Below are 256,016 nucleotides of genomic sequence, written 5' to 3'. Positions count from 1 at the left end.
AAAATATTGCGAATATCCAAATATATTTCTATACTTAAATATATTAATTATATTAGTATATAAAATATCTAAAATATATTATATATTTTAAGGTTGCCTAAAATATTTGGAAATATATATAACTAGTCAAAAGTAAATTTCTACAATTTCCAAACAATACTCAAAACACAAAAATAATTAAATATATATTGTTTATCTATAAGAAAATATTCAAGCTAAACCAATTTTGATGTTAAATTTAGGTATTTTAGCATACATTATTCAAATTTATATGTAATATATTAATTTTTTAAAAAAAATTTGAGAAATTTAAAGTATACTTAAATTTTTAAATGTTTAAAATAACTTAAATGGGAAATCTAAACTCAAACCAAACCCACCAAGATCTGAAGTGAACCTAAATCAAAAATTTTAAATATTCGAATGGGATTGAAACTTGTAACCCTGGAAATCCTAAATCGGAATACTACTGAATCGAATCCGAATGGATATCCGAACGCCAACTCCTAAGTGAAACAATATAATATTCTATAGAAAATATTGATTAACGAATAAAAGAAATCACTATTTTAAAATACCACAAAATCTTCATGTTCATATTTTTTAATAAAAAAACTCCTAATACATGAAATCAAGTTAGATTTTCCATTAAATAACAACTCTAAACCTTTAACTATCCATGCTAATAAAATATAGTTTTACCTTTACAACTTTCAGAATATTTCATCAAACGATGTACTTGAATATTGTAAAATATCACAAAATGCAAATAAATAACTAAGGGGGGCTTATTGGATAGGTGATTTGGAAGAATTCCAGTATTTATAAATTCTAAAGAGTTTTAAAGAAAATCTGGGATTTGATCAAATCTTTAGAGGGTGATTAGCTGGAATTTAGGAGTTTTGAAAACAAATATATATAACTTCAAATTCCTAATAAATTGACATAAGATTACATTTTCTTTTGGTTTAGTGTAAAATCACCATTTGTGTCGTCCACCACTGTCTCTTCATTGAAAATGTAATTTTTTGAGGCTTAGAATTCTCTTGGATTGCTTGTTCTAGTTCAAAATCTTCCACCCATATAGCTTCAAAATCTTGCGTGCTTATCATTGTCTTTCTTCTTCAAACCTTCCACCCATATAGCTTCATTACCCTGCAATGTTTCTTTTTGTTTACTTGGACTAGATTATTCTCAGATTCAGTAAAGAAAGCCATATAATTTACAGATAAGAGAATAGCACACAACATAGTTGGTATATGAATGCTTGCATTACCTTTTTTTTATCAGTCATAATTTCATGGTCTCAGTGTTTGCATCAAAAAAAATATCACCAAGTTCAACATATATCTTACGACCCCAGTTACATGGTCATTGTCATTCTGCAATATCTCCCATTCCTTCTCTATGAAAGTACTACATGGGATATCTTCAGCTTCCTCATTACCCAAAACACATTATAAACTCACCAAGTCACCTGATACAAAAGTATCACGAGAGAGAAAATCTTTATATATAACCAGCTAGATACTTCTCTGGTGCAAATATTTTGTTTTTCTGTTTTTTCATGCTTCTCAGTTTAGTCGTGATGAATGTCCACTTCACCAATTCATTCTTCTTACTCTCTTGAACTTTTCTATTACAAGAGGCTGTTGCTGGAGGTTTCCATGTGCTTCGTTTTGCAAGAGTTTTGGCAACATTGGCTTCAATCTTGACATTGTTGATGCAATCAAAACAATAAAAGCAATAGCTATATAAATGACAATAATTCTGGAGAAATGAATTCGATGACCCAATTGGGGTCGAGGCAGTCCACAACATTTCCTTCCCAAAGCCTTAAAACGCCGCTGTATTCATCAATACCCACTGCATCTTCTCCATCCGTGCCCTCGAGTATCTTCCATTTCCCATGAGTCTGAGGCACTACAATTCCATAAATCAGAGCATGCACTCAAGTATCCCACAACAGCATGAAGCATCAGAATTCCAATGACTCATCGAAAAAGAAAAAGCTATTAAAAAGAGCAACGAATTGTATCTAGAGATGATGAAATAATTGACTTTTTCAAAATACCATCTCTTTAGATGGTATTCATTTATATTGAATTTCAAGTGTAAAATCTTTTTTCTAATAATCCTAAATATTTATTGATAAATACTATTGATGAAATCCCAATTTTTCAATAAGGGGGGATTTAATAAGATTTATACAAATGATAAGTCCAATAACTATGGATTTGTAAAAAGTTTTATGAATACTAAATCTAATAAGGCAAGATTTGCTAAAAACCCAGAATTCTTTCAAATATCTATTCCAATAAGCCCCACAAAATTTATAAAAAAACGGATGGAACAGAAGCAACGATAAAAAGATCAACAAAGAGATTAGATAATCTTTATTTGGGATCTGTCAGTTCAACCAAAGATTTCTAGAGAATCCTCTTTTGAGATCTGCTTCTTGATTGATGAATCTAATCGAAGTAATACAAGAGATAGATAATATTATCTCTAAAACACAAAGCTATTTATTGATCAAATCAAAACTGGATATAAATTTAGGCTTGAATGCCTATTAGTAAACTAATGAATAATATATATATTTGAATAGTTTTCAAATATCTTGATGTATCAAAAACTGTATAAAGTTCTGTTATATCAAAAATACTTATTTGAAACTGAAGTTTTCTAACAAAATATCTGGTGCTATTTTAAATATGCCCATGATAAAAACTCTAAAATATCATAAAGTTAAGTGTTCAAATATAAATAAAATTATTACTTTGAACTTTAGTGTATTTCTTTACAAAATCTAACTTTTGAAATGTGGTGATGGTTAAGAATAATTATACTTTTGGTTCTTATTTGCATCCTTATTCTATCACTTTGGGTTTCTATAGTCCGAGTCGAGTATTTACTTACGTATCATGATTAATTTTATGAAATTTTGTAACTGAAGTTGCAATCAAATCCTTACAAAAAGATATATATATATATATATATATATATGTCTAGAAATTTCTTCCATATCTATATCACTTGGTTCCAAATGTGGTCACGAGCAAACTTAGTTTCTGTCCACAAACTATTAAGCATCAGGATGGAATATGCCAGCAACAAACATCTATATCACATCATCTATTTGCGAATTTATTTTAGCCGACACCAAACAAAAAGCCAAACGATTGTCGATTATGTTTTTTTTTCTTTTTGGTCATCTGCGAATGTGTATTAATCACCAAAGGTAAACAATATCAAGAGTCCAACTTCAAACCATCAAAGACATAGATGGTTTGGTCTGAATGAAACACATAACCGATAGGACACAGAAAAGAAAAAAAAACAACGACTCAAATAACCAAGAGAGCAGCATAAAACCCAACCGATTCTATCTAACGAAAGATTCATATACCTAAACACAGATCCGATTGTAGATTATGTTTAGTCTGATGAAAAAATCATCAATTTTTTTTAAAAAAATTTACTCTCACATTACATTTTCTTTCAACATCACCTGAACTCCTAAATTGAAAGTGTGTTTTTTGGTGGTCAACTATTTTTTTCTAGCTTAAGGGTCTGACTGTTTCAAACGCAGCGGTTGCGATTGCGGTTGCGGAAGTTTGTGGATGCGGACGGTTGCGGTTTCTAGCGGTTTTAAGAGATTTGTACGACTGGTACTGCGGTTAAAAATTGGTGCGTTTGCGGGTGATTTATGACTGGTTAACTACCAAATGCGGTAACAGTCAAATAATAAATTAACAATATTTACATTTAATATAATTATAAAAATATCAAAAATCATAAAATTATAATAAATATAAAATTTATATTTAGAAAGTTATAATTTTAATTTTTGAAAATTTATTGAAATTGTTTTTATTATAAAATTTTATAATATTAATTAAAATATAATAGATATATTTTAATATTTTCATAATTTCAATTTTAATTTTTTTATTAAATATTTTACTTTTATATATATATTGTTTTAAAAAAAAGAAAAAAAAACTTACCCTCCCGCAACCGCCCGCAACCGCAAACGCTAGCTGGAGCCAGCTTTTGAATTTATGAGATTCAGAGCAGTTTGTAGCAGTTAAAAGCGATTTGAGTGATTGTTGCAAACCGCCGATAACCGCTACCAACCGCAAAAGCTGCGTTTGCGGGTGGTAGCGGGAAAACCAGTCGCCCCCTAAGTGGTTAACTTTTTATTGTTTAATATATTTCTAATTTAAATAAGTACAAAATCCAAATAAAACACCAGCAAAGAAAAAACAATTCTACAATATTTTGAGAATACATATATATATATCCTAGTTACTTATTAGAATGAAAAATTAAGGATTTATTAACCAAATTGTATATTTCATATTTATAAAAAAACAAACTTTTTTTTGGTAAAATGTTAATATATATAAAAAAAAAACTTCACAAAGAAGAATATAATAAATTGTAACTTCATCATATGTGTCATTCTACTGACTGGTTTATCGTATATTTTACATTTATCATATTGCTTAATTTATCTTCGAACTCAAATAAATATCGATAGCAACATCCGAAGTCACCTCGGGCCAGATCGTTTTCTTCCAGCAGTTTCGTCTTACTTCAGTTTGTAAGTATTTTTTGTGTGTGTTTTAAAAGAATTTGCGTGTCGAGTCTCCGCATCCGTTAAAGTAAATACTGATATGACTTGTCTGGCAACGTTACTGATTGTGCCAAATGTGTTTCAAAAAAAAAAAAAAAAAGGATCATTATTTGTGGCTAACGAAGGAGACTTTTTATTCCTCATCAATCAAACGGATTGTAAAAAGATTTGGTTTACTTTTTGAACATAAATTCTTTTTTGAAAACTGAACATGTGGATATGATGAGTGTGTCAATCCCTGCTTTAATTACATATTTTAGTCATAAAAGATGAAAACTGTATACAAATAAGTTTTTTTTTGTTTTAGAAAAATCTAGCAAAGAAAAAACTGTTTCGATACACTATCTTATTAATTATTATTCATACTAGGGACATTACCTCCGCGCAAGCGCGTCGTTATATACAGAATTCTAGTTTCATTTTAATATTTGCTAAGGTTATTGTAGTTGTGAATTTTGCGTTTTGGTTTATCATTGTTTTTCAAGTTTTTATTATTATAGAGTTAGAGTTGTGATGATGAACTATGTAGGCATTGTTCTCCACTTATGAATGACTAAACTGTGTTGGTAATATAAATTGATATAGTTCGTGGTGTTGCTTACTGTGTCACTGAAACTTATTGTTTGTTTGTCTTTTTAATTTATTTATTGTACTGTTGAGAGTACATAAATTATATTAAGGTTATTAAGGTTGTTAAGGTACTTTTTGTTTTTGGATATTTTTTCTCCAGTTTAGTTGTGTAAGTTGTGTGTATTAAGTAATAATTTTTATTATCCTTATTATGTTTGTTATATGTTTTCATTTTATTTTTAAAGTTATTGTTTTACCGGACTTTTAAAACAAATACATGAAAACTTGTAGAATACTATAAAATCAAAACGAGTGACAATTCTGAATATTTGAGCCTTAACAGGTTTTAAGCGAATTTATGTATTTCTCATAAGAAGACAATAGCATTAGTCTGTTAACATTGTACGTGTAAGCATATTTTCATAAGACAAGAGGACTGAGCAGGTGAAGATGTTGTTATCACCTTTGTGTCTGTCGGAATTGTCTCTTGTATCTCTTGGTGTGGCTGTGTTTGTTTCTCTTTCATTTGATGGGTATTATGTAAACAAAAATTATTATTATTTGTATTTATCAAAGTTCGTAACTTATTATGTTTTTTTTTGTTTTGGTAATTTCACTGATCTTGGTTGTTATCTCCGTCTTCTTCGTAAGCATCTGTGAAAGTAAGTTTATAACTTGTTAAATAGTTGGTCGTATAGATTGTATTTGTTTAGCTGACTCGATGTATGTATCGTTGAGTTTTAGTTGATGTAATTGGTTTGGTATATTTGTTTTAAAGTTTATTTGTAAGATTAGACAAAAAAAGAGAAGTGATCATTAATGATTCGTTTTTTTTTGTTCTAGTTTTTGGTGTTTTGATTGTTTGGGTAGTTGTGGTTTCTTTTAAGCCGTAAAATAAAGTTTTGTGTAAAATTAATTTGATAAATAATGGAGATAAATAGACGACCACAGATCTTGGGTATACAATATTTTTGATTATTGATGTCAGCACAATATAGACAATTGTTTAAAGAGAATTGTGTGTTGATTGTTTCTTACGGATCAATGAAGAGACAGATAATGACTCAAGTTGTTTCTTTGGTGAGGTCAGAGCCTTGGACAAAACAGATTTACCCAACCACATCTGCGAGTTTAAATATCAGTTATGATATCAAAACATAATATAAACCCAGATGCAATATGATAATATACCTGTGAGTTTTAGGTTTGTGTTCGCAATCACTTGAAGATTGTCGAACAATCTAATCATGACGGGAGATTTATCTCAGGAGCACCCGTGATGACTTTATCAATAATGGTTGGTGAGATTAAACGAATGAGGAATGGATGATCAGTTATCTTGTACATGCTTGAGCACCTAATAAACTCAAAACGATCTACTTTCACAATGGAACCGACTTTCAAAGGTGACATGTAATGATTAGCACGTCCGGCACCATGAATCACGAAATCTGTAAATAATATTATTCAACAAAGAATTATAAAATCAATTAAAAACAATTATGTTAAATAAGTGTGATAGATCAAAGATCAACTTACCTTTTCATCAAGGAAGAGAACCGTGATTCCCATTAACTCACTGTATTTCTTGAAGTTCAGAGAATCCCAGAAGCGGAAGAAGTCAGAGGCTATGTTCTGACTACTACGACCAAGACAGAGAGACTCGAAGGTTGAGTGACGGACGCCGGCGACGCCAGTTTGAAAAACTGGAGAGGCAGAGAGAGACATTTTCTAGAAGATGGTTAAACCTAAGAGGAATCAATAAGTTTTGTGGAGATGCAGATTGAGTTCATCAAAGATGAAAATCATATATATAAGGTTTACAGAGGGGTTACAAATCAGGAACATTTATGATCAAGCGATTTAAGATGGAGAGATGAAGAGTTCTTCTTTTTTTTTTTTTTTTGAATGAATGCTAAATTATATTCATCAAAAAACCTTTGTACAACAAGTGTGTCTTATTTGGAAATTAATATAGCCTACTTCTACCTCAAGCTATCCCAAAAAATGCTACTCCATAATTCTACTCCAAAATTTCTACTCCTCTCTACTAACCAAAGACTATTTACAATCTCGAAGCAAACCAGAATTGCAAAATGCCTTGATAGCCCTCCACACCTTTGGACTGCAGTATACTCAGCTTGTTCCTGATAGCTTTATCAGTAAGTTTGATCATAATTTGCAGGGGAATGGCTTGCTCACCATGCCTACGGTTGTTTCGCTCTCTCCACACCGCATAAAGGACAGCTTGAAACGCATACTTGAGACAGAAGAGTTGTTGCTTGCCCATAGTTGATGTTGAAAACAATCGTACTAGAGCCTCCCAATCATCAGTGAACCCATTCCTCAGAATCCCTTTAGTGAGCTGCTTCCATATTGAGGATGAGAAGGAGCACTCGAAGAATAGGTAGTTTCGTGTCTCCTGTCCATTCCTGCATAAAATGCAGGTTGTGTCGACACTCTGATCCCAACTGGAGATGCGGTCCAATGTAGAGAGTCTGTTCTGGATTGCCAGCCAAGTCATAAACGAGAATTTCGGAGTGGCTTGAGCAAACCAAACGCACCGAGCCCAACTACACTGAGCTACGATCACTCTGGTAAGCTTCCAAGTTTCCATTGTAGAAAACTTTGGTTTGAACCCAGACTCCCTTCTCCACAGATCAATATCCATCACTGCCGTGCCTTGCCTATTTCGCAAACTCTCTAAACCCTTCTCGATATCATTTAGAATGGTCCTTCGATGCCTATGTTTCCTTCTCGTGTTATTGAGAGCTTCCTCCACTGTTGCTTCTCTTCTAATTCCCAAATCAATAATCCCTCTGTCCCCCAAAAGATCAGCCAGAACTCCCCACTCTGACCAATTGTCGAACCAAAACGAAGTGTTACTTCCGTTCCCCACTGCCTTTCTATGAAAATTTCTAGCCACCGTCCTCAGTTTTAGCATCTTTTTCCACATCCAAGATCCACCTTGAGATTTCTCATTAACTTCCCAGAAGTTCCTCTTCTTGAGCAGGTTTGATTTAATCCATTTCCCCCAAAGAGAACCTCCTACTAACATTCTCCAGATAAGCTTCAAGCCATAAACCAAGTTCACTTCTTTTAAATCCCTGATCCCCAATCCTCCCTCCTTTAGCGGTTTACAAATATCTCTCCATGCAACCTTAGCTCCAGTTGTCTTTAGCTCTGGTCCCGTCCAGAGAAAAGCTGAGCAGAGATGAGCTATATCTTTTATACATTGACTCGGAAGCCTGAAGACTGCATTCCAAAAATTCACAATACTCATAATCACAGATTTTAAAAGTTGTAATCTCCCTGCATAGGAGAGGAACCGGCTTGTCCACGAGCATATGCGAGTTCTGATCTTCTCAAGCAGAGGTAGGTAATCCTGTTTAGCCATAGCCTTAGTCATCAGAGGGAGCCCCAAATACCTCACTGGGAGCTCACCTACTGCTAGCGGAGAATCAGTTAGTATCATGCGTCTCTCTCCTGCTGAGATCCCAGCCATGTAGACCGTAGACTTCTCTAAACTGATCGAGAGTCCGGACCAAGTAGCAAACTCATCAAATATAGACAGCACACCTTCTATTGATTCCTTCGAGCCTTCTACAAACACCATCAAATCATCAGCGAAGCAGAGGTGAGTGAGAGCTAAAGACTGGCATCGAGGATGAAACCTAAATTTCTTTTCCTTTGATGCCTTGTCGATTTTGAGAGATAAAACATTCATACAAAGGACGAACAGGTAGGGGGAGAGAGCACAACCCTGTCGTAATCCTCTTGCACTCTGAAAGTAGCCGGCCAAGTCACCGTTAACTTGCACCGAGAAGGAGGGAGTGGAGATACACAACTTAATCCAATGGATGAATTTCGCCGGGAATCCCATTGCCTCCAAACTGCGAAGGAGAAAAGACCATTGGACAGAGTCGAACGCTTTTGAGATGTCAATTTTCATCATGCATCTTGGAGAAACTGCATCTTTGTGGTAATCTTTGACCAATTCTGAAGCGAGCAACACATTTTCCATTAGGAGCCTTCCTTGTATAAAGGCCGACTGATTCTCCGTGATAATTCTAGGCAGCAACCCCTTCAACCTGTTGGCCAGAATCTTTGATACCACTTTATAGAGCACATTGCAGCATGCTATGGGCCTATAGTCTTTGATCTCACTTGCATCAGTCTTCTTGGGGATGAGGGCTAAGATAGTTGAATTGACTCCTTTAGGGAGGAATGCAAATTTAAAAACGGACTGAACCGCCACCGTGAAGTCCTGGCCTAACACTGGCCATGTAACTTTGAAGAATTCACTAGGGTAGCCATCCGGACCCGGGGATTTGTTAGATGGCATAGAGAAGAGCACCTGCTTGATCTCTTCTGCAGTGACCTCAGCTTCCAACCCTGCACAATCTTCAGCGTTACATTCAAAGTCCAGCAGACACTTTAACTCTGCCACTGAGGCCCCTTGAAAGCTCTCCGGAACATGATTGAGAAACGAGGAGAAGTGTCTTTCAGCTTCCAATTTGATATCCGAGTGAGATGTTGCCATTCTTCCATCTAGGCATTTGATCTCTCTCAAGGTGTTTTGAGCCTGCCTCGTTTTGATCGCATTGTGGAAGTTCTTATTATTCTGATCTCCTATATCCAGCCAGTGTAGCTTGGATCTCTGCTTGAGAAAATCCTCTTCCAGGTCTGCGACATGAAGCCACTTCTCATACGCTTCAGCTTCCACCAGGATCGCCTCCGGGGTAGGATTCGACAGGGTTATTTTCTGTTTCTCGCAGAGAATGGAAAGCGCTTCCTTAGCTCTTAAGCATAAGTTCCCCAGCTTCTCTTTGCCTAGCTCTCTAATCAGCGGCTTGAGGCTCTTAAGCTTCTTAGAGAACCGGTGCATAGTAGAGGTGGAGTGAAAAAGCTTATCAGTTGACTCCCAATATTCCTTAACCATTGGAAGAAAGTTGGGCAGCTTTCCAATGGCGTTGACATACTTGAAGGGCCTTTTTATTTTTTCCTCAGCTTGCAGCACTTGTATCTTGCACCTCATATGATCCGAGCACCCACCCGCCTCAAACACAGAATAAGCACTGGCAAACCGATGCATAGCCTCGTTATTCATCAATACCCTGTCTAATTTCTTACATACCAGCCCCTCAGCTCTCTTGTTGCACCACGTGAAAAGAGGGCCTTGGTAACCCATATTCATAAGTTGACAGCTTAATACCATCTGTTGAAAATCTCTCATACCATAGGAAAGTCTCCCTAAATTCTCAAACTCTGAATGCTCACTTCCATCTAGAATCTCGTTGAAATCACCCATAACTAACCATTCTTTATTTCTAAACAGAGGGGAGTTATGGTGGTGACATAAGTCTTCCCAAAGCTCCTTACGGCCTACTACTTCGTTGCTCGCATACACAAAAGAACAGAAGAACTCCTCTTCACCTGGCAGAGCGACCGAGCATGTGATCAGTTGGTCTGTTTTATAGACCGGAGTCATCCTAACTGTATCTTTCCATAGCAGCCAAATCCTGCCTCCTTGACTGTGCTCGTAATTGGTCATAGACGACCAGTCACTAAACACAGAGCTTAAAATCATGTTTGCCTTCTTTTCCTTCACCCTTGTTTTCAGAATACACCAAAACTTCATACTATTCTTATTTAGCCAATCTTTCACAACGGCGTGCTTCCCCGGTTTGTTGAAGCCGCGTACATTCCAAAAGAAGCTTGACATTTTATTGTTGGCGGCGAGAAGACCTAGTGCTCATAGCCGACGGATTTGCATCCTGAGACTTTGCCTTCTTCTCCTTAGGTTTGTTGAGAGCTTTCTTATCTCCCAATCTCTTATCTTCCATGGTTTGATCAGCCCCAAGATGAAAGCTTTCTTCTCCATTCCTACCGTTAGGTTCCTCCTCTGCATTCTCACAATTACTCAAGTTACTATTAGCTGCTGCCTCAGTGACCTGAGTTTCCTTGTCCATAATCTCTCCTTCCTCCTCTTCATCCAAACTGAGAACTGTGAACTTCGAAGCAGAAATGTGAATGTCCTCCTCCTGTTGGGGCCCAGAGGGTCTTCCAACCTTAGCCGGAGAGACCAGTAGCCAGCTACTTGCTTCACCAAGTACCATTGGTGCTTCTATAGCACTGCTTTTACCCTCCTTATGTGACTCCTTCTCAGCTGTACCTCTATCAGCTTCGACTTCCTCCTTGTTCTCCATTAATCCCCCCACAGATTCCCCAATAATTACTGCCTCCTCTTCATTACCCTCCAGCACCACGTCTGGTGGTGAGACAGGAGCCTTTGGAGTTTCTTTCACAACAGGAACTCTTGCTTGCTGTTTCTTGAGATGAAGAGTTCACCGGTGAAAAAATAGATTACAAACATATACACAGTGCACTTTTGTAACTTAGACTTGTCTGAGACAATGATGAAAAGAACCATAACTCATGTTAAATGATGGCAATTTACAATATGGAAAAACCATAATTGTTGCAAACTTGAGCTTTTTTTTCTTATAACGTGATATATCTCATTTAAATATGAAACTCATAATATACTTGTAGATCCGACCCTCAGAGGAAGCCGACGAAGCAAGGGCTTCCGACCTTCATATATATATATATATATATATATATATTAGTTTTTGGCATCAATATATAAAATATACTTTAGTTTAGTGGTATATATGTTGGTGTTTATATCTTAATAACCTGGATTCAGACCATGTACTTGACATTTTTTCGTAGTTTTTAAAAATGGGATCTACAAAATGTTGACGTGGCGCGTTGAGGACTGAGCAAAGTGCCTCGTAATAATGTAGATTGTTAAAGTACAAGTTGGTATAGTTTCTATCGCACATGTGTCTCGTGATCTCAACCAACCAGCCTATTATCTAGCATAACAAGGACCACTGTACAATTGTTGTTTACTCAAGCTACGCTTTACCTCCAAACTGGTTAACACTTAACACTAACACTATATTATAAAGTAAAGTATAAGTCAGATTAAAATACACTATCTTATTTCGATAAATTTCTAAGTACACGCAGAAAAATCCCAGCAACGTAACCAATGATTAAACCGCTAAATATATAGAAAACTTAAAATCATCTAAACTCTCTAAAATTTAACATAAAACTAACTATTTTATTTACTATAGTGTTACCAAATTAAAATAACATCTTTTATATCATTTAGTTGATATTTTAAATTGATATACATAAATTAAGCAATTGCTAATTTTATAAACTTTATCTTGATTACATAAGATAATTAAATATAATTAAAAATTGCAGTATTATGTAGTTGGTCATAAATACCTATTTTGCAATACTTTTTAAAAACATCAAATAAACTGAAATAGAGGAAGAGTAATAACGTGTATATCAGATTATATACAAATCAAAGTTGCATTTAACCTATATCATCAAATTTGCTAAATGAATCTAATGTAAGTGTTTGCAGAAAATTTGATAAAAATTAATTGTTATTACCATGTTGAAAAGTCAACACAATGTTCTGTAATAAAAGCAGGACAAAAGACTCGCCGTTTGAGAAGCTGTGGCACAAGACAAGAGAGGGAAAAGCGAAAAAAAAAAGAAAAGAAAAAACTCGTGCAACATGGCTGAACCAACTCAGCCGCTTCTGAACGATTCAAACTCGTCACCGCCGAGATCCCTCGACGATACGATCGAGAGGTACATTGGAAGCTTTGGGTGGGCCCAGTTCCTCCAGGCCACATTAGTCTCCTTCTCCGGAGTTTTCGACGCTCAACAGACATTCATCTCCGTCTTCACAGACTTCGAACCCAAATGGCACTGCAGCGAGTCGTTCTGTCACGACTCCATCTCCAACATCTGCATCCTCCCCAAAACCTCATGGTCCTGGGACTTCCCTCCTCACGTCTCCGTCATCTCCGAGTGGGGTCTCCAATGCTCAGGCTCGTTCGTCAAAGGCTTGCCTGAGAGTTCCTTCTTCGTCGGGTGTTTAATCGGAGGTTTGATTCTCTCTACGTTAGCAGACTCTTCTCTCGGTCGTAAGAACATGCTGTTTCTCTCCTGTCTCTTGATGTCGATATCAACGATGCTTACTGTTTTCTCGCCGAACATCTGGGTTTACGCTTTTTTCCGGTTCGTTAACGGGTTTGGTCGAGCGACGATCGGGACGTGTGCGCTTGTTCTCTCGACGGAGCTTGTCGGAAAGAGGTGGCGAGGACGTGTCGGGATCATGAGCTTCTTCGGCTTCATGCTTGGCTTCTTGTCTCTCCCTGCCATGGCTTATATGAATAGAGGGAACTCGTGGAGGATACTCTACATCTGGACCTCCGTTCCGACCATAATCTACTGTGTTCTGGTTCGGTACTTCGTCTGCGAGTCTCCGAGGTGGCTGTTTGTTAGAGGTCGTAGAGAAGAAGCCATTTCGATTCTCAAAAGAGTTGCTTCGATTCCTATGAGTGATGGTACCATGAGCTTTTCGAGCTTACCAACTGAGGAGGAGGAAGACGAGAAGCCTAGTGTTAACATCTACGCGGCCATGAAGGTGTTGGTGGAAAAGAGATGGGCGCTTAGGAGATTAACCGCGGTTATGGCGGTTGCGTTTGGGATCGGTTTGGTCTACTACGGGATGCCTTTAGCGTTATCGAATCTCGATTTCAACGTTTATATGAGTGCAGCGTTTAACGCGTTGATGGATTTGCCAGCGAACCTCATAACGCTTTTCCTCGTGGACAAACTCAGCAGGAGAAACGCACTCATCGGGTTTACGGCCTTAGGTGGTGTCTCGAGCGTTCTCATATTCGCGTTACAGAATATGAGAATCGGGAGCCACGGGGCTTTACAATTGGTATTAGAGCTGATCTCTTACTTTTGCGCGTGTTCGGCTTTTAACATTGAGATGATATACACAATCGAGTTGTTTCCGACATGCGTGAGGAACTCGGCGATCGCAATGACTAGACAGGCATTGGTTCTTGGTGGGGTTTTCAGCCCGATTATGGTGGCAGCGGGTCGAAAAAACGGGTTCTGGTCGTTCGGGTTGTTCGGTTTGGCTATAGGTTTGCTTGGACTGTTTGCGGTCGCGTTGCCAGAGACTAGAGGGAGTGATCTATGCGACACTATGGACGAGGAAGAGTGCAAAGATCGGCAGGGTAACAGTGATATCATCAGTAGTGTGATGGCATGATATGAATATGATGAAGATTTTTGAATGCATGTAATGTAGATTTAATTATAAGCACATCATTGTCGTTTTATGTATTATCTAACTTTAATGTTAATGGAAGATGTACGAGTTATTCGAAATGATTTTCTATGATCTTCGTTCCAACTTCCAATCCTGGGATGAATACTAGTAACTGTAGTTGTTGGTAGTAGTTGGCTATGTTAGTAATAGTGAATGCGAAGAACACAAACCATACATTGTCGTACGCTTGTTGGTAGTGGTAGATATGCTTTCATTGGTTTTAAATGTCGAAAATCTATTAATACTGTAAAAAATGTTCTTTCATATGTCAACTTAATTTAGAAATATCCAAGATATAAGAAATTGTACTTTTTGTCATTCATTATGAATTCGAGTGTGTTTTACGTATATTCGTTGCATATGTATTCATAAACAGGGTAACTTTCATATGTAATAAAAATCAATCTATATAAAAACCAAAAAAAAAAGAAATAGATGTGTGTTTCAGGTTTTAAGCCTTGTGGCTCATAACTGTTGATGCAGGCATTGCGCATTAATGATATGAATTTGTATCTGAGGTACAGTGTATGCGCGGTAGTGTAAGCTGGGGGAGTATTGCACAGTTGGAAGAAGAATACAGTAAGTAAACGTTGTGGGTGGCCTCATTCTTCCCATATGAGGAACCATTGAGAAAGCTATTTCCAAACAAGTAAATCTTTGCTAAATTTCTCTAATACTCTGTTTTAGTTTTGGCAAGAAAACTTAACAGTGCTTTCGTTTTGTTTCAGGCACGTCAAAGTCACAAGAGAATCGGAGTTACACGAATAGAGACTACAACGGATAATCAGAGAATGGTGGGACTCTCTATCCCAAATGCAGCTGTAGAAACTGTATTACAAGGTATTATCACAAGAACTTTTCTCATGTAGTTTCCATCTTGAGTATATCTTGAATGATTACTTTGGCGATTGATTAGTGTCGCTTTTTTTTCTTGCAGATTTAGCATGGGTTCAGGAGACATACACCAAGTCCAACCCTTCAAGCTCTGCAACCAAGTTCCTCCATGCCGATTCGTATTTTTATTTATTTATTGTTAAATTAAAGGGAAATAAAGATTGGCAAGACCGTCTTAGTTATTTTATCAATTCTTTGATAATTCTGAACGTTAGGCTTAATATTTTTTTTTTCTTACTCTTAGTATCAGGCTTGTGTATATCACATGGTAAATTGGCAAGAAGATGTAAGATTATATTATCTAACAAAAAACTTCCTCTGCTTTGGTCTTAAACGTTTCCTTAGTGGACATATATGATATATGCATGTCCAAAACATACAAAGTTAAGAAGTTAAAAGAATATTTTTCTCAGCAAGCACAGTTCTCAGAAATAATATTTGAGAATTTAATAAAAATAGGTAAAAAATTTAAAAGAACCAATAATGAACGCTTGACATTCAAATCAAAGTTACAATACCATAACAACAAAGAAATCACATAACTTATTCAACAGGTAACTCCACATACTTTGTTGAGTACCAACCCTTAACAAATAAACGGAGCATTCACATACTTATCGCTACAATACAGCCCCGGTCGTTGAGCATAGCCCTGTTTCTTAAGAAGCTTTCTTGATTTCATAACAAGTTCCTTGTATGTAATCTCACCTTTTGTCTCCCCAAGTATGATCTGCACAGCATTACTAAATGCTCCATAAGCCAGTTCAGGTTTCCCCACAGGACTCGCATCTGCAGATGTTTGATCGGTTTGACAACCACTTATTAGAATACCATTATCCGCAAGAGAACCATTGCTTGCACCTGCATAGACCTCTTGCTTTCTCTCCACATGTGTCTTCATCGCAGGCTTCGCATACTCTTCATCATTGTTCAGCTTGTGTTCAAGAAACTCTTGAGCTACTTTCCCAACCATTCCCAATATTCCACCTTCACTTTTACCTTCTTGTAGCTTCGTTAGAAGCACTTTCATGAACTTCTTCACCTTTGGAGAAGCATCTTCTCCAAACACATTGAAAAGTGTTGGTCTGATTTTGCCAACTTCGATATCATTGTTCCCGGTGTCGTGCTTGAGGATATCGATTAGGGTTTGTAGAGGAAGAGATTTGTTCACAACATGGACTTTTTCATCATTGTCTAGTTCAACCTCTTTAACCTTGGCTTCTTGTTTCTCATCTTTGTGGTGAGGAATGTGGATCCCTTTAGATTCAAATGCTTCTTCTACAGCCTCAATCACCAAGTCTTTGATTCCAAATCTTGAAGAGGTTCCAGAGTCTTTCTTTGACTTCTTCTTATCTTTCTTATCCTTTTTATCCTTCTTATCATTTTTATCTTTCTTATCCTTCTTTGTGCTCTCTCCTATCTGCTCCTTAGCTTCATCAATGAGACCACCACTGTGACAAGAGTCTGAGATGATTGTAATCTGTGCATCTTTTGGCACCTTCTCCACAAGCTCCCTGAACTCATCATCTGAGAACGGAATCACCAATAAGAATATTCATATGAAAAAGAGTGAATCTGAAGCTATATGCAAAATATCTTCTTGAGCTGAAGGAAAAATTGATGAGAAGTTGCATTTGATTTTTTTTATTACTTGGAGATTCTGAATCTTTAATTGGTACATTACTTAGGGCGAGATTCATACTATGTAATTTTTATTTTGTATTTGACTTTTAACCAAATAAAAATATCAATACCATGCTTCAGTTCATCCAGATTCCAACCTGAGATTGAATCTGAAACCCTAAACAATTTATTCATTTAATCATCTTCTGATAAATTCGAGAATACTTCGATCTCAAGAAAGATAATTTTCATGAAGCAAAACCATTTCTCAACATAAAACCGATCAAAGTGGTAATAAAAGGTTCTATTCGAAAAAAAAAGGGTAAACAAAGGTTCTATTCGACCAAGAAAGAACAGAGTCAAAGTCAACAGCAAACTAGTTTTGTCACTTACCGGTAATGAGATTCATATCGCAAGGAACAATACACTCATCATAACCAGTATCATCATCTTCCCCTGTCTCAGCCGGCAACCTCGTCCCATGTCCACTGTAATGAACAACAAGAACATCGCCAGATCTAGCCGACTCAACTAGATTCAACAACGCACGTCGGATGTTCTTGCCTGTAGGTTTGGTGGAAGAGTTGTCGGTATCGATCAGCTCAGTGATGTTTCTCTCGGAGAAACCGAACCGATCGACTAGGCACTTGTGCATCCTCTTAACATCGTTGACGCAGCCTCGTAGTTCCGCCTTGGTTCCAGGGTAGTTGATTCCGATCAATACTGCTTTCTTCGCCATCGATGATACCTCAAAAGGTCCGCTTCACAAAATAATTTTGTTTTTGATTTTGATCGTGAGCTGTTTTTCCGTTTTTAAAGATGATCGTGAGCTGTTACAATACATCTCGTCGTTCTTCATGGTTTTATAGTAACGTTTATTGCTTTTTCTTTGGTCAAGATACTAATGTTTAGTACTATTAAATTAAAGAAGCATTTAATTAATAACGTTCCATAAAAGAATAAATATAGCTTTTATCAAACTTTTAATATGAAATATTATTATTTAATCACGATTCCATTCCATATATACTCACTCTGTTTCTAAGAGATAAATGTTTTTAAAAATATTATTTCAAAAATATATGTTTTATGTTTACTAAATATGTTTTATTGGTTAATAATGATAGATTACAAACTTCAAAAAAATATTTTTTGAAATCTTGTTGGTGTAAAATAATTGGAAATTGATAAACATAAAATAATAGATTTAATAACAAAATTTAATATGTGTAAAAAACATATAAACTTGCATCATTTAGGAACACATTGAGTATTATATTATGTAAATTAGCCTTAATTATAATGTAATTAATTATATCATATTTGAGATATAAACTATATTCAAATTATTCAAATTTATCCAAAATGCCACCAATATTATATTGGTTTAACCGTTTAGAGAAGAAAAGGAAACGTCCATGGCTTTGTTCTTTCTTCCAAATAAAAAGCTTGAAACGTACAAACATTGTATAGATTGTGAGAAATGGTATGGCAAGACTTTTACGCATCTTAATTGTGAGAAATAAATAATTGGGAATGCTTGGCTTGTTGTTGTTGTGTACACCATCTCTTGTAGGCACGAGCAATTCCATGTTATATCATTGATCAGTTAGTATTATCAACACATGTTTCAACACGTTACGGATTCCTTATCAACAAATAAATGGTTGGTTTCTTATGACACAAGTCAGATTTTAACAGAAAAAAACTCAGGAAAAATATAGGATAACCCCAAAATAAACCAACAGCTTAAAAGAATTATGATATTTGACCACAAAAAAAAGAGAATGTATGATAATTGATAAATGTCAATCAACAAATCAAAAGCTTATGCATTATTCAAATTCACTTGCAATAAAACAACACATATAATATTCACTTGGGTGCCATGTAACGTGGTGACTAGTAAGTGGTAACAATAGTCAAAAATGAGGCTCACTCGAAAACGTTATGGTCGCCGTCTGTGGCAATCGAATCCACGCCCACAGGATTAAAAGTCACGCGCTGCTAAGATGGCACAACGAGTAATATGTTGTAACTTGTAACTATATATAACAAATAAACTTAATAAAGTATCGCTGAAGCCCAACAAGAGGCCTAAGGTGACAATGAAGAAACTAAGGATGTAGCTACACGGTCACTAGTAGGGTTGAGACAACAATGGAGGAAGCTTAAACAACCATTGAACCACCTCTAGAAGATGTTAGAACGATGAAGGAGGTGATGTAGCTGCTGAAGAAGCCTCTGATAAACCCAACAGTGGTAAAAATTAACAAATAGCTATTTACAAAACAAAAACAAAAGAACAGTTAACAAGTAGCTGGAGCCGATGTTGTCTCAGCATCTGCCACTCCATCCACTTAATTACTCTACTCCAGAAACTGAAGAAATGAAAAAAGCAGCGTCGCCAAGTAGAACAACTCATATAGCTGATAAAGCAAACGAGCAAGCAGCTCTAAGACAAGCCGGAGCAGCCACTCTAGGAAGAGCCTGAGCTCCTTCACCAAGCAACAGTGCAGTGCGAGGATTTTAGGGGCCTGAGGCAAAAACTTTTATCTATGTTTAATATTTTTTTTTAATTATTATATAAAATAAAGTTATATACGTTTTTATAAATTAGACTTGTACCAAAAATTATAAATTTATAATCATAAAATAATATATATATATATATATACTGAAAATAAAATAAGATAAATATAAAATAGTAAAGATTAGTATTTATATTTATTTAATGATAAATAAAACTTTCTATTTATAAATTTATATTGTTAATTCAAAAATATAAAAAGATAAAATGAGTTGTAAATATATTTTATAAAACATATATGTACAAAATAACTAAAAAGGTAAATACATAAACTTAGCATATAAATGAGTTATAATAAATAAGACAATGAAAACAAACAGATTGTCTAAAAGAATTTTTTTTGTACAAACTACCATGTGATATAACAATTGATGACAAAAAAAAAACCATGTGATATAACAATTAACTAAATTATAAAATTAAAAGTAATTTATTTAACTAACTAAACCAAGTAATAGGGAAAAGAGGGCCCCTAAATTTAAAAATTCTAGAGGGGGGCCAAGGAAATTGCCTAATTTTGTATGCATAAGGCAAGGCTCTGCCAGGCAACCAAGAAAGATCCTTTACAAGTTCCCTTCAGAAGTCGTGGTTGAGTGGTAAACGTTCGAGGAGGCAATTGAACGCTTACTCGTGGTGGCCGAACCTCACGTGGTGGTGGAGTGGACAATCCCCGAGCCAGCCATAGTCTCTTTTAGACAATGTGCAAAAAATAGTTAGGCTGTAATTATGCTCTCTGTAGAAAAATAGTGACTAGACGCAGACTAGACGATTTAAACCGACTGCAACAGATTTTAACCAATTTAGATTAGTTTAAATCGATTTGAATCATAAATTGGATTTTAATAAAATCGTTTCAGCTAAGATTGAGTTACCGCCTAGACCGGTTTTTAGAACCATGTTTATGTTTCCATCATTTGCAGGCACATTGAAGAGAAAACTGATGATAGTAGAGAACTCATTTCATATATAATCCTTTTTCTGCATTTTTATTGTTCTCAAGTTTCACTATAAAAATCAAATTCTTACATTGCCAGTGATTACAAACTGCAAAACAAAATACAGCAAAACAATAGAACAAGACGCCACTCACTTGTAATAAAATCCAAACCAAACCAAAACACGACAGCTTCTCCTAGTTAGTTCACAGTTCCTGTCAAGTCTGTGTCTCCTCTTTGAATGTATTTGATATCTCCATTGATTTGAAGTCAGCAACCAAGTCTGCTTCTTCTTTCTTCTGTAATCAAAGACATTAGAAAGAAAGGCCATGTCCCTCATGAGAATAACATACATACAACGAGAAAAGGATTCTTAAAAGATCTAAAGAGGAGAGAGATAAGTACCTTTATCTGAACCGGATGTAACCTTAGCTTCTTCTGAACCAAAACCTTCTCTCTGTTTTCATAAAAATCGAAATCATCTAATATAGATGTCTTTGCTGCATAGTTCTTGAAGATGTCCAACACTTCATTCCCTTGTGGCAACCTCACCTATACATGAAGGTAAAACACAATGAGATGAGTTCTTCTTGATCCACTAATAGATTGTTTTCTACCTCTTGTGTGTCTCTACTATTTGTTACAGGCTTGTTCTCATTGTTCTCTAGTATTACATGGCGTAACTGCGGATTTGGAACATCTTTGATTATGTGCCACTTGACAGGAAAATAGCCAGTCCACTTATCTTGCTGCCAAAACTCCATGCTCTTCTCGTAATCCACTCTCCCAGTCATCTCAGCTACACCACAAAACTGACCACTTGCATTCACCTGAGTACAAACAAAACCCATCAGAGACCACCAAGATATGTCTCAAAAATGAATAAATCATACTCTCTATGTTTCATAGGTTTTTGGTGTTCAAAATATAAAATGTTAGTTTTTAATGCTAACTTTAACTTTATTCAAAACTGCTAATACCATTTACATTTTTTTTTTTTTATGATTGATTGCATCAATTTTTAATTTATTCTTTTAATGCTATGTTTAGATAAAAGTAATTTTATTAATTTTTGTGTGTTTATGCATAACATCTTATAATATGAACCATAGAGATTACGCTGCATTACCGAGAAGAAGAGGAAGACCGGGCACGTTCCACCTTTCTCTGCAACCTTCTTTTGAGATTCTTGATATGCACTGTCTAACTTCTTGTTCCCATTGAGAGTACTAGACCAAACATTGTACTTGATGCTCTTGTGAATGTCGTCTTCGCTATATGATTTTATCACAAAGAACATTGCTTCTTCATACTTGGTCTGAAAGCTAGGGAGGTTATACTGATCCCTTTTGATCACATAACCTACACAGGACTCACATTCTCCTTCAGTACTATTAACATTATCTTTGTTTCTCGCTTTCACCTTCTCTGTTTCATTATGTATTGGGAGCGGAGCATAGCTGTTCTGTAATTCATATCACCCAACCAAACAACAAAGAAAAAGATCAGTCAAGTCTTCTCAGTATATGTGAAAGAGAGAAGAAGAACAACAACAAAATAAGAAAGATGTTACTTTTCGCAGTGTTTTAGGCCTATCTCCCATGCCATAAGAAGTCTTGCTCTTTGGGTAATAACTGCTATGGTTATGACTGGAAGAAGATGTGTTATCTTTCAAAGGTTGGTTACTTGAAGCTACACCATACACATACTTGTCTCCAATAGGGTCCCATAAATAGTTGGGCGATGAAACATCTCCATAGCCATATTGGTTCTGATAATATCCTTGAGCTGCATACATGGGTGAACGAAGAGCCTGACTTGACACACTACCCGCGGTTATAGGCATATAAGTGGGACTAGCATCATAAGATTGAAACCCTGGCATCATGTAGATTAAAGATCCATCTTCCCCTTGCATAACCTGCAAATCAAGATCACAAAAATGATCAATTAAAAAGCTCGATTCATCGACTAAATTAATCCTTGATTCACAAGAAACTTATTAGTTACCGGGTACTGAACTTCTGTTCCATAACCATAGTATCCATTATCCTTTGCTTCTCCAACTGAACCATCAAGACCTGGATAGTAGAATCCATAGTAGCCACCATATGGACAAGGCAGGCCTTGATACGTCTCAAGAATTTCATGATATGGCTCTGCTTCTCCAACTGAACCATCAAGACCTGGATAGTAGAATCCATAGTAGCCACCATATGGACAAGGCAGGCCTTGATACGTCTCAAGAAGTTCATGATATGGCTCTGATGGGCTCTTCTATACACAAAAGAAGATAAAAAAATGTTTTACCATGGAAGTGGTGGAGGCAGTGACCTTGGCAAGAGGATCCACTTTAAGGCTCTTCACCATATCTTCAGTGACTGAAACATATAAACAAACGTTCTCTGAGAAATCTTCCAAGAAACCAATCAATAGACAGAATATATGTAAGTATACAAAATATATGTAAGTATAGAACAGACACAAACATTAGTAACGTGAGCAGATGTCTGAATACTTAGTCGTACTGAAAAAAGCTTACTACTAGACGTGAACGATATATATACTTTTTTTTATTTTCTTCTTTTTGAAGATAAGACTGCTGAGTCTAATCACAAGAAACACAGCACTAAACACACATATTATATATACAAAGAATTCAGATAAAGGTCAAGCGCAAAAGTTAAAAGACTCATAAGATTATAAGAACAACATAGCTTCACACGTGTGTGTGTGTGTGTGAAAGAAATGATAAGATAATCTTTTTTACCTGAAAACAAAGTACAGATACGGAACAGAGAAAAACAGAGATATGATGAGTATAGAGAGAAGGGTAGTGGTTGATGAAGAAGAAATAAGAACAGAGAGGTCTTTTTTTCCTTTTTTCTCTATTTTTTTATATTTCTTTGTTCTCTTCTTATTTATTTTAGTTGGAATATATAGTTAAAATTAAAACAAAGAGGTTGGGAAGACGTACAGATGGATGGTCAAGAATTGTTCACGTCATCGAATTTGAGAACACTGGCCGTTCGATTAGGCTATAGACGAAGTTAAAACATGTTTTATTGCCAACTTTTCTATCTGGAATCTAGGGTATTCTTATTACTCAACTCTCTTCAAAGTGCTCTTTTAAAAATAATAATTTCAAAGTGCTCTCCAAAAGGTTATAAAAAAAATAAGAATATTAATTTGGCATTAGCTAACACAATTAATTTAATTATCTTCCATATGAATATATATTCTATGGAAAAAAAGTTAGGACCAATTCTCATGGTCGGGAAAATGATAAATTGCATAGAATATGGTTTTGGAAAAAAAAAGGAGAAAGAATATAATATTAGATAGTTGAAAACAATGGATTTGACACTGTCTCTCTCTCGGTCTCTCCATATATCTTCCAATCCGAGCGATACCACAAATAAGATTATTATTATTCTTCAAAAAGATACAACATATAATTAAAAAATCACAAAAATGCTTCACTTTTTCCGTTCACGAAATGGTATATTTATATTCATACATTTTTGGCATTCTTTTGGAAATTTTTATGTTTGCCATTTTTATGATATCAATTTTTATTTTTACCATCACTAAAGTGACTTTTTCAAAAATGTCTTTTTCATTGTGGCAAAAAACTTTTATATCCTTGTTATCTATATATATAATAAATTATTATTTAAATAAATAAAATAAAAATAAAAATAGCAATTTTTTATGTTTTCGAATTATACTTTTTCAAATTCGAACTTTTTTATAAATTTTTTTTAGAATTTTATTTTCGAATTGTTTTAAATTTTTTTTAAAAATTTCTTTTTGAATTTCTTTTTGAAAATCAAAAATTATTTTTGAAACTATTTTTTTATAAAAAATGATATTTTTAAGTATTTATTTATATATTTATTAGAATCCTAAATTTCACATTCCAAAAACCCTACTCCATCCCTCAACTCTAAACCCTAAGTCTAAATTAGTTAACCCTAAAGATATAAGTGTCTTTTACCTTTTATTAAAAATGAGAGTAAAAATAATTTGTGTAAACATGAAAAGTGGTACTATGAATGTGATATTTGTAACAATTTTTCCGTTCTTTTTGGTACTTCTGAATTATGTATATGATTAATTCTTAATTGTTTTTGTGTAAACAAATTTTAATATAATCTTCAATGAAAAAATATGAACAAACATAGTATGTTTGGAGAAATTTCAGATTTGTAAAATCCTTAGGATTTGAAAAAATATGAACAAATATAGTATGTTTGGAGAAATTTTATAACTCTTTTGATATATTTATCAACGGTATGTAGATTAAAACAAAAAAAAGAGACAAACGGTATTTAGTATATAGATCCTTCCTTTGCCTATATTTTACTTAGTTATGTATCATCCTTTGTCAGAAAAATAAAATTAGTTATGTATCATCGATGTTTACAAACAAAATATGAAGAATTCATATACGCAACAATTGTTGTTTGGATTTTTTTAAAGAATGTCATTCAAAGATTGTAGATCAAGATCTCTTGCCTTTGGTGTGGTTCCATTATTGCAAGCTTCATTTTCTTTTGTATCATTAGGTGTCAACTGGCCCATTCGTATACATGACTGTATCATCCATTCAATATTTGATACGCTCCCCACCAAAATCCAGAACCATTTCATTATTATCATTTAAAATAGTGTCCACAAAATAGGTGGATATCACAATTCACAACTCCCTAAGATTTACCACCCCTACAACTTCAAGAATGAACTCCTAACTTCTCTTCGGTTGAGTGCGACTAATAAGTAAATTTTGCGTCAACGTACATTACTTATTTTAGAAAATAAAAAGTGTTATATCCATTAGTATTATATCCGAAGCGGATATTGTTTCATGATCAAGCAAAATATTTGTCAAACATCGCATAAGAAGCCAAATAAATAAAAATCTTATGAAACTATTTAAATACAATAATTCAAATCCATGGAGCGCAATAGAGTTACACGGCGCCACGTTTTGTATTTGCCGTGGCCTAAACGTGTCTGCTTCACACTTATATGATTTTGTATGTATGTATTGATTGAGTTTCTGTCTTTATATGTGATTACGTATGAATACCAAGTTAATAAGATTGCATATGGAAATTGACCAACAAATATAAATAGCTTTGATCAATAAAAAAAATAGCTGTGATAAATTATCTTCGTTGATTATGACTTCATCAGTATATATTTATATTTAACTTTGTTGTTATTCTTGTAAGTTTTTATAAACTGAAGACTATGTTTTAGTAATCTCCATTCTTTTTTTTTAAAACAACAGTAATTTCCATTCTTACTAAAGTCTTGAGATCAAAAGGTAGAGGTACTAAAAAAAGCGCAGAGAGAAAAGTATAATCATATGGGCTTAACGAAATACATTAGAATCAGTTTATGCTTAATGGGCCTATCAACTGATATTTAGAAAGGCCCGTTAAGCTCACAAAAAAGAGTATCAAATCAAAATGGTTGGTAAAACGGTGGTTGCGATAGAACAGAATCAGCAACAAGCGTAAGTTCGTTTGTGAGAAGAATAGCAGGGGGTTCAAAGCTTTTCGAGAGTGGCTTTGAGATGAGGTTGAAGATGATTAGTGGTTGTACTCATATGAACCACGTAGGATAGCTTCCCATCAACCAATTCAAATCCTCTGCTTGTCTCCTTCACCTGTAAATCAAACACAAATACCAAATAAAAAAAACTAAATTTAAAACATGAAGCTTTCGTCGCAGAGAGGATCATGTCTCATAACCTTGGATGCGTTTCCAATAAGCTCACTCTTGAGTGTTATCGTTTGCTTATCGACATTGTAAGCTCCTTTCTGAAAATCAATTACAATCAGAAGATATATAAGTTTGTTTATTAGATGTAAGGGTAATTCAGTCTTTTACCTGGACCTCGACGAGACCTGAGCTCTGAGCTATAACGACTTCAATGGAACCGTCTGGCTTCGGACGAAAGTAACCGCTCTCTGCGTGCATCGGGTCTCCTGTTTCCAACTTCCATGTCTTCTGGGTGTAAGCTATCACCGGCTATACAACAACAACAGTTCGATTTAAGAAGAAAGGTAATAAGACATAAAGTCAACGCAATTAGAATCGAGGAAAGGAAGGAGGAGAGAAATGATGGTTACCTTGCCGGAATGTGAGAAACGGATCTCTTCGCCGTAGCGGAAGGAAGGTATCGTTGGATATTCACCTTCGCCTTGCCCTCTCCATGTTCCCAATAGATACGATAACGGTGCCACGAAGGGGTGTATCGGCGGCGTTTCCGTCGCCATTGGTCGTCGGTTATTCTTGTTCTTGAATCTCTCTGATCTATGGACTCTAGTCCGAAGTGGAGTGTGGATCACACTCGCGTAAGCACCTGTTGTTTAGTTTATATGGTGGATACTAATCTGCTAAAGCAGGCCCGATTGTACAATAGGCTTAGACATGGGCCTTAAACTAGTTTGATAATTAATAAATACTGTTTCCAACTTGATCGGTTTAAAAATGACACAAATTGATAAAATAATAGTTTTCAGAAACTTTTATGCACATATATGTTTTCATTAAAATTATAAATTAATAATTTATATATTTTTTTTTATAAGGCAATTGTCAATAATAGCACCTTTTGAAGTTTATGTCTCAAAAATAGCACTAGAAGGAGAAAGTCACAAATATGAATTCTATTAAAGGGTAAAATATCTATATACCCTTGGTTTAAATTAAATAAACAAATTAAAATAATAAAAATAAAATAATAAAAATAATAAAATAAAAAAAAATAAATTTTTTTTATAGTTTCAGATTATATGTTTTCAGATTCGAAATTTTTATAATTTTTTTTTAAAAAAAATTTCAAATTTTTTTTTCAGATTTTTTTTTTATAATTTAAAAATACTTTTTGAAACTATTTTTAAAATTTTTATTTTTTATTTTATTATTTATTATTTATAAAATTTTAAACCCTATTCCAAAACCCCACCCCTTAACTCTAAACCCTAAGGTTTGGATTAATTAACCCTAGGGGTATAAGTGTACATTAACTCTTTAATGAAACCTATTTTTGTGACTTTGAGCCTTGAGTGCTACTTTGAGAACAAAAACTTGGTTTAATGCTATTCTAGTCTTTTTCTCTTTTTTATATTAGCACAAACAAAAAACTGTAATGTTTATTTTATATTTACAGTAGAATTCATATATGTTTGTTTCTTAACAGTTCAATATATTTTGTATAGTATTTAGTAAAATAATATTAAAAAAATAAATTTATGAAACATATTTTATATTCACCAAATAATATAATAAAAAAAAAAATTATTTTCTAGAATTTAATTAATATAAGTATATATGCTAAAATCTTTAAAATAACTTTTTTTAAAGTAACTCTATAAATTAATAATAAATAAATTTATGAAACATATTTTATATTCACCAAATAATATAATAAAAAAAAATAATTTATTTTCTAGAATTTAATTAATATAAGTATATATGCTAAAATCTTTAAAATAACTTTTTTTTTAAAGTAACTCTATAAATTAATAAAATGCTGTAGTCTCAACATTATTAATTTATATATTTTTACTGTATATCACATCCTAAAACTTAAAATGTTAGTATACAAAAAAATCAAATATTTTCTTAAACATCTTTTCTATATCTCCCTCTTAATTTATCAATTAAAATATTTTGACATTAGTTTTTCAGTTTTTTAGCTTATGATATCAAAAATATTTTTTTTATCATGACACAAACAACTTATATTAAATCTATAACTTTTGAAAGTTTGGTATTATTTTTATGTATACCATTGTTACAAAATCAAAATATATTTAATAATCTTCTTAATTTCTAATGAATTTCATCAATGAAATTTTTCAAAGACGTAAATACTTTATTTTATCTAAGATATTAAAAATAAGGTTTGTTTTATTTATGACACAAATAATTCATATCCAATCTAAAACTATATAAGGTTGATGTAAATTCTGTATACCGAACTTTTTCAAATATTATTAACCTTAGCGATTCAAACTCAAACCAAAGTTTTAAAAATTCAAGTCAGAACTTAATTTGATTTCTGATAAAAATTGATGGGAATAGATCATTACATGACCATAAATTTTGGGAAAAAAAATGAAGAAAACAAAACCCGATAGAAATCCAATTACGTTATTGTTAACTCCAGAACTAGCAATAATATATTCTGAATATGATAGCATGAATATATATATACAGAAAAAGATGATAAAACTTTGGAAGTACAAATTGATAGAAAATTAAATGGTATAATTGGAGAAAAACAAATACAGAAAGGAAAGAGATAATCAAGGGGAGAACACAATTTTCCTTTGCCTTCAAATGTATTGAAGGGACCTTTTCCTCCCTTCACTTCTCCACTTTCTTTGGGAACACAGAAAATACTTTCTCTCCATCCATTTCTCTTCCTCTATTTTCTTAATTAATCAATGTCTCTTTTTTTTTCATAATATCCACCTTATCTCTTCGTTCCAAGACAACAATTCTCATGTTCCCACAAAAAGAAACTAGAATAATTCATTAGAAGTTTACTTTTTCCTGTAAAATTTGCTTCATCTCCATGGTTTCCCCAATCTTCAGACATGGAAGGTAAGTTGTTACAATCTCCCTGCCAATACATATACATACCTACCTTGACGTGCATACCAATCTTCTAGCTAGTTTCTTTTCAACAAGACATGAGGGAGGCTTTTAATATTCGTCCATATATGGATGATTAAGGACTCGACTCCAATTGAGAAAGCTTTAATCTATATACATTGAAACAGGTTTCTCTGACCTGGAATACTTGTCTTGCCTTATCTCTAGCAATGTTGTCGAAGCGCGGAAAGAAGCTTGACTCCTCTGAGGTAGGTACATGCGAGGCTGCCCTAAGTACAATGATATATGTATTTCCAACTGAAATGTTATTTTTCTATTTTCTTGTGCAGTCAAGTCATCATGTCTCGTCCTTGGGGCCAAAAGAATCAGCTAATCTTACGGATTATCCACCATTAAATATCATTCATCCAACTCCACAACCACGCAGAGAGATGCAGAAGCCATTGTTTGATCATAAAAAGATGGAAAATCTTATACAAACAGAGCCTGCTGGGTCCAACAGTCACTACTGTCCTCTCCCCAGTAAAAAAGTCTCATCCTCCACAACTACACAAAGAGATGCAGAAGCCATTGTTCATCAATCTCCACAACCACGCAAAGAGATGCAGAAGCCATTGTTCGACCCCAAGAAGATGGAAAATCTTGTAAAACCAGAGCCGACTGGGTTCAGTAATCACCACCGTCCTGTCCCCAGCCCAAAAATTCCATCCAGTACCACACAAAGAGATGCAGCAACCATTGTTCATCAATCTCCACAACCACACAAAGAGATACATAAGACATCGTTCGATCCCAAGAAGCTGGACAATCTTACAAAACCAGAGCCCGCTGGGTTCAGCAATCACCACCGTCCTATGCCCAGTCCAAAAATCCCATCATCACCTGGTTCCAACATGACCGAGTCACAACTGGTCAATACATCAAACTCAAACACCAAACCAAACAACAATAGTAACAGCAGTAGCAACATGAGTTCAAGAAATAACAGCATCGAGAGCACTTCCTCTAACCCCTCTAAGCCACACACAGGTGGTGACATCAGGTGGGACGCTGTGAACATGTTGACCTCTAAAGGAGTCCAGCTCGGGATCAGCGACTTCCGGCTTCTGAAACGGCTCGGTTATGGAGACATTGGGAGTGTTTACCTAGTTGAGCTCAGAGGGACTAACACATTTTTTGCCATGAAAGTGATGGACAAGGCTTCCTTGGTTAGTAGGAACAAGCTGTTGCGAGCTCAAACAGAGAGAGAGATTTTATCTCAGCTTGATCACCCGTTCTTGCCCACATTATACTCCCATTTCGAGACTGACAAAGTCTATTGCCTGGTCATGGAGTTCTGCGGGGGTGGCAATCTCTATTCCTTGAGACAGAAGCAACCCAACAAATGGTTTACTGAAGACGCCGCGAGGTTAGTATGTAAATCAAATTGGTTGCCGGGTGTCCGGATGGGTGTTCGGGTATCCATTCGGTTTATTTCTGTTCAGGTTTCGTTTTTTGGTGCTAGAAACTTAAGCTTCATTCGGTAGTTATAAATTTCGGTTCAGGTTCATCGCAGATTCGGTTTAGGTTCGGTATTTAATCAGAGTTTGGTACTATTTTTCCAGAGTAGATTCGGTTTGATTTTCCGGATCGGAATATTTTGCCCAGCTCTAGTTGGAAGACGAAGAACTTACAGAGTGTTGTTTTTTTGGTTCTTACAGATTGTTTGCTTCTGAAGTGCTATTGGCATTAGAGTATTTACACATGCTCGGAATCGTATACCGTGATTTGAAGCCAGAGAATGTTCTGGTCAGAGACGACGGGCACATCATGCTCTCAGACTTTGATCTCTCCCTCCGATGTTCCGTTAATCCAACTCTCGTAAACTCCTCCTCTGGCGGGGGAAGCGGTCGTCCCGTCGGATTCATCGAAGAGGAATCCACAGCCCAAGCGTCCACATTCTTCCCACGTATCCTGCAATCCACGAGGAAGAATCGTAAGGCAAAATCAGACTTCGGACTATTCGTAAATGGATCAATGCCGGAGCTCATGGCAGAGCCAACAAACGTGAAATCAATGTCATTCGTGGGAACACACGAGTACTTAGCACCAGAGATCATTCGCGGAGAAGGACACGGAAGCGCCGTAGACTGGTGGACCTTAGGGATCTTCATCTACGAGCTTCTCTACGGATCGACGCCGTTTAAAGGACAAGAGAACCGCGCTACGCTCCACAATGTGATCAAACAAGCGCTGAGATTCCCAGATCTCCCCCACGTGAGCTCAGCAGCGAGGGATCTCATCAAGGGACTGTTGGTTAAGGAGCCGCAGAAACGGATCGCTTATAAACGAGGCGCGACGGAGATCAAGCAGCATCCGTTCTTCGAAGGCGTGAATTGGGCGTTGATACGGAGTGCAACGCCGTCGCACATACCGGAACCGGTGGATTTCACGGCGTTCGCAAGTAAGGGAGATGGCGGGAAGAAGAGTAACACTAATCGCAATGATCCTGACTACAATGATTTTGAATACTTTTAGCAATTTATAATGACTATACATTATACACCTCCTTTCAAACATTTAATTTAATTATTACTCTTTTTGTTGTCTTTATTTATTTAGAGTTCAATATCAAGTGTATAAAAAACAAGAATTTAATTCCAACTATTTGTAATTTTGTATATATATCAAATCAAATGCATTCATTATAGTAATTGAGGGAAATTTTCTATTAAAAAAAAGAGAAATTAGGATGTCTACCAACCATTTTTACGCTATTTTGCATACTGCCAAGAGACCACCTTTTCGACACTATTGACAATTTTGGAGGACACTGATACCCCTATGTCCGGGATGCCTAGACAAAAGCTATTTAAAAGATATCAAAAGATTTTTTTTACAGGAATTATCGGTCCAAAATTACAATCCTTGCCATGTTTATGATTCTATATTGCAATTTTTTTCTTTCTTCCATCCCATCGTATCTTCACTGAAGATCTCTCAACATCTCTCTTCCCCCATCCTCTTTCCTCTCAAAAACACCTACAATCTATGACAAACCTAAGATTTTCTAACTTGAGACCAAATGGAAGACGATGAACACTGAGCTCCACAACTTCTCATTCCGGAGAGAATTTTCGCCGTTCGTGAAGAAGAACGAATCAGAGTGAGGGTACCAAACTCTCTCTCCCTTAAATCGCTTTGTTCTTATTTGTTTAGAACATAGACCAGTTCCAAGATCGAATCGTCTACCTAAAGAACAATGCTGTAGATGGAGAATAACAACTCAGAAAGCCCACCTTGTCTGATCCTGGAGAGTTTCTTCTCTCTCGTTGATTAGCCTATCGGTGTTAGAGTGATGCCGTACAACGAACCTTTCGCAGTCAGGCAGATCCTCAGCACCACCGACGCCGACTAAGTTAAAACTCCAAATGATAAAGTGAAACCAAAAGATTAGAAAAAAATATTTACAAGTTACTCAACAATTACAAAAATATCTCAGTCCAAAAACTATTTGAATCCATGCTAAATGTTTTCGTAACCGTCTACAAAAACGGACATCATCCGCAACTAAAAATACAATATTTTGCTTAGTTGGATAAACAATGAAAACCACATGCACAAGCAGATTGTTAAAACTATTGTCCAACTAATATATTTTGTAATTGGCTTAACAAAATTGTTGTCCAGCTAATATTATATTTTACATATCTAATATTTTTTATTGATAGCTAACATTACTTTTAGCTGAGCTTTGAAAGTTTTAACTGATAATAATACTTTTAAAATATATATTTTAGTTTTGTTGAAGATAATATATTCTTAAAAGGACCTGTATTTTTTAGCCGATTATGTATAAAAATGTAATTATTTACATGCACGACACGACACGACAAAATGTAATTAGTTACCATTGTCCGACTAATATAAATTGTAACTGGTTGTTGTCCAACTAATAATATTCTTACACATCTAACATTTCTCTTTGATAGTTAACATTATGTTTAACTGATCTTTGAAAGTTTTAACCGGATTATGTTTAACTAATTTTGTTGAAGATAATAATATATTGAAAAGGACATGTATTTTTTAGCCGATTATGAATTTATACATAATTATTTACATTATCTACAGATGATATTTCTAATTGGAAGTTAAATTTCATATAACTAACATGTAACCATCATGTAATATATTAAGTCGTGTATGTAATTTTATATTGATATGCAATTTTTATATTTCATAGAGTTAATCAGAATAACAAGTAAATATGTGTTAGCAATGTAAATATGAAATTAGCCGTCTATTTTTCCAATAACAAGTAAATAATGTGTTATCAGTATAAATATAAAACTAGCTGTCAACATTTTGGTATTAGCCGCTGTTTTTTTTACATGATCTCTGTTTATATTTCCTCGATCTACCTCTTCTCTTTTTCACCCGGTCATTTCCATGTTCATGTTCAAGCAGTCGGCTGAGTTTTGTTGGTACTGATGCAGTGGTGGCGACTATGAGCTTGTGGGCTTGTAAAAAGCGGTTACATCAGTTGTTTGGGATTGTGGTGATGAGTGGTTGGGTATGATTAAGTGATTATGTAAAGAAAGGAAACAGAGAAAAAAGTACAAAAACTTATGAGCTCATGAGTTTGTTTGGAACTCATATCTCCCCTGATTTTGTTTAGTTCATTGGCAAAGTAAAAAAGAAACAGAAGAAGAAAGTAGAGATAGAAGCCAACGATAATGAGAGAGAAAGAAATATAATTTTTTCTTAAGTTTATATATCGAACAAGATATGAGCCCGTTGCGTTGCAACGTTTTTTTATGTTTTAATTTAATAAAAATCACAAAATAATAAATCATATTATTACAGTTTTATTATTGTTTTTTTTTGCATATATTGTTTGAGATTTATTTTATAATTTAAACCCGTTTTCAGTGGGGTGTTCAATCCGGATATCGGTTCGGTTTCGGTTTGGTTTTTACGGTTTTTCGGTATTTAGGTTAGTAAAATATAACTACCATTCTAAATCCATATTTACTTCGGTTCGGTTTATATACCGTGGATTTTCGGTTTATTCGGTTTTATACCAAAACATAATTATTTATTTTGGGATCATATTATATAAATTTTAGAGTCATATTGCCATCCAGTAATTTATTAAAAAAATATTATATTTTCAAATAAAAGAACAAAAAAAAATGCGTATAACTTTAGATGAAATAATCAAATCTAGAATTAAAATCAAAGCTCGGAATTTTGAAAATAAAAATAAAAAACAAAAGAGAAGTATGAAAGAAAAGTTTTTCCACTCTTCCATATTTAGTGTTCATCAAAGTCATGCTTCTTCGAGTGAAACTCTGTTCGTTTATAAATAAGAAAAAAGTTGTGAAGAATTTTTTCTAGTTATTATCCATCAAATTTATAACTTTTGCTTCAATTTAATCAATGTTAAAAGAAAGCAAAATGATTAAAAGAAAGAGACAATGTGTGGAATATCCCCAATTAAAGTCCAAATTTGCTGAATGCCCATAATTATGGATAACCCAAAAAGTAGTAACTTTTTGACACTGTGCGGACGAAAATACCCTTATGCTTTGTCGAAAACAAGTAACTCTAGATCTATCAGCTAAATATTTACATAGCAGGTAACAATCTACATACCAACTAACATATCCGCTAATAATTTCAGTATCATCTAACAATCTATGTATCAAACAAATGTATCGACTAACAAATCATATATCAGTTAATGAAACTATTAATAATTAATTAATTATCTATTAAATAGCTCCAAATCTATTTGTAACAGCTAACACTTCATGTATCGATTAAGAATCCATTAAAATCTAAATAATAACAGGTAAGTAATAAAATATCTACTAACATATATATTATCTAAAAGTTGATTGTGATTCGAAATTGGAAATATTGGAATTGGGGTGAGATAATAAGATTAGCATTATGGGTGTCAAAAGAATCAGAATATAAAAATAAAGATTTGTGTTGAATTAGAAAATGACTTGAAGAATTTGTACGAGAGAAAAAGAGATTAGAACACATAAAAGAGAGAAGAGAGAGAGATAGAGATAAGAGTATTATAGTCACTAAAAATATTAAAAAAAAACAAGGTTATATGGCAAATTACATGGGTTTCTGGGTGCATCTACGCCAATTACTCTAAAAGAAAAGACTAAGAAAATAAGAAGCCTCAGTTGCGTTTTAAGTGTTACTTTAATTATATTTTAAGTGTTTTTTCAAATTAGGATTCTTTATTACTATAAAAAATATGGTAATAATTATTAACAAAAGAATAACTTATATAACAAATCGATTTTCATGTGACGTTATAAAATATGTACATATTTATATGTTTCTACTTTTGATCGGTTTTGTTCGGTTTATTCGGTTTAATCGGTTATAAACTATACCATATCCAAATCCTACGGTTTTTATAAAATCATATCCATTCGATTTATATGATATATATCAAAACCACACTATATTGTCTATTTTGGTTTGGTTTGGTTTGGTTTTACCATATTGGACATGCCACTTTTTACACATAAGTTCAAGTTAATATTTGTATTTTATAATCATGGTGCATAGATGAATTGTTATAAACTTTGTACTTCGGATTAGAGAAAATACTATACCGAAACATTTAAATTGAACACAACCCGGAAAAAGAAATTGAATGAAAATTAAAAAGAAATGAAAGTCAAATACACCAATCGAGTTAATGACAACATTATACATGTTGTTATGTACTAATTTAAAGTTTTATTAAATATGTCTTTAAATTTTTATTTTGCTAGGATTTTTATAAAAATGAAAACATTCTATTTACAATTTTGTTTAAAATTTTAGAAAAGGAAAATTATTGTAATATAACCTATTACAATTATCTTCTCTTTAAAATTTCGGAAAAAAATAAAAATGCGATCAAATAATTATTTTTCGTTATTAATAAATATTTTTAAAATTACTATTTTAACAATTCGTATCAATACAAATTTTACACTTCTTTTGTTAATTAAATACTTTTTATTATCATGTTCATCATTAAATACTCTCTTAAAAATATTATCAAATAAATTTGTACAATTCTCTTTTGGTTAGGACTTAAAAATATGATACAAATTTCTTTTGTTTAGAATTTTTATTTATAAAAAGGAAAATAGTTATCAAATATTCTTTTACAGTTTTTTTTAGGATTTTAGAAAAATAAATTAATATTACATAATCTTTTATAATTATATTTTGAATAGGATTTAGAAAAATAAAAATTTTATCAAATAATTATTTCCAGTTAATATCAACTGTTTTTAAAGGTTGCCATTTTCAAAATTACTTTTTACTATCTTATTATATATATCTTTAATCAATATATATTTAAACACATGTCACAATATTAGAAGGAAAATTAGTATCAAATAATCTTTTGCAATTATCTTTTGATTAGGATTCTGAAAAAAGAAAATTACTATTAAGTAATATTTATAGTTCTTTTTAATAAAATTTGTTATTGTTAATATCTTAGTATATATATTTTTAATTATGAGATAGATTAATATATATTTTTAATTATGAAATAAATTAACACATGTCAAAATCTTAAATATATAATTATCATGTGTCGTGATCATGTTAATTAGCAATTTTGAAGAACCAAACTTTATATAATAAAATGGCTGAATTTGCTCTGACAAAATCTTTACAGAATCTTTGAGAGATCTTCATGCTAACTACAAACCTACAATTTTAAACCAGAAGAAACCTTCGCCAAGGCTTTGGAGGTAATTTTGTATGTTCTCACACCATAATAACATCTAATTTTTTTTCACTGTTTTTAGCATTTTCCTAGTATCATTATCTTTTATTGGGTTTCAGCAAATTATCCCTTAAAAACATGTATTTAATTCCACCTATCCACCATCTTTAATTTTGTGTATATATCAAATCAAAAACATATAAACAACTAATTTGTTTTTTTGTCACTAACAAATAATTTTGTATTTTTTGCATGAAAAAAACTGTTATTTAATTACTAAAATAAATAAATAAAATCACAAACTCTTTATTAAATTTAAAATATTTAAATTTGTGTTAACCATGATAATTTAGATATTGTTTTTTCTTATGGCGCTAAGGCTTAAACACTGTTGAATATATATAGCTGGGCCGGACATGAAATATACTTTGTTAGAGAAATAAAGAAAAAAAGGAAATAAAAGTTAGATGAATCTAACGGTTGAGATTTAGTAGTAAAGTCATCGAAGGACAACTGGATCCAGGTCAAAGATGTTAGGCTACCGAGTTTAGACTCTTAATCTTAACCGTTGGAATCAACTTGATTAATATATCCACCGTCGATTGCTTTTGTGCCTCTCATCTATAAATAAAGATTTCCTCTTTGAGAATTCTTATCTCCCACGGTAGCCTCTCCTCTCGACGCGTAATCGCGGGTGATATTCTTCTGAACGCGTCTCTTGTCTTTTGTTTTCTGCCTTACGTGTTTGGCCCTCTTGTTTTGTTATCTACGTCGTCTCGCAGGAGGATGTTTCAACGCGATTTCTTGGACCGATCATCGCTAGGGTTTTCACTTTCCACGGATGATTCTTGATTGATTCTCTTGCCACGCGTGCGTTAGTCTTCAGGGGTTTCTCTAATCCCTTTCGTTCCTTACGTTTTTATGTTGCGATCATCGTTGCCGCTTCCGAGTTTTCTCTAGATTTCATCGGTGGACCTTTTTGTTCCATGTGATCTACTTGTCGTCTTGTTGTTTTAGATTGTGGAGGATGCTTTCTTTGATGATCGATGATGGCGTTTAGGCTTGATCGCTCTTCAAGGGTTTTCTCTTTTGGCGGTTTAGCAAGGCTTCTCTCCTTTTCCTTTTCTTTTTTTTCAAAAAAATCTTCTTACAACAGAAGGCGGTCCTGTCTTAAAGCAAAACCATGTTATTTCGTGTTGATATAGAACATGGAGGCTCTAAGAGAGAAGCAATCGGGACAGCTCTGAATAGGTTTCTCTGTTTTCTCATGCTTTACTTGTTTCCCCCATGAGAATTACTCTCTCCTTCGTTATAGGTGTGTGTCGAGGAGGATGATCTTCTATCTTAGACCGTGGAAGGGAACAATGTTTTGCGTATGATCTCGAGTTCTTGGTTATATACCCTTTCCACCTACGGATTATATCTTTTGTTGAGTATTGGTTATTGTGGAGAGGTATGATGTGTCCTCCCTGTTTTCCAGATCAGTGTACACATATTCAGATGAAGACGGATGTTAACAGATGTGATTCGATCATCGTTGCCACTTCTAAGTTCCATGTGATCTACTTTCCTTTTTGTTGTTTTAGATTTGCGAGAGATGCTTGCTTTAATCCATGATGGCTGTTTTGGGTTGATCGTTCTTCACGCGCTTTCTACAGGGCTTCTGTCTTTTTCCTATTTTTTAAATTCCTTATTACACAAGCCGGTCCTTTTTTTTCCCCTTTCTTAAGCGAAACATGTTTTTCGTTTTGGTATAGAACATTAAGGATCCAAGAAAGAAAGGCAATCTGGATGGCTCCTGATCAATCTTCTTCCCGGTTTTAGGTTTCTCTGATTTCTCTTTGCTAAAAGGATGGTTTGTTTACCTTTCTGGCAGATTCTTGTTACCCTTGTATTCAGTGTTTCTATGTTACTTTTAATGGAGCATCGACGAGAAACAATTTGATTTGTGGAAGGGAATGATGGTTTGCGTATAATTCCTAGTTCTTGGTTAAATCTTCTTAGCCTATGGATTACTTTTGTTTAGTATTGGCTATTGTGGGGGAGGTATGATGTGTCCTCTGTTTTTTACAGATCTGCTTTAACTAATCAACTCACTCTGTTCTTCTGCGGTCTACACACGTCCAGATGAAGGACGGATCATAACAGTTGGGTTTGTTCTTCTTTTGCTGTTTCCAAGATGGATTGCTCCACTCTGTCTATTAAAGTAGTCTTAAAGATTGTCAGTTCTATCAATTATTCAGCTTGTATCATCAGTCTGCGTTCTCCATAGATTTTGAAATGTTTTGAGGAAAGCTCTCTCGTCTATGTTACAGATGGATGCGATTTCAAAAAGAGAAAAGCAGGACTACTCTTCATGGTTTATCTGTTTTGGTTTATTCGTTCCTACTTCCTAACCACAGTATATGAATTTACAACGGTGGCTTTTCTGTTCATTCTATCTACTTCTCGTTTTAGATTGTGGAGAATGGTGGCTTTGAGCGAAGATGATTGTTAGGGTTGATCCTCTTTCACGCGTGTACAAGGGCATATGTCTTTTTTTTTTCCTACTTCAATTTCCTTATCACAGAAGCCGGTCTTTTCTCCTGTCTTCACCGAAACATGTTTTTTTCGTTTTGATATAGAAGATGGAGGCTCCAAGAGAGAAAAGCAGTGGGGGATGGCTCTGATCTACCTTTCTTATGGATGGCTCTTGATCTATACAGTCTTCTCTATGACTTTTCCCTGTTTTTGGTTACTATATTACGTATAGATGCGATCAAGTTTTCTTCGCCCTTATCCGTTTTTATTTTATTTTACAGTGTGCGTGTATTCTATGGCTTGAATGAAAATCATTTGTGCTCAAGATGGTAGCCTCTCTTTCTCTTTGAATTCAGTTTTTATTTTGGATTATTCTGTTTCGACCGGTTTGTGCATAGTCTTCTACATCCAGGGCTGTTTCAGGCTTCCACATTTGTTATCAAGTCATGAGCCACTTCTTCCATGAGATAACTGCCTATGCAAGTGATGTTATCTCCTAGATCTTTGATAGCTCCCTCAAGGATCAGTTGTCAATTAATTGGTTATGCATTATTTCTATCCTTGTTTTTGTTTTTGATTTTGTAAGCATGTTCTTGAGCTGGTCTACTTCGTCCAGCGCCACCAATTTTGAAAGTCGTTTTGTTTTGGACAGGGATCTTTGACCGTTGTATCGCAGGATGTCTTTTAGCGATTTCTTGGACAGGTCATCGTTCCTACACCAGTTTGTTCACTTTTCACATCGGTTTTAACGGGTTATTGTTTATTCTAGCGTTTGGTTTCGAGATTCCATCGGCTGGCTTTTCTGGTCATTCAGTTTTACTTTCAGGTTCTGGAATTTTAGATTCTGGAGGATGCTGTGATTGATCGGTGCTATGCTACGTCTTCAAGGGTCCTCGCTTATCTATTTCCTTCCTTACCTCCTTCCGACTCGTAGGTTTGGTTTCTTCTATAGATTGCATCTGTGGCCTTTTCTTTCTTTCTTGTGTTCTACTCTCGTTTGGTTGTTTTAGATAGTGGAAGATGCTTGATTTGTGATCCGTGGTGGCTGTTTTGGGTTGATCCTTCTTCATGCGTTTGCCCTGTTGGCGGGGGCTTCTGTCTTTTTTCATTTTTTACTATTTCTGATTTCCTGACTACACAAGCCGGTTTTTCTTTCTTATCTTAAGAGAAACATGTTTTTTCGTTTTGGTACAGAACATGGAGAGCTACCGGGATTTGTATCTGATCATTCTTCTTTCCTCGTTTTAGGTTCCTCTGTTTCCTCGTTCTATATTTTATTTCCATGAATTACTCTCTCTCTTTCTCCGTATATATGAAAGGATGATCTGTTTTCTTACCGTTGTATTTGTGGTTTCTATGTTACTCGACTTTGGTTTCCATCTTAGATCGTGAAGAATCGACGAGAAAGGATTCCCTTTGTGGATGGAAATGATGGTTTGCGCATGATTTCGATTCCTTGGTTATACCCTTTTTGCCTACGACTATTTTTGTTGAGTATTTGTTATTGTGGAGAGGTATTGTGTCTTCTGTGTGTTTTAGATCTGCTTAACCAATCAATTCACTCTGTTCCTCGGCGGTGTACGGACGTTCAGATGAAAGATGAATCATAACAGATGGGTTTGTTCTTCTTTTTGCTGTTTTCAAGATGGATTACTTCACAATTCACTCTGTCTCATAAAGTAGTTTTAAGTTTGTCAAGTTTAAGGTCCTATGATGCAGAAAACTCTCTGTCTTTTTGTTGTAGATGGTTGAGGTTTCAAAAGAGAAAATCAGCAGGCTACTACTTGGACTCTTCATGGTTTTATCTGTTTTGGTTTATTTGCTTCTCTTCTTTGCCTTTTTGATTTTTCAGTCTGCATCTATTCTATGGCTTGAATGCAAATCACTTCTCCCCCGAGATGGTAGCCTCTCTTTCTCTTTGAATTCTGTTTATTAGTATAGGAGGAGTTTGGATGATTCTGTTTCGACCTGTTGTTTATAGTCCCCTGTATCAGTACATCCTGCCCTGTTTGGCTGTTTCAAACTTCTACATAGTTGTCTCATCAAGGATGAATTTGGAGCTTCCAGTATTTGATGGATTCAGGTGTCATTATAGATTATTGCGTGTGCAAGTGAAGTTGATCTCCGAGCTCTTCAATGGTTGCCTCAAGGAGCAGTTGTCAGTTGAGGGTTATGCGCTATCTTTGCTTTTTTTATTTAATTTAGTGCATGACTACTTCTCTCCCCGGGTTAATTTGATATTTGTCAGCATGTTCTGGGCTTGGTCTATTTTCTACAGCAACCAACCATAAGGTAACGTTGAAGTTTCTTATGAGTTTTGCTCCTCCTATATATGGAAACGTTTTGTTTTGGACAATGATCTTTTGTATAGTCTCTGGTGATAAGTCGGCCGCGGGTGGATAAAGCTCAGATATCTTGGCTCTTGATCCTGTATGTTCTCTTTTTTTTTAAATGTAGCTACCATGCTTGTTCTTGTGTTTTTTTTCTTTTAGATTGTGTCCTTTGTCCTTCTTTTTGTGTTCCCAGATTTTCAGTTCATCAACCAGTTCACCCTCGTTGTACACCCATTCAAGTTGAAAGTTGATCAACAGATGGGTTTGCTCTTTTTTTTTTTGTTGTCCGGTCCTGGTTTGATTTGTCCTGTAGAGAAAGCTTTTGTATTGAATGATCTTCAACTATTCCAACGATCCTTTCCAGCGTCATCCGTGTTTTCGATTGAAGAGAAAGCAGCACTTGTCAGGGAAGGATGGTTCTCTTATAATCAGGTTTCTGGTTATGTCGGTTCTATACATCGCATTGCCTACATATTTTTTTTTACCTGAACAGCTTTTGTGGGGAATATATGATTTTTCTTTTGTTTGTTTCCAGAATCTATGCGGAGGATGATTATTTGTAAATGGGTTTGTTCTTATTATTAGTCCTTTCTGGCTCCTTTTTCTCTAATACTGTGTACGGTGGTTATTGATTGTAATAAACTATTATACCGGCTCTTTACAGTAGCAGACGTATCGCATCTTACGGATCTGTCGCCTTATTGAAGTAAGCTCTGGACTTTCTAGACCACAAGTTTGTAATTCTATAATCTTTCTTCTAGATAGGAGTTCTTTTATGGTGTGTCTGTGTCAGGAAAACTTTCAACACTTTTGATCAAACCATTGAAGGGTCGTTTTAGTGGACTGTTAAGTCTGACCTCCTCTAATGAAGAAGGCTCAAGATGGTTTGTCAATGGTCTTTTCTTCAACAGTCGTCTTTGTTAACTCTTTGGTGGTTTCTTCTCTTCTCTGATATTTTCTTTACTGCATCTCTTCTATGATATGTGTACGTCTGTTTGAGATGATGGCTTCTCTTTCCTAAGGCCAACATTATCAGTTAGTCCCTTAAGGGTCCCTAAGGAGGGGGAGGGGCCACAAAACATCAGGACCGAGGAAAAAAGAAGAGAAAAAGTCCTTAAATAAGGGACAAATGAGGTGAGTCCTTGCGAATCCTTGTACTATTCATTTGGGGACTTTCATCTGGGGACCTATTGATAATGTTGCCCTTATTTTACTTGCTGGTGGAACTCATTATGGAGTAATTAAAGGGAAAGTAAATTAATGTTGTCCAGGAACTTTGGATTGTTACCTTCCCTGTTGGTTTGTGTTTACTATTATTGTTTGCTGGGCAGTAAGCTTCAGGTTCCTTCTTCCTCGTTTTTTTGGGAGGCTTCATTGATATTTGGGAACACGCTAACGTTGCTTCGGTGAGACAAGGTAGCGTTGAAGTTGTTCTGAGTTTTGATCTTCCTTTTTGTTATGGAGATGTTTTGCTTTGGATACCCTTTTCTACAGTTGAGTCTGGTGATTGGTTGGCTTTGAGGGAAGAAAGCTTCGGGTTCCTCACTGCCTTGAAGTCACTGGCTTGCTGCAAGAAGTTGTATTTAGTCTGACGGTTTTCTCGGCCTTGTTCCCTTTGTTTCCTATTTTGCTAGGCTACTTATCTTGGGGGTTTATTAGTTGATAGTTGATATTGGTAACACTTGTTTTGCTGCTCTCTGAAGGTTAATAAATATCTGCTAAAGGAAGGTTTTGAGGATGCAATACAATGTATTTCAGTTTTTTTTGCTCCAGGGAGTCAAGGTAACGTTGAAGTTCTTCCGAGTCCTATTCCTCGTTTTTTTTGTTATGGAAACGCTTTGCTTTGGACAAAATCTTCTACAGTTCAGTAGTCTGGTGTTTTGTTGGCTTTAAGGGAAGTAAGCTATGGGTTCATCATTGGTTTCACAAGAGAGTCTCTGGTTAGTTAATTTTGTTGGCTAGCCTTCACCGGAAGTAAGCTTAGCTTCTTCGGGTTTGTCAGTCCCCATCCTCTCTTTCCTTGTCCTGATTTTTTGAATTCTCGAGTTACACGTTCTTTGGCTCACGGAAGGGTAATGTAGTAATGTGTATTTGCTATTAGATTTGGAGGATGGAATATCATGGATATTTGAGATTTGCTCTTTCCTTGAGATAGTGACAAGGTAACATTGAATGGCCTCTTTGAGATTTGCTCTTTCCTTTCTTTCTGATATGAAAACATCTTGCTCTGGACACTCTTCTATTGGATATAGTCTTCGGTGATTTGATATGGCTGGGATGGATGAAGCTCAAATACGGTGGCGTTTGCTTCTGTATATGTTGACTACTCTGAAGGTGTTTACCAAGAAGCTGGTGCCTTTTTTGTCTTCCTCTAGGTTTGCAGTAATATCACGTAGCCAGTATCATCTTAGTACATCTGTTTTGTATTTGGTTTTGTGGAAGAGTTTCGCTCTCGACATGATGCTCTTTTCTTGTGCACTACTACTGCATGGTTTCATCATTTGCCTCGTTTTTTTTCTGGTTTGATGGATGGTAACACAGGGCATATGAATCTCGCCTTTGTCAGAATATGGTCGGAAGTGTGTCCTAGCGACTGTGAGGGTACGGTGTGCCATTCATGTACTTGTGCAGATTTTCTTTACACTGCGCTTTGTTTCAACAGTGTGCCGCTAGACCTTTTTTTGGTGTCTTCCAGTCGCAGAGCTTTGCCCACCAGACCCGAGATTGTAGCTCTAATGGAGAAGTGTGGGGGTATGGGTTTATGATGACATGCTCCAAGATATCAAAACACGTTTTCTCCTCCAATATGGTAAGCAGAGAATCTTTCTTTTGTCCTTGTATCTCATGTTTGCATTTTCAACATTTAAAATGCAACTTCTATACAACCAATACCAGCAACGGAGAGAGAGCAGAACAAGGAAGGATGTTCGATGGACTTCACTACCTCCCATAGCTGATAGCTTCGCCAGGATGCTTATCATCTGAAATCGTTACGGCTTCGGTTTTGTACTAGCTTTCTAGTTGAGCTCAACAGAAACAGTTTGGAAAGGAAGGCAGGTACCATTTCGATGCAGTACTATCTCAATAAGATTTCTCCTCTTGGATCAGTCTTCCTGATATTTTTCCATGGTGCAGCAAGAGGCCTTGGAAACTTACGTAGCCTAAACCTCACAAGCTGCAAGCACCCAACCCAGTTTCCAGACCTTCTGAAGGCGACTAATCTTGAGGCTGTTAAACCCTCCAGTTATTTTAACTGGGAAGTATGACAGAACAAAGACGAAGCTGCAATACAATAAGCAGGAGGACTTTGGACCTTCGGTGTCACCGCTACTGGCTAGATCTCTTTTTCTATACTACTGTAAATATATGGTCTATGTTGATGTATAAATATTTCAGTCAATGAAGCATATAGCCTACTTTTGGTTTCAAAGATTAAAAAAAAAAAAACCCAACTGGTATTATATGTCATCTATTCATTGAAATGCCTATTAAAGAATAAACTAAAAACGACCACGGTGGGACTCGAACCCACAATCTCCCGCTCCGGAGGCGAGCGCCTTATCCATTAGGCCACGCGGCCATCATGTTTACTATCTCTTCGCTACAATACTGACTTTACTGCACTTTGTACGTGGTTTCGAGTTTTATGCTTTAGGATAAACAAATCTAAGTTTGCTGATTTATTTGAAAGAGAACACAGACTAATGGTATGTTTGATAGCTTCAAGCCAATCATAACTGAAGAAGTGGCTTGTAATATTTTGTTAGGACTTTCATGAAGAAGATTCATCACCTTCACCTTCCGTGGGTAAGTCTGGTTCTGTTGCCCATTCCATCATAGACTGGCACTTCAGTTTCCCCCAGCCGGTGAAGCCCCTGACAGAGCAAGCAACCAAGTCAGTCTCACCTCCACTGCTTATACATAATCTCAAACAAAACTGGTGGATGCAGTTTGGTTATTACCAGAGCCAGGATGCAAGCTGTTACGCCAGTGCCACACGAGGCCATTACAGGCTTGTCCAGTGGTGGTTCTTCAATTTGATATAAAATGGTTTTACCTTCTTGTTCAAAACGTTTCTTCAGCGTCTTCTGTTGGTAAGAGTGTGTGAGAAGAAGAATCAAACATCTGCAGAAAGGAGAAACTTATCACATATTAACTCTGGAGAAAACAAATTTTCTAGTCTGTGATAAGAGGGCCCTTTCAACTTTCAAGGTTGCCTGAGGAAAAGGGACACATTTGCTTCCAGGGATATGACCGCTTCGTATTCCCTTACGAGGCTCTGGAGCAGTACCGTCAAACCTGTGTGAAAAGCGTAAATCTGTGTCAGTTTTCAAATCATAGTACCTCGCTTTGGAACGAGCGTCTATGTGTTGATGTGTCTGATCCTTCATATTGTTCAGCAAATACCAACCTGCTCAAGCGTCCACACTAGGTGTGGCTGAAACTTCGTTTTAAAGGTTACTGGGCTGACCTGTGGAGAAAAAAGAGAAGAAAACCACATCATGAAAGGACAAAGAAGAAACCATTTCCACCAAAAAGACTTGACTTACGCTATGTCCTTGATAGATTTTCTCAATAGCCTCACTTGCAGCACTGGCTTTCAAAATAGCATCACCTGGAGCACGCCATCTCGGTAGACCTCCATCGAGCACCCATACTTTCTCATGTCCAAGAACACGGAACATCCTACAGGTTTAGAGTAGTAGAATAAAACCCACATAGCTATTATACCGATATCTCAGAAAAACTGAACAAAGCAAAAGAATAACGAGAGCCATAACTCACCACCATACACGGGCTGCACTAAAAATCCCCTTCCCATCACTCCATCCTTATTCTCAATTCCAAGAGCAGAACAGCCAGCAGCAAAAGCTTCCATTTTACCAGACATTTGATGATGTTATCATATTAGATGGTTGCCTTTATAGAACACAAAGAAACTCATAATAAACAAGTATAATAGGGAAAGTTACAATAACATGATACTAAACAGCAAAGAGTTCTCACAGAATGAACAACTATATTTAGTTTGATGAACATCTTATGAAGGAAATGGCAGCAGAATAAGATACTAGATGATATTTATAATCGTCATTAAAAAGGAAAAGATAGTGATTCTTACACTTGTTGTTCGATCTAAATCAAAGAAGAGAGGACCGGGAATAATATGAGCAACCTGTAGGAGAGCACAAAGTCCATTAGGATCAAAGCAAAGAGAATAAAATATCAAATCATCTATTTACTCTAATGTTCTCACGTGATATTCTTGGATCGGATTCCTCTGCTCATCAGGCATGTACCATGACGTGACGCATCCAAAACCTGAACAGAGTAGAAACAGGTAACGTTTAAGTATGACAATTGGCAGACAAAAGTTTTGAAGAAAACAAAGGGAAGTCACCTTCAAATCAGGCTTTCTAAGATTAGAATGAAGGCAATCAACAGAAACAACAGACTCATCAACTCCAGTAGAAGCCATGACTCGAATTGATATAAAGCCTGTAGAGGAAGAGCCTAGGTGAAGTGAGAGTAGAGTCCTTTCTTCTGTTCATTTATCATCACAAGAAAGAGTCAAACTTTATAAACAGAGCAGAACCCAGAATGTAAAGCAGCGATCAGACGAATACCCAGTTGCGAAATTACGACTTACACTCAGAAAGGGTCTTTTGCGGAACAAGAGAAGGAGTGATCAAGCGGTGGCTTGCAGCTATAAGAAAGTTCTGGAGAAAAGGGTCGAAGCCATATCAACCAACCATACGCCAATTTTTTTTTTTATTCTCTCAAGAGAAAACCCAACACAGTTTACTGTCTGTTGTCGCCACGAACTGACTGGTCAGGAAGGAAGGAACCGAGACACAAAACGCTATTCTCTTCGCGTTTTAAAATTAATTTGATACAAACCAATCCGGTTTAACTAAACCAGTGCCGCTTAGTAAACGGTGTCGTGTTAAACGAAATCCTATTTCTAAACCTTTCGAGTGACACAACTGACGACCCTTTCTTCAAGAAACCATAACTTTTAATTCGATATAAACCAATCTGGTTTAACTTAACCAGTATCACTTAGTAAAACGGCATCGTTTTCAGAATTTTTTTTCCCTTTCCTAAACCTGTTAGTGCCAACCCTTTCTTCAAGAAACCTAAAAGCTTTTAATTCTCCACATCGCTCGTCGTCTCTCCTTCGTCCATTATCGTTGCTCGATCCGTTCATCAAAGGTATGGTTGATCGTTTACTTTGATTTGGTTCCACTTGTTCTTTGAGATCTCCACGTTTAGTTAGATTGAATCGCTTCAGTGTAGTAGCGTCTGAGCCGTAAATTCGTTTGACCTAAGTTGTAATTACTAATCTTGATGAACATCATTGTGTAGATCGTTGGTTGTTTTGAGTTTAGCTGATTCAGCTCTTGCCATGATTCCAATTTTTTATTTTTTATTTTCCCAGAAAATTGGTTAGAAAAAGATTACTCTTTTGCAGATTTTTTTTTTTTTTGAGCTAAGCTTAAGGTGCAATGGGAGACAGTCAGTACTCGTTTTCACTCACTACCTTCAGGTATGTACTCTGTTATTTTATCATTCAAATGCATCACTTTCCAGCACTTAGATCAGGGGTTGATTTTTGTTGTGTTTGTGAAAAAAATAGCCCTTCAGGGAAGCTTGTTCAGATAGAACATGCTCTAACTGCTGTTGGATCAGGCCAAACATCTTTGGGAATCAAAGGTTTGTCAATAATAAATGATGACCTTATGGAATTTTTAAATAAGAGGAATTATAAATATGAACGTGGTTCTTTTATGCAGCTTCAAACGGAGTTGTTATTGCTACTGAGAAGAAGCTTCCCTCCATTCTTGTTGATGAAGCCTCTGTAAGTTTGATTATCTCTCCCCTGTGCTCACCATGTTCTGCACTATTTGGTCAAATTATTATAGCGGTTACTGTTTTTTCTTCTGCCCCTTCTTGTGGAACTTTCTGAGGTTGTATATTTATTAGTAACTATTATGAAACTAATGTTAAGTCTGATGTCTACTTCAGGTTCAAAAGATTCAGCATCTGACTCCCAACATTGGAGTTGTATACAGGTTTTTCTTCTCACTATCTGTAGTTCCTGTTTGATTACTGATTTGGTTTTATAGCTTGAAAGTTTGATGCTAAATTGCTAACTTTTTGGTTTTTCCTTCTATGAAGTGGTATGGGTCCTGATTTCCGAGTTCTTGTGCGGAAGAGTAGGAAGCAGGCTGAGCAATACCTCCGCTTGTACAAAGTAATATTAAATATCTCTCTCTCTCTCTGTTCTCATCTACTTTTCTTGGAGTATTGTAATATCTATGTATAATAAAAATTCAGTCCTTGCTGGTCCGCATATACTTTGGATTTGATTATTCTTGTTAATATTAGCTGATGTTGCTTATTAGTAATTCAACTTCTAAGGGGATTTATTGTTGCAGGAACCTATCCCCGTCACTCAACTTGTAAGGGAAACTGCTACGGTGATGCAAGAGTTCACTCAATCTGGGTAAGTACTATTCAAAATCTATATAGTTACGTAAGTAGTGTTACTTACTATACTAGCTTATAGTCATAGATTTGGCATGAGAAAATGCTGTTAAAGCAAAGTATCCATAAACTAGACTACTGAATCTTGCTTCTAATTTTGGTTTATTTCTCCTGTTAATAGTGGTGTTAGGCCGTTTGGAGTTTCTCTACTAGTGGCTGGGTATGATGACAAGGGTCCTCAGCTGTATCAGGTATGTAGAACAATAAAAATATATAACCATTAGTGCTTATGGTAAAAACATCTAATTCAGGATTTCGTATTTTCACTAGGTGGATCCGTCTGGTTCTTATTTCTCATGGAAAGCTTCGGCGATGGGAAAGAATGTCTCAAATGCCAAGACATTTCTCGAGAAGAGGTGATAAGATTTTGCTTTTTGTGATACATAAGTTTATGATCTTCGAAGCATGTCATGTCATCTTAGTCTCTTATCAGGTACACCGAAGATATGGAGCTTGATGATGCCATTCATACAGCGATATTGACATTGAAGGAAGGGTGAGATTTTCTTTTACTAAACTTTGTTTGTGTTAACTCTAAATTACAGAACTTTTCTAAAGACCTAACATCCCTTTGTGTCGTTCTTACTCTGTTTCACAGTTTCGAGGGAGAAATCTCGAGCAAGAATATTGAGATTGGCAAGATTGGTGCTGACAAAGTTTTTAGGTAACGTTCAATACTCCAAACTTAATAGAATCAAAGGGATCTTTGTTATTGCCATCAATGTCTGAAAGAGGTGGTTATGTGCAGGGTACTAACACCGGCAGAGATTGACGATTACTTGGCTGAAGTCGAGTAAACTTTCACTTGGGCCGCTCAACAAACCTGGCTTTGAATCTCAATACTATCTTTTGCTTTTCTGCCTAGTTGGACAAAAAGCTGTGGTTCTCGCTTATGTAAACTTTTGGAACTTGTTAAAACTCGAAACCTTGTTTAGAATCTGTTTTCTTTTCACTCGTTTAAACAATGTTCAAAATGTCTCTTACCATGTTTGGTTTACATAAGGACCAATGGGATAGTTCCTCAGCAACTTATGTGTAGCTGTGTCTTAGACCGGCAACGAACAAGTCTCTAAACAACAATCTATCTAACAAGTTCCGCAATTGTGAAATGTAATACTCAATGTGGCAATTAGATGTTTTGAATGCCTAGATTGATTTTTTTTTTAATCGTTTTGTTTGTTTAGGGTTTATCACGAGTAAGGGTGCCTAGACACCAATTTTTTCTTATAACATTGGGTATTTTATTACTTGCCTCCAAATGTACAAAGAAGCAAGAAGAGATCGTGATTTCATTTAAGTCCCTGTACTATCTTGCATATCTCACATCTCCCCATTTTTTTTAACATTAACACAATCTAACACCCTTTTTAACTTTTAACAATTTACTGCATGCCCTTCTACAAAATCTTCAATGAAATAAGTAACAAATCAGTGTCGAATGTTGACGCGGGGAAAGAAAAAGTTTTTACAAGCAGCGTTATGAACAACGCATTTGATCTGCAAAGACAAGAGACTGCATTTTCTTGAAGATGTTCTCAACGGAGCTAAACTCCGACTCAAAACCATAGCTCCGACCACCGTACTCAACATACAGAAACCTCCCCGGAGAATCTTCAGGTGGTGGAGGCAAAACCGTTGATATCTCTGGAAACTCAGGAGAAGGTGGAAGAGGTAAATCTCTCTTCTTCTTGAGAGAATAATACACATCTGCTAAGAGAATCCAAATGAGATCAGAATCAACGCAAGCCAAACCTCTCAACGCATTCAAAGCCGCTTCTCTTAACCCTGTTACGCCGCTGCACGCTATCCCAACGACCAAGCCTGCAACTTTCTTCAAAACTGCATCTAAAGCTGAAGCACAGCGTTTGTCTCTGGAAAGCTCAGCGATCATGTTGAGAAGTGCAGCTTGCACTTTCAAGCTGGAAACTTCAGCAATGGAAGAAGAAGAAGCTGACTCAGAAATGGTTCTGTAAGGAAGCCTGAGAACTGATTTGTTCTCTTCTCGGAGGTGTTTTGGCGTCATAACGTGGAAGGGAGATGTTGTTAAAAGCTTCCAGAAGTCTTGGCCATCGTTGCGGAAACGACGTGAGAAGAAGTCTCCTCCAGATGTTTGAATGACTCTGGTTATCACATTCAAGCATCTCCTTACAGCCTGTGGAACAAATGCAGCAGGTTTTAGAAATTGTAGTGTTCTAGAAATCGGTCTAGTCGGGTAAATCAAATCTGAAACGATTTGTTTAAAAGATTGGTGTAACCATTTAAAAAATCGGTCTAGGCGCCCGTCTAAACAAAAATCCTGTATAAAGAGCCTAACACCGCCTAGTGATTAATTTCTAGATAGAGAGAGATTGTACCACAGGATTTCTGTTTCTTATGCAAGCAAGAAAGAATGGCCATATTTTGTTGATAGCAGGTAAGAGACGGTTTTCATCTGCTCCATCGTCGGTGGCATTCATGTAGTCTTTAAGCTGATAGAGTGAAGCAAACTCAATGACTTCTTCCATCGTCTCTTTAGTTTCTGTCTCAGCTCGATAAGCTTCCTCCACTTTAGCCAGTGTCACTATTCCTTCCTGTAGTATTGGAAAGTTACTAATTTGAATTCCAGAAAAACCAACCCAAAGGGGAATGTTACTGTACCTCGATTATATCGAGAGCAACCAAGCATGAAACTTGATTTGATGATGCAAGGAGAGGTGTGGCTGCAACTAAACAAGAAGAGGCGATCGATCCAACTGTGCGTCTGTATCTTTTAGAACGATTCAGTTCAAGCAGTATGTGTTCCCATTCTTCTTCATTAAATTTATCCTCGGAATTTGAACCCTTCTCTTGCGCCGATGTTATTGCATCAGATGCTTTGGTCTTAACCTGGTCACTATATGACTTGGCTTGGTCTGGTAATAGACAAGCCTCGTTCTTAGATGCTTTGACAATCTCAACAACAGCCTATCAGTGGGCACCAACAAAAAGTTAGACCAAGAAAACTAGTGAACCGAAGAATGAATTTAATACCTTCAAGAAGGGTAGAGTTAGATTTGGATGATGCTGTCTACCAACAATCTCTAGCTCTTGAGAAACCAATCGCATCTGCAGATCAAGAAAAACAAAAGTTCTTTAACCTAGGGATTAAGATCTAAACAGTTCATGCAAATGTGGCTTTACCGGTTCCTCCAACAAAGGCAATATTTCATGGGCAACTCCTATATAAGAAAGCATAGCAGCAAGAACACTTGGAACATGAGGATTAAGATCCAGATGGCGCAGCTGACGACAAATAGAGTCAACAACATAATCTGCATTTGCTACAACCAGATGCCCTACCTGCACACAAAACAAAAGAAGGGAACGTTTAAAAAAATATATATATAATTATAGGTATAGTAATGTGCTTGAATCCAAATACGTTATCATAAACTCTCACAGTGGGATGGCCAGAGGTGGTAGCAAGAAGACGTAAGACAGCGTCAGAAGCGTTTCTAACTTGGAAGCTTGAACACGTAAGACTCTCAAGCAGGAGGTAAAGCGAAGAGTGAAGAAACCCACTCGAAGCAAAATCTTCCCCAAGGCACAACGAAAACACACCGACTCCTTCTATTATAACTTGGTGTAGCATTGCAGTGTCCCTTAAGAAATGCAGACTAATATGTTCAACATCGGTGGGATCGGTTTGGTTCACTGGGAGATCCCACACTTGAGAAGATTGGTACTCGTGCAAGATTTTACCAACGCAATCGATCAGATGAGTCTTTGCACGTTTGTTCCATGAGACTTCCCAGGAGAGTTTGTTGTCTCTTCCCTTTCTTGACTTCTTCCGAAGCAGTCTTGAGAGAGCATCAGTTGCTTGTTCTGATAGACCAAAAATCATCTCGTTCAAGATACAAGCAGCAGTTGCCGCCTGGCGTACTAACTGTCCTGAACCAGTTCGATTACACCATGTTTCCCAGTCTTCTCCGTTGTACTCTTTTACACGAACTTCTGAAACCAATCTACGGAAAAACCCCAAAGGAATGTCCAGGATGACTGCTAAACTGCCATCGTTTTCAGGTCCTAGCAAACACACAAACGAGATCATTAACTATGACTCATCTATAAGTTAACTGCAGAACAATTAACTCACCTGCCATTAAGGATAAACCTACAAGTCTAAGGATACCAGCGAGCATCTCGTAGAGCTTCTGACTACCAACATAAGAGAACCAAGGTGGCATTCGAGGTAACACAAAGCTACTGGTCTGTGATATCTCCAGCTTTCCTTGATCTGATTCAGCGTGGCTGCGACTGGTCACTTTTAATTCTGTGATGGAAGGGAGGTAACCGGTCGATGAAGTAGGCCTGTCTGCGATGAGCTTCTCAAGAGAGCCAGTGTATGCTGAATTGTGGCTCAGACAGAGAGCAAATGTATCCAGGAATCTGCTAGCTGTTATCTAAGAAGCACCAAATATTATTAGATCATGTTTGTTTTGTAGACTGGATTAGAAGAAAGAAGCAGCCAAACCTATGAGCGTGATAAGGGAAAGAATACATACTGGAGACTGAAGATGATCCGCCAGAAACTGAGGACCAGAGTAATAAGTGACCACAAGTAACTGCTTCACAACCGAAAGTGCAGGCAATTCCTCATTCCCCAAAACCACTTTTGGTAGCCTCTCCAGTAGTCTGTCATCAACACACGCTTATAGGTCACTGAGCTTGAAAAGGAAAGAAACAATATAACAGCAAAGAGAAACAATACCTGGTAAAAATCTTGCTTATGTCGCTCTCTACTTGATACTTTGTACGTTCAGAGAATAAGTGGTCGAGAGTTTCCTGAGCTGCTACAGAGACTTCATCAGAGTCATCAACAACCAGAGTACATACGCATTCCTGCATCATAATAAATAAGAAATTCATCCAGTAGCAAGTATCTAACATCATTGTGTTGTTGTTAGTTATGAACTTACCAACATCACTAGCCTGGCACCCTTTAATGAACAAGGGCTCTTAGATAGCAGTCCACGTATTGCTGCTAGAAACGCCCATCTAATTTTTCCAGCTGGGTGAATAAGAATCTGAAACCAACTAAGATTCACCGCTCAGACTAAAAAAAAAGACAGTACAAAAGTGATGGAACTAAGAGCGGGAAATATAGCATACATGAGGAAACGTCTCACACAAGAGCTTATTCACGTGACATGTTGTGTTCTCTAACCATTCCTTTGTACGTTCAATACGAAAGGAGTCACCACTCAGTTTCTGACTCGATTTTTCTTGTCCATTGTTGATTTTAACAATCTCTTGGCTTGTAGTTTCTGTCCTCTGCCCTTGAGATTTTGTTGTTAGAGAACGAAGTTCGTCCAAAACTGAGTGTGCAGATTCATGCTTCTGCAGCTTAGTATCATCATCATCATCATAAATACCGAGAGCCGATGAATTAGCCTCATCATCAAGGACTATCATGAGAAACTCGGCTAAACATCTAATTGCTTGGTCCAATGCATCAACGCTTCCTGCAGCTCCGCTAATCATTGCTCTTGAAACATGCAACACTTTGGCCATTTGGCTAACAACACCAGGTAGAAAAAATGCCAACACATCAGCAGTACCAATCTACAAAAACAACCATGGTGTAGAGTTTGAGTTGATTTGATTCTTATTGAGTTTTCAGATGATTGGATAGTTTAATATGTTTTTTTCTTAAACCACTCTAAATCTCAACTAAAATCATCAGATTTTTATTTTGATTTTTTTAAAATAAGAAATTCCATCCGATCACTCTAAAATCACTTGAAAACTTTTAAAACCAGCTTGTATTTTCAAGTGAATTTTAGAGTACTCTTATGAAAATTTCAAGAGTTTTTTAAAATTCATGTTTCAATAACATTGGATTTGTCTTTTTAATACCAAACAAAATGACAAATGTATCAAACCCTGTATGCATAATACAATAGTTACCTTAGCCACAAGTATTCGTAAGGTCATAAAGGCTTCAACTCGAAGGTGTGCACTTCCTCTATGTCCTCGTGAAGCCTCTGCATCAGCCACTTTGAGAAGAATGGAAAGCCAATGACCCACAGCAGCCAAAGCAGAGTGAGACTGAAGAAACGCAACCAAGCATTCTCCCGTCGTTTCTAAACCAAACTCTGAAACCTTCCGAGTCTGACAATCTCCTCTATCCGACAGCTGAGGCCAGCCAAGAGTCCCCTTACATCCGCAGGAATCATCAGAACAAGGAACCAAACCAGAGATAATCGCTCGGAAACATCTGATGATCCCTTCACGAAACTCCTCAGAGGCCTCAGACGGCGTCAAAACAGCACCACTAGTCAACTTCTTCATAATCACAAACATCTGAAAGGAGATAACTTTTCAAATTCAACATAACATACATACAGTTTCCGCCCCCCCCATAACTAATTCAAAATCAAACTCACCTGATCAACGGATCCGACGTGGCATTTCTTTAGAAGCTCCTCGAGACAAGAGACTACACCTTCAGCTACTTTATCACTCACTCTGTAAGGAACAACAACACCTCCTCCTTCACTCCTGCAAGCTACTGCAGCGTCTAGCAGAAGAAGCAAAGGGAACAAAGTGTAGCTGAAAAAAAAAACAAAAACTTTATCAACATCGAAACCAAAGGCGGAGACTTTATGTATGGCGAGTACTTACTGGAAGAAGGACTGTAGAGACGACGGAGGAGCACGGCGGAGGAGGCTGAGCAGCTCAGGGATCATGGCCGGATCCTTTTGAGGGGTTTGCGAGAGGCTTAGAAGCTCCAAGGAGAGAGCTTTGAGCTGTGCGAAGAGGGCTTCTCGTCCCTCGACGTCGTCTCCGTTAGTTTCGCGGCGGACTACGACGACGGACTTCTCCATTCAATCCGATCAATTCGACGAAACCGCGACAAAATTGAAGTCAAAATTCTCAAAGCAGAACTTTAATTGACACAACCCAGCAATGTTTGACCCGACCCGACTGTGTTGACCCGACCGGTGAAGCTGTAGCAAGTAGAACCTTTCTCCGTCGCGACTATAGACCGGAGTTTTGATTTTTTTGTCGACAACAGAGTTTTTATCTAGGCATTGTTTTGAAAATTTTAATATTTACTAGAGATTTTGTCCGGCCATGCCCGGATAATTTTATACAAATATCTTTGCATCTAATGATATGTATTAGATATATATTACATCTCTGTTCTAAAAATATAAATAGTAAATTAGATTTTGATCCGCGCATCGAAAACACAGATTTTTTGGCTAAAAAAAATATTTGATATGAATTAGTGGAAGTACAGATTTTTCGTTTAATTAAAATTGATATGAATTAGTATTTTGATTTGATGTATATTATTATTCACACTCTTATGTTACAACATCTATACTATTATTTGCGAAGTAAATTTTTGCAACGGAGCTCTCACGTTAAAAGTTAGAGTGGTTAATATCAATTATACCCTTAATAAATTAAATATATAAATTAATAAAAAATAAAAACGAATTTGATTTTTTAATAATATAAGTGATTAAAGCTAAGAATCATCCAAAATCTAAAAATATATTTAAAAATAAAAAGATAATTTCTGTATATATTATAATAAGATAATTCTTATTATATTGTGTTGTTATCTTATATATTGTATTGTTATCTTGAAATAATATTTTTCTATTATAAAAATTGAAAATTAAGATATGAAATTATTTATAATTAAATATTAATAAAAGCATTTGTATAAATAAAAATATTTGTCATATATAAATAATTTGATGTTTTATTTAATTTTAAAAAAATATAAATAAAAAATTATCATATAAAAAGATAATTTCTGTATATATTATAATAAGATCATTCTTATTATATTGTGTTGTTATCTTATATATTGTATTGTTATCTTTAAATAATATTTTTCTATTATAAAAATTGAAAATTAAGATATGAAATTATTTATAATTAAATATTAATAAAAAAACATTTGTATAAATAAAAAAATTTGTTATATATAAATAATTTGATGTTTTATTTAATTTTTAAAAAATATCAATAAAAATTTATCATTTTGGGTTTTGAATTAATAAAACATAAACTAATAAATGTTCACAAAAAATTAGGCCCGCATGTGCGGGCAAAACACCTAGTTATCTTTATATTTTATGTGAATTTTATAAGAGTTACATCTGTTGAGCTGGTGAGACATAAGATTTGCTTTGCAGATTTTGGGCTAATTTAATAGTATGATTTTTTTTAGGTTTTTAATAGTTTTAGCAATGTTTTTGTACCTGATCCAAACTCACGGTCGAATTGATAATTTTGGTGACGTATACAATCTGATCATACCAAGTTAAAACATAATATATAAAAACATGATAAAATCTGGAAAAAAAATTCATCATTAACCCGCCATCTGATATTGTTGACCCGATAAAATATCATATAAATTTGATGATATTTTTTAAAATGTTGATTCAAACTTTTTCAATACTTTTTAGTAGTACTTAAAAGTGAATAAACTTTTTGATTTGTGATTCTTTAATAGTATGAATTTGTAGGTTTTTAATAGTTTTAGCAATGTTTTTGTACCCGGTCCAAACCCACGGTCAAATTAATAAATCCGGTAATTCATATATAATCCGATTTGGATTAAGTTAAAACTTAATATGTAAAAACTTGATAAAACTTGGTAAAAACTCATCATTAACCCGCCATATGATATTGATTGATCCAATAAAATATTATATAAATCTGATGACATTTTTAAAAATATTGATTTAAACTTTTTGCGTACTTTTTAATAGTACTTAAAATTGAATATATCGAATGACACTAAGATTTTTTAAAAATTACATGATAAAAAATTCTCAAAAAATTACATATAAGATGGAAAGGGACCCATTTCCAAATTCATACTGTATCCCTCTATTATAAATGTGGTTCTTATATTCAGTTTCAATAATATTGAGTAAAAAATGAGTTTATTTAAAGTATTTTATAGTTACAGAAAAAATAATAATATAATTAATGAGTAGGTGCAATATTTTTGTAAGTAACTTTTTAGGATGATTATATTTTAATAATATAGATAATAAAAAGAAATTTGTGTGATCTAATATTGTTCAAGAAAATATATCATAAAAATATGTTGAAGCGTTTAAGAAAATACTTAATGAATCATGCATATATTGAAATACATATTTATTCATATGATAGGGTGCCATCATAAGTGAACAACGTCCAGTTCATTAAAATACGGTCAATAATTATTCATGCTTTTTGTTCATGTGGTTGTTCTATGGTTTTTCTAACGATTATGAGTAATAAGGTTAACATATTTTTTTTGTTTATATGTGGGTGATGAATTATGATAGGTTATTAATTTGAAACTTAATTATGATATAGTTATAACATAAAAGAGAGTTGTTGTCGATTTAGGTTAGATAAGGGACCCACCATATATGTGATTAAAATCTATCAATTGAAAAAAAGATTCTAATGTAACAGATTATATATTTTTGATTTAGTTAAAACAATATAAAAGACATATTAAGTTTCTAATGAAAAGGTCCAAACAACTTTTATAAGTAGATTTATCAAGACTGCTTCCCTTTTAATAGAATAGATTTAATTTAATTAAATATGAGTATAACTCATAAATAATTATTTTAACTATCTAAAATATTTATGAGATGGTGAACAAAAATAAAAGAAAAAATAATTTATCATTGAATGTTAAAAACTGGACTAAATATTGATTCAGTATTGTAAGAGCACCTCCAACGTGTGTATGAGGAGGTGAAGTTTTTAAGATTTTTAATATTAGAAAAAGGAAAGTAAGTTAAAAACTTATCAAAAGTTTCTTAATAAAAGATTTTTTAGAACCGTTCCTAAACTTTCTATGCTTGTGTGTCTGTTTTCTATTAGTGCAACTTTTTTTTTTTAGTTTTAACTTTAGTTCTTCAATGAAATAGTAGTAATGTACTGTTTAGATATGTGATTTAGGAACTCAACTATTAAAGTTGCTCTAGCTGGTTAGACCGATCCAGAAAAATAAATTACAGAATAACCATATAGCTTAAAATAATAAATTTTATATCAAAAATTGAGAACATCATCTAAATTGTAACAAAAAATCTCTTAACATCAAATATGTATGACACATGAATAACTTTCAGTTCAAAACTTCAAATATGATATGTGGGTTCAAGAAAATACATACACTTATCCCTTAAAAATTAGTTAAGTAAATGTATAGTTTTAGTTTGATTTATGAGTTTTTAAAATCAAACATGTTGTCAAATTGAACTTTGTTATTACAATCAACATTTGGAATAGTATAAAATCGTCTTTATTTATATATAATCATATTGTACACAATTATATTTTTAGATCCCAATGAAAATTTATCTTGTTATATACATAACGTAGCTGAAGTCAGCTTTGAGTAACTAATGTTGATTTGAAGTAATATTATTCGGTCTATCTACTTGTATTTAACTAAATGCACCAGTATGATAATAGCATTTTGGTAACGAAAACAAAACAAATCAAACTGAATCCTCGGGGACACACAAAACCGTAGAAACTTTCTTAATCTTCTCATTACAAATACTTCTTTAGCTTTCTTCTTACATTGTAGTCGTCACTTTCAAGTCTTGTCGCTTACTTCTTCTGTGGTGTTTGAATCTTGTGACTTACTTCTTCTGTGGTGTTTTTGAAGACCTTCCTTTCATCTTCAATGCCTAGAGTCAAACATAAACACAGATTAGTATACAGTTTGACAACCATTTTCTAGGTTGCGTATGCGTCCACATCTTTTTTGCTTACCCAAAATAATGATCAAATACCTTATCTACTCAACCATGATAATCGAATTTAACATCAGGTTCTACTGACATTGTCCCCTCCAAATTTGTTCAATTCTCAATAATGTGTAAATTAAGAAAAGATTAATGTGATTGACCAAAAAAAAGATCAAAGTGCTCACACACGCGATTCAAAAGCCGAAGAAATTACCATGATTGTCTTCATGCTCTACTGCTTGAGCTATTACAGCCACCTCATGTCATAAATCCATTCTCAGCAGGCTTCTTTGAACCACCTTCAGAGCCAGACTCATTGACCAAATTGAGATGAATCAAATTTGGGTAAATTACTCTGGTTTACAGGAAAAGCTTTTTGCAGCCTTTTGTATATTCAGCAGTAGAAGAAGAAGCACTATTATCTCCAAATGGTGCAGAAATGTAGCCCTCGGAAACCATGACCTTGTTGTCTCCTTAACTTTGTACAACTGACATGTAACCCGAATCTGGGAAAAACTACATGTTTACATAATAATAGAATCAGTCGAAGCCAAGCAGATAAATAAGTGAGAGTTAAAATTTATTCATGAAGGATAAAAACTATATTTACGATGAACTAAGCTTTTGAAAAGGAAACACAAATGTAGACTCATGAAGCAAACATCAATGGAAAGACTTACGATGGCAAGTCGTAAAGGTATATATATCTTTATAGCTTTTACCAAGAGGAGATATATCATACGGAAGTATATAAATAATATATATATATATATATATATATATATATATGTATATATATATATATATACACTGAGTATGTCCTTTATCATCCAATCCATCAATGTATCACTCAAATCAGTACCTGCAGAAATATAATCTTAATTTCAAGAGATGCAAACCAGGGATTTAGAATAACGAAGATAAGACTGAAAAGAAAAATTATTCATCCAAGTATATTATGTTTCTAGGGCATAAGTAGCTTAAATAAGAAACCAATAAAAAGATTGTGCCAGATCATAAAGATTGACACAGATGGAAAGTAAACCCATAAATCACAAACCGCTCCAGTATTAAGCCGCTCCTCACAAACCTGTGAAAACAAACAGAGTAATACAATGTCTCTCAGATGTGTGGAGTACCAGAGAAACTGGGTAGAAACTTGATGATATGTAAAGAATGGTGAACTATGACATGAAAAGGTGACTGGATTCTTACCTTCTCAACTATCTGTTCCATTTGAGCAGCCCTCAAAATAACATCCTCTAGGCACTCTTTAAAGGTTCCAACAGGGAAACAGGAGCAACTATAGTAAAAAAATACATTACCACAATCTGGAAGATTAGCATCATCTCGATGACACTCACTAAAGAACAAAGGAAAAAGTAGATGGACTTCAAAGCATTTTAGATGGGACTTACTTCTCTCGAGAGAGTGGGAAAACAATATTTGACTAAGCACCATTTCTCTAGCCTCCCTATACAAATGTTCCAATCAGAAAATAGATTAGTTCCAAACTTGTAATAATATTAAACTAATAGACAGCCACAATGCAAACCTTTCAGCATCATCTGGTGATCTCCGTTGATTTACGTTCTGTTGATTGACATTCTTCCCCTGCTAGTCAGGTTGGTTCACGATGAGATAAAAATGTAACTTTTCCCAGTTATAAGAAAAAACTGGCATAAGTAAAGGTAATAAATAGTTACAGTGCCATGTCGAGATGCCATCTCTAGCAATTGTATGTCTAATATCTTCTTGTTCAGAACCAGCCTACACAGAAGAAATAGAAGAGGCAGATCAATAAAAGATTAATTTTGCAAAGATCGTAAGTCTCAAATAAGAACTATTTTTTGGCTTAACTTGCTACAATGCTTTGATTGCTGTAAACTTATCTATCAAATGATCAAGGACGTTGATCCAATTTTGAACCTGATTGGGTTGTTTCTATGGCTCAGCCGTCGTTACCAGTATCGGGATCCACGCGGCCGAGGGGTAGCTTTTGGTTGCATTGCTAATCCATTGATTTAAAAAAAAAGAAACGAATTTGGGTGAAGAATAAAATTGAATATATGATTCAAGAATGTTATTTGATGAGTAGGAGTGGGTGGTGAATCTGGTGATTAATACACAAAACGGAGATTTGCAGTGAGTCAAATCAATTCAGATGAAGTGGAAGAAATGGGATGACGGTGACAGGATTTGAGTTCTCTTGGGCTCATTAACGATGAACCATTTAACATGTAGCCCATATAAGTTACTCCACTCATAGGAGTGACGTGGCGTTAGAGAACTTTATGATTGGCTGATTAAATTGGAGGACGTGGATACCCTAGCTGATAAGTATATCTTGCTTTTAGTATAGTATAGATTTTTTATTTTTTTAAATTTAAAATTATATCTTAAAAATTCCACCCTTTAACTTTAAATCCTAAATCTAGAATATTTAACCATCGAATAATTTTTTTTTGTTATAAGATTTTAGGAAATAATGCAAAATTGACCTTATATTTATACATAATCTCAAAATAAACCTTCTATTCATATGTAATTGCAAAATAAACCTCATAATTACAAAATAATCAACTTGCAGATTTGGATTGGTTATGGAAACACTGATCAACACAAAATGTATTAACTTACAAAATTATAAAACGGATAATATTAGAATTACATATATTTGTCTGTTATAATTTTTTTTTTAAAAACCTAAATCTCGCATTTTTAAATCGCAGATCAAATTATAGTTATAATTTATACCAGTTAATTTATTTGGTTTTATCGTTTTGGATAACCATATTTTTGACGTCAAACTTAATAAAATCTCATATGCCCTCCATTATTTAGGGGAAACCATTTTGATGGTACTTTTCATCTTTTTTCAAAAATACATTATTGATTAAGTGGCAAAAGACTCTTATATCTTTGTTCTCTATATATATAATAAATTACTATTTAAATAAAAAAAAAAAAAAATAAAAAAAAATTTGAATTATACTTTTTCAAATTCAAACTTCTTTATAATATTTTCTTTTGAATTTTTTTTTTTCAAAATTTCTTTTTGAAAATCGAAACTTAGGTTTGAAACTATTCTTAAATTTTTATATTTTTTAAATATTTATTTATATATTTATTAGAATTCTAAATATGGTATTTGTGAGAATTTCCTCATTATTTACTTGGTTCATGTTTGCTTTAAAAATTAGCTGACGCTAGTAATAGACTATCTAAAAATAAAAACAAATGTTTTCAACACAAAGAATTATAAATACTGCATATTGATAATTCATTACTCTTCATATATCGCAAAATGAATAATTTTCTAGCTTTTCTGTTAGTTATTACTATGTGTTATGGATTGAATGAAGCTTGCAAAACTAGCCGCATAGTAATTTCTAACGGCATCTGGGAAGGTATTCCTCTTGAAATCCATTGTTATTCCTGGGGACGAGAGACCCGTGATTGGGGAACACAAACTATACCATACAATAGTAGTGTTAGTTTTGAGTTTGTCGCTGTTCTGAATAGAAAAAGAAGAACAAAATATGTATGTGACTTATGGTACCAGGATGCAATAGAACCTTATCTTAAAATAAAACATTATCCTATGCTTGAAGTATTTCGAGCAGGCCATACAAGAAAATGTGGCCAATTTCGTGAATGGGGTACAGGAAAGCATGGGATTTATTTCAGAAGAAAGTATTCTCAACGGTTGGGATGGGCGCTTAACTGGTTTACGCTATACCCCAAAGAAACATAAGTTTTTCCCTAAAACTTTTCACAATATTTAAGTAAGTTCGTTGTTTGTATTTAAAAGAACTAATCCTAAGCGGTATTAGTAATGTGCTATATAATATTTAGCAAAATATCATAAAGTGAAAATATATTTAATACTTATGTATATTATTGGTTCAATACTGTAAATAATAGAGTAAATTGAGTCAAAACCCATGAAAGAAGCCCAAATTAGAATTAAACGCTCAGATAATCCTGCCCGAAAAAAAAAGACATGAGATACTCCTATCCGAAACTGACCGGATTTGGAATTTAATATATCTTTAACTAAATCATAAAATTTATTAAAAGACAACGAAACCAAGAAAAACTTCCATAATTACAACTCTACCTAGGACTATCCAAACCCGGACCCAGAACCGACCCAAACAAATCGGATATCCACTTCCAGAAATTGAATTCCCGAAAACGTACTCAAAACGTTTTCCCTCCTCTCATTAAGTACTCCACTAAGTGAATAGCTGTAGAATTTAATTTCGAGTTCTCTGAAAACGAATCTCTCTGAAAACCCTACTCAATTCGAATCCTCAATCGACAATCAAAAACCCAAATCATGATGAATCGAGACGATAGGAAGGCAAAAGAAGACGGCTCGAGTAGTGTAGTAGGAGATGAAATGGCAATGGGTTCATTCTCCGGAGATGAAGCAAACCCAAGGATTATCGACAAATCTGTCTCCCCAGGAACCGACCAAAGTCCCCGAGATGCAAATGAAAGCGAAGAAAATGCAAGTGGAAAAGGTGAAGAGGAAGAATCAAGTAAGAAAAATGAAGGGGAGGAATCAAGAGAAGTAGACGAAGGAGAAAAAGAGAAGGAAGGCGGAGACGAAGGAGAAAAAGAGAAGGACGGCGGAGACGAAAGAGAAAAAGAGAAGGAAGTCGGAGAGGAAGGAGAAAAAGAGAAGGAAGTCGGAGACGGAATAGAGCCCCGAAGAAACGACAAAGAAGCTGCGATAATTCCGAGTCGACAACATGAAACTGAGTCGCATGCAGATTCGGTAAGTATTGAAATTGAAAATTTTTACATAGATGATTTGAAAGATTAGATAAGTGTGGAAAACTAAGTGGAATTTAGAGTTAGTGATTGCTGAACTAAGTCGAAGTTTGTGAAACTATATGTTGATGGTTGTAAGATGTCGTATGTGATCCGGTTCTCACTTGAGTGCAGGTTGTAGATGACGAAGAAGAGGGCATGCGACCGCTGAAGTTGCACTTTCCTTCAAGCGAATATCAAAAGTCTTTAAAGCTTTCAGGAAAGTGTTACATTGACACGGCGATAACAACTATTGAAACGATCCTGAAAGAGAAGGAGGTGAAATGGTTCATAGAGCACCCACAATTCCAACATTTCTTCCATATTAAAAACCGAAAGCAGAAGTGGATGGGAATGTGGGTTCTCGTTTTGCGATCAGCTTGTGTTGCGAAGAAGTATTAGTTATGGTTTGTCGATAATGGCGTCCCAATCCGATATTCTCTTAGAGAATTAGGACTCATTTCTGGTCTATACTGCCATGAGTATCCACCCAACCATGAGAGGTTGGGTGGTACAATATTCATGAACAAGTATTTTGGAGGGAGAAGGGTAATATACGCTGACCTGGAGAAGCAGATGTTGGCAATGAAATCAAAGCCATCTGAGGATCGTAAGAAGATGGCCGTTCTGTTCTTCTTAGCCAGCATCCTTGTAGCCAGCATCCTTGTCGGAGGCCGAAAGAGTGGTGAGGGAGCATCACCTGTGGACAGTTTCTTCCTGCGTGTTGTTGATGACCTAGATGCGTGTGTAACGTTCCCTTGGGGGCGGTATGCATTCGAACATAACTTGAAGGATGTCTCTAGCTTTTTGGAGAAATGCGACGGGGTTGCGCCGACGAGTTGGGTTTTTACAAGCTTTCCTATCCCTCTGGAGGTATTCTCAAGCTCCCTTCAACATAGTTGTTTAATTGATGTTAATGTCTTTTTGTTGTGTGTTGGTAGTTGTTGGCCTTTGAGGCAATTCCAAGCTTGAGGAACCATTTCCGAGAAGATGTGTATGGTGCAAGCAGAGGTTGCCCGCGGATATGCAAGATGCAGTACAAACGGAAAAGTGGAACCAAGGAATTCAGTCTGAAAGCTGTGAACGATAAATTTGGTAATAATACAAAGGTAATTGATGTTTTATGTGTAATCGAATTGAGGAGAAGAGACTTATGAGACTTATGAAAACTTGGTGAAACTAAGGTAATTAGTCTTTTTTGTGTTTTTACCACAGGATATTGAGAGTATCTTGGTAGCAACAGCAGCTGAGGAGGAACTTCTGGAAACCATAGGAATGGACAAGGAGAGTTGTTGGGCCGATGACGCCGATGATGCAGCAGTTGATCGTTGGACGAAGATAATACGGAAAGGGAAGAAACAAGTTTTCTTTGAAGAACAGTTCCGCATGGATTTTGAGTCTCGCACAGGTCAGATTGAAGGTCCCACCAATCCTATCGGAGGACCATCAAATAATGCACAATCTGTCAGGCTCATGCAGATTCGGTGGAGGCTACTGGAGCTACTCCTGGAGCTGAGGCTTTAAAAGCGATAGAAGGTCGGCTTATGAATGCAGTCCGAGATGCAGTTGTGAAGGAAAAAATCACTTCATTGTCTACGCAGCTAGGTCTTCTAGAAGAGGAGGTGAAAAGTCTTAGATTGAGTGTTCCCGGAAGTGACAATCCGGCGGTCCAAGATGATGGTGATGGTAGTGACAATAGCGAGTCGGAAGAAGAGGATGGTGATGTGGGTGGGGATAAGGAGTCGGAGGAAGAGGATGGTGGTGACAATAACGAGCCAGACGAAGAGGATGGTAGTGACAATGATGTTGAAGATGCCATTCTCGATATTTCAAAGGATGTGCAGAGGGAATATGGTGATGTTGACATGGATGATGATGATGCGGAGATGTATGCACATGCTGTGGAGGCCGAGAAAAAATTAAAGACTAAGGCAGCAGAGTCTGTAAACACGAAAAAAAAGAGGTCGAGAAAAGATGGTGGCAAAGAAGCAGTTCCTGTGAAAAAGGTTAAGGTGGACCGTGGTGATAATGTGAGGAGTCCCATTCAGCTAAGAAGCAGGGCAGCAGAGAAGAGCACCAGAGGTGAAAAGAAGCAGAAGGCAGCTGCTGAGAAGAAGGCAGCTGCAGCAGCTAAGAAGAAGGCAGCTGCTGAGAAGGAGGCAGCAGCTGAGAAGGAGGCAGCAGCTGAGAAGGAGGCAGCAGCTGAAAAGGAGGTAGCAGCTGAAAAGGAGGCAGCTAAGAAGAAGACAGCAGCTAAGAAGAAGACATCAGCTAAGAAGACAAAGAAAGTAGGTAAGAAGACCGAGTGAATTCCGTATGTGGTTGTTTTAATGTGGATGAACTCTATTCGGTTTGTATGACTTTCTTGTTTGATGTTGAAGGATATTCATGTTGAAGACTGGTATTTAAGACTTATGTTATATATTGGGAAACTTTAGTAAGTTTCACTTTCAACTTAGTGTAACTTCGTGAATTTATGATATTTCGTAGATCGTGAAAGAGGGAGAATAGGGAAACTTTAGTAAGTTACACTTTCAACTTAGTGTAACTTCGTTAATTTATGATATTTCGTAGATCGTGAATGAGAGAGAATAGGGAAACTTTAGTGTAAGTTTCACTTTCAACTTAGTGTAACTTCGTGAATTTATGATATTTCGTAGATCGTGAAAGAGGGAGAATAGGGAAATTTAGTGTAAGTTTCACTTTCAACTTAGTGTAACTTCGTGAATTTATGATATTTCGTAGATCGTGAAAGAGGGAGAATAGGAAAACTTTAGTGTTAGTTTCACTTTCAACTTAGTGTAACTTCGTGAATTTATGATATTTCGTAGATCGTGAATGAGGGAGAATAGGAAAACTTTAGTGTAAGTTTCACTTTCAACTTAGTGTAACTTCGTGAATTTATGATATTTCGTAGATCGTGAAAGAGGGAGAATAGAAAAACTTTAGTAAATACGAAGAGTCTTAGTAAATCAGAATCTCAAGCAAACAACAACAACAGATAGTAGACTAATGTCATGGACCGGACGCATCTCATAGAGTGGTGGGATTCTGACGGGTTAGATTATACTTCAGTTCAGCAATCTCTGCAACCATCGCATCCACGCGCTTCCTTAACATTTCAACCTCTTCCTGGACTCCGAAGACTCATGGTTGACGGAAATGGAAGCCATCATTCTAGACGTAAAAGGGAAATGTATCAAAACCCGAAAGTATCAATAAAAAATCTGGACGTTTTCCATAGATTACCTCATAATTTTTGCAAGTGAAGTATTTTCTCCTCGGTAAAGTATCAAAATCGGTTGGATACTTCAGGTTCCGAGACACTTCGTTGATGATTGTCCTCCCACAAGGGCATCTGGTCGGAATCCCACACTCGGCATCCGCCACGCAGCCAAGCATTTTGGTGTCTCTCTTCCAAGCCTTCATCTGCCTATACTCCTCGGCTGGATGAGTCATGATTCTGAGTAACCTAGAAATCTAGAAAGAAGAGGGACCGATTGTAGAGAGAAATCTAGAGAGAGATCTAGAGAGAGATTGAATAGTAGAGAGAGAGATTGGCTGAGGTAAATGGCGGGTTTAATACACGTCTACGTCGCCTCCGTATCGATTTTGTGGAAAGTCAAAAATCGAAAAAATGGGTGGGAAAATTCAAAAAACTGGGCGCGGATTTTTTGGTGAAGGATTTTCGTGCTTATAGTTTCACTTAGTTTGTAGTTATACAAAAACCTTTAAAGTTTTACTTTTCTGTTTTTTCCGATTTTGTTGGTTTTACTGTACTTAGATGATTGATTTTATGGTTATACCTGATATATTCTATTTTCTATCAACGTTTTAGATGTGCTCATGTAGAATAAAATTTGATTTCGTGACATATGTAACTTTTCTAATCCCACGAGGTAGTGTATACAAAAAATATAGCTAACAATGATGTATTCCCTTCCCATTCGACAGAAAATGTGTTCCAGATTATATTTTTTTCACTCGAAGTTTTTCGGATTTCACAACATGTTGAATACGTCACGTCATCTTCCTAGAACATGGATAAGTTATGTCATCGCAACTGTAATATAAATCATCAACTAACGAAAGGTTACATAACGAAAGTTTCACCAAGTTTTACAAACATAAAACGAAATCACTTTAATCAGGTTTCACTAAGGTTCACATTCATATAACACTTCAGTTCCTTCAGGTCCTTCAGTTCCTCGAGTGCTTTGTGTTCCTTGAGTCCCTTCAGGTCCTTCAGTTCCTTCTGTTCCTTCAGTTCCTTCAGCTCCTTCAGTTCCTTCAGTTCCTTCAGCTCCTTCAGTTCCTTCAGCTCCTTCAGTTCCTTCAGCTCCTTCAGTTCCTTCAGTCCCCTTCGAGCAGTTGAAATAGCTAGCCAGACCCCTATTCGGGATATACTTATTAGGACGGGGACGGGACCGACTTTCTCCCGCCGAAGGATGCCTTTTTTCCTGATGTCTTCCCTTTCTTTTCTTGTAGTCTGGAGGTAGAGGACACTTCGCCGCCACGACTTCTTTTGGAACCATCCAATGAGTTATATGAGGGACTGGATATATAGTCCTTCGATACGCTTTGGCCCACAGTGTAATAAAGTAATATTTCGAAATGAAATCATACATGTCACTCAACTGTAATGGTCTATCATGCTTCAAACACTTAATGATAGCGCCTATTGCATGTCTACATGGGTATTTATCTATATCAAACTTCCTGCAACTGCACGTTTTATGTTGCAAATCTACGGAATAAGTCTTCCTGTCTGCTCCAGTAACACTGTATTCAAGCTGAAAAGTGTTCAGCGGAGTCACTGTAAGTTTAGAACCTTTCGGTGTTCTGTTATGCAATTTGTTCTCCACCAAAGGAACCAATTTTCGAGATGATGGTCCTTCTGCTGCATCCTTCCTATGTCTGTTGAAACACTCAGACATTTTCTCAATAAATGTATCAAGCATAGGCAATAAAGACATCCTTCGCGCCTTTTCAAATACCGCATTCAAAGACTCCGCACAATTAGAGGTGTCTATGTTGTACCTAGCACCGGGGAAATGACACTTCGCCCACCGTTCGACTTCGACACTTTTATCAAGATACCTAGCACACGATGGATACCTCTCCCTAAAATCGTCATACTGATTTTTAAACTCAGGCTCTGAATAAAGACATGCAACCTTTCGGAATAGTAGTGCAACCTCGTCCCTGCCATGATTGACATGACCTTTCACATTGTGCGATATATGCCAGATACAATACCCACGTTTAGACATCGGATACACTTCAGCAACAGCTTTTATCAGACTTGGATTTCTGTCTGAAACAAACACAAATTCCGTCGAATCCGGTATAACAGTTTTCAGCGTCGTGAAAAACCACTTCCAGCTTTCGTTTTTCTCCCCATCAACCATAGCAATGGCTATTGGATAATGGTGAAGGTTTGGATCCTGAGCCGTGGCAATAATTAAACAACCACCTTCAATAGTCTTCAGAAAAGTTGCATCCACAGTGATGACTTTCCTCATGTATTCAAACCCTTCAATGGAGGCTCCCAGCGCAACAAATAGGTATCTGAACCGGTTGTCTTTATCCACTACCAAACTTGTTTTTGTATCCGGGTTCGTCTTCTCTAACATATACAAATAAGCAGGCAATATTCTATATCTCTTCTCGGGATCACCACGAATATCCGCAACAGCTAGTTTTTTTCCTCTCAAACATGTCGTATACGACACTTCCACACCCACTTTCCTTTGCACCAGACCTTTTAGGATTTTTGCTGTTGGTATCTCATATAGTCCCGGATAATCCTTGTGCACTATAGCTGCAACACATCTTGGTGTAACTTTCCTTTTCTTTCCAGTACTTGAAGTTACGCGAGAGCATGAATGCATATTCCTGTATGTTCTAATCGAGAACGCTTCAGAATTATTTATCTTTGTTGCTCTCACACTCCATTTACAACCTTCATCAGCTCCCCGACATTTCACCACATATCGACCCCTGTCCGAGTTGCAAATACTGATTCCAAAACAGTTCTCCTGTGATGCTCTATCAATAATATCTTTCACAGCTTCTTTACTCTCAAATTCTTGAAACAACTGAAGACCCAAACCATCTTCCCACTCTTTAACCACTGGATTTTCTTTTGCAACACGTAGGAGCTCAACATAGTACGAACTAGGACGAACACCCATAGAGTTATCCACGTCGCCCTCACTGTCCACGCCCCCTTCGCCGGCTTGCCCATTAACAACATTAATGCCCCCTTTTCCGGCTTCTCCATTAACAACATTAATGACTTTTCGTCGGCTTCTCCATTTATAACAACATTCTCCACCCGTTCAGCCCCCGGCAGATATAGTTCTGCTTCTTCAATGCGAGGAAATAGAGTGAGTGCACCCTGATTACCTTCAACTTCGGGTAATCCACTCGCAAGCTCACTATAGTTCCCACCATATGAGCTTTCTTTCTCAACTACTGATTGTTGCTCCATTACTGGAACTATTTCCATATCTTCGATGACCTCTACATGCAAAATACTTCTTCTTCCCTCTTTATCCACTGATGTCAGATACACATACACATCTTCATCATCCAAAATATATGATTGCCTCTTAGGTTCTACTACCAGTGGAATATAACTCAGATTCATCCTCTTTAAACACGGATCTATGCTCTTCTTCTTGCATATCCTCTCCTTCAAACATGAATAAATGATCTCATCCAATGATGATGTCTTAAAGGATATACCATACAAACGACCATCGCTTGGAATCCATTCATAATCATCTCCAGATTTCGCATATTGTCCATCATAGTGAAAGTGTATGTTTGTAGAAGAATAACCCATTATCTGTTGTACCAAATAAAAGTATACAATTAAAGTTAATCCTAGTTATACAGTTTTGCTATTAAAGTCCTACTAAATTATACTTGTTTACACTTTTTCTCAACAGTAAAGTTTCACCTATTTACACTTTTATAGTCTACCAGTTTCACCCTTTTAATTCTGGATTTCAGCTTTGATTCCCGACATTTCTTGTTGACTTTGATTACAAACACACCATACAGCTCTCAATTGACAACACAAAGACCCATATATTCGAAATCTACTGTCTAAAAATCCCAACCTAACGAGCCGCATTGAGTTCATTCATTCGAGTCCACTATGATGGGATTGAGTTATAAGATACAGAACAAGACAATGCTTTAACTGAAGTTTATCTGACCTGGGTTGGGGGTCAATTACAGCACCCACGCTCGCTGCAATCTCCTTTACAATAGAAACTCCGAATGATCGCTCTAGCTTTCATTCTCTCGCTTTCTTCGCCGTCCGTCGAGAGAGACAATTATAACAATTAGGGAAGAGAGAGAAAAATTAAAACTAATTAAGAAAATCCACCTGGACAGGAGAGAGAGATAAACCGCGCTTTTTTTTTATTGGTCAAGTAAAGGAGCGTTTTGATTGGTCAAGTAGAGAGGATGTTCATTGGTCAAGTAGAGAGGGGCACTTTCGACTTTGACCATCGAGTTGAAGAGTAGGAAAACAGATAAGAGTATGGCAGATTACATGAGAGTACGCTAGATCACTTTTTCCCTCATTAAGAGTACCTGAGCACTTGACTCCCCAAATTAAGTGTAACACGTAAATTTTTATTTTATGCTATTTTTTTTAGGTCCCACTTTAAGGCAGGACAAAATAGGAGAATGCCATTTGGCAGGGAGAGCACACGGTATCTCTTATATATTAATTGAGAAACATTATAATTTTTTGGTAGCCACGTATCATCATTAGGTTGATTCTTAGAATCATTAGAAAAATAGATTGGTCAATCTAATTATATAATAAGTTTTTTATTAAACTAAACATAAATTCATTATTAATGTTCTTTATTATTTTCTTAAATAAAAGTTACGGAATTTCCTAATGTGGCTAATGTATATATGGCAATGAATGATTTTGAAGATTTGATAAAAATTAGTGTATCTTCTATCATATTTGCTTAATTTTAAAATATTAAAATAAATTAAACAATCACAATTACCATATAATAAAAATTTAGATTTTTTTGTATATGTTATATTTTGAAATTTTAAAAACAACTATAAATTACTAAAACTGTTAAAAGTCTCACATTCAAATTTTATGATCCATAGTTTAAATTTTTTTTATGACAAAATACAAAGGATTACAAAATCATATAAGTAAAAAGTCTAATTTAATTAATCTATATATATATATATATATATATATCGTTTTAAATTAAACTATAAACCCTATAGAATACATAAATATTTTAGTTTCGAAACTTACTTTGAACATTTTTTTGATAAAAGCTTTGAACGAAAACTGACAACTTTACTTTTTTTAAATTTTTTTTATAAATTATCATTAATTTAAAGTTTTAGCTATTAAAGATACAAATGGTCAAAAACACCAGATGAGTAGAAAATATCTTTTAATAGGCATTAATATTAAAAATATACTATGTATGTTAATATCATTTAAATTTAATTACATATCCTATCAAATAAAAAATATTGTTTAGATTAATAAAACTGATTTATATTTTCGTACCAATTTAATTGTATATGTAATAGTTACTGGCTTTTGATTATTCAATATATATCTATTATTTTATAATATGTAAAAATATATAATACATAAAATAATTTTTATATAAAATTTTCATTCCGCGCTAGGCGCGGATCTTAACCTAATTCGTTAGTAAAAGGCGAAAGAATAGTTCACTTTATGCTATTTTTGGAAGAGAGACTTGTGTACATTTATTCGTTTTCTCCTTTCTTTTTTAAATGTACCAAATTTTTCATAGCAAATATTTTAATATCCCCTATATATTAATCATGCAGCATTGTTAAAATGAAAAACTTAAGGAGCATGGTTACATGTCAAACTGAGAGCATTCCTCAGCCTTTTTTTTAATTGGACCAACTTTACTAGGATTATTAAAAAAATTAACATTAAATGAACCACTTAATACTTTATTATATATCATTAAATTCAAATATGAAAAAATAACCATTTAATTATTTCCTTTGATATTTGGTTATTTAATGCATTAAAACATGATTATTTTTATAGAAAGAAAAATTGGAAAAGGAAGATGAACCGGAGAGATTCTGGCAAATTGTATACATATTTGTATATATAATGTTACATAATAGTTTGCGTAAAATTTGGTTGCATAACTTTTTTCTTTTTTTTATTAGATTTACCAGCAGAAAATGATTTCAATTCTCCCATTGAAGATTTAAAAGAAAAGTGTATGTTTTTAGTTCAGCCCATTTGAATTTATTTTAGGCTTAACATAAATTTTGAAAATCTATAAAATGGACTGAATAATATTGAATGTAATATATAGAGAAATTCCCTAGGATAGCCTTTTTTTTTAAGTTTTTGTCACAAAAATAGCCTTCAATGAAGTAAATGACCAAAATAAGTTTTATTAAAGAATTAAAATGTATTTTTACCCTAGGGTTAACTAATATAGATTTAGGATTTAGAGTTAAAGGGTGAAGATTTGGGGATATGGTTTCAAATTTTTTAAAATAAAAAAGTTAAAATTAAAATTTTCAAAATAAAAAGAGGCTATTTTGTTCATTTTTGTTTTTGAGGGCTATTTTGTGACAAAAACTTAAAAATATCTATTTGAGAGAATTTCCCTTTTATATATGTAAAATCAATTATGACGAGGTAAACAAAAAAAAAAGCAAACTCATTTTTTATACAATTACCACTAACAAATTTCTAAAATAAAAGGAAAATTGCTACAAATACCCAATTCATAGTACCTTTTTTCATGTTTACACTAACCACTTTTACTTTCACTTTTAATGAAGGATAAAAAACACTTATACACTTAGGTGGTGTTATTGAATTCATAATTTCAATAGAATTTAACGGAATTCTAATTTAAACGAAAATCCATTGTTATTGGATTGGGTATTTGTTAGATGGAATTTGAAATCAACTAAAATCACCTGTTATTCAATTTTCATTTGATTATGTTAGAATTCACTTTTCTTGGATTTTAATGGACTTCTGTATCAAAAATAGAGTAAAACAAATACAGGCATTTTGCTTAATATTTTGAAGGAATTCAACTGTAAAACAAAAACTAGAGCACGGCCACCAACATAATAAGTCCAAAAACTAGAGCACGACCACCAACAAAACAAAAACTCTTTTTGTGTGGAAAACGTTTGCCTTTATTCAAGATAGTCTATTAATTGTGTTAGCTAAATTTAAAAACAAAATATGAACCAAGTAAAATAATTGGTCACTATAGATTTTACTCAGGTTAATGTCGAAAGCATGGTTATCCAAAAAGAATAAAACTAAATAAAGTAACTGTTATAAATTATAAGTCACCAAAAAAATAAAGAAAACCAAAAATCTAAAATATGTGGAATTTGATTACTTTTAACAATACTAGAGCCGGTGTCCGCGATTCGCGCGGATTACATATGTAATTAAAGTAATGTTTTATTAAAATTTAGAGTTTTAGTTTCTGAAAGTATTAGTTAAGTTTTGTTTTTTTTTGGATGTGAAGACGTAGAAACAAAATAGTTTGACAGTAGAAATAAGTAATTATCCAAAGAGAATAGAATCCGGTAGATAACGAAAAAGAATTAAAATAAGATAAGACGTAGACGATGTCTGTGAAGTATATTATGAATGATCTTGTAGAGCGGCCACTTTCTATTGCGGGCGGACCTATAGATAAAAACAATTTTGTTAGTACATCTTAATTATTGAGTTTGAAGAGTTTCGGGTGGGCAGACTTACTGGTAGTTTGCATCTTATGGTATAGAAAGTTGTTTAAGATTCCGGGAAGTCTGCTCTCGGTGATCATCGGATCGTGATTCTGGAGGAGAGAGAGAAAGGAATTTAGTATTTTTTGTATAATGTTGTGTATTGGGTTGCAAATAATATTGGATTACCTGGTAGGTGCGATAGACCGTTGTATATTTCTTTGTAGACAATGTTTTTAACCTTTTCTATCTTTTGATCCTTTCCTTGTATAATTTTGAGGTCTGATTTGGTAGTAACTCGGGAAAGACCAACATAGAGCTGTCAATGGGTGAAAACGGGCTGTGGCAAATACAGTACGACACCTTTCAAACTCTGACCCTGACTTTTGTTAATTGTCATTGCGTAACATAGCCTGATTGGGATGGAGCTGTTCGGAAATAAGTACAATAAGTAAATGAAATTATTTTGTTGGAGCAAGTAGTCGAGACATGTCTCTATTATATTTTGGCTTTTAATAATTGAAAAATATAGAACATTGCTGGATTAAGTGATTTAGTTTTGTGTATACCTTTCACTTTATTCCGTACTCCTAGTGGACGTCCGCGTTTACGTTTCGTTGTGTTCGAACTTGATGATTCTGATATTGGTAAGAAAAATATTAGTAATAAATTAAGTTATGATTATAACAAATAAAATTTAATAAGATGTCAAATAATTCGAGACTATGACTTTTCTTGTTTTAATATATGTGAATTTCCATAATAAGATGTCAAATAATTTAATATCAGTTTTTTTTTTGTTTTAAAATATTAAGTAAGTTTAAACATTTAATTAACATCTGAGGGTTTGGATTTTAAGATCTGAGGTACGGGTATGGATTTTACGATCTGAGGTAAGGGTATAAATAGGGATCTAGATATCATCGAGACGGACAGGGTATGTGGAAGGTCTGTGGGGATCATGAATGGAGGATTTATGAGAGCACATTGAAGTACCATCACTCTCATCGGAGGCGTTATGGGGGATGAGTTGGGGGAGAGGAAGAGAATCGCGGAACAGAGCGAGACGCCGCTTAGGGTTAGGGATGATGATTTCAGAGGAAGGGGCTATATAACCCGAACCGTAAGAGCGTCTCTGAATTTGTCCGGGAGTTGGGCTTAATGGACTGTGACACAAAATACATATGAAGAGAGGCAGGGAGATAAGGTTATGGACTGGGCCGTGATGATTTCGTTTTTTTTTTAATTTCAAGCCCACTTCGTTATGACCTGGCATATTAGTTGGTCCTGATTATTTTGCCTATGTGAATAGCCTTAGGAAGCTAGAATTTAGCTTCTTTTATATAGTGGGATTGAAAACTAAAAAGTTCAACTACATGTAACTTTTGCCAAACATCAACCAATATCTCTATCAAATGTTAGTTGTGGTAAACTTAATAAAAAAACTTATTCTATCACACATTTTAGTTTCAGAGACACTAATTACTTTCTTCATCTGTTTGATTATATGGTCCAAATCGTGATATAAAAATTAAGTGGAATAATCCATTCCTACTCATTCCTTAAAAAATGCACCATTTCTGAGGAATTTTGCTGCGTTTGATTCCTTATCATTCTTTGAATTTTAAGGAACTGTAGAAGAAAAACATTCCTTATCAAAATGGATATGGAACAAAAGGAATAATATTCATTTTCATTCATTTTGTTTTGTTCCTATTCATTCCTTTCTTATTTATTTATATTCCTATTTTAATGGTCACCAGTTAGAGCTATAGTAATAACAAACAGAAACACTATGAAATTATTCTTTTTTTTTTGTGAGATATAATTTTTGAAGTAATGAAATTATCTATCTGTTGTATTTATAACTTTTTTGGAAAACGTTTTCCTTTATTTTTAGATAGTCTATTAATGGTGTTAGCTAAATTTCAAAACAAAATATGAACCAAGTTAATGAATTGGTCACTATATATTTTACTCAGGTTAATGTAGAAAGTATGGTTATCCAAAAACAAATTAATGAACTGTTATAAATTATAAGTCACCACAAAATAAAAGAAACCAAAAGTCTAAAATATGTTCAACTACATGTAACATGGAATATGTTAAAAAAAAAAAACCAAAAGTCTAAAATATGTGGAATATGATTAATTTTAACAATATTGAAAACTAACAAGTTCAACTACAGTAACTTTTGCCAAATATCAACCAATATCTTCATCAAAGGTTAGTTGTAGTAAACTTAATAAAACAAACTTATCAATCACAAATTTTCGTTTCAGAGCCACTAATTATTTTCTTCATTTGTTTGATTCTAATTTGTGTTGGTCTACGTCTTTTTCTCCTTGGGAAAGACATGTGAAAGGTTCACTCTCCTCAGAGTTTCTTAAGTAGCAAATGAGAAACTGATACTTACAAAACCTCACTTACAAAACCACCCAAAAGATTATTGATTCTCTCTGGTTCTTGATCATTTAGGCTTCTACTAAATTGGTTATAGAAACAGTTGAGTTGTTTGCTTGTTGGTGGATGGAAATGGAATAGTGGTAATGTCTGTTTCTATTCTGTTTGAACACTTGATTTACGCTAGATGCAATCAGCTTGCTCCTTGCAAACAAGACACAGACACTCCTTGAAAAATTCTGGGTACTTTGTGATCAATATACTCTTAAAGTCTTGAGGCAAACCCTTTGCAGACTGAACAAACTCAACCTTTTCCGAAGACACTCAACAATATATATAATCATTAACCACATAAGCGTGATCGAGTGGTACAGCGGCCTTGGAAAGATACTACGCATCTCAAATTTGATATCTACCAAAATCAGATTTACCCGTTTATGTGGCCAGATGACATGAATATCTAATATCCATTGCGATGGGTCCCTCTTGTGCGGTGACCATGCCCCCAGAATTAGTAGGTTCGGCTTCGGCCAGCAAGATATCCCTGAAGTAATATATATTTGCACAATCATTTAATAAACTCACATTTTAATACTTTGTTACATATTATAGCATATTGTTAATACCACATATGGTTCACAAAAGTGTCACACTGATTAATAAAATATGTTAAAACTAATTATATTAATAATTATATTTATTTATTTGAATGTAATAAATACTTTTATTAACAATTGGTTGTGTTTTTGTCTTGTTTTAAATGTAGCCAATACTCATTGTAATAATTAAAAGCAGTTCTAAAATCAAAGCATTTTTACTAATGTATGTTTTAAAGATTAAAAGAGGGACGTAATTAAATATGAGTGATATGAGAGACTTACACAGAAAGAGATTTTATGTCTTCTCTTTTCATTTGAGGACACATTGTATCTTTAACACACTTTGTGTGTACTTTGTATGGACAGCTGTCTTTTTCTAGACAAAAATAACTTTGCTTTTGTATAAGTAGAAGCATATTGTTTCTAAAGAATCAACCATAAGCTAACTAAAATTTTGATGGAATGGTTCTTTAGTTGAAGAGAGAGAGAAATAGGATTTTATATAATTATAATTCTTAATTCACCTTCATTGTAGTTTCTTATTTTCAAAAGTTAAATATATATAAATCAACTTTGTTTAATACCATAAATTATAACTTTTTATTTTCTACATTTTAATATATATTTTTATATTTTTATTTTCTTACGGAAACATACAGACAAGAAAGACGTAAATGGAAAACATGGATGAAGAAGACGTGGACAGAGAAACATAGTCATAAAAACATGAACTCGAGAAATATAGATTTGAAAATTTATGGATGAAAATTCATTCAAGTTTGAGTTTTCAGATTTTCTTAAGATCTTTGAGATTTTTGGATAGTTCAATTTTTTGAGCATTATGAGTTTCTTAAGAAATAGATGTGTACGAGTGATTTGTGAACTTAGTGGTTGAACTAGGTGGAATATACGAAGTACAATGGATGGTGTTTGAATAATGATAATGCAAAAATACAAGTTCACTAACTTTTACTATAAAAAGCAGACAAATTCTTGTGGACGGATGATTGTGGACGGATTATGAATACATGTTCAAGCTTCATCTTCCCTCCCACGTATTGAAAAATAAAGATTCAAGAGACTATTCAATTCAAAAAAATTAGTATAGATCCTATCGAAATCATTTTTGTATCCATCTTTGAATAATTTTACAGTTAGTTAAGCTGGAAACAACAAAAAACGTCAAAACATTACATAAGCTGATAGTAACCACGTGGACAAGTTCTTGTGGATGGATACTTATGGATGGGATCATGTATAGATGTTTGTGAGTACGAGGTTTGAATGGACAGCTGCCGTCCACACCGATCACATCCACAAAACTTCCGTCCACACCGATCACATCCACACATCCTCTGTCCACATCAAGAGAGCTCGATGTCATGCCGTCCTCTCCACACTTGAGCTCAGACCTGCTGACCATCGTCGTCCCTACCTCTCCTCCTGCTTCTTCTTTCCTCTCCCAAGACACTCGCCACAAACTGCAGCGTCGATGACAGAAGTCCTTATCGTGTCCATTTTCAATTCATCTCGGATCTCGGATCCGCTGAAGCTTTTCGCGGTGACTACATGCGCATATGAGCTCTGTTTGAGGCGTGGTATGAAGCTAAGGCTTCGCTACATTTATAGGAACACGGTTATGGTTTTGGAATTTTGATACGATCAATGAGCTGAGACATTGAGTCAAAATTCTATTCGGAATGCGAAGCTTCTCACGATGATTACAAATGCGTATGAGCTCTGTTTGAGGCGTGGTTGGGAGCTACGGTGAGAGGAACACGGTGGTGGTCTCGAATTTTTGATACATTCAACGAGCTGAGAGATCAAGTCGAAAGAGATGGAATGGGAGAAAATAAATCTAAAAATCAAAAGTGGGGATAGGAGAGAGAATACACATGTTTGTATTTTAATTGTTTTTTTTTTTTTGTCTGAATGTGTGGACAGTAATGAATGAGTTGAGATTAGTTAAGAGAGTTATGAATGTCTAGTTGGAGTTTAGTTGAGGGTAGGAAAGATATATCATATATGAAAAGTGGCATGGGGAAAATGTCTTCAAGTGTAATTATAAAGTGGAAATGTGTCCAACAAAGTAAATTTTTCCGTAAATATTTATAGTCAAGGATCCTATAATCGCTCCTCTCAGACGCGACTATGGAGGCAAAGCTTTCACCACCATCTTCCGGCGCCGTTGGAGCCCAAGCTCGCCGGCATCAAGACTCTTCTCAAAAGCTTCGTACTTGTCACTACCAATGATAATTTGAGAGCGTTTCTGTAACAATCCGTCACGTAGATTATTGGTGCGGTTAGCGTTTCTCGAACCCAAGATCTCACCCTTTAACAACTTTCCCACATGACAAGTTGTCACTAACGGTAACATCCCAATTTCTGGTATATGTGGAAAAGTTTAATAAAATTGATTTTGCTACCTATGTCACCAAAGTGCGCTTACCTTATCTAGCACACATCTATTTAGAACTCCAGAGTTAAACGTACTTAAGCTGAATTAGTGGAAGGATGAGTGACCTATCGGAAAGTGATTTGTGACATTGTGCGAATGCGCTTACCTTATCTATCACACATCTGTTTAGAACTCCAGAGTTAAACGTACTTAAGCTGAATCAGTGGAAGGATGAGTGACCTATCGGAAAGTGATTTGTAACATTGTGCGAATGAGGCCAAAGCACTAAAAATTTTGGGTGGTGATTGCAGGGTCAGTAAACAAGACATTCGGGCCTTGAAAAAATTAATGCACTGCCCGTCGGACTGGAACGTTACAGTTTCGGAGATCTGTTGCTCAGTCATGGCCTCTACTTTAACTGCTCAGATATATTTGACAGTCGCCTCTCCCTTGTTCTCCCTTCTTTGACATCCTTATTGATGATGGGTTACCGTTCTTACTTGGAAGATCTGTTGCACCTTTATGAACGGAGCATCTTTTCAGCTGCTTCTCTCTTTATGCTGGCCGAAGGGGTTGTGCAATACTCGAAAAATATCCCAGCGATGAAGACTTCCATGGTTAACCTGCAAATCCAGCTTCATATTCTGCTGCTTTTTTTTGGAGCCCACTCAAGATAGTGTGTGTCTGGTCTCTGGAACCTCCTCCGGTGATAAAAGATTACATGCTGCAGTGCTTTCTGCCATGCCAGCTCCACTACCTCTGGTACGGTAATGCCGAGGACCAAAGCTACATTGTGAGAGTAACTTCAGATGGCATGTCTGGAAACACCAAAATTGATTTGATGCTAAGCAACTTTGGAGCTAAGCTGAGTTCTCTTGTTGTTTCTACGGAGTTTATGCCAATGTTTAAAATGCTCAATCAACCACTGAGTGTTATTACAATCACAAGCTTAAGCATCCTATTGTTTCATATTCTGGAATTTCAAAAGCTTGACTCAAACCAGCAAGTTAAACTTTAACCAACAACATGGAAAAAGTGTATACAAACTTCCTTTTGTCAGGGCCAAGAGAGATCCTTCTCTGCACCATCCTTCTCAAAGAAGATAACCATATGACCATCATCCCTCTTTGTAAGATGTGACGCTCTCCTGGTATTCAAAACAGTATGAAACCTTAAGACATTTTCAAGCAGTACAAAACTTTAAATGTTGAGAAAGATCTCTTTTGGCCCTGACAAGAGGAAGTTTGTATACACTTTTTCATGATGGTTAAGTTTAACGGGCTTGTTGAGGCATGTCTCTCGTTAATTAGATCGCAAGTGGGAACTTCAATATTTTGCATAAAAAGTAATAAGCAAGATGCACCCATAATCAAACTCTAAAAACATATTCCACGATTCAAACCTTTATTTTCTTGTCGTCTCCACAAGTGACAAAACACATTTCCTGGTTTGGTAGGGAGAAAGCAAGATAGTTGACATTACCAACATGTGCATCTAACCTATAACGGTAAATAAACATCAAGATTGTCGTCTGGTGCTTCTGAAAGGACTTCACTGAGGCGTTGATAAGCCATTCTGTCCAAAAGTTGAAGTGCCTATAAAAGAAGAAAATTACTTTTATCAGACGATGACTTGAAAAAATAATGCAGATAATTATTTGGAATATATCCAAATATTTTATTATTTATTATTTGGAATAAATTAAGATAGTTATCTTTTGTTTGTACTAGGGGCAGAGCCCCCGCGCAAGCGCGGGGCCGTGAACACTATTTTAATTCATAAGATAATCAATTCTCAAATCTCTCTTGGTGTCTTTTCACTACTTGATGATCTTACTACCGATTAACAGATTTTCTGGTTTGATATCTTTGTGTATCACATGCTTGCCATGGCAATAGATGAGAGCCCTCGCCAACGATGCAACATACTATCAAAGTAAACATATAAAGATCTCAGTTTTTTCTTAAGTAACAAAAGAATTGATTAAAACATATAACAGCAGAAGGAAAAGGAATGCACCAACAGTTGCAGCTCGTCTTTCGCTGAAGTACTTGCATTTCTGAAGCTCCTTGTAAAGCTCGCCTCTAGCAGCATACTCAAGTATCAAATAAATCCTTTTCTGCAACAAAAGCCAACAAAGTGTGTTATACTAAAAAAAGGTGGATCATGTCAACAAAAAGAGCAAAGAAGCGGCTAAGTTTTACCGGATCATAGAAGTTACCATAGAGCCGGAGTATATTGGGGTTACGAAGATGTGACTGAATCTCAACTTCTCTTCTTAACTGATGCTCAACTTGAGATTGTTGAAGCTGAGTCTTGAACAGAACCTTCAGGGAGACAATGTGGTTGCTCTCTTTCACAGTTGCATACAATGTGTGAGAATTTGAGGAAAACAAACAATGTAAAGATCTAAAACAAATGTTATGTGTGAATGGATACTAACCCGCTTCTCTCGAGCAAGATAAGCGTGACCAAACTTGCCTTTTCAAAGAGGCTTTCCAATGTCGAAATCATTCAGATTCCATCTCTTTTGCGCAACTGCAGAGACATTTGAAGCCTCCTAATGAAAACAAAATCCAACAAAACATAATGAGACAAAAAAAACAATGGATTCATAAATCTAAACACACCTCGCCTACAGGATAAGTAAATAAAGAAACAAAAATATTAAAGCTGGTCTCACGTTAATAGCCTTACAAAATTTTAGTCATGAAGATTAGAACAGTTAAAAGACTTGCCTGGTGACTCCAAGGCCCACATTGTGAAGGAAAATGGTGGCGCCATTCATGTTGTTGTGACCGTGGACAGCATCAATCCCATAGATCATGGGGATCCCAAGGCGGGTGGAAAGAGCAGCCTTCTGAATCTCGTTGACCATGTTCACCCAAGCTTCAGGTGTGGCCTTTGGTGATGGCACACTTCCTCCACCGCTCAACACACTCCCTACACATACATTAAAGATCAATTCAGTTAGACAATAGATTGAATACTTTAAAAAAAGTTCCAAAGATTGTTTTTATACCAATGAAGTAGTTCTTCATGACATCAGTTGTGGCGCCGCTGCGTTCGATCTGAACCATCTGAGAAATCTTCTCTTGGAGGGAACAATAATTCAGACACATCTCAAGATTTCTGGTTGTGGGAATCTTTAGTTAGCTAGTATACTTATTACTCGGTAAAGCCTATTTTTTTCTTTCATATTGATGAATACATCAAAACAGAACCAGAAATAAAATGTATGTTGAGAAGAACGTGAAACAGATGACACAATGTGGCAGATGGACTTACATTGTACTTCTGATAACCTGAATCACCTAGCCCAAACACTGCAAAGCGAACTCGTTGCAACCAAGAGTTTCCCAAGTTTCTTTGAAGAAGAAACCTCCAAAATTCCTTCAGTGATTTGAAAAAAAAGACAAGGAACAAACAATAAGGTACACAAAAAACTGCATTATTGGTAGTGAAAATTGACAACGAACCTTAAAAAAATCTGGAGAGTCTCCTTGCCCTGTAGTGGATACAACAAAAATAATAGCGTTCTTTGGAGAAAAGAATATGGCAACTTTTTGAATAAGAATTAAGTTATAAAAGAAAATACTTTTATATGCTTACTCGAAATTCAATCAATAGAACTGCTCAAATCTAAGAGCTTATTACAACAATCATCGGTTGTAATTGATCAAACAGAGGAATTGTCACGGTTTCCTTGATATTAAAATCTGAAGCAAACAATCTTCAGAACAGAGTAAGAAACTAAATTGATTCACAACAACATCTCACATACCGAGTCGAATTCGTCGTTGGAGACGATAGACGCAGGACAGCCTCGGCGTTCAGCTTCACGGCTAATACCCTCTGCAGCATCAAGAGCGTTTCCGGTCTGAGAAGCATATAGTGAACATTTCTTCAATCACCGGAACAGGATTGAAAAATCTGAACGGCCCAAAGAGAGATAAAGGTAGAAGAAATTGACCTTTGAGATGAACAGAGAGTGGGGGAGGGTGATAGATATGGAGTTGGAACGATGAGATGATGAAAAGGGAAGACGTGAAAGAAGCTCGCTTTAGGGTCAATTAACTGATGAAAAATCTAGTAGATTTAATATAAAACTACTTCCTTTTTCTGGGCTTCAGGAGCTTTTTCACGAAGAAGAAGAAGGGGTCGGGCTCTGCCCTTAACGTTTTATCTCTGCCTTTCGCATTGAGATAATTGCTTTTTGCGAAAAATTAAGAGAAACCCGTTGAATGATAGGGGAGGCTAAAAGTTGGAGAAGCATCCACTGTCCCTGGAGTCAAAGATTAACGGAGAAGGAGAAGTGGAAGAGACAAAGCACGGTAACAATGAATCCCTAAAAAAAAATTCGAAGCTCATTATGGTTACAGATCGCAGCTCACCCGACAAAAAGAAGAAAAAATAAAAAGAAAACTAAAGGTGGGACCCACAAAGTGCACACGTGGACACCTTAAGGAGCCTTGAAGGTGTAATAGAAAAAAAATTAAAAAGGAAGCCAGGGGGATTCGAACCCGTACACTCAAGCTTTACTATGAGCAGGTTATACCACTGGGCCAAGTAGACTTTAGTTGTTATAGCCAGGACGACGTAAGTGTTATACGAAAATAAATTTGGTCCCTTTAAAAAGTGCTGACGTGTCACCTCAGGAGGAGAGAAACTCCCTCATTATATTATAGATTTTCATATTTTATTGGTTTTTCTATTTTAATTAAAATTAGAGTTTTCTAGATTTAAAGATTTATTATAAATATGCATTGAAGCCTTGTATTCAGACTTTGATAATTAATAATAGAATTTTTTGGTTATTCTTTGTGTGATTAATCTAAGAACAGGTCTCTGATCTTTAGATCTCTTGATCGACCGTTTAACGTATTTGTCCGCTACATCATTTCCCCAGTCTTGGAAGATAAACAATGGACTCTGAAACTGCACAAGTTCTCTGACATGAAACCCATCAAAGATCAATGCAAGAAGTGTTATTACTATAAACAAATGAGGAGATCCTTCCTATCGTATAGATTGGCTGGAGAAAAGCTATGAGAGTTACACATTCCAAATTCCTCTTTTTTCATAATGCTTACAATTGATTTTGTGTTACAAAGTTGTCAACACCGAATAAACAATGATTGACCTAAAAAAAACGTCCAATTACGGAACCTGCAAACCCAAATTCATCGACTTGCAAATCAAATCTCAATAACAAATAACCAGTTTACAACAATAACTAACACACTTCTCACGAAAACAAAATGTATGGACTTCCAAGGTGTGGCAAAGAAAAAACCCGCCACTCTCCCACAACCGTGTCAGCAAGCAGCAATTCCTATACGTACTCTGTAACTTGAAGTAACCAGACGGAACCACACCATCTATAGAACCAATGAGTAACCAATTATACAAAATCCCGCAGAGGGTGGAGCGCGGTTGGGCTTTATTCTTCCACCGTCTAAGTCCGGCTTCTAAGGTTCCGGAAGCGAGAACGTGTTATGCGGTGGTGAGAGCATATAGGTGTGGACATGCTTTTCCTGGGCGCTAAGATTATTCCGTTCTTTATACTCATGATCATCGGAGTTTTTAAACAAAATCCAGTGTCTAATCTCAGAATTTTCACTGTAATAGTAGTGCACAAGCCGCAGGGCATCTCAGAGTAACTAACGTTTCATGTTATTTTCTGAGTCTTCTTGGATTTGGTTTTGTTTGCTTTACGAAAGATCATTGTGCAGGCCATAAGGGAGAATGAAAGATTGTTTGCTTTAAGTTGAAACTTCTAAGTTAACTCTAATCTTATTCTTTTGGGCAACTGGTGCTTTGGCTCAAATTCTGCGCAGAAGATAGCGTCTCAAGAACCAAGTGTGAGTAGTACAACAGTAACAGTTATGTGATCTTAAACTCAATATACTGAGATGATGCTAATGCATGATTTGTTCTTGGATTTTCTCACAGGATTATACAAATATGTCCCATGTGACTGGTTAGACCGACACCATTTCCATTTATTCAAATAACTTGAAACAAACTGTAGTCTCAGATGTGAGGTTAACTCTGGTAAGTTTCAATGTTTTTACTACAAATGTTATCTGTATTGAAGTTGGAAGCTTATCTTTTGTCTGTGTTCAATTTTTTTTTCCATATTTTTATTCATAAGAAGATGAGGAAATCACCATGGATAGGTTTCAGAATGGTAAGTTTATTTTACTATATTAAAGTTAGTTTTGTGGTTTTGTTACAACTTCTAAATTGATATTGTTATTTTGAGTTGGAGAAATCAAACGCCACTGGGTTGAATGATCAAAAGGCCAACATTGAAGCTGGTGAATCTGAGTCAGATGACAAAGATAAATCTGACTCTTAACTCTGATGTGGTAAATTTAATTTCGTTTTAATTAGTGTAACGTTTAGTTTTCTTTTTGATGGGTTGTGAGTAGCATTGACTCACTTAATTTTTTTGAAAGCTATGATCTGTATACTGATTTTGCTTTATTTAGTTTTAGATGGGTTTAAATGACGATGAGAATGACTCGAAAAAAGAAGAGGAAACACCTTAAGGTATTTTCCTAAAGAACTGGTTCTTTGCAAGAGCTTACGAACATTTTAGCTTTGAAAGCTTGTGAAATTTGGATCAATAATGCAAGGAATAAAGAGTGGAACCACTGAGCAAGAGACCCAATGGTGGAGCAATAAACAACAACAACACAATTGTGTCAAAGAATCCAAAGATGCAAGTCAGCATAAGCCGTAAGGTAACTAAACCCAACTAAAGCTAGAGCTGTAAAAGCTCAAAACTTTGAATATGAACAGTTGGATTAATGTTTTGTTACAAACTAACTTGGTGCAGGAGGGAATACGTGCACAAGTGCGGCGGTGTTTGTTCTCCAAAAAGAAACCAGAGAACGGGCCAAGTCACATTTTTCATAAAAAAATTTAATATTTTTTTCCTATTGGTGAATAGTTGAGTGGGTGAGTGAGGATTTGAGTTTAGTAGGCTAAATATCTTGGATTCAATATTTATTTTAACTGCATTGAGTTGTCGAGGGATGTGGTTTACAGTTTTTTTTAAGTATGGTTTTTTTATTGATTTTTTATTTAACGTTTCACTTTAAATAAAATATTTTATTAGATTAAGAATTTGAAATGAATTCATTTTTTCCTCAAAATATTTTTTAATTGGATTCATATTCTACAAGAATATAAGAAATGCAATGTTATTTTATTAATCATCTGTAAAAGCTCTTTCAAAGTTCTTATAACATTCGAATAAGTATTAACAATACATCAAATGCTCTATAAATAATATTTATGTCTAGCAATACATCAAATAGTTGTGGTTTTCTTTTTTTTTGGTTTAACTTAAATTTTGGTGATAAAAAAAAGAAAAAAAAATTAGTAATAAAAAAAGGAAACAATTAAGGAATTCATTATTTTTTTAAATTTTTGTTAATGTGAATTTGAAGAATCATCAAAAAAACAAATATGTTTTTCCAAATATGATAATACACAAACATATAAGCTAACATGTTATTTATAAATATTAAACCGTAACAAAGAATAACATATTTTATTGTTACTTGCTTATTGTTCTTTAAAAAAAATTGAATTTTCTTTTTAGAATTTTTTAAATTATAATATTTAAGAAGAAATTTATTACAAATCTAATAAATTCAAGAAAAGAACATATTGTGAACAAAGTAAAATACTTATAATATTTATGAATTGTTTTAATATTATAACAAATATATAATTTGTAAAAAAGTAAAATTTGTAGTAAAAATAGTGAAAATTATAATTAAAAAAACTTAAATTTATTAAAAATTAAAAATGTATTTGTACTGTTTCGTTTATTTGCTTAGCCGCCCATCCGAGTATTATAAATAAACTTGTTATTTTCTCTCTTGTGTGTGCACGACTCCCATGATTTGTCGTGTAGAAAAAGATGATTAGTTTTTTTGACCCATTTGTAAACTGTAGATTCTACATCTAATCTATTAAAAGAGAAGTACCAATTGAGACTAACCCTTAAACTTGCACAATATTTACAGTTTAATGCCATTGAAATAATTAAATGAACCTACTTTTAAGTAATCTTTGTCTTTTCCAAAATTAATGAAGTAATAATTACTCCTAATTTTATGCTTTTCATGTCTTTTTAAAAATTAATAAAACATTTCCTAAATTAAATTCACAATCAATTAAATATAAATCTTTTAACTTATCTATATCATATTAATATTATAAACATTCATGAATATGAATAATATACACAATATATTTATGTAACAATATAAATTACATTTTTGTCTTATTTTCTCCCACAATTTACGTTACTCTTCTTTTTTTGAACAAATTCTTCTTCTTACCAATATAAATATATTACATGCACCATTACAATTATTTACAAACTTACCATGTATATAAAATAATTTATTAGACATTCTCATTAAATTTTGATCCACAAAAAAACAAAATACAACATTTGAATTGATGCAAGGATCATATTCTAAAAATGGTGGTAATACAATTGACGGTTTACAAGATAAAATAAAATTTAAAAATATAAACTATAAAATTATTATGCTTATAAATTTTATTAAATAATTATTTAACACAGGTAAAATTTTAAAATACATATTATCACTTAGACAAAATAAATATTTATTTACAAAAATAAAAGCAAACATCTACAAGGTCGTGGTTTAAATGTACACAAATTTAAACTCATTTATAATTTCTTATCGTTACATCAAATTTTATTTTATTTTTAATCTTAATTTGTATATGTTCCAAATTTCATAGAAGTTTAACAATCATTTTATTTTTTTACAAATATTATAACTAATGTTTCATTTATAAATAGCATACTAATTCATAATTGTCTATTTTTATACTTTTCATTTAAAAATTGTGTTAGCTATATATCTTAGACATGGATATTATTATATAAATGTTAGATTTTTTATATAATACCTAATATCGGTGAAACATTTTACGCTAAAATATAAAATTAAGTACAAATATAACATTTACATTTAAAAATGTGACTACATTAACAAATATATCATTAAATACAAACACAAATTAAATATTCGCGCGGTCGCGCGGGTCAAGGTCTAGTTCTTGTTAAAATAATTGAATTCCACATATTTTAGTTTCTTTAATTTTTACGGTGACTTTTAATTTATACCAGTTGATTTATTTGGATAACTATTCTTTCGACATTAGCGTGAGTAAAAATAGAGGCAAATGTTCTCCACACAAAACCATGTTGTATTTTACTTGGGTCATGTCTGTTTCCAAATTTAGCTCAAGCCATTAATATACTATTTAAAAATAGAGGCAAACGTTTTCCACACAAAACGATTACAAATACAGGATACAGATAATTTTATTACTTCAAAAATTATATCTCACAAAAAAAAAATGAATAAATTCATAGTGTTTCTATTTGCTATTACAATATGTTTTGAATCGAGTGAAGCTTTTTGCGCAAAAAGTAATGTAGAGATCAGGAACGAACTCGGCAAAGGTATTAAGCTCGAAATCGAATGTAGAACTGTAGAACCAACCAAAAACTTGGGGAGAGTGTCTATACCATTCAATGACAGAATGGCTTATGGATTCGTGGCTGTTTATGAACGAAGACACAGAACTATACATACTTGTAATATATGGTACGCGAGTCCGAAAAATCCGAGAAATCCTCGCGGTGGAATGCACATTGTAAATAAGCTTGAAACATTTGCAGCGGGCTCGAATAGATGTGGTCAATACCGTGAATGGGTTGCCAGACCTGATGGGATTTACTTCAGAAGAAATGTTAAAGACGCATTTGAACGTAGAAAAGACTATTCATGGAATACACTATACTTTTAAATAAGTTTTTTTCTTATAACTTAAAAAAGAATATTTATTTAAGTTGATTATTTGTATTTGTAAATAACTAATCCCTAAGTTTTGTATTAATAATGTGCTACAAATATGTAGCAAAATGTAATAAAATGTGAGGTTATTAAATGATTATATATATATATATATATATTTATATACAAGTGTTAGAGCATGTTTATTCAGGGTTCTTAAGTGTGGTTCTTAGTAGGGATAGCAATCAAGGATCTGGACCGCGGGCCTGGCCCGTAAAGGCTTGCTGCGGGGCAGGATTGCGCCTCCATTTGGTAAGCCCGCAAAATTGCGGGCCTCGCGGGACGGGTTCAAAGCGGGACGGGTCAAAAGCGGGACGGGTCAAAAGCGGGACGGGTCGAAAGCGGGATGGGCTTAACCCGCGAGATTTTGAAGACCCGCAACCCTAAGTCCCCATTTCTGCTTTCGCCTAAAATATTGAGAGAGAGAGAGAGAGAGAGAGAGAGAGAGAGAGAGAGAGAGAGAGAGAGAGAGAGAGAGAGAGAGAGAGAGAGAGAGAGAGAGAGAGAGAGAGAGAGAGAGAGAGTGATGTTAGGAGTTTTCAAGGCTCCTAAGACAAATGTTGTATTATAAATGATTGTCGAACCAGTTCTGAGAGATATCAAAGCACCGAGAATGCAAGTAATCACTTAATCTAAGTGCAACCAATGATTTAGATGAGTTTTTAAACTAAGAATAATTAAAAGGAATAACTAAATGATACTTTCTTAACTATTAGAAAAGAGAACTCATGGATATAGGGATTAGACCTCGGGTGATCAAGTTTCGAACTAAAGATAGCAAACGATCAATCAATCTATTAACCTTAAGCTTGGACACAATCCTAAACAAACTCTATGCCTAGATGAATGTTCATTTGCTAACACAATTCAAACATCAAATGTCTTTGGCTGAATAATATGAAAGCAATCATAACTAGAAAGTCCAATGGCTTTCTTAGCACCTCTAACAACAAATGTCTTTGGCAAAGTATGCTAAAAGCTAAGAAGAGTTGTCTCGGACATTTTCTCGAACACCTTTCGGGTGGGAAATGCCTAAGGATCAACTACTGAGTGGCCAACTCAGAAGATGCTTTATGTTCACTCTACTAGCAAGGAAATATGAATGATCTACACTAAAACATCCTAGTTCTAACCTAATCACCCTTAATCTCCCTAACCCATGAATTCAAAAGGTGATTACTCACTAATCTCCATGATTCCTCTTAAACCCATGTTGGATTTCAGATTAATCATGTAGAGAAACACATGAAATAGATAAGAACACAGAATTTCAATAATAAACTGATCAATTGATTCAAAGAGATAACTTTCCAAAGGTTTTTGGTGGTTTTTTCTAAGAACAAAGATGATCCTCCTCTTGGTGGCTCTTAGAGTATTAAAACATAGGTTTAGAAAATAAAAACGTGCATAAAAAAATGACCAAAAGGCCCTTGAGAAATCACAAGTTCGAGCAGAAATAAAACGCGCAGCGACCTCAGCCCGTCGCTCCGATAAGTCGCTCCAGGCTTCGGGAGCGACCTCGTTGTGTCGCTGCGAGAGGTCGCTCCGGGCTCGTTCTCGCGTCTCCGAGTGATGAAAACGCGAGCGACTTCTCCTTGTCGCTCTGGTAAGGTCGCTCTGATAGGGAGATCAGAGCGACTTGGTGGTGTCGCTCCGGACTGGTCGCTCCCATGCCTTGCTCGCCCAATGACCACTCTAAACACTCCTTTTTGAGCTCCAAATGCCTCCAAGTGTCTCCAAGAACTCCATGTGGTACTCCAATACCTGATAAGGACTCATGTATGCAAAATGCAACCTAAACATGGCTAAATCCTAATCTATACGATCAAAATGCACATGGATGAATGGATAAAACAATAGAAATATGCAAGATATCAGAGAGAGAGAGAGAGAGAGAGAGAGAGAGAGAAAACGATTCTTGTGACTTTTCCCCCATAAAACATAAGGAGTTCCGGCGATGATGCATGATTCGTCTGGTGATGATGATTCGTGCTCCGGCGATGACGACTCCAGCTCCAGCGATGACGATTCGAGCTCTGGTATTGTTTTGATTTGGTTTTCTCTTTTTATTACACACAACTATGAATTGCTTTATTACAATGTGATATTTTTTGTTTAAGTTGATTGGTTTTGTTTTCAGTATTGTGAAGTGGTGTTTAGGAGAAAAGTTAGTTGTATAACACGTCACTTGTATAATTTGGTAAAGTGATTCACGATTTTCTTTGCAATCCAAATAATTAAAAAGAAAGATGGTTTGATGAAGACATAAAACACTTGAGCTAACTTATTACAAAGATAACAACTCAATCAGATTCAAACTCAACAAAAGCTTATGCTGATAACAAAAGAAGGCTTTTAACTCAAGAACGCAAGCACAAACGGAGCTTTGTGGCATCGATTTTGATAAGTCTTTAGTGAAGCTAAATGAGCTCTCTTCAACTCTCTTACACAACTCTTATACTTGAGCATTCATGAAAAAAACTGTAGTAGACGGTTTGATAAGGAAGCGTCCCGCGGTACGGGTTTGGGCCGACATTTTGAAGACCGCAGTCCGCGCGGGACAGGCCCGCTGTAACCCGCTCGACGACTAACCCGTTGCGGTACGGGACGGAACGGGACGGGTAAACCTGTTTGACATCTCTAGTTCTTAGGCTAATAAGTAATTAAAAAATGAAAAATGGCAATTAACTTAAGAGGCGGGTCTCGGAGAGGTGATTTTAGTCGGTGAAGAAAACTTCAACCCGACGAAGGATATGTGTTCTCTCTTCCCCGAAGTCGACGATGACCACGCTACCATACGCCGACGTCGTTACCTCTCTCGCAGGTTTGATCGACAATAGTTGAACATATCTACGTGTAAGTCGATCTTAATTTCGCTATTGATTGTTAGATGATGGACCTGGATTCTCCGCGAAGGAGGTAGGAGGAAAGAGCCGTGATCGTGGTCGCGGTCTCCGGAACTATATATACATCTCAATTCGTAGTTGAGCGTATCGTCTCACATGATGTTGATGGGATTCAGATTAAGCCAAAGTCTAGACATATTAGGTGTAGCTTGAGGGATTGCGATGATGGGCTTATTGATATCACTAACAGAGCGCTGCGCTGATATCATTGTTTCTAGGTTTATGTTTATGGTTTATTTATTTGTGAGTGTTGTGACTGGTGCTTAGTTTTGTGTTCTTGGTTTTACAGATGTCAGCATGATAAGACGATGTTGATTGGAGCAGATCCTTCTCATGTTGATGATAGAAAAATTGCTTAGTGATCAACCTCAACTTCTTCAGCAATTTGGATTGGATCTTCTTCCAGTTCTAGCGCAGGTACTCTCTGTTGTATGTTAAACTATCTTTTTTCTTTCCAATAGATTCATGGTTCGCCGTAAATGTCTCTCAGTTATCGGAAAGTTGATAGCACTTCAGAAATGATGACACAAATATATCTAGGTATGTTGTTTACTATTAAATTACTTCACGTGATAGTGGGTGCAACATCTTATATCTTTTTCGTATATCCACAAGTCTTGGTCCATGCTCTTCAAGTTGCAGAAATTCTGATGGAAAAGCTTCCTGAAACGTTCTCTAAAGTTTTCGCGAGGGAATGGGTGGTTCATGCTGTAGATCAACTTGTCTTGGTTGCTAAACCTTTATCTCATGCTTGTTTCTGAGTTTGTTTGTTTGTTTCTCAGTTTATTATTACGACTTTGTTTTGAAGACTGAAGTTCATGTTTGTTTCTGAGTTTATTTTTAGGGAAATTTGGCTGTATGACGCTGAAAAAAACCATAATTCACCTTCTAACCAATTTCCCTAATATATCGATACACCATCTGTCTTTCCTATAATATTGCCAAAATACCCTTTCATTCTACCGGTGAAACCTGAAGAAAATAAAAATAAAAAATCCTAGTTATTAGCTGTTTCAAATTACTCGTGGCGTAATCATATTCACATCTTTCTTTTTACCTTTATTTGGTAATTTTTCAGAAATTGATCCATGATTTTCTCCACCTCTTCCAACCACGTTTCCCTCCTCCCCATCGCCACCGTCTGTGTTCTCTGAGTTTATTTCTTTCTCTAATTGTGTTGCAAAGGGAATCGTCTCCACTTTGAGAATCTATTGCGAGAAGACGTCGTGACAGTCCAATCGGGGAGAAGGAGCACACTGACCATTTTTCCATTCACATCGGCGCTTTGTCTCAGATCTATTGCAATACTGTAAGTTCTAGGGTATGTGTTTTAGATTCTATTCTTGCGATGCTCTTTTTCCCTGTTTGGGTTGCATCTCGGATCTAGTAGACAAAGGTCACCGAATCGATTTAGGGCTGAACTTTTACCGATTTGTCTTACTCATCTGTTTACATCGAAATCTATGGTAATTTTGTTTGGAATCGAAACAAAGATAGTATATGTAGAGCTATTTGATCGGTCTATGCTATGTGACATGGAATAGCTTAAATTGTTAATCATTCACGTACCCTTCCGTTTTGCACTTCTTTATGATGTAGAAACAATCATAAGGTATTTAGAATTTATATTCCATTCAATGTACTTTTGTGTTCCAAGTTATACGTATATATACAATAATATATCAAATAGAAATAATTATCTTGTTTTATGTATCGAGTGTAGTTCACTCCTCGCAAATGGAAATGTATAACAATTCCATTCTATGTAACCATGTGTACCATGTCATATATAGATTTACTATTCCATATAAATAGAAATGTTTATCTTGTGCTATGTATCGACTGTATTTCGCTCATGTCATATTCTCTTTGTGATTCCAAAACAAATACATTTGGTTTAGAATAAATGTTTTTATAGAACTAAGCGACTTTGGCTTTGTATAGGTTGCTCCGCTGTAGTGACACTATTATGTTATAAATGCACGCTGTTGGGATGGAATTGAAGTGTGTGGCTTTCACTGAAGAAAATGTTTGTGTAGCTGCGGAGAACTACTTGCTTGAAACACTGGCACTGTGTCAATCTGGAGCACTCACCCAGGACGTGTAGACATGGGTTTATGGTTTCTAAGCATAGTTTTAATGTTCTAGCTTTGCTTCTTGATTTTAGATACTACCATCTAAACTACCTCCGTGTTGTAGTAATGTTTTATGTAATGACTCCAACTCTATGTATCTTCTTCCTTTTTGTTGCTTACACTGGAAGAATGAAATCACATTCCATATGCGTCAATTTGAATTTGGTGTAAGCATTACCTCCTTCCCTGCAATCATAAACACTTCAAAATGTGAGCAATATGTATTATATAACGTTGGTTAGATGAAATAGAACAATTAATTATATACTATTTCCGTATTTTGATTTATTTAAGTTATTTTTACATTTGAGTTTGGGTTTATGAATTTAGGTTTTGGGTTTAGTATTTAGGGCTTCCAGGTGGGTTTGTTCAGGGTCTAGTATTTCAGGGTCGGAGGTTGGTTGAGGTTGGAGGTTGGTTGTGATTCTGATTATGGTTATAGTACTATACTATGTTGGTGAGATGAAATAGAACAGTTAAATTTTACTATTTTTGTATTTTAATTTATTAAAGATATTTTATATTTGGGTTTGGGTTTATGAATTCGGGTTTAGGGTTTAGTATTTATGGCTTTAAGGTGGGTTAGTTTAGGGTTTAGTATTTCAGTGTTGGAGGTTGGTTGTGATTCTGATGGTTTTAGTATTATACTACGTTGGTGAGATAAAATAGAATAGTTAATTATATAATATTTTGTATTTTAATTTATAAAAGATATTTTACATTGGGTTTGGGTTTATGAATTCGGGTTTAGGGGTTAGTATTTATGATTTAGAGGTGCGTTGGTTTAGGGTCTAGTATTTCAGGGTTAGAGGTTGGTTGGGGTTAGAGGTTGGTTATGATTCTAATTGTGTTTATAGTACTCTACTATGTTGGTGAGATGAAATAGAACATTTTCTTTTCCATCATGTGTGTTGCATACAGCTGTCATATATGCTTCATATAATTAAGTGTCCCTAAAAAAATCACGTCTCTTATATTTGGAAGTGAAACTGGCAACCTGTTAAGTAAAGGGGTAGAACCGGTTTGATTGAGACCAAAAAGTCTGACATTAAATTATGTCAAAATCAATGTTAGTTCCTTAATTTGTCTCTCAAATATAGCTATTTCGCTAATAAGCCCTTATTTTTACGACGTTGTTTTGAAGACTGAAGTTCATGTTTGTTTCTGAGTTTTTATGATAACGTTTTTTGTATTCATTTTTTTTTTCTAAAAGATTTGGAAGTTTAGTTGCGTGCTTTACGTTTAGTTTTATAAAGATATGATTATTTTCAATTTTAATGTTTTAGGATAAACGTGAATCTATAAATTTTATCTTCAATAAAACAATGTTTAATAAATTTTTTTAAGAATCCTTAACTTAAGAAACTACCATTGTAGAACTACAATTAAGTGTTTCTTAACATAAACTCTTAACTTAATTTTAATACTTAAATATTGACTATGAACCCACTTAGAGTTACCCCAATAAACATGGCACAGGTCAAAGGTCTTATGTTTTTAATTATTTTATAAAAATTCTGTTTTATACTATTAGTAAAATTTTTAAGAAAACTATGTACTTTTTGAGTTTAAATTGGTTACTATTGTGTATTTTTTGGTCCTCATAAAACTTCCAAGCAATATTATCAGACCAGTTTTGTTGTTCTTCACATAAAAGTGCACATCCTCATCGTGTTTTTCCCATAAAGTACATTCGATGATTGTTTCACTATAATTAAAAGCACTGAATTAATATGCAACCAAAGTTTTCATAACACTAACGTAGGAAAAACTGTGTGTAACTAAAATACTAACATAACTAAAATATTTTATACAAATAACCTCAGATCTTGTAGTTGAATATCCAACACTTTGTTAAATTTCCTGCATAGTTTCTTCGGTAATAATTTCATCCAGTATGTCTATATAAAAAATAGAAAAGTAAGGAAAAATTAGCCAAATAGTGAATGGAAAAATAATATTCTAACTTCATTATCTATTGAAATATGTACAACTAAAGAGAAAGAATATACCCATGAAGACATCATCAACATCTGACTGAGATAAAATATCTGGAAAATAGTTTAAGTTGAAGCGGGATATATTTGGAACCTTCTCAGATGTCTTCACATATGTAGTAAATATAAAATTTATCTTGTAAGGGTGTGTGGATTCCTCCGTAATCACCATTTTTACCCAATACTTAGAAATTCAAGATATCTAGATACTCTTTTTTTTTAGCTTCCTTTTGTATTTTTTAATCAATTTCTGTTCAATAGAAGCTTGAATCCTGTCTCCCTGTCAAGTGTAGAAACTACGCAAACATATCAACATTTCAGGAGTCTACAACATACTCTTAGAAAACAGATCACTATTTACTCAAACATTCATGAATTTACACAAACATTCATCAATCTCATTTGCAGCATATTTTTAAAAATTAAAGTGTGTACGTTTTCATCCACAAGAACAGCTTCCATCCCGAAAATAACTTGAAATTTAGGTTTAGAATAATATTCCCAAAAATAAATTACGAGTTCCCTCTAGAGAGAAACTCTCTCAAGCCCGCATCCCAAGACGCCTCCGATGGATCTCCCATGCTACAGCCACGCCGCTCTTTCATCCTCCCTCTGAAGAAGCTCTGCTCCTCTCCATGGCCATGATGGTGACTACTCCTCCGTCATGTCTCCGGCCCCCTCCAGATCCGCCGCTGTTTGAACGACCCACTTGAAGCTCTCTCTCTCTTCCATGTCGACGCCGTACACCACCTCGCCTGCTACTCTTCACGATCTGCTACTAAAGAATTCCGAACACTTTGCTCCAGCTTCACTCCCTCGGACTACTGTCTCTGCTCTTACTCCACAGGGATCCCGTGTCCCAGCTCTATGAGCCACGACGTAACAAAGAACATTCAGTTTGAACACAAAGCTTTATCTCTAAACCTAGCAGCAAGAGCCTTGTCTATAGATAAGGAAGTAGAAGTGAGTTATTAGGGCCTATTTCCAGTACACAACAAATCTAAGTCTTGAGGACTGGCTTCTGATTGTCAAAGTACCGGGAGTGACTTGTTTTGTCAGTGTTCAACTCATACCAATGTACCTTCTCTGTTATGCTCAACCAGATATGGTTATCGAGGACTCCTAGGAAGCTGTTTCCTTCTCCTCTGCTCAGTGGCTCCTCTACCTTGGCAACATACCTCTCCTTTACTGGTGCATCCCTTTCAAACGACCACTACAGCTTTCTCATTATCGACATCCTCCTTCTGTGGTCATTAACCCAGCGCCGCCGTCTCTATATAGCACCAACAGCGCCCATTAGCTACATTATTTCAGAGCTCAAAACCTGCAGGATGGCAACAATTTCTGTTATGGGCGTGTCTTTCCAGCTTATGATGTTCAAGGACAAGACGGTACTATACCTCAAAATTCATCTAGTACTTTTCCGTATGCGTACCTCCGGTTCACCTAGCTGTCCCCCTAATGGGGTGTTCCTTGTGATATGTCTATCTCCATTGCTGCATTTTATGTTTTTTGAGCGTCGAACTCTCACGATGAGTATCTTTGTCTTTGGGGAAATGGCATTTTATGTCATGCCCGACGAATTCTCTAGAGTCGGAGTTCTTGACTCAACTCTCTTTGACCAAGGAAATTTAATGGAGCTTTCATCATATGTTATTGTATTAGCCTCAACCGCCTCACCAAACAGTTTGCTCCTCGTTTCTTTAGAGATTCACCAACAACCAAACAACTGAACTGTTTCTATATAACCCATTTAGTGGAAGCCTAAATTATCAAGAACCAGAGAGTATCCATAATCTTTTGGGTGGCTTTGCAAATGAGGTTTTGTAAGTATCATTTTCACATTTGCTACTTAAGAAACTCTGAGGAGAGTGATTAGTGAACCTTTACTTTCACCTGTCTTTCCAAGGAGAAGACATAGACCAACACAAATTATAATCAAACAGATGAAGAAAAGTAATTAGTGGCTCTGAAACTAAAATGTGTGATTGAATAAGTTTGTTTTATTTAGTTTTTTTTTTGGGTGCAAATGTTAAGATTTATACCAAGGTTTTTTTGTTTTACAAGAGTTGTGGCAAGCCACTTATTACAAGAAGAGGAGGAAATTACAAAACAAAGAGCAGAAATAAAGAGAAGCTAAGGGGGATGATTGAGGGAGAAGTAAACCTGCAGTAGTGAGTGGTGACTGCTAGACAAAGACGGGAAGGAGATGAGAAGATCCCTTAGGAGACGGTCTACCTGCTTAACCACAGCTGCTTCGGAGATTGATGTGCCTGCAAAAATCCTGGAGTTCCGCTCTCGCCAAACACAATAAACAATACTCTGCAGTAGAAGCTTTAACACTACCGGCAGTCCATATGAATCAACAACTTGTTGCAGAGACAATAGATCCCCAACCGATATAATAGATGACGGAATCGGTAGATTTGAGCTACTGCAGTAGTGTGTCCAGATTGCAGTAGAGAATGGACAGTGGAAGAAAAGGTGATCATGTGATTCCAGACCAGAGCCGCATAACACACAGTGCAATGGGACTGACATACCCCAAGATGCTAAACGGTCCCTTATGGGTAGCCTGCAAAGGATTGCCATCCAAGAAACAAACGAACACCTAGGAATCTCCTCCTTAAACCAAATCAGACTTGACCAAGAAACTTCTAAGGCCCTTTCTCTGATAGAGTGCCATGTTGCCTTAGAAGAGAATTTAGGTACATAATGGCCTGCACCGTTCCGCCAGAGGAACCTATCTTTTCCTCACTGTGTAGAAGGAGGTGCCATTGTTGTGAGTACAATGTGAAGAGATACAGCCTCTTCCGATCTAGCTGGTGGAAGCCGCCACTCTTCATCGCACACTGCATCACTAACCGCCGCGTCCTCAGCAATCCGGAGTTTCCTAGGTCCACGCTGTCCAAAACCATCTATTAGGGGACCTAGATCTGTCCAGTAATCATGCCAGAATCTGGCCGTTTTTCCATCTCCGATACTACACCTTAAAAACTCAGCAGCTGCTTCCTTTGTTCTCAACAAACTCCTAACAGTAGGGGAGAACCTCTGTGCATCAGCTGTAACCCAAAAAACTCTGTCTTCCAAACACTTTAGAGTGGAGGCAAGCCACCCATAATGACCCTGACCCTGAAAAGAAGTTCCAAACTCTTTTTAGCTCAAAAACCTTTTGGAACTCCTCCAGTCTTCTAATACCAAGTCCTCCCTCCTTCTTTGGCTTGCAGATGCTGGCCCAACTAACTCTAGCCCCTGCGGCAGAGGAAGTACTATTTTTCCACAAGAAGCCCGAGCAAAGGGAGTCCACTTTCTCGTAGAATCTCTTAGGCAAAGCAAACACTGAGCTCTTAAAATTTACCATCCCATACACCCCCGATGCAACTAGTATTACCTTACCCGCAAAGGACAGGGATTTAACAGTCCATGAGTTGAGCTTCGAGGTTATTTTCTCAATAAAAGGCTGTAGAGTAGCCATACTGATCCTACTAGGGTTCAAAGGGAGGCCTAGAAACCTGGTCGGAAATGTGCCAATCTTAAACCCGGAGAGATCGCTGATAACAGAGGCTTCTATGGAATTGAACCCTCCAAAAAAGATTTCTGACTTTGCCGCATTCATGTCTAACCCCGATCACAACTTAAACTCCGCTAGTACCTTCCTTACTCCCCTTAGAGAGTGGTTCGAACCATCTGTAAAGATGAGCAAATCATCTGCGAACAACAAGTGTGTGATACGCGGATCATCACACAAAGGGTGCAGTCTTATGTCACCAGCTTCAACCGCCTTTTCCAGCAGACTAGATAGAACCTCCATAGCCAAGATGAAAAGATAGGGAGATATAGAATCACCTTGGCGCAAACCCTTTTTCCGGGAAAGAAACCCGCTAGCTCGCCGTTGATCGCCACTGAGAACCTCGGTGTAGTAATACACTCCCTTATCCAAGTTACGAATATAGGAGGAAAATTCTGGGTGTCAAGCAGCTTCAGCACAAAGTCCCAGGATATGGTGTCAAACGCTTTCCTTATATCAACCTTAAGCATACAGCTCCTAGGGCAAGATGCTGAGTTGTATTTCCTTATAAGCTCTGATGCCAGTAGGACGTTTTCGCCCAAGTTCCTACCCTTAAGAAACGCTGCTTGATTTCTGCTGATACAAGATTGCAGGATCGGCTTCAATCTGTTTGCCAGGATCTTAGTAATCACCTTATAAATCAAGTTACAGCAGCTTATAGGTCTGAAATCACCCAATCTACAAGCTGCATCCATCTTGGGAATGAGACAAATGGTAGTTGTGTTCAAGTCCTTAAGAAGCCGGCCGTTGCGGAAGAACTCCGAGATGGCAGAGATAAAGTCAGTTCCAACCGTGTCCCATGAAGCCCGAAGAAATTCGATTGAGTACCCGTCAGGCCCGGAACTTTTGTTCATAGGCATTGACTTGATTGTGCCTATTATCTCAACCGCTGAAACCTCTCTTCTCAAATAAGCAAATTGCAGCTCTGAGCATCTGAAAGACAAGACCTCTCCAAGCGATTGCACGGAGATAGGAGACTCATGCATGACAGTTTCACCGAGAATGTTCTGGAAGTAGGCAGCAGCATGGGTTTTTATCTCATAGATGGTACCCAAGAAACGGTCATCCTCGTCTTGAAGATAGTGTATATGATTGTTCGAGTTGTGTTGGATAACGGTTTTATGATAGAATCCAATGTTCCTATCACCCACATCTGCCCACCGAACTCTTGATCTCTGTCAAAAGAACTTTTGCTCAGCATTTAGTAACAGATTCAGTTTCCTTCTTTCACAATGTTCTTCCGCAGCTGTAGCAGGGTCTGGCGACATAAGAACCACACGCTGGAGTGAAGCCACTTTTGCTGACTGCTCCTTTACCCTCTCAGAGATACCACTGTAGTTTCTCCTATTGATACCTCTCAGCTCCTTCTTCAGTAATTTCAGAGATCTCACCAGTTTGAACTGATCAGAGCCCACAATCGATCCGGGGTTCCAAGCTGCAGCAACTATCGAATTATACTCAGGGTGATCGACAACATGATGATAGAACTTAAAGGGTTTAGGACCTCTTCGCCTCAGAGAGGGCAGTCTAACAATACAGGGAGCATGGTCAGATTGGCCCGGCTCAAAGAATTCTGCATAAGCATCAGGAAACAGAGAAGCCCAAGCTTGATTGATGAGAACGTGATCGATACGCTTGGACACCGGATCAGCGTCGTCATTGTTCCACCACGTACCCTTGCATTGTGCCTCAAAGAGCTCAGCCTCCTGGAGAGCATAATTCATATCATCCATTCCAGCTGAGTCCACAACTTGAGAAGGGTAACCAGAATGGTGTTGTAGCCTGATAATTTGATTAAAATCCCCTAACACGGCCCAGGGATTACCGCTCAATGCTTGCGTATCATGAATGACAACAACCTCCTCCCACAAAGCCTCACGTTCTGCCACAACATTCAGGCCATAAACAAAAGTGACGGTGATATTTATATTCTCCGCCATAATATAGATACCACAAGTTACTGCTTGCTTCGAAGCCTTATATACAAATACTGACACTGACGGATCCCAAACGACTACGATCCGACCCGCTTCGTGATGCTCGTAGTTTCCAAAATATTTCCAACCTCTAGGGATTGCATTCAAAATACAAGCCTCATTATTTCTCCGGATATGCGTCTCCAAAAAAACACCGAAGAGAGGTCTATGGATGTTAATCCAGCGTTTTACCATATCGTGGCATCTGTCACTATTGAGTCGTCTGACGTTCCATGCAAAATACGTAGATAATTATTATTATATGGGGTGTGTGATCTTGCGGCCACTCTTCCTTCCGCCTACAAGGAAGAAAGGAGCTTCTTCTACTGTTGTGTCCCTACCACCAGTAGCTGTCTCATCCTGCGGTGAAGTTCTCTCGACACTGGATTCATGCTGTACTATTAGAGCGTTGTCAGAAAAGCTAGGAGTTTCCGGAACCTCCACTGAATTCCCAATCTCTACTGCAGCTTTGCTATTAGCGTCCACAGTATTAATATAATGGCTATTGTCTGTTACAGAAGACTGAGGAATCTCACCCTCCTCTAGCTCAGATGTCCTCTCAGTCCCAGCAGACAATTGTTGAGTAATCGTCCGCGGAAGTTGTCTAGTTCTTCCATGTTTGGATCTGTTTCTGACATTTTTACCAGCACCCAGAGGACTAGCAGATCGTTGACGAGATGAAGCGGAAGACTTAAACAGCCTGCATTCATCACGCTGGTGACCAAATTTTCCACACCCTTCACACTTTAATGGCAACCAAGGATAGCTGATTGAAATCTCATTTTCCTTGCTATTTGAGAAACCAGAGATAATCTTACTAGGCAGAGACTTAGTAAGATCCACCCTGACATACAGCTTAGCCACTTGAAAATTTTCCTTCCTCTCTGTTTCAGGTGCTAGAGAGATAGGTTTCCCCACCGCAGTAGCAATCCTGCTTAAACTCTCCTTGTTGAAGAGGAGATAAGGGACATTCCTGAGTTCCACCGGTACCACCGCACTTGTGATATGAGCCTCTTCTGGAGTAAATTCGGGGGACCAGGGAGCCACAAACATAGGATAACCTGCTACATTCCAACAGGTCCTAGCTAACATAGATTCCCTGGTTTTCGCATTAGTGACCTTGAGAAGGAAAGCACCATCTCCTATATTGTGGACAAAAATTCTTGGCCCAGCTCGCGCCCAAATTGCGTTGACTACACCAATGATACGGCCCATCGATGGGTAATCACCGTGAAATCTTGCGTAGATGAAATCACGAAACTCTTCCTTAGCAGCCACGATATTTTCATCGGGTATAAACACGAAGGGGACACCCGAGACGTGCTCTGTTGGCGAAGCCAACTCCTCCAATTGAGCCGAAGCTTTAAGGAGACTTGCATAGCTTTTAACCTCTGGCAAATTTGAGACTGAGGGAACCTTTGACCCGCCAACAGCTTCAAACTGAGTAGAAACACCAGCTGGAGCCACTCTAGCTCTAACCTCCTCACCGGAAGTGGAAGTAATAACTCGCTCAGAAACCGGAGGTGCCGGAACTGAGATACCTGAAGTCAATGAGACCTGCGTCGAAGAAGTACCACAATCAGATCCAGATAGGTTAGCCTCGGCAGGAGATCCCTTCACTGGAGAATCAGCCATCTCTACCACCTCGGTGGTAATTGCAGCGGCAGCGCACAAAGCACCGGCGAGAGACGACGATTTCTTCAGAGTACGAACAGAGGCAGGGGGCTTAGAAGCACCTTGAAGGCGAGCCATATTGGTGGAGCCCCGAGAGCGTTACGACGTTTCTTCTTAGGAGGCATTAGAAAAGAGAGAGCAGAAGGATAGGGGAGGAGGGTTCTCGCCGGAACGGCGTGGTGCCGACCGACGGCGGAGATTAGGTTTCCGAAGCCTTATCGCCTAATCGCACTTTTACGAGGAGAGAGTTAGCTGCGTGATGACTTTCAAAAAAGATATTGGTTGATATTTGGCACCACGTTATTTAGTTTACTACAACTAACATTTTATAAAGATATTGGTTGATATTTGGCAAACGTTACATGTAGTTGAACTTGTTAGTTATCAATATTGTTAACAGTAATCGCATTCCACATATTTTAAATTTTTGGTTTCTTTTATCTTGTGGTAACTTATAATTTCTAAATTAATTTATTTAGTTTTATTGTTTTCGGATAACCATACTTTCGACATTAATCTGACTAAAATCTATTGTGACCAATTATTTTACTTGGTTCATATTTTGTTTTCAAATTTAGCTAACGCCATTAATAGATTAACTAAAAATTAAGGCAAACGCTTTCCACACAAAAATTTATAAATACAACAGATAGATAATTTCATTACTTCAAAAATTATATCTCACAAAAAAAATGAATAATTTCATAGTGTTTCTGTTTGTTATTACTATATGTTTTGGATTGAGTGAAGCTTGCGCAGAAAGTCGTGTAGTATTCAAGAACGAAATCGGTAACCGTACTATTTTTCATGTCACTTGTCAATCCTGGAACCCAGCCATTTCTCATGGACAAATAAATATACAACCCGACCGTTCTCATATTTTTCGATTCGTCTCGGCTAAAGAAAGAACAACGTATATTTGTAATCTCTTTTACCAGCTTCCGGTCGATCCACATAATCCTCGTCCTCGAATAAAACAGTTTCATCATCTTGAAGCATTTCGAGCAGGCACAAGGTCGAATAAATGTGGTCAATACCGTGAATGGTGTGCCAGACATGATGCAATTTATTTCAGAAGAAATCCTAGTGACCCACTAGGACCTGTGCTTCGTTGGACTACCATCGACTAAATATGTTTTCCTAAATGTTATAACAATATTTATGTAAGTTGATTATTTTTATTTGTAAATAAAATCCCATACGTTGTATAAATAAAGTGCTACAGTATGTAGCAAAAATAATAAAATGTGTTTATTAAATGATTATGTATATTGTTGTTTCCATATTTTAGATAATCTTTTATTTTATTTTTAATAAGTAATATTTGTTTATTCAAAAACAAATTACATTCTCTATACAGCTGACAAGGACTGCAACATCGAGATCATGCATTTCTTCAAAATTAAATGTTCAACCAATTGGGACATGTTGTGTTCCCATGTGTTGGTATGGACATTCGAGTTTTAGGTCAGGTTTGGGAATTATTGGATATGGCTTTTTTCATATATGTGAGTTTTGGACCTATATAGATACCTATATTCAAAGAGTTTTGGTATGATGTTGGTACAATTTTAGATTCTTTCTATTTGATTTTGTGTTGGTTTGATTTTAAATATTTTATATCTATAAATACACACGAAAACAAAATACCATTTGATTAAATTATTTTATACGAAAACCCCATAAAATTTACCTTAAATTGTGTAAAATGACCAAAATATATTAGAAATAATTGAAATTAAAAAAAATTAAACTTCATTTTATTTTATTTGTAACTTCTAATTTAACATATATATAAAAGAGAAGTACAAAAATAAAATACCCCTTAATTTTCGACTAATTTACAACGACATGCCACTGAAGTTATTAATTAATTTAACTTTTATGATTCTTTGTCTTTTCTTCTTTAATGTATTTCCAAAATCAAATTATAACTAAAAAAATTTGGCAACAATAATTAATATTATATATGTGTGTTTAGAAATAGTTAATACGTTAACTAACTACTTTACTAATTCCATATATACATAATATATAGTATATACAACAAATTTTACTATACATTATCATAAACTTTTAATCCATAAATAGTATATAAAAAAATATTATATATTATCATAAAATTTTGATCCATACAAAAATAAAAATACATTTGTTCGGATATACATGTTATATTCTATCATAAAATTGATGATTTACAGGATAAAATAAAATTATTCAATATAAACAATAAAATTATTGTGTTTCGAAATGTCATATTAAACAATTATTTGAACGGGTAAATTTTAAAATATATATTATAACTAATACAAATAAAAATTTATTTATAAAAAATAAAAATAAACACCTCAAGCTCTAGCTGAAGTTTTATACTACTTAAAAATGTCTTAAAATATGATTTTACAAATAAAAATTCACTACAACTAAATAATAACTCCGAAGATATCTTTTTGGGGGAAATCGCTTGAAGAAGAGACCAGCACTAATACTTGAAATGAAATTCACTATTCAAATGCAGAAACATGGAAGCATTCTCTTCTAACTGATCTCGAGAAGTGATGGATCTTAAAATCCAACTCAGAAATTAGGGTTAGAGTTTACTTGACATGTTAAAAAGGTAACTAATAAATCAAATGTCTAGTGTCGATTTTGTAGGAAAAATGTCTGTTTTATTTATAATCTGAGAAAGTACAAACTCTAAAGAGACAAGGGTATTTGGAGTATAGGTTTGATATGGAATAATTCGGATCCCTTTTTCTTGTTCCAGGTACTCGTTTTATAGACCTTGGGAGATGGATCATAAGTCATAACGACCACACGATCGAGCATCAGGTGACTTTATGATCGTCTTTAATGCCTCGATCTTCTTTACGTTTTGGTTTGAGTATGTCAACTCGGCATTGATCATCCTAAAGAGCTGGGGATGGGCATGTGACCTTCGTGAGCATGTTGCGTTTGTTCACAACTGGAACTCAATGGCAGCCCTTGACAAGTACGTACCCTTCCATATTTTATGTTGGAGGTGGAAGCAGAGGACCTCCTTCTGTTATGCTGTCTGAGAAAGCTCACAGCTGTGGGAGGTGAAGAAGCTAAAGAGTTAATGGAACCTATTCTAGTCGCTAGTTAACCTTTTCTCAAATGAAAAAAAAAAGAAGTTTAATACTATTTGTTGACTTGTGGCCAATACTATATGTTGATTGAGGATGCTAACTTGCATAAGGCCAGAACGAGTTACAGCCGCTTATATGGTACCAACGGAGATGTGATTGACTATATATGTATAATCTTATGTGTACACGAGTCACAACTCAAGCGATGCAGTTTCACATTCGGCGAGTTGGTTATTTGATCGAGACTTCTTTGGGTTTCATGCTTAGAGAGGAAAGAGGAGGGCCAACCAGAGAGACGTAGACGTACCGTTTGAAATCAGTCAACGTGGAGACCATCAATCCTTTCTTTTCCAGCAATATGTGTCTCGGTGGTTCATGGAAAAAATCCACTTTAAGCGCCCTGTCTACACTTAATCCCACAGATTTTGTCATGGATGGAAACATCTAATCAACCTTTGGGACCAAGAGAGATCAATTTAACCCTATTCTTCCTTTGAAGAAAGAACACTTCCATCAAAAATTCATCTCTTCGAGAAAGGTCCTTTTTTTGAGATACAATTTCGAAGAAGAAGATCTTTATCCTAACCGTCTTGCACTCTTGTGCGAAGGTATTTTGGAACCGGTAGATGCAGCGAGATTCATTTTAATGAAATTCGAGGTTATGGACTTGTATTTAAAGCCGCATTCACAAGTTGGTTCATCAAAAGTCGTTTGAAGAGATTAAAGTGAGATTGTTCTCTTTTTCTAGTGTAGATGCACTAGGGGCGGAGCCCCCGCGCAAGCGCGGGGTCGTGGAACGGAGTTGTTGTTCTATATGTCTGCAAGTGATGCCGTATTTGTGAAGTTTACATTGTGCTTTGATCATTGATTTTTCAAACTTTGTATTGTAATAGGATTGAGGTGTGATGATGAATTATGTATGCAGTTGTTTCTCCACTTATAAGGAGTAGACCCTTTTAGTAATGAGGTTGTTATAATTGTGGTGTTGCTTTGCAGAAATTTGTATATGCAAAGGGTTGTAGTTCCGGGCATCATTAGCGAGATGTTGGTGTGTTGTTTGTGAAGGGGGACGGGGTGAGGGTTGTAAACGAAGGGCTGTTGGCATGTGTGTAAGTGTGTTGTATGGGATGGTATTTAGTTACGTAAATTAACCAGCATCCACCTAGAGTTACATTTTGTTTGTTACTGAGGTTTTTTGTTTGTTTGTTTTGTTCTAATCTTTTTTGTTGAATTTGAAGTTTTTGACCTTATTTTTCGTGAATGTATTATCCAAAACATAAATTTGTTGATTTCTTAGTGCATGTATATGATTTGATATGCCGTTCAAAAAAAAGTATATAATTTTATAATTTTATAATTTTATCTTCATTATCTTGTTTCTAGCATACTGATTTTTTCGGAAGAAAGGCTTTATAACATTTGTTAAAATCCCACTTAGACACTTAAACTATATGTTGGACCCTCAAAAACTTTATGGTTAGAAATCATCGATTCAGCTACATGGTTAAACTCATTACATGTCAAATACATCCATGGCTTGATTAGTTAATACAAATTACAATTGTGTTGAAAAGCAAAAAGCAAAAAATAATATGAGATAAGTAGTTTCAATATATTCATCTGTCTAACCTCACCTGCTGTAACCCTATTTAACAGTGGAGGACACTTCATTCCTTGGATGGGAAGCAAACCTTTAAAACAAAATCCAATCAACTTTAAAACATGGGAGAAGTGAGTCAACCTATACTTTTGTTAATACAAAAATGCTTACATCGATCTAGATAGCTCCATGCATACTTATTGAATACATGAAATACTAAAAAAAAACGTGCTACCAAAACAGCTGTGAGTCAGCAATAGTGTATTGGCCTCCAATAATCTGAAGCTTACCCATTGCGAGGTTTCTTCGAAGTGCGCACACTCCACACCATCTGCCTCTTGAAACTCTTCGGGAGACATGTCAGATAAAGCATGGATATCGTTTAGTTCAGTATTTCCTCCTGGGTGGCCTTCCACCATGACAATTACTGGGGTCACTGCTGTTGACAGCTAAACTGCTTTCAACGTTGGGATGAATCTTTTTTTTTCACAGCTCCAGCTCATGGCATCTCATCGTCAGGGTTATCATAACCTCACTGGAGAGATCATTGGAAACATAAGGCATTAATGCAAGGAGTGGTGAAATGTAAGTATGAATGGAGTCAGCTTACTTGTGCTGCGGGAGGGGTGGACGTTGGTTGCGACAAAAAATGCGGGATACGGTGAATGACTACTTGGTGAATAACTGCTTTCCTGAGAAATTAAACTCCGAAAGCTTCAGCTGGAATGTTAAGTTCCTCACTACGATATCTTCAACGCATTGTGGTAGGCTATGCTCTCTGGGTCTTCCACTCCGGCGCCCTGTTTGAGATTGAGTATTTATTAAATGATCATCCCATTTTATTAAATCTAAAAACAGATAACAAAGGTCATTTGGTGGGTGTTACCATGTCCTGAGACAGTGATGAGGCAGGGACTTCGGTAAGCTTGTTCATCTCAGCGTCCAAACCACAAACAGAACAGAGTTCGAGTGATCTGTTACCATCTCAACCTGGCACCTAGTCATCGAAGATAGATAAGATTTGTTAGGGATTAGGTGCATTTGTTTCCTTCTCAGAAGTTTTAAAGCACGTCTAAAACTTTGTACAACCTGGATTACCTAACAATAACTACAATGTTTGCATCATGACAGGCTGTGCATGTAAGCGATGAGAAACTACGCTAAAGTTTCCGGGAGCATTTAGATTATGAGAAGTAGCACCACCCATTTGCTTTTTCAATGCTGTCAACTTTCGCAGTGCACAAGAACTCTGCAGCCTGCAAGTGTTTGGGTTTGTAAGAGGGTAGTTGCAAGAGAGTAAGCTGGAGGTTTTAAGTTCGAGGCTAACTTGTGGTGGTGAAATGATTACATAAGAATTCAGCTCTCACAGTGTTAATGATACAATCTTCTTCACCCCTCCATATTTTGTAGCAGTTGAGGCGGACCCATCTTCACTCCCCTGGAAACTGAGAAAAACCGTGTATAAGTACAATTAATACAAACTGAAAATTAAAAAAGAATGCAAAGCAAAGCAAACACCTCAGACCTTACCCTATGTTACTCTCGCTATCAAAATAGAAATGGGTCCTTGAGGTTGGGTTCTCCGAAGATGAAATATCATACAACAGGGAGTCAACATGCCTACCTCCCACTATTTTTGGATTTAAGCTCGTTGAACTGATCACGTTTGGATCCATATCAAAGAACAGTTTCTCATGGTGCTGCCTGCTATAAAAGTTTGTAATAGAAATCTTTGAATGAGCGAAAGAGTAAGTGTTTTTTAAGAATTTAATAGCATTAAGGGAATAGTTTGTTCTAGCATCTGAATACGTAAGTTTTCCATAAATCACATAAAAAACAGTCTGAGCAATTGGAAGCTCTTGTTTCTCTGGTTTCCAGTCAAAAGCTCTGCCCAAAAATGAAAGCAAATTAAGAAATAGATCTCCGTTAGCGCTTTGACGACATTTGTGTAACCGTTGACGATATGATGATGAAATAGAAAGCTGGTGTTAGGGTACCAATATCGTTACCTTCTCTCATCTTGTATCGTAGGTGGAGGATAATGCTCATGAGATCGTCGTTATTCTTGATGTTAAGTTAATCTCGGAAGCGGCTTTCGATTTCTCACAGGAGACTGAACAGATTGAAACCCTAATCTACATCGAAGAGGAAGACTACGAAGAGAAGTGGCTTTCGTTGTAATTGTTTATTCTGATTTTACTGGGCCACTTTGTCCAAAAACACACTTCAGAGTCAGTGAATCAACCCATTTCGTAAATCAATACACGCGAAATCGAAAATGCAAAACGCAGACTCATTTTTCTTTGTGGGACCCACTTTGCCTATGTGGACAGCTTTAGGAGTGAGCAAAAACTCATCTGTTATAATGGGCTGGGCTGCGAGGAAAATGAATTAGCTGGCCCACACGCAAAATCACGGAGGCGTAGATTAAGTAAGCGCAAACGAAGCCCGATCGTATTTCATGGGTTTTTTTTTAAGCCCAATCCGCCAGTGACTTGGCACAATGAGTGGTTGAGAATATTTTGCCCATGTGGCATCCTTTATAACATCCAAAATTAGTCCATTTTATATAGTGGGATTATCAAACTCTGTTGAGTTTGTCTCTCTTCGATTTGTTTTGCTAAAGTTTTAAACTTGGCTATTCGGGTTTGTCCGGAAGAGCTTATTTGTTATGTAGTGTTTTAATTATGAACTAGATTAGGACTCGTCCTTTCAAATGGCGAGTATATTTTTTGTTTTATTTTTTTGATAAATTTTAATTTTTATATTTGTGTTATTTTTTGTGATCATATTTTTGTTTAATTCAATGTTTAGAGATGTGATATAATTTGATGCAGTTATAAAAATAGTTGAACATAACATTTATCAATAGGTCATGTTCATGTTTTAATTGAATAGATGAAAATAACTGATTGCACACAGAAAAAAGGAAGGACAAATGTGAAATGGACTTTACTTTGGTGTGTTTTATCAGCCCAAATAACAATAATCCAATCTTACATATTCTTCACTTGCTTAGAATTAGACAGGTGGCAAGCTATGATATCTTTATTTAGTGACGTGGAACCCCTCTCGGAAATGAAGAAATCCTTACTTGCTAGTGGCTGTGCTGCGTGCAGATTATTTGATACTTGTGTTATATAAATTTGTAAAGTGTTGTGTTGATTTGTTGTATAATTTGCTATTAGTGTTAAATGGACATATTCTAATGTTATTAGTTGATGCAAGTTAATTAAACTTTTCATGTTGGGCTTTACTATTTTTTTTTTTGACAAAAACAATCAAACTAAGTAACTAAACCATCCGATTCGGAGAGCCAAGCCGGAGGTGTGGAATCGACATATAGCATAGTTGTAGGAGAAATTCTCGCACCACGTGCAATTCTGTCCGTCAAAGTGTTTTGTGCTCTTGGAATACGTCTGATTCGGAAATAAGGGAAGAAACACTTACTGCGTCTAAATTCTTCCATGTGTGTAGAGAAAGCTGGCCAGTCTCAGGTGTCGACACCATCTTCACCAATTGAGAACACTACTTCAAAGAACTGAAGGGTTTTCATGCACTCTATCGCCCATATCAATGCTTCGTACTCAGCATGAAGAGGAGATAGACTTCTACGGAAATTCATCGCACCCATCATAACATCTGCCGAGCCAGTACTTCGACATAACCATCCTTGTCCCGTGAATTTATCTTCTTTTTTCAGGCTCCATCAATATAACAAATCCTCGTATTGTCCAAGGAAATCCAATCAGTCCCCTGTTTTAAACTCCCATGATGAAGATGCTCATGCTGTTTCTTCACCGTTAATTGTGCATCCATCCATGTCGTGCTTTCCACTTCAGCTAGGCATAGGATGTCCTGCGGGTTTCCATCCTTATTAGAATAGATCTTATCATTTCTAGTATATACCATAATATCCATGGGAAATAGCTAAACTCATCCAGAAGATAATGTAGAACCTTTATAAATTATCGGGACTTTGAAATTTTATTAATTTATAGAGAAATTAATTTACAAAAATTTCTTTATTTAGATTTCTTATTTTAGGATATATTTATTCTAAGATAAGAAAAATGTATGATTTTAGTGTATAGACATTAATTGTTTTTTTTTAATTTGAAATTTATATTAATTTTATTATTTTATTTGGTGTATATAATATATATTGCATAGAACTTAAATGTGTTTTTAGATTTAATATTACTAAATTTTATCAAAATATAATGATAATTCTATTGTGAATATAAGACAGGCAATATAATAATAGGTTCTTACTTATATAAAATATATATATACATATAAATTATTAATTTATAATTTTAATAGGACCATATATTTACATATATTTTCAAAAAGAAAATATTATCTTATTATTTTTATAGATTTTTGTCAAATTTTGAGTTGGGGACCGGCAAAATTTATTAATTTATATAAATTATTAATTTGTCAAGTATTAATTTATAGAGATTCTACTGTATAATGAAGCAAACTCTAATAACTTATGGGCCTTCTAAGAAAATAATATAAGAGCATATAGCATTTACTCCGTATGTTTCAAAATGTTACATATTTTAAACTTTTCACACATTTTAATAAAACACACTAAATTTTCATATTTTTTTGTGAGTATCTTTTTCCCATAATTCTAAGCTAATAAAAATCTAATAAGTGCAATTAAGTTTTTTGAAGTTTGCAATTAGTTGATAAAACATGCATTAAAAATGCAAAAAAAAAATAGATCTTTTTGAAACAAAATTTTTCTCTAGAATATGTAACTTTACGAAACATAGGGAGTAACAGTTATAGAATATTGCCCATACATTAGTATTCGGTGAGAAAGTAAATAGAGAAGCTTAAAATAGGATGACACGTGGCTTTGCCCCAAGGAGAGAGAAAAACTTAATATATACTATTATTTGCAAAGTAATTTTTCGCAACAGAACTTTCATGTTAAAAGTTAGAGCGGTTAATATCTATATTACCCTTAATAAATATATAAATAGTAATTTTAATAATTAAATATGTATAATTGATTACACTTTACACGTTATTTTGATAGGTATTTTGTGGGCAACTTGATAATTACACGTTAGACTAAATAAAACAAAGACTTCTAATAATTCAAAACAGTCAAATAAACCTGTAAAATTAAATTTTAAAACAGTAAGATAAATATGCGTCTATATTTATCACGCAAACTAAGGAAATATTGTCCTTATCTCAATTTTCTTCTGTTTTATTTTTTTGTCGTCAATTTTCTTCTGTTTTAAGTTTATACGAAGTTATCCTAAAATTTAGTTTTTAATTTATTTATTTTTCTTTGTATTTATTTTCGTTTTGTATTTTCAGTTTGTTTTTGATAGTTTCTTGCATGTTGCTGGTTTGATGAGGTAAAAATAACTGAAAGAGAAGAAAGATCATCTTTTTAATTTACTTCATTGCGTGAGATGGTTGATAGGTGATTTTTCATAGTTTTTAGATTCCACTGATGTTCAAGAAGATGAAAATTTGACAAAAAAAACAAAAAAAAAATTGTGATTAAAAATATAAAAAATAATTTAGCATGATATTTTTAAAATTTATACTTTTCGTAAAATGATCATGTCCGCATGTGCGGGCCAAACACCTAGTATTACAGTATTAGAGATAGATAAATAGATTAATAATGTGCTACAATATGTAGCAAAATAGTAAAAAAATAAGTTTATTAAATGGTTATGTATATTGTTGATTGTGAGTGTCGGAAAAGGTCGAGTCCGTAAAGGGTTTGCCTCAAGACTTTAAGAATACACTGGTCCCAAGGTGCCCAGAACTATTCAAGGAGTATTCTGTGTCTTGTTTGCAAGGAGCAAGCTGATTGCATCTAGCGTAACTCAATAGTTCAAGCAAAACAGAAACAAACATGTACCACTATTCCATTTCCATTCACCAACAACCAAACAACTGAACTGTTTCTATAACCAATTTAGTGGAAGCCTAATGATACAGAACCAGAGAGAAACCATAATCTTTTGGGTGGCTTTGCAAATGAGGTTTTGTAAGTATCATTTTCACATTTGCTACTTAAGAAACTCTGAGGAGAGTGAACCTTTAATTTCACCTGTCTTGCCAAGGAGAAGAAGACAGAGACCATCACAAATTATAATCAAACAGATGAAGAAAATAATTAGTGGCTCTGAAACTAAAATGTGTGATTGAATAGGTTTGTTTTATTAAGTTTACTACAACTAACATTTGATAAACATATTGGTTGATGTTTGGCAAAAGTTACATGTAGTTGAACTTTTTAGTTTTCAATATTGTTAAAAGTAATCAAATTCCACATATTTTAGATTTTTGGTTTTCTTTATTTTTTGGTGACATATAATTTATAACAGTTAATTTATTTAGTTTTATTGTTTTTGGATAACCATACTTTCGACATTAACCTGAGTAAAAGCTATAGTGACCAATTATTTTACTTGGTTCATATTTTGTTTTCAAATTTAGCTAACACCGTTAATAGACTATCTAAAATAAAAGCAAACGTTTTCCACACAAAAAGTTATAAATACAACAGATAGATAATTTCATTACTTCAAAAATTATATCTCACAAAAAAAATGAATAATTTCATAGTGTTTCTGTTTGTTATTACTATATGTTTTGGATTGAGTGAAGCTTGCGCCGAAAGTCGTTTAGTATTCAAAAACGAACTCGGTAAAGATAATATTTTACATGTCAAGTGTCAATCTTACAACCCATCCATTAATCATCCACAAATAAATATACAACCTGACCGTTATCATATTTATTTCTTCGTCTCGGCTAAAGAAAGAACAACGTATTATTGTAATCTCTTTTACCGGCTTCCGAAGGGTCCAAATAACACTCGTCCTCGAGAAAACCATTACGAAAATCTTGAAGCATTTCGAGCAGGCACCCGTTCGAATAAATGTGGTCAGTACCGTGAATGGTGTGCCAGACATGGTGGGATTTATTTCAGAAGAGATTCTAATAAACCACTGGGACATGTGCTTAGTTGGACTACCAAAACCTAAATATGTTTTTTTTCTAAATGTTATAACAATATTTATGTAAGTTGATTATTTGTATTTGTAAATAACAGCCCTAAGTTGTATAAATAACGTGCTACAGTATGTACCAAAAATATTAAAATGCTAGTTCATTAAATGATTATGTATATTGTTGTTTCCATATCTTAGATAATCTTTTTCTATTTTTTTGGTAAAACTTGTAACCAGAACGAATCAGTTTTGGTGGTAAATGGGTTACGGCTCACATTAGAAAAAAAAAATCATTGTTTAACATCATTTATTTTTAATATTTACATTATTTTATAATTGATGTCAAATAAATTTACATCATTTAAATAAATGATTTTTGAAATGGTAATGCAAATAGTTAACATTATTTTATTAGTAAACTCGGGTCGGCCGCCTACGGGCGGAATGTGTTCTACATGCTTGTATTGAAATTAGTTACCAAAGTTATTGAATCTAACGAAGATTTTCAGAGGATATGTGATCTTACCAAAGTTACTTGTATTATAAAAAAAAAATTGAGTGGTTCAGTTCTTTCAGATAATTTTAAAATATTTTGGATTAAAACATACTCTGCCAATTTGTTAGTTTTTCCGGTAGTTCAATTTATAAGTAGTGTTCCAAAAATATATGGTAATTTTAATACTAATATTTGGTAATTTTAATACTAATATTTTGTAGTTTTTCGGTTCGATTTCAGTTAAGTTTCGGTTCAGTTTGGATATTTTGTTTCCAGATATATATGGACCATTTGCTTATTTGTGAACATTAATTCAGTTTTGAATTCAGAATTTTTAATTCTATTTTGGTTTGATTCTCGGTTATCTGTTCATGTACTATGTAAGGATAATTAGTGTTCTATTTTTTTTGTGGAATTTCGTGTGTAAACGTTTTACACTGTTTATTTTTCTTTAATATAATGATTTTTTAATGTGATGTTTAGAATTATGATGCAAGTAATCCTTTACCTTTGCAGCTCTACCACCAATTTTTTGTATTCATCTACTACCTTTTGTGAATTATTCTCTTCGATCATAGCTTTTGATTTCTTGAATTGCTACTTAAGCCATGCATATGTCCGTGCTCATCAAACAGTTTTGCTTATTCAATATCTATTACCGTGTGTGAATCTACAATGTCTTAAAACATAGATTTTGATATCCTAATTCCAACTCAAGTTAAGCTTTCTTTCTTTAAGTTCAACTACCTGTTTTTCTGCATCATCAACTTTAATCTTTTGCTTCTGCTCCAAATATTAAATCTTAGATTTTGATTGTTTGAGTTACGTTTCTGCAACTCAGTCACATCTTTTGTTGATACATTTCTTATATTTTGTGTCTTTTCTTCAAGTTGTAGGTCTTCTCTCTGCAGCTCAAACACCAGTTTCATTTTTTTTTTTTTACTTGTTTCATATTTTACCTTTTGTCTTTTCTCTAAACCTTAGTCTAGCATTTGTTTATTTGAAATCCTCCTTTTTCTTCTTTATTGTATTACTAGGATAGGCCCGTCCTACGGGCGGGATATAATTTACTTGTGATCTAGATTTTAATTTTTTGTACGATTCGTGGTTTGTGTTTTAGGTTTGCATTTGTAAGAAATATGTATTAAAATGATTGTTGTCTAATAGAAAATTTTAAGTGACGAAAAATATTATATTCATTTTACTTAAAGTTTGATGTTTGCTTCTTTTTGTAACTTGTTTTTGTTCTTTTATTTGTTGTCAAATATATTTTATGACATTATACTGTTTTAGGTATTGTTTTTCTTTCTTGTTATGTTTTTTTATAATGAGAATACATTTTTATGTCATCTTCGCAAATCTCTAACTAAAATTCATTATTTTTTATTATTCTTTTTAGAGATTATAAAGTTGTATGACACGAATTTCATGATTGAAATGATATATATTTTCTTAAGGTTTCCTCAATTTTTTTATATATAGTAAGTAAATTGAAGTTTGTATTGTTGTTGTTAGGTTTAATACTCCAAATATTGATTATTTTATATTTTGTATACATTGAATGTACTTGTGTTTTTATAAAATATTATTATTCAGTTTTGTATATAATCGGTGGCTTTTTTACTTATTCTATTACCTCTTATATTGTTTTTATTTGTTATACCGAATAATTTATTATTTTATTTTAGAATTTTACTATATATATCTAATAACATAAAGTAGAGAGGGACTCTCTTCTCCTGCGCCAGCTCAAGAAATAGAGACAGGATGTTGCGACACGTGTCCAATCAGTGAAACTCAGTGCGTCGTTTAAGTCGTTGTCTATGGGTTCCATTGTTTTGTTGGGCTTTACAGCATGCAGCCCATCACGTGTTTTAGAACATAATGGTAACTAAACGCCCCGTTTTGGATTAGGTGTACGCATAATGGTTTACGCTTATCGCGTCTCCAGATCGAAAGGTGACACCCCTTGCGCAGCTGACGTTCCGTCTCCTTCGTTGCAAGCACTCAAAAACCGATCAATCAATCATCTTTAATCCCCCCCCCATTAATCTATCACCCACGATCTGGATTCAATGTGATATTGTTGATGTGCAAGGCGTTCGAGTCGACTATAAAAAAGGTATGCATGGTTCTCTCGGAGACTACATCTCATTCGTTCTTAACTCATCAAAAAATACAGTGTTATGGCTAACGTTTTGGTTTTCCTCTCCGATCTCCAAGCCGGTGGCTCCTCTTCCACCGTCGAAGTGTGCTTGCTCCGCTTCTGGGAGGCCAGAAACGTCCGCCGTGGTGGAGAACTCATGGGCGTCGACATGCTCTTGCTTCACTCTCAGGTTATGTTTTACATCCGCCGTTTGTTTTAGTTTTTCCGATTGAATGTTGTACACGTACCTGCCGTCTTGAATCCACATTAAATCCACGCCGATCATTTTTTTGTTTTTAATGTTGATGTAAGATGATTTTGATTCTGTATACTGATTTAGATGATTTTGGTTTCGTTTATAGATTTTGTTTTTGTTTGTTAGTGTAAGATTAGTTTGGTTTCATTTATTGATTAAAAATGGTTGAATCTTGATACTGTGTCGAGTTAAGCTTGCTGATGAGGCTGACAAAGCTGTTCTGTTACTATGTCTTTTATAGGCTGGAGGTGTTGGCAAGACATACATATTCCAGCTCAGCGTGACCAGTTTCATTACACTGCAGAGCGTCAGACCTTCACAGTCTTACGCATCTTCAACGAGTCCCTGATATGTTAGTTTGTAACTCACTTGATATTCTGTCAAAATAACAATGTGTGTCTTGGTGTTATCAGGGAGACAACGGTGGTCTTGGAGATGATATGAACACTGGAAGCTCAACTTAAGTTGAATCTAAAACTGTAAGTCCTTTTTTTGGAGCAATGCTTTTTATTACATTTTGTAGACACTGTTGGTGCTATTGGACAAAATTGAAACTGTCAAAGGTTCAAGCAATTAAATGCTATTCAGAGAAATACATGTTTCACTTCCCATTTACTTTTGAAGCTTCATTGAGAACATATTGTCAGAGTGCTTTTATGTTCTTAAACTCATATTCAAAGTGTTTTTAAGCCATGTTAGAAGTGTTCTTAAGCTTATGTTCATAGTCTTCTTTTTATGTTATTAAACTCATGTTCATCATGTTCTTAAACTAAACATTATGAAATTGTTATATTCAGATCTTAATTAACCATTTTCTGAAAGATTTAGTAAAAAACTGTTTGTGATTTTGTTCATTTAGCTTCCGAGGCTGCTGCAACGGATCTAGATCAGCTGCAGTCAACGTGTTCATCCTACGTTATCATATCGTCTGGGTTTTTGAGCATTCCTTACTGCAGATTCATCACCGTCAAAGCCGTTTTTACCAATTTTGCAGCGAGGCGACTTTACCAGAATGGATTTGTACGGGGAAAAAATCTTAACTTCTGTTTTCTTTTTTCCTCCCTCTGGTTTATCTGTTTTTTTTACAGCCGTCTTATTGTGGTAAAGGGCTTGGCGGAAGTTGTGTGTATGATGAGCAGTGCTGCATATCAAGCTAAGAAGAGAAGCAACAATGTACAATTAGCGGAAGAGACTGTAGCTCACCGCCAAGCCCATGCTTTGAAGCGTGTATGAATTGGCAATCAGAATACTGCTGGGATCTCTACTGATGATGAAGACTTATGAGGTAATATTTTTGCAATCCTTTTTTCTTTGGTTTTCTGACTGTTCCTTGAAGCAAGAAATGTCTCTTTGGACAAGTGAATTTTGTTCTGACTGGGTTCATGCTAATAGAATAACCTGATTGTATAAATGATGGACCAGATTGAAGCTTTTAGTCAGGACAGAAAGAGATGGAGGATACTTTAATGCTGATGGGAACTTTGTAGAATATGTTAGAGACAAGGAAGTCAAGGTGCAGATCAAACATTGGTTTAATGTTTGAGGAAAATGATCAAGGTCAAACGTTGGTTTAACGTTCTAGGAACGTGAGCAAGATCAAATGCAAAATTTGAAAAAGAGTCAGCAATTGCAAGTATGGTAAAGGGCACACAGCTTCAAGACGTCATCAGTTAATGTATATACAAATATACAATAGTTAGAAGGTCATTTGTATTGTTATCCATTGGTCGCTTACAATGACGTTGTGAGTCAAAAACGCATAGGACATGCCAACATTTGAATAAAAAGGGATATGCTGAGAGTATTAGAAAGTTGAGTGCTTTATAAATATGATATCTTTTATCTCTTAGTTGATTATTTATTGATGTGAGTTATAAATTCATGGTTGTCCTCGATTGTTTAATGTTACTCTATAAGATTTTTACTTAATATTTCCACAAATATTAATTTGATAATTTGACAAAATATTTTAGAAAATCGATGTAAAAACAATAGATATATATAGATGTGAAGAATATTGGTCAGTTTGGACAATAGATATAATCATTTTCATCCATATAGGTGACCACTATTAGTTTTGTTTTACTTTCTCAGATTAGTATTGACATGTTCTCTTTTACTGGTACATTTAAAAGGTAAAAAAGTAGATTTCATTCATCTATATTTTTAATCTCTATTCAATAGAAATCTTGGTTCAAACCCTACGTTACCGGGTAAAAATCTCAGCATCTTAACAATTTATACCCAAATAAAATATCAACATGCTTTACTAACGACCAAGTAAACAATAGATTTTTTCAAAAAATATAACTAACGTTTTAATAATAATTAGAAATAAAAAGAACTTTAAATTAAATACAATTCTATAAAACTGATAAATAATAAAAAACATACAACTAAATCTCATCAAACCTATATAATATGTTACATGCTGAAACCTCATAATATAGATACAACGTAACTATAAAAAACAAACATTATAAATATTTCTATACCCAATCATTCTTAAAATCCATAAACGTTATTAAAAACATCTCCTACAACTGCTAACATAAAACACACAATACCAAACACGTGCTAAAAGATTCAAAAAGCCATGATTAGCTTTTAGGTTTTGATTGATCTATATCTTTATATATAAAGAAGAGTTTAATCTCTCCTGATGATGCCAGCTAGGATGCCAGCTTGGAAATAGGATCCCTGTAGTGAAGACACATAGGATCCGCACCGTTTCACTAAACTTCGCTGTTGGGCTTCGTTACGCGCTGCGGCCCATCGAGACAGTCTTCTGCGGAAGCCCTATCAACTGCTCCCCTCCGTGTTCTTCGTTCGTCGTCGATCTACGAAGAGACTGTCGAGATTCTGTAACGGCGATTGTGGTTTAATCGTCAACCACGTGATTCTCACCTATAAAAAGGTATGGCTCCATCCCCTTAGCATCATCCTCACAATTTCTAAATCAATCTACCTCCTAATACGTCATCACTTCTAAAAGCCTTCATTCGTTTAGTTTGTTCTTATCAAGCCAACTGCTCAGTCCCGACTCCTCCCTCCTCAGGTATGAATCCCTCTTAATGTTTCACTCCAAGTCGTTTGATAAATAAGCCTCAATGTAGTTGGCCGGAGATGTTGGAGGAAAAGACGGTTTGAAGAATCTTCACGGTGTGTAAGTTTCCGTCGGAGTGGAGAAACACTGGAAGGGACATGAGTCGATTAGCCATGTCTTGATTGCGTCTAACCCATACCGGTACGTTGTAGAATTGGATTTGGAGTCAGTTTCGTTACCTGGAATCCAGTCAGATAATACTGGAGTTAACTGGTTATCGAAGAGATGCAGAAAGCCTTAAAAAAAAATTGAGTCTGAAATCATGTTGAACCATTGGAGAATCAGAATTATTCTGTTTGTGTTTGTATGTACGTACATCTCATTTCTCTCGCTGTGAATTTTTAATCTTTATCTATCTTAATCTTGCAAGTTGTTACTTTGTGACAGTTGCCTATGTTATTGAGTATATTGCTGTCATCTATTTACAAGATGTGTTCTGAGGAAACCATGCATTTTCAAGTAGTAGACCTCTCAAGAATTAACAGATCTATCATCTGGGATTAGTCCTTATGTGTATTAGTCTTATGTATCCATGTTTAGTTCTTATGTATATTAGTCTATAGTGATTCACTTGGTATGTGGTTGAGTCTAAACATGATCATGTTTGATGCAATATGATAATTTACTTGGCACAAGGTTGAACCTAATGTGAATGTGTTTGATTCAGTATGACGAGTGCATCAAGGACTGTGATAAGGCTGTTGAAAAGGATAGAAAGCTTAGGCCTGGAAAGGAACAACTCGAAAAAGTATCCACAGGTAGCCGCCAAGAACGGCTGGTTTTGTTGGCTCTGCTACTGCTCCGCACACCATCTCCTCTGATGCGCATGTGCTCTCCTCAGAGCTGCGACCAAAGCGTTGGCGAGCGAGGGTTGAGTCTGAAACTGACTGTTTGGATTGGTGGGAATCCTGTTGAAGGAAACGTTGAAACAGAGCTCGAGAGCTTGGAAATAGAGAGAAGGGTGTGCTATTTGGCGACCAAAGGAAGTGAGAGGATGAGATTTGAGACATGCCCTTCGAAAAAAATTTGATCTTGTGGAAGTTAAAATCGTCGAAGTGACGTGAAGAGGAGTGACCTGAGAATGGCCTCTCCTTTTTGCTGGTTGGATATTGCTTCTAAACTGAAGAAGCCTTGGTGTTAGCGTCTGGTGCACGGTATAAACCAATGTACGCATCACTTTAACCCGTTAAATCCCTTTCAAGTTTTATCTTTGTACCCACAAACAAAACAAGGTTGAGACGTTGAAGTTTCTTTAAGCTTAAAGGAAGAAATAGTGGTGGAGGAAGCAAACTTAAGTTATGAAGATATGGTTTAGTATGAGGAAAGTATCGAATAGATGAGGGAGGGCAAGTTATGGCTTTATATTGTTTGTTTCATACTTTCGATGTTATTTTTTCTTTAAATTTCTTAGTAATTAAATATCATAAAGAGCTCAGATATTACTGAATACTTTTGTAATACTAAACACTTGGCCAGTCGTTCAAATTGTTTTACTTGGAGGATGCATTAAATAACTTCACTTGAAGCAGATATTAGTTCTTCTGAATTTCACTTGAAAATTTTATAAGAAAACCAATTACGAGAATACAATAACATTGTTGCCTTTTCACGTTTTATCAACTCAACCATGATTAAAGAAAAACTTAAACTTTTCCTATTCTAATAATTGAGTTTAAGTTAAGAAAAACTAAGATACTGAGAAAAAGAAAAAAAACAATTTACACACTATCAAAACAAATGAAAAAATAAAATATACAACATTAAACATAAAATGGAAAATAATTTCATGATATAAACAAGAGACTAAATTTATTGTATCTAAATAGATGTATTTAAAAAATTTCATGAAAAAATATCTTCCTAGCTAATCTCGAATGGCACATAGAAACAATTATGAATTCTTTCCCTGATAATCTGAAATTCTGTGTTTAATGTTAAGATCAAGCAAGAAATAGTCTAGAAATCCTTATATTTGTTCATAATAAACAATATAGCTTATTTTATCTGAACCAAGTATCACCTAACAATAAACTTTAAAAATAAAACCGATGAATATCAGGAACATGTCCTAACCCTTGAACACTATGTCCAATCCAATTGGATATCTAATGTTTTGATTGCCAGTTTTTCATCAAAGGTGAGATTCTCTTTTTGGAAAATTATTCAAAGGCCTTACAACTGGCGAGAATCTCAAAAAGAATCGTATACATTAGTTGTTAGATACAAATTATTCAACAATGACATAACAATATTGTCGTCGCAAAAAGTCAAAACAAAAATTACTTACAAACAAAAGATACATGAACCATTTTCTTGAGTTTTTTCTTCTTTTTTTGTGTCTTTCATTCACATCTCTTGCAAATATGAACCTAAAATACCAACCACAAAATTATATAAGAAAACAATAATCTAGATCACAAATAAATCATATCCCGCCCGTAGGGCGGGCCGACTCTAGTATTATTATAAAGTAGACATTGTCTCTCTTCTTAGGATGACACGTAATCAAATAGTTAACTCAGAGTGCGACACGTGTCCTCCATCTTTTGAAAAACCTTCATTTATAGTTTGGCTGATCCGTTTTGCATATATTGGGCTGGCAAAAAAAAAATGTTGACCCTTTAGAGCTTGCCCCGTTAATCGACACTATCTTTCTCACGAGTCATCGCCTCTTTTTTTTAGGGTTCATTGTTTCCTTGAAGCTCTCCTTAGGTTCGCCAATAATGGATGTTCTGAGAGGTTGTGCCAGACAAGCATTTTCCACGCCATTAACAAGTTCTTAAATCTTTGACCCACTATATCTAATTAAGTGATCCTTATCTCTCTCCTAGACTGTAGAACTCCACCTATATAGGTAAGTAATCATCGCTAGATCATCATCCTCACAGTTTTTCATAGCAATACAAATTCGAAACAAAATCCGGCATATAATCTCAAAAGTTTCAAACTTTTGTATGCAAATCTTTATTTAAACTCTTACGGAGTCCGTTTTCGATTATTCTGCCGTATGGAGTTTGTTATCCCATTAATTGTAGACATCAAGAGTCTTGACTCAAGACTATAAGAATCCATTTGGCAGAAAAGCTGGTTTGTATTTTTGTATTTTTTCATATTTCGTAGTAATATATTGTAAATGTTAATCTCACGTCTCTTGATCTTTGGGTTTGACATGTTTCAGATTTACGGTCTCTGCAGAGCTTCATTTACTGGCATGGATATTGGACAAGATGAATAAAATGAGACATACAGATATGCCAAGACGGAACAGAGACAACAAAACATAATGTCGAGCTGTTCAATTCTACTCCACTTCCACCTTCAACACCAACGCTGTTAAGGTCAAAATAATCTTAAAGCAAATAATCTATGGTATCGTCATATAGGCTTCTCTTGATTTGCTCAATGTTTCTTATGCATATAATTGTTGGCTCAACTTCCGATCGCATCCAACAACATGATGCTTCCTCAACATAACCATTAGTTTATATGATTATGCCGTTGTCAAAGTCTAACAAGTGATGGCTATGATGCTTCGGGTAGAGAAGGCAGTGATCAGAAAGTGATGGCTATGATGCTTCTGGTAGAGAAGGCAGTGATCAGATTCCTTCTATAAACATCCCACATCAAGACGAGAAGTATAATTATAATCAGTAGATTTTAGCTCTCAAGGGTTGATCATCCTTGAGCATTTTTTGATATATGGCTGGTAACGTTCAAATGCATTAATAAAGAAAAGTCAACAATCTCAGACAAAAGATTGATGGGCTCTTAGAGCATGATTAACCACAAATCCCATTAGAGTTGCTTAATGATTATTTTAATATATAATTGTTGATAAGCACTTTAGATAAGAAACCCCCAAATTTTGTGCCTCAATGCTAGTTGCTTACCTAAAGGTTCTTAAAAAATTACTTTGGGTTAAAATTGCACAATTGAAAGATTAGGAGTCAATTAGAGAGGTCTGTTCTGCAAATCTGATAGTTTTGGGATCAAAAAATAATTATCCAAAGACAAAGGACCAGACTTGAAAATAAGCCAAGAATGGCCATTGGAGCTCACAAGCTTTCTCTCCCGGATCTGGAGCACGATGGTGGAGGATCCGGCGACGGAAAAACTTGATTCCATGGCGGAGGAGAGCTGAGACGGGTTACCTGGATCGAAGGATAGGAGACGAGCTGCAGAGGGCCGACGAAATGAACATCTTCATGACATCTCTGTAGCAGCGGAACATGTCTGAGAAGGAGTTCTTGACCTTGGGCTGGATTTTGTACCGATCGAACCAGGCGATCGAGCCAATTCGACGAAGACGAGAGAGAGAGGATCGAGCCAATTCGACCAAGATCCAACACGTGTCCCACAAGCACCCGGTTCTTCTACCTCCTCTTTAAGCACCGCTTTTTTATATTAATCCCATTTTTTTTAAAAAAAAATATTTATTAAGCTAAGCATTCCCCTTAAGCACCCTGGTTGAAGATGGTCTTAGAGTTTTGGAAGGAGATCTTAAGATAAGCATCAGTGGAAAAATAAACAAAAAAATTGAAGTTTTTTATGCATTGTCAATGAAAAATAATGTAATTGTTTTTTTTTATTTTCACAAAGAATAACCCATTATAGTTTAACATTATATGATGAAATTTAGTTAACCACAATGAAATCAAGGTTGAATATCACAACATCAAACAATTTTAACCCTAAAAGCTGATTAACAGAGAAATCAAATAAATAATGATTTAAAAATAATATATAGTAAATTTTTTAATATTACATATAATTAAAATAGGTAATGTTTCATAGTGCTTTGTGATTTTTTTTTTAAATCTATGTATCTTATTGGTATAGTTAAATTAAAATAAACATTGAGAGAAGTTAAATAATTATATTTTTCAAATTTTAATATAATTAGACAAGTTTATAATATCTAAAATAATTTTAAAATACATAGAAAATTTAAAACATTTATGGTATTTTTAGTTAAAAATAAATTTAAATTTAAAATAATTTATATTATTATATATTTAATCGCCCGCCCGTGGGGCGGGTTTACCCTAGTTTATTATGAAACAGAAAAAACATAATATGATATATGTATTAGTTAAAAATGTATCGTGTGCTATAATTTTATAAAGAGAATCACAAAAAGTTTACTGCTGAAGTTGAGTATATGAGAAGCAAGCAATGCTCACATCTTCGCCACTTCAATGACGTCTTCTTTGCTTGACATCTCAGATAATTTTAATTTCTCAATTTCCCTGCAAGAAATCTTGATACATCAGAATAGTTGTGTGCATATATAACACATTAGTTTGAACGGGTCAAAAATCGCCAAAAGATATGCAATAAAAGAAACATTTTTTTTTGTAAAGCTCTAACTCCATTCATTTAGTGAATCAAATACATCAAATCCCATTATCTGTTGAAGCTAAACTGATCCTTCGTGTTTTCTGAATTTACTTGTCTAGACTACGTAGCTACACATCTACTGCAATATCACTATAAAGCACACTACGATTATACCAAAGGCATTCAGACAATAGTTTTCTTTGACTTTAGATTGTGAATCCTCTTGCCTTGCATTTCGTAAGTTCCGAGTATTTTACAAATCTGTATTTTTTGTAAGAAGGTGAAGTAAATCAGCTTTAACAAAACTATACTTAGACAGGTTCGAGAAAGGGAATGAATAAGTAAGTGTAACCTGATCCAAGTCGCAGAAAATGAGTTCGAGATTGATGAAATCAAGGTCAGACGTGGGATTTATTTTGCCACCGACATGATAAATATCGTTGTCCTCAAAGCAGCACACCACCTGATGAGAAAGCAAATCAGTTACTACACAATCTTCCAAGAAGGAACTTGAGCAATCAGTGAGGGAGAGAAAAAGGTGAAACCTGGAGAATGGAATCGACTTCTCTACCACCTCCTCACAATTGAATGGTACTCGGCATTAGGTATTCCATAATTCTCATAGTCTATAACCATCAGATGCATCTAACAATCTGTGATTTGCCATAACCTGATGTGAGTTTTGTTGTGAAGAATTACGTTAAGCGTCAATTGTTCTTTACTGCTTTTTATAAAGAAAGAATGATTAAAGTACGCCCTGTTCGCTTGCTCACTCAGGTGATCTATCATGGTGAAGATGCGAATTGATGTTTGTTTTGTGCATTATAATGCTACATCCAGATGGATCACCCAGCTGAATTTTTAAAAACTCATCTCAAATTCTCACCCAAATGAAGATGAGTCTTGCTGGTGCATATGCAGATGCATCTAGTTCAGTCCAAAATGATAAATGACAAAAATGATCTTTTAAAATCAAAATATTATTTTCAAATCGTAAATTATATTTTTTGCATATACATTTTTTCGCTATAACCAAAAAATGCAATTTTTCGCAAAAACGGAAAAACACACTTTCCCGCCAAAACCGCATGATGCATTTTTCCGCCAAAAAAATCATAAAACACAAATTTTTATAAATACACATTTTTCGGCTAAACAAGTAAAATCGCACTTTTCGACCAAAACCACAAAAAACGTATTTTCCCGTCAAAACAAAAAAAATGCATTTTCCCGCCAAAACTCAAAAAACGCATATTTCCGCCAAAACTCCAAAAAACATTTTCTGGCCAAAACCGCAAAAAGCATTTTCTCGCCAAAACCGGAAAACACAATTTGTCTGCCAAAACCGGAAAACACAATTTGTCCGCCAAAACCGGAAAACGAAATTTTTCCGCCAAAACTGGAAAACAGAATTTTTCCGCCAAAACTGAAAACACAATTTTACCGCGAAAACTGACAAAACGTATTTTCCCGCTAAAACCGGAAAAAAAACGCATTTTTCCGCTAAAACTGGAAAAACGCATTTTCTCAAAACCGGAAAAAATGCATTTTCCCGCCAAAACCGGAAAAACGCATTTCCCGCTAAAAATGGAAAACACATTTTCCCGCCAAACCCGGAAAAATGCATTTTCCCGCCAAAACCGAAAAAACGTATTTTCCCACCAAAACCGAAAAATGTATTTTCCCACCAAAACCGGAAAAATGTATTTTCCCGCCAAAACTGCAAAAATGATTTTCCTACCAAAATCGCGAAAAAAAAACTTTTTCCGCCAAAATCGCGAAAAAAACTTTTCCCGTAAAAAAAAACATTTTTCCCGCCAAAATTTCAAAACACACTTTTTCGTCCAAACCGCAAAAACTTATTTTTCCGCCAAACCCATAAAACATATGTTTTCGCCAAAACCATAAAAATGCACTTTTCGTGGAAACACACATATTTCCTCAAAAACTGCAAAAATATTTTTGGCCAAAACCGTAAAATGCTATTTGTCCGCCGAAACGTAAAAAAAATTATTTTAGTCATTTTATTAACAAGTCTACCTGGACGCAGATGGAAGTTAAAAAATGAAAAACAAACGAACATAGTTGCATTCAGATGATTCATCTGGATGCATGGACGAAATGATGAAACGAACAACAACCAGATGGAGCATCTGGATAAGACATCTAGATGGACTATCTGGATGCATCTTCCAAATGTACAAACGAACATGGCTTATATCACTTGAGCAGTTGGGTAACTTTTTAAGAAGATAAAAGAAGAGTATATCCATTAAGACATTCTTACGTTTAGTCTTCTAGCAGATTAAATGTCTGATAAAGCTTCTTGCTTGCACTTCTTCATATTTCCAAAATCACCAACCGGAGTTGCAGAACCTTTTATTTTCTTTTTTTTTGTTGCAAAGAAAATAATAAGAATGTATTCTTGTCCACGCTCAGTTGCCTTTCACAGAATGGTATTAGTTAATAGGAACAAATGAAAGCAGTAAAATTAATCAACACAGAGTTCTAACCTGTTCGTCAATAAACAGGAGCTATAAACCAATTAAAATGCCCCTTCGTCGTGTTCCTCGCTTCCCAAAAAAATCCAAACAAATCAATTAGCCAGAATCGAAGCTCCGCTCGTCCCAAATCGAGATCGACATCATTCAAGAACGTCTCCGTTGGTGTCTTTCCAGTTGATCTTAACGTTTGATTGGAAATGGATAGGTGGTCAGAAGAAGCACAAACGTCACCGTGTCGCCGTCGCACGATTAAGAGATACGAGCACCAATTCATCGTCTCTGCGTTATTAGGGTTACAGAAGAACTCTACTTCACGGACCAAACCACGACATCAGTCCAAACACGCGATTATACCAAATGAAAATCGAAACCCACACCAGAATTAATGAAACGTTGAGTTTTACATCCAGGACACGTGTCACAACGTCAAGAAACAGACTTTGTAACATGGAGTCCTATGTGGCACCCTCAGGAGTGAGTAAAACACTACTTTATATATAAAAAATGTTGAAGGGGACGTGAACATTTCTTTTATTTGTTTATGCTAATAAAATGGTTGATAATGTGTGTTGATATCCTATTTGTTTAAAAACGTTCTCAGTTATTGTTTTTTTTTTCCGTAGCGGTGGATTAAAAAGGAAGATGATATGTGGAGTATGAGTGAATATGTTAAAATATACTAGGTGACCGGTCCGCACCCAGAACATGACCGGCCCGCATTCTGTGTTCCCTCTCGGTCCGCACCTCACGAGAGGGAACACAATAACGTCAGTATGAAGAGGCAGATATTGTGTGTATGTATAATTGCAACGTCACAAAATATTTTGTGTGTTTACGAAGATACTTTCATTCAAAAAATAGAATAAAGAGTGTATAGTTTTAGAAGTAACAGATTTTATATTATCATTAATTAGAATTGTATTGTATATGTGTCGTAATTCTTTATTTTAGGTGAATAATATTATTTTTCCATAAGTAATAAACAAACATTTATGTAGATATATTAAAAGAAAATATAATAAAAATCAAAATATTATCCATAAATAATATAAATTATGAAGTATATTTCTCGATAAAGAAAGCAAATTCAATTAGAAACCTACAAAAAATTATATCTACCAAACTCTTCTGTCTGCATGCAGATGAAGCAAACATCAATAAGTTAAACAATTCTTCCATATTTGGAAAAAAAAAAATATATATATATATATATATATATATATAACAATGACAAATTAAATGGTAGAGTATGTAAACACCTGTTTTCTACCAGCATGAGTTAGAACACCGCCGTATTTAAGAATCATAAGGGCCTCTACAGGTCTTTCTTCTTCGCCTTCACCATCCCACTTCAGCGGCTTCAGTTGAACCTTCCTGTATATCCCTGAGAAATGTCCTCCCTGCGCCATTCCAAAAGGTTCTCTACTGTGAGAAAATGACCTCATGAATTAAATAAAAAATGCATAATGCTAGCTTACTTATAAAATAGTATATTCAACAAAAAAAATAATATAAGATAGTATTACTAAATGATACTATGTAATACTTTCTCCGGACTATATTCAACAAAAAAAGAGAAAGTACTAAAAAACCTCTTCAAGAACTGCTTTAACTTGGCGAAGCTTCTCAGCATGTTCAAGGTCTCCTGGATCACTATCACTCTCATGACCTGGTCTACATATAAAAAAAAGAAGACCATATTGTCGTTACCAGTATTCAACACATGAAAAAAATAGACCAGACATGATTTTTGGAGACAAGACACAAAGAGTTGAGTTCAGGATTCTAAAGATGAGGAACCTTTGCGTCTAAACACATTTTTCTTGACACACAAGCAGGATCGTCGTAATACCTTAATAGTATGAGATGAGAGATTTGTGAATAATACTTTGAAGAATGAAAAGAGAATGTTTGTATTTTAAGACTTTGGGTGTCTCATATATATATACAGTCGATTTATTTTTCATATTAATGACGCACAATATTTTGCACAATAAATAATGAAATCGTTTAAAGAAAGATATTAAATGTGTATTGTCAAAAAATGATTTGAATATGATATGATTTTAACTTGCGCAAGTAATCATATTAAAAAAGTAAGTTATTAAAAACAAACAACCTAATTAGAAATATTAAAATATTTTGTAAGCAATGTAATAAATATGATATCAACATGCGCAAGTTTATCGTTTGAATAATAAGGAAAGTTTTTAATATTTGTCTAAATTCTAAATCTTGCCCAAGGGTAAACTAAATCGATAAAATTTAATGATTTCAACTTGCGAAAGTAATCCATATTGTGAATAAGTGATTTGCATATTTAATGATTTCAACTTGCGCAAGTAATCCATATTAGAAAGGTAAGTTATTAAAAACAAATTGTGTCAATAAGTTATTTGCATATTTAATGATTTCAACTTGCGCAAGTAATTCATATTAGAAAGGTAAGTTATTAAAAACAAACAACCTAATTAGCAGGGGTGGGCACTTTACCCGATATCCAAAGTGGCACCCGAACCCGATCCGAAAAACCCGAACTGAAATCCGAATCGAAGTAGCAAAATACCCGAACGGGTATTGAATAAGGAAAGATTGGATACCCGAACCCGAACGGATAATACCCGAACCCGAATGGATATCCGAAGATAACCGAACATATGTATAATTAACCTTATATTTCTAATTTACATCTCTCATTTTATATAAAATATTTATATTGATATTATACTTACTTTAAGTTCATATGATATACATACAATTAGGGAAAAAATGATTTGCTACTCACTTAAAATGCATGTCAAGTTTTTTATTTCAAAAATTAACAAAAAATTACATCCAAAATTTAAAAAAAATAACTAAATTAATGCCTTTTTAGTTTTAAAATGTTATGTCCAAATCTATTAACCATTCAATCTATTAAAAATAAAAAATTAGTTAACTGAAAGTTATATTTTTAAATATAAGAAACTTGAGAAATGAAAATTTTAATTTTTTTTTTTCAAAATCTAAATATCCGAACCCAATCCAAAATAACCGAATCCGAACTAAAATACCCGAACCCGACCCGAAGTACAGAAATACCCGAACGGGTTCTACACCTCTATACCAAAATACCCGAAAATCCGAAATACTCGACCCAAACCCGAACGGGTACCCAAGGCTAAACTAAATCGATAATTATTATTGTCTAGCTATATATGGGCTTAACGAAATCGACAATAGTTTTGGGCTTGTCTACAGCGATTGATTAAAATAAATAAAAAATAAAATTCAAAAAAATCGACCAATGGAATTATAACAATTTTTTTTGAGAAGCTCTATATTAATGTCATGTCAGCAGAAATTACTAAATTGACTTCTCTTTTAATGTATAGGAGGCTTTATAAAATTTTACGGCTGACAAAAAAAAGCTGACAATTTTTTTACTTTTCAAAATATTAACATTTTGGTGTGGTGGAAAAAGAGAATCCGTGAGATTTTTTATTAATTCTGATAATGGAAATAGAGATACGACAACATTAGGTTACATCAGTTGCTTACAGAATAAAAATGAATTCTGTCATTTGGCTATAATCATAGCACGTGTGACACCGATTATCTATACTGTATCGGTAATATTCCTCATGGTATTTTTTTGTGAATCACATCAATTTCTTGTAAGCTTCACCGATATAATTAACCTCGCCAGTCCTCTTTTGAATAACTTTAAAGGGAAGAATCCGAGAGTACAACCCTCACAAGGGACACACTCGGAGTAGAGCAGGTCTGAGAACATAATGCTATCTACTCAGACTAAAGCAAAAACGACGATAAAATAGAAAATTAAATGAAACTAACCACCAGAAGGTGGCATTACAGGACATCTCCTAGCACAATTAGAAGACAGATGTTATTACGCTTCTTGCAAGACCTCTTGGAGAAATGTATAGTTACAGAGTACTGTCTATTGGGGAACCTCTATTACCCGAGATGGCTTAGGGAACAAACTTTTCCCCGATACAAAGTCTTCTACTCGTAAATTTGCACTCATCAATATAAGTGTAAGCGGCAAGATGATTTTGTTTTCTGATGCTATTGTGCTTCCAGATTGTAGAAACTTCGTTGATCCTTGTAGAGTTTTTTTTTTTTTTTTTTTTTTGCAACTGATCCTTGTAGAGTTTTTTTTTTGATAAAAAACTGATCCTTGTAGAGTTCCTCTCTGATTTTGATGGCTCGAGTGAGCATCCCAATTAGAATGTATGTCTGTTTTCAAGATTCTTTCATGAGCTTCATCAAGAATGATCACAGAGTAAAGCCTCAGTGAGAGATCATTCTGCAACAAAAAGAAACTTCATACAAAATACCCGATCTTACATACATTTGAGATGAAAAAAAAAAAAGAAACTACAAAATCCCATCGGTCATAAAACTTGATAGATGAATTCTAGCCAAGTTTTTTACCGTACTTAACTTGGAAACCAACTTCTTGACCGAGACGAACACCAAGCTCATGAGCCACCCTCTTGGCAGTGGCGAGGACAGCCACACGACGTGGCTGTGTAATACCGATAACCACACTTCAAGAACTGAATTGTTTTGAGCCAAAACCCGCTTCATAAAGGAATTAAACTGAAAGATTCATAAACAGGATTAGATTAAGCATTGAAAACAAAACACTCAGACATGAGCAAAACCAGACCTGAGGAACTTGAGTGGTTTTACCACAACCGGTCGGTGGGATGATAATTGATAGTCTCCATGATCTCCTGCTCCATCATAATTATAGGAAGATCCTTCCACGTCTGTTCAACTTCAGCTGGTCTTGAAACATGAACTACAAACACAGGTCCTTGTACAATTAAATCTTCACTCTCATCATACTTTTCGTTATCAAAACCCATTAAAAACCAAACACACATCATAGCCGATTTTTTTTATAAAAAAAATGACAAACCATTCTTTATAAGCCTTCTTCATCATCACGAAAATTGTCTGTAGATTCATATACTTCGTATCATCTTCTTCACAGACCTCTTAAGCAGAGGTCATCATCACTTTGGAATCGAGTTCATGGGGATGAATAAGTTGGTCAGAATCAGATTGAAGAGACGGGATATGGATTTCAGGTGTGGTAAACAAAGGAGGAGACACATGCAGAGTAGTTGGAGGCGCAGTGGCATCAAGACAGGTCCTAGACAGCGTGAGAAGCAGCACTCGAGAGGAGTCCATGAGACTTTAACGGAGAAATTCATTAATGAGGATGCCCGGTAGGAGAAACAGATTTGAGTTTTGATATTGAAGAACGAAGAGGGGAGACGAACTCGGACGTCCGATGAACTCCATTGCCATTTCTTTGCGTAGTCACTAATTAGGGTTAGAGACGTTTCATATACTCATGCCCCATTCTGTCTGACGGTCGGTCTGTTAATTTTCCAAAGGCTCGAAATCATTGTTTACTGACCCTTCAATCACCACTCGACTTTTTTCCAAGTCAACTTTGGTGATATAGATAACCAAATCAATTCTCTTAAGCCTTTTTCATATATCACAATTGAGGATGTTACATTTTTATGACACTGATCGATTATTAGAGAACTAAAGAATAGCAATTACAGAGTTACAGTTCATGCTTTGTCTCCATATAGCTTTTGTCTTTTAATGTATCTCTCTAGGTTTCTTTCCTTAATTGTTTGTAAAGCGTGCGATACTTTGTGCCTATTTTATAGTATATTTTTGTTTTTCTTCTCTTCTTGATGTTTCGCTTTGCAGGTGAACATATTCACGGTGTCTCAACTCTCAAGCACGTACAATCATGGTTTGATCGTCCGAGAGACACGAACATAGTCTAGATACGGTTTCTCACGGCACGAACATAGTCTAGATACGGTTTCTCAGCCGTGAGTGATTTCCTGTGGTATATAATCAAAAAAATCATTTTCATTAGTCTCTTTGCGTTGTCTCTTTTTCTTGTAACGTTTTTAATTTTTTTTTCTTTTGGGGAGATTATATATTACTGGATTGATAACGGGACACTTTGGTGTAAATTCATATTGTGTAAACAAATAGAACATACGTCCTGTCATTGATTTCATTGTTAGAGATCGTGATGTTTTATTTGTCTTTTTACACTTATGATATCACTTAAGTCTTGATCAAAAAAAAAAAAAAAAAAGAATATCACTTAAGTCATTCCTAATCAATCTTGCAATAGACAATTTCCCCTCTCGTATTTTCATGGTTCTCTAAAATAGTTTCCTTGTTTATTTGCTTGCTTGTTTGTGTTTTGCAGGTTTGCTCCATAAATCTTTCCTCACTCTCCTAAAATATCAACACTCTGAATTCTGATCAAGCTTGACCCTTTGGTGTCTGTACAGCTGATCCCAAGGAAGATGGTGAAGACAGCCAAAGAAAGCAACTTCTTCTTAAGTATATGAGAGAATATGCAAGAAGTCTTCATAGAAATGGGATAAAAGCCCAATTGTAAGTAGTAAACTTGTGATTGTATATTGATTGACAAAAGAACATTCAGGAATCAGAATCATATTCATTGTTGCTTCAGTTCTAAAAGTGTGTGTGTATATATATGTATATATATATATATATATAAATATACTTCTTCTGAAACAGCATGGTCTAGGAGTTTCAAAGTCTACTCCGATAAAACAGAAGAATGATCCAGCTTGTGTAATGTAAGGTCACATCTCTTGTGGCAGAGTAGTTCATTTTTTCGGTATCTAATTATATAAAAAGATGTTGCTTCTCTCCTGTGATGCCACATAGGATTACAGGTCACAAAGTCGTTTATTCAGAAGCTGCCATCTGTCCAGAGAAGCAAACGCACCGTTTCATTTATTTCTCTTATGATGGGCTTTGACCCATTTGTAGACAGAAAATCTTACCTGAAAAAAAGGACGCTTCCGTCTACACTTTTTGCCGTCAAAGTTCTTCATCTGTTCATCTACCTGCGAGAAAAAGTTGAGGCGTTACTTTTTGCCGAAACGGAATAAAGCTGAACCCAATCGTCGTCATTAACACACACATTAACCAAAGCTCTCCATTCCTTCCACGATTTATCAATGAATACATCTTCCAATTATAAAAAATGTTCTATAAAAATTCCTCAGTTCAAGCTTCTAATTAATGGTCTCTGATGTTCGACTTCAAACAAGGATCCTACAAGAATATTTAGACACAAAATCTGAAACCGAGGAAGATGAAGAACTGAGACTTACCCAGAATCAAGATCGTTCTTAAAACAAAATCGTAGTAAGCCCTTTTCTCAGATCTTGCAATTGTTCTTCACTGATATTTTTCTCACAGTCGTCTTTAACGTGGCATGTCACTAGAGCGAGATGGAGGGCGACGGAGCAAGCGGAGACGGAGTAAGTGGAGGAGAGAAAGGAAGCAAGTGGCGAAGAGCGACAGAGCAAGGGCGGAGAGCGATGGAACAAGCGGCGTTGAGCTGATGGAGCAAGTGACGGAGAGAGCGAGATGGACAGCCATGGAACAAGCGACGGAGAGTGAGACAAGAGATAGAACAGGCAATCGTTGCAGTTCAATGGTACAAGGGTGGTTGATAGGCTCTCAGACAGGGTGAGTTTATAAGAGCTGGAATTTTTTTTTTGGTGCAGAAAAGGGAATGAAGGATTGTGTTTATGTTGATTTTTTTTTTTACAAAATTAGGTTCATGCTTTCAAAGTTTCTGTACATTAAGGGGTGAAAGTTCATGTGGAGGAGTCTGACATGACTAGATAACTTCTCATGAGGATGTTGCTCAGTTTCGAAGGCCTCCAAACAACAGAGAAAGCTAGAGTATAACACGATGATGCAGAGGTTAGTGTTTCATTTCCTGCATTTTTTCATCTGTCTGCATCATAATCTATGTCTACACGTTAAAAATGTCAACAACAGTGGTGAACGATATGTATCACCTACTTATTACTAATGAGTTGCAATGACATGATTGGTGACTTTGGTAGATATACATTGGGATTTTATTTATAAATTTTGTTCAGTTAATTGATATCGTAGAGCCTTCAGTTTCTATACATAGTTACATACAGATTTGAAAAATTTATGTCTAACAAAACAAACATTCGGTGAGAAAGAAAACATTACCTCGGGTTGAATCACTCATTATTCCATACATATCTAACAAGTAACAAGGCAAACTGTGTCGCCGTGATCTCTTACCTTAAAATATAGCCTCCTTGAAACTATTTACAGTAACTTCACCAAAATTTTTGGTCCTTAGTTACTTTAAACCGTCGAGTATATGGTTGCAGATTTTCTTTACACGGCAAATAAGAGTTTTCCAGATCACACAGGGCAGGCAACAACAAAAGTAAATGCGTGTAAAAGAAAGAACAAGTAATGGATCTATAAAGGTTTTTTTTATAAAACAAATGGATATATTCACATTTGGCTTCTAAAACATTTCATTGCATACTCTAAACATCTTTAGTAAGTTTCTCCACGGTGACAAAAAAAAAAAAAGTTTCTCCACACCTAATTTCTCAAGATTCTTTTCCAGAACTGTCACACGTTTAGCTCTAATAGATTATAAAAAAGTTGTACGAATAGTTGCATAAACAAAACATACAAAAAAGTTTTAAACTTCACTGCAACAAAAAACAGAGTTATTGCTTACTGCAATAAAAGATGATAAACTTTGAGCAGGCCTGATCCTAAAGGTCTGATTTGTTTTAAATGGGCATTACATAATACGAATATAAAGATTTAGAAAGGTTTAAAGAAAAAGCTTCAATCAAATGGTAGTTCACATATCGGGATAAGAAACAATAATGGGTAACAACAAATAAATTAATCAGATGACTAATGTTTAAGTAATCCACTATATAAAAAATTAATGGGCAAAGTTTTCAAACAACTATTTTAAATTTTTGTCACACAAAGAGTGTTCAACAAGGAAAATAACCAAAATATATTTTAATAAAGAAGCAAAAACCTCTTCTAGCCATTACTTTATGTATATATATATATATATATATAAAAGATAATAAAAATAAAAAGAAATACATAAATAAAATAAAAATTTATAGTTTCTGACTATATGTTTTTTAATTTGAATTTTTATAGTTTTTTCAATTTTTCTTCCTGAAAGTGAAAATAGGAAAGATTAATAATACAATCTATACTAATTCAAAAAATACACGACCCCACGTTTTTATTTTATAATGAAAATGTTAATTCAAAATAATAATAGAAAAATGAAATATAAAAAAAATACATAATACACATATTTAAAATCAGAAAAATATACACTATTCTTGCAAAATAGTGAAGAATAATAATAAAATCTATACTAATTCAAAAATACATGACACCACATTTTCATTTTATAATGAAAATGTTAATTCAAAATAATAATAGAAAAATGAAATATAAAAAAAGAAGACATAACACACATATATAAAATAAAATAATACATGTCAATTGGAATAATTATTGCATGCCCTAACATTATTTAAAACATAAAAATAATAAACACTATTCTTGCAAAAGCTTAAATAAAAGTCACTGAAACAAAATATACAATTACATAGTTACATACATCACACGTAAACATAAAAACCTTATAATATGAGAGGATGTAGCTTTCCATACACAAACGTACACTTTCCATATTATGTTCTCCGTTTGTTATAGGCACGCAAGGGAAAACGTACACTTTCCATGTCAAGTTAACCACGTATGATTTCACGGTTTCACCTCAAGCCGTCAAAGCTTCACTGTCACCCTTATTATCAATGAATGTGAACGTCTGTTCGACATGGGAGGTGAACCACAAAATCTATTTACTTTTATAACATTATCATGTTAGGCATAAGAGAATTAGAGATCGGTAAACCAATGTTGGATTCGATCGGATAGAAATTCAACAAAGGTTGTGACAAAAAGAAAACGAAGAAATTCAACAAGGGTCGTGAGGACAATTTAAAACACAAAACACAATACTTAAAATGACACATTCATTACCGTATTAGGCGAGTGGTTAAAATTTGTAAAGCCACAAAAATTTAGTAAAATATAATCAGCTGATTGATTATCTATGACGATCAACCGATTTTATGGTTCCAAATGGTGACCGACTGCACCGTACTACCGTGAATAATAAATGACTCTAAATGGTGACCGACTATACTATACTACCGTGAATAATAACGAAAATCCTTATATATACTTATGTATTTGTATTTTTATTATTATTAGAACCGCAACACAGCTGTTTCGTAATTGTTCCGCATGTCATCATTCAAATTTAGAGTATATATATTTTTCTTACAAATATCAATATAACACAAACACAATAAAAGTATACCATCCCGCCCGTAGGGCGGGCCGCCCCTAGTGAGTAATAATACTATTTTTTCAGTATGAGTAATAATACTATTTCTGTTTATGCACACAAGACTGGTATTCCTTCAAGGTTTCTCTTAATTCACTGAAGATAAGAAAGACATTTACTAAGTTTAAGAAAATTAACCTTCTGCTTTTACATTTTTAGGAGAACAACTAGCAGTGGAGCACAATATGCGTAATATGTATACATACATATAGCTTCATGGATAGCTAATAGCTTCCTACTACTACTCGATGATGAGATAGAATAGAATAGATACCCAAACAAGCTCTCCCAAATTTTCATTTTATTTATTTGTTTTTTTACAATAAGTGAAAAATAATAATTATATATTTGTTGAAAACACTAAGTCTGATCTAACCATGGTCCATCAAAAGCAATCATGCAAAACAGAATTTCAAAATTGAAAGAATATGTCGGCCCGTGGGTGAATGACAAAATCGATTGGAGGATGAAGTGCCCCCTAGTATATAACTTGTGTCTTAACAGAGAGTCACGTGTCTTCTGTGCTGCTCACGTGGTTTAATCCTACATAATTGGATCTCGTAGGCTTTCTTTTAGGCAGTGGTGTCTCTAGTCTCTGCTGTTACACACTACAAGCTAGCTTACAGACTTTTAATTGACAGTCCTCTTGGCAACAAACTTTTTCTTTGGCTAATCACTGAACTAGTTTATTGTAACGATCATGTTCTTTGTATATTTGAATGTATATGTAACTATTTACATATCGATTATGCTGGTGGGTGTAATTTGTGAGGGTTTAATGAACATAGTCTACATAGAGGACCGAGCCTCTTGCCAGAAATCTAAATGGTCCGTCTGTGGCCCATACATACACACACAGTGTCTCTACACACAAACCTAAATCCATTTGGCATTTGGGGAACTATGCCAAAGGTTTGTCTTAAACTCACAAATCAAGTTTCCATCAGAAAAAAAAAAATCATAATCTAGTTTACTTTCTTTTCACTTTAAAGCCTCGCTTTACAAATCATGAGTTTGTAACTTAGCATACTCTACTATCATCGTAGATGTAACTTTCAAGACAGTTGTATTCACTTTTTTTGCTTTGACTATAACTATATACCCCAAATACTGCTAGCTGGGGGGGGGGGGGGGGGGTTGTTGATAGTGAATGGAGAAAGAGAACAAAGCCTACAGTACAGAGGATAGAGACATGTGATAGATGCTTAGAGTATTGTACTTATAAAAATCTCTTGCTGGTGCAATTTTTATCTCTTTTTTCCTAGACTTGATAGTCTATGTAATCTTTCCGCACTTTGGTACCTTTCACGTACCATGGTTCGAGATATACTGACATATTATAACATGTGGGCGGAGTGTCTTTGGCTCAGCATTATAGTACTCAAAACACCAAAATAGTGACCAATAGACACACACCATTGATACTTGTTAAAACGAACTTTTTTTTTTTTGGCTCAACATCTACTTTTATTATCCAACATAGTTAGCACCTACATCATAGTTTTAACGAACCTTCTTTAATTTTAACAAATCAATAAACATCATACAAAAAAAAACAAATAAATAAACCACAAAAGTGCGAAAAAAGTCTCTGAAAAACTGCATCATTTCCGAAACTAATAAAACGACAAGATATTAATATCTAGAATTTTTTTTTAGAAAAAATGGCAGATGAAAGAGACAGCTTAAGTAAGCTTCAACGTGAGGAGAGCGTAGATACAGTTACTGAGCATCTGTTTCCTTATATCCCACGCGCATTTATTCCTTTAGCTTAACGCGTCAACTTGACTCTCTCTTAACTCTCAAACCCCAATAAGGAAACTACACAGTACTAAAAGTAGATGGACTAATACTACTAGCTACTCGATCTGTTGAGTTACGGCCTCTACTAATACCACCGTGCTGATGATGAGTCAACAACGCTCTGTGGTTAGAGCCATTCCCTGTTTTATTGTGTTGAGACGAAGCTGAAGAGAAGAAATGGCTAAATATTACAGAACCACCTCTGACTGAACAAACGGGAACGTTAAGAACAGGAGCCACGCTCAGGTTTACACTGTACGATCTCTCCACTCCTCTGTTTCTATACCCTCCTCCGCCCGGGCTGCTTGAGCTCCGTTCAAGGCTCTGAAACACGATCTTCCCCGACGAGTTTAGCCTCGGACTGTCGCTACATGTTTCTTCTCTATCACGAGGCTGCTTCACTAACCTCATCCTCGGCCGAGCGGGAGCGAACGGGTTGGCTGTGATGTTTTGGTTAGCGAGGTGGTTGAGTCTCTCTGCGTCGAGCGATAGCCTCCTCGGGGTGTCGGAGGAGGAGGAAGAAGAAGAGAGGGACATACGTGAAGAAGAAGAGGAGACGGAGAGAGATTCGCTGTCGGAGAGGAGAGGAAGACTGATTAACGAAGAAGCATCAGAAGAAGAAGACGACGACGTTTTGGAGCTCCGGTTTAAAAACTGCTTAAACGACGCCGCAGCCTTGCTGTTTTGAGAGAACCGTTTCATCCCTAACAGCTCTCTCCACTTACGTGGCGCCTTGGGAGAAGAAACCAAGCTACCCTCCTCGCCGGAAACCTCCGTCTCAACTTCCACCACCGCCGTCGTCACGAGTTTACCGTTAGAGAAAAGCTCGTCGGTGGGAAGCATTCCGACAGGAACCTCAGTTCTGAACTCGAACTCTTCCTCCGGAGGAATCAGCTTCTTCATCTCCAACGACGCGGCGGATCCAGAGCTCCGAGCGTTGAAACATCCGTATGCAGAGACAGTCACATTGTTGACGCAAGTGGAAGCCATCACCGGCGTTCAAGGAAACAGTGTCGCCGTCGTCTCGGCCAGATCTAAAGTACAGAGAGAGTGTTTGCTTTGGAGTTTGTTTTTCGAGAAAATAGACTAGTAAATATACTAGCCTGGTGGCGCGTGCATGTCACTCTCGATCAGATTGATTTTGTTTCATTAATTCAACTTCTTAGTTACCTTAATACTCTTTTGTTTGTTTTATTACAGAAAAGTATTAGTACTATTTTTTTATATCTTACATGCAATGAAAAAATTCTATAAAAACATCATTATCTTATAAATTTGGAAGTTAAGAGTAAAGCATGAAATCATCGGTGGTATAGAAGATCACGTGATACAAGGGATCAGAATAATAAATAATAAATGCGCCAAATTAGGAAAATAGGATCTGTTAGGAATCGTTTTGACAGTTAGCTTAGTTAGGTATTAACTGCTTTCTTTTCAGCCAAGTTAGGTTTTGCTCTCATCTCTTCTTGATTTAGTAGGATCTTGTCTTTCTAGTATTACCTCCATAACTAGATGTTAATTGCTTTGATTAAAAGAAATGGCATCACGTTTCGAGTTTTTTTTTCTTCTGATTTTGAAGATTGCAACTGGTATTTGCACAGTCAGGCCACGCATGTTTCTTTAGAGTTACGGATTGTTCTGTGTTTTACACGATATTCAAGAAATTGTTAAGCAGTAGTCGATTAGTACCTAAGCAAACACTACTAGACACCATTTATAAAAATCGTTAAAAATCATTCAAATTAAACCACCGATTTTTAAACACTAGTTTTACTTACTTTCTCTGCATGTATACTATACATTAACACTGACTATTGAGTGGTGCAACGTGTGCGTGTCTCTCCTTTTCTGATGTTGTGTCCATTTCAGGATGGACTCAAGACCTACATACATGGTTTAATCGTTGTCCTTTTGGTTGCAGATAATATATCCGTATGCACATGACACCGATCAAAAGTGTTTGTTTTTTCACATGAATTTAAAGGGAATAACATGAAGGTACATAGTTTGTCTCATCACTTTCTGAGGTAGAGTTCATGTGGATTCAATGATTTCTACATCTGGTGTAGCCAATTTGAATGCTCTATTGATTTGCATCATTATGGGATATTGCAGCTGTGGATCCTGACTGCTACTGAAAGCAACTCCTAGTGAAATGATGAATCTACAGCTAGTTAAAATGAATTCATTTCTCTTAATAGCTAAGCTTTTCATCAATAAATCCATTAGAGTACCTTTCTGGTTGCTTCAAGAATAGATTTAACTTCACAAAATTTGAATATAACATCACTCATTCAGTGGCAGACTCGAGTGAGAGTGGAGAAAGATGAGAGCAGCTTAGAAGAAGATGCTGGACTTTTGGGTTTGCATTGTCGTGGAAAATATTAAGGGATTCAATAAAATGCAGGAGATAGTTGATTAAAGTGTTGAGCTTTGCTCTTCATTCTTGACAAAAAAACAATGCCAATCTCAAAAGGCTTAAGAAGATCAGATCAGATCAGATCAGATCAAGTCATTTGTTTCTTTTATAATCTTTTGTCTAAAAAGAAACTCAAATTTAGCTCTTTCTCATTTGCTGATTGATATGCTTGCTATAATTTATAACTATTATATTTCATCTGTATTTATTAATTTTTTAAGTTCATCACATATATTTAAAAATAAATACATATTTTTGCTTATATTATAAATTATTTTAATAGTTTATTTATTTTCTAATGAAATTCTGTCACTTATATTTTTAAACTTGACACTTGCCAATAAAACGCATTAATAAGCCGACAGAAAATGCATTAATAAAAGTTAATTAAAAAAACAACTAAATTTTTTTTTGATATAAAAAGAGAAAAATACTAAGATAGCACCAAACAAAGTTTTTGTTCCCAAACTAACACTCAATGTCCAAAGTCACAAAAATATGTTTCATTAAAAATGTAAATATACACTTATACTAATTAATCCAAACTTAGGGTTTAGAGTTAAAAGGGGTGTAGTTTTGGAATTAGGGTTTAAAATTTTATAAAATAAAAAATAAATATTAAAAAATTGAAAATAAAAATTTAAAAAACAGTTTCAAAAAGTATTTTTGAATTATAAAAAAAAAATTTGAAAAATAAAATAAAAAAATTCGAAAAAAGTATTGAAAAAGAAAATTATAAAAAATTTCGAATCTGAAAACATATAATCTGAAACTATAAAAAAATTTATTTTTTTATTTTTATTTTATTTATTTTTATTTATTTTTATTTATTTTTGTTTATTTATTTAATTTTAAATCAAAGATATTAGAAATATTTTACCCTTTAATAAATGTAACTTTTGTAACTTCTTTTTTTTAGTGCCATTTTTGACTCAAAAGGTGTTATTATCGACGATTACCCATCTAAAAATCGATATTTTGTATAACTGTCGAAAACTAAGAACTATTAATCTATTTTTAAAGTCTTGAAATATATAAGTTCTTCTTCTTCTTCGGCTGCTGTCTTTTGGACTCTCTGCTTTAACCCAGAAAAATGGATTCTTCATGCCTTGTTGTGTTGTCTCTAAAGCTAAATCCTTTGTTCAATCCTCTCAAAGCATGTTCCTATTCTCCTCCGCTCCATGTCTCCTCTTACTACTCCCGCCGCCGCTTCTACTCTCCGGTCACCGTTAACGCCGCGAAGAAAACCTCACAGAGCATTTCTTCAGAATTCGATGACAGAATCAACGGCTCTTTCTCTCCCGACTCCGATTCACGCTTCCTCGACCGTGTAACTTCTTTCTCCCTCTTTCTCTCTAGATTCAGTGTAAACAGCAGGCCCATTAGGTTTGTGTCTCCATTGAATTATTATTATTATCTCTTTCAGCTGAAAAGTCATAACCTTTTGGAAGGTTATTCACATTTTATTACAATTGTAGTCTGAAAGTGCTGACCTTTGGACATGGGTAATTAATTCAGACAGAGAGTTTTACTGAGTTAAAAAAAAAGGACTTTCATTTATCTTATTCAGCAGTCTCTTGCATTGTTTCTGAGTCCACTCTTGTTGTGTTTAAGTTCTTTTGTCTTACTAGCTTTTTTGGTTAACAGCAAAAGGCTTTAGAGGCGGCTATGAATGACATTAACGGTTCTTTTGGTAAAGGAAGTGTAACAAGGTTGGGGAGTGCTGGTGGAGCTTTAGTGTGAGAATGAATCCCTCCCTCTGTTGATAGTGTCTTTCTTGATACTTGTTGGACATTAAGTCCACCATTTGAAGTTGTTGTTTAGAAAAGATAATGATTGTGTAATGTTTGCAGGGAGACTTTTCCGAGTGGTGTATTGACGCTTGATCTTGCCTTAGGTGGAGGCCTGCCAAAGGGTCGAGTAGTCGAGGTATATGCATTTTCTGAGAGCAATGTTTTGATTCATAAAAGTTGATTAATTGGTTTATATATAATCGGATCAGATATATGGACCAGAAAGTAGTGGCAAGACCACACTAGCACTCCATGCAATTGCTGAAGTGCAGAAGCTTGGAGGCAATGCGATGCTTGTTGATGCAGAGCATGCCTTTGATCCATCATACTCTAAAGCACTAGGTGTTGATGTTGAAAACCTTATAGTGTGTCAGCCAGATAATGGCGAGATGGCTTTAGAAAGTAAGTAAATCCAAAAAACATTCTTAAATCTCGTGTTTTGAACCTTATCTTCATGTAACTTGTTTTCTTTCTTCATTACTCGCACAGTTGCAGACCGTATGTGTCGTTCTGGTGCAGTTGACCTTATATGTGTTGATTCTGTCTCAGCACTTACTCCACGTGCCGAGATTGAAGTATGATTTCATCATGTCTTTCTTTCTCACGTGTAACTTCTTAACTTTTTTTCTGAATTGAATTTGTTTCATGCTTAGGGTGAGATTGGGATGCAGCAAATGGGGTTACAAGCTCGTCTTATGAGTCAAGCTCTTCGTAAAATGTCAGGAAACGCCTCTAAAGCTGGTTGTACTCTTATTTTCCTAAACCAAATCAGATACAAGGTAATGAATGATAACACTAATCAATCACTCCACCTTCTATGTTGTTGTGTTCTTCTTGAAGTAACGTTGTGTGTCTCTTATTATTATGAAGATTGGTGTGTACTATGGGAATCCAGAGGTGACTAGCGGAGGAATTGCGTTGAAGTTCTTTGCGTCGGTCCGGCTAGAGATTCGTTCTGCAGGGAAGATCAAATCTGTAAGCATCTAACATTGTGGTTTGGTTCGTTTTGAAACTGTTAACTCATTTACTCATATTTTAAAGAGCAAAGGGGATGAAGATATTGGTCTTCGGGCTCGTGTAAGAGTGCAGAAGAGCAAGGTTAGTTTGAAGGCAAAACATGTAGAATCAGATCACGAGTAGAAGTGAAGTTGCCTTATCCCATTTCTATTTACAGGTTTCGAGACCGTATAAGCAAGCAGAGTTTGAGATTATGTTTGGGGAAGGAGTCAGTAAACTGGTATTATGCATCATCATCATGTCTCTGACTGACAATGCCTAAGACGTTTTTCCTTTGTCTTTAACTTAAAACCTAAAACCTGTAGGGATGTGTTCTTGATTGTGCTGAGATTATGGAGGTTGTGGTGAAGAAGGGTTCTTGGTACAGCTATGAAGACCAAAGGTCTGGATGGATTCAACATTGAAAAATCTCTAACATTTTGGATACAGATGATGTGATATGTGTTTGTGTTGGGTCTCTCTCTCTCTCTCTATCTTTTCAGGCTCGGGCAAGGAAGAGAGAAAGCACTGCAGCATTTGAGGGAGAACCCTTCTCTTCAAGACGAGATTGAGAAGGTTTTGCTTCCTCCATTGACATCCCCCAATATATCGATATAAGCTTTTTTCTTTTGCATTGATTCCTTCTCCTTGCAGAGAGTGAGATTGTTGATGTTAGATGGAGAAGTACATCGATCTACTCCTTTGTTTAGCAGCAGCAGCTCATCCTCGGTTTCACGTGATGAAGAAGAAGAAGACGCTCTTGACGAGTTCCAATGACTGAGTTCTACACCAAAATGTTCGAATCAACAACACTCATGTTCATCTAATCATCTCTCACTTTCAAGTATCAAAACTCCAAATGGTTCAGTCTATAAAACTGTATTCAACTTCTTGTTTTTGTACACCAGATGGATATTACACAAACACTACTAGAGTTCTTTATAAAATTCAAAGTGTATGTTCAGAGCAGTACAGAGAAGAGAAACAATAAACACAAAACATATAGAGAAACATGATGATGTTTTGAAGATTTTTTTACTGAGCCAAAGCACTTGTGTTGTACACAAGAAGAGCTCCTCCGGCGAGAATTCCGGCGAGTGTTACCGCCCAAATAGCCAATCCAGTGACTCCTCCCTTGTACACATCACCACCTGGTGACCACTCCTCCTCGTTGTAGATAGGACTGTAAAACCCCAAACATCACTTTGTCAACAACCTATGACATACATGTCAAGTGTTAATTGTTCTAAATAGAACCGGCGTTCAATAATTCGGTTTTAGGCGTCTGTCTAAACATTAATTCTCTGTAATAAGTACATAATCAATCAAAGTGTTTCAAAAAAAAAAAGTGCTTCAAAAAAAAAAGAGTATATAATCAACCAATCACTGCCTAGCTATTACTCGAATATTGACGGAGATTATTTATATATTCACCTGTATCCATCGACGTTAGCTCCATACTTGTCAACGAACTTGTAAACACCGTATCCCTGAGAACAACACGACATCGTTTTAATGAATAATCTGAAGTAAGGAAAAGACAATTGTTATTTATCCCTAACCTTGCCCTTTCTGCCGGAGGCGTCGACGCCGTCCCTCAAGTCCATGCTGCCGTTAACTCCTACAGACAAAAATGATCAAACGGAATAAGCTATAACATAACGGTAGCGTGTGTATAAAGGTAGAGAGTCTGGTGTGTATATATTTTATAAACGGACCAAAGGGCTTGTCGGTCTTGATCTTCTTGACACCGCTCGCGACGATTTTGAATGAAGTTCTTGTGAGCGACGGCAATCCTCTCGCTGACATCTTCTCCACCGTGAAACCCGCCGGTTTCAACGTCACCGATGATAGCATCACTGAAGCAGCCATTTCTTCTCTCTGTTTCTCGCCAAGTGCTTGTGTGTGGTCTTGTAATATGAGAGGAGATAGAAATGCGATAAGTGATTGTGGTTATGACACGTGGCGGATGTTGTGTGGCTTTGGACTGGATATGTTATCTTAAAATATGCTTCATCAGTTTTGCTACGTGGGATTGTCAGTATTTTCAAAATTTTCATTTCAAACGCCTGCAAAATTTAGTTAACTTTGATGTTTAGTAAATATCTAAAGGCTCATTTCGTGAATTACCTGATGCGGAGATGATTGAGTAAACAATAAACATGTTTTGAGTTTTATTAATAAAGGGAATGTTGTGTAGACCAAAACACGCATAGACCAAACTTTCATGTGAACATGGTTGGGTTAAGAAAAGACAACATATAGATTAAACTCAAGTAGGTTCCCTTGGGATTTAGATGTGGAGATGATGGATGATGATGAAGAAGACTTTGAGCTATGGCTTCAACAGGCTATTTTGCTTCTGGTCTCTTCTGTGAACCTCTCTAAACGTAGAAAAAGCTGGAGCCCTTTCTAGCTAGGCCAGAAAGAAAACAATGGCGAAGACATCCACTTGATTCAAAACTATCTATAGCTTAAAACCGGATTCTGTATATGGAAAGCTGTGAGTTTTTGTTTCTTTACTTATTTTTCAGTGTTGTAAACTTCTTTGAGTAACTGACCAAAAAAAAAAAACTTATTCGAGTAAAAAAAAAATTAAAGAAGCTGTGTGTTTCTTACTAGCCCTGCCCGACTTCGGTTTTCCAAACCGAACCGAACCGTCAATTTTCGGTTAACCAAAATTTTTAAAACCTATTCCGAAATTAACCGAATTAAATTTCGGTTCGGTTCGGTTATCGGTTAATTTTGGTTTTCAAAACTATTTCCGGAAATAATCATTTTTTTGTTTTCGGTTAATTTCGGTCCAATTTTCCAAAAAAAATCAGCTATTTTCGGTTAAATTTGATTAGTTCGGTTAATTTCAGATATTTTTCGTTTTTTGGTTAAATTCGGTTCGGTTTTTTTGGATATTTTCGTTTATTTTCGATTTTTTTTTTTTTGAAAATTGAAAAACCGAACCGAACCAAAAACCAAATTACTTTTCAAAATCGTACCAAACTAAACAAACCCAAAACCGAAACCGAACCAAAAACCGAAAATTTTGGTTCGGCTCGGTTCGGCCCCTTTGGTTCGGACAAAAGTCGCATAGCTATTTCTTACAATGAAAATGGCCCCACGAAAATGTGTACAATTAATCGCTGTTCATTTGTTGAAAAAAGACTCAGAAGAAAAGAAATGGACGTTAATATTGTTTCAGTTTTCAAATAATATATTTTTATATTTTCACACATTTAATCTAAATTAAAATGTAATTATAAATACATTATTATATGATTAATTATTTCAAAATAGTAATTAAAAAAAAACTAATAATGATGCATATAAAAAGTTTTGTTTCGAAAAGAAGAAAATAAGTGTAATATTTTGTTCGTAAGAAATAATTTCCCTTATAAATATGTTTTGGGGAAAATAAAAGTTGGAGAAATCGAACCCGTAAGTTTTCCCTCCTTATATGTTTGTTACCGAACCTCCACATTTTATTTTGTTTTTGTTTAATTTCCTTTACGCTTTCCTCTCTTCTTCGATTGTTGACCTTCTGGGTCTGGGTACGAGTTTCCTTTTCTAGCACCGCCGCAATTTCCCCCCGGCAGTAAAACCCTAGAAATTGGGATTATACAACGACGAGCAAGAGATTCGAAAATTTGATCCCTTTCTCGTCCCTTCCTGATTCAATTCAAAAAACCCTAACCCTAAAATCCTCGTCCAATTGCTTCAATCCTATTGGTTTCGTTGTCTCTTCGTGTAAAGGAGCTAATCTCTATAGAGCTAATCTCTATCTCGTGGGGAGGAAGGTGAAATGAGTAGGCTTTCTTTCCGGCCACGGCCACTAGACATTCACAAGAAGCTTCCCATTTTGAAATCGTTTAAAGACTTTGAAGACGACGACACTCCGACTTCCACCACTAGAAACTCTCAGTTCCTGCGTCTAGCTTCTTCTGTAGATGTTGACAATGAGGTCTGTTCCTGAAACTTCTCTTCTAAACTCGTTTTTTTTCAATCATTTGTTAGTAATGTTAAAAATGTTGTATAAGCACAGGTGCAGCATCCAGTGCCAAGCAAGAAGCTGGCTTCAGAGATACCCACACCTCAGTTTGTTGTTGTGGATACATATGAAAGAGATTACTTAGCTACCTTTGGTCAACCTGCTTCTTATCTACGTGCAAGAGGAGGTACCCATTAACCTCCTCTGGTTTGTTTTTTGTATTCTTGCGATGAAGGTGATTTAAGTCTATGTTTATGTTTTTGCAGCTCGGTCTGAGCTTGGAGATTTTGTGGAGTATGATCTTGACAACGAGGATGATGACTGGCTTTATGAGTTTGATAAGGATAACAAGGAGCTCTCACCTGAAATGTAAACTAACCCATCTGACTATCGTGTTCTGTAGTGTGTACTCTTGTCATCTTAGATGGATCACTTGGCTTTATATACTCAAAAGTGACTGTATCATGTTTACAGGCTTGAGAGCATTATTTTTAAGCTAGAGGTGTTGGATCACAAAACGAGGGAAAGAGCTGGTGTTATCACACCTACCCTTAGCTCTCCGGTTCATGTGCGTTTGCAGCTTGATGCTGCTATTGAGGTATATACCTTTACTTCTATTTTGTTTCATTGTCTTATCATATCTTCTGTTCTTGGAACCTACATTCATACAGAAGCGTTGTTTTCTTCTTATCACAGGCCCTGCAATCACTGTCAATTAATTATGGAGTCTTTCAGGCTATCTTCAACTACTGGAAAAGCAAGGTTTGAGCCTTATCTGGCATCCTTTGGTTATTATGAGTTTTCTTGATACATATGTTGTGTTGCATAGGTTCATGATAACTTTAAAAATCAATTTTGACGGCGTGAGATGAACTTTGTTTTACAAATCTTTGGGTTCCTAAATTATATGCATAATCCTTGTGATTGGAGTACTGTTACTTTTCAGATCAAAAACCAGTTATAAATCCATAGCACGTTTGGCTACAAGACTAATGCAAATGTTTTCATTCTCTTTTTTTTTTTTAATGTGAACTTAGCGCAAAAGATGGCAGAAGCCTATCTTGCGGCGTTTACAGGTTTGTACCATTTTATAGGGTTGAAACAATCAAGTCCCATGTTAGAATGGTTTTAAAGTTTTGCTTCTTTGTGTCGAATAGCCTCCTCCACCGGTGAATGACACGAATCCCTACAATGTGTTTAGGCCAAGAGAGAAAGCTCACAGACTCCACACAAGAAGGGTAGGCTGTTATCTTAATACTTTGTGTATTTAACACAACTAGAGAAAGAAAAAACACTGCTAAGGGCTTTCTACTTATAGATGCAGAGGAGAGAAAACAATGTGCAGTCATTTGAAAAGCTTCGACAGGTAACCAGAGGCTTTCTTGCTCGAGAACCAGTCTTAATTTCCTGAAACCTGAGCACTTAGCGTTAACTTCTGGGATTATATTGTTACAGGTTAGACGCAATCTTGACCAAGCAAAGACCATTCTGGAGGCTCTCATTAAGGTGTTCTTTATGACAATTTTTAAGAGTTATATGACTTGTATGTAACTTTCATTTCGTATCTTAACAAAAGGGTGGCATCCTCAAAAGTTGTTAATTGATGTTATTAATTCTATAGAGAGAAGAAAAGAAGAGGGATGTCATGGATGGTGAGGTTAGCCTCCAGAGGATGCAACTCCAATACAGGGTACTTACTTACTTACTACTACTCCTTAACCCCTTTTCTCTGTCTGTTTATTGATGCTTTGTCTGATATTTGAGTTTGAGATTGCAGCATGAAACAGAGCTGTTAGAAGATAGCTATGCTCAGCATGGATTTCAACCAGCAACAACATCTTACAAATATGGCTCAAGCGACGAAGAGTTGATGGACTCAGATGACTACACTAGCACACATGTACGCACAAGACCTCCCGTTATCCCTAACTCTCGTTTCACAAATGGATCTCAACCCAGAGGCATAAAACAAGAAGTTAGAAGAAGACACTCCTCCCATCACAATTGGCTTCACAAACTGGTTAAAAACCTTCCCTTTACAACACCACCTATCTGTCTATTTGCTATAATTTGATCACTAAAGCAAGCAACTGTACTGGTTTTTTGCCTTTAGGATCCTAATGAACCGGTGATGTTGTTCACAAAACCGCTGGTTCCTGAGAAACTGGCAGCTGCAGGGATCGTTCCTCCAGCACCTGATTCATCCACTGGTCAACCTCCAAGTCGGTTCAAGGGGAGGATTGGGCGTGGTGGGAGGATAATTTTTGATAGATGGAATCCTCTGATGCAGTCTCACATTAACTGCGGAGACTCTTTCTACATTGCACCAAATCACTAATCTATCAACTTCAACTGTTAAAATATTATTTCACAATCTTTCTTTGTAAAGACTTTTCAGTTGACCAATGGTGATGAAGAAGTCTGTGCCTAAAGTATTTGGCACTCTGTAACTCGGTAGTTATTTTCTGTTTGTTTCCATTAAAAGGGAATTCGGTTTTAAATAATTAACCGGTTATTTTACCGGTTCAGTAAACCAATAGCTAGTGTGCCAGGGACTAAACTGAAATATTTAACAATCTTTCTTTGTAAAGACTTCTCAGTCACCAATTAAAATCTACGTTAACTGCTGAGACCCTTTCTACATTGCACCAAATCACTAGTCTTTTTTTTAATAACTTATTTCTCTGTTATTATGATGAACTAGATCATTTCTCCGCGCTACGCGCGGATAATATATTTAAATTTGTTACATTTATCATTTTTATTTGTATGTGAATTTTTCTATATTAAATTATATATAACTAATTTTCAAATTTGATTTTTTTATATTTTTAGTTTGAAGTAAGTATTTCTATTATATATAACACAATTAACTAATAAAATATGAAAAATCAAGTCCGAGATTTTAGAGTTATGTAAAAGAAATATAATTATGTATAGAACATAAATTATCTTAGTTTAATCGGAATCTCATCTCGAATAAATTCACGTAAATAAAAAGTACTCCAATAATCTACTTAAAATATAAAATCTCCTTTTCAAAAAAAAAAAACGTAAACTTAATAATATTTTTTTACGTGCAATAGTTGAAAACTAACAATTGAATATCGATCTAGAAAATTATTTTAATATATCTAATGGTAAAATATTAATTGTAATAACAAATTTTGTATTTTGTATCTTACATGAATTATACGTCTTTTAAATCTAAAGTCTATTTTATTAACATAATATACTTTTTATTCATTTATTATTTTGACGTTACAAAATATTGCTTTAGTTTATTTGTATATTAATATTTTAATAATTTAGTTTATTTTTAAGTAATTTTTAAGTTATCAAGAATATAATATATTTTAATAATATAATATCTCATTTTTATGTGTGTTTGCGTTGAACATATTTAATTTGTAGTTTGTATATTTAATAACACCTTGTTGTCCAGGTCTTATATGATCGGACAATGATCTAATATGAAATGATCTGTAAAATAACTAAGACCATATACAATGGTGTTGAATCTTTTTATTCAAACTGTAAGTGCAAAGGAGTAGTTGAAAAAGTAAAAAAAAGGATGATCTGGATTAAACCTACTTGAATTTATTCAAAGGTTGAAAAACTAAAAGTGGAAGCCACCACATACACGTGGGTGACTTCTGAACCAAACATAAAAGAATTTGCTCTGTATACGCTAGCCCGTGTATATTATAATATTAGAAGGTATAGAAACTCTTCTCTGTTGTCCCATAGTAAAAATAATTAAATTGTTGTCAATTGATTCTATATTTGTTAACTGGAAAAATACATCTTTATGTCTTCCTTACATCATCTTTAATTGGTTTACGGTTCGACCATTTCTAATACAATGAGAGTAACATAATATTAGATGTTGATTATCTAATTCCAATTAGAAATGCACAGAATGATAGAAATTCAAGGTGAGATCACTTTACAATTTTGTCTTTATATCTATATAGAGTTAGTTTATAGATTACTCTATTTCTTTCAAAATGTAATCAATTTTAATTAAAATTTGTAATATTTAAAAATTATTACTTTAGAAATCTGTCATTTAATATATAAATTTAATCAATTTCATAATAATTTACATAATTTAATTGGTCACACAATATTCAATAAATATAAAGTTACATTGAAATATAAAAACAATTTATATAGTGGAACAAAAAATACTTTTAAACCATTATATTATAAAACAAATGGAATATTAAAATTATATTGAAACATTAGAATAGTAAGAATTAGAAAAGCTGAAATCTCAACGTCGATCATTTACGTCGGCCATGCCTTAGACCATCTCCAATGTATTTCTCTATTTTTTTTCTCTAAAATAGATGAATTTTATAATAGAGATAGATTTGTCTCCGATGTATTTTTCTATTTTCTCTCCTGAAAAAGAATATTCTTGATATATTCTTTTCTAAGTTTACAAATAATACTTTTTATTAGTGAAAGTTGAAAACCAACACAATTTTATTTTAGTATTTTATAAAACTATGATATTATTTACACTAAATATTTGTTTACATATTATTATGTAAATAATAAAATATAATTATATTTACATAAATAATATATTTCACTAAAAAATATTTTCGGTTATAATTGTTTAATTAAAAAGTTAAATGATCATTTTGTAAAAATAAATAGAAGAGGTGAGATGGAAAAAATATAGTTTCTCATTGGCCGATTATTTTTGCCTACGTGGACACTCTATCTAAGGCTGATATCCTCATTTTATTACTTGTTTGATGTGAGGAAAAATTATTTATTGAAAAATGCAATGTGCATATATTTCTTGTGTAGCAAAAAATTTAGGGAAAATTGGATAAATAGGACACTTTGAACTTGGATTTGTCACATTAGGATTTCTAGAAGATATTTTAGGAAAATAGGATTTTAGATCTTGTAAAATACCAAAGTACCCTTAATTTACCAATTATGTTGAATTTAAATTATAAATTATAATAATTTTCGTAATAGATTTTAATGTTAAAATTAAAATCTATAAAAATTAAAAAATAAAAAAAACACTAAATGGGAAAAAAGGAGACGCGGGATGCCGCAAACCTAATTCCCCTTTCTCTTTGTCTTCTCCGTCGTAGACTCGTCGCTCTCCCACGGCGATTTAGGGTTCAACGGTGAGAAGCTCTGTTCTTCGTCGGTGTTTCATCAGCCCGTGGTCTCTACTCTCGTCTCCGTCACCATCCTTTTCGATCTCACTGAAGACACAACGGCTGCGAATCGTTCTTCCTCTTCGTCGGGTCAAATCGATTTTCGAAGTGTTCTTCCATCAATTTCGCCTCTCAATCTCACAATTCTTCACAGAAGGTATTGGATTTCATCTATAGATTCTCATATTAAACGAAATCGAAGTGTTCTTCCATTAAAGCTTGATTTTTTTTTAAAATGATTTGCCGTGTTTCTTAAAATAATTTTGTTTCACGGATTGGTTGATATTATTGAAACCTTTACATGTGTGATGATATTGAAACCTTTACATGTTGAACTAATAATTTTGTCACGGTTTGTAGCTATGTCTGAGGAGCTACCGAAGAGGCTTTTTAAGGAGGGCGAGGAGCCCCGAGTTACTCAGATCAACAACAACTGCAGGATCGACTACATAATCCGAAAGTTCCAAGCGTGGCTGCCAAAGGAGTTGGATGTCGTGAAGAAAGACCCGGTTTTTCATCAGATTTTTAAGCTCCATGAGAATGGTCTTGGATACTCTGCGAGGGTGATACACAGCTTCTTGTGTAGGGAGCTGGTGACTTTCTTACAGCACGAGCTATGGTTTGTCTTTGCGAGGAGACCGCTTCGATTCTCATTGCAAGAGTTCCACGCCGTAACCGGGTTTGAATGCGATACTCACATTTCGATTGAGGAGTTTGAAGAGTGGAAATATGATGGTGGTTTCTGGAGCAAGGTTTTGAGGAGAAAAGATGGAACAATTACACTCTTCAACCTGTGGACTAAGGACAAGGAAGCTGTAAAGAAATGGAAGAATGCAGATCGCATACGTCTTATCTACTTGGCGATCATTCTTTGTGTGGTATTGGCGAGAGATGAGAAGGCTAATATCCCCCTGAAGTACATCGCGGTGGTCATGGATCTTGACAGAGTTCGAAGGTATCCTTGGGGAGTTGCTGCTTATGACCTTCTCTGCAAATCCATAGCCAAAAATCGTTCCCAACTGAAGGAAAAGACCACTAGCTATGTCTTGGATGGCTTCTCATACGCCTTGCAGATTTGGGCAATGGAAGCGGTGCCAAAAATCGGGAAGCTTTGTGGAAAAAAGCTGGATAAGGGTTTCAAGGACGGTCCTAGATGCATAAACTGGATGGGAGCTGCGAAGGTGTCATATGAGGAGATCATTCGCTTGGAGGAGATTATTACACCCAAGGTAATTTTATCTATTTATGACGACTCTTTCCGGTTTGAAATGAGTAGTTAGTATCTAACTGTATTTCCCTGTCTTGTGTAGGATGACATCTACCCATACATCTCATGGACAGGAAATTATGATGTTGTCAAAGCTCAGGCGTTTCGCAGAGATGATGATGTGGAGGATGACAGAATCAAGGTTCTGATGGAGATGATAAAGAAGGGGCATGATTTTAGTGAGCATGTTTGGGAAACTGAAGAAAATGAAGTGATTTCTTTATCTCTCGATGACGAATCAGCTGTGAATGATGAAGCAAGCGTGAATGTTGAAGCAGCCGAGAGTGATGACGACTTTCAGACTCCGAAAGGATCAAAAAACGTTGGTTCTAGATCAAAGAGGGGTAAAAAGAGGCTTCCCGATCGTGGTATGGAGAAGAGAAAGCATAAGGTTCTCGCAAGTGGCGCAAAGCAAGCTCCTTTTAATGAAGACATGAAGGCTTTTATGACACAGTTGTTTGAGCACAACTTCTCTGGAATGGAACAAAGGATACAGAAACAGATGGCCGAGACATTTGAGCAGATGCGGACAGAGCTTAAACAATCACGTAAGGAAGCCAGCGTTGAAGTTGAGCTTGGAGAGCCTTCACCGACAAAGCCATCGACGAGCCAGGCACCGTTGAGGAGGTCCACACGCGGGGTAAACAAACACTAGTCTTCACCATCCTCTTCAATGTTATTTTGTCTTGTTTAAGTTCGTGGTTTGCGTGTCTGTTTGTTTTATTGGCATCTAAGTTATCGGCCTGAATTTTGTTGTACTTTATAAGGTCTCGGTTTGTATGTGTGCTTGGTGTGTAAGTGTTCTTGGTTTGTAAGTGTCTTGTTTGAACTTATGTAATGGTCTGGAACTTTTATGTAAAATAATTATTAATGATAATGTATTTTGGTATCTCAATTATTGCTTATTTGTCATGAAATAACAGGATGGTTCCGAGACTACATTCGATGTGAATTATAGTGAAGCAGATGATTTGGGTCGCGGGATAGGTACACAAGGGGTTGAAGGGCTTTCTCAGACGTCGTATGTGCCAGGCTTTGATCCATCTCAGGACAAAAAAGAAGAAGACTGGTGGACTCCAATGACTTCGGTCCGAGGTTCAGTGGATAATCCAGTAAAGAAAGAAAAGACAGAGATGAATACAGCTCCACCGCCGTCACAGTGGGAGAAATGGTGCAAAAGAAAAGGTCATGGACTTCAGCTTAGCGATTCACCATTGCCAGAAGATGCTTCTCCGCAGGCGTCACTTTATTATATCTCCGAAGAGTCATGGAAAGGATTCACGGAATGGGCATTAAAGCCTATACCTTTAACAATTGGTCCTACATGCTTTAATTTGTCTGTAGCTACAAGAGTAGTAAGTGCTGGAAAATGGCTTGGAAACGAGGTAATGAATCTTGTACTAACCTTTAGTGAATTTATCTTCCTAACACTTCTTATATGCTATATTACTTAACTTTCATTGTAAATTTTTAGGAGATGGATGCGGTTATGTTTATATGGCGTGTGAACACTACATTGAATCGTTGGGCCCCTCGGCGTGTTGCTTTCATGAGTGCTATGTTTTGCCTCCAAGTAGACGCTGCATACAAGAAGTTTTTACCAAACAAAAAAGCCTATCAATTGCCTGATTTCCTTCTTGGGTACGGCAGAGGAGAGCTTCCATCTCATGGGCGGACTGATCTAGTTTGGGGTGTTGATGTTGATCGACTCTACTTTCCTCTGTTTGTAAATGGTAACCATTCAGTTCTTTTTACATCCTAGTATACATTTCTTCGTTTACAAATTTTTGTGGACACGAACGCAGGTAATCACTGGGTTGGTGTCTGTGTAAACATCATTGAAAGAAAAGTAGAAGTCTTTGATTGCGGTCGGGGAAAGAACAGACAGTACGTTGAGAAGTTTGCTGCTATCATTCCTAGGATTGTGAAGTCCGTTGCACCACAAGAAAGACAGAAGCAGCTACTCCTCTCATCATATTCTATCGTGGATGTGCCTATGAAGTTGAGATTGAATAAAAGTTGTTGTGATTGCGGTGCATACGCTTTGAAGCACTTGGAATGCTCGCTGCTTGGTCTTGACGTCAGTTTAGTGGATGATGAAATCATTATGGGTTGTAGACAGAAGATTGGAGTGGACTTATGGGAGGCTGCACACGACCCCATCTTTGCTGAGGTTATGACACGATATGTGCCTTCACCATGGGAGAGGTCTGAGGTCTTTGACCTGGAGGATGATTGATTAACTGTGATTTTAGTAGTTTGGTTTGTTAGAATTAGAAAACAACTTTGGCTTTGGTATTTGATTTGAATTAAGAAACAACTCTAGCTTTGATTTTGTATAAATTATGAAACAACCCTATAAAGAACAAAATCATAAAAACTGAGGACCCAAACCCTAAACAAACCCTTAACTAAAACCATAACCATAGACATACCCTAACCAAACCCTTAACTTAAACCATAACCATAGACATACCCTAACCAAACCCTAAAACCATAATACAATCATGATTCTTAATCATACCCTAAACAAACCCTAAATCTGTAATTCATAGTCAAACCCTTAACCCTAAATAAACTCTAAAACCATAACCGTAGACATACTCTAACCAAACCCTTAACTAAAACCAAATACAAATTAATCCAACGCCTCAAACACACACCTATTTATTGATTATTTTTGTACATTGGTCACTATCTAAGTACGTCCGTCCACTATGTTTGATAGATGTTTAAACACTAATTTAGAGGGTTCAAAGACAAAGTTCTTGTGGTGTTATCGATAAATTCAAAATGATTTTTTTCTGCTCTGCCTTAGCTAGAATACGCGTTCTGGGAGTATGAAACGACGTAGTTTTGGTTATTTTTTTGACCTAATCTCTTTTCTTCCTCATTCTTCCTCGACAGAGAGATTGCAGCGGCGAAAATTTGGAGATCGACTCCCTCATGTCTTCAGTAAATTCTTCATCCACTACAAGAGATCGCCTCGCGAAACAACGGGGAATTCCCACAAGATGCAATTGCGGTGAGGCAGTGAATCGTTTCACTTCAAAAACAATTCAAAATCCGGGAAGATTATTTCATTGTTGTCCTTTGGGATCTCAAAAGGTTAGTCATGTTATCATATAACTGTCTCGTTGTTGTCCGATGAGAGTAGAATTAGTCAATCTAATTGTGTATTGGATGTTACTGATGAAGGACAAAACCCACTTGTTCAAATGGACTGACAAGTCAGTTGTTGAGGAGATTGAAGACTTCCAAGACCTGTTTGACGTGTTACTCGTTGACAATTCCGAGTTTCAGAAATCAGTGAGAGCTGGTGAGGCCATGATGACACGCCATGAGAGTAGAATTCAAGAGATGGAAGATGCAATGTGCCATTGCGAAGAGAAGACCTTGGAATGCATTAGGGAACTTAGGGGCATAAAAGCTTTGTTTGTGTGTTGTTTGGTGATGGTCTTCTTGTACCATATCTATGCATGATGTTCAACTACTTTTATGTGCTTCCTCAACTTGTTGTTTCTTATTTTCAAAGAAGTTAAGACCATGTTTCTTGTTATTTCGAGGTGATCATCATCTACTGAAACGAATTATTTTGCAATTACTTTGATTGTTACTAGAATAAATCGATTTGTCTCTATAGTTTAGCAAATACCAAATTGTCAAATAGGTTCTTAAACAGAAGATCAAATTGTTTCAAAAGCAATAAAGAAAAAAACAGAGACAGATGCAGACACATAACAAACTAGATGGGTAAATCGCATGTTCCTCTCTTGTGTCCTTCAGTTCCACAACGGCTACACTTATGCTTTTTATTCTTCTTTGATCCTTGAGAAGATGCGATCTTGTCTTCTACTGATTCATACCTTCTCTTTACTGGTCGACCAGCACTCTTTCTTGTCTTTGGTGGTAAAACCTTTGCAAGTTTAACCTCAGCAGGGACATTCCATTCTGACTCTACAACTGCTATTGGATTAATGGAATCTGCATAGGCGGTTCTCCACGCTGCAGTGCTGTATAAGGCGTCAGTGAATCTGTGCACTTCCATACCTGTCAATCTCAAAAAAAACTTGATCAATATGAAGTCTATATGATGAAAATCCCGAAAATAAATAATTCTCAAGTATTCATGTGTTTATACTTCCATACCTCGTGAATAAATTGCAGGAATGGCGTGTCGGCAAGGAATTTTTCCTATATCATACTTACCACATGTGCATGTTCTTCTTTCCAAATCAACATGACAATCATATATGTCTCCTTTTACAACCGATCTGAAGTTGTCAACCTTGTAAACCTGGAATCCTTTTGCCTTCACAATTCTCCTATCAATCTTTCTCTCCACCTTAGCGGTTAAAGGATCTAGATGCTTTGAGCTTAACAAGCGACGCTCATAGAACCATCGAGTCAACAGTTCTCTTATACTATCAAGCAAAGGAATAACCGGATATTCTCTAGGTATTCTAAGAACTGAATTTATAGACTCTGCAGGGTTCGTGGTCCTAATGTCATACCTGGAACCAGGGAAGAGAGAACGAGCCCATTTGCGCACATCAGCCTCCCGTAGATATCTTCCAAGCTCAGGACTCATATCAAAAATTTCGGTGATACGTTCTTGAAATTCAGTGTATCTATATGCCCGTGAAGCCTTTTCTACCAACGCAGTCAATCCTTTTGTCTTGAAAAATGAGACCACATTGGTCAATAAGTGATGAATGCAAATTCCATGTGCTGATCGAGGGTAGACAGTCCCAATAGCTTTAGAAATAGACGCATTTCTATCTGAGACAAAAGCTAGGTCTTGACAATCAGCAATAACCACTTTCAACTGTCTGAAGAACCACCCCCAAGAATCGTCATTCTCTGAATCAACAACCCCAAATGCAATCGGATACAAATTAGAGTTACCATCTACAGCAGTAGCAACAAGAAGTGTCCCTTTGTATTTATTTTTCAGAAAAGTTCCGTCAACAACAATCACCCTTCGCATTGCATTGTAGAATCCTCTAACTGATTGCCCAAATGACATAAATAGATACATGAATCTTCCCTTCTCATTAGTTTCATAGTGAGTATGCGTACCAGGATTTGCTTCTTTAATCATATGCAGATATGCTGGTATTTTAGAGTAACTGCGATCTGGTATACCTCTAGCAGCTGCAATAGCAAACTCACGAGCTTCCCAAGCGTGCCAATAAGTAATCTCACAACTATGCTCCATTCTCATAAATTGAATGATGTCATTCGGTTTTGGGCCATCGTTTGCATCATCAAATCGATGTTGTATCAGAGTCCCAATTGTTCTTGCTGATGCTGTTTTTCCGAATTTCCTTTTCTTTGAAGGAGCACATGAATGTCTTCCATCACATTGGTTGATCATGAAATATGTAGACCCATCTATTCCTTCTGCACGCACAGTCCAGTTGCACAATGCATCTTTACATCGAATATACCACCATTTTCTCGTGGATTTGATAACAGTGTAATCGAAATTATTCTTCATCGCTAAAATTTCCATTGTTGCCTTCAGAACCCCTTTACTTGTGAAAATTTGATCCTTCTTCACGAAGTCTCCTCTCCAAGCTCGACCATCCTTATCACTGTCTCCATTGTTTTGAAAAAGTTCAATGTTTTCACTCCTTAAAGGACCGCAACCATCTGCAGCGACATGATTCGTTCTTTTAACAAAAGACTCCTTTGACGGCTTGACAAACTCTGCTCGATTTATCTCAGGAACTTCTTCATCCTCAACATTACTTGAATCGCAAGGCTCCTTATTCAAATCGATATTGACTCGTTCCTTTTGATTTACACCGGAAACAGAGAACATCACACACAAGGTAGTAGACGATTCCCTCTTTGCATAGCCCACAAAATTAGATGCTTGCCGATCATTGGTGATAATAATAGGAGGATTCCCTTTTTGATTCAACAACGAATAACTGAACTCGGCATTAATGGCATTATGGTCCACCCCATAATCCTCACACACCATTATCTTGAGCTGCTTCAACGTAGTAGTAGTTGCTAATGTTACCATTCGACCACGCCTTTCTTTGTCTACCACGAAACTCCAGTCATCACCGCGACTACACATCCATTCACCCGATTTGACATAGATTAGAACCATGTTGTATTGATAGAGAAAAGAGAGATGATTATGTCGATGAAGAAGAGAGAAACACAAAGAACGACGACAAAAGATCGTGGGAGAAGGAGAAAAACGTGGGAGAAAATATTCTTGGAGATATTTAGGGAAGATTTAGTTTAGATTTAGGAAACATCTTTAACCGATTATGGAAGTTTCCATATTTTTCGGATTTCCTGTAGAATGTATAACCTATGTAAGTCAGAACACAGTAGAGTAGATGTGAAACATATTCTTCCCTAGGCGCCACATAAGGTAAAAGGCAGACCACATCATGGCTCCAAATATAGATAGGGTATATCAACGCATTGTGGCTACATGTCGTAACCAAGCTAAAGGTATAAGAAAGACATCTTTCTTGATTATAACGTAACGTAACCTAGCTTTGGTTAGAATATATAAGAAAAGATAGGTTACGTTGTATACCAAAGATATATCTATGTATAAACATTAGTAGCCGAATTCTAGACTAAGTAGATGACCAGAATGAGTATTATAACTGTAGCTAGAAGATGAAATAAAATATGATTCATTTTAAAAAAAAAAACAATTTAAACATATATATTGTCATACTTATGTTTCCAATAGTTTTGATATTTTTTAACATTTTTAAAATTCAGTTTACTATTTTTTCTATTAAAAAAGGGTAAAATATGTCCAGAATTGTCCAAAATATCAGAAATCCTATTGTGACAAATAAAAGTTCAAAGTGTCCCATTTTTCCAATTTTCCCAAAAATTTAAGTACTATTTGGAAGCATAAATGAACTGGCTGATAGAGATACAATTAAATATAAGAACATGTTGAGTGGAGTTCATATGAACTTTTTTTGCATATCTTCTTAAATCAAAATTCTAGAAAGTGTGTATATTCACTGGTTTTTTTGCTTACAACTTTATGCCTTGAACACTTGCACCATTAAAGTGATTTTGATGGGAGATCTCAAAATTATAAAGGAAGAAATTGGATGTTGAGAATTTTGCTTACATATGGTCATTTAAATTTGTTACAACCCAAAACTGGCGTTCTCAACCACCAAAATTGACTGGTATTAGTGCAGACCTTTGATGATACTCCATAGAATATGTTTAAGTAGAGATTCTCTCTCTCTGTCTCATACGCATACTCCTCTGTTTTGCTTTACATATCAATAGTTGAACAAAAAGGGTTTATTTAACAATATATACATTCATCTTAAAAAGATTCCAACCATTTCAAATCTCCTGCAAAGTGCAAACACAGTAAACATCAGCTCGTATATTAGGCTACTTTATGTGAAAAGGTTAGATGGATTGTAATGAGAAAGGTAACATGTTTTGGTAATAGGCGACTAATAGAACTGTACTGAACAATCATCATCACTGGAGCTCCAACTTTCAAGCACAATCTGTGGTTGGGCAGGCCCAAAAATTCTAGTGAATTTAGGTACTCTGGTGAATAGTGGGTGGTTCAATCATCATCTGGCGTAGATTCTAACTCAGTGGAATCAGAAATCAAATACCCCATACCCTGCGATGGCACCCTGGAGAGGAGATAAGTGTTCGCCTCATGTACAGTATTATTGGTAGGTGTTAGGACAGCTCTCACTTTTAGGTACTCCTTATTCCTGTAGTTCTCGAGAAAGATAGGATATGCAGCATTCGCCAATGCTTCATGAGGTGTTTCAGAGCTAGATATCAAGAACTCTATGTCCACAATTTACCTTCCTCGTAATCATTTTTACTATTTTTGTGTTGTAAAAGACACCACAATTAATGCTTCGTGTGCTCTTCGTAAAATATATTTTTACTATTTTTGTTTTGAAGAATATGGATATATGTTTTCCATAAATCATTTTTTGTCATTGTTTTTCTTTGTTTCAGTTTCGATGTGGTTAACTGATTTTTCTTAATAAGATTGTTAAAATTGTTTTAGTGTAGCTATGTTTTGTTTTTATTTTTTACAACAGAAATTTTAATTTTTTTTTTGATTCAGCAGTGCAACTATATATTTTCATATAAATATTATATTTACGTTCAAGATTTGTATTGGAATTTGTGACACTAACTTTTTAAAAATCCTTTTTTCTAGGTGTTCAAAAGACAAATATTTTTCTTATAATTTCTTCTTTTATTTTTTAGGTGTTATATATTTTGTGAGTATCTATTAATTTGGCTGTGATTTTGTATCAATATTTTGTTAATTTCAGTTAATATGAATTTAGTAATTATAAGAGAAAAATAATATTAGATTCAATTTTTTATTTTTTGTTATTTGATGAAATGTGAAAAATATTGTCATTGGATTATATTTATTATTGTTATGATTTTCTTATGTGTTTGAAATTTTTTTTATGTTAGATATTTTTGGTTATATTATAATTTTAATAAATTTGTGTTTTTTTTATTTAGTATATTTTGTGTTTGTGTTTTCCTTTTCTTTAATATATAATTTTTTGGTTATTGTATTTTATCGATGTTTTAATTTGTCTATATTTAAATCTGATGAAGAAAAGAATGTTCGTTAAATTCACTTGTAAACACTTTTATTGTTTTGAGTTTGATGAAATCTGAAAATAAATAACGTAAATAGGTATTGTATTTCCGTTGGGAGGGGACTAAGCAAATAGTTCTTGTACTTGGCTTCCATGATTTTTATGACCCGGAAGTAACAAAAATAATAAAAATTTATCTATAACTATAACAGAGATAATTAAAAATTAATTAGTTTTGTGCTTTTTTTCCCATGATTCTTGAGAATTAGAGGAAACATGTGCTCTTTTATGTTAATATATACTTATAATTTGTTTGTTATGCGCCATCATAATTGCTTTTTTTTGTTTTACAAATACTTAATATTAAGCTAAATCTGCTCTATCCAGCGTGGTGAAAGGTTGAGCAGAGAGCTCTCTTAGCTAAGTAATGCTTCTAGTTGGTGACAATTGGATCCACGAAAGGCTCTCTTCATATGAAGTAAACAAATGGAAATGTATCTTTTTCATTGTTGTTGTCAGTACCGTCAGTATCCTCATCTTCAACTCCCATAGCTTTATTTCTCTTGCTGTCTCTGTCTCTGTCTCTGCCTCTTCCCACTCTTTCTCTATCTTCATCCTGGTTTATAATCCCAATGGTCATGTCATGCAAGACTTACATCTTCTACATAACTTACATCTTCTACATATCCGTAGTATCCGGTATCTTTTAATCCTTGCAAATATCTTGCTTGTGTGAGCTTCCAACTTTCTCCCTAGATATTGTATGCTCTCTTCTTAATGCAGCTTTGTGATCGCATGAAGCACCTCATAAAACCGGTTGAATACATAAGAGACATACAGCAAATGTACAGCAAAAATTGGTTATGAAGATAAATCTTGAAGCTTGAACTCCATGATGTTAATCAGAAAAAGATAGTGCAACTCTGAAGAGCTGTAAGTTATCTTACACTCCAAACCATCAAAAATCTTAGTAAGCTACGTATAGAGTTTTCAGTCTTTCTGGATTTCTCATATATATAGATATAGCTTTCAGACACAACAGTTTTCACAGCAAGAGGTTAAGAACGTGGAAACTTATGTGAGAAAGGAATAGGCTTCTTCTTCCTCATGCTGCTCAAGTACCTTCGAGCTTTACCGTTCCTAACCTGTCACATTGAGTGGACGCATTTCAGCCAAGAAAAGTAACAATGCAGCTGTGAAAACTGGAAAGGGACAATGGACCTTCCAATGGCTTCCGCAGAAGGAGTCCCCAACATATTAGTCAACCAGCCGTAACGTTTTCTGTCTCACTCCGAATGTTTGTTTTGTTAGACATGAATGTTTCAAATCCGCATGGTATCATAAACAAAGGCTCTAAAATAAAAATTAACAGAGCAAAAACTATCAATGGAATCCCAAGATATACCTACCATAGTCAACAATCAGATCACTGCCACTCATCCAAAAGCCTCATAACTGGTTAGTCATAAGTACCTGATTCATGTCCTTCACCACTATCAGTGACATTCTTATCGTGTAAATATAGTTTATACTTTATAATGCAGACTGAAGAAGAATGTAAGAGATGAGAAACTAACCTATAATTTTTACAAAACAAAATCAACTTTAACACAGTCCTTCATTCCATTTTTCTTGCAAAAAAAAGTAAAATAAAACATATTAAGAGAAGAATTTGGCATCAGAAGCAGCTTTTACCTGAAAGTGTGGTTAAGAATCATCAGTACTTTGATAAATGAGTACCCATGGAAGAATCTCCTGAAAATGATAAACCGACCCCTCTAATACCTGAGCATATGCGACGTAGCGGGATAACTATTCATTGGAAGCTATGAAATCCATTTGGATGACAAATCAATTACCTTGAGGATCCGAAATTCCAAAAACCAAGCTTTAAAAGTAGTTTTTTCTTTGAAAATGTTTCAGGACACGAAAGGAAAGAAGAATCTCACTATCCGTTATTTCCATGTCATCTCCGCTGTCACCATCGAGCTCCAGCTCCAAATCGTTGAAGGTCTCATCTTGTGATCTAGTAGACGACCATTCCGGCACCGATTGCAGTAATACAAAGCGACGGGAGAGTTTCCGGTGAAGAGGGGAGACTCCCCGTTGGGTTTCATCGCCGTAGCTTCAGCTTATTCAATGGAGGTTAGCGTTTCTGGGTGGATAAAAGTATAGCCAGAGGGTTTTATAAAGATGGAGTAGCAAAGGGATGTGAAACGAACTCAAAAAGTGGAGAATAATGAATACAATTGATTGTACAGAGATGGGTTGGGATAACGGAGATTTCATGAAGATGAGACGGAAAAGACGAAATGGGAAAGTTATAATCGCTCGATCGAAGCTTTCTTCGTATGTTAGGATTTCTTTGGGCCACTACACGAAGAAGCCCACTGGTTTTCATTTCGACAGAATAAACAATGACGTGGAGAGATAAAACTCTATCATTGGTTGGAATTTACCATCCGACGTGGACATCTCCATAGAGCTTTATATCCTGCTTTTAGTATAGTTTAGATGTGAACATATAAAGTCTTCATGTAGAAGACTAAAGATCATTGTTCACTAGTCTATTTAACAATCTTTCTTTGTAAAGACTTCTCATATAAGTGTATTTTCTGTAACTCGGTAGTTATTTTCTGTTTGTATCCGTTGAAAGGGAACAATTCGGTTTAAATCATAAACCGATTCTATCACCGGTTCAAAAAAACAATGGCCACTGTGCCATGAACTACAATGAATCTTAAATTCAGGATAAAATTGTAATAATATCTCAAATTTGGGGTGAAATTAAATTTTATTTTGAGGGTTCTTTGTTTCGAAGATTTCAGTTTTTCTTTTCCTCATCAATCGCTAGAACTGACAATTGGTTGGGCCAACTATGGATTAAACCATTCCAAACAACACATGGGTTGGTGATGGTCATACCCAAATAACTTATGGTCTAATTGGGTTAAAGACCAACTTTACTCATGGGCTAACTGGTCCAAACCAAATGGATGTTGGGTTGGCCCAAAACATTTTATTATTAAGATTTAGACAATTTGAAAAAAATTTAGTCACGATTTTCTCTTCTGCGATTCTCTTCTGCGATTCTCTTCTTCCCTCCCAAATTTTTCTTCTTCATTCCTATATTTTCTTACCCACAAGTTTTTCCTTACATCTTCTCCTTAGATAGATAAATCAAGGTAACTTTCGAACCATTCCTTTGTTTTCGATTGAAGGTTTACCGAAACCCTTTAAACTGAATCTCCTTTTTGATTGAAGGTTTTCGTTCCTGGTAAATGTGTCATCTACTTACAAGGAGGTTTAGCTCTGTCTCCATTTCTCTACGTCTGACTTCTTCTTTTCCTCACGATTTCAGGTATGATTCTCAAGTTTTAACTTCGATCTCGGGTTATGTGGGTTTAACTCGTCATCCACCTCGTTATGGGTTGTGGGTTTTGTGTGTTCATGTTTTTGGGTTTCATCTTTCTTTGTAGTAAAGTTAGGATTCTGTGTTTAATTATTGATGATGATGAATCTCATTTCCATGGCTTAAGATTATTGATGGTCGTGAGTGAAGCAATGAAACAATGACACTGAGTAGTCATAACTCATGAGGTCTCTCTGATTAAAGAATTTTGCGCTTATAAACTGAGTAGTCTATTAGTGTATATGTCTATCTTATAAACGTAAGGGTTCTTTGTGTTTGTCATAGTTCAGTTTCATTAATCTTGTAGTGCTTGTAAACTTTCATACCATAATTGTTAGTCTCTTAACTTAAGTCAGTCTCGTTATGGGTTGTGGGCTTTGTGTGTTTATGTTTCATTAATCTTGTAGTGCTTGTTTTACATAGTTTTAAAAGCATCATTATATAAAGAAAGTGACAAATGACACACGTATGTTAATGACACACGTATCTTGTTTCCATTGTTTGTATGATGTATCTTGTTTTCATGGATATATCTTGTATATATCCTTTACAGATTTCCTTCACTTGCTACATGCCTCAGTTTGATCTTCAGACTTAAGGTATTATTTATCTTTGATATAAACCTAGTACTGGTCAAAACTTGTTTATATATTATGATGATTGTTTCTTTCCCATTTAAATATTTTGTTGTTTCAGAAGATGGAAGCTATGGATTTGAATGATGATGGTCAAAATGATGTGATGGATGAAGATATAGAGGATCATGAAGTATAGAAATTTCAGAGACTAACAAAGGTACACAACCAAAACGATTTCAGTCTAGTCGTAGTATCTAGATGCTGGAAAAAGTTCATTATAATTGGAGGAAAACTACCTGATGGTAAAACCAATATCAGATGTAACCTTTGTAAAAAGATTTACTGCTTAAATCTTAGTCGAAATGGAACTTCAAGTTTGATTTGCCACATGAAGGTTTGTCTAAAATCTGCTGGAACACATAGAACTTCTCAAAAGGTTGATATGATGATGTTTCGTGAGATGATAACAATGGCCATTATAAAATATGATCTTCCATATAAGTTTGTAGAGTATAAAAGGATTGGATTGATTTTTTTCTTATGCTAATTCTACTATTCAGTATTGGAGTAGAATCACAACAGTTATGATGTGTTGAAAATTTATGAGAATAAAAAACAAAAATTTAGGAAAATCTTAAATGATTTTTCTAGTAGGGTTTGTTTGACAACAAATTTTTGGAGGGCTATTACCATTTAAGGTTATCTCAGCTTGACTGCGCACTACATCGATGCTGATTTGAGTTTACAAGCCAAAATATTGTCTTTCAGTGCTTTCTCTCCACCTCATTCTCGAATGACTATTGCCTATTACTATGAAACTAGTTAAGCTGCTGAAGGAACAAGGACTGGAAGAGACAGTTGCAGAAAGATCTGGTCTGCTATGAAAATAATGCACTGTTAACTAAAATCTGATATGTTTTTTTTTTAATAAGTGTGAAAATCTTACAACATACATCTTTCTGAAACATATGAAGTATAAAATAAATCAATGGTTCATTTAAATTTAAATTTTAAATAATTCGTCTAAAACATTTAATTTTAATGGTTTGCAATTTTTTTTGAACAGTGATTTGTACAGTGTAATCGGTTCATAAATTCTGGTTTAAGTGTTTATTTTTCAGGTTTGGAAGAATTAGGATGTTTTGTTCAAAGAGATAATTACAAGGGTGAAGTTGCAAATTAAGAAAGGTTTTGATCGGACGGACAGGAACATACATATTGGTAGTTAGTTGAACCTGATCTCTCCGATAAAACATTTTGCGGCGCGAGTTTTTCATTTTTTGCGCCTTTTTGTTGCGCCAATTATCGCATTTCAGACATCAAAATTAATATTTAAATGTGTCCTTTTTGTTACTATTTTAGTAAGAAAAAAAAAATCAAAATCCCCAAATGGAAGCTAGTCCTACAAAAAAATAAAATCCCTAATTCGACGAACTTTGAACCCAGAAAAATCCTCCGATTCGTGAACAACTGTCTTCAATTCTTTTTCCATTCGTATACAGCTTGATCCTCGCTTTGATTGAGTTCCACGTGTCGCATCGTCGTGAACCTAGTAGCAAGCGATCGGTGTTCGATTCTGCTCTTACTTGCGAAGGATTGCTCCTTTTGTGTATCAATTCAAAGGTTAGGGTTTGCAGTTTTAGGGCTTTTAGTGCAAATTCGACATTTACTCGATTAGTTTGGGGTTTAATTGCTTGCTGATACTTTTGAGATCAAATTGAATCAGTTTCAGTTCGGACTTTTCTGAAGAGCTGATTCAGGAGATGAAATTTGGATGTTGTGACTTGTGGAGGAGAGGAGGAGAGTTATGCGGTGGTTGTTAGTGTTAGTTACGAGAAGAACTAGAACAAGGCGAAGAAGAAGAAGAAGACTTAAAAAGTTAACCCAATGAATGTTCAGGCGCACTTGTCAGGACAGGTTTCGAACCAAGGGAACATGTCTCAGCAGAATGGTAACTCCCAAATGCAGAATTTAGTCAACGGTGGTGGTGGTGCTCCTGGTTTAGGACCTTCACGTAATGACAATGACCTCTTGAGACTTCGGCAAGGCATGCGAATCAAGATGTAAGCTTGCACATGTGTTTAATTCACTTTAAAGTTTCTTTTTGGATTGCAGTCTTTGTCTTATTGATTTCTTCCTATTTGGCTATGTTTTTTTTTCCAGTTTCAGCATCTTACAGCAAAAACAACCATCTCCAGCTGATGATGCATCAAAGGCAAAGTACATGGATGTTGCTAGACGCTTAGAGGAAGGGCTGTTTAAAATTGCTAACTCAAAGGTAATTTTTAAAAAGATTCATGTATTTTTAACAGATTTTTTTCCTAAGATTTGAGCACTTTTTTTTTTCCTAATGTGTACCACTTTCTACAGGAAGATTACTTAAATCAGTCGACCCTTGAATCTCGGCTGGCAAGTCTAATCAAAGGTAGGCATATGAATAACTACAATCAGCAGCGACATGCTAATCCTTCTTCGGTTGGAACAATGATACCCACTCCAGGGTTACAACATAGTGGTGGGAATCCAAATATGATGATGACGTCCTCTGTTGATGCTGCAATGGATGGAAGTAATAACATCACAACTACTGCTATGAACACTGCAAACATGCTAAATCCTGGTGGCATGCTCGGAGGTTCTTTCATGACAACTTATATAAAATATCCGGAATGTTTTCATAGTTACTCTGAACACCTTTACTTGTTGTGTTGCAGGTAACATGTCTAATGGATACCAGCATTCATCGAGTAACTTTGGTCTTGGTTCTGGAGGGAACATTGCATCAATGAGCTCGCAAAGAAATACTGGCCAGATGATGCCTACCCCTGGATTTGTCAACAACAGTATTAATAGCAATACCCAGTCTTACTTGAATGTTGAAGCTTCCAATTCCAACAATAGTGTTGGATTTTCTGCTGCTCCCATGATGGTTCCTCAGCCTTATCAGCAGCAGCAACAACAACCGAGGCAGGATATGGGTGGCCAAAATAGTCGTATCTTGCATAATCTTGGGAGTCAAATGAGTGTTGGCCTTAGACCTGGGATGCAGCAAAAAATGTCTAATGTGTCTAACAGCTCCATAAACGGTGGTGTTGGGATGAATGCAAAAAGTGTTGATACCCTTCAGCGTTCAGGAATGCAGGGTAAATATTTATTCCCTCTCCCTTTTTCTGCTTGTCTAGTTTCATATGCACTGTAACTCCTTTTGGGTGTGTGTCCATCCGAAAGCTTAATTTTATGTTATTTACTCTTTCAGGTGAAGGATATGGCACAAATAACGTTGACCCTTTTCATTCTGGAAATTTGTATGGTGCTGCAACATCTGTTGGGACGTTGACAGATACTCAGAATACCAATACGGCAAGTTTTCAGTCTATGTCTGGAAATAGCTCTTCTCTGGTAAGGACTGATCAAAGTTCACATTCATTTGCAAAAAGTGCACTAAAGTCACTTTGTCAATCTGAGAATATTGGATTGTAATTCATTTCTGTACACTTTTGCAGTCACATCAACAGCAGCAATTTCAGCAACAGCCTAATCGGTTTCAGCAACAACCTAATCAAATTCAACAACATCAGCAGCAGTTTCTACAGCAACGGCAATTGAAGCAGCAGCAGAGCCAGCAGCAGCAGAGATTTATGAGTCAAGATGCTTTTGGGCAAAACCATGTGGCCTCTGACATGGTTACACACGTTAAACATGAACCTGGAATTGAGAACCCTAGCAATTCTATCCACTCCCAAACTCATGAGCAGTTCCAGCTTTCTCAGTTTCAAAATCAATACCAGAACAACGCAGATGACCGTCATGCAGGTTCTCAGATTCTCCCTGCCACAAGTCAGAGTGATATTTGCACACCAGTTCCCCAAAATAGCCAACAGATACAGCAGATGTTGCACCCGCAGGGTATGGCTTCCGACTCTATTAACAGTTTTAACAACCTTTCTGTTGGAGTGAAATCAGAATCCGGTCTGCAAGGTCACTGGCAATCTCAGTCACAAGAACATACTCAAATGTCTAATAGTATGTCGAACGAACGGCACATTCAAGATGATTTCCGTCAAAGAATGTCAGGAACGGATGAAGCTCAGCCCAATAATACGTCTGGAGGGTCTATTATAGGTCAAAGTCACATCTCCACTACATCAGAATCTCCCACTCCTCAGAATCCTGTTGGTACCACTTGTAGATATGGAAACGAAAACCAAGATCCGAGATTTAGAAACCAACAGAAATGGCTCCTGTTCCTACGCCATGCTCGCAACTGCAAAGCCCCTGAAGGGAAGTGTCCCGAGCGGAATTGCGTTACGGTTCAGAAGCTCTGGAAGCACATGGACAGTTGCGCTGCACCTCAGTGTTCATATCCTCGTTGCCGCCCCACGAAGACACTGATTAATCACCATCGAAGTTGTAAGGAATCCAACTGCCCTGTGTGTATTCCTGTGAAGGCCTTCTTACAGCAACAGGCAAATGCTCGGTCCCTAGCTCGTTTAAAAACCGAAAGCGGTGCTGCGAAGTCAGTAAATGGAGGTGGAATATCCAATGATGCAGTACAGACCTCTGCTGGAGCACTCTCTTGTGCTTCGCCTAGTGCTGATATTTCAAATCATTTGCAACCTTCTTTGAAACGGTTGAAGGTGGAGCAGTCTTCTCAACCCGTCGAAGTTGAGACGGAAAGTTGTAAAAGCTCTGTTATCTCCGTAACAGAAGCACAATCATCATCTCAGCATGCTGAAAGGAAAGATCATAGGCACAGTGATGTACGTGCATCTTCAAAGTATTTTGAAGTGAAAGCTGAGGTTTGTGAAGGTTCTGTACAGGCACGACCCGGTTTTAAAGAGAGAAAAAGTGGAATTGCTGAAAATATTCCCAAGCAAAGACCAGTCATTGAACCTGTTAAACAAGATTTGCCCGATGCCTCACCTCGGCAAGAGAAGTGCAAAATGGAGAAAGTATCTGAGTCACTGAAGGAAGAAAGTCTGGTAGAGTCTAAACCTCCACCAAAATCTGGAAAAGCAGAGATAAAGGGTGTTTCATTAACTGAATTGTTCACCCCTGAGCAAGTGAGAGAACATATCCGTGGTCTCCGTCAGTGGGTTGGCCAGGTTTGGATTTAGCTATTCCGTTTAGCACTTTTGTCCATATCTATCTTAAAAAGATATTTGATTAATGATGAATCTGTTCTTTATGTGCTTGCAGAGTAAAGCCAAAGCAGAAAAGAATCAGGCTATGGAGCATTCAATGAGTGAGAACTCATGTCAACTATGTGCAGTGGAGAAGCTTACCTTTGAGCCGCCACCTATATATTGTACCCCTTGTGGTGCCCGCATCAAGAGAAATGCTATGTATTACACCGTAGGAGCTGGTGACACTCGTCACTACTTTTGTATTCCATGTTATAATGAATCCCGTGGGGACACTATACTCGCTGAGGGGACGCCCATACCTAAGGCAAGACTCGAGAAAAAGAAAAATGATGAAGAGACCGAAGAATGGGTAAACGACTATCCACTCTTTTTGTGTTTGTCTCCTGATTTTCAGTACATTCTGTAATCTGTTTCTACCTTTGCAGTGGGTCCAATGTGATAAATGTGAGGCCTGGCAGCATCAGATCTGTGCTTTGTTTAATGGGAGAAGGAATGACGGAGGGCAAGCTGAGTATATATTGCTATAACAAAGTAAGAGGAAGCCTTTACCTCAGAGTGCTGTTCTTGGAGCGAAAGACCTTCCGAGAACAATTCTCAGTGACCATATTGAGCAGCGGCTGTTTAAGAAGCTGAAGCAGGAAAGAACAGAGAGAGCCAGGGCTCAAGGAAAAAGTTTTGATGAGGTGCCTACTGCCGAGTCCCTTGTGATTAGAGTTGTTTCATCTGTTGACAAGAAGCTGGAAGTCAAACCTCGGTTTCTTGAAATTTTTCGGGAAGATAGTTACCCAACAGAGTTTGCATACAAGTCCAAGGTAAAGAATGATCAAGGCTCATCGTGAATTTATGCATTTCTTTCTTGAAGTATCCATTCTCACACATCATTTTATTTTGCCAGGTGGTTCTGTTGTTCCAAAAGATTGAAGGTGTAGAAGTTTGCTTATTTGGGATGTACGTCCAAGAGTTTGGTTCTGAATGCGCATTTCCTAATCAACGCCGAGTTTATCTCTCTTATTTGGATTCTGTAAAGTACTTTAGACCCGAGGTTAGATCTTATTACGGAGAGGCCCTGCGCACTTTCGTTTACCACGAAATCCTGGTAAGTCCTGGTCTTCTTAAACATTAGTCATTAGCTAATATCCGTGTTCTTTTTTGAAGGATTAAGGGTATGATTTGATCATGTGTTTAGATCGGTTACCTAGAATACTGCAAGTTGCGTGGTTTCACGAGCTGCTACATATGGGCTTGTCCGCCTCTCAAGGGCGAGGACTATATCTTATATTGCCATCCAGAAATACAGAAGACGCCAAAATCTGATAAACTACGAGAGTGGTTAGTTCGGTTACCTTTTTTGGAATAAACATAAAGTTTTTCTATGAAAAAAGTCATTTACATAATCCAAACGCTCATGTTGTTCATTGCAGGTACTTAGCAATGTTGAAAAAAGCTTCAAAGGAAGGCATTGTTGCAGAAACTATAAATCTATATGACCATTTCTTTATGCAAACCGGTGAATGTAGAGCTAAGGTTACTGCAGCTAGGCTCCCGTATTTCGATGGTGACTACTGGCCAGGTGCAGCAGAGGATCTTATATACCAAATGAGTCAAGAAGAAGATGGCAGAAAGGGGAATAAGAAAGGAATGCTAAAGAAAACAATTACAAAAAGGGCTCTAAAAGCTTCTGGGCAGACTGATTTATCTGGGAATGCATCCAAGGATCTGCTGCTAATGCATAAAGTAATCTTTACTTTCTATGCGTTTTACTATCTTTTTGTTATTGTTTTGGTAATATTATATTCACCTTTGTTCCCAGCTTGGTGAGACCATTCACCCTATGAAGGAGGACTTTATCATGGTCCACCTGCAACCTTCTTGCACACATTGCTGTATGTTGATGGTATCTGGAAATCGTTGGCTCTGCAGTCAGTGCAAATACTTTCAGATTTGTGATAAGTAAGAACTATTCCCTTTCTCTTCTGCTCTTTACTTTTATTGTTGAATTGCACACAATGTTAAGAAATCGCTAGGCCTTAACTAGGCGCTTTGTAGAGGATATCAACTAGGCCTAGAAAATTATTTTGATGAATAATGAATTATCAGATTAGATATAGAAAACAAAAGAAATTAGAGTACTAACATTATTGCTTAATTTATTAGATTTAGACTTATTTAACCGATTTAAACCGAGTTGAGTCATATAAATTGGATTTTAAAGAAGAAATCGTTTCGGGTAGGATTAAGTTACTGCCTAGAACAAGTTTTAGAACCATGATTGCACATAAGAATCTTACTGATTCCCTTTCAGGTGTTATGAAGCTGAACAGCGGCGTGAAGACAGGGAAAGGCATCCTGCTAATTTCAGGGATAAGCATGCGTTGTACCCTGTGAGTTGCATTTGCTTATTGAGGATAGCGTCCTTAACCTTTTGTCTGTGATCAGTTTCATGAATCTTAGTGGGATTGTATTTGCAGGTTGAGATTACAGATATTCCTGCAGATACAAGGGACAAAGATGAGATACTAGAAAGCGAGTTTTTCGACACAAGGCAAGCGTTTCTGAGTCTTTGTCAAGGGAACCATTATCAGTACGACACGTTGAGGCGGGCAAAACATTCATCAATGATGGTCCTTTATCATCTGCATAACCCAACTGCTCCTGCGTTTGTCACGACCTGCAATGCGTGTCACCTCGACATTGAAACTGGTCAAGGCTGGCGCTGTGAAGTATGTCCAGACTACGATGTGTGCAACTCTTGTTACAGTAGAGATGGTGGAGTTAATCATCCTCACAAGTTGACTAATCATCCATCCCTAGCTGATCAAAATGCTCAGAACAAAGAAGCAAGGCAGTTGCGAGTCTTGCAGGTATTAATACTGTTTCTTTTGAGAGCTGGTGTTGCTTCTCTCTTGGTTACATTCTTTGTTTTATGTTCTCTTCTTTTTTGAATTTGCAGCTGAGGAAAATGCTGGAACTTCTGGTACATGCATCACAATGTCGTTCTGCAAATTGTCAGTATCCAAATTGCCGGAAAGTGAAGGGACTATTCCGACATGGTATACAGTGCAAAGTGCGTGCTTCGGGAGGCTGTGTTCTATGCAAGAAAATGTGGTATCTTCTGCAACTCCACGCTCGGGCCTGCAAGGAATCTCAGTGCCATGTACCTCGTTGCAGGTAAACGACTTTATGATGATCCATGAAATACATCAAACCACTTTGGTTCATTTGAATTTTGTGTTGATGATGGTTGTGATATTCTCTCTCTCTCTCTCTCTTTCATTCAGTGACCTGAAGGAGCATCTGAGAAGATTACAGCAGCAATCAGATTCAAGGCGAAGAGCAGCTGTGATGGAAATGATGAGACAGAGAGCTGCGGAAGTCGCTGGAGGATCAGGGTAATCAAAACTTGTACATTTGGAAAGATCAAATCAAAGTTCCTTTCTCTCAAAGGTAACAAGATATGTTGCCCCTTTCACTGAGAGCTCCAACAACTTGATCGTTATCTTATTGAAGAAGAAGATTAAGACAAGGCAGTTAGAGACTAATGATGCATTTAGCTTAGGTTTGTATTTAACATGTGCCCAGAGTGAGACTTGATTTTCAGAAGAAGCAGAAGAAGAAGAAGAAGAGCAAAGTCGAGTCTTCTTCAAAGATGAGAGCGTCTCGAGTCTCAAGGTCAGTAGATTTGATGTGGTTTGGTTGGGTGATCTTATGATTATATACTATACACACGCACACACACGTCCCTCACTTGTTTCTATTTATAGTAATTTATATTGTATTCTTGTAAAATTGCCATTTCTGATTTGGGAATGGCAATAGTGTAACATATACAGTTACGTTAACTTGTTTCTTGCAAGAAAAGTAAGATAGAGATAGAGTGTTTGTCTTTTGATTCTCTTCCACTTTTTTGTCTTTTCTGTTTTGAGGAAACTGTAATCACATTTGTAAGTTGCAATCATAGTTATTTGGTTCTTGAATTAGTCTTATGGTTAATTACTACTGTTTTAAATTGTGTGTGATTGTGTCATGTAAGCATAAGATTCTGGCATACGTGGAAGTCTGAAAAGTTTCTAAATTCCAAGCCACCAGATATTGACAAGTGTCTAAACAAGATAGAGTGTTCAACAAGAACCACTAGGTTAACCTTGTCGCGAAAACAAGACGCAGAGAATCTGATGAGATCAAAAGAACCAGTTAAGTAATGATAACACACACTCTGTATCCTTCTCTCTACCGTTTGAATCTATTGAACAACCGAAGTAGTAGATATCAGTGTCATAGCTGCTGGGTGACTAAATCGGCTGCAGCGACAGTTTGTATATCCACAGCGGCGTTTGGGGCCATAGCAGCCACGATTATGGCTTCAGTGTCCGTAGCTTCTGCAGAGATTCTTCCTCCTCCTCCGCAAGATGGTGAGACGCTATCGAATGTACCGGAAATGTTTCTGGTGAAGACAGCAAGAAACAGAGGATACAACGACCCAAATCCAAAAACGCAGAGAAGTGAATAAAGTTTGTTGTTCAGCATGAATCTTTAACCTAGAGGAGTCAGGAGTTCATGAGTACTCTTGTTGTTGCTTTGTGTGTGTGTAGCTTAGTGGAATGTTCGGACATTTGCAACTTGATAGGAGATGGTGACTATGGACCTTGAAATGTTACTTCCACACCACAAACAAAAGAATGTTTGGAAGAAGAAACAGTGGAGAAAGGAACTAATGTATATTCAGGTTTTTTGTACTCTGATAAATAACATATCATTTTAAAACGTTTATAAACTCGATTTAAATGATACATGTATAAGCTTAACCAAATATATTGTTGTCAATGTAGCATGAAGGGTCATCACAGGTATTGGTGTCTTGGTGGTGATCATATAGCTCTAGATTGCCAATAAAAGGGAAAATGTCAAAACTGTAAAAAAACTCTTTTTTTTTTTAATTTTTTTTTATTTTTTTTACTGTAAAAAAAAAAAAAAAACTTGGTCGTCTAGCTTGAGATTGCCAAGAACAAGGAACATGTTAGAGCTGTGGAAAAGTCAGCCATATAGCTCAAGTTTGCCGAGAACAGGGAACATGTTACAGCTGTGGAAAAGTCGGCCATATAGCTGGAGATTGCCAGAAAATGGTTTGACCAATATATCATTATTGAAAGGTAATTTTCTTTTTGAAAATACAGTGACAAAATAACTAATATGCCATAGTATCATCAGTGTCGTGCCTAGACCATATGGGGCCTAAGACAATTCTAAAAAGAAATATTACACTAAGAGACAGTTTCAAGTTTTAATATTATACTATAAGGCAGTTTGTGCTACTAAGGCAGTTTTTTCTAACCAAACTCATTTTCTAGTCATAAACTAACTAAATAAAAGAATGTGGGTCCCATGTATTTTCTTCTTCGTTTCTTTTCCTTCAGTTCTTCGATCTTTTTTTGTAAAATCAATGTTGTTTTTTCAGAACATTCTTTTAATAAAATATGTTTATAATCAATATCTTTATTATTCAATCTATCTTTTGAGATATGTCAAGCTATGTTTATTATACACCGCAAATCACAGCCACAACGAACTCCACCGCCACAGTCTCCTTTTTTCCACGGGACTTATCTTTTGCGGTGTCTCAAGTCCGGTGGATGACGTATGTTACGTCTTTGCCGTGATCTTAGCCTCTCTCTGTTACCTCCGGTGGACTATAAAGCGAAGCCGCTGTTGCATCGAGATATTGATCGCCATTGTTGAACTTTGAGATGAAGTTTCTTTAATTTTCACTTTTGGTCCTTGTAAAATAGTGTATATGTGGACAATGAATATATGTGTACACATTGATGATTCTGATATACAACTTTTTGTAGATTTTCTATCTAAAAAATTAAGCTTCTACGACTTTTAGAATTCACACCAATGTTAACATAATGTAGATAGTGTTAACACAATAAATACATTGTTTGCACGATGTACATTTAGATTCTTTTCGTCTTCTCATGTACACATGTACACTGAACAAGATGCCAAGATCATATTCATGTGGTTACTCAATATACTCGTGTACATGAACAAGATGTACATAACAACAAAAATGCAACATGGAATTTGTTTACTTTATTCGAATAAATCATATATGTACACATGAACAGTGTTACAAAAAAAAAAGTACACATGAACAATTTTTGTATGTACACATCGATGTACATATATGAAAAACATACTAGTATACACCGGTGTACATGTGAGTCGTTGTACAAGAAGACAACGATATGTGTGTACATTTGAATGCTATTTAAATGTACAAATGTTATAACTTACAAATGTATGTTATATATCTTTATGGATTGCATGAGGAAAACCATTTAGGTATGCTCCTCCAGGAAATCATAATCAACGTGGAACCTAAACAAGGGATGTCTCGTTTCATGTACATATGAATCGTTGTACATGTGGATATTGTATTTGTATGTACAACATATCATGTACATATAAATCATTTTTAATGAAAGGTATTTTAGTAATTTTAACTTCATCTTCCCCAAAATCAATTAGGGTTTTCTGCAATTTTCCTCTATGGCCGCCAGCCATTATCGTCATCTTAATCATCCGTTTTTTTTCTTCTTGCCTATTATACCTTTAAACATGTATAATATCATATAAGACACGATTTCAAGCTCTAACTGATTTTGTTTCTACGATAAAAACGTAAATCTTGCTTCTTCTTTTTATTACTGTCACAGAGCGAGGCGGATTAGTTGGGGAGCACGGCGTGAAGGAGGAAGCTCTTCGACAGCTTCCGGCCAAGCCGTTTCTATCACCGATGTTTTTATTATATGGTTACACAATTGCTTACGTGGTTACAAAAAATAATGAAGAGATGAAATATTGAGTGGGTCCACTTAATTATAACTAAATTATACTTTAGTTAGAAAAGAAGAGAACAAGTTAGAAGAAAGTTAGAAAAAAGTGTCTAAGGAGCAACAACTGCTCTAAAGTGTAATAGAAAACTTAAAACTGCCCTAGAGTGAAAATAACTCTTCTAAAAATTGGGGGTTTAATAAAACTTACTACATTTTGACCCGCGCTTAAGAAGCGCGGATTTGAAATTTTAAAAAATTTTAAATCTAGTATAATTTTTTTGTTTCACATTATAACTATTGATTTTTAATGTTTTTATTATTTTTTATTTTTTATAGTGTGAGATTTGTTTGAAATAGATTTAAAGATGATATGTATGTTTCTAGTAGTAAAGATATTCATTATTAAAAATATATATTTTAATTATTGAACTGTATTAACCAATGTTTTGAAAATCTGATCGGACCGTACGATCGAACCAGTCGGATCATGACTCGCTCTTCTAACTGGTTTCGAGTTGTGCTAAAAACTGAATTTGAGTTAAATCGGATCTAGTTCAATATTAAAACCCAGTTTTCGCAAATTCAAGTTAAAAAATAAAAAAATTTGCAAATTATAATAAGATTTCATCAAAATTTAATATTGTTTTCTACTACATATATAAATAAATTAGTTTTAGTTTTTGAATTTTGAATTTTATTTTTCATATCATTTTTAAAATATAACATTGATATAAACTTATATCAAAATTAATTTATAGTTATACTTTTTTTTTTGATTAACCTGGGGGTATCCTAGGCCCATGGAGAGACCCAGACTAATCCCCAAGGATAGACCCTCTCTCCGGGTATTCAAATAGGCCCTAAAGCATGGACCCATATCCGTGTTAGGTGACCAAGATAATTGTGACTTAGTTTCGCTCAGCAGGTGGATCGAACCTGAAACATGTTGGTGTCTCAGCCCCGTCTCTTTACATATATATAGTTACTTAATTTAAAATTAAATTAAAATTAAGCGGTTAAACCGATTAAACTGGTCCGGCCATTGACCAAGGTGCAATGTTGAATCAGTGTCCCGTTCGGTTTTCAAAACATTGTCATTAACACACAAACTATCAATTTTAAAAATGAATTTTCCTCGCATATATTTATATCATAGTTACAACTATCAATTTACATTATTATAAAACCAATTATTTTAGTATTGATATAGTTTTCAATTTCAGATATTAAATTTGTGATAACATTTCATAAAAAGAGTCAAGAAATACATGAATAACATATCACTTAAAAAGTGCAATGAATATTGTTAAATTTTTAATACAAAGGTACGCATCATATGTTCGATAATCTATATGTAGGGTCCAAAAATATGTACATTAATATTAATCCGTTTGTTATGACTATCTCCTTAAGTTATTTTCTGTATTAAGAAAATAATAATAAAATATTTACGTAAAATATCGTTGTTAGTTACAATATCTCTTTTTGTACATTAAGGAAATTATGAGTTGATGTATGAAATATTACTTTGGCTTAAAAATAGGCTGAATTATATGGTGTTAGTCTAACTAATAGGTCCAAACAACCTTGCATAAGTAGATTTTTTAAGAATGCTTCCCTTTTAATAGTATAGATTGTGAAGTTAGTAAACATAAATATGAAAATAGTTAATGAAAAATATTTATTCAGATTGTTTACATGTATTCAAAGAATGATGATCCAAAAAAATCACACCCATGCTAATAAAAATAAATTAAAACTGTAATTTCAAAGTTATAAAAGTATCCAACATTGTAATACCAAATGAATAAAAAAAAATATGATAAAAGTATGTAGAAAATAAAACATACACAACAAACAATAAATAAGTGAATATTCAAAAGCTAAAACTATATATATAATTTAGACCGGAAAAGAATGATACAATTAAATTTGTAGAAAAATATTAATAAAAGTAGACATATATAAAGATTTTTAGACCAATTGATTGAAAAAATGAGATCCCAAAATTAACAATACGAAGAGAGGCCTGAGGCAGCTGCCTCTTTTCTTAACACATAGGCACTACTCTGAGTATACAATTTTCTTTTAGGAGTATAGAGATTATAAGATTTAGTTGATAAAAGAAAAGAGATTATAAGATTTCTTTTATGCGATAACATGAAAAAGATTAAATACACGTTAATCCAGTTTCATGTTGTAGTAAAAGTACATTATTAAAATATTTAGGATCCAGAAAGTATTTTTGTTTCTACCTACCGTCCAATGCAAGGCAAGTTTCTAGAGGTGATTAAAGAGAGATGTGATCGTTTAAATTTACACCATCTGTTACACTTTTCAATATTAGAAAAAGGTCAAACCAAACAAATGAGTTTGTACTATAATCTATCTGAAATTAGATTATCAGCCAAAAAAAACCCCTTAAATAACAACCGTTAGAAAAGAGGAAATCCTCTAACCCATTACAAAATCAAAACTTTTTAACATTTTTTTTTCATTTTCTGAAATCCAAGTGAAGTTTTTTCTCTCAAAGGATATTTGTTCTTTTCCATCCTTTTGTTTGTTATTATTTCTCAAAAGGATAAGTAAATATATAGAAGAGAAATAATGTGGCTACCAAAAGCAAATAACGGAGGAAAGAAAGAAACAGGAAAAGGTTCAGTAGCAGTTGCAATAGACAAAGACAAAGGAAGCCAACATGCTCTTAAATGGACCATCGAAAATCTTGCTTCTCGTGGCCAAACCATCTCTCTCATTCATGTCCTCTCCAAATCACATTCTTCTTCTTCTTCAGGTTCTAAACACTTCTCACATTCATCATTTATTAGGGTTCTTCTTGACGGAAAGAACCCTAAGTTTTGTTTTTTTATGCTGTAGATATTGCAGAAGCAACACCACAGCAGAAGAAGGAATCAGAGAAGTTAGCTCAAGATCTCTTCGTGTCCTTCCACTGTTACTGTTCCCGTAAAGAGGTGTTGACAATCAAACCCTATGCTTTTAGGGTTTGGATCTTTTAACAATTTTTTTATATATTTCTTGGAGCAGATAAACTGTCAAGACATATTACTTGAAGACATAGATAAAGTGAGAGCCATTACCGAATTTGTTTCATCTTCCGCAATAGAAAACCTAGTCGTTGGAGCTGCATCACGTAATGGCTTCATGAGGTATATATTATAGTCTTTCTTCTTTCATGTTTTGTAACAAAGTCTTGAATATATATAATATTCTCCGAGCAGGCGATTCAAAACGGATTTGCCAACAACTCTATCAAAGCAAGCTCCAGATTTCTGCAATGTTTATGTCATTTCAAAAGGCAAGATTGCTTCAGTAAGAAATGCATCTCGTCCTGCTCCTTATAAAAGTTCAAAGCAGCTCTCTGAGTTTGACAATCAACACCCTACCACTCCTGAGAAAGCACCAAAACACCATGATCATAGCCAGTCTGCAGGTTTGATTACTTCCTTAAAAAAAAAATGTATTCTCAGAATCTGTTCTTATTATGTGTTTCATTGGTTTTTGCAAACAGGTAGTACGCCATCCAGGCCTCGTCGATCAGTTGAATATGATTCTATAAGGTAAGGACATCTGAAGCAATTAAAATGATGTCTTTGGTCAATGTTCTAAAGAAATCGGTTTAGCGTATAGGCCTAAACAACAAATCGGTCATAATCGAAAACAATGTTAAAAAATCTAATTAAAACAGTTTAAATCATTTTAAATCGGTTAATGTAGTTTAAGTTGGTGTAATTTGATTTAAATTTATGTAAATCAGTTGTGTAAGTCCACAAGTTTTTTTTATTTTGTTTTTGTATATCTATTTGTTATAATTCATCAAAATAATTTTATAAATAAACTTAATAAATTAAAATATATAATATATAATAAATAAACAAATAATTCGTTGAGGTCTAGTCCCAATAATCCACCTAGTCACTAGGCCTATACAAATCATTCTAGTAAACATTGGGTCTAAAATATTTTGAACATCTTATATTTTTTTGTAGATCACCGTTAGTGAGACGACAAGGCAAACAATATGGAGACTTATATGATTCAGATAGCGACCTTTCATTCATCAGTCCATCTTCACATAGAGACTCTCATGACATTTCCTTCATCAGCTCAGGGAGACCAAGCGTTGACCGCTCTTCCTTCACTCACGATTTTCCTGAATCTGGAAGGAGTTCAAGAATGTCAACAAGCTCAGAGTTTAAGTTCAGTGATCCTAGTTTCCCTAATGAATCATCTACATTCTCTGAAGAGAGTGGTGGAACATCTTCATATTCATCTCAAGGCGTGGTTAGTACTAGTAGTTTTACTCAAGATCCTTCACTTTTTTTTTGTTCTCTTAAAATGTTGTGAAGAACGTGAATTATTCACGAAGAAAACAAAGAATACTTAGAGAGGCAAATACCCGTTTTAGGATATATACATTTATCATGTGAATGAATTTATACAACCTCAAAACCTAATTTTCATTTTCCATTTAGGAAAAAATCATAATCTACTAAAGATTTGTCCGGCCCAAAGATGTGGCATTTTATTGAGATTTACTTCCAGAATCAACATAAGGATTTCATTTAGAATGTTTGCTTAGATGTGTGTTTGTTTGTTTGTTTTGTTGCAGGATGATATTGAAGCTGAAATGAAGAGGCTGCGTCTAGAGCTCAAACAAACCATGGATATGTATAGTACAGCCTGCAAAGAAGCTTTAAGTGCTAGACAACAGGTAATAAAATACACTAGGCATTGAACTCTACAACTCCTGTTTATTGTAGTGGAAGGAGACTAATACATGTAAACTGAATGTTGTTTTTCTGATATTTTAGGCATCGGCGCTGCAAAAGCTCAGAACTGAAGAGGAAAGAAGGTTAGAAGAAGCAAAGAGTTCAGAGGAAGCAGCAATGTCAATAGTGGAAAAGGAGAGAGCTAAAGCCAAAGCAGCCTTGGAAGCTGCAGAAGCTGCAAAGAGATTAGCAGAAGTGGAAGCTAAGAGAAGAGTAACTGTAGAAATGACGGCTTTGAAAGAATCAGATTCATTCTCTCATGGATTTGTTCGGTATAGGAAATACACTGTTGAAGAAATAGAAGAAGCCACTTCAAATTTTGACGAGTCTAAAAAAGTTGGAGAAGGAGGCTATGGTCCTGTCTTTAGAGGCTATCTTGATCACACAAGTGTTGCTGTTAAAGTTCTACGTCCTGATGCAGCTCAAGGAAGATCACAGTTTCAAAAAGAGGTAATAAAAAAACATTCTTACAAAAGTGTTTTCATCTTTACACAAACATATCAACTGCATGCGGGTTCGGATAGTTCGAAATTTAGGTAGCTCGGTTCGAGCAAAATCTTCTGAACTGAACAGGAAAAAGTTCGGTTATGTATTCTGGTAGTTCGGTTTTTACATTTTTTACCAAAATAAACCAAAGTTTTTTGTTTCGATTATATTTCGTTAAAAATTGGTTAAATTCAGGTATTTTCGGTTAAGTCGGGTTATTCAGTTTTAATCCAATTCAAAATTTGGTTAACAATTTTTTTTTGAAAAACCGAACTAACTGATTACCGAAACAAACTAACTGATTACTAAACCAAACCAAACCGAAAAATCAAAGTTTTTTTACAAACCTGCTGAAATGAATCAAACTCGTAACCGAACTAACCGAAAATTTTGGTTCGGTTTGGTTCGGTTCAAAACCGCATGCCTAAACATATGTTTAAATGTCTTTTTGCAGGTTGAAGTGCTGAGCTGCATAAGGCATCCTAACATGGTGCTTCTTCTTGGAGCTTGTCCAGAATTTGGGATCCTTGTTTATGAATACATGGCAAAAGGAAGCTTAGAAGATAGACTTTTCATGCAAGGCAACACACCGCCAATTTCTTGGCAGCTACGTTTCAGAATCGCTGCTGAGATAGCTACAGGACTACTCTTCCTCCACCAGACCAAACCTGAACCAATTGTCCACAGAGACCTTAAACCAGCAAACGTGCTCCTAGACTACAACTACGTTAGCAAGATCAGTGATGTAGGGCTAGCCAGATTAGTCCCTGCGGTAGCAGAGAACGTTACACAGTACCGAGTCACTTCAGCTGCAGGAACGTTCTGTTACATTGATCCTGAGTATCAACAGACAGGAATGTTAGGCGTGAAATCAGATGTTTATTCACTAGGGATCATGCTGCTGCAGATCTTGACAGGGAAACAGCCAATGGGTTTGACTTATTACGTTGAACAAGCGATAGAAGAAGGGAGACTTAAGGATATGCTTGATCCAGCAGTACCAGATTGGCCTATGGAAGAAGCCATGTCGTTAGCTAAGCTTTCACTTCAATGTGCAGAGTTAAGAAGGAAAGATAGACCTGATCTTGGGAAAGAGATATTGCCTGAGCTTAATAGGTTAAGAGATATTGGTGAAGAGAGTCTAGGGAATGTGATTAATGCAGGAAGCCACGGGAACTCTGCTAACACTAGCCAAGTCTCCATCTCATCATCTGTGAGTTTTGTTCTTTATCTAAAACTGCTCGTAAATGTTTGAACTTTATGTTGTTTTGTAACCTTTTTATATTTGTTTCTTCCTTGCAGAGTGATCCTTTTGTAACGAGTTCAGAATCTCTACCTGAAGAATCTCAATCCTAGTATTGGGATCATCTTGTTTTTTTTTAACGCTAAATATTTGCAGGAATTAAAACAAAGACACAGCAAGTTTCTTTGATGTTCATCAGAAGCTTGAAGAAGAAGTTAGGGTAGAGCCTAGTGAATCTGTTATTCTGTTATAATATTGATATTGTAATGGCTTTTAATAAGACCCATCACGGGTATATAACCCCATTTATCTGTAAGATGGGCCACACTAATGTATTAAAAGAATGACATTATTTAAATGGAAATCGTTATATTTATCGGTAAACAAAAGCAGCTACGAAACTACTCCCTCACCGAGGATGTTTTACAGAATTTTAATGACTTTTACTTTATTAAAAATTGTGTACCAATTATATTTTAATAATCTATTTTATAATTGACTGATTATTACTTTATAGTTTTAATGATACTTTTTAGACAAAAAATAATTTTCTTAATATGTATGTTTCTACTTAAACATCTTATATTTAAGAACAGAGAGTATATCTTAATCTTGGAAACTGTTTCTTGCCTGAAATAGAGGGAACTGTAACTCTCAGAAAAAAACTGTATGAGAGTTATTGATTGGTTGATTCATTCACTCATTGCTACGGAGAGCAGACAAATGTCTGTCCGAGTGGGAGGCAACTAAAGAAGAGCAAGAAGTGCTAGAAAGATGAAATCTAGTAGTGAGAGTTAACAAAATCTCCAAAAGTCACATTGGGCCTGATTAAATGTCTCTAGACTTGCTTAAAAGTGTCACTAAACTCAAAAATAGAAACATCTCGTTTATTCAGATGAAATGAACATACCAAAACCATTAATCCATGGGACACACTCATAATCATAACCAACCTCTCCCTACCTCGCTATGTTTGTGCAGGAGACGGTCTCTAGGTGGGTAAGTAATGGTCCTCACTCACAGGAAAACCGGAGCCATGACAAGAGTTATAGTCGCAAGCATCTTGATGAGCACATGAATGGACGGACCAGCCGTGTCCTTGAACGGATCTCCCACACTGCAATTTTCAAATGAATACTAATGAGAAAAATCGCTTTTATGAATACAGCTTTGATCGAGATTTTTTTTTTTGAAGTAAAAAAACGAAATGCTTACGTATCACCAGTCACCGCTGCTTTGTGAGCTTCACTTCCTTTGCCACCGAGTGCACCAGTCTCTATGTATTTCTTTGCATTGTCCCAAGCACCACCCGCTGTGTTTAGGAATAGTGCCATTAAGATACCACAAACCGTTGCAAACATGAGCATAGACGCTACAACTTTAGCTCCAAGCAGAGGTTGTCCCGTGTAGTATCCCAATATCCGGAACACCAAACCTGAGAGAGAAAGAGCCCAAGAGGTTTTGTTTTGTTCACAATCTTCTTGATCCAGTACAATAATACAAAAGCATTATTAACTTACCAACTACAATGGGCGATGCTATAGCTAAAGCTCCGGGTTTTATCATTTCCCTCAAAGCTGCAGATGCTACGATGGCAACACAGCGGCTATAATCTGGCTTCTCCTTGTACTCCTGTTACAGCAAGTTAGTCAACAACGACAAGCCCATAAACATAGAAGAAGAAAGGAAAACTATGCTCACCATTATGCCAGGCCTCTCTATAAATTGTCTTCTTACTTCGTTAACAACCTCTTGTGCAGTTCGTCCAACTGCCGCGCATGCCCAAGCACTAAAGAGGAAAATAAGCATGGAACCCAATAGTCCACCTACGAAGACTTCTGGGATAGCAATATCAACCTGTTTTTTGATCCGAGGATGAGTATGAGAAGCTGTCTGAACATGAAAGATACAACAAAGGTTTTGTAATAACATTTACCTCTTTGAAAGACACACTAGCAAAAGCTGAAACCTCGTCCATATACGCACTAAAAAGAAGGAACGACGCAAGTGCAGCAGACCCAATGGCAAAACCTTTTGTTGTTGCTTTTGTTGTGTTCCCAACAGCATCAAGAAGATCAGTGATCTCACGGACACTCTCTGGCTACATTAATTACGTCTATATTAGTATATATATTTAAAACATAGAAGCCTTTAAAACCAATCATGTGACATTTACCTGCTGGCTCATCTCGACGATTCCACCAGCGTTATCAGCTATGGGGCCAAACATGTCCATAGTAAGAACATAAGCTGCAGTGCTTAGCATTCCCATAGTAGCAACAGCTGTTCCGAATAGCCCTCCAGTGGGGATTCCGTTTTCATCAACTAGTCCCGAGGTATTGCCCAGCCAATAAGCAGATATTATAGCAACACTTATAACCAAGACGGGAAGAGCTGTCGATTCCAGACCCAAGCTGACCCCAGCAATTATATTGGTTCCGTGGCCAGTCGAGCTAGCAAGAGCCAGCGTCCTAACAGGCTCATGCTTATAGTCTGTGTAATATTTGGATATCCAGACAAATGCATAGGCTGTGATGATGCCAACCAACCCACATAGAGCGAAACTGAACCATGCAGATGGAGCTTGTTCGGTGTAAAGCAACCAGCGAGTGGACTACAAAACATATATAATGATGTCAGAAGAAGATTAAAGAAAATCAACAGAAGAAAGAAGACAGTAAATGGTCGGACAATATTACCGCGCCAAAAGTCAAAACCGCTAATATAATCGTCAGAGAATATCCTTTCTGAAGTACAGCCATTGGATCCTCTACCGGAGATTTGACGCTAGCATTACGTGTTCCCTTGATTGATAATATACCAATTGATGATATTACCAAGTCAAAAGAATGAACAACTAGAGGAAATAGGATAAAGCCTGATGGATCTGCGTAATACATAGAAATTCTAGTAAGCACAGAGTTGATCATTTAAATTGCAAATCACCACCACGACTAGAAATGGCCAAGTAATGATATTCTATAAGTTGACGTAGTCAAGCGTAACTAACACTACAGATTTCATGAAAAGTAGTCTTCCTTCAATTTTCACATCATGCCTACACAGATTCATATTCTAAACTACAAACTCTATACACATTCTATATGGCTTTTCAAATCCTACGCAGTAATAATGCACCCTCCAGTCATTGCGGATATAGTGACCAAAACAACCATAAAGCGTAGATGTTTTTGAAAACAAGATGTGCAATCTTATGAGCTAAAGTTCTCTACACAATTTCTTAGGGTTGCATTACAAATTATAATCCTAGATGTCTTTTTGATCAGCATAAGTCAGGAACTCAAACCATAGATCAGATATATTTCATGTGAGAAGTAACTTTTTACAGAAAAATCCCTACATACCTTCAATTTTGCACTTCTTAGCCATTGTTCCACCTAGTATCATAGCGCTGATAATTTCTGCAGCTATACTTTCAAATAAATCAGCACCTCTGGCAGCACAGTCCCCCACATTGTCTCCAACCTACAAGAAGACGAGAAAAAATACTTTTAAAAGCATAAATGGCGAAAAGATAACCTTTTAAGACTTTGAATTTGGCGGGTACACTATAGAGTGTACACTGGGCATGCACAGAGCCAAAAAGGACAAAGATGGAATACCAAATCAGCAATAACAGCAGGATTCCGAGGATCATCCTCAGGAATACCCTGCTCAACTTTTCCGACGAGATCTGCCCCAACATCAGCTCCCTTAGTGTATATTCCACCACCCAACTGAGCGAATAAGGCGACAAACGAAGCACCAAAACCATATCCCACGAGAAGAAGAGGCACTGTAAGAGATCATGAAAAAATACGGCTATTAGCAACATGATTAAGCAAATACTGCTACAATGAACTCCGTAAAATGATGTATACTAAGGGCATGCAGACAAGATGAAGATGTAATTGATTTTCATAGAAAGCAGAAGAGAGGACACTTACGGTCATTAACACTCATTGAGCCTGGAGAATCATCCACTCCCAACCAAACATAAAACGTAGAGTAAAGGATGGCGATACCAATCACAGCCATACCAACAACAACCAGGGCTGAAAATCCACCAGCACGAACGGCTATCTGCATTATATCTCCTTGTTAGTATTTAGTGATATGTGCACGTCCTACGAAAAATAACTAAACTAAAAAGAAAAAGAACCTGCAATGCCTCTCTCGCAGATCGTCTAGCAGCACTGGAGACCCGCACATTAGCACGAACTGACACCCACATTCCAACATATCCAGCAATACCTGAGCATAGCGCCCCCAACAGAAATGCGGCAACAGTAATATAAGCAGACATCGCCCTACAGCAAACAGCAATATAAGCTAAGTATCATTCATAACAAAAACAGAATCTTGTGTGTGTAATCATATGCATATTCACCTTCCTAAACCAGCAGCCTCTTGCTGGGGAGTCAAGCTACGGAACAGATATATGCAAAGAATCACAAAAGCTAGCAAAATAGCCATCTTGGATATAGTGCTATACTGCGTTCTGAAAAACCCTTCAGCTCCATCACGTATAGCATCTGATATCTAAGAAGTAAGAGAATCACCTCACAAATTATATCAAAAACGGAAACAAAAAGAAAAAGCCAACATCATGATTAACACCACATAAATAGAGTGAGAGCTTACCTGAACCATCTCTGGGGGTCCTTCATCTTTCGCTAAAACCCATTTGGTTAAATATAGTGACAGAAGGAAGCTGAAGATGCATACAGTGAAGACGAACAAGATGATAGGAGAAGTACTAGCTCCCATGAAAAAGATGGCTCCAAAGCAGATTAGCAGAATTACAGAAAGAACACGAACATTCAATCTCCTAAGAATCCGGAATATCTGCCCCAAAAAAAAAAAAACTTTTTACAATTTCAAAGGAGGGAAACAAAAATGCTAACAGAAATAAGTAATAACATGACAAAAGTGTTAATTTTTATAATCAAATCTTAATGAACTGACTCAACCAAGAAGAAAAGCACTAACCAGTGGACTGTAGGTTTTACTACGCATGTTGGGAAAAGCCCTAGGCCTGTCACTGAAAGACAACAAACTGGCCTGCTCAACATCTTCATCCATCATCATCTATTGAGCTGAGTTTTCCCTCCGGACTTATGGATACAGGCAATGACGCTGAGTTTGTGATATATACTACAAGATTCTCTTCCGAATGTTAACACTACTTCATAAGTTAGCACGAAGCAACCATCCAAGTCTAGCTATATCTTTGATTCCAGCTTCTTCAAACTTTCTCAGTTGGTAATGAGCAAGAGTTGAAGTTTCCACCTAATCAAAGATCCTGACGAAAATAGAAAAGCATTATTAACCCATGAGTTTTCTCTTCACCTACCGAATTACATTTTCAAATTAAATTCAAAATAACGTTCCTCCTATGTACGCAAAACGCAACCAGATAACGCAATTAAAAAAAGACCGCATGAGATCCTAAAAGATCCAAAACGAAAGGGACTATGCATCCGACTTCATCTGCCTAACACTATTATACTTCAATCGCGTCAGATCTAACTTCCGTTACTAAGAGAACCTTTTTACATGATCTACACCTGGAAATTGATTGCGTAAGCGAGAAGAGAAATTACACGGCGGCTTTCCCGGGAATGATCAGGAGGAAACCGCCATTGGCGTAAGCTTGTCCTTGCCGAAGAAGCGCTCTCTCCTCCTCTCTCTCTTGTCTCCGAATACTTTCTAGAGAACTTTCGGAATATTTTTATTTTTGGTACTATTTTCGTAAAAAAAAAGGTAATTGTTTTTCACTCCTTAGTGAGTTAGTGACACATCCTATCCAATGACACACTGCCACTTATCACTCTTCTCGTTTAAGTAATTATCCATATAGCTCCATACTATTAAAAACTTATCTAAAACACCCTCAATTGCTTAAAAATGTCTGCTTTGTCGAGAAAAAAAATAAATATTTGCTAGTAGGCCGTCTAGGCTAGCCCAAACATATGGGCCTAGCTCATCTTACATTTTCATATGTGGCCCATATAGAGAGAGAACAACTAAGAACCAATACTAACTTGATCATACCAGTGGCTCGATCACGACGGAGCTCTCCTGGCGAACTAATCTCTGCCCGTGTTTGAACTTTGAAGTTATAAGAATTGCTCAGCCAGCCGTTACCATTTCTGAGGATTTCTTAACAGAATTACCTCCTTGGTGTTAAGATTTGAAGAGGATGTTGATGACAAGCGAGTTCTCGCCTTGGTCTTCCACACGTATACCAACATCAACAAGTATATTTTAAATCAAACCATAGGACAAACATTGTTGGCCAATGTGGACCAAAAGAAAAAATACAAAATGATGATATTATGGGAAAGTAAAAGTATCACCAATAGTTTTTTTAAGTGCATTTGGACAATAATAACAATAACTTATTGAATTGAGAGGTACATCAAATCAAATAGATGACTCACTTTGGCTGTACCTTATTACCATCAAAACGAAAACATACAAAACAAAAAAAAACAACGAATCAAACATATTACACAGCACAGCCGGAGATTCATGACGTTCGCAGGGATAAAACTCGATCGATCGAACCAAACCACCGATAAATAGAATACCAACCACTATGATAGTTGTTTGGCTCAAAACACACAAGAGAGCACTTTTCGGACTTGTGGAGACTCTGACGAGAGCTTACCGAGTTTCATCCTCCAAGGCACGGAATCCAGCAGTGAGATCCTCGTACAGTTTCTTGAATTTAGCCACAAGCGCAGACTCCCCTTCTGCTGGATCTTCGAACTTCTGAGACCTGTTGTTTCCATTGACTCACAACTTCAGGTTCCACACACATTTCACTAGAGCTATATGATGATTGATTCATTGAAGTTTGCTTACACTAAACGGTAGAAAAGATCTCCCAAACGATGCTTGATGAGAGTGTAAGTAATCTTTTGACCATCCATTCCAGCTGCTCTTTCAACCGCCTGTTGTATCACCCAACAACATTTTGAAACCAAGTTACAATTTTACTGGGCAAACCAATTTACCACAAAAAATATCCACTTCACAAAGCATCTTAGTACCTGATTGGCTAGGTTGTAGAAATGGATAATGTTACGCATCATCCACACAGACTTGTAGAAAGGGCAGAACTTGTCATATCTGTCAAAGATTCAAGAATAAATAACTCGTTGAGAGAGAACTAAAGCAAAACGAAGGGAGACAAATCTTACGGTGTGAAAGCGTTTTGAGCAAGGTAGTCTTCCCTCAATAACTTAGCTGTTTCCAAGGTGATTTTGTCACCTTCCGCTAGCGCATCTTTTCCCACAAGCTGCACACAAAGTGTAACGCACGGGTCAAACAAATTCCTTCATAAAAAAATATCTGCTGAAGAGCAATTTTTTCTATAACTTGAGTCAAAGTTTAGATGCCAAGACAGTCGCTAAGAGACCAAAACTTATTAGTAACAACATTAGATGGTTTAAGAAGGATAAGTGACACGTACCTGGACAATTTCATTAAGATCATCTTCCCTCTGCAACACCTCTCTGGCCTTTGTCCTGATGTTGATGAAATCTGGATCGAACTTCTCATAGAAAGATTCCAATGCCTGAGAAAACAAAGCAACTTTTCATACATACAAGAACTTCGACACATAGTGACGCAGTCGGAAATCACTAAGGTTAGCAAACACTAACCCTTAGATCAAAATCAAGCTCTCAAGCAAGAACTCGAATATTAAGCTCTGGAATCCACCAGAAAAGATAAAAGCTTAAAAACTTCTATTGATAAGAAAAGATATGAATGTCCAAAACAGAATACCTAAAACTCTCTTATATAGAGAGAGCCTAAAACATAAAAAGGTAAATCCCTATAATAAAAAGAAAACATGAAATAAAAGGAAAACTTCTAGATTAGGTTATGTAAATCTAAGAGTCTCCTACATCAGTCTCCTCCACCTCGAAAGAACTCGACCCCGAGTTCTCTTCTGGATAAAGAACACCATCAGCATGGTACTCATAGATGTCAGCCACATTGAACGTATTAGAAATGTTCATGTCTTCTGGAAGTGCCACCACATAAGCATTATCATTTAACTTCCGCAAAATCTTGAATGGACCATATTTGCGAGGCTGTAACTTGCGATATGTGCCCACGGGGAATCTTTCTTTTCGTAGAAACACCATCACTTCATCTCCTTCTTTGAAAACCTTGAGTCTTCTACGCTTGTCTGCTGCTTCTTTATTCTTTTGGCCAGTTGCTTCTAACTTCGCTCGGACAGCGTCTCTAGTTGCTAGAATATCCTCTGCCATAGCCTCAGCTGAGATACTAACTCCAGGAGCTTTAGGCAACTTAACCAAATCGACCACATGCTTCGGAATAGAACAATAGACCAAAGAAAAAGGTGATTTCCCTGTAGCTGAGTGCACGGCACTGTTGTAAGCAAACTCCACTTGAGGTAAAGCCAGATCCCATTGTTTCGGTTTATCTCCACAAACACTTCGAATCATATTCCCCAAAGTTCTATTCGTCACCTCGGTTTGCCCATCAGTCTGTGGATGAGCTGTAGAACTCCGTTTCAAGCTGGTTCCAAACATTCTCCAAAGTGTAATCCAGAAGTGACTCAGAAACTTGGTATCTCTGTCGGAAATTATTGTCTTAGGAACCCCATGAAGACGTACCACTTCCCGAAAAAATAACTTGGCGATGTTAGAGGCATCTGCAGTCTTCTTGCAAGCGATGAAATGCGACATCTTGGAGAATCTGTCAACGACCACAAACACAGAATCGACGCCTCGCTGTGTACGAGGTAAGCCTAGCACAAAATCCATAGACAAGTCTTGCCAAATATCTTCTGGGATTGGTAATGGCATATAAAGTCCAGTGTTCTGAGATTGTCCTTTAGAAACCTGACAGATATAACACCTTTTAACTATAGCACCCGCATCTCTCCTTAAATGTGGCCAATAAAACCTTGTCTCCAAGCTAGCAATGGTCTTGTCTCTTCCCAAATGACCACTAAGGCCGCCACCATGCAAATCGCGAATCAACTTTTCTCGTAATGACGAGCAAGGAATGCACAGCCTGTCTCCTTTAAAAAGATAACCATCTCGTATGTGGAAATCTGCCGAAGGATGCTTCCCATTACATTTGCCCCATAACTCCTTGAATTCAACATCACATTCGTACAACTCCTTCAAAGACTCGAAACCCACAACCTCTTGTGCTAAGATAGTGAGTAAGGAAGCTCTTCTACTCAAGGCGTCTGCCACCTTGTTAAGAGTTCCAGACTTATGCTGAATAATGAAAGGAAACTTTTGCAGAAAACTTACCCAACGAGCATGCATCTTATTTATCACTTTCTGGCTGTGAAGATACTTTAGAGCTTGGTGGTCTGTAAATAGAACAAACTCTCTCTGAACCAAGTAATGCTCCCATTGTCGAAGAGCTCGAAAAACCGCATAGAACTCTTGATCATACGTGCTCCACTTTTGGCGAGCTTCACTTAACTTTTCACTAAAGAAAGCTATCGGTCGTTTTTCTTGTGATAAGACGGCACCTATTCCCACACCACTAGCGTCACATTCCACTTGAAACACTTTGTCAAAATCGGGTAAGGCTAATACTGGTGCAGTACAAAGCCTCTCTTTAATTAAAGCAAAACTCTCTTCCTGTTCAGATCCCCAATGAACTTCCCTTTCTTCAAACACTCAGTGATAGGCGCAGTAATGGTACTAAAATCTCTAACAAATCTTCTGTAGAAAGTAGCTAGACCATGAAAGCTGCGTATCTCAGTGACTGACTTAGGAACCGGCCAATCCCTTATGGCACTCACTTTCTCCTGGTCAACCTGAATCCCTTCTTCACCAATAACAAATCCAAGAAATAACAGCTTGTTGGTGCTGAACGTACATTTTTTTAGATTGATGTACAATTGGTTTTCTTGTAAAACCTGCAAAACTTGCTTCAAATGTTCCATATGCTCGTCTTTTGTTTTACTGTATATCAAAATGTCATCAAAATAAACCACCACAAAAGAACCAATGAACGGGCGGAGAACCTGGTTCATTAATCTCATGAAAGTGCTAGGAGCATTTGACAACCCAAAAGGCATCACCATCCATTCGAATAATCCGTCTTTACTCTTAAAAGCAGTTTTCCACTCATCTCCAGGCCTGATTCGAATTTGATGATAGCCACTTCGAAGATCTATTTTTGAAAACACCTTAGAACCTGACAACTCATCAAGCATATCTTCCAACCGGGGTATAGGGAATCGATATTTAATGGTTATCTTATTAATGGCTCTACTATCAACACACATCCGCCACTGGTTACCTTTCTTAGGAACTAGCAGAACCGGTACGGCACATGGACTCATGCTCTCACGAATAAATCCTTTTCTCAGCAAATCTTCAATCTGTTCCCTTAAAATCTCATTCTCCTTAGGGCTCATACGGTAATGGGGAAGATTTGGCAGACTGGATCCTGGAATCAAGTCAATATGATGCTGAATATCTCTCATGGGAGGTAGATCATTAGGAAGTTCTTCCGCAATCAACTCTTTGAAATCATCCAGAATTTCTAACACTTCTCTTGGGGTTGACGTTTCCTCCGTTACTGCACTCAACAACCCTTTAACAACCAAGGGATAGAAACACCTTGCTTCTTGAACATCCCCATCAAGCTCTTTGTCGTCATGTGTCATAACCAAGAAACTTGACTTCTTTTCCTTCGCAGTGTTACAAAAATCCTTAACAGGTGCCATGGCAATTTTATGGTTGCCCCACGTAAACATTATCACATTGTCTCGACCTCGATATGTGATATCGTTATCATACTGCCAAGGTCGTCCAAGAAGAATGTGACAAACATCCATGTCAAGAACGTCACAAGTGATCTCCTCCTTATAATGTTTACCTATAGATATGAGAACTTTGCAAGTCATGCTAACTCGAACTTGTGATCCTCTCTTCACCCAACCAAGACCGTACGGTTTCTCATGACGGGTTGTGGGTAGCTTCAGATAGTCCACCAGCTTTTGAGAAACTAAATTCTCTGAGCTTCCATTATCCACAATCACATTACACACCTTGTTTTGAATAGAACAATGTGTTCTAAACAAATTCTTACGTTGGCCTTCTTCTTTAGATGATAACAAGACTCGTTGCAGCACAAGGTTTATCATCTCTCCAGATTCTTCTTCAGCGAATTCAGCTCCCTCATATTCTTCATTCTCAGCAAAATCCCTTTCATCTCTTCATCTTCTTCCTCTATTATAGCAACTGTTCTCCGACTTGGACAGACATTTGATTTATGACCATGTCCTTGGCAACGGAAACACTTGTCAATGGAAGGCTTAGCATAAGGATTGTTTTGTCTCTGAGCTGGTGCCTTGTTCTGTTGGGTTGAGTTAGAGCTACTAGCTCCTTTGTTTCCCGGATTGGAGTCTTTATTGGCTACACTCTTTTCTTTCTCACTTGTTGGTTCAAAATTGGTCTGAGCCGTGTTTCTTCTAAATGTTGAGAACCCGCGTGATGACTTCTCCATTAACTCAGCTTTTAATGCTAGACTGGAAGCTTCCTGCACAGTCCATACGGTTTGCAAACCCATCTTTCCCTGAAGAGAACCCTTTAACCCACTGATGTACCTAGCCACCTTCTGATTCTCTGTTTCGCCTAACTCATTGCGTTCAGAGAAACGCAAGAATTCAGCTGTGTACTCGGTCACAGTTCTGTTTCCTTGAACACAATCGAGATACATCTTGTAAAGAATTTGTTCGTAATCTTCCGGTAAGAATCGCTCCAGCATTAATTGCTTCATTCGACGCCAAGTCCTAACTGGTCCTCTCCTTTGTCTTTGCCTTTGGACAACGAGTTTATCCCACCACACTGCAGCAGTCTTCTTCAGTTTGACAGCTACCATCTTAACTTGTTTATTCTCAGGAACGCCCATGACATCAAAAAATCGATCAACATCAATTTGCCAATCAAGAAACTCCTCCACTCCCATAGTTCCATAGAACAATGGAATATCGGCTTTTACCCGATAATCATAATTGTTTTGTTGGTTTTCTTCAGCTATTTCTTCTTCTGATTCTTCTTCTGAACTAGAATTATCAACAATAACATCACGATTGTTTCGACCTTGTTGACCCCGAATTGGTCTTCTTTCTCCACCTCTTTGACCGGCGTTATTAACCTGATTGGGATAAGCCACAACCTGATTATTTAACGCAGTTACCAGATTTGCCAATTGAGCAGTTACAGTAGTGAGGTTTGTGGTTGCCTCCCTTAAACCTTCTGCGAAACCCTCGAAGTCGGCTTTGGTTACTGGTTGATCACCCATGGCTGATCAAGCTTCGAAAAGAGAAGGAGAAGGCCTTGCTCTGATACCACTTGACGCAGTCGGAAATCACTAAGGTTAGCAAACACTAACCCTTAGATCAAAATCAAGCTCTCAAGCAAGAACTCGAATATTAAGCTCTGGAATCCACCAGAAAAGATAAAAGCTTAAAAACTTCTATTGATAAGAAAAGATATGAATGTCCAAAACAGAATACCTAAAACTCTCTTATATAGAGAGAGCCTAAAACATAAAAAGGTAAATCCCTATAATAAAAAGAAAACATGAAATAAAAGGAAAACTTCTAGATTAGGTTATGTAAATCTAAGAGTCTCCTACATCACATAGTATACACTTAGACAGGTATGAAGGAAGACACGGGAATATTTAACCATACCGTGGAATACTTTGAGTAGGAAATCAGCCAATTAACAGAAGGAAAATGCTTTCTCTGGGCAAGCTTTTTATCCAAACCCCAGAAGACCTGTATGAAAGAAAAAGAGCAACCAAATTGGAAGAGTAAGGATTTCAACGTAGACTAAAAAAATGCTAATATATACGAATCTAAGCAGATCTAGATTATGTACAAGTACAATGGAAGATGGGGAAACAGCTATGAACTAGATAATCACCTGCACAATACTAAGGGTTGCAGAAGTCACAGGATCTGAAAAGTCTCCACCAGGAGGTGAAACAGCACCAACAATTGTGACACTTCCATCACGTTCTGGTCCACCGAGACATTTCACTTTACCCGCACGTTCATAGAAGGATGCCAAACGTGCTGCTAGATAGGCAGGATATCCACTGTCGGCAGGCATTTCAGCCTAGAAAGCAAAGAAAAATATGTGTCAATAAACTGAGAAATGGAGTAACAGGACAACACGAAAATTCATAAACCAAAAGTTGTCAGAAGCAAAAGATTACCAGACGTCCTGAAATTTCTCTCAATGCTTCTGCCCAACGGGAAGTTGAGTCTGCCATCATACTAACATTGTAGCCCATATCTCTGAAATATTCAGCGATAGTGATTCCTGGAGTTCACATTGCCCATAAAGATAACAATGAGGGTTGTAACAAATTGTATGTTTGTCATTAAGAGATGGGAAACGGTCTTCTTTAAAAACTATTGGACCTAAATGGCTGAAAATTACCTGTGTAAATTGAGGCTTCACGAGCAGCCACAGGCATGTTAGAGGTGTTGGCAACCAGTGTAGTACGTTTCATGACAGATTCCTCACGACCATCAGGCAACGTCATTGTCAATTGTGGGAAGTCCATAAGCACCTAATTTATGAGAAACCATCAGACCAAAATTCTGATGTATGTGACCAATATGCATATTCAGAATGAGAAGAGGTATACCTCAGCCATTTCATTTCCTCTCTCTCCACAACCAACGTAAACAACAGCATCGGAGTTGGAGTACTATTACATAACAACAAATTAGCTTCGGAAATCCGATATATCCAATCATTAAGGTGAACCAAAGTGTCACAGCCTACCTTTGAAAGTGCCTGACTGATAACAGTTTTACCACAGCCAAAAGCACCAGGAATGGCACAGGTTCCACCAAGAACGGAGGGGAAAAGGGCATCAAGCACACGCTGACAACAGGGAAAAGAAAGGGGTATCAGAAACAAATGTCTTCGAATGAACAACGACCACTGTATTAAAATTAATAGAGTGATCACCTGCCCCGTAAGTAGAGGAGTATCGGCAGCAAGTTTGGATGCAACTGGCCTAGGCGTACGTACAGGCCAGCTCTGACATATTATCAACCAGACCAATGTTATTAAGTGAACCAAATAGCTGAACGTTTGCACTTGCAAGTAGTTAGATTTAAGATACGCTCAAACCTGAAGCATGGTGTACGATTTCTTAACCCCCTGAAATTCAAGCTCTAGCACTGTATCCTGGAATATGAAAAACGCCGCCAAACAACCATGAGTAGACAGTCAATCTTTTGTCGAATCGGAATTGGTTACCAATAGATCAAGTTATCCATATATTAACTCAAACATTGAAGGACAAGAAAAGAGTTTTGGATGTATATATACAAATTGTTTGAGAGAAAGCTAAAGTCAAACCTTAAGGGAATATTGACCAGCTGGAGCAATGTAAGTGATCTTCCCCATGGCATCAGGAGGAAGGGCAACACGGTGTGTCATCAGGGTGTTCTCGAAGACGGTCTGCATTCCAAAGTTATGTTTGACTATCAGAAAAAAAATATATATTTTTCGGTGCAAACAAGGGAAACTCCACGTAACTAACTAACTAACTATGTACACTATATTCCCTTGCCAAGATTAGATTAAGGAGGAGTCCAACAAACTTACAGCATACAAGTCACCACCAGTTATTGTGTCTCCCTCGACTGAAACAAAGGAAAAATTAGTTGGCATCAGATAAAACCATATAAACATTTCCACAGACAAATATATGAAGTAAAACACAATACCAAAATCATTCGGCTGGAATTCCCAAGGACAATCTTTGTCAAGAGCTGGAACAGACACACCACGAGGGATGTACACATCACCAGATCTTTTCGCAATAGTCTTCAAAGGCCTCTGTGATATTTAAAGAAATAATTGTGAGAAGCCAGATTCTGAATTTTGTAATGATATAACGAAACATAGATGTCATCAGAAACTTCAAGATTCAAAATCCAACTGAACCTGAATTCCATCGAAGATATTTCCCAATATTCCTGGTCCAAGCTCCACAGAAAGAGGCTGAAAATTAAGGAAATAACATATGTTAGCTGTAGACTTACTAAAAAAAAACAAGATAAAGAAGTCACGAACCTTGTGAGTTCGAAGAACAGGATCATTAACAGTCAGTCCAGCTGTTTCCTCGTAAACTGATAATACAAAAGATATACATAAAACGTTAAATCCATATGCAAGTCTTTGAAAGATAACACTAAGAAGCAGAGAAAATGAACAAAACCTTGAATGGTGGCGGAATCTCCTTCAAGACGAATGATCTCTCCAATCAAATTATCATGCCCAACACGCACCAACTCATACATAGCAGCACCAGCCATACCATCAGCAACAACGACGGGACCTGAAACCTGCATCCCAAAAACTTCTATATCATTATCACTAACATCACTAAGAAGTATCAGATCAGATCAGATCAGAAACTAGCATACGAGTTACTTAACCAAGACGAAATCAACAGATTCAGAGTTCTCCAAAACAAATCCACCAATCTACTTGTAGTAGATCGACTTAATATCTACCCTATAACATAGATAGGCAAAAACAAAACGATATAAGATCGACGAAACGGGATGATGATACCTTGCGAACGTAACCATACTCGCTCTCCTTCTCATCATCCTCGAAGGTCGTGAGCTTTCCTGCGTAAAACGGCGGCATTTTCGCAGCAACCAGAGATTCAAATCCGATCGAGCAGGAACACAAAATTCACCTCCTGAAAAAAATGGCGAGATCCGATCAAATACCGTCAATCGGAAATGGTCAAAACCTCTAAGCGAGATCGGAGATCAAAGAAGAAGATAACATTTCCGATTCAAAATCAGATAGAGAGAGAGGGAGATGGAGATCCTCACCAGTGAAGAGACGGGAAGAGTGGTCACGAGAAGAGAGGGAAGTAGGGGAGGCACGTAGGTAGATATTTACAGAGTTGTAGAAGAAGTTGATCTGATTGACGAAATCGTGGAGCGATCCTCTACATGACATCACACCTTACGCTTGTGGATTCGGCTCCGTGCTTCATTAGCTAGCCACGTGACAGATTACTTATGGCCTTGATTCTTTTAAGGCCCATGGGTCCGTCGTATATTTCTCGTTTTTTTTACTCTAATTTATCAAAACATTACATTTGTGAAAAAAATTACATATAAGAAATATACGATCGTTAATTACTACATTCTTTCGCGTCATATATAAATGTGCATAAAACATTAGGGGTGGATACTGAGCCCCCTCTTTATTTTCAGATACTTGATACTCAATTCGATTTGTTAAAATACAGTGAAACCTCTATAAATTAATAATATTGAGATTACACTAAAACTATATTTTTTTATTAATTTATAGAGATATTAATTTATCGATATATTAATTGAACCAAAAATTTAATTTGAAACTGTAAAATTATATTTTTTATATAAATTTTTAGTGTGTATTAATTTATAAAGTATTAGTTTAAAGAGGTTATGCTGTAGTTAAATTTTTTACTTGTATTTGATTCGGTTTATATAGATTATTAGACGGTAGTGTTTTAATAAATATTTTTGATTTTTAAATTATAAATATTTATTGAGTTTTGTTTATAATAAAATAATGTCAATATTAAGTATTATTATTGTATAAACCGAATAAAATTAAAAGAATCAAATTGTTACAAAAATAACGAAGCTTGGCACTTGACTTGTATTTGCAAATAATAAAAATTAGATACGTGTTACCCGATTTAACAATAACAAATTTTTGTCTTTTTAAATCCAAATACGGGGTAAGCATTGGATATAAGCCGAGTGCCAAATAATTATGCCTACCCTATAAAAACATATTTGCAAGATGTTTAGGCCATTTTACAGAATGTAAAAACACAGTCACAACTTACAACTTACAACTTACAACTCACAAGTTACATGCAATAGCTTTCACCAAAAAAAAAAAGAAGAAGCTTTCTCTGTCTCTTTGCATCATCATGTATAGATTAGCACTTTTAGTGCATGTATAAATCAAATTACAATTATATTAAATAATATTGTAGCTTTTATTTAAGAAAAGTGCTAAAATGTTATTTTGTATATTATTTATCAATTTGATAATTAGTTTAATAAAAAATATAATATAAGTTAAGATTAATCAACCTGTTTTCCTAAAAGTTCTAAATTTAATTTTCATAGTGACAGGTGATTACAAAAAAAAATGTTAGTAATGTGACAAAATTTCACAAAATTGACTTTTTCTTTTATAACTTTTCTTTTGCCATGCATTAAAATGAGAATATTTGTTCATGCACTACAAGAAAACAGCGTAATTCTGACAGACATTCTGATGGAAAATGAGATCCTCGGAATATTCCGACGAATTTCCGAGGAAATTCCGAGGAAACCCAAATTTTGGGTTTTCTCGGAATTTCCTCGGAATATACCGATGAAATACCGAGGAAATCATACTTCCTCGGAATATACCGATGAAATACCGAGGAAATCATATTTCGTCGGAATTTCCTCGGCATAGTCCGAGACTTTTCCGATGATTCAAGGCTTTGCTTTTAGGGTTTCTGTTTCTTCGGAAAAGCCTCGGAATATTTCGAGGAAATTCTGAGGAACACTTGTTTTTCCTCGGAATTTCCTCGGAATATTCCGAGGCTTTTCCGAGGAAGTAGGGTTTTTAAACCGAAAACAACGTTTTGCGGTTTGAATAACACTTATATAACCCCTATTAAGTGTCTTAGACTTATTATGAAGTCAAAAATTTGCTTAAGTGAAACACTTATATAACACTTTTCCGATTGTATGAACGAAATTCCCACAACATAAGAGAAACACTTATACACTTTAATGAACGGTAAAGGGAATACTTACAATTCGTTTTGAAATTTTGTTATTTCATGGTTTATGATCATCTATACAAAGATTCCTCAATGGTATGCATTGCATTTGTATAAGAAATGATATAGGGCAAAAAAATTTGATGTTTTGAAACCCCAAACATGTGTTCCTCGGAATTTCCTCGGAATATTCCGAAGAAATTCCGAGGAACAATATAAATTAATAGAAATACATGCACATGATATTCTTTTCCTCGGAATATTTTCATTTAACCGGGCAAACAAGCCGCCAAATATTTCGCGAAAATTGAAATTGAAAATACTGAGGGAATTCCGACGGAAAATATCCGTCGGACCCTAGGTTTTATAAACTCGAAACACATCTTCTTCCCCATTTCTCTCTTCTTCCTCTCCGGTGATCTCTCTCTCCTTCCGGCGTTCTCCATCTTCTCTCGCGACGATCTCTCCGGCGAATCCTCTCCATTCCCTTACAAATCATGTAAGGACCCTATACCACTCTCTTAGGTCCTATTTGTTAGGTTTTTAAGTAGATTTGATGATTTCGGAAGTTTTTTGATAGATTTTTGTTAGGGTGATTGGGTAGGATTGTGATTTGTTGTGTAATAGGTTTAGAATTGTGATTTGGTTGTGTTGAATTGATTTAGAATTTTTTTATAAATTGTTTATTATTTTTGTATTTACAAAACGTTTTTTCTATATAAATTCGATTTTACAAATCGTTTTTTGTATATAAATTCGATTTTTGGATTTATAAAAGATGATTTCATATTTATAAAAATATTTATATTTATTAAAACTAATTTTGTATTTATAAAACATTTTTTTGATTTATAAACACTATTTTTTTATTTTTGTATTTATAAAAACTATTTTTAAATATACAAAACTTTTTTTGTATATAAATTCGATTTTTGGATTTATAAAAGATGATTTCATATTTTATAACTAATTTTGTATTTATAAAACATTTTTTTGATTTATAAATACTATTTTATTATTTTTTGTATTTATAAAAACTATTTTGTATTTATAAAAGATGATTTCATATCTATAAAAATATTTATATTTATAAAACTAATTTTTTATTTATAAAACATTTTTTGATTTATAAACACTATTTTATTATTTTTTGTATTTATAAAAACTATTTTGTATTTATAAAAAGATGATTTCATATCCATAAAATATTTATATTTATTAAAACTAATTTTGTATTTATAAAACATTTTTTTGATTATAAACACTATTTTATTATTTTTTTGTATTTATAAAAACTATTTTGTATTTATAAAAAGATGATTTCATATTTATAAAAATATTTATATTTATTAAAACTAATTTTGTATTTATAAAACATTTTTTTTATTTATAAAAACTATTTTATTATTTTTTGTATTTTAAATATTTTTTCTATTACAATTTTAATTTTATATTTTCGAATTTCAATTTAAAAAAATAAATTTATAATTTTTTTTTTAATTTTAGAAATATTCCGAGGAAGTGTATCCCTCGGGATATTCCGACGACATCTTCCTCGGAATATTCCGAGGACTTTCCGACGAACTTGTGTTCTTCGGAATTTCCTCGGAAATTCACTTTCTCGGAATTCCGTCGGAAATTTCCGAGGGATTTCCGAGGAAAAATGAATTTCCGAAGAGTTATTTCCAAGAACTTTTTTTGTCGGTATGTCGTCGGAATAACGCAACGACATACCGACGATTTTTTCTCTCAGTATGTCGCTGTTTTCTTGTAGTGATGTAACCACAAGATGTAAGTGGCGGCCCTGGAGATGATGATATGCCTGGAGTTAGCAGCCTTCCAGCTATGGTAATGTCATGGTGATGACAATGAGAAAGAGCCAGCTATTGAAACAACCTAAGGTGGTCTATCAGCCACAAACTCTTTGTTCCCTACGTCTTCCAAGGCACACAAGAAGGCACACAGTGCATAGTTGGAGGAGGATGAAGTTACTTAGTCACATACTCACAGGAACAGCTACAAGAATAATTTTTAAGCAAAGATTTTTTGTTTTTTTGTTAAACTTCATCTGCTGTTGGCAGTTACCCTTAAACTATAAAGACTATTGTATATGGATTTCTTCATATTTGCCCATATATCAATGAACTCATCCACCTTTGGGATTTAACGGTGCTACAAGCAATTATCATTCACGAATATTGCAACTTGTATGTTATCCGTAATATTTGTCGACATGGTAGCTACTAAAATAATGATCAACCCTGTTTATTATTTTTTTTTATAACACCTTCTCATTACTGTTTTTTACAACTGTAAGGACAATCATATTTTGATTTCCTATTTGGCCAATTATTAATGAATCACTCAGTCTTCATTTTATACATGAGTATTAACGGTACAACAAACAAAAATTGTTACTGATTACGCATCGGATATGTTACCCATAGTATGGCAGATACTGTTCTGGATTATGTTTTGCTCTGGTCTAGGTTGGTCAGATATCATACACTAACTGACATTACATACCTTACATGGCAAAGAACTGCTGCAATTCGGAAGGAACCACTAACTTACACCAACTATAAAAGCTTATTTAAATTTTCCAACTTTCTCATTTCTAGATTTTCCAAACTAAACAATACAAAGTTTCGAACAATGAAATTTCATATTGAAGTTCTAATGCACAAAACTTCAAAATTTCAAAATTTGAAGTTGTTTTTTAGAGCATTTAAAATATCATATTTGAAGTTTTGAAATTGCTTTTGGAAATGTTTTTAACACGAAACAGTTTGGTTTTGGTTTGTACTCCATTACATGTTCGCTTCAGTTTGGAATGTATTTTCTTAACAAATTGTACAATCACTTGCTTTAGTCGATAATGTTTGGTAATCAAAATATTTAACTGATAACGTGGAGATTCATTATATTGACACAAAATAATAAAAATAATAATAATATATATAGTAAAAAGTAAATAAATTAATATTTGACAAATGAATATAGACAATAGTTAATAAATTTTAATGGTCTTGAATTGGATATATAACTTAATTCGATAAAATTATAATAACATAACTATTATATATATATATATATATATATATATATATATATAAATTTTATACAAGCATAAACAAATCATTTTTAAAAAAAATGAATTCATCTTTCATTTTTGTTTAAAAATTTCAGATGTTTTAATTGAATTACAGATAAAATACATTTATATACTATCATCAAATTCAACACAAATTATATATCAAATAAATTAATTAATTAAATAAAATTTAACTGATATAAAATATCATAAAGTTAATTTTTTGGATAGCAGAAACAACTATTGTAAGCAAGAAAACTATAACTTATCACATATAATATCTCCGCACCTAAAACTTTCTAAAATACAAAAAATTATTATTATACACATCTTTTGCAAATACAAATCTAAAACATAAACCACAAAATCATATAAAATAATAATAATCTTAGATCACAAATAAAGTATATCCCGTCCGACCGGAACTAGTGATATATAAATGTGCGTATACATCATATTTGCAACACGCTTAAACCATTTCACAGCATGTAAAAACGTGGTCACCACTTAAAACTTACAAGGTACATGCAATAGCTTTCTCTGTCTCTCTGCATCACCATAGATTAGCGGTTGTATAAACTAAACAAAATTTTTTTGGCATCGTATATATTGAAACTACAGAACCGTTTGCTGTTTTGTGTATGCGAATGAAGTATAAGACTAACTCTCTTATATTAATCTCTCAAGGGAAAACTCACTCAAAACCTTAAATATCTCAAACTCATACAAACCTAATCATAACTCGACGGAATGTATATATAGCTAAACATAAATCCTAACATGCTTATAGATAACTCCTAAAGCATCCTTATCTTTATCTCAAAACACAAATAGATTAGGATTCATCTTTAGCTTGCTCTTCAAGTCTTCACTCTTGCTCTAGTGACTTCAAGCTTATTCCAACATTCTCCCCTTTAAGCTTGAAGTTACTTTGTGTTGCATCTAGAACACCAATGAGCTCACGCATCTCTCTGAACTTGATCCTGCCAAGTCCTTTCGTCAGTATATCTGCCTTCTGTCGATTCTCTGCAACATGCTCGACCTCTACCAGCCCATTCTCGACACACTCCCTTATAAAATGATATCTCCTGTGAATGTGCTTAGAACGTCCATGAAAGACAGGGTTCTTAGTCAACGAGATCGCAGACTTGTTATCCACCCGAATTGTCACTCTTTCACACTCGCTGCCTGTGATCTCGCTTAACAGTTTCTGAAGCCATATTGCCTGCTTTGCTGCCTTGGTAGCTGCCATAAACTCAGCTTCACAAGAAGATAATGCCACAGTCTCTTGTTTTTGAGAGCACCAGGTAATGGGACTTTCGTTGAGATAAAATATGTGTCCTGTAACACTCTTTCCATCGTCGACATCCACATTAAGAGAGCTATCACTGTATCCTAACAGTCTTACTTTATCTGCACGCTTGTAAGTAAGACCATAGGTAAGAGTCCCACGCAAATACCTCAGAACCTGTTTCAGTGCCGCATCATATGAAACCTTGGGATTGAGCATGAATCTGGATAGAACTCCAATTCTGTATGACAGGTCAGGACGTGTGTGGATTAGATACCGTAAGCATCCAATGCTCCTTCTGTATTTCTTCTCATCAACGCCTTGTTCCTCAACTGATCTTGACAACCTTAAGTTCATATCCATCGGCACATGAGTGGAATTGCAACCATCCATACCTGTCTCAGCAATAATCTTCTCAGCATACCTTTCTTGTCTCAATGTGATACCATCCTGATGTTGCGTCACTTCAATGCCCAAGTAGTATGTAAGTCTTCCCAAGTCAGACATTTCGAACTTAGCAGCCATCTCATTCTTGAACTCGTTTATCATCACCAAGCTAGAGCATGTGACAAGAAAATCATCGACATAGACAGCTACAACGAGAGTGCCTTCATTCTGTTTTCTCTGATACAACGATGCTTCCTTGGAACATCGTGTGAATCTCAACTCTCTTAGTATCTTATTCAGCTTGTAGTTTCAAGCTCTAGGAGCCTGCTTTAGTCCGTAGAGTGCCTTAGAGAGTCTGTAAACCTTTTCCTCACTCCCCTTGACTTCAAAACCCTCTGGTTGCTTTACATAAACCTCTTCTTTAAGATCTCCGTGGAGAAAATCCGTCTTTACATCAAGATGATGTACTTCCCACCCATGAGAAGCCGCCAAAGCAATGATCAGACGGATAGTTTCTATCCTTGCAATAGGCGCGAAGACTTCATCATAGTCTATCCCATGTCTTTGTACATAGCCCTTCGCTACTAATCTGGCTTTGTACTTGTTCACACTTCCATCAGGATTGCGCTTGACCTTAAATACCCACTTCAGTCCGATGGGTTTTGCACCGACAGGTAGATCAACAAGAAGCCATGTGTGGTTCTTCTCAATGGATGCTATCTCATCCTCGCAGGCTTTTACCCATACCGTCATGCTTTTAGCCTCAGAAAAATCCCATGGCTCCTCATTAAGCGACATTAAAAGCCATTCACACTCTTCCTCAGCCATCAGTATGTAGTCAGACAAGTACTCCGGTGTTGTCCTTGTTCTTGTGGACCTTCTTAGCTGTGGTTCCTCATGCGTCTCATCTTCTTCATCAGAGATTTCCACAACATCGTTATCAATGATCTCATCACTGTTATCTGTCTTCTCGCTAGCTTGTTCTGTTATGACAGCACTGTTATCTTCCTTAGGACTCGCGTTGAACTCAACTTCTCTAAGTCCTCTGTTTCCAAACTCTCCGAGGTTGATACTGAAGGAACTGTTCTCTCTCGCACAATCGTTCCACTTCCATGCTTCCTCCTCCATAAATACCACATCTCGGCTTACAGTAATCCTTTTGCTCGATGGATCGAACAATCGGTAAGCTTTAGTTTTTGGTTCTGTTCCAAGATGTACCAAAGCTATTGACCTATCGTCCAGTTTCTTCTTGTGAGGAGCTGATACTCTAGCGTATCCAATGCATCCAAATACCCTCAGGTGTGAGACGTTCGGCTTACTCCCTTTAAACATCTCATATGGAGTCTTAGAAGCCAGAGTTCTTGTCGCACAGCGGTTGATGTGATAGGTGACATGCCTCACAGCTTCTCCCCACATGTAATTTGGAACACTCATATGCTTGAGTATACTCCTCGTCATCTCTAGTATCGTCCTGTTGCGTCTCTCAACCACTCCATTCTGTTGAGGAGAGTATGGTGCAGTTAAGTGTCTCTGGATCCCATTCTCTTCGCAGAAACTATTAAACTTATTCGAGGTGAATTCTCCTCCACGATCAGTTCGGAAAGTCTTAATAGAGATGCCAGTTTCCTGTTCTATCGACGCTTTAAGCTTCTTGAATCTCTCAAAAGCTTCACTTTTTTCTTTCAACAACATTGTCCACATGTAGCGGGAGTGGTCGTCGATTATGACAAATACATATCTGTTTTGACCAATAGTTGGAGGATTGATCGGACCACAAAGATCTCCATGCAAGAGCTCAAGTCTTTCTGATGCTCGAAACTTGGTTGCTTGGGGAAAGGGTCTCCTTGTTTGTTTCCCAAGTAAACAGGAAACACATGTGTTCTTCGTGATTGCTATCTTTGGTATTCCTGTGACAAGCTCCTTGTCAACCATCAGCTTCACATTGTCAAAGTTAATATGACCTAGCCTCGCGTGCCACTTGCTCGATTCATTCGACGTTATTACTTGCAGACACGAAGTACTTTCAGCTTCCAGAACAACCTTGTAGAGACGATTTACGATTTCTTCCTCTGTTGCTCCTGATCAGTAGCCTCCCTTCACGATCATAAATACTCAACAGATCCTCCTTCATGCTGACTTCACAGCCCGCTTCAGTAGCTTGACCCAAGCTTATGATATTGCTTCGGAGAGCCGGAATGAAATACACATTTGACATGGTCTTCTTCACGCCATTCTTGAAGACAAAGCTAATGGATCCCTTTCCTTTTATGTCAATACGAGAGTCATCACCAAACTTGACTTTGCCGGTGACTGTTTCGTCGAGGATGGTGAAGTAAGATCGATCTCCTGTCATGTGATTACTAGCACCATTGTCCAGATACCACAGATTGCTTTTATCTTGGCTTGTCTCAAATCTATTGGGTTTCACCTTCTCTTCATTGAGAAACACCACTTCGTTCAACATCAACTCATCTGCCACATGCGTCTCTTCTTCTTTAGTCTCTTGGGTCTCTTGAAGTTTTAGTAGACGATCAGGACAGTCACTAGCGTAGTGTCCCACCTTGTCACATCGATAGCACGTAATCCTTGTAGCATCTCTCACATAGTTGTTTCGACCACGACCTCTTCCTCTACCAAAGAATCTTCCTCCACGGCCACGGCCTCTGTATTCGCCATTAGAACTATGGGTTTGTTGCTCTGAGTTAGCATACATGAGCTTGCTCTGTTCCTCAGACGTCTCTTCCTCCTCACTGATACGCTCTTTGTAGGCTTTTAACCGTCCAATGATGTCCTCAAAACTAGTAGTCTTAAGGTCTAATACTTGCTCCAATGCAGCTACGATATGTATGTATTTTCTCCTTGGAAGACTTTTAAGAAACTTCTTGACTAGTTTTGTTTCCTCTATCTCTTCTCCAAGTGCAGCAGATTTTGAAGAGATTTCGGAAATTCTTCCTGTGAACTCATCAATGGTTTCGTTGTCTTTCATCTTTAGATGATCAAACTCTGCCATGAGTGTCTGAAGTCGAGCTTCTTTCACCCTGTCAGCCCCCATATGTCGAGTTCTAACAGCCTTCCAAACCCTTTTTGCTGTGTCCAATTCTCCAACTTGCAGGACAAGAGCTTCGGGTATTGATTGGACTAACAACGCCATGGCCATGTTGTTTTTCTCATCATCTCCTTCTTCAGTTTCAATAATATCCCAGACCTTGTGTACCTTTAGTAGGATCTTCATCTTAATCGTCCATACTGTGTAGTTTGTGGCACTCAGCACGGGACACTTGATCGAGGATGATCCTGACTCTTTCTGTTTCACCGTAGCAACCGTAAGATCTCCCATAGTTTCAATTGTTTATGCTCTGATACCAAGTATTGAAACTACAGAACCGTTTGCTGTTTTGTGTATGCGAATAAAGTATAAGACTAACTCTCTTATATTAATCTCTCAAGAAAAAACTCACTCAAAACCTTGAATATCTCAAACTCATACAAACCTAATCATAACTCGACGAAATGTATATATAGCTAAACATAAATCCTAACATGCTTATAGATAACTCCTAAAGCATCCTTATCTTTATCTCAAAACACAAATAGATTAGGATTCATGTTTAGCTTGCTCTTCAAGTCTTCACTCTTGCTCTAGTGACTTCAAGCTTATTCCAACAGTATATAAGCATTTCAACATCTTTGATACAACGTATATCATAAAATAAACTAGCTCGTGTATAAAGTTTGTGCCTTGTTCCTTGGCAGCTAAGATATTTTAATAGATAAGAAAACTTAGAAAAGGGGAACCACCAGTTGTAGTAATTACAGTTTACAGCTTTACTTTTAGAAAGTTCTCATAAAACTCCAAAACTCTTGCTAATACGGCAACAGATAAAAATAAAACAAACAGCGTCTTCTTCTCATCTCCTTTACTTTCATCTTTAAAAAAAAAAAGGAATTGGAGAGCTGTGAAAGAGAGCGATACCGAGACAACGAAGGAATCAACAGTTGCGGGTGAAAGAGATTGAGATCGGGATCCACACGACGGAGAGTGTGTGAGCTAAACGGATAATGGGATCTCGGCCTCTCGACTGTTACTTCCGTTTCGTCTTCCACTGTCACTCCCACAACTGCAACTATCTTCCTTGATAGTTATTATTGCTATACACAGAGATTTGTGAAAGCTTACACACTCTCTCTCTCTCTCTCAGGTGGTAAGGTAATCTACATACCCTCTTCATGTTTTCAGATTCGTTTAGTCCATTTTGGGGATTTAGGTTTTGCCTTTATTACTACTTTTGTGTGTTTTGTGATTTTGAGATGTAATTGGTTTGGATCCATCGATGAGATTTTGAAATTAATAGTACTGATTTGCATTGGAAACTACTTCTGAATCCACACTAGATTTGACCTGGTTATCAACTTGGGAACTGTGATTGAGCCTGCACTAGGTGTGACGTTTGTGGACATAGGATTAGCCCCGGGTTCTAGAGGTTTAGGATCCGTTCGGATATTTAGAGAATCAGGTTCGGTTGTTCGGTTGTGCTTGTCATATAGCTTGTCTTATTCTTCTTATGTATATAATGTTACATCATCTATATATAAACCAGTTCTGTAACTATTTTGTTCGTTTCTCAATTCTCATGGGCGTTCCTGCAGGACTTTGAAACCCCTAACGTTGCAACAACGCATTGTTTGTGGCAGTTTAAGATATTAAATGGGTTCGAGATACGCATCTCACCAGCTCAGCAACGGTCTCTTTGTGTCTGGGGGTAGGCCGGAGCAACCCAAAGAAAAGCCTCCTACGATGAGCTCAGTAGCCACGCCTTACACCGGCGGCGATATCAAGAAATCTGGAGAGTTGGGGAAGATGTTTGACATTCCCACCGATGGAACCAAGTCAAGGAAGTCTGGTCCGATCACCGGAGCTTCTTCAAGAAGCGGCGGGCAGTCTGGTCCTTTGCCTAATGCAACCGGTCGTATGTCTGGCTCTTTGGCCTCTGCCACTGGGTCGAGTTCCATGAAGAAAACAAACTCTGGCCCTTTGTCTAAGCACGGGGAGCCTCTAAAGAAAACCTCTGGGCCGCAGTCTGGTGGTGTAACACGTCAAAACTCTGGTTCTATTCCTATGCTTCCCACTACAGGTCTGATAACATCTGGGCCGATTACTTCTGGTCCTCTGAACTCATCTGGGGGTCCTAGGAAGATCTCTGGTCCTCTAGACTACTCTGGTTCGATGAAGACACATCATAAGCCTTCCCTTGTCCATAACCAGGCCGTAACTACACTTGGTCCTGAAGATGACTTCTCCTGCATGAAGAGCTTCCCGAAGCCTGTCCTCTGGCTGGTTATACTTATATTTGTGATGGGGTTCCTCTCTGGAGGCTTCATCCTTGGAGCGGTTCACAATGCAGTTCTCCTCATCGTTGTGGCGGCCTTGTTCGCTCTTGTTGCTGCGCTTTTCTTTTGGAATCTTTCTTGTGAAAGACGTGGCTTCACAGATTTCGTTGGTGGTTATCCTGATGCTGATCTTAGAACTGCCAAAAACGGTCAATACGTTAAGGTCACTGGGGTAAGTAGTGTCTAAGCACACACGCATGGGATGTACTATGTTTATGACATTGGTTCTTATATTTTTGTTTGCTGTAAAGGTGGTCACATGTGGTAACGTGCCGCTTGAGTCATCGTTCCATAGAGTTCCCAGATGTGTTTACACGTCTACTTGTCTATATGAGTACCGTGGGTGGGGTTCAAAGCCAGCCAATGCTTCACACCGCCGCTTCACTTGGGGACTGAGATCAGCAGAGGTTTGATGATATTTCGTTTGAGAGAAAAAAATGTTAATCTTTCTATGTGGAAATGTCTCTAAACTTTGCATCTACAATACATGGCAGAGGCATGTGGTAGACTTCTACATTTCTGATTTCCAGTCTGGTCTGAGAGCATTGGTGAAAAGCGGAAACGGTGCGAAGGTAACACCTATTGTTGATGACTCTGTTGTCATCGATTTCAAGCCAGGAAACGAGCAGGCGTCTCCAGATTTCGTAAGGTGGTTGGGTCAGAAGAATCTATCTAATGATGAAAGAGTGATGCGGCTTAAAGAAGGGTATGCAAAACTCAGCTTGTGTCACCTTGTGTTAAAAGACTGTTGGTCTATGTTGATTCTTGTTTTAATTTGCAGATATATCAAAGAAGGAAGCACAGTAAGTGTAATTGGAGTGGTGCAGAGGAACGAAAGCGTGTTAATGATAGTCCCAACGACAGAGCCATTAGCTGCTGGTTGGCAATGGAGCAAGTGCACGTTCCCTGCAAGTCTTGAAGGCATTGTTTTGAGATGTGAAGATTCATCCAATGTAGACGCAATTCCCGTCTAGTGCGGTTAGTAGTAAGTCTTTCTTCTTGTTCTTCTTCCACGGTTGGTTCACTTCGGCTTCATAAAATATTTTTCATGAAATCTGAATTGTGTTCTTTGTTGGTGGCTTTTCACTCGCTCTGCTGAGATGATTCCTTTGGTTTGTGGTTTTATGGTAGTTTTTTTTTGCCTCTAAATATTTGTTATTACATTAGGATGATGGATATTGATTTACTTGGTTTGTGTTTTGGTTTGTAACTGTAAAGCTATTCTAGTTTTTTTACTCGTGTCCTAATACAATGGCCTTTATCTATTTCGTTTGGAATGCAACTAGTGAATGTATTGTTATTTGGATGAACGAGTCTTGACCCTATTAGTTAATGAAACAATCATTCAGAGAGATTACAACTTCGTGTCCCATAAAACACGTTTTTATCATAATGATAAAAAGAACCAACAAAAGATAAGACTTCACCAAAGGTAATGTTATTTGGATGAATGAGATCTTTTCGCCCTCGACTGCGCATCATTCGCCGCTTGCGTAAAGACGGGTCCATTCCTTAGCTGCGCAGATTAGTTCACAAGGATGATGTGAGATACCAACGCATGGGTTTAGAAAGAATGAGTTAAAAGTTCAGAACTCATGGTTTCAAATCTACAATACCTGTCTCCACAGCTTCGGCCTCATTACTCTTCCAATGCTTAGCGATGTTCTCAGACAAGGGATCATCAGGGTTGGGTGCACTCAGAAGAGCTTGAATACTATTTTTGAAGGACAACATAAGAGAGCAAGTCATGCCTCAAGAAACCTATTGTGGCACGAGATAATCAACTCATACGTACCTTAAGAGCACAGTTCGTATTTGTAAAGCAGGGCTCCACTTGTCTTTCAGAATATCAAGACAGATTCTTCCAAGCTGTAGGTGCATAAAAGAGACAAGTTTAGGAACATGTGTTTTGATTTGTGAATGGTAACATGGAGAGGGGGAGTTAAGAGGAGACCTTGTCAATGTTAGGATGGTATATCTTGGTGAGAAACCTAACCTGTTCCAAACCAATATCATTAAACAGAGCCCACGAGTACTAAAGTAATGAGAAAAACGCAAATCTCAATACAAACTATTTCCACTCAAATCCAATGTTAGTAATATACCCTTGGTTTGGAGTTTCTTTTTTTCCTTTTTGGCTTGAATGGGCCTAACTACATAACATGACTTGGAAAGAAAAAAAGAAACTCCAAACCAAGGAAGTTAGTTATACCTTGGGAGCTGCCATAGGGTATTCTTCAGGCAAAAAGAGCTCCAACTTGAAAACTCCTCCTACACAATGGAATCAAGTTGAAGCAAATGATTGGCATATATGATGATGACCCAGTAAACTACCGAAAATTATTAGTAGACTTAATCCAAATGAGAAAAACAACAAGTACCAAGTTTATTAACTTTAATTTAAACAAAGAGAAGGATGAAGATGGGGGTACCTTCATAAGGTGATTGAGAAGGACCAAGAACCATAACGTTGAAGTAACGCATGTTCTCCTCAGATGGAGATGCACTTATACCCGGAGCTGCACCAACATTTCAATTCATCACATTTTCAGGATCAAAACCTCAATTTTCTAAGCTCAAAAAATCAACACTATGGCACGAATCAAAAAGAGCTTACCGGGTTCACTGAGCAGACGTTGCGTTTCCTATCACATCACAATTGAAATTACGAATTAGAAAACAACTTCAAGAACAAGATCGGAGCGAGATTGGAAGACAAACCTTGATGATTCTTCGGGGGAGATTACTGTTGGCCATTATCGCTCGCTCGCTCGCTCGATCGATCGATAAGAGTTGTCCGCACGCTGAGAATCGAGAACACTTCTTGGTCGTTGTCGTCTTGGGTCGAATCTGAAGTGCTCCTCAATGCAAAGAAAAACTAATAGTTTATTGCACATTTTCCTGAAACATTTAGATATTACTGGCTGTCCCTTAAGTTTCATATATTTATAAATGTATCCCGTTTTTAGTATTATTGTTTTCAGACAGACAGACAGACCCCTACGTTTTGTTTTATCAATGACATTCCCTCTATTATTTTGTTTTTATTACAAATGTTCTTCAAAGTAGACCTGAACGTTTTATCCACATCCGAAAATCCAAATCAGAACCGATCCGAAAATACTCCATCCGAAACTGAATCAAAAATTTACAAGTACATATTGGATCCAAAATTTGTCTACCCGAAAAAATCAGATCCGAATAGACCTGATCCAATAAAAGCCGATTCATATCCGACTTAAAAACATGAATATCCAAAACTATGATTTTTGTGTTCACTTTTTTATATTTTATTTTATGATTTAGTTGAAATATTTTTTTGTTAACAATATTTGTTATTATTTTTGTAGAATTTTCAAGTAATACTAAATTTTAAATGTAAACTTTAAAGTTTAAAAATGTTTTCTTTTAAGTATTAATAGTTTGTTATTTTGTAAAATTATTTTAGATATATATATATATATATATGATAGATTTCGACTAAAATTGGGTATTTTGTGTTCTTTTCAAATCCTAAATATTTGAATCTGATACAGTCCCAAATACCTGAATCTGATACAGACTCAAATATTACAGGTATTTTAATTATAGTTCTAAACTGATCTAATCCGAAGAATAAAAAAAATTATAAGTACCTATTAAGTCCAAATGTCTAGGATTCGAATGAACCGGTCCGAACCCGACTTGAAAACCCGAACGTGCGGGCCTGCCTCAAAGTGTGCTTTGGAGGCTTTGCTTTGACCTGAGATTGAGAACCCCTTCTGCAGGCTGTTGAAGTCGAACTTGCACGCCTTGTGCAAGCATTTTGAGATTTTGAGCGTGAAGCATTTTACTGGGCCGTATTCTGACAGTGGACAAGGCCCAAATTTGGTGAGCGATTGCAAGCCTAGTGTGAACGAGATTGCAAGTGTTTGGGCTTTTCCTACAAAGAGGCGTGAGGAGAAGAAATGTTAGACTCTGCTCTTCTTCTCGGAACACTCATCAAAGAAGTCGACACGCTACTTCTATTTGTTACATCAAGTATTAGAGTTCTCGAGAAAATTTGATCAAAAAAAAAAAAAAAAGAGTTCTCGTTTTTTTTATTCACTATAAAAGTTGAGCTATATATTACATATTGTTTACAGTCGATCCATTTATATTGTTTTCCCTATTTACAATAAGCATTTAATGTTTTACATTAATAACTAGACAATTTCATTATGTTAGTTAATGATTTGATTTGATTGCCGTGGGACCACCTCTATGCATATGACTGATTTCTCTGTGTTTCTTTGTTGTTCTCATTTGAATATCTGTAAAAACATAAATGTAATACTATAGTTTTTCCACTGAATTCAGAAGAGTCAAAATCTAGTAGAGTAGGTAGTAGTGGCCTTTACTATAAAAATAAGAGAATCCACCAAAAGTTAAGCTTTCATTTAAAACAAAAGAAAATTATTCAAATAACTATTGGATAATTCACCCAGTTTATTTATTAGTATTTTTGTCACAATTTCACCCAGATTACTATATGTAATCTTCTAATATGATTGGTCATTGCCTCAGTAGCAAATTTGAAGGGAAAAAAAATCCTTAGATTTTAATAAAAATAGAAAAAAATCTGTAGATGAGGAAAGCTACAATAAGTAAATAAATGCACTCGTCCTTTGCGGATCTTTGGGACTGGGACCTGCATAGATTTTATCTGGTTCGGTCCTAATTGAGAGAATCGTATTTATTTTGGGAACTGGGCGTAAAGCAAGGTCATTTGGGCTTTGTCATACTGGTCTATCACTTTGTAGATCCATCATTATTCATAGAGCTAATTTGCTGAATATACCAAAAATGGTGAGATACCATAGAATAGTTCTATGGGAAAAATGGTAATGATGGAGAGAAAAAAATTGGAAGGATATAGTGTATGGAGTGCAAATAGGGGATATTTGGTGTGTAGGGAGTACAAATTCTCTTATTCATATATCTAAGAAAGTTCTTTCTAAAATCAATGGAGTTGTAACTTTATGTTCTACTCGGTTTGAATGGTGCTTAGAATCTACCTTCAGTGGTTTATGTTAATTCTATACCATCGATTTGATTTTTCGAATTAGTCTATTTTAATTTAGCGTAAGCTCATATTGTCAAAAAAAGAACAAGGCATTTTTCCTGTCTCTCTCATTGTCTCTATTTATAGAAAGGATATTTGATGAATATGTCATTGATTTGTGACTTTCATATCTATCTTTTGGGGTCGGGTTCGAGCAGTTTATAGTTTTTTTCATCTTAGTTTCACCAATACTTTTGGTAATTAATTATGTTGTATAGTCTATTTGTCTACGTTGGACTGGACAGTTTTTTTCTATGGATTAATGATTTTTAGATGCATAAGTAAATTTTTACAGTCAAGCATTTATACAATGGGTTTGCTATGGTATTACCTGAATATGTTACTGAATTTCTATAGGTTTGCAAAATCTATGCGTAACACAGACAAAATTAGTGTTTGTGCTAATTGTCCTTTCCATTATTATTGTTTTCTTTTGTTACACATAATAGGGCGGCAATATTCTATTGATGACAATGATTGCTAAGCTGAATGGAAACATAATTATAATTCTAATGGCATCCAAAATTAAAATAAAGTAAATAGTTAACAATAGTTAAATGCTAATCGTACAGATTAAAGGATTGAGAAGATTAGCTGATAGGTCTACCTATAGAAAAAGAAAGAACTAAAGCATCCTCGTGGGTCTTATCTCCTGTCTCCCTCATCTATCACTAATTAATTAACCTGATATTCCAAAACATCATTAACATAATTTGCATTTTACGTTGTTAATTCATATATACATCTATGTTCTACGTTTGTTTGGTCTGAAATAATATCATTCACTTTATGTTTAAATTAAGATTTATTTGATGTTGATTATTTATAGAAACATTATATTTTGCCGACAAAAAATAGTATATAACTCTAGCTTTTAAAGCCTTTTACCCTTGTTGATTTGATGCTACGTGTGTATCCGTGTATATAATATATAGTCCCATCAAATAATTTACAAGAGAATATAATAAGACTATTTCTAACTAGTGTAGAAATTTTTCTAAAGTTCTCCCCCACTAGCATTGACATAGTTGCTCTAGATTCCTCTCTTCTCCTTCTTCGAAGACCTAAAAGACTAAAAAGAAGAAAAAATGATGTAGTGATCATCATAGATCGAGAAAACAACAAGAGCCGATCCAAATCCATGGCTAGTCCTAGCAACAAAGGCAAAGACATCGCCGAAGAGTCACCGTCTCAATCTCAGCCGCAACAACCACAATCACTTCCTAACCCGCCAGCGTTAAGCCGGTACGAGTCACAGAAAAAGAGAGACTGGAACACCTTTTGTCAATACCTTCGTAACCAGCAGCCACCGGTTCACGTCTCACAGTGTGGCTCAAACCACATCCTAGACTTTCTCCAATATCTTGACCAGTTTGGAAAGACAAAGGTTCATGCACATGGATGCGTGTTCTTCGGACAAGTTGAGCCCTCGGGACAGTGTAACTGTCCTTTAAAGCAAGCGTGGGGGAGTTTAGATGCTTTGATCGGACGGCTGAGAGCAGCCTATGAGGAGAACGGAGGGTTGCCGGAGAGAAACCCGTTTGCCGGCGGTGGAATTAGGGTTTTTCTTAAAGAAGTGAGAGATTCACAGGCGAAGGCAAGAGGAGTCCCTTACAAGAAAAGGAAGAAGAAGAAGAAGAAGAGGAATCCTATAAGGAGTGATCATGATGTTGAAGATGGTACTGCAGGGACTAGTAGCTCCAACTTGCCATCTTAGCAAGCAAACAAAAAACATATAATAAAAAATGTGGAATTAATTAATGGTAAGCATTTATATCACCTTATATTTAATATCTAGTATTAGTTTTCAATTAGTTATCACGTTTCTATCTGCAATTCTACATATGTATTTGAAATAGATCTCAACAGTAAGCTTGCAGACTTTAGTTTACACACAAGCCATATATACTAAATGAACATGACTAAAGCTTAAGCTAATATCATTTATATACTAACATGAAGCTAATATCATTTATATACAACATGTGAATTGCCTGAAATTTGTTTACATATAAATACTTAGTGATAATAAACTATTAATCAAAGATATAACATGTGAATGATGTGGCGTATATTTTCTTCATTTTTACTACATGGGAAACCCTAGAGAGTATGCACACACATACGCGAGAAACCCTAGCTAGGCTCGGCTTCGGTAGGTGTAGTGTAAGCTTGTATTTATGATATGAACGTATTCATACATACATCTGTTCCAGCAATCTAATTATCAAATGAAGTATACCATTTACATATTTGATGGCTTGTTCTTGGTAATTTAGTTTCTTGTGGTGGGTTCTTTGTTGGGTTCATAAATGTGTGAGTTTCTCATTATGTATTTATAAAGATATAGGAATTAAATTAAAGATATGGTAAACGTATATCTTATATATGATTTATAGACTTCTTTTGTTGACAGTGATTAAGTGATATGTAGTATGCTTTTTTGGTACTAAACATGTATATATGCAATATGCTTCTGTTATATGTTAAGTGACATAGAAAAAATAGCCACGTGCATGGATTAAGGCGTTTCAAAGTAGGCTAAACAGAGCCTAAAAATCAGATATTGATCATATGTAGACTTCTTATTTGATCAGATTCGTGAAACAGGAATAGGAATGAACTTGATGCATTTTCTTAAGGTGAAATTATCTTCTGTATCAATCATTTAATTTTGAGTTATTTTTTTAATAGTAATTAAGAGCTAAACAATTAATTTTGAGCTAATTTTCTAATAGTAAGAGCTAAACAGTTTCTTCATAATAGGACTTGAGTTGACGGTACTCTTGGTTCCAGGAGAAATCTCCAAGAGATAAATAAGGCTTGGTCTCTTGTGCTTACAATGCATTCCTGATTGTTGAGCTGTATTTGTCTAATTTAATCGTATATATAGAGAAGCTTGATATGACCAAAAATTGATTCTTCTGTATTAAGTTATCTTTGATTTGATATTGGAGTCACTTGATCATTGCAGGATAGATGTTTGCATTAAGCTACTACCAAAATTATTCAGCGACTTAACATCACAAATGAACTATTGAAAAACCTATATATTGTCCATGACCACCAACGTAATACATACTGGATTTCTGACGGCTATTATATTTATTGATGACATTTTGAAACTCGACTACAACACTATAGGCAAGTCATTCACAAGTCTATGTGTATACTTTGGCTCACCGAGAATATGAGATTATTGAACAAAAAGGAAAAGTTAAATAATTTTTTTTTTGTGCACAGGAAAAAACAGATAATCAATGTTATTATAGTATAAACTACTCTCTTTTTCTAAATACATTACGTTTTAGAAAAAAAGTTTTCAAATTACGTTGACTTTTTATATTTTGTAGTCTATTTTTCTATTGGTTAGCTTTTATGATTAAGTAGATAGTTAATGATGTTTTTTGTTTAAAAATATAATTACAAAACTAAATGTTTTATTAATCAGTGCGACCTACAACAAGGTTTATTAAAAATGGAGGGAGTACGTATTAAGATATAAAAAGTTAACTCAGATCTTGAACTTTTTTTACCAAACCATTGACTTGCGAAGTTGCGAACACAATTCGCTTACTTGGGTCAACTCTAATAATCTCCACATTTCTTCTTGCTGCTCCACCACATCCAAACCATGTCCTGGAAAAAACTCATCACTTGTTGTTCAAGAACAACATCTAAGAAATCATCTCGCCGCGAGTCCTCATCTTTGAAGAACGGAGGGCTACTAGTAGAAAAACTGATCCGTGTTTCCAACGGAGACTACAATCCCTTTTTTATATTCACAGAACAGGAGCCGAAGCAAGCAACCAAAGACTACGACCAAGATCTCGTCTGTCTTGTCGACTACAACTATAAATTGTTTCAAGGAGTTCTTGAGAACAGAGGAGCCGTGCTAATCAAGAAAACGAATGAACACGAAGAGCTCGTGGAGTATTGCATAAGGGAAATAGCTATTGCTGCGTACGTCAGCTCGAACATGAATCTGGTGAAGCTTCTTGGTTGTTGCCTGGAGAGCAAGGTACCGATTATTGTCTTTGAATACGTTAGTGGGAACCTATCTGATTACTTGCATAACAAGAAAGGGGTTATCCCATGGAGACAGAGGATTCGCATCGCTGCTCAGGTTGCAGACGCGATTGCTTATCTCCACTTAGGTAAACCACGACCTCTGATTCACAGACACGTGAAAACAGAGAATGTTTTGCTCGACGATAACTTGAACGCCAAGTTATTCGATTTCGGACTGTCTCTGGAAGTTCCAGAAGGTGAGACTTCTGTACAAGCATTAGTTGAAGGAACCAGAATCAGTAGTCACAGAAAGATTCAACGAGCAGACGGATGTTTTCGCCTTTGGTGCTACATTAATCGAGATTTTGACTGGGAGGGAGCCTCATAATGTGTTCATTGGAGCATCTGATTACATGACTAACCATGACACTACTCCAGTTGCAGAGTCGTCTCTCATATCTGTTTCTTCGCCGAAACGAATAGATCTTTTGATGTTCTTGAAGGCCAATCTGATAAGGGACGGGAAGGGTAATGCTTTAGAGGCTAGTGCATAGCTCGCTGCTAGCTGTGTGGAGATATTGCCAGAGAAGAGGCCAACGATTGAAGAAGTAGCTAAGAAGCTGAAACACATTCAGAACATGTAAAGTAAGACATATCGTTTTCTTTTTTTGGTGTTGAAGTTGTCTAAAATAAAGAAACGGGGTGAAAATCCTATTATGTAGAGTTCAATGGTGAAAAAATTGAAAATAGTATATACTCATTCCGTTTCAAAAAGTTACATATTACAAAAAGAAAATTTGTTCAAAAAGATACATTTTTTTTAAATTTCCAATGCATTTTTTGTTAACTAATAATGAAAAATTATGAATTTTAAGAACGTTAATTGCATTTCTTGAAATTTTATTAGTTTAAAAATATATGATATAAAATTACAAAAAATTATGCATTAACAACTAAATTTTACTATGTTTTATTAATAAGTGTGAAAATCCTAAAACATGTATTATTTTGAAACATAGAGAGTATTTTACAACAATTCTACCGAAGTAAACAAAAATATTTTGATCGCCTCACTGAACCAGAAAACCAGCCCTACGGTTTCAGATACTTCCTTTCATTCGAGCTATGTATTATTGGTTTGGGTGAGTTATATTCAGTAGTAGCGGTCCTGGGAGGAAACGGGGGAAGCACTTGCTTCTGGCTTTCCCAAAATAAATAAAATATTGACTTTTATTTTCTTAAAATCTTCATTAGTCTAGGTGGCAAAGCAAGCATAGTATGTGTATTTCTGATCTTCAGTAAATAGCTTTGTAACAATCCTTTTTCCTCAAAATGATTCCGGCCCAATTATTTTATAAAGCTTCCGGCCCAAATGTTTTTTTACTAGTTTGAGGGTCGGGCCTGGTTCTGTTCAACAACAATTCTATCAAAGTAAACCGAAAATGTGATTCAATTTGATGTTTAGTTTAATTCGGTTTTCTAAATTTCCGAAATAACCAAATTTTTGGGTTTCAGCTATATTTCGATTTATTTTCCAAAAAAAAAACTCAAAATATTTTGGTTAAATTTGGTTATTTTAATTAGTTCAGTTGTTTTGATTAATTTCAGGTATTTCAATTACTATTAACTTTTATAATTTTGAAGACTGAATCAAAACCTAAAACTACAAATTTCTGTTTGGTTCAATCTGCAGGCTTCATGTTACAAACTTATAGTTCATTACCTAAATTGTTCAAAACTGTGAGACTTGTGGAGATCGAACTGGAAGTGTCACCTGGGCCTCGGCCCATAAGAGAAACCCCGAAGGAGGAGACAGAAGCGTTAACGGGCCATGGTGACTTAATGATCAGGCCCGGGTCTACCGAGTTATAGTGCGGGTGCGTTGCAGCTGATCAATCCCCGTGTAACAAACTCAACGGCGATCTTCTTCTCTATATCTTATCTGAACATAGAAAGAAATCGCCATTGTTGTAGCTCAGAGAAAGAGAGATAACCTTCTGTAAAACACAAAGAGATAGTGGATTACCAGGTACCGATCCTGAAGGAGATGTACCTCGTCGTTTGACAGGGAACTCTAAAAAGTCTTGTGTGTATCGTTCTCATTCTTCTTTTACGTTTCATACGAGCTTGAGTCGATCGTGTTACGGAATCGCGAACCTGCGCACGAGAGAACCAAGATTCACTCATACGAGAAGATAGGAGAGAGATCGTGAACTTCTACAATTGGTATCAGAGCTGAGGCTAGAGGAAGTGGAGGTTTCGATTAGGATCACGAAGATCAAGGATCGCGATACAAGAAAGACGTGTTATCATCAGATCGACTCGATCTAGAAAGGAAGTACTCTTATCCATTAGATTTGACCTTGAAACGATAAGGAAGAACATCAGATTGTGATTGAGATTTGAAGTAAAAAGTTACTGGGATAGTTTACGTGTTATCTGCAGGTAACAGGTTAACGCAATCCAAAGCCAGTGTCAAGATGGATCCAACACGGGGAAAGTTCGAGATCGAGAAGTTTGATGGGAAGGGAGACTTCGGATTATGGAAATTCAAGATGTTAGCTCAACTGGAGATTCAAGGTCTCCTAACAGTTCTTAGGGATGATCCAGCAGAGTCTAAAGAGGCATCAAAGAGCGAAGAAGATGAGGCTGACATCAAGATAGACCCCAAGAAAGCAGACAAGGATCTGCGAGTCAGAAGCCTGTTCAGCACATGCTTAAGTGACGTGATCTTGAGGAAGATCATGCACGAGACAACAGCATTGGGAATGTGGAAGGCACTGGAGAAGGACTACCAAACGAAGTCACTCCCAAACAGGATATATCTCAAGAAAAAATTCTCTTGCTACAAGATGGAAGAAGAAAAGTCGATGGAGGAGAACTTTGATCTGTTCTTAAAGCTAATAGACGACTTGGCAAGTATTAAGGTCTCAATATCCGATGAAGACCAAGCAATACAGCTCCTATCAAGCCTACCCCAGGCGTACGAGCAACTGGTTCATACCCTACAATACGGTACAGGAAAGGACACACTGACCGTGAGTGAGGTGATGACCTCAGCTTACTCTAAAGAGGTGGAGTTGAAGCAAAAGAGCATCACAACGAAAGGAAAACAATCAGAAGGGCTGTACACAGAAGCAAGAGGGAGGCTAAGTACCAGAAGCGAAGGTGGAAATAACAAGCCTTGGCAGAATAAGAACAAAGGTCGAGCTAGATCAAAGTCAAGAGGAAGACCAACAGGAAAGGCAGACAAAACCTGTTGGATTTGCGGTAGTGACTCACATTGGAAGAGGGATTGTCCAGAGAGGAAGCAGGGTTCACAGTCAATGAGAACCAACAACTCTGCGAATCTTGCACTCAACCTACCTGAACCTACAGTCTTAACAGCAAGTCTATATGTATCAGCAGGAGAATGGGTGCTTGACTCGGGCTGCACATTCCATATAACACCTAGGAGGGAGCTGCTGACTGACTTTGTTGAAACGAATGGGAACAAAGTCATGATGGGAAACAACACCTACTGCATGGTGAAGGGAATGGGGAACATCACCATTGACAACAGTGATGGATCAGTAATCAATCTTAGGGATGTGAGGTACATGCCTGAGATGGGAAGGAATCTCATTTCCTACGGACAACTTGAGAGCTCAGGATGCCACTACAGAGGAAGAGACTATAAGATTGAGTTCTTCAAGGGAGACAAGAAGGTTCTCACAGGAAAGTACTCAAACGGCCTATATTACTTACAAGGAACAGTAAGGAAAGCTGAAGCAAACACGGCAGAGAGGCGTACAGATTACACTAAGCAGTGGCACTCACGCCTAGCACACATGAACACCCGATCGATGCAAACATTGGCAAAGAAGGGATACTTAAACAGCAAGGAGATAGGGAAGCTCGAGTTTTGCGAAGGATGTGCAATGGGAAAGGCTCACAGACAGAAGTTCCCAAAAGCGAAACACTTCACAAAAGAAGTGCTAGAGTACATTCACACGGATCTTTGGGGATCACCAAATACGGTCTCGAGCTTATCAGGGGCTCACTACTTCCTAACTTTCACAGATGACTATTCGAAAAAAATTTGGATCTACTTCCTTAAAACTAAAGATGAAGTGTTTCAATGTTTCGCAGAATGGAAGGTGTTAGTAGAGAATCAGAAAGGGAAGAAGATTAAATGTCTCCGCACAGACAATGGCTTGGAGTTCTGCAATCGACAGATGGACAAGCTTTGCAGTGACTCTGGGATAAAGAGACACAAAACATGTTCATACACGCCACAGCAAAATGGGATCTCAGAGAGGATGAATCGAAGCATTATGGATAAAGTGAGATCAATGCTAGTGGAGACAGGACTTGAAGGGAAGTATTGGGCAGAAGCTGCTTCAACTGCGGTACACATCATCAATAGATCCCCAAATGCATCAATAGCATTTGAAATTCCTGAAGAGAGATGGACAGGAGCAAGACCAAGCTATGATCACCTAAGGAGCTTTGGCTGCATAGCTTACGTTCATCAAATAAAAGAAAAGACGAGCCCAAGAGCAGCAAAAGGAATCTTCATGGGTTACGCACATGGCGTGAAAGGCTATAGAGTATGGCTTTTAGATGAAGAAAAAATGGTGATAAGCAAAGACGTTGTCTTTGATGAAACAAAGTTGTTCAAAGACCTGAAGGAAGAGAAAGCTTCGCCAGGAATCATCGAGGAAACGACATCTAAGAAGAAGGTGACGTTTAGCAGTAACTTGGAAGAATTCTATATAGGAGAGAACTCAACTGGAGGTGGAGCTACCTCAGAAAGTAACGAGGAAAATCAAGAGAGAAGTGAAGCAGCTGAAACAGAAAGCGAGCCAGAAGAAGAAACAGATTCAGAAGCTACTTCGGGAGGGGATCAAGATACTGAGATAGGAACATACTGCTTAGCGAGAGACAGAGAAAGAAGGACCATACGTCCACCATCCAAATTTGAGGACGCAGACTTCTTGGCATATGCACTGGCTAGTGCAGAAGATCTAGAAGTAGAAGAACCTAAGAGTTACAAAGAAGCAGTTCAGAGTAAGGACTGGAAATTATGGAAAGGGGCTTCAGATGACGAGATGGAATCCCTTGAGAAGAACAATACTTGGGACTATACTGAAAGACCGAAGAACTGCAAGGTAATAGGATGCAAGTGGTTGTATAAACTGAAACCAGGCATCCCAGGCGTAGAGAATCCTAGACATAAAGGCAGGCTAGTAGCAAAAGGCTACGCGCAAACAGAAGGAGTGGATTACAACGAGGTGTTTGCACCAGTGGTGAAACACGTCTCGATAAGGCTCTTACTGTCTGCGGTTGTCCAGTACAACTTAGAGTTGGAGCAACTGGACGTAAAGACGGCTTTCCTACACGGGGTTCTAAAAGAAAGAGTGTACATGGAACAGCCAGAAGGATACATAAAGAAGGGAAAGGAAAATATGGTTTGTCTACTCAGAAAGTCGCTCTACGGGTTAAAGCAATCACCTCGAGAATGGAACTACAGGTTCCATACGTTCATGGTGAAGATGGGGTATCTCAGAAGTGAGTATGATCCATGTGTCTATCTACAAGGTTCCGAAGTTGAGAACATGGTGTATCTCCTTCTGTATGTAGACGACATGTTGATTGCGTCTAAGGATATGGGCAGAATTCAAGAATTGAAGAATCAGCTGAGCAAGGAATTCGAGATGAAAGATCTAGGTGGAGCAAGGAGGATTCTAGGAATGGATATAATTAGGAACAGATCTAATGACTCTCTATTCCTATCACAGAATGAATACCTCACCAAAGTCCTGAAGACGTTTGGCATGTGGGAGTGTAGAGAGGTGAGCACACCCCTCGGTTCTCAATTCAAGCTACAGGCAGTTTCTAAAGACAATGAGCTAGAGGAAGCTAAAGCAATGGAGCGCATACCTTATTCCAGTGCGGTAGGGAGCCTCATGTACGCCATGGTGGGTTCAAGGCCAGACCTAGCATACGCCGTGGGGATGGTGTGTAGATACATGAGTAAACCTGGGAGAGAACACTGGTTAGCAACTAAATGGATAATGAGGTATGTGAAGGGAGCATTAAGGCTGAACTTAACTTTCAAGAAGAGCAAAGACTTCAAGGTCAGAGGCTATTGCGACTCAGACTACGGCACAGACAGAGATAGGAGCAGGTCTATCACTGGATACGTCTACACCGTTGGAGGAAACACGGTGAGCTGGAGATCGTCGCTACAGAAAGTTGTTGCCCTGTCAACAACCGAAGCAGAGTACATGGCGTTATCAGATGCAATCAGGGAAGGAATCTGGTTGAAAGGAATCTGCGAGGAGCTAAGACTAAATAGCGGAGCAGTGGAAATGAACTGTGATTCGCAAAGTGCTATCTACCTAGCAAGAAACTTCGTATACAGGGAGAAGACTAAACACATTGCAACGAAGTACAACTTTATCAGAGACATAATTGCTGACGGAGTAGTGGAGCTACAGAAGATTCACACATCAGTTAACCCAGCTGATATGCTAACAAAGACGTTACCTGGAGAGAAGTTTGAAGGCTGCCTGACAAAGTTGGGCGTTCTTGAAGCTTAAGGGAGCTCAGATTCAGTCGCTTTTGGAACTGAGAAAGCGACGGTGAGAAGGTGTCTCGGAAGTCAGAGGAGACGGAGAGATGGAACATATCTCGAAAGATAGAAGAGGTTCAAAGGTGAGAGAAGGTTGAACCAGAACCAGGATCGGTTACTATAGGGAGCTTGCGGAGGAGAACTAGTCGTAGAACTAGTCGGAAAGGCAGCAGCTCTCGGATGCAGTGGTTTCAGACAATTGAGAGAGAGTTCGATTCCAAGGTGGAGATTGTGAGACTTGTGGAGATCGAACTGGAAGTGTCACCTGGGCCTCGGCCCATAAGAGAAACCCCGAAGGAGGAGACAGAAGCGTTAACGGGCCATGGTGACTTAATGATCAGGCCCGGGTCTACCGAGTTATAGTGCGGGTGCGTTGCAGCTGATCAATCCCCGTGTAACAAACTCAACGGCGATCTTCTTCTCTATATCTTATCTGAACATAGAAAGAAATCGCCATTGTTGTAACTCAGAGAAAGAGAGATAACCTTCTGTAAAACACAAAGAGATAGTGGATTACCAGGTACCGATCCTGAAGGAGATGTACCTCGTCGTTTGACAGGGAACTCTAAAAAGTCTTGTGTGTATCGTTCTCATTCTTCTTTTACGTTTCATACGAGCTTGAGTCGATCGTGTTACGGAATCGCGAACCTGCGCACGAGAGAACCAAGATTCACTCATACGAGAAGATAGGAGAGAGATCGTGAACTTCTACAAAAACAGAGATTTAGGGGGCTATTAATAAAAAGTAAAAGTATATGGTTTAACTTGTTACAAAGCATAGAAATAGATTGAAGACTTTATAAAGCAAAAGTTGAGGCGTTACAATGCAATAAACAGCAAATTGTTAAACAAAAAGGAGTTTTTGTTGCTGTAACGAAAAAAAAAAGTGAAACTCGCCGGAAAACAAAGTATGAACCTTTACGACGACGAGTCACTGAAGCAGGAGGTAATCTACCTCCACTCCCTCTGGCACCAAGGCCCTCCCACCCGAAACCCGATCCACGACCCGGTTCAGAGATCCAGGCCCAATTACATCCCTCCGGCGGATTTTCAGCTTCTCTCTCGCTACGGAGCCAACCCTATTCACCCCCAACCTCCCCTCAGCAACAAGCGCTCCAGACCCGGGTCGGATCGTGAATGGCCCGTGAAGGAGCTGCCCCGTTATCCTCCCACGGGCTGGCCCGAAGCCAAGCCGTGCAAAAAGGCTCGACCTTTATCAGATTCGGAGAAAGCGAAGCTCGCCGTGAGTCAGATTCAGAGAGACACCCACCGCGCTTGCCGCGAGTTTTTCGGCAAGAGAGCAGCAACATCTGGTGAAGAATCGGATGCTGATGATGGAGGAGGAGGAGGAGGAGGAGACGAGGAGTTTCAGTTTCTGTCGAGGCTGTTCGAGGAGAACGCGAAGCTGAAGGAGAGTTACGAGAAGAACACTGTGCACGGAGAAGTGTGGTGTCTCGTCTGTGGTGGGAGCGGGGAGAAGAGTGTGAGGAAGTTTAAGAACTGTTTGGCTTTGGTTCAGCATTCGCTTGCTATTCATAAGACTATGAGGAATCAGCATAGGGCTCTTGCGCAGGTTGTGTGCAATGTTCTTGGATGGGATGTTAACAATCCTGTTGCTTCCAGCCAAAAAGACTCTCAGGTTAGATCTATTACCTTGAAAAGAAGTTAGCATTTGCAACTGTTACATTGATTTGGTTTGTGTTATTATGGTTAAAGACTGGCTTATAAGTGTATTATGTTGTTGTAACAAAAGATTAATCATATCCTTTGGTAGCTTTTGAATAGTTTTGATTAATGTTCTAGAAATCGCTAACTAGGCGCTAGAACTAGCCACTAGTCGGATTATTCGAGATGAATCATATAATTTGGTAGCTTTTGAATAGTTTTGATAAATGTTCTAGAAATCGTTAGGTGGTAACTAACTAAGCGCTACAACTAGCTACTAATCAGATTATTCGGACCTAGCCGAGGCCTAGGCGTTAACATATATTTATATTAGATATTTTAGTTTTTTTTGTGTCTAATAAGAATATTATTTTGTTGAATTATAAAAATCAAATATACAAAAAAAAAATTAGACAAATTTATGGATTTGTACTAAGTACTAACATTATTGCTTGATTAAACAGATTTAGAGACCAATTTCAACCGATTTAGAATGGTTTAAAACGATTTGAATAACATAAATCCGATTTAAGAAAATTGGGTTTTGATCATTTAGAAATGCTTTTTTTTTTCTTTTCCTTCTCAGACATTAGGGGTAGAGGCGGCTGTGGAAGGTGCTACTGAGCTGCCTCCAGACCTAAAGAAGCTTCAGGAGAAACAACTTGTGATGTCTGCTGATGAACAGGCAAAGGCTGTTGTGTTACAAATGCAGCAGAATGCATCAGAAGCTTTGAAAGGCATTTCTGTCAAGGATACTACTGGTTCAGTAGAGAATGGTGATGAACAAGTTTCCGAGGAGTTGGAGTCAATATCACGACTCTTCTCAGAGAACGTTGAGCTGAAAAGTTACTACGAGAAAAACTCTGAAGGTGGACACTTTGTATGCCTAGTGTGTTGTGCTGCGACTGATAAGAAGATGTTAAAGAGGTTCAAGCACTGTCATGGACTTGTTCTGCACTCTACTAAAACCCCGAAAATCGCAATAAGAGCTCACAAGGCTTTTGCTCGGTTTGTATGTGGACTACTTGGGTGGGAGTTTGATCATCTTCCACGTAGAATAGTGAAAGGTGGTGCTCCTCTTGTCGAATCTAGTGCCAACCAGAACAATGAGAAGCCATCATCGATGATCGAGGTTAGAAATTTTACAAAGAGAACAAGAACTCTTTCCTTACTTCTTGTCCTATTGTTCGCTAACTGAGTTGTGGTGTCACCTCAGGAACATATGAACGAAGACGAAGTCGATTTTCCAGAGGAAGATAACGAGCCATGCGTTGGAAAGTAGATGGTAAGTATACTTACACACCTAATCACAATTTTCTTATATATTGTTTTTTGGGTTGCTTTCAGGCATTCGTCTAGTTGATCGATTGGCTGTGTTTGAACAACAAGGAACTGATGTTTTTGTCTTCTCTAAGCAGGATGCAAGCACAATCAAATAACACATTGTTCTCTTCTGGGAGTTCAATTTAAAGATTCAAGATAAACAAAGTTATGTAAATGGAGGGCACTGAATCTTCAGGTACCATTACTAGTTTTGTTCATCTCATAAGTCTTCTTATGACTTGCCAGACTTGGTGCAGAGTCATCATTGACAATGTGTATACCAAACTTTTGATTCTAAAATTTTCATTACTTAAGAATACTCTCTTCTTATCATTGAGAGATTTGGAGTATTCTAATCTTGAAATTTTAAAGATACTTGAAAAGAAAATGTTGCCAGACATTTAATAAATAATTTTATTTATATAAGAGAACAGTGGCATAAATATCAAAGATTTGGAGCAGTTTTGAAAACACCATTGCAAATGTGAAAAGTTTTGTACTAAAAGCTGTGGGCATGCATCTTACAAACAACAGAAGATTTGAGGTATCTTTGCAAGTATCTAAAGATATGGGGTTGTATTATAAACGCTAAACAGTATGAAGCTTTTAAATACGAGAAGATCTCGGGCAGATTTTAAAATACCAAAAGAGCTGGGTTAAAAGTTAAAACATATCAAAAAGGGTTGGGCGTTTAGTAAATTAAATAGACGAATAGTTTTGAAAATACCATCAGTATCTCTGCATCAATTATGAAAAAGATCCAAGGTGTTATATGGGATGTTCCAAAATATCTGGAGCTATTTTGTAAAGATGTAATAAAAACAACAATAACTGAGTTTAATAATTGCGTGATAAAAAATATATTAAAATAATTACCTATTAAGGTTTCTTGGCTGAACAGATAGGCCTTTAATTAAAACACCCCAGGAAGACACGACAGAGAAACAGAGGCAGTGACTCTGCAAATTCAGATAAAAAATGGGGAGAGAAGAAGGCTCGAAGAAGATGAAGATCACCATTATACATCCAGATCTTGGTATAGGTAACGTCCTTCATCAAGCGTTCAATGAATATCCACTGAATAAACGCATTTCAGAGAGATCGAAAGCTTTTTTTTTTTCTTTACTCTGGTGTATGACGGTGGAGCAGAGAGATTGATCGTGGATGCAGTGGTTGAGCTTGCCTCGCACGGTCATAATGTTCATGTATTTACCTCTCACCACGACCAATCTCGATGCTTCGAGGCAACTCTTTCCGGTTAGTAACCATATTTAGCTTCAGTTTCAGACACAAATGTAATTTCATGTCTGAATGAATATAATGTGTATCCAGGCGTATTTCAAGTAACGGTGTATGGTTCTTTCCTGCCACGCCATATTTTCTACCGGTGCTTGTTTGTTTGCTCTTTGTGTTCTCTTGGGATGGTCTACCTTCGATGTTGTACTAGCAGACCAGGTTTCAGTCGTTGTCCCATTGCTGAAACTCAAAACATCAAAGGTATTCAATCTTTGCTTTAGTCATCGTATCTTGTTTTGGTCACTTAATTGTTGTTAATAGCAATGTTGGCAAAATAGCAGAAACTATCTTATTAAAATCTGATTTGATTTAAGTAGTTCGAATCAGTTTAAGCTTAATGAGTTAAAATCGGTCTAATTCGATCTAAATAGATGTAAATCAGTTAAATCAAGTAACAATATTAGTGTAATTCCACAAATTTTGTCTGAAATCGTTTTTTGTATATCTAATTTTTATAATTCATCAAAATAATTTTATAATTAAATTAAAAAAATTAAAATACCTTATATAAATATATACTATATCATAAATAAACAAATAATTTGTCAACGAATAGATAGGGTGCCTAGGCCGAATAGTTCCGCTAGTCGCTATGCCTATACAAAGCGCCTAATTACCGCCTATTGATTTTTATCTGCATCATCAGTTCTTTTATGCTCATTTGTCATGACCAGGTTGAATTTCCTCTCTATAAACCGCTTTGAGAAGAAAAAGAACATCAATCTAGCCGTTTCAGCTTTTGCTATTCTATGCAAACATAAGCAAAATCTAACCGATGTTGCCCTTACCGCTGCTGGTAAGTGTTCCTCTCTCTTCCACAATCTAATATTGAAAGAAGGTTTTACTGTCTGCATTCCATTGTTCAGGAGAGTAGGACGAGCGATTGAAAGAGAATGTAGAGTACTTGAAGGAGCTCAAAAGCTTAGAGCCGAGAAAGAAGGAGTTTCTAATCGAGTCAACTTCATCACATCTTGTTTAACCGCTGAAAGAAACCAACTTCTCTCAAGCTCCTTGTGCGTCCTCTACACACCACCGGTTGACGAAGGGGATGGGAAGTGAAGCGAGGAAACATGTGGTTGAAACATTCTCTGTGAAGACGTTTGGAGAGAAGTTGAATCAGTATCTTGTTCATGTACTTTCAAGTCCTAAAGAAGATTGACATTCCTTTGTTTGGTAATCATATATCTTTTTACCATACAATATAAGACGTGACAGCTAGCAAACATATACTTAAAAATACTTGCAAGACTTTCTCTGTAACTTTTCTTGATTTATACTATTTATAGTCTTGAATTTGGACAGAGAAACAAGTAACTGTGGCTTATTGTTTGCAGCTTAATCCTGATAATATTTAGAAATGTGATTCTAACGACTATCAAAATGTCAAATTAGTGAAGTTGAGAAATGGGATTCATGAGTAATCCCACAACAAAAGAATTCTCATCATCAAATAAACGAATATATAAAGCTGTGTTTCACTTTGAGCCCTTACATGGAAAAATAAATTAAAATAAAACTGAAGCAAACATATTGAGGATGGTTTGGTTGAACCGGTTTTTTCAAGAGTGTAAGGAAAATGTACAGGTGAGCTGCAACTACCTGGTGCTTGAGTTTCCAAGAGTGAGCTCAAGATCATCAGAACCACTCACCTCATGTATCCTCTCTCCTTCCCATGCCTTCACCAACCCATTTGCGTTACTCCCAAACGCAAACTCTGGAGGAGCCACAACGGCTTCAGACATTGGAACATCAGCTGTCTGAGGAATAGCCGGTGAACATGTCCCGCTTTGACCTGGTGTCCACATTCTTGACCCGCCTCCACCTCCTCCTTCTTTGAATCCAAAAGGGTTTTGTGAGACAAGGCTAAACGTTGGTGAAGCTGGTACACTTTGCGGAAGTTGAATCCCTGAGAACCATTCAGAGTCAGGGATAATTTGCTGCCTAGTGGGACTAGGAGGTGTTGAGGAGACAAAGAAAGAGTTGTTGATTTGTTGGTTCATTCCACGAGATGTCGGAGAGCTTAAAGGTGGGGTTACAGGAGCGCTTATGGAGCCTCCAGGGATGTAGAGGTAATTAGGGAGCCTTGATGATGAAGAAGCTGAGGAGGAGGAAGTTGTCGAGAGGTGTTTGAGCCATGGGATGAGTGATTGGCCATCTCCAGGTGTGAGATTAGCGAAAGAAGAAGAAGCTGGACTCATGAAGTTGGAGGAGCATGGACTGCCACCTATCTCCATACGCTCTACTGGTCTACTACTTCCCTGAAAACATATCAAAACATAACTGATCAGATGGAGACTATAGAGAAACACGAATATATACTTACTCAGTTCCACAAAAATAATATTTATGAATTGTTTACACATATTAAGAAAACAAATGAATTTTCTATCATTTTCATTATTTTCTGCTAATTTCAATTTTAGTTAAAAAAAATCTTACCAACAGTAATTTAGTAAACTCAATTAATAATTTTATAAACAGTTACAATTTACTACAATTTTTTTTCCAAAACTTTTTATCTTTGTAGAACGGACCGAATATTAAGTGGTGAATGTGTGTTAATAATTAACATCCCTAGTTAATGGTAAGGTCTAGAGATGAGCAAAACTAAACTGAAACAGCAAGTTAGTTATTGTCCCAATCAGCTAGGTCTAAGTAAAGGTTTCACATAATAAAAACTCTTTTATTAGTATGTTTCTTTAAACCGATGGAGTCAAAGGATACTGACCCCGACAGAATATCATTGGACTCGGTTCTCGAGATATGAACATAGACTTGAGAGACAATAAAGCAAAAGTGCACACATGCTTTTTCCAAACAAATCTACAGATCAAAACAGTACACTTTGAACTCTGTGCAATGACATTTTAATCAACTTTTCTGGAGATCTATGCTACTTTGCTTTTCTCTTTTGGTAGGTATCATCTGAGAATAGACTAGACCGAATCGCAAGTGAATCAAGACACTGAGAGAGAGAGAGAGAGAAAGAATCTTCTTTTAGATGAACGCATAACAAAAAGTTACACATAAAAGAATCAAAACGTTTGACTAAACGCTCATCTAACGCTAACCTACGCGCAAGGAACACGTTAGAAAGCTAGAACTTCCCCGCATGTTAGATCATGTTCCGACACTTTTTAAAGACAAAAAAGTAAAGACCGAACCTTGCGATAAGTAGTACCATCTGGTTCAACGATCCAACCAGCCTCGTTACAGAGTGCTTTAAGCACTTCGTTGTTGTCACAATGCTTAGGAAGCTCGTAGTTTCCGTACATTCTCAACCCGGTGAAGATCTTCGCCGCGATCGCTCTCCTCCGTCTCTCTCTCCTCTTGTTGTTCTCTCTCTCCCTCCACGTCGGCATCCTCGTCCCTGACGTCATCACTCTGTTTTTAAAGATAGATCAGATAGACAATTCTCAAGCTTAGCTTGAACCTTCTCTGAAACAGTACCCTCAGATCTGGAAAGATCGATACTTGCGTGCTCAGACAATCTCCGATCACTCTAAAAGTTTCAAGAAGCTTAAGCTTGTTTGAGGATAAAGGTAGCTTAAGCTGAAGGCGGAGGATCAAGATGCTCAGTGGACTCTACGGTTGTTAAATTTTCCAGTGATCGGAGGAATTGGAGAAGAAGAAGATGAAGGAGCTTAAGCTAATCAAGAACTCTCTCGTGCCAGAGGAGAAGCTGTTTAATACTTTCATTACAAATAGGCAAGACTATCCAATTTACCCTACATTTGACCCTATATTTACGAAACTGCCACTACGTGATGTCACGCGTGTCCTCCGGACCAAGCACGTGGGAACACGTATCTTTGCCCATGATTCACTCCTAATTTACGAACTAGGGATTAACCCGGGCTACGCCCGGGATTTTTATTTTTTTCTAATTTAAGTTGTTAAATTATATATATTTATGCTATGATTTATATTTATATAAATGTTAAAATGCATGTAATAATTAAAATTTATTTTTAAATTTTAACACGTTAAATTAACATATTTATTACTATTTAAATATTTTTTTATAATTTTATTGGCTATTTAGTTATCATATTTAGCAAAACTATCTTTTGAGTGTTGGAATAAATGTTTTAGAGATTTTATTAAACTGCAGAGTATTTTTGGATCGACCACATGCTCAACATTCGATTGATCCGTAAAAAGATGGTCGATCTCCTTGGCCAGGTAAGTACAATTTTAGCAAAAATATCTTTTATTTTCAAATATTAAGTATATAAATATTCTTTTTAATATTTTTTTAATTGTATTTTTGATTAAATTATTGTATTATAATGGTTATGTAAATATTTTTTGTGATGTTTGAATTTTTGTTGTTCGTATACTTAACCTAGATAATATTGATGTTTAACAATTTATTGTTTTCTGGGAATAGAAAATAATGATATATCAAAACGTATCTAATACTTGTTAAATGATAGTATAATGTAAATTACATCCATTATTTGAAAATAAAAATTTGTTGTTTTTATTTTTATTTTAAATCAGAAATTATTTTTATTTAAAAACATTATTCATATATAATATAATAGTTTAAGTTTGGAAGATTAATTTATATATATAAATTATGTATATTTTTTAAAACATAATTTAAGATATTATATATTGAGTATCTGAATAAAAGCTGAATTTCTTATCTTGAAAATCAGATATTTATATTTTTGTCTTCATGTTATACTCACCAATCCATCATTGATATTTATAACTCAGTATGTTTTTTAAAAAACTTAGTTTTAAGTAATAAACGAATTTAATAAATTAAATTCATCACCTATAATGTTTTGTAAACTATATTTGAAAATTCTCTAAAATTATATTTGAAGCATAATATTATTATTATTTAATTTAAGTTATTTTAAACATAATATATGCTAAACTAACTTAAATTATATTTACAATAAGACCATCCTAAACCGGTTAGTAAACCAAAAACAATACTAAACCAACATGAACCAATACCTGATTCGGCGAGGAAGGAAGTGTTTCGAGATAAACGCTTGAATGGTTATCAACTGAAATGGTTTGATCATGAAAGAGTTAGTATGAATATTAACAATAAAATTATAGATTAGATTAATTTAAATTTGTAAGAATACCTTTGAGTCTATGAAAAGCAATTCAATTCCCATGAATAAGTTTGGCTTTTGGAAGTTGCGGGTTTCCCAACAATGAATCCACCTAACAAAAAGTTTGTTGTTATAAAAAAATCTCATTCAATGTCATTAAAGGTTTCTGGGACGGCAAGAGTTGATAGTGAAACTATTTTTTTGCTCGAGTGCTTTGAAATTTTGCTTAATAGTGTGAGGTTGATGTGGATGGAATAATGAGTTTTATAGGGACTTTCTTGATGTAAAACTATACATTTTTTTTTTGTTTAATGTGGTATTTCCATTTTTATATAATTTACTACCATTTAAAGATAGAAGTACATTTTAAGATAGATGCTTAAATCTTAATGTACTTTTTCCATTTTTTAATATGTTTATTTCCATTTCTTATATTTTTATTTACGTAATATCTAAATTTTATATTTTTAAATAGATATTTAAATATTAATGCACTTTTTCCATTTTTTAAATTGTGTATTTACTTATATTATATATTTTACATTTTAAGATAGATGTTTAATGCTTGATGAATTTTTTCCATTTTTTTAAAAAAAAGTGTATTTACTTATTATTACATATATAATTCATATATTATATATTTACTTATTATTTATTTTCATGTATATGTATTTCCATTTCTTGTACTTTTAATTTACTTAATATCTATATTTTACATTTTTAGATAGATGTTTAAATCTTAATGTATGTTTTCCATTTTTAAAATTGTATATTTCTATTTGTTATACTTTCTATTTACGTAATATCTATATTTTAAATTTTAATATATATTTTTAAATCTTAATGTAATTTCCCATTTTTTAAATTTGGTATTCACTTATATTATATATTACTTATTATTTATTTTCTTTATATTGTGTATTTCTATTTCTTATACTTTCTATTTACTAATAATTTTATATTTTAAGATTGATTTACATTTTAAGATAGATGTTTAAATACTAATGTATTTTTTCCATTTTTTTAAATTGTGTATTTCCTTTTCTAATACTTTCTATTTACTTAATATCTATATTTTACATTTTAAGATAGATGTTTAATATTTAATATACTCTTTTCATTTTTTAATAATTGTGCATTTACTTATTATTGTCTATATAATTCGTATATTTATATATTTATAATATTTACTTATTATTTATTTTTCTATATATTGAGTATTTCTCTTTCTTATACTTTATATTTAGTTAATGTATATATTTTATATTTTAAGATAGATGTTTAAATCTTTACGTATTTTTCTATTTTTAATGTAAAACGGCAATGTTTAATAGAAGAACTTGGACATCATCCATGTACCTGGAAGCTACCTGGAAGATATCAAGCTTTTACGAAGAAGTTTCCTCAACTCAGACATCATCCATGTACCCCGAACGGAGAACCAAAGGGCGGATAGCTTGGCACGTAGTGCTAGGAAACAACCGTCTTTCGTCGTTCATATGGATGCGGAGTTACCGATTTGGTTTACAGAGTCAACATGAGTCTGTGAATGTCTTGCTGTCAAAAAAAAAAAAACTTGGACAAATAGTCAAATAGTTATATTTATGTTTTTTTTTTTTTTTAATAAAATTCTAATGTTACATTATGAAGATAACCCGTTTTTTTAGTGAACAATGGTAATCTTACACATGTTTAATGTAGTTTTTCCATTTTTTTATGTTGTATGTTTACATATTATTGTTATTTTTAAATGTAAAATGGTAATTTTACATATGTTTAATGTAGTATTTCCATTTTTTATGTTGTATGTTTACATATTATTTATTATTTTCGAAATTATATATAATTTTTTTTTTACAAAATAGTAATGTTACATTATGGAGATAAGCCGTCTTTTTTTTAGTGAAAAATGGTAATATTACATATGTTTAATGTAGTTTTTTCATTTTTTATGTTGTATGTTTACATATTATTTTCTTAAAATAAAAATGTAAAATGGTAATCTTACATATGTTTAATGTAGTATTTCCATTTTTATGTTGTATGTTTTACATATATTTATTATTTTCAAAATTATATATAATGTTTTTTGTTTTCTTTATAAAACGGTAATGTTACATTATGGAGATAAGCCGTCTTTTTTTAAGTGAAAAATAGTAATCTTACATATGTTTAATGTAGTTTTTACATTTTTTTTATGCTGTATGTTTACATATTTTTTATAATTTTCGAAAATAAGTAATATTAAAATGTAAAACTATATTTTAATGCCATGTGTCATCTTTCGAGATTATATTATATATTTACTTATTATTTATTTTTCTTTATATTGTGTATTTTTATTTCTTATACTTTCTATTTACTAATAATTTTATATTTTAAGACTGATTTACATTTTAAGATAGATGTTTAAATACTAATGTACTTTTTCTATTTTTTTAAATTGTGTATTTCCTTTTCTTATACTTTCTATTTGCGTAATATCTATATTTTACATTTTAAGATAGATGTTTAAATCTTAATATACTTTTTCCATTGTTTTTAAGTTGTGTATTTCTTTTTCTTATATTTTCTATTTACTTAATATCTATATTTTACATTTTAAGATAGATGTTTAATATTTAATATACTCTTTCCATTTTTAAAAAATTGTGCATTTACTTATTATTGTATATATAATTCATATATTTATATATTTATAATATTTACTTATTATTTATTTTTTATATATTGAGTATTTCTCTTTTTTATACTTTATATTTAGTTAATGTCTATATTTTATATTTTAAGATAGATGTTTAAATCTTTACGTATTTTTCTATTTTTAATGTAAAACGGCAATGTTTAACAGAAGAACTTGGACAAATAGTCAAACATATTTATGTTTAATGTAGTATTTCCATTTTTATGTTGTATGTTTTACTTATATTTATTATTTTCGAAATTATATATAATGTTTTTTGTTTTTTTTATAAAACGGTAATGTTACATTATTGAGATAAGCCGTCTTTTTTTAAGTGAAAAATAGTAATCTTACATATGTTTAATGTAGTTTTTCTATTTTTTAATGCTGTATGTTTGCATATTTTTTACAATTTTTGAAAATAATTAATATTAAAATGTAAAACTATATTTTATGCCACGTGTCATCTTTCGGGATAAATTTTTTCCGCTGATGTGGACGCCCTATGGAGCCTCAAAAGCTCCCTTTTATTAGTAGAGATTTGCCACATGTGCAATACTAACGTGATCCGGTTTACGAAAATGCCACGAGACCGTTTTTGCTGACCTTTGGAAGTTTCCTTTTTCACGTGATGGTGCGTCCCCGGCGTGACCATGTAGGGTCCATAAAACTGCTTATTTCATTCGCGTGGGAACCACTCGCTGCAACGGTGGTTCGATAGTCAGACGTGGCCGCCGGGCTTGTGTGTCATCCACGTTTGTCTCTTAACAGAACCTTCTCTCTGTGTGTGTTCAAAATCAAACCGGTTGTTCGAAGGTGTTTCTGTCCAACATCAATGATTCAGGCAGAGAGACAGAACTTGCCTGATCATCGGCGTTACAGACAGGACACAAATAACTGTCTTTGTTACATTTTATAGAGAAAAATAAATCTATCTAAATATCTTTTTTTTATCATATAAGGTATTAGAAGTCCAATCTATTAGTGTAAATACTAAAACATCTAGTTATTAGTGTAAATAAAATCATCATGATATGTGTCATTAAAAATATTATTACCAGTATTTCGAATGTGAAAAAGATTAGCTTTCCTCTTTGCAATTGACATGTCTATTATTTTTCTGATATAATTGGTTTCAAACCAATTCTAATAAAATAAAATGTTAAGCATAACTAATCATTCGAGCTATTTTCCTTTATTTAAATTTAAACTGTTACAATTTCTTTCTTATTACAATTTGTAGAATATTTCCTCAGCTCAAGATAATATTAAATAAACGAAATAATTGATTACCGTACCGGATCTAAACCGGAAACTTCAAAATTGTGAACCGGATTCTGTTCTGAAGTCACAACCGCTTCGCTAACAGTCTCAGTGTTTCCAATGAGGACTGAATCTTCTCAGAAAGAGCTGTGTAGAGACATCTCTGAGCATTTTCGTCAAGCTCTTCACCAGCTAAAGATAGCACAGGCCATCTAGCTTCTTGAAGAGGAGGAACCATTACATGACGGGAAGCCAAGACAGCGGTCTCAACCATCATGGGAACATCAAATTCGATTGGTTCACCAACTACAACTCGAAGGTCTTTGTTCCACAGCGGGAACGGTGGTCTTCTACCGTACAAGTACTTCTCCGGCATCACCTAAGTTAGTTAGAACATTGTAAGTAAGTAGCGAGTTTAGGAAAATGGATGCTAGAGTTAAGACATGTTACCTCGTCAAAACCACGGTGGATTATTGGCAAGACGATTGGGGTAACTGGGCAACGGGCGATGAGGCTTGCGGTTCCCCATTTAAGACGTCTTATAGGCACATTTTCTTGAAACACCTTGCCCTCTGGGAAGGTATGCAACTACTAGTCAATGATTTAAACCAAAAAGGTTAGAGTTCAGAAAATATCTCACTATTTGTTTTTTTTTTTTGTAACACTTACATATCTCACTATTTGTTCAAATGTGCAAAGTGTTCTAGCAATTGGCGCCTAGTTGACAAATCGGATATAAACGAAACAATTTTTCAAAAAATCGGCCTACACATTAAAAAATTGGTCTAGTTGTCAGCCTAAACAATAATCCTCTATACAGCGTCTAACCACCGCCTAGCAATTTCTTGAACATTAAGAGTAACTTACCCAAGATCCATCTTTTAATCGTTGGAGCGCTTCACTCATGTGTTCTTGATAGATTCCACCACCTCTAGTTATAGGTATACACTTGCCTGCTCATAAGAACTCGTTAACATTTCTCACCTGAAAAGAAGCTACAAAACAAAAGAGAGAGCTTACTTACCAGTGCGGAAGATGTAGGAGAAGACAGGGTTCTTGAAACATATGTCCTCAGCAGCAAGAACCCATCGAGCCAACTCTGGATCTAAAGAAAGAAGACCCTTGAACCCTCCCCACATTACTGGATCATCTAAACTGATTACAAGAAGAAAAAAAAATGAAATAGCTCAACATTGAGATGACAAGAAGGAAAGAATTGAGATTATTAAAAAAAAAAAAAAAGAAGGTTTTAAACTTTTTGAACTAACGTGGACATGTGATTACTAACAGTGATGAGAGGAACACCAGGTGGTCGTGAACGGACAAGAGTCATAAGAGTATCTGCATTGTGAACTTTGGTTTTGTTGCAAAGATTAGCTACTGCTCTCGCGAAAGCACCAACGGCTGTTATCACAGTTTTTCTTGGGATTCCTCCCAAGTGATCAGATCTTGCTGCCCATTCCATTATCCTCCCCATTTTAAATCTCAAGCTTCAAAGTTCTCACCTTTACACAGATCATAACAGAAGCTTAAGAAATCGAAAATGTAAGAACTTTGTAAAGCTAGTTGAACATACAACTCGATGTAAAGGTTCCGTAACTAAGTATCATTTCCTAAGCATCAATCTCTAAAACAGTAAAGACCGAGTAATCTAGGAAACTCTAAACGACAGAACTGAACTATTAGAAACGAGTCTACTTTAAGATCGAGAGAAAACTTCGAAAAAGATGAATACTTGCGATTAGAAAGGAGCGAGACCACACGATTGGTCTAAGAGGAGAAATTGAAGAAGCTTTGCTTGGGGAGAAGAAACTCAAGAGGCAGTGTTGGTCTGACTCGGTACATTAGATGAGAATACCGGTTTAGAAATAAACCGGATATTTTTGTCGGCAAATACCAAGAGATATATGTATTAAATAAACAGTTCACAGATACTAGCAGAGTTCAAGAAGCATCACTGGTTCAATACCGAGAGAGAAACACAATTACACGAGTTGGAATCCAAGGAAGGGTAGCGCGGTTAAGCATTCTCAAATCTTCACACTTTAAGACCAAGTAGAGGATGTGAAGCTTTTGGAAGTGTTTTAACTAACTAGGACTTCTTGTATCTTATTGGTAACTATTTTTCTGCAATCTGTGATCGATTTATTTATTAACAATCCTTTGTTGGTTCGTATGCCAAATCTTTATTGCTAAAAAGACAAACATAACACCAATTCCAACCTTTGAAACGATCCAGTTCCAAAGAGATGATAAACGGGAAGTATAAGAGAAATCACCCAGACGAGCCAAAACAATAGGCTCCTTTTAACTGAGATATGAGATAAATGCACTGATTCACTTGAACAAAACACACAAGACTGAAGACGTTCTTATAAACGGGATCTTGGTTGTGTAAAAAGGTATACTTCGTCATAACCCTTCCTGCAATATAGATAATCCAAATAATCTTTAAGAACATACAACAAGAGAGTTGTGTAAAGATAGTCCAAGTGGCTTTACCCTGCGTATCCACAGTACGTAGGCTTGTAGTTGTATATGAGGTTCTTCAGCACTTTTTCAGAAGATGGTCTGTTCAGTGACTTCCTAGCTTCACTGCACAAACATTCAAACAGAAAATCCATGATGAAAAAAGTACAAAACCGTTGCTGGAAACATGATGAAACCTTCTAGGTTGATTAGAGATCTTACCTGACTAAATAACTAGCAGCGTATTGTGTCACCTGAATTGCGTCAGCTGAGTGTGGAATTTGAGATGAACCCCATTCAAACGCATTTTTCTATAGATAGCAAATAAAAGTTGTAACACAATAGAGACATAAGCAGAGTCTATTACTAGTGGAATATATATATTCTACCTCAGGATGCCACTGGAAACCAGTTATTGGGTACTTCTTTGCTTTAACAGTTGAAACATAAGTCTGCATGGAAATATAGTTTAAGAATAAAAAGTCAAATCCAAGAATTATGTAGACGAATCCTTTATTCATGGTTTATAATTATTATACTACCTTGCTGTTTTCATCAATGCAGGTTGTGACGATCTCAAAGAAACTAGACAGAGCATGATTGGCTTTAAATTTTTCTGGTGTGATACCCCACTGATGAAATAAATAACAATTCGTATTAGCCAATAGATTGAATGATAATGAAGCTTCAGAGAGTTCATAATATATTCTGCTTCAAAAACTAGAGGTGACAATACGAACCCTGTGTTTCTGCATAACCAAACAGTCTGTACTGAGTTTTCTCAACAACTCTGGAGGAAATCTGCAAAATATGACACAATATGATTATGAGTAGAACAATTTTGCAAAACTAAAAAAAACTTATGAAAAAGGTATGCACCTTTGGAATAAGGTTCCTTCAATATTAACATTTTCAACGAATTGGAGACTTGACGCATTATCTTCTGCATCAAATCTTTGAAGAATGCCTCTATCCTGTTATTACAAAGACAAAGAGAGTAGATGTTTTAGTATGGAGACTGCAGGTTCCCAAAGGGCTGCACTATACTGTATTCATTCAGATCTATATTCAAAGCAAACGAGAGTTTCTAAAGAAGAAAAGAGTCACCTGACTAACGATGATAGACATAAGCTCGAAACCGAGACAAATGCCATATATTGGAAAATGCTCTCCAGCGTCATTTCTCTCTAAAGCTTTCTGTGTGAAACATCAGGTAAATATTAAATTATGTAAAGAGATCAAATTTCGACTCCATGTGTTATTTCATCTATTTTCTTAAAGATTTTTTAAACGTTTTCTCTCTTTATATTATGGTTTCCATTCTCTTTATGTTTAGTGATTGTCAATCAGGATTTTCTCAATCCTACAAATATACTCAAGTAACATGTTGAAACCAAACATATAAAGGATGACAACTTACTTTGAAGATTTTTGTAACCATGTCGAAATACTCATATTTTTTAGCCCAACCACCAGTGAATATCACACCATTGACTAGCTCTAGCTTCTGTACTTCACCAAAAAAGACACAACTAAACTGAGTTAAGCCAATGTTTTAAACACAAAGGAGCAAGGTTTCAGAGAACAGAATATGACCTTGAAGAGAACATCTTCAGGCTCGTTGTAGATGAGAGGGATGACACGTGCTCCACCTGCCTCCGCGAACTTCACGTAAGAAGCCGCGATGTAAGTCGAGGTCGTATCATTGGTCAACCGACCCGACGCTCCATCTCCAGGGTGGCTCAGTATCCCTATGACCGGTCTGTAGTTCAGTTTTGGATCCGGGGAGGAGCAAACAGGACTCGAAGAACCGTCAGCGCCGGTTTGACTAGGGAGGTATATGGAAGCAGAAGCCTTGGCTACACCGATGTCAAGGAGTAGGAATGGTAGACAGAAGCAGAGCTTCCACATCTTGGAGCCAAATGGTGAAGGATTCGCAGCGTTGACCAGGAGAGATGTGAGTGAGAATGATGATCTAGCTTTTATTTATTTATAGAACCAAATCGTGTAGTATCATGCTATCTCATCCATCATCATCTGAATCGAGTCATTGAATTCCCACGCACACACTTTTCGAAAACCAATCTGGCTTTCTTTCTAAACTATTCATTAATGCCAGAAACGTGTTTTGTACTATTTTATATTTTATGATCTGTGTGGAGGTCAATTCTCTTTATCCACGTAGATCAGATTTGATGGGAACGAGCGGTTTCTCGGAGCTACTTAACTCCGGCTATGTCGACAAAAAAGGGTAAATTCGTATAAAAGCAAACTCTATAACTCTAAACATAGGGGCTTATTGTATTAGGGATTTCATCAAATTTCAGAATTTATTTAAATTCTCCCTTATTGGATATGGTGTTCATAAAACCTCTTACAAATTCTAGGTTATTGAATTGAGTATTTGTAAAAAGCCAACCAAATCATCCCTTATTGAAAAATATGGATTTCATTATCAAAAGTTTTTTGGGATTGTTAGAAAAATAAATTTGTACGTCAAACCCAGTAAAGAAGAATACCATCTAAATAGATGGAATTTCAACAAAAAAAAAACAAAAACAACTATTTCATCCTTTCTAACCAGATGAGTTTATCGCTCTTAATAGTTGTTCTCTGACTTCTATGGAACCGACAGGTTCTAGTGCTTCCTGCTGTTGTGAGATACTTGATTGCATGTTTTAGTTTCGGTGGAAAGTTTTGTTTATGGAATTGTAATGGATTCTAATATCCATGAGAGGCTGAATGATCGGTGTACCAGCCGGAACATTTCCGACAGAAACTAGGGCTTCACGCTCAGGGTCGCTCATTCCGTTGCCTGATTCGCTGACAAGAGAGCGTCGCAGAGATGTTGCAATTGGAAGAGAAGTAAAGTAATTCGAACTATACTCATTGTCGATCTGCTGAGGGCAGTGTTCTTGGTGGAGTCTTGTCAGGTTTCTCCAAAACCGGGTACTTTACTCCACTCACTCACGTTCCTGCATCATAATATCCATGAACCTCTGGCCAAACATTATTCCTATGTCAGGATTCTCCAAAGCCAGAACTTTCGTTGTTTTTTCTATAAGCAATGCAGTTCAAACTTATCACGGAGGCTAACGGATTCAATATGAAGAATTCATTTAATCAGTTTATTCCTCTGTGAATTTTTCTATGCACTTTTCAAAGCTGAAAATATCCTGCAATGATGTATCATTTTCACGGCCATTGTCACAAATTCTTTAATCCGAGACTTGCAAATGCATATATTCAACACATGAAATAGATGCTTGAAACTCACCTTTAAGTCTATACTACAAAGTGGTGAATAAAGACTCCCACTAACATGCACTCTTCTAGTTTGAGACTTGGTCCTGTCAACAATACAAAAAAAAGATTTGAGTTGTGAGCTAAGGCACAAAACGTCTTGAAGATATATTGAGGATATTTTACCTCTTGAGTTGCTCTTGCTTTATTACTTGTCTAACAGACTCTGAATCTCTTACTGCTCCAATATCATCACGCTTCACGGAATGTGAGGATGCATCATTAATGTATCATGGATGACTTTCTCAGCTGAAGAGAGTGAGCTGGGTTTAAATTCCTTTTCCCGAGCAAACAAATGTGGATTCCTCATTAGAACACTCCCATGTCCAATCTCAACAGAGAACACTGACATTTCATTCTGAAAAAAGAAGATCTTCCTCTGATGAAAATGAGACACGGCTATTGCTGCTCTTGTAGAATTTTGTAAAGATCCGTCGTGAGCTTTTCAATAGAAGATGACTTGAATGTCCAATATATGTGCTCCCCTTTTAAGGATTTTTTTTAATTAAAAAAAAACTATCAAAACCCCCATATAAACCCTCACCCAAATCTTCAAATTCCCACAAAAATCTTCAAATCCCCATTTTTTGATAAAACCTGAAATTTTATGAAATCCCTAATACGAGTTTTTGGCTCTCCATAAACAAATCTCAAGAGTGAAACTCCAAATATAGAGTTTCACTTTTCAAAACTTCAAATTTAAAGTTTCATCTTTTTATTTGTATTTTGGTCCTTACAATTATACATCATATTTATAATTCTTAAATATATTTTTGTTTATTGTTTTAATCCTTAAAACTTTTCTATCTCATAAATATTTCAAATTTGTTTTATAAATTTAAGTTTTATACATGAAATTAAATAAAAAAATTAAAACAAGATTTATAATATTTTAAAACTAGAATTAAACAACAAGAATATTACAAAAAACCATAATAAAAACTTATTAAAAAGACACATGAAGACATAATTATTACTCAAATTTAAATATTATAACAACACTAATAGTCTGGTAAATTTGCCCCGGAACCTCCCAAATCTCAAAATTATTGTCCAAACAAATTTTATGTAACCGAAGATAATTGTTGTTGTTGCTCTTGACGCCTTTTTTGTACGATTCTTTCTTGTTCAGATCGAATGTATTCACGAATATTGACATCGTCGATAGAAACTAAGTTTTTTTAGCAATATTTTATTTTCTTCTTTTACTTCTTTAAAAGCTAACTTTTTTGCTTCATTTTGCAGTCGTAATTCAATCATCTCATGACTTTTTTTCCTGTTTGTTGTACTTTCGTTTAAAAGATCAAGGATTTTTTCGTTTAATAATATCAAACTATCAGCGGCCATATTATTACCTTAAGTAGTCTTCATGTAGCAGGATCATCTCGTTACTGGAAGAAGGAAGTATTGCATGATATAATAACGGCATGCATTATAATTCATAACATGATAATTGAGGATGAACATGATATCAATGTGCCGATAAAGGATACAAGATCAATGGCAGGAGCAACAGTTGAAATGACGGAAAATGAGGATATCCGATTTCAACAATTTTTAGCTCGTAATCTACAAATAAAAAATAAAGAGAATCATTTCTTACTTCGAAATGCACTAGTTGATCATATATGAGAGCATTACGGAAATAATTTTATGGAATAATGTAGTATTTGCTTGCAGTTTAATATTTAATTATGTATTTTTATTTATAATTTTATATTTTAGTGTAAGATTTTAATAATTAATATTTCTGTAATATTTATATATATGTACTAGTTATTTATAGAAGTTTTAAGAATTTACATTAACTATGACAAATATAAGGACCATAGCATAGAATATAAATAATTTTGCAGTCGTAATTCAATCATCTCATGAATTTTTTCCCTGTTTGTTGTACTTTCGTTTAAAAGATCAAAATTTTTTTCGTTTGATGATATCAAACTATCAGCGGCCATATTATTACCTTCAGTAGTCTTCATGTAGCAGGATCATCTCGTTACTGGAAGAAGGAAGTATTGCATGATATAATGACGGCATGCATTATTATGCATAACATGATAATTGAGGATGAACGTGATATCAATGTGCCGATAAAAGATACAAGATCAATGGCAGAAGCAACAGTTGAAATGACGGAAAATGAGGATATCCGATTTCAATAATTTTTGGCTTGTAATCTACATATAAAAAATATTTCTTACTTCGACATGCACTAGTTGATCATATATGGGAGCATTACGGAAATAATTTTATGGAATAATGTAGTATTTGCTTGCAGTTTAATATTTAATTATGTACTTTTATTTATAATTTTATATTTTATGTAAGATTTTTATAATTAATATTTCTGTAATATTTATATATATGTACTAGTTATTTGTATAAGTTTTAAGAATTTACATTAACTATGACAAATATAAGGACCATAGCATAAAATATAAATAATTTTGAAGTTAGGTTTGAAGTTTTACTTTTGGAAAAAAACACATTGAAACTTCAAATATAGAGTTTTGGAAACTTCAAATATAGAGTTTTGGAAACTTCAAAATAGAGTTCCTTTTGGGAGATGCTCTAACTAAATCTATAAAATTTAACATAAATATGGATGTTTAAGTTTCAATTGTTTTGATCAAATTATTTTTAACAATATACTCAATCTTGATACGCATCCGTGCAGATTTTTTTTATACTAAAATATTATAATTTATATAACATTATCATGTATCAATATTATTTCACATAATTTTTGTATTTTTTAAAAGAAATTATTTTGTAAACATTATTAAGTAACAATACTATTTTTCATAACTTAATGTTTCATTTCTAAAATTTGGAATTTATACGGAAATTAAATTGAAATGAACTTATATAATAGAGATGATTTTTTTTGAGCTACTATTTAAAACAACAAAACTTATTTAAAAAAAAAACTACAATATTTTGTACTTGTAAAATAATTTTGTAGTAAAAATCCTATTTGAGAAATTGCTTGAAATACACCAACTTGGATATCATTGAAAAAACAACTCAGTTAAATATATCATAATATTTGAGTTTAGGGTATAATAATTATTTTTAGAATTTATTATTTAGGTGTTGAACTTGATTTTATAAAATTCTGTAAATAATATTTATATATTTATAAATGTTTTGGGAGGGTTAAATTTGTCTTTTAATAATAGATTTAAAATATTTATGAAAAATGATAATAATAGTCATGTACATTTGATAAGTTTTCTGAATAATGGTCCAATTTAAAATATCACATATGAAATGAAGTTGTGACTTCTATTATAGATAGTTATCTATACTATTAAAGCAGGATCCTATTGTCATAATTACCTTAGGGGCATGTTTCCTTCACTAACATTGCATGTTTCATTAAGGACAATTAAGTAATATTAATAACAAATCTATATTGGGTCATTATTTTTGGATCCAGCCCAAATCAAATCTCTTTTGGGCCATTTG

At 35.7% G+C, this 256,016-nt stretch overlaps 29 protein-coding genes, 9 long non-coding RNA genes, 1 other non-coding gene and 1 pseudogene across 145 annotated transcripts; 17 read left to right on the top strand and 23 right to left on the bottom strand.

Moving 5' to 3' along the window:
* Positions 1–12,580: 12,580 nt before the first annotated feature.
* LOC103853185 (organic cation/carnitine transporter 2) lies at positions 12,581–14,516 on the top strand. Its single transcript, XM_009130102.3, has one exon. It carries the CDS (start codon positions 12,825–12,827, stop codon positions 14,382–14,384), a length of 1,560 nt encoding a protein of 519 aa, XP_009128350.1. The 5' UTR covers positions 12,581–12,824; the 3' UTR covers positions 14,385–14,516.
* A 1,261-nt stretch (positions 14,517–15,777) lies between these two features.
* Positions 15,778–17,868, bottom strand: LOC103853184 (metacaspase-5). Its single transcript, XM_009130101.3, has 2 exons — positions 17,355–17,868; positions 15,778–16,865 (listed from the first exon to the last, which is right to left on the bottom strand). Exons 1-2 carry the CDS (start codon positions 17,698–17,700, stop codon positions 15,925–15,927), a joined length of 1,287 nt encoding a protein of 428 aa, XP_009128349.1. The 5' UTR covers positions 17,701–17,868; the 3' UTR covers positions 15,778–15,924.
* A 2,624-nt stretch (positions 17,869–20,492) lies between these two features.
* On the bottom strand, positions 20,493–23,413 carry LOC103853183 (YTH domain-containing protein ECT2). 5 transcript variants are annotated; one of them, XM_033284774.1, is made up of 9 exons: positions 23,257–23,413; positions 22,797–22,867; positions 22,673–22,763; positions 22,497–22,567; positions 22,060–22,407; positions 21,616–21,951; positions 21,104–21,316; positions 20,892–21,038; positions 20,493–20,785 (listed from the first exon to the last, which is right to left on the bottom strand). In XM_033284774.1, exons 2-9 carry the CDS (start codon positions 22,854–22,856, stop codon positions 20,705–20,707), a joined length of 1,347 nt encoding a protein of 448 aa, XP_033140665.1. In that variant the 5' UTR covers positions 22,857–22,867; positions 23,257–23,413; the 3' UTR covers positions 20,493–20,704. The 5 variants fall into 5 exon arrangements, with proteins under 5 accessions (XP_033140665.1, XP_033140668.1, XP_033140666.1 ...); XM_033284777.1 differs by having other exon boundaries at positions 22,673–22,760; positions 23,257–23,412; XM_033284775.1 differs by lacking the exon at positions 23,257–23,413 and adding an exon at positions 22,976–23,161.
* A 2,415-nt stretch (positions 23,414–25,828) lies between these two features.
* Positions 25,829–26,891, bottom strand: LOC103853182 (UPF0678 fatty acid-binding protein-like protein At1g79260). Of its 2 annotated transcripts, XM_018656261.2 has the most exons (5): positions 26,633–26,891; positions 26,391–26,531; positions 26,252–26,320; positions 26,009–26,166; positions 25,829–25,977 (listed from the first exon to the last, which is right to left on the bottom strand). In XM_018656261.2, exons 1-4 carry the CDS (start codon positions 26,777–26,779, stop codon positions 26,047–26,049), a joined length of 477 nt encoding a protein of 158 aa, XP_018511777.1. In that variant the 5' UTR covers positions 26,780–26,891; the 3' UTR covers positions 25,829–25,977; positions 26,009–26,046. The 2 variants fall into 2 exon arrangements, with proteins under 2 accessions (XP_018511777.1, XP_009128343.1); XM_009130095.3 differs by having other exon boundaries at positions 25,832–26,166.
* A 997-nt stretch (positions 26,892–27,888) lies between these two features.
* LOC103853181 (serine/threonine-protein kinase AGC1-7) lies at positions 27,889–33,801 on the top strand. Of its 3 annotated transcripts, XM_009130094.3 has the most exons (4): positions 27,889–29,117; positions 29,297–29,377; positions 29,459–30,537; positions 30,830–33,801. In XM_009130094.3, exons 2-4 carry the CDS (start codon positions 29,339–29,341, stop codon positions 31,644–31,646), a joined length of 1,935 nt encoding a protein of 644 aa, XP_009128342.1. In that variant the 5' UTR covers positions 27,889–29,117; positions 29,297–29,338; the 3' UTR covers positions 31,647–33,801. The 3 variants fall into 3 exon arrangements, with proteins under 3 accessions (XP_009128342.1, XP_033141638.1, XP_033141639.1); XM_033285747.1 differs by having other exon boundaries at positions 29,297–30,537; XM_033285748.1 differs by having other exon boundaries at positions 27,889–30,537.
* Positions 33,802–37,517: 3,716 nt separating this feature from the next.
* LOC103853178 lies at positions 37,518–45,151 on the top strand. 50 transcript variants are annotated; one of them, XR_004455038.1, is made up of 9 exons: positions 37,521–40,333; positions 40,594–42,866; positions 43,004–43,148; positions 43,436–43,514; positions 43,627–43,672; positions 43,834–43,894; positions 43,985–44,541; positions 44,628–44,789; positions 44,868–45,150. It is a non-coding gene; the product is annotated as an uncharacterized LOC103853178 (long non-coding RNA). The 50 variants fall into 50 exon arrangements; XR_004455042.1 differs by lacking the exon at positions 43,627–43,672 and having other exon boundaries at positions 43,004–43,514; positions 43,985–44,066; positions 44,274–44,333; positions 44,428–44,541; XR_004455041.1 differs by having other exon boundaries at positions 43,004–43,514; positions 43,985–44,066; positions 44,274–44,541.
* An 88-nt stretch (positions 45,152–45,239) lies between these two features.
* TRNAR-CCG lies at positions 45,240–45,312 on the bottom strand. Its single transcript has one exon. It is a non-coding gene; the product is annotated as a tRNA-Arg (tRNA).
* On the bottom strand, positions 45,313–47,593 carry LOC103853452 (annotated as a pseudogene).
* A 213-nt stretch (positions 47,594–47,806) lies between these two features.
* Positions 47,807–50,315, top strand: LOC103853177 (proteasome subunit alpha type-2-A). Of its 2 annotated transcripts, none has more exons than XM_009130092.3 (12): positions 47,807–47,948; positions 48,208–48,282; positions 48,373–48,449; positions 48,530–48,594; positions 48,762–48,808; positions 48,915–48,990; positions 49,175–49,242; positions 49,405–49,474; positions 49,554–49,639; positions 49,717–49,779; positions 49,882–49,947; positions 50,032–50,307. In XM_009130092.3, the coding sequence occupies exons 2-12, from the start codon at positions 48,242–48,244 to the stop codon at positions 50,078–50,080; spliced, it is 708 nt and encodes a 235-aa protein (XP_009128340.1). In that variant the 5' UTR covers positions 47,807–47,948; positions 48,208–48,241; the 3' UTR covers positions 50,081–50,307. The 2 variants fall into 2 exon arrangements, with proteins under 2 accessions (XP_009128340.1, XP_033140051.1); XM_033284160.1 differs by having other exon boundaries at positions 47,901–47,948; positions 48,193–48,282; positions 50,032–50,315.
* LOC103853176 (TELO2-interacting protein 1 homolog) lies at positions 50,030–56,573 on the bottom strand. Of its 2 annotated transcripts, none has more exons than XM_033284115.1 (14): positions 55,929–56,573; positions 55,691–55,856; positions 55,212–55,607; positions 54,414–54,866; positions 54,221–54,328; positions 54,013–54,143; positions 53,807–53,936; positions 53,398–53,704; positions 52,684–53,327; positions 52,443–52,601; positions 52,293–52,367; positions 51,921–52,226; positions 51,638–51,853; positions 50,030–51,435 (listed from the first exon to the last, which is right to left on the bottom strand). In XM_033284115.1, the coding sequence occupies exons 1-14, from the start codon at positions 56,129–56,131 to the stop codon at positions 50,761–50,763; spliced, it is 3,969 nt and encodes a 1,322-aa protein (XP_033140006.1). In that variant the 5' UTR covers positions 56,132–56,573; the 3' UTR covers positions 50,030–50,760. The 2 variants fall into 2 exon arrangements, with proteins under 2 accessions (XP_033140006.1, XP_009128339.1); XM_009130091.3 differs by having other exon boundaries at positions 52,702–53,327; positions 55,929–56,567.
* Positions 56,574–59,576: 3,003 nt separating this feature from the next.
* Positions 59,577–63,336, bottom strand: LOC103853175. 4 transcript variants are annotated; one of them, XR_630137.3, is made up of 8 exons: positions 61,907–63,336; positions 61,753–61,816; positions 61,602–61,660; positions 61,465–61,520; positions 61,262–61,349; positions 60,727–61,136; positions 60,261–60,562; positions 59,577–59,986 (listed from the first exon to the last, which is right to left on the bottom strand). It is a non-coding gene; the product is annotated as an uncharacterized LOC103853175 (long non-coding RNA). The 4 variants fall into 4 exon arrangements; XR_004455062.1 differs by having other exon boundaries at positions 60,856–61,136; positions 61,907–63,333; XR_004455060.1 differs by having other exon boundaries at positions 60,261–61,136.
* A 5,422-nt stretch (positions 63,337–68,758) lies between these two features.
* On the bottom strand, positions 68,759–83,173 carry LOC103849459. The gene is made up of 3 exons (XM_033284118.1): positions 83,069–83,173; positions 77,010–82,976; positions 68,759–75,326 (listed from the first exon to the last, which is right to left on the bottom strand). The coding sequence occupies exon 3, from the start codon at positions 71,065–71,067 to the stop codon at positions 69,028–69,030; it is 2,040 nt and encodes a 679-aa protein (XP_033140009.1). The 5' UTR covers positions 71,068–75,326; positions 77,010–82,976; positions 83,069–83,173; the 3' UTR covers positions 68,759–69,027.
* On the bottom strand, positions 82,869–84,129 carry LOC108870864 (serine/threonine-protein kinase Aurora-1). Its single transcript, XM_033285217.1, has 6 exons — positions 84,072–84,129; positions 83,788–83,992; positions 83,680–83,684; positions 83,254–83,402; positions 83,073–83,168; positions 82,869–82,976 (listed from the first exon to the last, which is right to left on the bottom strand). Exons 1-6 carry the CDS (start codon positions 84,127–84,129, stop codon positions 82,869–82,871), a joined length of 621 nt encoding a protein of 206 aa, XP_033141108.1.
* A 3,064-nt stretch (positions 84,130–87,193) lies between these two features.
* Positions 87,194–94,796, top strand: LOC103853173. 9 transcript variants are annotated; one of them, XR_004455075.1, is made up of 5 exons: positions 87,194–87,423; positions 87,547–94,099; positions 94,171–94,298; positions 94,372–94,421; positions 94,497–94,796. It is a non-coding gene; the product is annotated as an uncharacterized LOC103853173 (long non-coding RNA). The 9 variants fall into 9 exon arrangements; XR_004455072.1 differs by having other exon boundaries at positions 94,372–94,796; XR_004455074.1 differs by having other exon boundaries at positions 87,547–94,298; positions 94,524–94,796.
* Positions 94,797–97,199: 2,403 nt separating this feature from the next.
* On the bottom strand, positions 97,200–116,537 carry LOC103853171. Of its 3 annotated transcripts, none has more exons than XM_033284129.1 (7): positions 111,951–116,537; positions 111,472–111,828; positions 111,269–111,386; positions 111,040–111,197; positions 110,828–110,938; positions 110,552–110,741; positions 97,200–110,476 (listed from the first exon to the last, which is right to left on the bottom strand). In XM_033284129.1, exon 7 carries the CDS (start codon positions 105,307–105,309, stop codon positions 103,816–103,818), a length of 1,494 nt encoding a protein of 497 aa, XP_033140020.1. In that variant the 5' UTR covers positions 105,310–110,476; positions 110,552–110,741; positions 110,828–110,938; positions 111,040–111,197; positions 111,269–111,386; positions 111,472–111,828; positions 111,951–116,537; the 3' UTR covers positions 97,200–103,815. The 3 variants fall into 3 exon arrangements, with proteins under 3 accessions (XP_033140020.1, XP_033140021.1, XP_033140022.1); XM_033284130.1 differs by having other exon boundaries at positions 111,290–111,386; XM_033284131.1 differs by having other exon boundaries at positions 111,309–111,386.
* Positions 116,538–117,062: 525 nt separating this feature from the next.
* On the top strand, positions 117,063–127,632 carry LOC103853170. Of its 9 annotated transcripts, none has more exons than XR_004455049.1 (9): positions 117,063–119,566; positions 119,668–119,780; positions 120,088–120,325; positions 120,706–120,866; positions 120,954–121,131; positions 121,269–122,763; positions 122,857–123,093; positions 123,620–126,039; positions 126,131–127,632. It is a non-coding gene; the product is annotated as an uncharacterized LOC103853170 (long non-coding RNA). The 9 variants fall into 9 exon arrangements; XR_004455055.1 differs by lacking the exon at positions 126,131–127,632 and having other exon boundaries at positions 119,257–119,566; positions 122,842–122,904; positions 122,952–123,093; positions 123,620–124,458; XR_004455054.1 differs by lacking the exon at positions 126,131–127,632 and having other exon boundaries at positions 119,258–119,566; positions 122,842–122,904; positions 122,963–123,093; positions 123,620–124,458.
* Positions 127,633–127,755: 123 nt separating this feature from the next.
* LOC108870841 lies at positions 127,756–131,787 on the bottom strand. Of its 5 annotated transcripts, none has more exons than XR_004455081.1 (4): positions 130,580–131,787; positions 128,838–128,945; positions 128,645–128,755; positions 127,756–128,553 (listed from the first exon to the last, which is right to left on the bottom strand). It is a non-coding gene; the product is annotated as an uncharacterized LOC108870841 (long non-coding RNA). The 5 variants fall into 5 exon arrangements; XR_004455080.1 differs by having other exon boundaries at positions 128,006–128,201; positions 128,838–128,886; positions 130,495–131,787; XR_004455079.1 differs by having other exon boundaries at positions 128,838–131,787.
* A 3,125-nt stretch (positions 131,788–134,912) lies between these two features.
* LOC117131749 lies at positions 134,913–135,729 on the bottom strand. Its single transcript, XR_004455076.1, has 2 exons — positions 135,475–135,729; positions 134,913–135,330 (listed from the first exon to the last, which is right to left on the bottom strand). It is a non-coding gene; the product is annotated as an uncharacterized LOC117131749 (long non-coding RNA).
* Positions 135,730–136,483: 754 nt separating this feature from the next.
* On the bottom strand, positions 136,484–139,737 carry LOC117131751. The gene is made up of 2 exons (XR_004455084.1): positions 138,008–139,737; positions 136,484–137,737 (listed from the first exon to the last, which is right to left on the bottom strand). It is a non-coding gene; the product is annotated as an uncharacterized LOC117131751 (long non-coding RNA).
* A 2,846-nt stretch (positions 139,738–142,583) lies between these two features.
* Positions 142,584–145,367, bottom strand: LOC103853164 (putative protein TPRXL). The gene has a single exon (XM_009130088.3). It carries the CDS (start codon positions 143,935–143,937, stop codon positions 142,966–142,968), a length of 972 nt encoding a protein of 323 aa, XP_009128336.1. The 5' UTR covers positions 143,938–145,367; the 3' UTR covers positions 142,584–142,965.
* An 829-nt stretch (positions 145,368–146,196) lies between these two features.
* On the top strand, positions 146,197–149,102 carry LOC103853162 (DNA repair protein recA homolog 1, chloroplastic). Its single transcript, XM_009130086.3, has 12 exons — positions 146,197–146,696; positions 147,014–147,105; positions 147,220–147,295; positions 147,369–147,561; positions 147,649–147,734; positions 147,813–147,938; positions 148,030–148,134; positions 148,201–148,257; positions 148,334–148,396; positions 148,482–148,558; positions 148,659–148,731; positions 148,810–149,102. Exons 1-12 carry the CDS (start codon positions 146,460–146,462, stop codon positions 148,930–148,932), a joined length of 1,308 nt encoding a protein of 435 aa, XP_009128334.1. The 5' UTR covers positions 146,197–146,459; the 3' UTR covers positions 148,933–149,102.
* Positions 149,010–150,132, bottom strand: LOC103853163 (photosystem II 10 kDa polypeptide, chloroplastic-like). Its single transcript, XM_009130087.3, has 4 exons — positions 149,874–150,132; positions 149,718–149,776; positions 149,590–149,645; positions 149,010–149,338 (listed from the first exon to the last, which is right to left on the bottom strand). Exons 1-4 carry the CDS (start codon positions 150,025–150,027, stop codon positions 149,191–149,193), a joined length of 417 nt encoding a protein of 138 aa, XP_009128335.2. The 5' UTR covers positions 150,028–150,132; the 3' UTR covers positions 149,010–149,190.
* Positions 150,133–150,377: 245 nt separating this feature from the next.
* On the top strand, positions 150,378–154,670 carry LOC103853160. 2 transcript variants are annotated; one of them, XM_009130085.3, is made up of 12 exons: positions 150,378–152,110; positions 152,192–152,324; positions 152,404–152,506; positions 152,612–152,735; positions 152,834–152,899; positions 153,175–153,213; positions 153,295–153,375; positions 153,462–153,503; positions 153,593–153,643; positions 153,759–153,827; positions 153,915–154,157; positions 154,251–154,670. In XM_009130085.3, exons 1-12 carry the CDS (start codon positions 151,952–151,954, stop codon positions 154,473–154,475), a joined length of 1,335 nt encoding a protein of 444 aa, XP_009128333.1. In that variant the 5' UTR covers positions 150,378–151,951; the 3' UTR covers positions 154,476–154,670. The 2 variants fall into 2 exon arrangements, with proteins under 2 accessions (XP_009128333.1, XP_009128332.1); XM_009130084.3 differs by having other exon boundaries at positions 153,456–153,503.
* A 2,075-nt stretch (positions 154,671–156,745) lies between these two features.
* LOC103862761 lies at positions 156,746–162,308 on the top strand. 2 transcript variants are annotated; one of them, XM_009130083.2, is made up of 3 exons: positions 156,746–157,489; positions 157,693–158,561; positions 158,643–159,494. In XM_009130083.2, the coding sequence occupies exons 2-3, from the start codon at positions 157,695–157,697 to the stop codon at positions 159,252–159,254; spliced, it is 1,479 nt and encodes a 492-aa protein (XP_009128331.1). In that variant the 5' UTR covers positions 156,746–157,489; positions 157,693–157,694; the 3' UTR covers positions 159,255–159,494. The 2 variants fall into 2 exon arrangements, 1 of the variants encoding a protein (XP_009128331.1); XR_004454983.1 differs by adding an exon at positions 161,798–162,308 and having other exon boundaries at positions 156,747–158,561; positions 158,643–161,707.
* On the bottom strand, positions 162,217–165,501 carry LOC103862760. Its single transcript, XM_009140452.3, has 2 exons — positions 162,749–165,501; positions 162,217–162,649 (listed from the first exon to the last, which is right to left on the bottom strand). Exons 1-2 carry the CDS (start codon positions 164,727–164,729, stop codon positions 162,345–162,347), a joined length of 2,286 nt encoding a protein of 761 aa, XP_009138700.1. The 5' UTR covers positions 164,730–165,501; the 3' UTR covers positions 162,217–162,344.
* Positions 165,502–168,185: 2,684 nt separating this feature from the next.
* On the bottom strand, positions 168,186–172,833 carry LOC103853156. The gene is made up of 2 exons (XR_004455085.1): positions 168,442–172,833; positions 168,186–168,365 (listed from the first exon to the last, which is right to left on the bottom strand). It is a non-coding gene; the product is annotated as an uncharacterized LOC103853156 (long non-coding RNA).
* A 264-nt stretch (positions 172,834–173,097) lies between these two features.
* On the top strand, positions 173,098–180,331 carry LOC103853155 (histone acetyltransferase HAC1). The gene is given in 16 exon segments (XM_033284111.1): positions 173,098–173,273; positions 173,374–173,488; positions 173,581–173,845; positions 173,925–174,353; positions 174,467–174,609; positions 174,714–176,315; positions 176,410–176,706; positions 176,783–177,169; positions 177,253–177,453; positions 177,544–177,686; positions 177,779–178,091; positions 178,168–178,307; positions 178,660–178,738; positions 178,826–179,218; positions 179,308–179,525; positions 179,636–180,331. Coding segments are annotated over 16 exon segments (5,016 nt in total). The 3' UTR covers positions 179,751–180,331.
* Positions 180,332–180,587: 256 nt separating this feature from the next.
* Positions 180,588–190,093, top strand: LOC103853152 (U-box domain-containing protein 52). 3 transcript variants are annotated; one of them, XM_018656745.2, is made up of 11 exons: positions 180,588–181,561; positions 185,271–185,990; positions 186,074–186,168; positions 186,242–186,363; positions 186,436–186,647; positions 186,726–186,774; positions 187,204–187,498; positions 187,827–187,928; positions 188,029–188,436; positions 188,927–189,685; positions 189,775–190,093. In XM_018656745.2, exons 2-11 carry the CDS (start codon positions 185,804–185,806, stop codon positions 189,826–189,828), a joined length of 2,283 nt encoding a protein of 760 aa, XP_018512261.1. In that variant the 5' UTR covers positions 180,588–181,561; positions 185,271–185,803; the 3' UTR covers positions 189,829–190,093. The 3 variants fall into 3 exon arrangements, with proteins under 3 accessions (XP_018512261.1, XP_033140008.1, XP_033140007.1); XM_033284117.1 differs by having other exon boundaries at positions 180,588–181,504; positions 185,777–185,990; positions 186,436–186,774; XM_033284116.1 differs by having other exon boundaries at positions 186,436–186,774.
* A 386-nt stretch (positions 190,094–190,479) lies between these two features.
* On the bottom strand, positions 190,480–195,583 carry LOC103853151 (pyrophosphate-energized membrane proton pump 2). 2 transcript variants are annotated; one of them, XM_009130072.3, is made up of 15 exons: positions 195,322–195,583; positions 194,708–195,020; positions 194,360–194,563; positions 194,106–194,257; positions 193,878–194,025; positions 193,663–193,798; positions 193,339–193,511; positions 193,081–193,201; positions 192,415–192,602; positions 191,892–192,329; positions 191,652–191,816; positions 191,417–191,572; positions 191,236–191,347; positions 190,931–191,150; positions 190,480–190,832 (listed from the first exon to the last, which is right to left on the bottom strand). In XM_009130072.3, exons 2-15 carry the CDS (start codon positions 194,804–194,806, stop codon positions 190,733–190,735), a joined length of 2,412 nt encoding a protein of 803 aa, XP_009128320.1. In that variant the 5' UTR covers positions 194,807–195,020; positions 195,322–195,583; the 3' UTR covers positions 190,480–190,732. The 2 variants fall into 2 exon arrangements, with proteins under 2 accessions (XP_009128320.1, XP_009128321.1); XM_009130073.3 differs by having other exon boundaries at positions 195,286–195,531.
* Positions 195,584–196,034: 451 nt separating this feature from the next.
* Positions 196,035–205,832, bottom strand: LOC103853150 (V-type proton ATPase catalytic subunit A). 3 transcript variants are annotated; one of them, XM_009130071.3, is made up of 21 exons: positions 205,626–205,832; positions 205,354–205,486; positions 204,995–205,121; positions 204,850–204,905; positions 204,721–204,777; positions 204,501–204,612; positions 204,379–204,416; positions 204,130–204,231; positions 203,899–203,955; positions 203,734–203,805; positions 203,545–203,646; positions 203,405–203,467; positions 203,194–203,326; positions 202,967–203,073; positions 202,672–202,866; positions 202,437–202,523; positions 197,199–197,303; positions 196,927–197,024; positions 196,777–196,855; positions 196,589–196,677; positions 196,388–196,502 (listed from the first exon to the last, which is right to left on the bottom strand). In XM_009130071.3, the coding sequence occupies exons 2-21, from the start codon at positions 205,429–205,431 to the stop codon at positions 196,388–196,390; spliced, it is 1,872 nt and encodes a 623-aa protein (XP_009128319.1). In that variant the 5' UTR covers positions 205,432–205,486; positions 205,626–205,832. The 3 variants fall into 3 exon arrangements, with proteins under 3 accessions (XP_033140012.1, XP_033140013.1, XP_009128319.1); XM_033284121.1 differs by having other exon boundaries at positions 196,035–196,502; positions 204,721–204,905; XM_033284122.1 differs by lacking the exons at positions 204,379–204,416; positions 204,501–204,612 and having other exon boundaries at positions 196,035–196,502.
* A 10,412-nt stretch (positions 205,833–216,244) lies between these two features.
* LOC103853149 (uncharacterized membrane protein At1g16860) lies at positions 216,245–219,008 on the top strand. Of its 4 annotated transcripts, none has more exons than XM_009130067.3 (5): positions 216,245–216,562; positions 217,003–217,915; positions 217,995–218,150; positions 218,238–218,449; positions 218,525–219,008. In XM_009130067.3, the coding sequence occupies exons 2-5, from the start codon at positions 217,061–217,063 to the stop codon at positions 218,715–218,717; spliced, it is 1,416 nt and encodes a 471-aa protein (XP_009128315.1). In that variant the 5' UTR covers positions 216,245–216,562; positions 217,003–217,060; the 3' UTR covers positions 218,718–219,008. The 4 variants fall into 4 exon arrangements, with proteins under 4 accessions (XP_009128315.1, XP_009128318.1, XP_009128316.1 ...); XM_009130070.3 differs by having other exon boundaries at positions 216,271–216,557; positions 217,048–217,915; XM_009130068.3 differs by having other exon boundaries at positions 216,271–216,557.
* Positions 219,009–219,026: 18 nt separating this feature from the next.
* LOC103853148 (ubiquitin-conjugating enzyme E2 36) lies at positions 219,027–240,730 on the bottom strand. 5 transcript variants are annotated; one of them, XM_033284164.1, is made up of 10 exons: positions 240,707–240,730; positions 224,384–224,393; positions 220,465–220,523; positions 220,361–220,388; positions 220,176–220,262; positions 219,956–220,014; positions 219,698–219,739; positions 219,539–219,612; positions 219,360–219,457; positions 219,027–219,259 (listed from the first exon to the last, which is right to left on the bottom strand). In XM_033284164.1, the coding sequence occupies exons 3-10, from the start codon at positions 220,498–220,500 to the stop codon at positions 219,222–219,224; spliced, it is 462 nt and encodes a 153-aa protein (XP_033140055.1). In that variant the 5' UTR covers positions 220,501–220,523; positions 224,384–224,393; positions 240,707–240,730; the 3' UTR covers positions 219,027–219,221. The 5 variants fall into 5 exon arrangements, with proteins under 5 accessions (XP_033140055.1, XP_033140056.1, XP_033140058.1 ...); XM_033284165.1 differs by having other exon boundaries at positions 220,465–220,539; positions 224,386–224,393; positions 240,707–240,712; XM_033284167.1 differs by lacking the exon at positions 240,707–240,730 and adding an exon at positions 232,862–232,866.
* LOC103853147 (protein LIGHT-DEPENDENT SHORT HYPOCOTYLS 7) lies at positions 220,912–224,644 on the top strand. Its single transcript, XM_033284162.1, has one exon. It carries the CDS (start codon positions 223,968–223,970, stop codon positions 224,541–224,543), a length of 576 nt encoding a protein of 191 aa, XP_033140053.1. The 5' UTR covers positions 220,912–223,967; the 3' UTR covers positions 224,544–224,644.
* LOC103853146 (putative wall-associated receptor kinase-like 16) lies at positions 225,018–227,225 on the top strand. Its single transcript, XM_033285216.1, has 2 exons — positions 225,018–225,993; positions 226,294–227,225. The coding sequence occupies exon 2, from the start codon at positions 226,461–226,463 to the stop codon at positions 227,223–227,225; it is 765 nt and encodes a 254-aa protein (XP_033141107.1). The 5' UTR covers positions 225,018–225,993; positions 226,294–226,460.
* Positions 234,242–236,865, top strand: LOC117125605. Of its 2 annotated transcripts, none has more exons than XM_009130063.3 (4): positions 234,242–235,095; positions 235,708–236,253; positions 236,338–236,406; positions 236,540–236,865. In XM_009130063.3, the coding sequence occupies exons 1-3, from the start codon at positions 234,367–234,369 to the stop codon at positions 236,401–236,403; spliced, it is 1,341 nt and encodes a 446-aa protein (XP_009128311.1). In that variant the 5' UTR covers positions 234,242–234,366; the 3' UTR covers positions 236,404–236,406; positions 236,540–236,865. The 2 variants fall into 2 exon arrangements, with proteins under 2 accessions (XP_009128311.1, XP_033140023.1); XM_033284132.1 differs by having other exon boundaries at positions 234,321–235,095; positions 236,537–236,849.
* Positions 236,540–239,033, top strand: LOC103853144 (alpha-1,3/1,6-mannosyltransferase ALG2). Of its 6 annotated transcripts, none has more exons than XR_004455047.1 (6): positions 236,540–236,640; positions 237,346–237,486; positions 237,594–237,701; positions 237,777–237,941; positions 238,415–238,536; positions 238,615–239,033. XR_004455047.1 is itself a non-coding variant. In XM_033284170.1 (5 exons), exons 2-5 carry the CDS (start codon positions 237,423–237,425, stop codon positions 238,417–238,419), a joined length of 300 nt encoding a protein of 99 aa, XP_033140061.1. In that variant the 5' UTR covers positions 236,540–236,640; positions 237,346–237,422; the 3' UTR covers positions 238,420–239,033. The 6 variants fall into 6 exon arrangements, 2 of the variants coding, with proteins under 2 accessions (XP_033140061.1, XP_033140060.1); XR_004455044.1 differs by having other exon boundaries at positions 238,607–239,033; XR_004455046.1 differs by having other exon boundaries at positions 236,544–236,640; positions 237,372–237,486; positions 238,607–239,033.
* Positions 239,138–241,564, bottom strand: LOC103853143 (BES1/BZR1 homolog protein 4). The gene is made up of 2 exons (XM_009130062.3): positions 240,905–241,564; positions 239,138–239,998 (listed from the first exon to the last, which is right to left on the bottom strand). The coding sequence occupies exons 1-2, from the start codon at positions 241,118–241,120 to the stop codon at positions 239,336–239,338; spliced, it is 879 nt and encodes a 292-aa protein (XP_009128310.1). The 5' UTR covers positions 241,121–241,564; the 3' UTR covers positions 239,138–239,335.
* A 5,112-nt stretch (positions 241,565–246,676) lies between these two features.
* LOC103853142 (N-acylphosphatidylethanolamine synthase) lies at positions 246,677–248,682 on the bottom strand. 4 transcript variants are annotated; one of them, XM_033284158.1, is made up of 6 exons: positions 248,414–248,682; positions 248,039–248,370; positions 247,795–247,925; positions 247,638–247,723; positions 247,221–247,358; positions 246,677–247,149 (listed from the first exon to the last, which is right to left on the bottom strand). In XM_033284158.1, the coding sequence occupies exons 2-6, from the start codon at positions 248,245–248,247 to the stop codon at positions 246,856–246,858; spliced, it is 858 nt and encodes a 285-aa protein (XP_033140049.1). In that variant the 5' UTR covers positions 248,248–248,370; positions 248,414–248,682; the 3' UTR covers positions 246,677–246,855. The 4 variants fall into 4 exon arrangements, with proteins under 4 accessions (XP_033140049.1, XP_009128309.1, XP_009128308.1 ...); XM_009130061.3 differs by having other exon boundaries at positions 248,039–248,275; positions 248,469–248,682; XM_009130060.3 differs by having other exon boundaries at positions 248,039–248,275; positions 248,506–248,682.
* Positions 248,683–248,940: 258 nt separating this feature from the next.
* LOC103853141 (gamma-glutamyl hydrolase 1) lies at positions 248,941–251,399 on the bottom strand. Its single transcript, XM_009130057.3, has 10 exons — positions 250,836–251,399; positions 250,660–250,746; positions 250,347–250,436; positions 250,119–250,213; positions 249,980–250,040; positions 249,782–249,871; positions 249,629–249,691; positions 249,462–249,550; positions 249,273–249,365; positions 248,941–249,194 (listed from the first exon to the last, which is right to left on the bottom strand). The coding sequence occupies exons 1-10, from the start codon at positions 251,148–251,150 to the stop codon at positions 249,143–249,145; spliced, it is 1,035 nt and encodes a 344-aa protein (XP_009128305.1). The 5' UTR covers positions 251,151–251,399; the 3' UTR covers positions 248,941–249,142.
* Positions 251,400–251,426: 27 nt separating this feature from the next.
* On the top strand, positions 251,427–255,445 carry LOC117131755. The gene is made up of 2 exons (XR_004455089.1): positions 251,427–251,490; positions 251,875–255,445. It is a non-coding gene; the product is annotated as an uncharacterized LOC117131755 (long non-coding RNA).
* Positions 255,446–256,016: the final 571 nt, after the last annotated feature.

This window comes from Brassica rapa, chromosome A02 (genome assembly GCF_000309985.2).
Source record: "Brassica rapa cultivar Chiifu-401-42 chromosome A02, CAAS_Brap_v3.01, whole genome shotgun sequence".
Taxonomy (NCBI): Eukaryota; Viridiplantae; Streptophyta; class Magnoliopsida; order Brassicales; family Brassicaceae; genus Brassica; species Brassica rapa.
The sequence above is the reverse complement of the archived record's forward strand: the minus strand, read 5'-3'. Positions and strand labels throughout refer to the sequence as shown.

Excerpts from the sequence above, each read along its gene's own strand:
- LOC103853151 (XM_009130072.3), bottom strand. The coding sequence starts at position 194,806 with ATGATGATGGATGAAGATGTTGAGCAGGCCAGTTTGTTGTCTTTCAGT. Across the intron at positions 191,348-191,416 it reads TAGAGAGGCCTGGCATAATG|GAGTACAAGGAGAAGCCAGA; the intron begins GTGAGCATAGTT and ends TTGCTGTAACAG. Across the intron at positions 190,833-190,930 it reads GCAGCGGTGACTGGTGATAC|TGTGGGAGATCCGTTCAAGG; the intron begins GTAAGCATTTCG and ends TGAAAATTGCAG.
- LOC103853160 (XM_009130084.3), top strand. The coding sequence starts at position 151,952 with ATGAGTAGGCTTTCTTTCCGGCCACGGCCACTAGACATTCACAAGAAG. Across the intron at positions 152,507-152,611 it reads AAGGAGCTCTCACCTGAAAT|GCTTGAGAGCATTATTTTTA; the intron begins GTAAACTAACCC and ends TCATGTTTACAG. Across the intron at positions 153,504-153,592 it reads CATTTGAAAAGCTTCGACAG|GTTAGACGCAATCTTGACCA; the intron begins GTAACCAGAGGC and ends ATATTGTTACAG.
- LOC103853144 (XM_033284169.1), top strand. The coding sequence starts at position 237,423 with ATGGGGAGAGAAGAAGGCTCGAAGAAGATGAAGATCACCATTATACAT. Across the intron at positions 237,487-237,593 it reads ACATCCAGATCTTGGTATAG|AGAGATTGATCGTGGATGCA; the intron begins GTAACGTCCTTC and ends ACGGTGGAGCAG. Across the intron at positions 237,702-237,776 it reads CTTCGAGGCAACTCTTTCCG|GCGTATTTCAAGTAACGGTG; the intron begins GTTAGTAACCAT and ends ATGTGTATCCAG.
- LOC103853171 (XM_033284129.1), bottom strand. The coding sequence starts at position 105,309 with ATGGCTCGCCTTCAAGGTGCTTCTAAGCCCCCTGCCTCTGTTCGTACT.
- LOC103853163 (XM_009130087.3), bottom strand. The coding sequence starts at position 150,027 with ATGGCTGCTTCAGTGATGCTATCATCGGTGACGTTGAAACCGGCGGGT. Across the intron at positions 149,646-149,717 it reads CCTCCGGCAGAAAGGGCAAG|GGATACGGTGTTTACAAGTT; the intron begins GTTAGGGATAAA and ends TGTTGTTCTCAG. Across the intron at positions 149,339-149,589 it reads GCTAACGTCGATGGATACAG|TCCTATCTACAACGAGGAGG; the intron begins GTGAATATATAA and ends GGGGTTTTACAG.
- LOC103862760 (XM_009140452.3), bottom strand. The coding sequence starts at position 164,729 with ATGGTTCTAATCTATGTCAAATCGGGTGAATGGATGTGTAGTCGCGGT. Across the intron at positions 162,650-162,748 it reads TCCTGCAATTTATTCACGAG|GTATGGAAGTGCACAGATTC; the intron begins GTATGGAAGTAT and ends TGAGATTGACAG.
- LOC103862761 (XM_009130083.2), top strand. The coding sequence starts at position 157,695 with ATGTCTGAGGAGCTACCGAAGAGGCTTTTTAAGGAGGGCGAGGAGCCC. Across the intron at positions 158,562-158,642 it reads AGGAGATTATTACACCCAAG|GATGACATCTACCCATACAT; the intron begins GTAATTTTATCT and ends TGTCTTGTGTAG.
- LOC108870864 (XM_033285217.1), bottom strand. The coding sequence starts at position 84,129 with ATGGTTCAGATCGAACGCAGCGGCGCCACAACTGATGTCATGAAGAAC. Across the intron at positions 83,993-84,071 it reads CATGAAGAACTACTTCATTG|GGAGTGTGTTGAGCGGTGGA; the intron begins GTATAAAAACAA and ends ATGTATGTGTAG. Across the intron at positions 83,169-83,253 it reads ATGGTAACTTCTATGATCCG|AAAAGGATTTATTTGATACT; the intron begins GTAAAACTTAGC and ends CTTTTGTTGCAG.
- LOC103853147 (XM_033284162.1), top strand. The coding sequence starts at position 223,968 with ATGGCTAGTCCTAGCAACAAAGGCAAAGACATCGCCGAAGAGTCACCG.
- LOC103853176 (XM_033284115.1), bottom strand. The coding sequence starts at position 56,131 with ATGGAGAAGTCCGTCGTCGTAGTCCGCCGCGAAACTAACGGAGACGAC. Across the intron at positions 54,867-55,211 it reads TACGAATACTTGTGGCTAAG|ATTGGTACTGCTGATGTGTT; the intron begins GTAACTATTGTA and ends TTGTTTTTGTAG. Across the intron at positions 52,368-52,442 it reads TGCCTTTGTTGGAGGAACCG|ATGCGATTGGTTTCTCAAGA; the intron begins GTAAAGCCACAT and ends CTTGATCTGCAG.
- LOC103853162 (XM_009130086.3), top strand. The coding sequence starts at position 146,460 with ATGGATTCTTCATGCCTTGTTGTGTTGTCTCTAAAGCTAAATCCTTTG. Across the intron at positions 148,135-148,200 it reads CTGCAGGGAAGATCAAATCT|AGCAAAGGGGATGAAGATAT; the intron begins GTAAGCATCTAA and ends CATATTTTAAAG. Across the intron at positions 148,732-148,809 it reads TTCAAGACGAGATTGAGAAG|AGAGTGAGATTGTTGATGTT; the intron begins GTTTTGCTTCCT and ends TTCTCCTTGCAG.
- LOC103853177 (XM_033284160.1), top strand. The coding sequence starts at position 48,242 with ATGGGAGACAGTCAGTACTCGTTTTCACTCACTACCTTCAG. Across the intron at positions 48,809-48,914 it reads AACATTGGAGTTGTATACAG|TGGTATGGGTCCTGATTTCC; the intron begins GTTTTTCTTCTC and ends CCTTCTATGAAG. Across the intron at positions 49,243-49,404 it reads CAAGAGTTCACTCAATCTGG|TGGTGTTAGGCCGTTTGGAG; the intron begins GTAAGTACTATT and ends TCCTGTTAATAG.
- LOC103853183 (XM_033284774.1), bottom strand. The coding sequence starts at position 22,856 with ATGGTGAAGAGCCTTAAAGTGGATCCTCTTGCCAAGGTCACTGCCTCC. Across the intron at positions 22,568-22,672 it reads CTATGGATTCTACTATCCAG|GTCTTGATGGTTCAGTTGGA; the intron begins GTCTTGATGGTT and ends TCTACTATCCAG. Across the intron at positions 21,317-21,615 it reads CGGTCTTCCTCTTCTTCTCG|GTGAATGCAAGTGGTCAGTT; the intron begins GTAATGCAGCGT and ends GTTTGTACTCAG.
- LOC103853149 (XM_009130067.3), top strand. The coding sequence starts at position 217,061 with ATGGGTTCGAGATACGCATCTCACCAGCTCAGCAACGGTCTCTTTGTG. Across the intron at positions 217,916-217,994 it reads AATACGTTAAGGTCACTGGG|GTGGTCACATGTGGTAACGT; the intron begins GTAAGTAGTGTC and ends TTTGCTGTAAAG. Across the intron at positions 218,450-218,524 it reads GTGATGCGGCTTAAAGAAGG|ATATATCAAAGAAGGAAGCA; the intron begins GTATGCAAAACT and ends TTTAATTTGCAG.
- LOC103853146 (XM_033285216.1), top strand. The coding sequence starts at position 226,461 with ATGTCCTGGAAAAAACTCATCACTTGTTGTTCAAGAACAACATCTAAG.
- LOC103853148 (XM_033284164.1), bottom strand. The coding sequence starts at position 220,500 with ATGGCCAACAGTAATCTCCCCCGAAGAATCATCAAG. Across the intron at positions 220,263-220,360 it reads ACGTCTGCTCAGTGAACCCG|CTCCGGGTATAAGTGCATCT; the intron begins GTAAGCTCTTTT and ends ATGTTGGTGCAG. Across the intron at positions 219,613-219,697 it reads ACCATCCTAACATTGACAAG|CTTGGAAGAATCTGTCTTGA; the intron begins GTCTCCTCTTAA and ends ATGCACCTACAG.
- LOC103853141 (XM_009130057.3), bottom strand. The coding sequence starts at position 251,150 with ATGTGGAAGCTCTGCTTCTGTCTACCATTCCTACTCCTTGACATCGGT. Across the intron at positions 250,041-250,118 it reads GAAGGAACCTTATTCCAAAG|ATTTCCTCCAGAGTTGTTGA; the intron begins GTGCATACCTTT and ends CATATTTTGCAG. Across the intron at positions 249,195-249,272 it reads ACGTACTGTGGATACGCAGG|GAAGGGTTATGACGAAGTAT; the intron begins GTAAAGCCACTT and ends TCTATATTGCAG.
- LOC103853182 (XM_018656261.2), bottom strand. The coding sequence starts at position 26,779 with ATGGCGACGGAAACGCCGCCGATACACCCCTTCGTGGCACCGTTATCG. Across the intron at positions 26,321-26,390 it reads CAGGTCTCGTCGAGGTCCAG|AAAGGAGCTTACAATGTCGA; the intron begins GTAAAAGACTGA and ends ATTGATTTTCAG. Across the intron at positions 26,167-26,251 it reads TTATTGGAAACGCATCCAAG|GTGAAGGAGACAAGCAGAGG; the intron begins GTTATGAGACAT and ends TTTGATTTACAG.
- LOC103853185 (XM_009130102.3), top strand. The coding sequence starts at position 12,825 with ATGGCTGAACCAACTCAGCCGCTTCTGAACGATTCAAACTCGTCACCG.
- LOC103853152 (XM_033284117.1), top strand. The coding sequence starts at position 185,804 with ATGTGGCTACCAAAAGCAAATAACGGAGGAAAGAAAGAAACAGGAAAA. Across the intron at positions 186,364-186,435 it reads TCACGTAATGGCTTCATGAG|GCGATTCAAAACGGATTTGC; the intron begins GTATATATTATA and ends TTCTCCGAGCAG. Across the intron at positions 187,929-188,028 it reads CTTTAAGTGCTAGACAACAG|GCATCGGCGCTGCAAAAGCT; the intron begins GTAATAAAATAC and ends CTGATATTTTAG.
- LOC103853150 (XM_033284121.1), bottom strand. The coding sequence starts at position 205,431 with ATGCCGCCGTTTTACGCAGGAAAGCTCACGACCTTCGAGGATGATGAG. Across the intron at positions 205,122-205,353 it reads AGTATGGTTACGTTCGCAAG|GTTTCAGGTCCCGTCGTTGT; the intron begins GTATCATCATCC and ends TTTGGGATGCAG. Across the intron at positions 203,074-203,193 it reads TGAAGCCTCAATTTACACAG|GAATCACTATCGCTGAATAT; the intron begins GTAATTTTCAGC and ends TGTGAACTCCAG.
- LOC117125605 (XM_009130063.3), top strand. The coding sequence starts at position 234,367 with ATGAACCTTTACGACGACGAGTCACTGAAGCAGGAGGTAATCTACCTC. Across the intron at positions 235,096-235,707 it reads CCAGCCAAAAAGACTCTCAG|ACATTAGGGGTAGAGGCGGC; the intron begins GTTAGATCTATT and ends TTTCCTTCTCAG. Across the intron at positions 236,254-236,337 it reads AGCCATCATCGATGATCGAG|GAACATATGAACGAAGACGA; the intron begins GTTAGAAATTTT and ends GTGTCACCTCAG.
- LOC103853143 (XM_009130062.3), bottom strand. The coding sequence starts at position 241,120 with ATGACGTCAGGGACGAGGATGCCGACGTGGAGGGAGAGAGAGAACAAC. Across the intron at positions 239,999-240,904 it reads ATGGTACTACTTATCGCAAG|GGAAGTAGTAGACCAGTAGA; the intron begins GTTCGGTCTTTA and ends ATATGTTTTCAG.
- LOC103853181 (XM_033285747.1), top strand. The coding sequence starts at position 29,339 with ATGTTGTCGAAGCGCGGAAAGAAGCTTGACTCCTCTGAGGTAGGTACA. Across the intron at positions 30,538-30,829 it reads TTTACTGAAGACGCCGCGAG|ATTGTTTGCTTCTGAAGTGC; the intron begins GTTAGTATGTAA and ends TGGTTCTTACAG.
- LOC103853142 (XM_033284158.1), bottom strand. The coding sequence starts at position 248,247 with ATGGGGAGGATAATGGAATGGGCAGCAAGATCTGATCACTTGGGAGGA. Across the intron at positions 247,926-248,038 it reads GTTAGTAATCACATGTCCAC|TTTAGATGATCCAGTAATGT; the intron begins GTTAGTTCAAAA and ends TCTTGTAATCAG. Across the intron at positions 247,359-247,637 it reads GATTAAAAGATGGATCTTGG|TTGCATACCTTCCCAGAGGG; the intron begins GTAAGTTACTCT and ends ATTGACTAGTAG.
- LOC103853164 (XM_009130088.3), bottom strand. The coding sequence starts at position 143,937 with ATGGCTTCCACTTGCGTCAACAATGTGACTGTCTCTGCATACGGATGT.
- LOC103849459 (XM_033284118.1), bottom strand. The coding sequence starts at position 71,067 with ATGGGTGTTCGTCCTAGTTCGTACTATGTTGAGCTCCTACGTGTTGCA.
- LOC103853184 (XM_009130101.3), bottom strand. The coding sequence starts at position 17,700 with ATGGCGAAGAAAGCAGTATTGATCGGAATCAACTACCCTGGAACCAAG. Across the intron at positions 16,866-17,354 it reads CGATATGAATCTCATTACCG|ATGATGAGTTCAGGGAGCTT; the intron begins GTAAGTGACAAA and ends TTCCGTTCTCAG.